We start from the raw sequence: 278061 nt of genomic DNA on the forward strand, positions 1-278061 counted from the left end.
TAATATTATTTAAAAAAAATCCCATCAAAGATATGGATGTATCAACCGTATTATTAATAATACTAATGATAGGCCATTCAACTACAGCTCTACATTTCCTAGAACTTTCCCCCCAAATTCCAGAAAAGTAGGTTAGAATGAAGTTGTGGGCTCACGACCTAGATATACAGTCAAGGTGAGACTATAAAATGAATGTAGATCATCAACGTTGGATCGGTCCTTCGACTCTAGTCTAAATCATAAAAAAAGGTTCAAGTGGGTCGTGGAGGAAAAAGTCCTGCCTACATTTTCAAATGTATGAAAAAAAAAGTGGTTAGTGGCTGGTCGAGCGAACGACTCCCACAATGCACTCCCAGATCAGCGGGAAACCAAAATGGCGAATGTATTAGGGGAAAATGACCCGTTTGTTATTTTCTAAAAATCATTGGTAGTGTGTCATATTAAGAGAGGTGCATTTCAAAGAGATTTAACGCTACTCGGACACGAGGCCAAGCACCGATTACGACCGAGTATTTCAATATATGTGGCATTTTGACCCTCCGAACTGACCGAATGAGGTACCTTATCAACATTACGATGTTTTTATATTGGGGGTGTGGGTGCGCTCCAGAATCATTCCGTCTGTGATAACTCGAGAACTGTCTGTCACTTGTTTTTAGCCTAGACAACCGCTAAGACTAATTGCATGCATGCTGCATCGAACTTACTCGTTGAACTGAGAACGTATGTGCAGGTAAATGTATCCATTCATTAATTCATCCTGGATGCAATGTCCTGACAGCCCACGAACAAAAGGAAACGGTGACGGTGCACAGTGGGATAGGGTTCGAATCGAACACCCCCATTTTAAAACCAATTAATGCTTTTTATTGAAGGACATCATGCACCAAGACTCGGTAAAATTTTCTCACAACTTGTTAGTCTGATTAATCAGGCTGTTATAAACAAGTAATTGGTATATACAGCCTGAAACTAATACCTGCAAAATCGTGTCAATGTTCTTTACAAGCCAGAATATTGAATACAAAATCAAAACTTAAAAAATATATTTTAAATGTAAATCTTGTCATGCTTGGGTCAATATCTAAGTGACGAAAGAACCGAATATCCAGTATAAAACGAGTTTTACCTCGGGGTGCCAAACTGAACCACATACTACCGACTGGCTGGCTAAAAACTAGGGCGTACAATACTTTCCAGTGGATATTTGTCTCAAATTTAGAGCAGCTGAAGGACAAACTGCACAGACAACCGGTAGAGTAAGTTTAAAGGTGCCATATGCAGGAATCGCTTTGCCATTTCCTGGTCGCAAAAATTCTAATAGTTCGCCTAATTTCAGTATATGACACACAAAAAAAGCAATGTATAGAAAACCATTGTACCATCTAAACCCCTGTGCGAAAAAATATATATTTTCAATACACAAAAAATATAGTGTATTTTCAGCTTGTTTGAAGTTGATGTACACGAACTAAAGTAAAAGACTAAAAATAAACGTAAGAAGGAAATGCATAGCAGTAGAACTTATTACAAAGACCCTGGGTTTATTAGCGCGGATATCGACTCTGCCGCATGAGCATGCTTTTGCGGCACAGTCGATAGCGCGCTGGACTTGGGCTAGAAGGTCGAGATTTCGATACCTGCTCCCTGCCTGTTTCATTACAATATCAACCGCTTCCTAGACAATATCAACCGCTTCCTAAAAGTTACATACTGCAGCTTTTAAATGTAATTTATTCAACCATCTAGCCTGTAAGGAACATTCATGATTTTGCAGGTATTAGTTTCAGGCTGTAAATAGCGATCAATTGTGTATTACAGCCTTGTTAATTGGAACTAACAGTTCGTATGATGAGTTACTTGGCAGCTGAGTTGACAGCCTGTCAAATTCTATGCAACTATTCTAATCTGCAACAGTTTCTCAAAAATATGTGATTTAGGCTTTCCAGTGTTTCTGTTGAAATAATCCTCCTTTATTCTGTGTCTCCCTTGAATATTTTGGCAATGTCAGAGATGCTCTCATGGTGAGACTCCACTCGCCTGTAGCTTTAATACAATGACAATGCTTGACAGTGACACCTATTGTTTTTGGGGGGTACAATGTAGGAATTAGGCTAATTCACCTCTCTCTTCCAATATGACAGAGACTCAACAGAATTAGAGCATTTGCCGGTCCACCAGCGGAAAGCAAATTCCCATCGGCAGCACAAGACGCCAGTGTCCCTGACCAGCGTCGAACCTGCCGAGGATGGACATGGAGGGAACATGGACACCAACCTCAGCGACAAGTTTAAAGAGGGGCAAGAGGTCCTAGCCCGATGGTCGGATGGCCTGTTTTATTTGGGGATTATCACTAAAGTAAGCAGCTGTTGCTAATAGGTGGAAAGTTTCCATTTGATGTTATTGTTCACATGTTCTATAAAATGCCATTTCAGCCGTATCTTATGTCATTTTGCAGAAAAGGATCATGTACTAAAAAATGATCCCTCCCTCAGATAAATAAGGGGAAGCAGCGCTGTTTTGTTGTTTTTGAAGATCGTTCGAAGTCCTGGGTCCTGTGGAAGGACATTCAGACAGGCAAGTAGTTCTCCTGCCCAAGACACGGTGCCATGTCAAGTTCTAGCCATTTTCTTTCGATAGTCAACGGGATGAACAGTTTTACGCTTGCTTGATATGTTGACCGTGCAACTTGTTGCATATTTGCCATCTGTGTAATATGCTTGTATTACACTCTAAATAATCATTTAAAAAAGCCATCTGCTAAGAAAAATACATTCCTTTCTATTTTCTCCACAGATATTACCAATACACGATGGGCAGAATCCTTTGAATTTTGCCTTTAGAACGTGTAATTATTCTCCGGGCTGTACAGTTTTCAGTTAAACATGTGTTCATTAATGCCGTTTGGCTTGCCCTCATTCATTCTATCTCCGGTTGGGTTGATATCCTTGGTTGAGTTTTCTTCTATCTCCTCCGTTCAGGCCGGGTTTATCTTTTGTAATCTTGTCCCTGACAGTCAACTGACCACAAAGATTCTGGGCTCATGCCAAACGTTAAGTTCCCCACGGAGCCGCGAGACAAGCATAGGGATGGTACTCCTCAGCTTGTATTACTACTGTGTTCATTGTTCAGTTCACATGCTAATTGGTTACACTTCAGGGAGGGGCCTAGACATTAGATGGGCATGCCTATTTCAGTTAGATGACTAATGTTTGACATACTGGAATTGGGCAATCTTTTTTTTGGTCTAAGTGGCAGGAAATGGGATCTCGTGACTGTGTTATGTTGAACCTCAAATGGCACCCCCAGTGGTATTTGAGTATGAATTCTTATGATGGTAGGCCCCTCAACTGAAGTCCCTCTAAGTAGTAAAGGTTAGGGCCCTATAGAATCCAGACATTAAAACGGAATTCAATTATATTCAAAAAATGTAGGGAATCAACCAAATGTATTGATTTGCCCAAGTGTATCATAAGACATGAACAGAATGCATCCGTGATTCATATATCTTGCAAATGTCTGTAGAGGCAACGAGAATTCCCTGTCTTTGTATGGCGCACGCTTCTACTGCTTTGTGTGTAGCCATATGCGATGATGCTAATGAAAAGTCTTCTGGTAGATGGAAAGGCTTTCCCAAAAACCTTCTAAATTAAATGTTGATAACAAAAAATAAAAATGAGTTTATAGGGCCCTAGAAAGTTATTTTCACTGGTGTTTATCTTGTCATTTTACTCTGCAAGGTTGCAGTTGTTGCCCCCAAAAAAATGCCCCTTCTCTGTTTGGGCTGGATATGAATGACATATTTTAATTGATCAACTTTGGGTGAAAGCGACAGCTTATTAGATTTACGTTGGATTGGAAGCAAATGGGGATGTGTTTGTGGAGATATGACCCCATATATCCTGTGTGCACATCACATTAGTAAAATGGGGATTTCCCACCTCGGTCTCTCACACTTTTTTTTTTGTCAGTTACAAAGCACAAGTGTGAACTGTTCTGTGTTATTGAGCTCTCGTTATCGTTCGTTCTATCTCTTCAATCTCCTCCCTGAAGCTCTCTCTTTCTTGAAATGTTCTCTCTTTTCTTTGCTGTGTGATGCTGGTTGCCCGGCTGTTCCCTTTTATGAATTAAAGGGCGGTGTGCGGTTATCTAGAGGAGTGACCCGTCCTGTCTGTTTTCAGGGGACGAGGGAGGGGAGGACATGGTCTGCACAATATGCCAGGACGAGTGCTCCGAGGAGCCAAACGAGATTGTCATCTGCGACAAGTGTGGACAAGGTTAGGGCACAATCACCATCCTGAAAGGAGTCCTTGTTTATCTGGTCATTAGAGGTCCCACCTCTGGAAACACATCATTACAATAGTAATTCTCTCTTAACTGTGATCCAATCTTTCCCTTTTCAGGATATCACCAGCTCTGCCACTCCCCCGTCATCGACTCCAGTCTGATCGACACCGACGAGAAGTGGCTCTGTGGGGAGTGTGTGTTGGCCACAACAGTAAATGTACGATAACTATACAATAACTTATATTTCCATGGAAATTAATTTTGTGAGTTCAGCATGCAAGGTACACAAACCAACACACTATAATACAATACAACATAATGCAATATGACAACACCGGAAAGTGAGCACACGCGTTCACATGTCTTGACCTTACAGACTCAGAACCGCTGTGTGAAAAGGTCGGAATAAATGTTAAAGGGGGGACACTCCAACCAATTGAGCTCACAGTCGGGGGTGTGTGTGTGTGTGTGTGTGTGTGTGTTCTCTGACAGAAGGGCGCGCTGAAGGGTCCCAGAGCCCAGCAGGAGATGAACCACTCTTTGCCTTATGCCCTGGAGTACCTGGTGTGGGACCAGGGCCACAAAACCAACAGCCAGCAATGCTACTGCTACTGTGGAGGACCTGGAGAGTGAGTCTCACTCTCTCTCACTCACACACACACACACACACACACATCCTCTGTTTTAACCCTTCTCCCCTCTCTCGCTTTAGCTGGTACCTGAAGATGCTGCAGTGCAACAGGTGTAAGCAGTGGTTCCACGAGGCATGTATCCAGTGTTTTAAGACGCCCATGCTCTATGGAGACAGGTACGAAACAGCCCACCCCCCTTTTTAAAGCCTCACGATACGTAATCTTTCAGGAAGCATGTGCTGGCTACCAATGCGGTGCCAGAAAATAAACACGCGCTTGTGCTTCTTTCTCACCAGGTTCTATCTATTTATTTGTTCAGTTTGCAATAGTGGACCCGAGTACCTCAAACGACTGCCTCTTAGATGGTGAGTGGAACTCGTGTAGAAGAGATTTGTGTACGCAATGGATTGATGTTCTTCAATTGATCTATTATTTCCTGTATTGGAACAAGCAAGATCAGTGTATGGATTGTTTGATGAAACAGAAGTTCCCTCTAGGAAAAATTGAGCAATTCAATTCTATTACACACGAATCGTTTAAAAAATCATGTTGAATTTTGACCGTTTTGAGCTTCCATCTTTGTTTCTCTCCAACAGGGTGGACGTTGCACACCTGAGCCTCTACAATCTGAGTGTGATTCACAAGAAGAAGTACTTTGATTCCGAGCTGGAGCTGATGACTTACATCAACGACAACTGGGATCAACTACAGCTCCGGGAGGTAGCACAAACCTTGACGTAGTTGGAGAAACATTCATTTATAGAAGTTCTCAAATATCGTAAAAAAATAAATAAATCTACACTGAACAAAAATATAAACGCAACATGTAAAGTGCTGGTCCCATGTTTCATGAGCTGAAATAAAAGATCACAGAAATGTTCCATATGCACAAAAGCTTATTTCTCTTTTAATTGAGGAGTATTTCTGTCTGTAATAAAGCCTTTTTGTGTGGGAAAATCTCATTCTGATTGGCTGGGCTTTGTCTGGGCCTTGCTATGCCTATGCCCACCCATGGCTGCGCCCCTGTAAAGTAATGTGAAATCCATAGATTAGGGCCTAATGAATTTTTCAATTGACTTGATTTCTTTATATGAACTGTAACTCAGTAAAATCTTTGAAATTGTTGCGTGTTGCGTTTATATTTTTGTTCAGTATATTTTATTTGACACAGCAATATATGAAATTCCATCCTCTCGAATGAATCTTACTATTGCCTTTTTCCAGCTTTCAGCTACTCCTCAGTCGGACCGATATGAAAGTATTCTGGAAGCACTGAATAGCAACCACAGCATGTGAGTTACACATTCTCCCTATGATTTCATGATTGTTCCAATCATGTCAGCATAACTATTCTCATGTACAGTCCATCCCCTCTCCCTTTCTCTCTCATTCATGTCCTCCACTTCTCCATCCTGCTCTCTCTCTCCCAGGTTCATGTCGGGGAAGGAGATTAAGAAGAAGAAGCACCTCTTTGGGCTGAGGATCCGTTTTCCTCCGGGTCCCCAGAGCTCTGAGGTGCTGGCCGACAGAGGGGAGCCAGAGAGGGCCTCCAATGAGATCAAAATCAAAGGCAGGAAGGCTATCCAACCGCTGACCAACACCAGGTGAGACCCAACTTTCTATGAGAAACTCATTAGAAAAATTGACACTTTTGCCTGCTATATACCCTGGTAAGGCCTTTTTTTTTGTTTTAGTTTTTGTTTGGGTGGCCACAGGTTTTAAAGTAGCAGAAGGGAAACTGATGACAATTTTAAAATCTAGTTCCAGTGAATTAACCAATGGCGTGGTGAAGAAAGCCAAGAAGAGGAAGAAGCAGGGAGGTCACTCGCTGGAGACTCTGGCCAAGTTAAGGCGCTCCAGTGAACTTTTGGCGCAGGTAACACCTTTACCCAAACTTAAAACATTTGAGGCATGTTGTTTATAAATTGAGATGTCATTGTCTTTTTATTCCCCCTGAAGGATGTGACGCCACCACAATTGCTTGATTCCCACTCGTTGGATCTCTTAGCCTCTAGGTCAGTTATTCCCCCCCCCCCCCCCCCCCAATTAATTTGTGAGAACAGTTGCTCAATTTGTGAAAACTGTTGAATGGTGTTGTTAACAGTGTCCCCTTTACTCCCAGCAGCAGGACCGACAGATCTCTGCCATCCTCCAGTACCTCGGACGTGGACTCCGTCGGTGCCGTCAGCACCACTGAAACTACCTCAACTAACCTCTCCAGGCAGTCCAGGTACATTCTACATGATCAGATTCACACTCAGGCTCTCACAAATTCACATGGAAAGTCATTGTACCGTTGGTTTGTAGTCATTGTATGGTAGGTAATTGGGAGTCCCTCCTAAGTGTTTTTCTAATCTCTCTCCCCTGTTTCTCCCTCCCCTATTCCACCCCAGCCTGTGCATCTCCAGTAAGACGCGCACGGGCCGCCACTGGCCCATTGCCAAGCCCCCCCTGAAAAGAAGACGGGGCCGGCCACGACGGGTCCCCCTGCAGCCCCCCAACCATGCGATTCCCCCTCAATACCCAGGCCCCCATGCCCCAGAGCCCCAAAACACCTTGCCGGGGCTCCACTCCACGGATATAGTGCACGGCCTGGGCCCAGGCGGCCAGTTGTCCCACCTCAAGAGCTCAATCAGCAGCTACTTTGGGGCGGCAGGCCGCCTGGAGTGCGGGGAGAAGTACCGCGTCCTGGCCCGCCGGGTCACCCTGGATGGCAAGGTCCAGTACCTGGTAGAATGGGAGGGCGTCACTGCCTCCTGAACGTCTCGCAGCGCTTACGTAGTTTATTACGTGTTTACACAGCGCTTATAAAGCATTATACAACGAGCGGGTCTAATCCTGAATGTTGATTGTTTAAAACCGCATTCCTGCCAGTGTCTATTCCGCAAGTTACCACCGGCTAAATCTACGACATTAAAATGCCTATTTACTCAGTTCCATCTGACTGCGCAATCCACTGTCTCTTCAGCCCAGCCAAGCGATTTATAAACAAGGTCTTCACTATAAAAAGCATCTAGATATTATCTAACTTTTCTTTTAGACTAACGTTTAGTTTTCAACAGTGGAGATTTGTATTAACCTTGCTGTCTGTCTCCGACATTTGCAACATTGTTTCAATATTCAAATTCGATCACCAGCTGTCGCATAGTAATGAACGTGTCAAGAATCAGGATGAGACCGGCAGGCAGCTTTTCTCAGTCGGTCGAAATCATGAATCCGCATCATTTTTATCGATATATACAAAGAGATATCAATAGAAAACAGGTCAAATGAAACTAGGTGCAGCTAGTTTGCAGTCAGTTTGAAGTTATTGTGTTCGCTGTGTTGTTGGCTAGCTCCTCTGAACAACAGTGTCCTGACAAGAGAGCACATTTTCAACGCCAGGGGAAATCGCACATCCTTAGCTGATTGTTATGGATGTATCCAAATAAATGTCACTAGAAAGCTGCTTAAACAAATGCCAATGCAGCTACTTTGTTATTCTGGCTGCACTGTTTGGCGTGACTGTAAGTTAGCCATAGATGGCTAGCAATCAAGCAAGGGATAAGAATGTTACCAGCCAGTCTGGTAATAAAACATTTAGAACGAACGACTCGGTCGTGTCCATAGATTCAGAACAAAATGTAATGACTGCCAACCAAACCGATAGAACGGATGACCAGCCGGCTTGAGTAGCAACCCTAGATTTGTGTCGGGACTATATCTTGTGGAGGGATGAAATGGTATGAATAAATTCATAAAAGTAACGTTAATGAAAATATGTAAATCATCATTTTTAATATGTTAACCCGTTGTATAAAAGTGATAATGCCCTCGAAGCCAGAGTTAGGAGGATGTATTGGCACCGTTTGCCAGCCCTTGACTTTGTCTCGGGCCTAACACTCGTGCCAATATATCCTCCAAAAAAACTGGCTTCACGGCCATTATCACTTTTAACCCTCGCCTTCTGAGAACGGGCCTCCGTGTTGCCCGGTCAGGGAGGGAGCTTGAGTTTCCCTATTTTAGTTTTTCCTTTTCGTCCAGTGATATGCTCTTTTCTGTGACTCGTTGACTTCAGTGTTTCAGATCTGTTTAGATTTTGTGAACTGAAGGGGGTGAGAGACCAGTTTAGGCAGAATGTAAAAGGGTTAGATAGGGGGGGGGGGGTTTGAATGGTGTTTGGGTGCCTTGGCGCCTGACCTGGTGTGTCGAAAGTGTGCCTGTTTGCAAGTAGTTGATGTTCGAGAGGGACTCAACGACAGAGATTTGTGCTGCTGCAAACCAGTTTTATTATGTCTTATTTACTTTTCTACTTGTATTTACTCATGTCAGTGTCCAGTGAGGCGCAGTACATTTCTTTTTTTCCCTTTATTTTTAAACAATTTGGATTTGATTGCACATGAAGTTCATCCTGTTGTACCGTACAACCATTCTCCTAAACACGTGATAGTCGAGCTTATTAATCCACAGAGGCGGAGATGCGCGTTGTCTCCTTTCCCCTCTCTCAGCTGAAAGCGTGTAACCTCTAGCTCGAACCTCTGCAAATCATCTCACTATGAACAGTGTTATTTTCACTGTGTTATAGTTCAAGTGTCCAGATTTACTTACAGGGGTCAAATGCTTTTTTTTCTTCTAACACACGATTCATGATTAAAACGAGGTGAATTTGCTTTGAGGGCTGAGCTTGTGAGAAGGAATGTTAAGAGTGAGTTCAAGTGTAAAGCGGTAACTTAGTTGGACTTAAGGTCTTCGTGTTATTACATTTGAAAGGTTGTGTAATGTACCTACATGTGTTCTATATGTTCGGAAGATCTAAATCGTTGCTGTATTTTGCATACGCAATCTACATTTTTAGAAACGCCTCAACTAGGACTTTGTTCCTTCATTTCTGTCGGGCTGCTGTTGTATTTTATGACATTGATAAGTTCGTTAGAACACTGACTACAAAAAGCTCTTGGACCTTGTACTTTTTAAAACTGAATTCAGTTCTCATAGCCGCCTATGCAACTCGACCCTAAAAAATGGTTGCTTTTGTATTTCAATCACTTAACGGCAACAACAATATTTTTTTTGCTTAAGTCAGGCTTTGATTTTATTTCAGGTGCTATTTATTTCACTTTCTCCTCAACTGTGCACTTAGACTTCTGCTGGTACAGCCAAGCTCACCTAGAACCCACTCAGGACATGCGCAGTAACTTTACTGTATGTACAACGTGCTCATAGAACTCCAGCAAAGATGTGGAATGTAAAATTGAGGTATTAATGGGATGGAACATTTTGTGGTGTAAGTATTTCATTGATATGTTCATAAAAAAAAAAATTGTAGCATTAATTTAGACATTCCTATGTGACTGGTTGTTTTGAAAAATACTGAAATTCAGTCCATTATGCTACAGGGTCAAAAATGATTTGTTTATCCAATAACATTTCTTCCACTTATCTCTGGAAAATAAAGTTTCTTCTGAGTTCCTTGTTTCATTTTAAGAGTTCAAGCAGTTAATGCCTCTTGGTGTTGGATGTGCTACGTTATTCTCAGAAAAAGCCATTTTCCCCTTCATGCAGTGGGAGTTGGATCTTGATGTTCTTTTGAAAAAATAAAATTTAAAAAATGAGTTTTTATTTGAAGCTTTTCTCCTGTATGTCATTGTGCCAGTGTTAGACCTTATATCTTTTTTTCTACTGGCTTTGAGCAGGCTTCTTCAGCCACATAATAAATATTTAAAAGCCCTAGTTCTGAATTCATTGTTTATTTTTTCAGAAAGACTTGCAGTCTGTTAAATTGGCAATTTTGGTAGAAATAACATGGTTTCCACTGCATGTTTATGCCAGTTAGATGTATTATTTTATGAATCAGTAGGTCATCTTGACAGAAAGAAATGAATGGCATGTAACATTTACTTGAAGACGATGTAGATTAGTCATTCCGGTGATGCTTTATTACCAGCTAGCTCATTAACATTACACCAGAAATACATTCTTAAAGGTCCAGTGCATTCAAACATGATTTTCAATTTCCACACAGGTTGGAATTTAGTATAAGAGCTGTTTGAAAACACCACCTGAAATTTCAGCCTGTTTTTGGTTGGATGGAGTTTTGGCCTCCCTGGTGACATCACCAGGCAGTTAATTAGGTAATAGTCCAATAGGAAAGAGTTCCAAACCCCTCTGCCAATAACAGCTTGTTTTCATTTCTCAACACCGAACACTCACAGACAGTGCTGATAAATTGCTCTTTCGTAGAAGCTGATTCTTTTTGCCGATTAAAAACAACAACAAAAAATTACAGTAAAGTACTTACAGTGCATTCAGCAAGTGTTCAGACCCCTTCACTTTTTCAAATCAAACATTGTCATATGCGCCGAATACAAGTGTAGAGCTTTTTGTTACGTTACACCCTTATTCTAAAATGGATAAAAGTACCCCCCCTCCCATCAATATACACAATGTCCCATAATGACAAAGTGAAAACAGGCTTAGAAAATGTTGCTAATTTATATTTAAAAATGTTTTTTACTTACATAAGAATTCAGACCCTTTGCTATGAGACTTGAAATTGAGCTCAGGTGCATCCTGTTTCCATTGATCATCCTTGACATGTTTCTGCAACTTGATTGGACAGGATTTGGAAAGGCACACACCTGTCTATATAAGGTCTCACAGTTGACAGTGTATGTCAGACTACCTTTATAAAGCAAGGACTTCCCTACAGGATGCTAGGCTGAGGTATTGAACAGGAATATGTGGTTAGAGGAGGGGAGATAGTGGTATTGAACTACAATAATCTGTGTCAGATATTGGACTTGAAGTACTGGAGAGGGTGGAGGGCCATGATAAAATGCCCCCAACACGCTCTGGGGGGGAAACGGATGGATGGAAATGCCATGTCATGGAAAATCTAATAGAAATAAACAAATCTGGTGTGCCTGAATGATGGCTGAGGGACCAGGATTGATGTAACCACAGGGAAAGAGTGCCTTGGACCTCACTGGTATCTAGTGCAATGGCAGGAATCTGTGAGTGGGAAAAATGGGAGGAGTCGACAGTAGGGAGTGATCATTACCTCATAGTATGCACAGTAGGCCGGAAGGAGGAGGAAGTGTCAGTGGATGGAGTAGGCAGGTGGGTGTTTGGAAGGGCAAAGTGGGATCAGTTTCAGGAGCTGAGTGAGCAGGTGATGGCTCGGGTGGATATGAGGGGGGGATGTGGATAGTATGAATAGCTGGGTGGGGGCAGCTACTGAGGCTATACTTTAGAGTTCAGGGAGGAGGATGAAAGCAGTCCCAAGTTGGACGGAGGAGTTTGGGGAAATGGTGAGGTGTAGGAACAGGGCATTTAGTATACTGAAAAGGATGCATAACTTCCAACATCAGATTCAGTATAAGCAGGCCCTGGTGAAGAGAACTATTAGTCAGGCAAAGAGGTCATGTTGGCGTCGGTTCTGTGACACCATTGGAAGGGTGACACCAGTGGGGGATGATTAAGAGGATGAGTGGGGTCAGAAGGGAGTGGGATTATCCAGTGTTGACTAGTGGGAAGGATGTGGCAGTAACCGATGAGAAGGAAGAGATGATGGCCAAAGCGTTTGTCGAAGTGCATAGCTCTGCCAATTTGTCAGAGTAGGGGCAGAGTGGGAGAGAGATAATGAGAGAGGAGCATCCTGAAGTGCTGGGTTGGAGGGAGGATGTAAATGATGCATTGAATGCACTATTTACCATGGCAGAGGTAAAAGGGGCAATAGGTAAGGCTGGGTTAATTTCACCTGGGAAAGAGGAGGTGGGCTATGTTATGTTGTCCCATCTTAGTGATGAGGCACTGGATAAGGTTTTGGTGTTGCACAACACAGTGTGGGAGGAGGGGAAACTACCAGGCAGTTGGAAGGAGGCAGTAGTGGTACCAATCCGGAAGCCAGGGAAGGAACCAACGAGGCCAACAAGGTATTGGCCAATAGCTTTAACATCACATGTATGTAAGATTATGAAACGTATGATTACAGAGAGGCTAACTTACTTCCTGGAGAGCAGGGGGCTAGTATCGCTACATCAGAGTGGGTTCAGGAAGGGAAGGGGAACTTTGGACCCAGTGTTCTGCTTAGAAGCAGAGGTCAGGAAGGCTCAGGTGAACAAGGAGACTGTTGTAGCTGTCTTTTTTGATGTGGAGAAGGAGGGATTGTTATTCAAGCTTGATATTATGGGGGTAGGAGGAAGAAGGTACAACTAGATAAAGGATTTCATGTTTGGAAGGTCGATCCAGGTGAGGCTGGGAAAGTCGCTATCCGGCAACTACCTGTGGATAACGGTACACCACAGGGGAGTGTGATTAGTCCTCTGCTGTTCTCAATCATGATCAATGGCGTTTGCTCTCAGGTACAGCGGGATATTCGGAGGTCGTTATTTGCAGATGATGGGGCCTTATGGAAGAGGGAAAGAAATGTGCCATACATAGTCAGGAAGGTACAGGACGCAATTGATGTGGTAGAGCGGCGGGCATTAATGTGGGGATTCAGGTTCTATGTAGAGAAAACACAACTCTTTACCAGGAGGAAGGTGGGAGATGAGGTATGCTTGAGGTTATTTGGGAGAAACTTGGAGAGGGTTGGGGCCTTCAGGTTTCTTGGTGTATACTTTGACACTAGACTGACCTGGGCAGAACACATTGAGAGAGTGGTGGGAAAGTGTAAGAAGGTGCTAAATGTGATGGCCTGTCTGATGTGGAAGGAGTGGGGGGGCTGGGCGTTCCTCATTAAGGACCATGTATGTTGCATTGATCCGATCTGTAATCGACTATGGCAGTATAGCGTATGGTTCGGCAGCCCGGACATCCTTGGAAAGGCTAGATGTCACACAGGGGCAAGGACTCGGAATATGTAGTGGGGTGTTTCGTACGTCCCCAGTGGCTGCACTACAGGTGGAGATGGGGGATATGCCATTGCAGATTAGGAGACAGCAGCTGGCAATTAATTATTGGGTCAATCTACAGGGACATGGGTGTCTCATTCTGCAAAAGGGATTTTACAGGCATGCTGGGGACATGAGCGAAGACAGAACACAAGCTTTTGGTGGGTGGGTGATACCCAGGGGAAGAAGATGGAACTGTATGGAAGGGAGTTTTGCCCAACTGTAGCTATTCCTGTTAATCCACCATGGCTCCTCCCACCTCCAGTAGTTGATCTAGAAGCGTTGGAGAGACTACAGAAAGATAGGGAGGGGGTTGATCCATCTGATTTGTTTAAGAGACATCTGGATTCTGTGTATCAGGATTTTGTGGCCATTTACACAGATGGTTCAAAAGATCCAAGGACAGGATGTACTGGGTCAGCATTTGTGGTGCAGGAATATGGGGTGGAAGTCAGGAAACGTATTACAGATCATCTGGCTGTATATATGGTGGAGCTGATGGCCATACTGTTGGCCTTGCAGTGGGTGGAGGAAGTCAAGACAGACAGAGTAGTTATTTGCTCTAATTCATGTGCAGTGTTAATGAGTCTCCAGTCCTTTAGGTCACGTAGCAGACGACCTGCTTTATGAGGTGCTACAAACCCATGGTAGGATTAGGCAGATGGGTATACAGATAAGATTTACTTGGGTCCCAGCCCATGTGGGGGTGAAGGGGAACGAGGCAGTTGACGTACTGGCTAAACAAGCACTTAGAAGTGGGAATGTTGATGTCATAGTTTCAATGAGCAAGGCAGAGGGAAAAGCCTGATATGGACAGTGACGGTGCAGAGATGGCAGGAGCAGTGGAATAGAGATACTCAGAGCAGGCATTTATTTCAAGTACAGAGGAAGGTCAGGGAGGGGAGGATGGCAGGAAGGGACAGAAGAGAGGAGGCTATTTTACAAGACTAAGGGTGCGACACAGCCGGTTGAATACGACGTTAAATGTGATAGGAAAGCATCCAACGGGAAAGTGTGATTATTTCCAGGAAACCGAGACCGTGGAGCATGTATTGATACAGTGTGGACAGTATCAGAGGGAAAGAGAGAGGCTGAGATCTAGTATGAGGGAGAAGGGAATACGGTAAATTAGTTTAAATAGTATATTGAGTAGAACGTCATTAGATAGAGTCTCAAATATGTTATCTTTTTTTAAGAGCAACGGGGCTGGCAGGTAGGATTTAGTTTCTCCCTGTCTCTGGCTCACACTCCAGTAGGTGGCGGTAATGCACCATAATGTTGGATGCCAACCGCCGATAAACCCCACCGAAGAAGAAGTGCATGTCAGAGCAAAAACAAAGCCATGAGGTCGAAGGAATCGTCTGCAGAGCGCCGAGACAGGATTGTTTTGAGGCACAGATCTGGGCAAGGGTACCAACATATTTCTGCAGCATTGAAGGTCCCCAAGAACACAGTAGCCTCCACCATTCTTTAATGGAAGAAGTTTGGAACCACCAAGACTCTTCCTAGAGTTGGCCTCACTACCAAACTGAGCAATCGGTAGAGAAGTGCCTTGGTCAGGGAGGTGACAAAGAACCCAATGGTCAATCTGACAGCGCTTCAAAGTTCTTCTGTGGAGATGGGAGAACCTTCCAGAAGGACAACCATCTCTGAAGCACTCCACCAATCAGGCCTTTATGGTAGAGTGGCCAGACGGAAGCCACTCCTCAGTAAAAGGCACATGACAGCCCGCTTGGAGTTTGCCAAAAGGCACCTAAAGGACGCAAACCATGAGAAACAAAATTATCTGGTCTGATGAAACCAAGATTGAACTATTTTGCCTGAATGCGAAGCGTCACGTCTGGAGGAAACCTGCACCATCTCTACGGTTAAGCATGGTGGTGGCAGCATCATGCTGTGGGGATGTTTTTCAGGGGCAGGGACTGGGAGACTAGTCAGGACTGAACATCTCTGGAGAGACCTGAAAATAACTGTTCAGCGATACTCCCCATCCAACTGGACAAGGCTTGAGGATCTGCTGAGAGGAATGGGAGAAACTCCCCAAATACAGGTGTGCCAAGCTTGTAGCGTCATACCTAAGGCTGTAGTCGCTGCCAAAGGTGCTTCAACAAAGTACTGAGTAAAGGGTCTGAATAGTTGAGAGTAGTCTGCATAGCAATGACAGGAGCGACCATGTGAGGATAGGACTGAGCCGAGTGACTTGGTGTATAGAGAAAAGAGGAGAGTCTTGGGGGACCTCAATAGTGAGAGCATGTGGTGCAGACAGATTCTCTCCACATCACCTGGTAGGAGCGACCTGCCAGGTAGAATGCAATCCAGGAGTGTGCAGAGCCTGACACGCCAGGTCTTGAGAGGGTGGAGAGGAGGATCTGATGGTTCACGGTGTCGAGGCAGTGGATAGATCTAGGAGGATGAGAACAGAGAGAGAGAATCAGCTTTGGCAGAGCGGAGAACCTCTGTCACAAAGCAGAGCTGTCTCAGTTGAGTGAGCCATCTTGAAGCCTGACTGGTTAGAGTCAAGAAGATCAATTCTGAGCAAGATAACAACAGTTTATTATAGACAGTTCCCTCAAGTGTTTTGGGAAGCAGGGACACTAATCTGTTTTTCAATATTTTTTGCAGTGTTTCTTTAGTGCCTTGCCGCAAACAGGATGCATGTTTTGGAATATTTGTATTCTGTACAGGCTTGCTTCTTTTCACTCTGTCAAGTAGGTTAGTATTGTAGAGAAACTAGAATGTTGTTGAGCCATCCTCAGTTCTCTTATCACAGACATTAAACTCTGTAACTGTTTTAAAGTCACCATTGTCCTCATGGTGAAATCCCTGAGCAGTTTCCTTCCTCTCCGGCAACTGAGTTAGGAAGGACGCCTATCTTTGTAGTGACTGGGTGTATTGATTCAATACAATTACAGATAATTGTATGCATGGTGTACAGAGATGAGGTAATCATAAAAAAAATCATGTTAAACATTATTACTGCACACAGAGTGAGCCTATGCAACTTATTATGTGACTTGTTAAGCACACTTTCACTACTGAATGTAGGCTTGCCATAACAAAGAAGTTGAATACTTATTGACTCAAGACATTTCAGCTTTTAATTTTTAATTAATTTGTATAAATATCGAAAAACATAATTCCACTTTGATATTATGGGATATTTTGTATAGGCTAGTAACAAACTCAATATAATCCATTTAAATTCAGGTTGTAACACCACAAAATGTGGAAAAGGTCAAGGTATATAAATACTTTCTGAAGGTACTGTAGGTGGTCGATTCCTGGAATCAAGCTGTATATTGCATGTCTAACAAATGAAGCCACACGTGATAGAAACATATGTATGTGAAATGGCACTCATACATACATCGTGGCATATTGGCGCATTCAATTGAATATTGTATTAAACTGTATATATGGCGTTTCTTTCCTTCCTCTTAAATTATTTTCAAAGTAAATGCAATTTTTATGATTGGGCTATCAATGATGACTTGTGTCAAAAGGTTCCTGTGAGAAACGTTTTCTCTATTTATTAAGATGTCTGAGGGTCAGTCTCACATTTTGAAGGGAATTTATTCAGCTATGACTCATGATATGATATGTTGTTGTCAACTACATGAATCAAAAGTAAACATATCTATGCATAATTTTTTTCTTTCTTATTATCCACTATATTTCGTCATTCTGCATATTTCTGCTCCACAAATTGAGATGAATAAGAATTTGCCAGGTGTAACAGAAACCAACACAGACAGAAAGGAAAATTCTAGGAGGCCGGGATGCATATGCTTTTGAATTGGTCAGCCAAAACGCGCCACCATTCGCGGCCTTTGCAGTTCACGACCTCTTCGTGAAACCAATCACTTTTCACACAGTTCCCTCTCGTCCAATCGAATGACGCGATGCTGAGCGATGTTTACATTTTTGGCAGTGAGCGATTGAACTGCCAAGCAGTAAACGATGTTTAAACTTTATGAACCTTTTCAAAGATTACCGCGTATGTTCCTATTCCACTAGCGAAGTAACTTTATCCAGAGTACAACAGCACATAGATGCTATACATCTTCAGTTAGCTAACTAGCTAGCTAACAAATAACCCTGGCAACCTGTTGATTGATAAACTGGCTACGCGAGTTGTTGATGTTAGCTAGCTAGCTAACGTTAGCGTGTGCAAATGACAGCCACCAATGTTTAACAACAACGACGAGGATCTTGTCGAAGATGTGGCCAGTTTAAGGAATCAATTGCGATTGACGGAGATTAGTTTGCAAAGTTTGGGAGAACAATTAAGGTAAGCGACGCTAACTTGCTGCTAGGTGTCAATATAACGTTACATGGCTAACTTGATTTCCCCAATTTAGTCACAGGTAGGTGCAAGTCAATCCAACTTCCTCACGCACATAGCCCAATTGACTAACAGACTGTTAGGTCCTCTGAAAGTCCAACAGGTGTAACACTTACTTTGACATGCCTTTTTGCCATCCTCCAAGTCACTCAGGACATGAGAGTCACAGTGAGCGGTCTGAGAGGAGTTTAGTACATGGGTTGCCAGGTCTTCTGTCCCTAGAGGACCTACAGCGGCCTGATGTCCCACATCCTCCACCTGACAACCCAAGTCTTGAGAGACCCCTCCACAGAAGTAGGACAGCTGAGAGACAGGCCTGTGAAAGCCTACCCAGTACTGACTCTAGGGTGAGAGAGAGAGACAGCCACTTTATTTACAGATGGACTGGTCTATGTTACTGTATGTGTGTGGTCATTTGTACACTAACTCTGTAGCTATAATGTCACAGACTTTGTCTGTTTGCTTGACAATCTGAGTTGAGTGTGTTTCTTGTCTTTGATGTTTGTGTGTGTGTTGGGTTTGTGGTTCATGTCTTAACCTGTCTATACCTCTGTATCCATCAGTGCTCCTCGTCTAGGGCAGTGGAGATGGAGGTTGCCCCCCTCAGGAAGAAGCTAGGCTGCCTGCGTCAGGAGAACGCCTCCCTGGCTCTGGAGAACAGACAGCTCATCAGTGACCTGGAGGCGACCCAGATTGAACTGGCCAGCTCTAAAACCAAGGTACTAAGTGAGAACAACCATGCATGTAAAGATCATTGACATTCACTAGGAGAGATGCTAAATGGTCGGTGTATCTGCTCTTTCTTCAGGCCCGTCTCCTGGGCTCCACAGTAGGGGCTAAGACCTCCAGTGTGACCGTCATGAGGGAGCAGATCCTGGGCTTGGAGGCTGAGGTGGAGGCCCAGGCCAAAGAACTCCGGTCAGTAGGCATATTTTTTTATTGCTGTGTCTTTAAATGTAAGATTGTGATTAAGTCTCACAGAATTTGTATTTTCCAATATCTTTTTCAGAATGAAAATAGAACTGAATTGTATGTTGTTGACTTGTTGTTGATTTAGGACTGCAGAGTTGAAGGCAGAGCAGAGCCAGCAGGCAGCAACTCAAAGTGACAGACAGGTAGCCGAACTCAGAGACGAACTGAGCATGCTCAGAACAGAGCTTACCGACACAACCAGACAAGGAAAACGGTAACACATGGCACTTGTTTCCCCTTGCATTAATTTGTTTTAGCTTTGATTCTCCCCATCTAAAATAATTTGTCCCCTATTGTTCTCAATTGATTTTGTTGCTGGCATCCTAGGATGTTCCTTCAGGTCCTTTGTGCCCGGACATAGGCAACAATCCAACTAAGGAAAACACTGACACTTGTTGCTCATTCACAGGCATAACAATGTCTTTTAGTGTGAAATAACGACAATGTACTGAGCTGTCTCGTTTCTTACAGAGCGGAGCAACAAAGGAACCAAGCCCTTCGCAATGCCGAGAAACTCACAGACGCTTTCAAAGACTACAAGACAAATATTTCCATTAAGCTGAAAAAGGTAACTCATTGAACCCTTACTTAGTTCAGCCTAGGAAATAGTGAGTAGTGACCGACCCTTTGACCTTATGGCTCGACTGTGTTTCCAAGGTCATGGAGAGCGAGAGCAAACTGAAGGAGAGTCTCATCGTGTGTGACCGAGAGAGAGAGGAGCTGGAGAGCAAGTGCACCGTGTTGGAGAGAGCGCGAGAGGATCAGGGCCAAACCATCAGGTGGGTGTGGGCATTATCATCAACAGGGCCTAAAATTACCACCTGCCAAATGCGGGTAGAGTTGGACATTGGTGGGTAATATGTCTACTTCACCAGCCACGTTGGTGGGTGGCCAGGGCTCCACAGTGCACACAGTTCACTCGCATTTGTGAATAAAAATAATTACGTATGATCGTATTTAGAGCAAAATAAATACTGCAGTAGCTGTTTTCAAAGTATTTCTGCCTTTTTGTTTCAATTTACCACTACTTACTAGTTATACATTAGTTTTAGAAACATTACAAAGCATGCGCATCTGTTTTGTTGGTGTAATTAAACCGAACAAAAATCTTTTGATTGGTAAAAAAATCTGAGTGGGTGATAGATGTTAGTATCTACCTGACGTAAGTGGCTGGTGAACACAAGTTAATTTAAAGCCCTGATCATCACGGAGTTGAGTAGCTAGCGATATGGTTCGTGGTGTTAAATTGAGATTTTGGCCTACACACAATACCCCTTTATGCTTTCAGATATTTTTTTTTTACCAATTAATTAAAAATGAAAAGCTGAAATGTCTTGAGTCAATGAGTATTCAACTTCTTTGTTATGGCAAGCCTAAGTAAGTTTAGTAGTAAAAATGTGCGTAACAAGACCCATAATAAGTTGCATACACTCACTCTGTGTGCAGTAATAGTGTTTAACATGATTTTTGAATGACTACCTCATCTCTGTACCCCACACATACAATTATCTGTAAGATCCCTCAGTCAAGCAGTCAATTCCAAACACAGATTCAACCACAAAGACCAGGGAGGTTTTCCAATGCATCACAAAGAAGGGCACCTATTGGTAGATGGGTAAAAAAATAAAAAAATGACAATGAATATCCCTTTGAGCATGGTGAAGTTATTAATTACGCTTTGGATGGTGTATCAATATACCCAGTCCAGGATTTCCATTAGCCAACCTTTGTCCAATATTGTTTTTTGGAAAACCCCATAAATAATAATAATACCCCCCAAAAAATCCTATTTCCCTAAATAATGCTTTTTAGCCTATTCATTGGTGGAAATACCAGTCGATGGAAATATTTTTGTTTTTTGAATGGGCATGCTTATCAGTCTTTAAGGGAATTTCAATACGTTTTGTGGAATTAAATTAGGTTGTGTGTACGGTATTCGTTATGCATCTTGTTTATCACACGCGTACAGCATCTTGTTGTTCTTCCAAGACAACTGGGAACTCTGAAATATACAAATTCCGATTTGGATGACCGTTCAAATCAAATCTTATTTGTCACATACACATGGTTATCAGATGTTAATGCGAGTGTAGCAAAATGCTTGTGCTTCTAGTTCCGACAACGCAGTAATAACCAACGAGTAATCTAACTTAACAATTTTTCACAACAGCTACCTTATACACACAAGTGTAAAGGGATGAAGAATATGTACATAAAGATATATGAATGGGTGATGGTACAGAACGGCATGGGCAAGATGCAGTAGATGGTATCGAGTACAGTATATACATATGAGATGAGTAATGTAGGGTATGTAAACATATAAAAGTGGCATTGTTTAAAGTAGCTAGTGATACATATATTACATAAAGATGGCAAGATGCAGTAGGTGGTATAGAGTACAGTATATACATATGAGATGAGTAATGTAGGGTATGTAAACATTATATGAAGTGGCATTGTTTAAAGTGGCTAGTGATATACATTTTTTACATTATTAAAGTGGCTAGAGTCGAGTCAGTATGTTGGCAGCAGCCACTCAATGTTAGTGGTGGCTGTCTAACAGTCTGATTGCCTTGAGATTGAAAAACAGCTTCTGTCTCTCAGTCCCTGCTTTGATGCACCTGCACTGACCTCGCTTTCTGGATGATAGCGGGGTGAACAGGCAGTGGCTCGTGACATCGGGTGGTGTAGGTGTCCTGGAGAGCAGGTAGTTTGCTCCCGGTGGTGCGTTGTGTAGACCTCACTACCCTCTGGAGAGCCTTACGGATGTGGGTGGAGCAGTTGCCGTACCAGGCGGTGATACAGCCCGACAGGATACTCTCGATTGTGCATCTGTAAACGTTTGTGAGTGCTTTTGGTGACAAACCAAATTTCTTCAGCCTCCTGAGGTTGAAGAGGTGCTGCTGCGCCTTCTTCACCACACTGTCTGTGTGGGTGGACCAATTGTTTGTCCGTGATGTGTACGCCGAGGAACTTAAAACTTTCTACCCTCTCCACTACTGTTCCGTCAATGTGGATAGGGGGGTGCTCCCTCTGCTGTTTCCTTAAGTCCATGATCATCTCCTTTGTTTTGTTGACGTTGAGCGTGAGGTTATTTTCTTGACACCACACTCCGAGAGCCCTCACCTCCTCCCTGTAGGCCATCTCGTCGTTGTTGGTAATCAAGCCTACAACTGTAGTGTCATCTGCAAACTTGATGATTGAGTTGGAGGTGTGCATGGTCAAGCAGTTGTGGGTGAACAGGGAGTACAGGCGAGGGCTCAGAACGCACCCTTGTGGGGCCCCAGTGTTGAGGATCAGTGGGGTGGAGATGTTGTTACCTACCCTTACCTACCCTCACCACCTGGGGGCGGCCCGTCAGGAAGTCCAGTACCCAGTTGCACAGAGCGGGGTCAAGACCCAGGGTCTCGAGCTTGATGACGAGTTTGGAGGGTACTATGGTGTTAAATGCTGAGCTGTAGTCGATGAACAGCATTCTCACATAGGTATTCCTCTTGTCCAGATCGATTAGGGCAGTGTGCAGTGTGGTTGAGATTGCGTCGTCTGGGGACCTATTGGGACGGTAAGCAAATTGGAGTGGGTCTAGGGTGTCAGGTAGGGTGGAGGTGATATGTCCTTGACTAGTCTCTCAAAGCACTTCATGATGACGGAAGTGAGTGCTACGGGGTGGTAGTCGTTTAGCTCAGTTACCTTAGCTTTCTTGGGAACAGGAACAATGGTGGCCCTCTTGAAGCATGTGGGGACAGCAGACTGGAATAAGGATTGATTATGTCCGTAAACACACCAGCCAGCTGGTCTGCGCATGCTCTGAGGACTCGGCTGGGGATGCCGTCTGGGCCTGCAGCCTTGCGAGCGAGGGTTAACACGTTTAAATGTTTTACTCACGTCGGAAGGAGAGCCCGCAGGTTTTGGTAACAGACCGTGTCAGTGGCACTGTATTGTCATCAAAGCGAGCAAAGAAGTTGTTTAGTCTGTCTGGGAGCAAGACATCGTAGTCCGCGACAGGGCTGGTTTTCATTTTGTAATCCGTGATTGACTGTAGACCCTGCCACATACCTCTTGTGTGAGCCATTGAATTGCGACTCTACTTTGTCTCTATACTGACGCTTAGCTTGTTTGATTGCATTGCGGAGGGAATAGCTTCACTGTTTTTATTCGGTCATATTTCCGGTCACCTTGCCCTGGTTAAAAGCAGTGGTTTGCGCTTTCAGTTTTGCGATAATGCTGCCATCGATCCACGGTTTCTGGTTTGGGAATGTTTTAATAGTTGCTGTGGGTACGACGTCGCCTATGCACTTGCTAATGAACTCGCTCACCGAATCAGCGTATTCGTCAATGTTGTTGTGGGTACGACATCGCCTATGCACTTGCTAATGAACTCGCTCACCGAATCAGCGTATTCGTCAATGCTGTTGTTTGACGCAATGCGGAACATATCCCAATCCACGTGATTGAAGCAATCTTGACACGTGGAATCAGATTGGTTGGACTAGCGTTGTTGAGACCTGAGCGCGGGAGCTTCTTGTTTTAGTTTCTGTCTGTAGGCTGGAAGCAACAAAATGGAGTCGTGGTCAGCTTTTCCGAAAGGAGAGCGGGGGAGGGCCTTATATGTGTCGCAGAAGTTAGAATAACAATGATCCAGGGTTTTACCAGCCCTGGTAGCACAATCGATGTGCTGATAGAATTTAGGGAGTCTTGTTTTCAGATTAGCCTTGTTAAAATCACCAGCTACAATGAATGCAGCCTCAGGATATGTGGTTTCCAGTTTACATAGAGTCAAATAAAGTTTGTTCAGGGCCATCGATGTGTCTGCTTGGGGGTTGGATATATGCGGCTGTGATTATAATCGAAGAGAATTCTCTTGGTAGATAATGCGGTCGACATTTGATTGTGAGGAGTTCTAAGTCAGGTGAACAGAAGGACTTGAGTTCCTGTATGTTGTTATCATCACACCACGTCTCGTTAATCATAAGGCATACCCCCCCACCCCTCTTCTTACCAGAAAGATGTTTGTTTCTGTTGGTGCGATGCGTGAAGAAACCAACTGGCTGTACCGACTCCGATAGCGTGTCTCGAGTGAGCCATGTTTCCGTGAAGCAAAGAATGTTACAGTCTCTGATGTCTCTCTGGAATGCTACTCTTGCTCGGATTTCATCAATCTTGTTGTCAAGAGACTGGACATTGGCGAGTAGTATGCTTGGGAGCGGTGCGCGATATGCCCATCTCCGGAGCCCGACCAGAAGACCGCTTCGTCTGCCCCTTTTACGGGGTCGTTGTTTTGGTTCTCCGGCTGCGATCTGATCCATTGTCCCGGGTGGTGGGCAAAACACAGGACCCGCTTCGGGGAAAGTCGTATTCCTGGTCGTAATGATGGTGAGTTGACGTTGCTCTTATATCCAGTAGTTCCTCCCGACTGTATGTAATAAAACCTAAGATTACCTTGGGTACCACCTTGGATACCACATTTATTTATGTAATAAATAACACGTAAAAAAAAACAAAATACTGCATAGTTTCCTAGGAACGCGAAGCGAGGCGTCCAATATTTTCCCAATCAGAGCACGTCCCCCCCAGTTCCCAGTTGCCTTGAACGCACTGAAGTCGGAAGTCTGAGAATTCCGAGTTCCCAGTTGTTTTGAACGCACCATTGAACGGCTGCGTTAAGGCAGGCTGTCACACACCACTGCAATGAGCTGGAGGCAGTATGCATTTTGAAAACATACACCTAATTTGGGTCCCGAGTGGCACAGTGGTCTAAGGCATTGCATCTCAGTGCTAGAAGCTTCACTACAGACCCTGGTTTGATTCCAGGCTGTATCACAACCGGGTTGTGATTGGGAGTCCCATAGGGCAGCTCACAATTGGCCCAGCATCGTCCAGGTTAGGGTTTGACCGGGTTAGGCCGTCATTGTAAATAAGAATTTGCCTAGTTAAATAAAGGTTAAAGAAATATTAAAAAAATGGTTTGAAACCTGAACGTTTTAATGCATGTTATGAGGCATTTTTTGCCTCGCTTCAAAGTAGCCTATTAGATATCCTCTCTTTCTAAATTTCATCTCTTGTCACATGAAACCGCTCGCGTGCAATGCCCTTTTGACAACTGTGTTCCCTCTAAATCATTATGGAACGAAGATTTGTGTGTATTCTACTGCCTTGTGAGCTTTGCTGCGCATACAATGTGAAGAAATAATAGTTTCTCAACATTTTAAGCTAAACTTTCTGATCTGTTGGATCAGACTCATTGCTTTTTTTCATTGTATTTTTTCAAAATGTAGCCTTGGTTGTTTGAATTTGGGATCTATCGTCCCACGACTGTCCCAGAGTCTATTTAGAATAGACTATTTCTTTCTTGACAAGCTGACCAATATAATAGGTAGCCTAAACTTTTCTACTAAAGTAGATTGACATAGGTGAGTGATTTTGCTGTTTGTTACTCGTCTTGTTGGCTCAGAATTTCGGTAAGAAAGCCTGCATATCGTTGTATCCTCGATTTACATGTTCTGTTAAAACCTCTAAAGGAACTTCCCCTTTTTTCAGTTTTCGCCTAAAATGACATACCCAAATCTAACTGCCGGTAGCTCAGGACCTGAAGCAAGGATATGCATATTCTTGATATCATTTGAAAGGAAACATTTTGATGTTTGTGGAAATGTTAAATTAATGTTGGAGAATATAACACATTATATATGTTAAAAGATAATACAAAGAAAAAAAACGAAAGGCCATAATGACTTATGCCAGCAATTTAGATTTTGGCCACTAGATGGCAGCAGTGTACACTACCATTCAAAAGTTTGGGCCACTTAGAAATGTCCTTGTTTTCCATGAAAACAGACATGAAATGAGTTGCAACATGAATAGGAAATATTGTCAAGATGTTGACAAGGTTATAAATAATGATTTTTACTTGAAATAATAATTGTGTCCTTCAAATTTTGCTTTTGCTGCAAATTGAGGATTCTTTGACAATTACAGATGGGGACTTCTTACATACCATACGGTCAAGCTGTTCCCACAACAGATCAATAGGGTTGCGATCCAGTGACTGTGCTGGCCACTCAATTATAGATAGAATACCAGCTGACTGCTTCTTCCCTAAATAGTTATTGCATGGTTTGGAGCTGTGCTTTGGGTCATTGTCCTGTTGTTGGAGGAAATTGGCTCCAATTAAGCGCCGTCCACAGGGTATGGCATGGTGTTGCAAAATGGAGTGATAGCCTTCCTACTTCCAAGATCCCTTTTACCCTGTACAAATCTCCCACTTTACCTCCACCAAAGCATCCCCAGACCATCACATTGCCTCCACCATGCTTGACAGATGGCATCAAGCAGTCCTCTAGCATCTTTTCATTTTTTCTGCATCTCACGAATGTTCTTCTTTGAGATCCGAACATCACAAACTTAGATTAATCTGTCCATAACACTTTTTTCCAATCTTCCAGTGTCTGTTCTTTTCCCATCTTAATCTTTTTGTCTTATTGGCCAGTATGAGATATGGCTTTTTCTTTGCAACTCTGCCTAGAAGGCCAGCATCCCGGAGTCGCCTCTTCACTGTTGACGTTGAGACGGGTGTTCTGCGGGTACTATTTAATGAAGATGCCAGTTGAGGACTTGTGAGGCGTCTATTTCTCAAACTAGACACTCTAATGTACTTATCCTCTTGCTCAGTTGTGCACCGAGGCCTCCCACTCTTTCTATTCTGGTTAGGGCCAGTTTGCGCTGTTCTGTGATAAATGTGGCTAATTGGTTTATTAATTCATTTTCAAGTTCATAACTGTGCACTCTCAAACAATAGCATGGTATTCTTTCACTGTAATAGTGACTGTTATTTGGGCAGTGCAGTTAGATTAACAAGAATGTCAGCTTTCTGTCAATATCAGATATGTCTATGTCCTGGGAGATGTAAGTAACAAGAACATCTTCAGGCTAATGTGATATGTTAGCTCAACCGTCCCGCAGGGGACCCACCGATCCTGTAGAGGTTTTAATTAATATGAATTACCATATTCTAAGCGTCATTTCTGTCATTCTGAGCAATGTAGGTGGATGCCCTAATCAGGTTACGAACCCAATGCATTTGGGTCTGCTACATTTCTCAAATGTCAGGCATATTTAAAATGTCAAGCGCCACATTTTCCTAACGGAAACCCTGCCCCAGTCAGTACAAAGATACAGGCGTCCTTCCTAACTCTGTTGCTGGAGAGGAAGGAAACTGCTCAGGGATTTCACCATGAGGACCATTGTGACTTTAAAATGTTCATGTCTGTGAGAGGAGAACTGAGGATGGATCAACAACGTTGTAATTACACCACAATACTAACCTATTTGACAGCGTGAAAAGAAGGAAGCCTGTACAGAAAACAAATATTACAAAACATGAAATCTGTTTGCAACGGGGCACTAATGTAATACTGCAAAAAATGTGGCAAAGCAATTCACTTTTTGTCCTGTATACAAAGTGTTGTGTTTGGGGCAAATCCAATACAACACATTACTGAGTACCATAGTCCATATTGTCATGCGTAGTGGCGGCTGCATCATGTTATGGGTATGCTTGTAATCATTAAGGACTGGGGAGTTTTTCAGGATAAAAAAGAAATGGAATGAATCTATGCACAGGTAAAATCCTGGAGGAAAACTTGGTTCAGTTTGCTTTCCACCAGACACTAGGAGATTAATTCACCTTTCAGCAGGACAAAAACATGAAACCAAAGTTGCTTACCAAGATGTTTCTGAGTGGCCGATTTACAGTTTTGACTTAAATTTACTTGAAAGTCTATGGCAAGACCTAAAAATATTTGTCTAGCCAATCAACAACCAATTTGACAGAGCTTGAATCATTTTTTAAAGAATAATGGGAAAATATCTAGGAAGATGGCGCCGGAGGGGATGGCTGCCGTTTTATTGGCTCTTAACCAACCGTGCTATTTTGTTTGTTTTTTCGCGTTGTTAAAAGTATTTTGTTCATAATGTTGCTGCTACTGTCTCTTATGACCGAAAAGAGCTTCTGGACATCACAACAGCGATTATTCGCCTCGAATTGGACGAAGAATCTTTCTTTAATTAGACTGGCGGGAAGGATATACTCCAAACACCTGAACAGGCCCTCATCCCCATCATTTGCAGGAGAAAGAAACAGAGATTTCACGGAAAGAGATCGGGGTACCTTTTGAGGATCAGGCGACAAGTGGCTAATCTGCCGCTGCCATCTGTACTGTTAGCTAACGTTCATTTGGTGGAAAATAATTGGGACAAAATTTCCTACCAATGGGACAGTAATAACTGTAGTATCTTATGTTTCACCAAGTCGTGACTGAACGACGACATTAATAACATACAGCTGGCGGGTTATACACACTATCGTCTGGATAGAACAGCAGCCTCTGGTAAGACACGGGGCATATGCATATTTGTAAACAACAGCTGGTGCACGATATCTAAAGAAGTCTCAGCTGTTGCTCGCCTGAGGTAGAGCATCTCATGATAAGCTGTAGATCACACTATCTGCCTAGAGAGTTTTCAGTGTATTTTTCATAGCTGCCAACATTCCACCACAGACTGATGCTGGCACTAAAACCGCACTCAATGAGCTGTATACCGCCATAAGCAAACAAGAAAACGCTCATCCAGAGGCGGTGCTACTAGTGGCTTTAATGCAGGGAACTTTAATGCAGGGAAATTTAAATCAGTTTTACCTAATTTCTATCAGCATGTTAAATGTGCAACCAGAGGGGAAATAAACTCTTGACCACCTTTACGCCACACACAGAGACGCGTTCAAAGCACAGCTGAGAGCTGCCCAGTGACACGAGCCTATCAGACGAGCTAAATGACTTCTATCCTCGCTTCGAGGCAAATAACACAAACATGCATGAGAGCGTCAGCTGTTCCGGACGACTGTGTGATCACGCTCTCCTCAGCCGATGTGAGTAAGACCTTTGAACAGGTCAATATTCACAAGGCCGCAGGGACAGACGGATTACCAGGATGTGTACTCTGAGCATGCGCTGACCAACTGGCAAGTGTCTTCACTGACATTTTCAACTTCTCCCTGTCCGAGTCTGTAATACCAACATGTTTCAAGCAGACCACCATAGTCCCTGTGCCCAAGAACACTAAGGTAACATGCCTAAATGACTACCAACCTGTAGCACTTGCGTCTGTAGCCATGAAGTGCTTTGAAAGGCTGGTCATGGCTCACAACACCATTATCCCAGAACCCTAGACCCACTCCAATTTGCATACCGCCCCAACAGATCCACAGATGATGCAATCTCTATTGCACTCCACACTGCCCTTTCACACCTGGACAAAAGGAACACCTATGTGAGAATTTTATTCATTGACTACAGCTCAGCGTTCAACACCATAGTGCCCTTATTTTTATTTATTTTTAATTTTACCTTTATTTTACTAGGCAAGTCAGTTAAGAACAAATTCTTATTTTCAATGACGGCCTAGGAACAGTGGGTTAACTGCCTGTTCAAGGCCAGAACGACAGATTTTGTACCTTGTCAGCTCGGGGATTTCGGTTACTAGTCCAATGCTCTAACCACTAGGCTACCCTGCCGCCCTTAAAGCTCATTACTAAGCTAAGGACCCTGGGACTAAACACCTCCCTCTGCAACTAGATCCTGTTTTTGCTGATGGGCCGCCCCCAGGTGGTAAGGATAGGTAACAACACATCCGCCACGCTGATCCTCAATATGGGGGCCCCACAGGGGTGCGTGCTCAGCCCCCTCCGGTACTCCCTGTTCACTCATGACTGCACGGCCAGGCACGACTCCAACACCATCATTAAGTTTTCCAATTACACAACAGCCTGATCACCGACAACGATGAGACAGCCTATAGGGAAGAGGTCAGAGACCTGACTGTGTGGTGCAAGGACAACAACCTCTCCCTCAACGTGACAAAGGAGATGATTGTGGACTACAGAAAAAGGAGGACCGTGCATGCCCCCATTCTCACCGACTGGGCTGTAGTGGAGCAGGTGGAGAGCTTCAAGCTCCTTGACGTCCACATCACCAACAAACTAACATGGTCCAAGCACACCAAGACAGTCGTCAAGAGGGCACGACAAAGCCTATTCCCCCCTTAGGAGACTGAAAGGATTTGGCATGGGTTCTCAGATCCTCAAAAGTTTTTACAGCTGCACCATCGAGAGCATCCTGACTGTTTGCATCACTGCCTGGTATGGCAACTGCTCGGCCTCCACTGCAAGGCACTACTGAGGGTAGTGCATATGGCCCAGTCCATCACCGGGGCCAAGCTTCCTGCCATCCAGGACTTCAAAACCAGGCGGTGTTAGAGGAAGGCCCTAAAAATTGTCAGACTCCAGCCACCCTAGGCTCCAGCCACCCTACCTCATGGCAAGGCATATCGGAGCACCAAGTCCCCTCTTCTACGCTGCTGCTACTCTGTTATTGTCTGTGCATAGTCACTTTAATAACTTTGCCTACATGTACATATTACCTCGACACTGGTGCCCCCTCACACTGACTCTGTACCGGTACCCCCTGTATATAGCCTTGCGGTTGTTATTTACTGCTGCTCTTTAATTATTTGTTATTCTTATGTCTTACTTTTTGGGGAGTATTTTCTTTAAAACTGCATTGTTGGTTAAGGGCTTGTATGTAAGCATTTCACTGTTGTATTCGGCCATGTGACAAATACATTTTTTTTGATATTGGCAAATGTTGCACAATCCAGGTGTGGAAAGCTCTTAGAGACTTACCCTGAAAGACTCAGTTGTAAATCTCTGCCAAAGCTGATTCTACAAAGTATTGAGTCTGGTGTGAATACTTAAGTAAATTAGTTATTGCTGTATTTAATTTTCAATATATTTGCAAACATGCTTTTTCTTTGTAATTATGTGGTGGTGTTTTACACACTATCTATTGAATCCATTTTGATTTCAGGCTTTAACACAACAACATGTGGAATAAGTCAAGGGGTATGAATACTTTCTGAATGCACTGTATGTCATTGAAACCATCTCTTTAGTGAGCTGAAGGAGGAGGTCACCCAGGCGCGCACACTCAACACCAAAACCTCTGAGCTTCAGGGACGTCTGGAGGAGGCTGCCCAGCGGGCCTCGCGGCTGGAGATGGAGCTGGGGGAGCGGGCCTTGGCGACCAGGGAGCTGACCTCTCTCCACAGGGAGACGGAGGACCTCCGGGCCCTTACCCAGTGCCAGGAACACAGGCTGGTCCAATGCCAGAGAGAGGCCCAGCAGAGCCTGGCTGAATTAGCTAGTCTGGAGAGTATATTGGCTTTGCTACACCTCCGAGAGGTATGGAGGATTGGGGACATGCGCACATACACGCACGTACGTTGACACACGTACAGTCACTCACATTCAGACATATATTTATATGCACAAAAACAGACAGTCAACTTGGGGTGATAGGGAGATACTTATTTAGCCACTTGATGGGGTTGTGTTGTTACAGGGTGATGAGGGACCTCTCTGTGTGAAGCCCTGTATGCTGCTCCCAGTGGATTACACAGGAACGACAGACCCACTCAGACCCAAGCCAGGTGTGTGTGCAGTACAACCGAATTACAGGTGGCTGGTGGCACATTCATTGGGGAGGAAAGGAATTGATGTAATGGTATCACAAGTTTGATACCATCCCATTCTCACCATTATTATGAGCCGTCCTCCCTTCACCAGCCTCCTGTGAACCAGATGTGTGTCTTTTTACTGAGTTGATGTATTTATTTGGTAGCCTATGGTTGTTGGGCTGTGTGATAAATAAAAAATTCTCGTTCTCTTCTACCTACCCCCTTTTCCAATCTATCCACCCCCCCCCCCCCCCCCCTCACTCCTCCAGGTGAGCGATACCAGCAGCTGTTCCCAGTGCTTCAGGCGGTGGAGGCGGAGCGGGGCAGGCAGAGCTCCCTGGCCTCCAGGCTCCAGGAGAGGCTGTCTAAAGCCCAGGAGGAGGTCTCCTCCCTGCACAGCTCCATGGCGCAGAGGGCCTCCCACTACCAGCAGGTCCACAGCGAGCTGCTCCAGAGGGCCAGCCTGGCTACCGATGCCGAGAAGGAGGTGAGGAGAGTGAGTGAGGAAGGGGAGAGGTGTGCCGAGTACCAAAAACCCCAAGCCACTAGCTTCTTCCCTTATCCCCTTCTGGGTTTGCAGATGTGTAGTGAAGGGATAAGGGTAATAGGGATGGCTTCATCTGCCCTTCCAGTGGACATAGAGCTTCTTTCAGATCTGCCAACACAGATGGACTAGAGCTTGTTTGTTGTCGTGTGTGCGTGTGCGTGCATGCGCATGTTAGGCTTCATGTATCTGATGTGTGAGTCATATTTGTTGAATTCTGACCGTCACCCCACGGTGGTCTTGCTGTCCTGCTACAGTTGAAGAAGAAGAGTGCTCGTGTGGCGGCTCTGGAGAAACAGCTGCAGGAGAAGAGCTCTGCCTACTCACTGGCCGCTCTGAAGAACACTCAGCTGGAGCAGGAGCTGCTGGTACGCAGACACACACACACACACGTCACATTAAGTGACTCATAAAGCATGCTCATTGTTATGAGGTACTCTCTTTCTCTACTTCTCTTTCTCTCTCCCTTTTTTTTTCTCTCTCTCTCTCTCTCTCTCTCATCCCAGGAGAAGGCCAGTGCTATCCAGCACTACCAGTCTGTGATGACCAAGAAGCAGAGGGACTTCCAACAGGCTCTGGACAAAAGTAAAAAGGCCCGTGCTGACCAGTGCAAGGAACTGCAGGACAGAGTGGAACTGGTGAGTCTCGTGTTTGTGTGTGGATTTCTTCCTCATTCTTATGTACAGTTCCTGATTCATCGTCAACTTCCTGTGCCGCTTTATCGTTGACTTTTTTTGGGGCCAGACAGTCTCCCTCTTCCTTCTCTCATTTCCTCTATTTTCCAGGAACTGTACAAATAATGGAATCAAGCAAAAGTAAAAAATGAAAATAAAAACATGTCGTTGTGGGCTCTCTCGGTAGTAGTGGCTTTCTCCCTTTTTATCTCTTTGCCTCTGTCCCTCTCTCCCTCTCTTGCTCCTTCCCTGTCTCCAGCTGCAGTTGTCTCTGGACCAGACCCGGGCCCAGGTCTCAGAGCTGGAGCAGGCTGTGTGTTGTGCCCAGAGGGAGAGACACGAGGCCCAGAGCACAGCCCACCTATTGCAGGTCTCCCTGGACCAGCTCACACAGGTCAGAACCACCGCAGCTATACAGTTTAATCCTACACATCCTCTCAGGAACCACTACTATGTAACTGGGATGCATGGCACGGCAGCCATTTTGTGCCAGAACACTCATTAAATAACATTTCATGACCGTACGTGAAGCCATAGCGTTAATGGAATGAATGGCTTGCTTGTGTGCTGTGCACCTTGTCATGAGATCTCAATCTACTTATCACCAGGAGAGAGAGACCAAAGTGAGACATGGCGAGGAGGCTCTACGGAGTGTCAGAGAGCAGGCCACCGAGTCTTCCACCAGGGTAACAATAAATGGAAGACACTGTATTGAATGCTATACCCAGGTTTTTCTAGCACAGTTTAAATGCATATCAACTGTACCGTACTGTGCTCTGCAAAGACGTCGGACTGAACAGTTAACTACAGTTACCAGTCTTGTGCTTGGTGACGACATATCAATATCAAATCGAGTGTCTTACCGCCATCTTACCGTAGATCGTTGACAAGGGCGTGTACGAGCTTCGCAAGGGATGTATGGCAAAGGAAAGAGGACAGGAACATGTGTGGCTTGACACGGACCGTATTTATGTTCTGTGTTTATGTCGTGTGTCTGCGTGTCAGGTGAGGCAGCTGGAGACAGCCCTGTCGTCCTGTCGGGATGAGCTGAGCTCCCGCCTACTGCAGACGGAGGACGCTAAGCAGCACTATCAGAGACAGCTGGACGTCAAGGGCAAAGAGGTGTGCGTCTATGTTCCGTGTTGCTACCGCCCTGTTGCTTATACTCCATTGTGACTGTCTGACACGCTCCGTTACCGTGCTTGTGTGTGTGTCTCACCTTGTCGTCTGTGTGTACGTGTGTGTACGTGTGTGTGTGTGTGTGTATAAACCCCTGTCTCTCTCTCGCTCTACTCTACAGCTGTTGTCTCTGCAGGAGGAGTTGCGTAGCAGCGCTCTGGTGTGTGGCCGCTCCAGTGAGCGCTGTGTCCAGCTTCAGTACTCCCTGCAGCGGCAGCAGAGCATGCTACAGGAGAGCAGCACCCGCGTGGCCGAACTGGAGGAAAGCCAGAGCCAGCTACAGGGACAGGTACGGATACTTGCTTGGAGAGACTGACGGATGCTCTACCTAGACGCCAGGTAGGAACATGTGTCTTGTAGACAGGGCGACCGCTGACATCGCAGTGACGGCGAAGGTAAAAACACACATTTGTCATGGAGCTCCCTACCGGGACATGGGGACTTGACCCAGGTTGTATCTCAATGGTCAAGTAGTCTTCATGCAGCTGAATAAGCAGGACACAGCCTATTATATTGACCTCTGTGTTAAAGTGCAAACCACTTCCAGAAAGACTCCCTGAAAAGCAAATGCGTATATTCTATTAATTCACTTCAACTCATTTTAGTATTTGACTTGCCACACTGTTAATTTTTTTTCTTTTTCTCAAAACTCCCCTCACAAAAAGAACATAGTACAATGACTCCATTAACCAAAGCCAGTATAAATCTATTCACTTGCGGGCAGGACTTTTCTGTCAACAAAGCGTGGCTTGACAGGGAACATGAGAGCTGAATTTCCCACAGGCAACATGCTTTCTGTGTAAACCTTTTGTCAACTAGGTTATCGTCAAGTCTTCCATTTGTTTTAAGGTGAATAATTTAAGTGGGTATTTTACCGTATGAAAAACCATTATACACAGAAATGCAACTTAAAGTAAAACCAGTTGTATTACAGTATTTGGTATTACTAATTGAATATGGGATATATATACACACACACACTACCGGTCAAAAGTTTTAGAACACCTACTCATTCAAGGGTTTTTCTACTTCTACATTGTAGAGTATTTGTTAAGGCATCAAAACTATGAAATAACACACATGGAATCATGTAGTAAACAAAAAAGTGTTAAACAAATCAAAATACAGTATATTTGAGATTCTTCAAAGTATGCACCCTGTCGTTCTTCCTCATTCTCATGGACAGTTCCTGAAATATCATCAACTTCCTGTATGTCACTTTTATCTTTGACTATTTTTTGCCAGACAGTCTCACTCTCCCTTCTCTCATTTATTCTCTCTTTCTAGGAAAGAGAACGACAGGTCAAATAATGTAATCAAGGAAAAGTAAAAAAATAAATATATAAAGAAAGCCTCCTTGCCCGTCCAATGTTTCCTCGTCTCCTACAAAATGTCTCCCTGCAGGCGGTCACGGAGTCCGAGGTGCCAAAGGAGCTCCCTTTCTTCTTTAGGGTTGATGCCCCTATCATCTCCAAGCCTATCGCTGACCTTTTTAACCTGTCTCTCATCTCTGGGGAGGTTCCCATTGCTTGGAAGGCAGCCACGGTGCATCTTTTATTTAAAGAGGAGAACAAGCTGATCCTAACTAGGCCAATTTCTATTTTGCCCTGTTTATCAATAGGGTTGGAAAAACTTGTCAATAATCAACTGACTGGCTTTCTTGACGTCTATAGTATTCTCTCGGGTACGCAATCTGGTTTTCGCTCAGGTTATGGGTGTGTCACTGGAACCTTAAAGGTTCGAAATGATGTCACTGTTGCCCTTGATTTTAAGCAATGTTGTGATGCTATTTTTATTAACTTGGTCAAAGCTTTTGATATGGTAGACCATTCCATTATTGTGGGCCGGCTAAGGAAAGGGAAGATTTTTACCGTGTCAGCCTTTCGGTTACTGGCCCAACGCTCTAAAGCCAGCTGACGCCCCTCAGGTATATTGGTGTCTCAGAGGGGTCTTTGGCCTGGTTTGCTAACTACCTCTCTCAAAGAGTGCAGTGTATAAAGTCAGAACATCTGCTGTCTCAGCCGCTGCCTGTCACCAAGGCTTGATCCTAGGCCCCACGCTCTTCTCAATTTACATCAACAACATAGCTCAGGCAGTAGGAAGCTCTCTCATCCATTTATATGCAGATGATACACACTTATACTCAGCTGGCCCGTCCCTGGGTTTTGTGTAAAATGCTTTACAACAAAGCTTTCTTGGTGTCCAAAAAGCTTTCTCTGCCCTTAACCTTGTTCTGAACACCTCCAAACTAAGGTCATGTTGTTTGTTAAGAAGAATGCCCCTCTCCCCACCAGTGTGACTACTTCATCTGAGGATTTAGAGCTTGAGGTAGTCACCTCCTATAAGTACTTGGGAGTATGGCTCGATGGTACACTGTCCTTCTCTCAGCACATATCAAAGCTGCAGGCTAAGGTTAAATCTAGACTTGGTTTTCTCTATCGTAATCGCTCCTCTTTCACCCCAGCTGCCAAATTAACCCTGATTCAGATGACCATCCTACTCATGCTAAGACTAATTCATAGATCGGCAGGTAAGGGTGCTCTCGAGCGACTCGATGTCCTTTACCATTCGGCCATCAGATTTGCCACCAATGCGCCTTATAGGACACATCACTGCTCTCTATAATCCTCAAGTAACCTGGTCAACTCTGTATACCCGTCGCAAGACCCACTGGTTGATTCATATTTACAAAACCTTCTTAGGCCTCACTCCCCCCCCTATCTGAGATATCTACTGCAGCCCTCACCCTCCACATACAACACCCGTTCTGCCAGTCACATTCTGTTAAAGGCCCCCAAAGCGCATACATCCCTGGGTCGCTCCTCTTTTAGGTTCACTGCAGTTAGCGACTGGAACGAGCTGCAACAAACACCCAAACTGGACCGTTTTATCTCCATCTCTTCATTCAGACTCAATCATGGACACACTTACTGACAGTTGTGGCTGCCTTGTTTGATGTATTGTTGTCTTTACCTTCTTGCCCTTTGTGCTGTTGTCTGAGGCTATATACAGTAGCGAGGCTATATACGGTAGCGAGGCTATAAAAGTAGCGAGGCTACATACAGACACAGGTTAGTCGGGCTGATTGAGGTAGTATGTACATGAATGTATAGTTAAAGTGACTATTCATATATGATAAACAGAGTAGCAGCAGTGTAAAAGAGGGGTGGGGGGCACACAATGCAAATAGTCCAGGTAGCCATTTGATTACCTGTTCAGGAGTCTTATGGCTTGGGGGTAAAAACTGTTGAGAAGCCTTTCTGTCCTAGACTTGGCACTCTGGAACCGCTTGCCATGCGGTAGTAGAGAGAACAGTTTATGACGGGTGGCTGGGGTCTTTGACAATTTTTAGGGCCTTCCTCTGACACCGCCTGGTATAGAGGTCCTGGATGTCAGGCAGCTTAGCCCCAGTGATGTACTGGGCCGTACGCACTACCATCTGTAGTGCCTTGCGGTCGGAGGCTGAGCAATTGCCGTACCAGGCAGTTGTGCCTTGTTAATTTGTGAAATGTCTTTCCTTAATGCGTTTGTAGGAGTGGTATACAGAAGATAGCCCTATTTGGTAAAAGACCAAGTCCATATTATGGCAAGAACAGCTCAAGTAAGCAAAGAGAAACGACAGTCCATCATTACTTTTACAGTCAATCCGGAACAGTCGCACAAAACATCAAGCGCTATGATGAAACTGGCTCTCATGAGGACCACCACAGGAAAGGAAGACCCAACTCTGCTGCAGAGGATAAATTCATTAGAGTTAACTGCACCTCAGATTGCAGCCCAAATAAATGCTTCACAGAGTTCAAGCAACAGACACATTTCAACATCAACTGTTCAGAGGAGAATCAGGCCTTCGTGGTCGAATTTCTGCAAAGAAACCACTACTAAAGGACACCAGTAAGAAGGTCAAGAAACACGAGCCATGGACATTAGACCGGTGGAAATCTGTCCTTTTGGTCTGGAGTCCAAATTTGAGATTTTTTTTCTCCAACTGCCGTGTCTTTGTGGTTCCCACCTTCAAGCATGGAGGAGGAGGTGTGATGGTTTGGGGGTGCTTTGCTGGTGACACTGTCTGTGATTTATTTAGAATTCAAGGCACTCTTAACCAGCTTGGCTACCACAGCATTCTGCAGCGATACGCCATCCCATCTGGTTTGGGCTGTCATTTGTTTTTCAACAGGACAATGACCCAAAACACACTTCCAGGCTGTGTAAGAGCTATTTGATCAATAAGAAGAGTGATGGAGTGCTGTATCAGATGACCTGGCCTCCACAATCAACCGACCTCAACCCAATTGAGATGGTTTGGGATGAGTCAGACTGCAGAGTGAAGGAAAAGCAGTCAAAAAGAAGTGCTCAGCATTTGTGGGAACTCCTTCAAGACTGTTGGAAAAGCATTCCAGGTGAAGCTGGTTGAATTTGTATTTTTATTTTATTTCACCTTTTATTTTACCTGGTAGGCCAGTTGAGAACAAGTTCTCATTTACAACTGCGACCTGGCCAGGATAAAGCAAAGCAGTGTGACAAAAACAACACAGAGTTCACATGGGATAAACAAACGTACAGTCAATAACACAATAGAAACATCTGTATACAGTGTGTGCAAATGAAGTAAGGAGGTAAGGCAATAAATAGGTTAATAGTGGCGAAGTAATTGCAATTTAGCAATTTACACTGGAGTGATATGTGCAGATGAGGTTGTGCAAGTAGAAATACTGGTGTGCAAAAGAGCAGGAAAACAAATATGGGGATGGGGTATGTAGTTGGTTGGATGGGCTATTTACAGATGGGCTATGTACAGCTGCAGTGATCGGTAAGCTGCTCTGACAGCTGACGCTTAAAGTTAGTGAGGGTGATGCAGTTGAAGTCGGAAGTTTACATACACTTAGGTTGGAGTCATTAAAACTTATTTTTCAACCACTCCACAAATGTCTTGTTAACAAACTATAGTTTTGGCAAGTTAGTTAGGACATCTACTCTGTGCATGACAAAAATAATTTCTCCAACAATTGTTTAAAGACAGATTATTTAACTTATAATTCACTGTATCACAATTCCAGTGGGTCAGAAGTTTACATACACTAAGTTGACTGTGCCTTTAAACAGCTTGGCAAATTCCAGAAAATTATGTCATGGCTTTAGAAGCTTCTGATTTGGCTAATTGACATAATTTGAGTCAATTTGAAGTGTACCTGTAGATGTATTTCAAAGCCTACCTTCAAACTCAGTGCCTCTTTGCTTGACATCATGGGAAAATCAAGATAAATCAGCCAAGACCTCACAAATTGTTTTTGTAGACCTCCACATGTCTGGTTCATCCTTGGGAGCAATTTCCAAACGCCTGGAGGTACCAGTATCACAAACAATAGTACGCAAGTATAAACACCATGGGACCACGCAGCCGTCATACCGCTCAGGAAGGAGACGCATTCTGTCTCCTAGAGATGAACGTACTTTGGTGCGAAAAGTGCAACTCAATCCCAGAACAACAGCAAAGGACCTTGTGAAGATGCTGGAGGAAACAGGTACAAAAGTATCTATATCCACAGTAAAACGAGTCCTATATCGACAACCTGAAACTCAGCAAGGAAGAAGCCACTGCTCCAAAACCGCCAGACTACGGTTTGCAACTGCACATGGGGACAAAAATCGTACTTTTTGGAGAAATGTTCCCTGGTCTGATGAAACAAAAATGGAACTGTTTGGCCATAATGACCATCGTTATGTTTGGAGGACAAAAGGGGGAGGCTTGCAAGTGGAAGAACACCATCCCAACTGTGAAGCATGGGGGTGGCAGTATCATGTTGTGGGGGTACTTTGCTGCAGGAGGGACTGGTGCACTTCACAAAATAGATGCCATCTTGAGGGTGGAAAATTGTGGATATATTGAAGTAACATCTCAAGACATCAGTCAGGAAATTCAAGCTTGATTCCTAATGGGTCTTCCAAATGGACAATGACCCCAAGCATTCTTCCAAAGTTGTGGCAAAATGGCTTAAGGACAACAAAGTCTAGGTGTTGGAGTGGCCATCTCAAAGCCCTGACCTCAATCCCATAGGAAATGTGTGGGCAGAACTGAAAAAGCGTGTTTGAGCAAGGAGGCCGACAAACCTGACTCAGTTACACCATTTCTGTCAAGAGGAATGTGCCAAAATTCACCCAACTTATTGTGGGAAGCCTGTGAAAGGCTATCCAAAACGTTTGACCCAAGTTAAGCAATTGAAAGACAATGCTACCAAATACTAATTGAGTGTATGTAATCTTCTGACCTTCTGGGGATGTGATGAAAGAAATAAAAGCTGAAAGAAATAATTCTGTCTGCTATTATTCTGACGTTTCACATTCTTAAAATTAAGTGGTGCTCCTAACTGACCAAAGACAGGGAATTTTTACTAGGATTAAATGTCAGGAATTGTGAAACTGAGTTTAAATGTATTTGGCTAAGGTGTATGTAAACTTCTGACATCAACTGTATAAGTCTCCAACTTTAGTGATTTAGAATGCCAAGAGTGTGCAAAAGCTGTCATCCATGCAAAGAGTGGCTACTTTGAAGATCTTTAACACTTTTTTGTTTTTTGGTTACTACTTATTCCATATGTGTTATTTCATAGTTGTGATGTCTCCACTATTATTCTACAATCTAGAAAATGGTAAAAAGATAGGAAAACCCTTGAATGAGTGTAGGTGTGTCCGAACTTTTGACTGCTACTGTATAATATGAATGATATTTGTTGCCAGGTGTCTGCGTTGGAGCAGGAGGTGGAGCGGGCTCGCTTGTCTCTGGAGGAGGAGCTGAGGAGGAGAGAGGAGGTGGTGCAGGAGGCTGACAAGGAGGTGCAGGAGAAGAGGCGACAGGCTGCACAGCTCTCTGGCTCTGTCACGTAAGACACGACAGAAGATTTTGTATTCATTCCAATTAAGCATTTGTCATTGCTTAGTTCGATATAGAACGCTTCAGTCACACAATTCACTAAATGTGATTGAATTCAGACATTGCACTAACGTCTGATTCGTTAATGAAGCCATTCAAATACGCTTATTTGTTTTGCTTACCCCCCAAAACAAACACATTTTTATGATATCTGAGCCGTGAAAGATAGTGTAAAATAATTTTCAAGCTTTTGCGCCACATTGATGCATATCATACTAACTTTGTATGACCTTAAGATAAGACCTCACAAAATCCTCTCTGTGTGTATATTGCAACTGTTCTCTGTTGGTCAGTGGGAGTGGTTGGAGTTCAGGCCAGACCGAGCAGCTCCTGCCCTGTAGCAGAAAGAGAGCGAGGAGGAGAGAAATGTTCCCATCGGCATAGTGCTGACAGAATAAGACAGTCCCATGACTCTAGTGCCTCAACAACCAGGGGGTTTATTGTGTGTGTCTCATCTCCACCCACCCCCCACACCACACGCTCCTCCCTTTGTCAGGGGGTATATATTGGGGGTATATATACACCGCTCCACTCTGAAGCGTTCTCCTAAGAGCGAGAGCTTATTTTAGGGTGGAGTTTAACACTTAATGAGGGAGCGTAGCGAAGCATAGAGGAGCACTTTGACTCGGAAAGCACATTGCTTTGTCTATTAAGTCACTACTTAGGGAGGATCGATACAGAGATCGTACTCAGAGTTCTAACTCTGGTTATTCAGTTAGCACTCTAGTTCAGGTTACTCAGTACTCTAGTTATAGTTACGCAGTTAGTATTCTAGTTCAGGTTACTCAGTTAGTACTGTAGTTCAGGTTACTTAATTAGTATGGTAGTTGTTACTCTAGTACTCTAGTTCAGGTTACTCAGTTAGTACTCTAGTTCAGGTTACTCAGTTAGTACTCTAGTTCAGGTTACTCAGTTAGTACTCTAGTTCAGGTTACTCAGTTAGTACTCTAGTTCAGGTTACTCAGTTAGTAATGTAGTTCAGGTTACTCAGTACTGTTCAGGTTAATCAGTTAGTACTCTAGTTATTGTTACTCAGTTAGTACTCTAGTTCAGGTTAATCAGTTAGTACTCTAGTTATTGTTACTCAGTTAGTACTCTAGTTCAGGTTACTCTGTTAGTACTCTAGTTCAGGTTAGTACTCTAGTTCAGGTTATTCGGTTAGTACTCTAGTTCAGGTTACTCGGTTAGTACTCTAGTTCAGGTTATTCGGTTAGTACTCTAGTTCAGGTTACTCGGTTAGTACTCTAGTTCTGTCCAAGTCATATAGAACCTGAGTTGGCTCCATTTTTTTTGTTTTGCGGGTAGTGCAGTGGTCTAGGTTGCTGAGAGGATTCCTAATGCGGGCACATTTGTGCACAGTTCGGTAGGCGCCAGATGGAGGGTGTCTAGGATGTGTGTGAGTGCAGGGTGTGAATCTCTGCATGTCATATGTACGTGTATCTTGTCCGTGTTAGGATACTTGTATGCCAACTGTGTGCGCGTGTGTATTCCAGTCAGCTGTCGTCTGAGATGAATCGGTGTCGTGGGGAGCTGTCATCCATGGAGCAGGAGCTGCAAAGACTGCGGAAGGACGCCAGCATGAAGTCCTCCCAGCTCAGCTGCATGGAGGAGACCCTGCAGCAGACCCAGGGCCTACTGGAGAAGAAGAATGACGCGGGTAAAACACACTAGGGGGGGTTGGAGATTATTTTAGTTTCTGTTCTTTCTTCAATTCTTCATTCATTCAATCAAAGTTGGGGCCAATTTTATTTGTATTTTTCGTGATTACTGTATATATCCGCCACGGTCTGCATTCCACTGACCTCTCTACCACATCTATAGTCATCGTGGAAGCCCTTTCTCCCCTCCTCCCCCCTGCAGTTGTGGACTTGGAGGAGAAGCTCCACCGCTGCGAGGAGGACAGGCGGAACTCTGTGCAGCGGGCGGAGACTCTGGAGGGGCAGCTACAGGGGGTGCGCGGTGAGATGCACGACACCCTAGAGAACCTACAGGAGCTGAGAGAGCTGTTACAGCGCACGCAGGTCAGCGCAGACGAACGACAGACATCACTGGAGAAATTGTCGGCCGAGCTCAGGTGAGCCCTCTCTCTGCCAACCTCCCGACGGGGGGAGGGGCCTTGACCGGGGTTGTCCATTTGTTGCTCTGCTGTCTCACACGTCTCCCCTCAAATCTTTAGGAAATGCTTCCTAAACAAAATAAACAAAGAACACATAAATAAAAATCCAAGTAAATTTTTTTATGGAAAATGCAGAGCAGTTTTGAAGGTAAAGATATTCATATCATTGAAGAAGCCCTGCCCACACACCGGAAGTCACAAACGCTTTCAATGGACCGTGTAACCATGGCAACCACTGACCGGTCGAGGTCTGTGGATTTGTGTCTGAGACCTCGTTGACGGGCGATTTGGGAAGACTGAAATCAAAAGTCATATGTTTAGACGTTCTTTGGTCAGGTTTAAGAATAATTGATTTTGGGTGACCTTTTTCGTCTTTAACTGTCACTTTTTATTATATAATTAGTAAATATAATCTATTATGTAATATGTCTATAAATATTTAAGTAAATATGATGTACTGTGCACATTTGTGTTTGTTGAGCATTAGTTGCAATGTTAAATAATGTAACTTTTCTTTGCACTAAAACCTGATGTGAGCTCATCATCGAGGGAACGCCTCTGTTTCAAGAGAATAGGCTAGCTATGTGTAGTTAGCCCCTGGCTGACCTAGCCTCTGGCTGAGCTAGCCTCTGGCTGAGCTAGCCCCTGGCTGACCTAGCCTCTGGCTATCATGCTCTATTATTTTGTTGAAATGTATTATTTTCATAATAAATTGTGTATTGTTTTGAGGTTTTGTTGCAGTCAGTGAACAAACAGCAGTTTACTTTGGTGGCACACACACACGGCCCACACGGATACCAAGCACCCACGGGACTCATAAAACGAGTCGTAAATCATTTTATACACATGATCTCTTTGTGTAAATAGGAACACAGAACAGGAGTTATAATATGACTCGTATCTGTCTGCTATGGATTCAAACCCTCCATCTGATACCAACCAGTTCATTTCTGGTGAACATCTTTGTTAAATACACAATTGTCCCCCACCCAACGTGCCACCAGCCAATATGACGGTGTCACAAACTGTCTAAGGGCATGTTCTAATTAGGTGAATGTCATGGCTAGGTATTATTGTGAAGCTTTGACAGTTTTACAAGTGGATTATCTCTCACTGTCATTCAAACATATAACAGGAACAGTAACACCTGATCTGTAAACCCTATTGAGCAGCTACATTGCAGAACCTCAACCACTGATGCAATATAATTCAAGAAATGTATGTAAAAGTAAAGGCCTAAAAAAAAAGTATGTTTGGGGGGGGGGGGGGGTCAGTTTGAGCAAGGCACGGCGCAGAATCACCGGTCTTGCCCACACAATGAGTAGTTATTTGGGATGCAAGGGGATTTTCACATCAACTACATTGAAGTCTAAACCACTGATCTCAAACACGCACAATATCGCTGCGTTAGTCTCAAGTAGTTTTCCTTTGAGTCCCGTGTGTGTGTGTGTGTGTGTGTGTGTGTGTGTGAGAAACAAAATGCCTGCTACACAGCTGCGATCAGCTGTTGAGATCTTCTGTGTGAAATAGGACATGCCCCTGGTGTACAATGATTTCACTGTGTGTGTGTGTGTGTGTGTGTGTGTGTGCGTGTGCACTGCAGGGAAAGCCAGAGGGAGTTGGAGGAGAGGAACCACGAGGTGTTGGACATGGACACAGCATTGAAGGAGAGACAGGGGGAGCTCCAGCAGAGAGCACAGCTGGTACACACACACACACACACACACTAAACCGAGGCAACATTTCATGGCGTGCCATATGAAGTTTATTCCACTTGAATATGGTCATAGTCTTTAATGGGTGGAATGCGAAGAAATCCAGAGCTTCTCTCCATATGCGTGTCTCCCTCTTCCTCAGCTGGGCCAGTTGGACGTGGCCATCAGAGACCATAAGGTGGAGATGGACAAGAAGGTTCAGGCCCTACAGCAGACTCTGGACCAGAGAGAGGGAGAGGTCAAAGACCGAGACAAACGGGTAAAAGGCCCCATTACACACACACCTCTATTCTTCCATCTGTGTAATTCAGGGGTCATTTGTTGCCCCTGGAAAAGCATATCCCCGTTACAAGTACTCTCCGTTCTGTTATAGCTGAAGTAGTGTAGTTGACTATCGCCTCATGTTTTGCCTCCCCAGGTGGCGTTTTTGAGTGAGAGGTTAGACCTGCTAAAGGCACAACTACAAGGGAAGGAGGATTCCGAGAAGGTATGGTGGGATGAGGCGATGAATGGATCTGTTGATAGATGGAGGCTTAAGTTGATGTACGGAAAGATGGGTAATACTTAAGGTATCATTATTCTCATGGAGGGACAGATAGATGGTTGAACAGAGAAGTTAAATAAATACCACCGACAGCATTCAACTTAGAAGCTATAGCAATTGGCAAGATGTTTCTGGATCGATAACCTCATAATGGACTATCATGCATTGTTCAGTATTCCCTTTCCGGGAACCTTTTTGAATGAACCACAGAATGAACCCTGGACAATCTTAATGTCTACTTGGAGTAATCCATAAAGTAAATGCTCAAAAAAAATCTATGGACTGACCGTCTAGGCTCCGTCTGATTTAACCTTTGACCTTTTGCTCCAGGACTCTCTGGGGCAGGGCCAGAACCTGCGTGTGTGTCGGGAGGAGCTGCAGAGAACAACGCAAGAGCTGCGGGACACACAGACTCGCTGTGAGAGCCTGACCGAAGAGCTGGACAGCATCACTCAACATGCCAGGGAAAAGGTGAAACCTTCATTTGGTTGTCTGTAAATGCCCAATAAATCCATGTATTCTTGCTGTTTATCCATAATAACAAATTGTGGTATTTCTGTTCATTCTTCTATGGCCAGATGATGACCTTAACTGTGTTGTTGGGTCTCATATAGGAGGCGCAGGTGAGGAGTCTAGAGGAGAAGCTGTCTGCCAGGGAGGGCCGCTGGGTCCAGGGGGAAGCCAGACTGCAAGTCACCATCTCCTCCCTACAGCAGGAGCTGGAGCAGGAGAGGGAACACCACAGCAAGGAGGTACAACGGGGCCCCAGGAACTGTGGATGTCTATGCAGCCTCTGTCCATCTCTGTCTGTTCATTTGGCTGTCTCTTTCTCTCTCACACGCACACTCCCATCTTCCTCTTTCTCCACTGTTCTTCCGTTTCTGTCGTCCTCTACTGCAGGGTTATTCTACGAGGTCCGAAGCCTGCTGTTTTTCTGTTCCCACCTGATAATTAGTATCACCCACCTGGTGTCTCATGTGAACAATGGGGGGGAGAGACGCAGTGGAACTGGCTTCGAGGTCCAGAGTTGAGTTTTTGAGGGCACTACTGTATATATCACCTCATCAATCTCTTCCCCAGTCCCTCTTTCACTTCTTTGTTTCTCGTAATTTCCCTAATCACCAGTCCTTTTACACATGCAATAACTGCTGAAGTTCCTACAGTACGCGCTTGTAACTTCGCTCTCCTCCTTCTGCCTTTCTCTGTTGCCCCTCCCCCAGCTCTACTCCCTGCAGCAGACGCGGGGCCAGCTCCTGAAGGTGTCGGAGCAGATGAGCTGCAGCCTGCGGAGCTCCCAGGAGCACCTGGCCTCCAGACTGCAGCAGAGCCAGCTGCAGCTAGAGCAGACCAGGGCCCAGGCGGCCCACCTGCAGGCCCAGCTCCACGCCACCCAGACCAGCCTGCAGAGCGCCCACGAGGCCCTGCTCATCAAGGTAGAGTACCGTAGGCCTGGGACTGGGCTAGTGAAAGTGCCCCCCCCCCCCCCCTCCCCTTACTGGGCATGAACATATACTCCAGCTTCATTGTGCTGTCTTCCTCCAAGATGGAGGATATTTTTAGAGAGGAAAAAATTGCCTCATTCTATAAGGTATTAAGAAATGGTGAAGGAGTCAGGGCAGCTTCTATTCAAATGTGATTAGGGTCCCCTGGGAAACACTGACCAACACTTTCGTTCCTAGATTTAAAAATTAAATTATTCTGGTGCGCCTTTATTTAATTTGATGTTATTAACTATTGGCCTAGCTGAAAGTTTTACTTCATTGTCAGTAACCAGGTTTCTATCCAACCATTTCATGCGGATGAATTACCTGACGTAGGCCATTTATAATCAAATCAAATCCAATTTTATTTGTCACATACACATGGTTAGCAGATGTTAATGCGAGAGTAGCGAAATGCTTGTGCTTCTAGTTCCGACAATGCAGTAATAACCAACGAGTAATCTAGCTAACAATTCCAAAACTACTACCTTATACACATAAGTGTAAAGGGATAAAGAATATGTACATAAAGATATATGAATGAGTGATGGTACAGAGCGGCATAGGCAAGATGCAGTAGATGGTATCGAGTACAGTAAATACATATGAGATGAGTATGTAAACAAAGTGGCATAGTTTAAAGTGGCTAGTGATACATGTATTACATAAAGATGCAGTAGATGATATAGAGTACAGTATATACGTATGCATATGAGATAAATAATGTAGGGTATGTAAACATTATATTAAGTAGCATTGTTTAAAGTGGCTAGTGATATATTTTACATCAATTCCCATTATTAAAGTGGCTGGAGTTGAGTCAGTGTATTGGCAGCAGCCACTCAATGTTAGTGGTGGCTGTTTAACAGTCTGATGGCCTTGAGATAGAAGCTGTTTTTCAGTCTCTCAGTCCCAGCTTTGATGCACCTGTACTGACCTCGCCTTCTGGACGATAGCGGAGTGAACAGGCAGTGGCTCGGGTGGTTGTTGTCCTTGATGATCTTTATGGCCTTCCTGTGACATCGGGTGGTGTAGGTGTCCTGGAGGGCAGGTAGTTTGCCCCCGGTGATGCGTTGTGCAGACCTCACTACCCTCTGGAGAGCCTTACGGTTGTGGGCGGAGCAGTTGCCGTACCAGGCGGTGATACAGCCCGACAGGATGCTACCGATTGTGCATCTGTAGAAGTTTGTGAGTGCTTTTGGTGACAAGCCAAATTTCTTCAGCCTCCTGAGGTTGAAGAGGCGCTGCTGCGCCTTCTTCACGATGCTGTCTGTGTGAGTGGACAAATTCAGTTTGTCTGTGATGTGTACGCCGAGGAACTTAAAACTTACTACCCTCTCCACTACTGTTCCATCGATGTGGATAGGGGGGTGTTCCCTCTGCTGTTTCCTGAAGTCCACAATCATCTCCTTAGTTTTGTTGACGTTGACCGTGAGGTTATTTTCCTGACACCACACTCCGAGGGCCCTCACCTCCTCCCTGTAGGCCGTCTCGTCGTTGTTGGTAATCAAGCCTACCACTGTTGTGTCGTCCGCAAACTTGATGATTGAGTTGGAGGCGTGCGTGGCCACGCAGTCGTGGTTGAACAGGGAGTACAGGAGAGGGCTCAGAACGCACCATTGTGGGGCCCCAGTGTTGAGGATCAGTGGGGTGGAGATGTTGTTACCTACCCTCACCACCTGGGGGTGACCCGTCAGGAAGTCCAGTACCCAGTTGCACAGGGCGGGGTCGAGACCCAGGGTCTCAAGCTTGATGACGAGTTTGGAGGGTACTATGGTGTTAAATGCTGAGCTGTAGTCGATGAACAGCATTCTCACATAGGTATTCCTCTTGTCCAGATGGGTTAGGGCAGTGTGGTTGAGATTGCATCGTCTGTGGACCTATTTGGGCGGTAAGCAAATTGGAGTGGGTCTAGGGTGTCAGGTAGGGTGGAGGTGATATGGTCCTTGACTAGTCTCTCAAATGACTTCATGATGACGGAAGTAAGTGCTACGGGGCGGTAGTCGTTTAGCTCTGTTACCTTAGCTTTCTTGGGAACAGGAACAATGGTGGCCCTCTTGAAGCATGTGGGAACAGCAGACTGGGATAGGGATTGATTGAATATGTCCGTAAACACACCAGCCAGCTGGTCTGTGCATGCTCTGAGGGCGCGGCTGGGGATGCCGTCTGGGTTAACAAGTTTAAATGTTTTACTCACCTCGGCTGCAGTGAAGGAGAGTCCGCAGGTTTTGGTTGCGGGCCGTGTCAATGGCACTGTATTGTCCTCAAAGCGGGCAAAAAAGTTATTTAGTCTTCCTGGGAGCAGGGATCCTGGTCCGTGACTGGGCTGGTTTTCTTTTTGTAATCCGTGATTGACTGTAGACCCTGCCAAATACCCCTTGTGTCTGAGCCGTTGAATTGAGATTCTACTTTGTCTCTATACTGACGCTTAGCTTGTTTGATTGCCTTGCGGAGGGAATAGCTACACTGTTTGTATTCGGTCATGTTTCCTGTCACCTTGCCCTGATTAAAAGCAGTGGCTCGCGCTTTCAGTTTCACGCGAATGCTGCCATCAATCCACGGTTTCTGATTTGGGAATGTTTTAATCGTTGCTATGGGAACGACATCTTCAACGCACGTTCTAATGAACTCGCTCACCGAATCAGCGTATTCATCAATGTTGTTGTTTGACGCAATACGAAACATATCCCAGTCCACGTGATGGAAGCAGTCTTGGAGCGTGGAATCAGATTGGTCGGACCAGCGTTGAACAGACCTCAGCGTGGGAGCTTCTTGTTTTAGCTTTTGTCTGTAGGCAGGGAGCAACAAAATGGAGTCGTGGTCAGCTTTTCCGAAAGCAGGGCGGGGCAGGGCCTTATATGCATCGCGGAAGTTAGAATAGCAATGATCCAAGGTTTTACCAGCCCTGGTTGCGCAATCAATATGCTGATACAATTTAGGGAGTCTTGTTTTCAGATTAGCCTTGTTAAAATCCCCAGCTACAATGAATGCAGCCTCCGGATATATGGATTCCAGTTTGCAAAGAGTCAAATAAAGTTTGTTCAGAGCCATCGATGTGTCTGCTTGGGGGGGAATATATACGGCTGTGATTATAATCGAAGAGAATTCCCTTGGTAGATAATGCGGTCGACATTTGATTGTGAGGAATTCTAAATCAGGTGAACAGAAGGACTTGAGTAATGAAAATGTCCTAATGTTGACAGAATAAAATCCGCTGGACAAGGGTGGAGAATTTGGATTTGGAAATGGATTATGCGACAATTTGCGGTGGAAACACATTTATACACAAATATTCATATGATAACCATCATATCGATGTAAACTTGGAGTCACGCAATGATATGTTACGTTGTAGGCCTACCACCATGAGGTGAAAAAGCATTCAACGTTAATAGGCAGGTTAAAGAAAGAATCCTAGTAACTGAATGACTGACTCTTCTCATCCCTTCAGGAGTCCGAAGTCACCCGCCTACAGGCCAGAATTTCCAGTCTGGAGAGAGCTACAGAGCTCCACCACGCCACATTCCACCTTCACCCAGAGATCACCCTGCCCTCATCCCCTCCGCCCCCTCACACACACCACCATTCTCCCCCACACACTCACTCATGCACCCACTCTCCTCATAAACACACCTGCTCCTCCCCACCCACTCACACCCACTCCCCTCACAAACTCTCCCACCCTTCTCCACCACCCACTCACTCTCACACCCGTTCCCCTTCACCCCCCCACGTACAACACCACTCCCCTCCTCGCCCACCCCAAACCCACACTCCAGACTGGCCCGTGGAGGGCAGCAGTGTGGACTCCTCCCTTGATCTCCCTCAGAACCTGAAGGCCACGTTACGGGAAGCCCTGGGTCAACACCTCCCGTGGGACAACTCCTTCATGTCCCCCACCCCGTACCAGCCTGACCACAGCTGGCAGGGCCTCAGCCGACTGGAGGCCGCCTCTGCCTCAGACCTCTCCTTCAACCCCCTCACCTACATGGTGGACAAAATGTCGGAGGAGAGGGAGGAGAGAGAGTCCCCCCTCAGGCAGGAGACCCAGGAGGAGATGGACATGAGCTCCCTGACGGGCATGCTGAGGTTTGTCAACCAGACGCTGGCCCTGCAGGAGGACCCGTCCCTCTGTGGCTCCGCGGGCCTCTGAGAGGCTGAGCACACCCTCACACTGCAGGTTAGCATGAGCAACTCTCTCTGGGGTACGAAGGATGAAACGAGGTGGTACACGTAGCTGTAGTTTTAGCATTGGCAATGTGTAATTGTGGTGATTTGATGAAATGGTTGGTGCTTGTTTAATGGCTTTTGTATAGGTAGTTGAGAGCCGGCTGCCTCTCTTAACAAAAAAACGTTGTAAACAGACCGAAAACTGTGACTCACCTTATACTACCCTTTCACACACACACAAGGATCTCTCAAATAATGACACACCTGCTGTTAAAAGCGGTTCCTTTTAATAATTGGGTCAGAGGCCTGTATTCAAACATACACTTAATTAACTAACCAAACAGGATACAGAACCAATTAGGGAAGAGGTGCAATTGACGGAGTATCAAGTTATTCGGAACCCACGTGGTTCTCAGGGGCAGGCCTGGCGGTTTTCACTAACAGAAGTGACTTTTCGTAGCAGGTTAGGAGAATTAACGTGGCAGGTTCGGCAAATTGGTTAAGGTTAGAGAAAGGGTTAGCTAAAATGCAAAAATTGTCCTCGACGCGACTTGAACATATCTAGCTCCATCCAGACCAGCACCGAGAACACCCTACGTGGCGACAGGGGTCCAGGTGAGTCGCGGGACGACATTGATATTTAAAATACATTTTTAAATACATTTTTGGGATAGGAGAACATTTTCAGTGTGAACTTAAAACGACTAAAACTATGTAGCAAAGACAATGGACCTATACATTTTTCAATAATGGCCTACAATCTTTGAGAATTTACAATCTGCAAAATAAAAGCTAGACAATTTAGCCCCCATTTCATGTTATAATGTTTTGAGCGTGAGAACGCCAGCCATGTCAAAATGCATAGCAATTTCCAAACCAATTTCCTACAATTCTTATCTTTTTTTCTTATTCTTTGATCTGTGTCTAAAAAACAAAAAAATTACCTCTCAACCCTTATGGTGGGTCGCGACTCACGACACCTCAATTGGTGGGTCACAAAGCAAAAATGTTTGGGAACCCCTGCCCTACTTTTCCAACAATGCAATTCTGTGCAATTGACATTGTAGCTATAGTATTAATTGCATGGAATGATGAATGGTTCAAATGAAAGGGATTCTGCATACAACTTGGTTTATCCAATAAATAAGCAATAAATACATTAACTTAACAATGTCCTTGTAGTGAAGAGCTCACCCCTTCACAATAGTATAGTAATGCTGTTTTACGTTTAGGCTCTAATCAACAGAATTATTTTCTCCCACAACACAATGGACACCTCTGTTATTTCACTAATCCATATCGGTCTTTCATTTTCAGGGGGACCTTTAAAGATGGTGGATGCTGATCTACGGGGGAATGTATAATTTATTTGTTTGTTTGTTTGTGTGTTGGTGAATGAAGCGTCAGGCCACACTACTGTCTGGTAGGAATTGGTTTCATTACATTTCCCTCCAGCTCAGGCTTGCCCTGTATATGGCTGCCAAGGTTCATGCTCTTTTACCTCGACACACGTTATGTTTTTACAGTGAGCTCCAAAAGTATTGGGATAGTGATACATTTGTTGTTGTTTTGGCTCTGTACTCCAGCACTTTGGATTTAGAAACGATACAATGACTGTGAAGTTAGTGCAGACTGTCAGCTTTAATTTGAGGCTATTTTCATCCATATCGGGGGAACCGTTGAAAAATTTACAGCACTTTTGGATGTAGTCTCACCATTTTTGGGGTCCAAATGTATTGGGACAAATTCACTTATGTGTATTGAAGTAGTCAAAAGTTTAGTATTTGGTCCCATATTCCTAGCACGCAATGATTACATCTACTATGATTACGGATAGTCCTGAATGATTCGTGAATAATGATGAGTGAGAGACAGATGCACAAATATCATACCCCGAAGACATGCTAAGCTCTCACCATTACAATAACGGGAGGTTAGTAGTTTTTTGGGGCAGGGGGAGGTATGATATTTGTGCGTCTAACTTTCTCACTCGTCATTATTTACAATTCATTCAGGAATATCCGTCATCATGGTAGCATCCACATTAATGTACAAGTGTTTAGAAACATTTGATTTCTATTTACAATAAAAGTGACTCCAAAATGACAATACATTATTTACCATTAACTTCTATTGGGCACAAAATAATCTGAAACAAATCTGAAACCAACAGCAAATGCACTCAACAAGCTTGATGTAGTCAGTGCATGCAAGGAATATGGGACCAAATACTAAATGTTTAACTACTTTAATACACATAAGTGAATTTGTCCCTATACTTTTGGTCCCCTAACACGGGGGGGACTATGTACAAAACGTGCTCTAATTTCTAAACGGTTCACCCGATATGGGTGAAAATACCCTCATATTAAAGCTGACAGTCTGCCCTTTAACGTCATAGTCATTCTATAATTTCCAATCCAAAGTGCTGGAATACAGAGCCAAAACAACAACAAAAAAATGTCACACTCCAAATACTTTTAGAGCTAACTGTATATCTTTTAAGTATAAATGTGTATGTTATCTATTTTCAATCTGAATTCAATTAAATCATTTTTAGTAGAATACATTTTTGATATTTAAATATTACTTCTTGTGTGAAATGGGGCTCCTCGTTTTATTTTAGCAAAAGAAAATGCACTTAAAAAAAAAAAACCTGAACTTCACTTTGATGCTTTTGGAACTTGCAAGGCCCAACGAAGAATTTGTGGTCTAGACGGTGGTCATGTTGGAACAAAATGACAGCCCGACTTGCTGCATTTGATTGGGCGCCCAGAGGGGATTTAAATAACAAGAATAAAAGTTGTGTAGAATTAGTATTTTTAGCATCCCAAACTCTTGTGGATAAGCCAATTGTCAAATGTTCAATACTCAAGTTAGAGTTGATGGAAAGTTCAAACTAGAGAAAAATCATATTTTCGCTAACAAGATTGTAAGCTACGTTATTGTGATTTTTCAGTGCTCAACACATGCCCACCAATTGAATACATATGATACTCCTAGTTATTTCTTTACAAAGAGGGGAAAAAAGGGGATTTTACTGAATTAAAATTCCACTGATGATCGGGGACCTATGAAATGTATAATTGACATTTACAAGCCTAATGAATTGCAGCAGAGTAACATCAATGTCATGACAAGCCAAAAGGAAACACAACCGATTCCGCTACACGAAACACAATGCTTGGTGTACAAATGTGGGTTTGCTATTTGGACAGTCTGCCTTTGTGTCTGTGTGTTTGTCTGCCTGTATGTGTTTGAACAGACTCCCCGCCCTTTCGGCCTGTGCCATTTGTTTCTGAAGGTTACTGGAAAAATGCCTCTTTTTTTTTTCTGTGGGTGGGGGTGTAATGTTTGTTGACACTTCAGACAAAGACGGAACATGGACATCACCGTTAGCAACCAGCCTGCATGACTTTCTCTGTGGGATAACAAAAACCTCTTCTCCAAAAGCAGCAGCGCTGGCCCTTTTTTTCCCTACAATGTTAGTACTGTGACGCGTTTTAATTGGTGCTCTTGATCAGTGAATCTTTTGTACTGAACAGTTTTTGGGTGTGGATCTGTTTCTTCCAGCCACCACTAACAAGCTGTTTTAGTACTTGATTGTAGTGTAGATATGTGTGTCTCTCTCTCTCTCTGTCTCTCTTTTCCTCCTCTCTTCCGTTCTCACTGTCGTGGATTCCTAAGGTGGAGGATCTGAGTGTGCAGCTCTCAGTAAAGAAAGATGTGGTCACATTTTGAAAATGTCTTGTGGTGCAGAAGCAACCTAATACGTCTTTTTTTTACTATTCAAATTCCTAATTGTATACATAAACCCATGTCTTCCGCTTCTAACTTCCCACTGTTGTCATTCTTTGTGTGTGTGTGTGTGTGTGTGTGTGTGTGTGTGTGGTAACGTTTTAAATTTGAGACATTTTGTAAGATGCTGACATTAGCTTATGTAGCAATACATGTCGGTGAAAAAGGACCCTCTTGCATTGAGCTCATAGATGGTAGAAAATGCTTGTGTACAGTGGTTCGTGCAAGCCGGGGATGATTTGAGGTAGATGTGAAAGAGAGAAGTGTGGGTGGTTCCTGTGCCACACGCTCACTCACCACATCTGGTACCGGTTGTCCCGGTTACGACAGTGAAACTACAGCTCTACAAAAGAACATCTTCCGTTGTTGGCACCATTGTTTTATATGTGGCAAGGGTTTTGTGGCCTACTTAAAATGGAGGTATTCTAATGAGGAAAAAGAAACAAAATCGTACTGAACCGTTCAGTGATGAGCACTCTGAACTCTGTAATGTTGACTATTTAAGGTACCGTATGGTTTTGACAGGGTGCCATTTGATCAAGCAGAACTCGGCAGATTTTGTTTTGACAATGACAAATTCTACACTGAAGAAGTTGGCGCCATCCCAAATTCAAACAGCTATCTATTTGGAACTTGGCAACAGCCAAATTATTACATGCTACTTAACCAGGCCGTGCCCCTTGGCTTTAAGCACAATGCTCAGCCACAGGAGGTGGGATAGTAAAGTCTATTCCAATAGAAAACCCTGCCTCGTTTTGAATGTCTTTTTATTTTATTTTTAAAGAGCGACTGCCCCTAGAAAGCAACTTTTCATTTTGAAAATGGCCTGTGGCATCTATGAGTCAGACATTTATTCTGGTGTCAACACTGACTACAAAGTGTCAATAGGATCATTTTGGTCATAAAGTAAAATAAAAAAAATGTTATGTCATGGAATGAAGGGTAGCGTAACAGTTTCCATGGGTTGGGTTTGCCCACAGTTGGCAGCACTCAAGTAATTATCAATAGGATCATAATGCCCATATGTTGTCATAGAGATAGAGGACTGTCATGGATATTTAATCAATAAGGCCCGAGGAGCTGTGGTATATGGCCAATATACTACGTCTAAGGGCTGTTCTTAGGCAGGATGCAATTTGACATGAGAATGTGCTCGCCTCCCTGTAAAATTTAGACCGTGCATATACACATCTGCTGGTGGTGTTGTAGGCTACTGCAAGCTGGCAAGTAAGTATTTTGTGCAAATGGGGGATATGATGAAAAGCTGATAAATAACAAATAAAAGTCAAAACAGGACAACCATATAAACAAGTATGCAACCATTAGTGAGAGGAGCGAAAATCTCTTCTCTTTTTAGATTCTAAAATAATTTAGACACAGGAAACTTTTTCCAGGTGGAGTTGTAATGCTCGTTCAGCGCGTGCACCGTTTTATGGCCGGTCTGAGTTATAACGAGGAACGTGGTATGACGTGCCTTTTATACATCTCAATATTCTTGTATTGTGCGCGGACTTTTTAGAAATGGCGCATGCAGAAATGTTGTACGCAATGGCGGTTCTAGTTTGTATGGCTCCCTGGGCGCCCCCCCCCCCCCCCCCCCAAAAAAAGCACCATTCTGCACGAACTGTAATTTTTATTCAGACATTTGGAACAACACAAATAAATAATCATGTCATTTAAAACTATATCAATATAAAAATATATACAAAAATAAGACTCGTAAATATAAATAAATAAGTACCAAAGACAAATAGAAACAAATTTGATTTGGTGCTAGAGCATCAATACATTACCCATCCCCCAACAATGTCAACCAAGAGGCAAGACCAAACCCAATTCACTTTGGTGGTGTGCAGACTAGTTTTATATTATTCTTAACAATTTTACACAAACCAGAAAAAAAATGCAACAATATGTCTGAAACTATATATTCACAGTATTATGAATGAATAATATAAAACCAGTCAGTTGACTTCCCAGCTAGCACATAATGTTGGATAAGGTGGGAATTTCAGTGCTTCAGCATAACGTTTCCTCATGGTTCTATATAAAGTAATGTTGTCAAATTGTTCAGAGAATATTAGGAACAACGTTCTTCTGTGGGAATTTCCGTACTTTAGCATAAAGTTTCTACAGGTTTCCTAATGGTTCTATTTAAAGTAATGTTCTCAGAACATTAAGATAATTTTTCATAAAAACCACAAGAAAACATTAGTAACATTCAAAGAACGTTTTAAGAATGTTAATTAAACATACATTCCATTCTCAGCCTCAACAAAACTCTCCCTATCCTTTATCTTGTTAAGTGTGTTCAGGTGGGTTGGCCATGCTTACTAATTGGCCACACCTGATCTTATTAAGTGCCTGTTTCCTTTGAAATGGGATCTTTTTGAATAGACTAAAATGAACAGCTTTGTATGAGTTTAAAAAAACAAACATGGCATGCTATGTTTTCCATTCTCGGAACGTTAATAAAACCTCCCAGAAAAAACTTGAATGGAACTATAGTAAAAACGTTCTTAGAACCTCCCAACAACCTAAAAATGTATGTTCCAAGAACAAGCAACGTTTTCACTTCCGTTCTCAGAACATTTGAAAACATTCTGTTTTACTGCTCAGGAAACGTATGGCTTCAATCCCAGAACCAATGGGGAAACTAAAAACGTACGTTCCCACAAATTCCAAGGAACCAAATGTGCTACCTGGGTTGGGCTTATCTGACAATAGGGCCCTTCTCTTGACTGTCTCCATCCCAATACCAGCACTGTTTAAAAAGAGACAGATTTCAGATTCCGGGAGGATATCAGTCACTCCCACTCATTTGCAGAAGCATTACCTGATGTGCAATTACTTTCCTCACCCTCACTTGAAATGGCAGTGATATCACTGCCACATTAAAAACTCTGGAGATATCTACATTCTGCTGCTGAGTGTAAACTGCAAAAAAATATGGAGGAAAACAAACCGAACTGCATGCCATATCATTGGACTGCATACAAAGAGGCACATAAGTTATACTATACCAATCTCATTTCAAATGGTGAGGGGAACCCCAGAATGCTATTTTCTGTTGGAAAGAAATGTTAAACCCCCAGATAACTCTTCCATTGAGCAATCCAAGAATTTTCTTGACACGTTCCAATCCAAAAACAAGGACATGTACTGTACAAATGACCCCTTGCTTGGGACCTGCCCCTCTGCTTCATACTGAGCCTCCCAGCTGCAGTTTCAACAAATTCTCATTGACACCTCCAACATCTGTATCCGAAATTGTAAAAAATATGAAGTCAAATATCTGCCCCTTGAACCCTATTCCCACAGCGCTCATAAAAACCAGACTCACTCTTCTCAGTTCAACTATAACTAAAATCATACACTACTGGTCCAAAGGTTTAGAACACCTACTCATTCAAGGATTTTTCTTTATTTTTACTATTTTCTACATTGTAGGATAATAGTGAAGACAAACTATTAAATAACACATGGAATCATGTAGCAACCAAAAGAAGTGTTGACCAAATCCAAATATATTTGAGATTTGAGATTCTTCAAATAGTCAACCTTTGCCTTGATGACAGCTTTGCACACTCTTGGCATTCTCTCAACCAGCTTCATAAGGTAGTCATCTGGAATGCATTTCAATGAACAAGTGCAGTCGCAAAAACCTTCAAGCGCTATGATGAAACTGGCTTTCATGAGGACCGCCACAGGCATGGAAGACCCAGAGTTACCTCTGCTGCAGAGGATAAGTTCATTAGTTACCAGCCTCAGAAATTGCAGCCCAAATAAATGCTTCAGAGTTCAAGTAACAGACACACCTCAACATCAACTGTTCAGAGGAGACTGTGTAAATCAGGCCGTTGTGGTCGAATTGCTGCAAAGAAACCACTACTAAAGGACACCAATAATAAGAAGAGACTTGCTTGGGCCAAGAAACATGAGCCATGGACATTAGACCGGTGGAAATCTGACCTTTGGTCTGGAGTCCAAATTGGAGATATTTGGTTCCCATCTTTGTGAGACGCTTTGTGGGTGAACGGATGATCTCCGCATGTGTAATTCCCAACATAAGCATGGAGGGGGAGGTGATATGGTGTGGGTGTGCTTTGCTGGTATCACTGTGATTTATTTTGAATTCAAGGCACACTTAACCAGCATGGCTACCACAGCATTCTGCAGCGATACGCCATCCCATCTGGTTTTGGCTTAGTGGGACTATCATTTGTTTTTCAACAGAACAATGACCCAACACACCTCCAGACTGTGTAAGGGCTATTTGACCAAGAAGGAGTGTGATGGAGTACTACATCAGATGACCTGGCCTCCACAATCACCCGACCTCAACCCAATTGAGATGGTTTGGGATGAGTTGGACGGCAGAGTGAAGGAAAAGCAGCCAAAAAGTGCTCCGCATATGTGGGAACTCCTTCAAGACTGTTGGAAAAGCATTCCAAGTGTAGCTGGTTGAGAGATTGCCAAGAGTGCGCAACGCTGTTATCAAGGGAAAGGGTGGCTACTTTAAAAAATATATTTTAATTTGTTTAACATCTTTTGGTTACTATATGATTCCATATATTTTATTTCAGAGTTTTGATGTCTTCACTATTGTTCTACAAAATAAAGAAAAACCCTTGAATGAGTAGGTGTTCTAAAACTTTTGACCGGTAGTGTATATCACTTTCTTAATTCAGGCACTGTGCCTAATTCCCTGAAAACTGCCTCCATTATACCAACCTTGAAAAGACCTGGACTGGACACCCGAAGCAATTACATATTCATTTCCACCTGCCCTGTCCATCAAAGGTCCTTGAAAGTGTGGTCTCAATACAGCTACATAACTACTGTAACTTTCTACCAACAACCTGCATGAACCCTTCTAGTTCAGCTTCCATGCATGGCACAGTACAGAGACAGCCCTAAAAAGAGAGTTGTGTCAAGTTGAATGGTTTCGAGACCTTGTCGAGTCCATGCCCGATGAATTGAGGTTATTCTGAGGGCAAAGGGGAGTACAACTCAATATTAGGATGATGTTCCTAATGTTTTGTACAGTCAGTGTACATGAGGACAAAAGTGGACACTGAGAGCGTAACAACCAAACTGACAAACTTTCTAGATGCAATTAAGAGATGGATGCAGTTGAACTTCCTAAAAAATTGATTGCACTAAAACAGAGCTTGTGCTTATTGGCTCCAAGAGTGCATGGAGTAAGATGAGCACATTCTTTCTTTCTCTAGCTGATGACACCATCAAAGCTTCCCCCACTGCAGAAGCCTTGGTGTTTTAGACTCTAGCCTCATTTGAAGCAGACATCTGCAACATTATGAGTGTTGTTTTCCCACCTGCGCAACATCAACTTGAATCGGGTCCTTCTTGTCCGTTGCGGCTGCTGAGAAGCTTGTGCATGCCCTGGTAACATCTCAGCTTGACTGCTGTAATGCACTGCTGACTGGCATCCCAGTAAGATGCGTCTCAACTCCAGAGGATCCAGAATGCAGCTGACAGGATGCTCACGAACCACACAAAAAAACTCACATCGTCCCTGTTTTATTCAACCTCCATTGGCTTTCTGTTCAATACAGGACCAAAAGTAAGATTCTGCTGCTCACCTTTAACCAATGGTGTAAAGTAATTAGTTACTTTACACCATTATAAGGTGAGCAGCAGAAATGTTTTTTTTTTAAATACTTTGACGTACCACTTAAGTTTTTTTTTTTAGGGGGATCTGTAATTTACTTTTACTTTTACTCCACTACATTCTTAAGGAAAATACGTACTTTTTACTCCCATACATTTTCCCTGAAACCCAAAACTACTCGTTAGATTTTGAATACCCAGGCAGGCCAGCAATATGGTCTAATTCCATACCTATCAATTTGATGTATTATCTTCCCAGTTCTGTAAAGTACTTTAGTAAAAATACTTTAAAGTACTACTTAAGTAGTTTTTTGGGGTATCTGTACTTTATATTTTTGAGTACTTTTACTTCACTACATTCCTAAAGAAAATGATGTATTTTTTACTCCATACATTTTCCCTGACACCCAAAATAATTAGTTACATTTTGAATGCTTGATAGGAATGATAGCATGATAGGAAAATATTCAAATTCACACACTTATCAAGAGAACATCTCTGGTCATCCCTACTGCCTCTCATCTGGAAGATTCACAAAACACAGTGTTGGAGTGTGCCCCTGGCTATCTGTAAATACTTTTTTTTTTACTAGAAAATGTGGCCGTATGCTTTGCTTAATATAAGGAATTTGAAATTACTTTTACTTTTGATACTTAAGTATATTTAAAACTAAATCATTTTAGACTTTTACTCAAGTTGTATTTCACTGGGTGACTTTTACTTGAGTCATTTTCTATTAAGGTATCTTTACTTTTATTCAACTATGACAATTGGGTACTTTTTCCACCACTATGTCTTCCCTTCTGCCTCTGATCTGGCGGACTCACAAAACACAAACAATGCATTTGTAAATAATGTCTGAGTATTGGCGTGTGTCCTGGCCGTAAAGTAAAAATTGTGGCGTCTGGTTTGCTTAATATAAGGGATTTGATGTATAGCATTTAGTTTTACTTGTTACTTTTACTCAAGTACGACAATTGAGCACTTTTTCCAGCCCTGCCTTTAAGGCCCTCAAGGGTGATCCACCTAAATACACATGCCAACTTCTGAAGATACACTGATCATCAGACTCAAACAACGTGGAAACACCAGCCACAAACCTTTTGCAGCATGGGTGACGGGCCTTCTCACGTGGCCCCTCCGCTCCGGAATGCTCTACCTACAAGTCAAGGAGGCAGCTTCAATTTCCTTGTTTTATACACAACGAAATACCTATTCAAGCTACAGGTAACAGCCAAAATAATGGAAACACTTGAGTAAATGAGGGATACAGAGTATTTTGACAGCAGGTGCTTCTATAAGAGTGTTGTTCCTGAGTTAATTAAGAAATGAACGTCCCATAATACTTAGGGTCATGTATAAAAATGCTGGGCAGACCATTATTTTGGCTACCTGGCTATGCCCTGGGAAAACAGAAAGGAAAATGCCGCACACTGCTGCTCATGCTCCTCAGGTGATATTTATTTATAACAACGTTTTGACCCTTAGGTCCTCATCAGGCATCCATATCCCAGGTGGGGGTGGAAGGTCCTATATATAGGGGCAGTACTCGCTGACATCACTTCCTGAAACTGCAGGTAAAAAAAATTATAACATTTTCACAATATAAACATTAAATGTTTCAAAATGTTTGATCATACACAAGGAATGTGATCAATATAAGTAACATGCATACAATTATTCATTTAGGATTTTTTTTAAAGCACAATTTGGTCATTTTAAAACTATAAAAACGGTTTTAAGTCAAACTCCTCGTTAAGGCCAAGAGAAAGCAGGTCCGTTTCTGAGAAGCATCGGAGCTGCATATTCTTCTGATGCGGACTGAATTTACTTTTATTAAGTAGACGAAAGCTGTCACCTCTAAGGAGTGTATTATTCTCCGTAGGTTTCCTATAGAAATCTATAGAGGGAGGTTTTGTCCCTAATATTCATCACATCAAGAAAAGTGAAATGTGATGGGTCATAGTTAATGGTGAAATGAAGGGGTTCATTCATAGAGTTTAGAGAACTCTGCCTGAGAATGTATTATTGGCAGACTTTCAGTAGAAGTAGAAGCTAGTTGAGGATACATTGGCTATCTGTTTGCTTGCTGGAGGATCAAACTGAAGTGTGTGTGTGTGTGTGTGTGCGTGCGTGCGTGCGTGTGCTCGCGTGCGCGAATGCGCCTGCTCTGTGTTCCTTTAGTATTGTCGTTGACCCTCTATCTAAAAAATCCTTATCATGGTCGTTTTGGACACTTCCACGGCGTGGTCTTTGGTTGAGGGGGATACTTATCCGGTTGTGCTTGTGGTGAAGCCACATTGCTGTCTGAGCAGTCAAGGCCTGAAGAGAATGCAGAATATTCATTACTGTGTCATTTTACTAACCATGGTTCCAAGGCTTAAACCTCAGACAAATCAGCATTTTTACGCCTGGTTTTCAAGTTCATTTGGGTTCGTTGGACTCGTCATAAGTCCAACGTTCATTTTGAGTCTAAATCAATTTCAGGAGGCGTCAGCTACTTAACCAGCGCTACAAACAAGCACATGCTTCAGTACTTGTTTGTGAAGTGATGTGTAGTAACATGTTTATTAAGTGTGAGCGTATTTCGATCGGACCATATTATGGCAGACAGGGGGCGGCTTAGCGAGGCAAATCCCTAAAGCCAGGGTGGTGAGGTGGTTGCATTGTCCCTCAGGGTCTGTAATACTCTGTATCAACTCCCTGTCCGGGTCCCTTATTTTGACCAGAGTCCTATGGGCACTATGTAGGGACTCGGGTGCCTTTTGGGAACGGAAATCCTATCAATGTGTGGCACACTACATTCCGGTCAGCCAGGCGACTGCCACTCAGTCCTGCAGTGACATCACTTTCCGCTCGTGCTTCAAAGACCATGAGCTTTCTCTGTGACAGCTCCACAGCCATCACTGTCATAGTGAGGCTATCGTGAGAGACAAAAGTACTTCCTCTTGTAATCGGATATCAAACACAAAGACAGTAGCACAGATGTTTCCCCTATTGCTGGTTGCTGTGTAGATACGTGTTTTGGGTTGTTTTGGGACATTCGCTTTCTGTGGTTTCACTGAAACGGGTCGAATTTGCATATGTACCCATTATCAGTCTATCAAACCTCTGTACAGCATATCTCTTATCACCAGCATGTGGGTTATGTTGAATTGGACACAGACTTTCTGAATAGGAATGCAATTCACTGGTCCTGAAATGACCATGGTAAAAGCTGATGCAGACTATTTTGCGGAATGTTCCAGTCATTATTAAATCAACTGGTCCAATTAAAAATTAAAATAAATTAACTTCAGAGGGAGTTTCTACCAGACAGACTGCAATCACTGCAGATCATGAGGGAGTCTTTAAAAACAGCCAGTTCTCAGAAAGTTAAATTGAATTTGGAGCTAAGTTTGGTGAGTCATCCTTTCACTGCGAAGCCTTCAGCTCTTTGAGTTTTTGGTATCTTCAGAGGCCATTCTGAGAGGATTGTCTTTTGGTTGAGCCAGGGAACTGAGAATCTCTTACTGGCATTGACCAGCTACTTTCTCATAGCATCTGTTTTAGTTTACCATTCCTTTGTGTGGGTTTGCTCCTCCTGTGGGTTGTATACCCTCATTCACAGGAACACATGCTATATAGCACCTCCCAACCAGTGCAAGGCACATATCTCTCCTATTACTCACTTCTAGTGTGAACGTTGGGAATCTTAGTGTGTAAACATCTCTTTACACACACACAAAAAAAGGAGCTATCTAGAACCTTTAAGGGTTCTTCGGCTGTCCCCAATAGAACCCTTTGAATAACCCTTTTTGGTTCCAGGCAGAATCCTTTTGGGTTCCACGTATAGCCCTTTATACAGAGGGAGAGAGAGAGAGAGGGGTCAGTGGGGGGGGCGTTGGATTATAGGTAGTGGGTTATAGGCTACCCAAAGTCATAATCTGTATGCTACCTCTAGTGGGAAGGGAAGTCCCTCAAACACAGCCTAAATATTACCCCGGTCCAGGAAGCAGCTCATGATGTCAATTTCCTTTATCTCAAAATAAGATTTAGTTTGTCTGTACTGTTTCAGTTGGCTCTGACCAAAGAGCTGCAAGTCAATCAAGTCGAAAGGTTACAGAAGGAGAATTACATGCTTGTTTCTGACCTTGACCATTTACTGGCTGCATAGCCTCCTTCCTTCCTTGTGTGCGTGTGTGTGTGTGTGTGCGTGCGTGTCTGTGTGTGTGTGGGGGGCGGGGGTCAGTAGAGTGCTCCCATAAACGGCTAAACCCTCCCACAAGCAATTAACAAGGCTCTTTGCCTCTGGAAGAGAAGTCGCATACGCGTCCACATCTGCTCGCTCAACACACATTCTCGTACCTTCCGTTATACATCTGTCAAGCGGTGAGTTACTTTTTATATTAATTAATGCATTTTTAATTGTCATTTGGTTTACTTTTATTCGTTGTTGCGTGACCTCTTGTTTGAACCTGCAAAGGTCCATATGGAAACGGTATAACGCATAGATTTATATCGAGTTTTGTCAAAATTGTCGTGCGCAATATATGTTGTAGGCCTGTTGAAGTTTGGCCTTCATTCTTCAACAGTTTTGCGCAAAGTTTCACATGAATTCATATGTGAGACTGATCGTGCATTCGCTCTATTCCTCTCTTGTAGCCTAAATTTGAACCGAAATCGACTGAAACATGATCTCTTCAACTGCTTATTGCTTTTTGTAGTTGTCTAAAAGCCAAACGAATGCCTTTATTTTACCAGTTGTGTAAATAGGTCAGTCATAGTGAAAGAGAGTCGTGCACGGACAACTTGTTACTAGGCTTGATATAATTTCCAGGCATAGGCTGCGTCAGTTATACAACACATTCCTTGGAAGAGAAAAGTGTCATCGTTGAGTTGTGTGTGTGTGTGTGCGTGCGTGTGTCTCAGATTCTCGGTCTGTGTCTGTGTGAGAGAGACATTTATTTTAATATTTGGTCATGCACAGTGACAACCAAATTTATGTTCAGTAGATAGTTATCATATCTCACCTAACACATTTGCATTATCCCAAGGTGTTGTTGATTTGAGTGCAAATATAGTTTCTCGTCTATCTCGTCCGAGCAGAACCAGACAGCCAGTTCATTCATACACAGGCAAGCACAAATAGCTGAGGTTACTGGTAGAGGAGCGCACTATTTCTACAGTGTCACATGTTTCATGGTTTTACATGTTTATAACCTAAATCTCAGTCTTTAAAACGGAAACAATGCGTATTAATATTTGCCAATACGTGTTCTCATCTTAAACACAGGTGTTGAGAATGCAAGATTAAACATGATAGGCAGATTTTTCGAGTCAGTTTCCAACCAGGAGAACATATATATCTCCTAAGCGATCTTTCACGTTCACTAGAAAGGCATGCTGGGAAATATGCAAATATACAGGGGTTTTACATCATACAGTGTTCAAACAACACCCCCAGTGTTTAGTGTTTAAAATCCTAATGCCTTGTACTGTGTTCATGTGTTTAAAAAGTCATACAGCAAATAAATATTTTCTGGTGTTTACAATCCAGGTTTTCATTTAAATTCGCAATACCTTCACAGTGTTACAGAAAAGTGTTTAATTATGTGTTTAGATCCTAAACACTTGGTTTTACAGTGTAATGATGTGTAATGATTGGTTTTACAGTTATCATACAATAACATCGCTGATGTGAAATGCATCAGTAGAAGTAGTGGTTTCATAATTATCTTTGCTTCTATTTTCAGTTTAATCTGAGCCATTTTTTTATGTTCGTATTCTTATATTGTATTAATTCTTATTGTCGTTGCATTGTCGAGAAGGAACCTGTAAGTAAGCATTTTGTTGGACAGTGAATACCGTGTATCCCGTAGCATACATAAGACAAATAAAAACATGTAATTTTAAACTTAAATTAGACTCCCTCCTCGTCCTTGTGTCATTTAAATGTAAAGAAAGCATACTGAAGCCAGCTTTATGTCACCATAATCTTGTCCTGTGCGCCTGTGATACCAATCTAATTTCTTTGTAGTAGGCCACCACTACTTTCAGAGGAAGTAGCACATTTTCACATATAGAGTTGTGTTAATGCTTTCGGTATCTAGGGCTTCAAATATAATCGCTTCTCAAAAAAGGATCAACTAGGTGGTCAAGATAACATGGGTATTTATAACCTCAGTAATGACCGTTGTTAGTTGACTACTACAACCCTAGACTAACAAACCCTACCTGAGGTCCTGTTGAGATAGGCGATAGCTTTGGTTCCCCAAACAACATTTATGACAGGTCTGCCTCTCTCTCTCTCTCCTCTCTCTCTCTCTCTCTCTCTCTCTCTCTCTCTCTCTCTCTCTCTCTCTCTCTCGCTCTCTCTTTTTCTCTCATTCTCTGTCCATTTCTCTTTAAAAGCCTGTCTTTTTTAATTTAGAAGATGGCATATGCAGTCAAATTACAACAGACAATGCAATGATGAAAACAGTGACGGTAAAGGTTAGAAATGAGAAACTGTCACCATTTTTGAGGAACATTGAGATACGATCATGTTCTCTCTTCCTCTCAGAGCCATCATGGTGTCCCACAAGGAATTTGTGGCTGCTGGGAAGGAGACAGGGCTGCAGGTGTGGCGTATTGAGAACATGGACCTGAGGCCAGTCCCCAAGGCCCTACACGGCAACTTTTTCACAGGAGACGCGTACATCCTCCTCTACACCACTGCAGCCCCCTCCCACTACATACACATGTGGATGGGTAAGACACACACACACACACACACACACACACACACACACACACACACACACACACACACACACACACACACACACACACACACACACACACACACACACACACACACTACACCTACTAGGCTCTTAACAGCCATTTCTTTAGATGTTGAAGAAATGTCACTGACCCCCCCAGCTCACATGCTTTGATAATACTCACATTCCTCAAAGTAACTACTGATCAGAGATGGACTGGACTTGAGAAAGCTATGTAGTGGAGGCTATGTAGTAGTGAAAGCTATGTAGTGGAGGACTTGCTTTCGTCCAGTCGATCTGGGTCACCGGCAGACATGACACAGACAGACTAGTATGGACATATGGATGGGTTATAGATATTCCCACAGATAAATACACCAGAGGTGGCAGGTGGGGGGAGCTATAGGAGGACGGACTCATTGGAATGGTTGGAATGGAATCGATGGAACCGAGTCAAGCACGTTGTTTCCATGCGCTAGATGTGTTTGGGACCATTTCATTGATTCCATTCCAGACATTACAGTGAGCCCGTCCTCCTATAGCTCCTCCTACCAGCCTCCTCTGAAGTACACCCGTATGAATTTCAATAAGAGCGGAAGTCGTGTTCTTTCCCAATCATGAGTTACACTCATAGAAAACGTGACTTTTTCAGAATGTGTATGTGTGTAAACGGTAACACCCTTTAGCTGTGGTCAATTTACATGTAGACACTTTGGTAAATCTATATATAGCAGGTATTGCTTGCGCAGAAAAGGTTCCGTTTTCTCACACTTGGTTTGAAGTGAGGTGACCACATGAGAAAGCATTCCCAGCAACACACATCACTATGATGCTTTGGCAATGTTGTGTTGCGATAACAGTGATGTTGAAACTCTCCTTCCTTGTACTCACACTCATGTGTGAAATGTATTTGTGTAAATCTATTTGCCCTCTTGCTTTCCTGTCTTGTCTATTAGCTTAATTCAATTGGCTAAAGATCTTTCGGGGCATGGTAGGCTACATACAAGTACACTTATCTTCAAAGAAAGCCCACATCAAATTAGAAAACTCTCTCTCCTCTCATTTCCTTGCTTCTCTCTCTCTGTCTGTCTCTTTCTCTCTTGCTGTCTTTCCATCCCTCCATCTCTCCTCTGCTATAAACTTCTAGTTTGTCAGTTTGACTTCACAACAAGACAAACCAGAGTGAACCCAGTGTGCGTGCCGAGCCGTGATCGCGCACATGGCATACCAGTTCCGGGTAGTCATTACCCACCCACAATAGACAGACGGGTCTGGACGTGTTTATGTGGTACCTTGCTAACAAGGCTTCATTTCTTTACTGTGGTGCTGGCATTACAGATCTGACATTCTCTATCCCCCCGTTCGAGATCTGAGAGGGGTCAATGCAAAATGGCGAACAACTCCACCCACCACGGTTTAACCCCATGTTGGAGCCCTAGGGCCCAACCACAGCAACGTTTACCCGTAATAAAGGATAGACTGGACCTTGGTGGATCTGATCAAACCAGTTCTACTATAGGCATTTTCTTGTACTCATTATTTGTATGTAAACTTTGGCATGAAGTCTCATTCCGTTAGCTTGGAGCAATCTCTAAGGAATTGTCCAGAACCAAAACAGGCCGTCACCAGACTATACTCCGCGGTTTAAATGAGAACACTTTGAATAAATGCTTGGAAGCAAGTCTTTGGTCTGTGCATGATTTTAGCAATTTCTCTTGTCAATGATGTCTCACTTTCTCCCCTCTTCTCTTTCTTTTCTCCAGGTGACGAGTGTTCTCAGGATGAGAGCGGAGCGGCGGCCATCTTTGCCACGCAGCTGGATGACTTCCTGGGTGGAGGGCCGGTCCAGTTCAGAGAGGTCCAGAACAATGAGTCCATCACCTTCATGGGCTACTTCAAGTCTGGCATCAAGTACAAGGTCAGTCGCTTTCAACTAACAATCAGACAGATATGAGTTGAGAGAGCAACTATTTTCCAATGTATGGTCCACTAATGACATTTTGAATGATATCAGTCATTTGAATGAGAGCAGTCATTTGAATGAGAGCAGTCATTTGAATGAGAGCAGACATTTGAATGATATTAGTCATTTTGAATGAGAGCAGTCATTTTGAATGAGAGCAGTCATTTTGAATGAGAGCAGTCATTTGAATGAGAGCAGTCATTTTGAATGAGAGCAGTCATTTTGAATGAGAGCAGTCACTTTGAATGAGAGCAGACATTTTGAATGAGAGCAGACATTTTGAATGAGAGCAGTCAGTTGATGATAAGGAAGTGGTTTTAGAAAGGTAAGGGTTAGGGCAAGAGGGGTTGGTCGTAGTGGCCTGTAATACAGTAACATCTCTGTTATAATACTACAACCATGGGGTTTGAGAGTTTTGCCCCTTGTTGTTCCTCTCACCATCTGTTTTATGTTTCCACAAAAGCCACAGTAAAGATCACAGTAATTGAACCATTTCTGTTTACCATTGGAAACTGGAAACTTCCTTCTATTTTAGAGTTGCACACTGTGTCCTTGAGGGAGAGAGAGAGAGATAGAGAGAGAGAGCATAAGAGAGAGAGAGCATAAGAGAGAGAGAGAGCATAAGAGAGAGAGAGAGAAGCTAGGGCTGAATATCTGAGGCCTTTGTTACCCTGCAGTCATAAAACATTCCTTCCTGCTGCATCTATGCCATGGAAAGTTCTCTGTTTTTCTCAGGAGAACCTCTCTTCCTCAGACTGGATCTGTTTCTCATTTTGGGAATTTAATTAATAGCCACATGACAACAAGCTTTGAATTCCCTTAAGAGGAAAATAAAAACCAAGAATTATCAATGGTGGAAACCTAAAATTATTTGAGTTAAATTGTAGTTTGGACAGTGATATCTATGATTTGCAAACGGAAATCTGTTTTTATATTCATATCTGGCAAAGTCTGTGTCTAAAAACGACAAATGACTGCTCTTGAAAGTGCATTGCAGCCTGAGGGGAGGAACCTTCACTCCTCTCTCCCAATGTGCTTTGAGAGGTAGGTGAGGAATGGGGGAAACCAGGGAAGGACCTCTGACCTTTGCATCCAATGGGTTTTGAGAAGGAGTGCGGATGCGACTAATCAAGAAAATGCTATTGAGATTCAACTATTAAAGCCCCCATGCAATCTTTTTTTATCATCGCTGTATGTCAAATAAATCACTGTGTGTGTTTATTTAATGAAAATAACTTTCCCTGAGCGGATAAGAGGCAATCTGTCATTTTGATATCGACATTAATGAGCGAACTAGGACGGACGCTAGTCAATATAACTATTTGTTCAGCACTTTTGAAATGTACAGCGATAGAATTCAGAACATGGGCCGTTCTTACAGTGTTCTCCCTGTACACCAAGTCCGAGTCATAGGATAAATAAAGGGGGCATATAAGCAAACAATGAAAGCTCTTACAATATTCTATGATTACATTTCTCAAAAACATGTGCACCACCAAGTCAGAACAGTAGGCAAAATTAAGAGGGGAAAATAGACCAAATTATTAGGGTGAGGCAAATGGGCTACTAACAGCTTACTACACAACATACACTTAGTATTACTTTCTTAGCTACAGTATACATATCTCCCTGGCATATTACATCATTCATGCAACATACATACATTTTTGGACTCACCTTGTTGTGCTGTGTTCACAGGAAGATAGCGGTTGAACAGGAAGGTAGTGCGGCAGTGTTTCGTGGGCAAATTTCGTCATCAAACTTTGTCATCAAAGTCTGTCATTCTCTGGATTTATGGTGCTTTCAAGACAACTGGGACCTCTGGAAAAAATGTCAAATCATGATGACGTCAGTGATCTTCAGATCATAGCTCTAGAAAGAGGCCTGAGTTCCTCATTTACAATTCCCGAATTGGATTAAAGTTCAAAACTTATTTTCCCCCTTAGTACAGTGCCTTGCGAAAGTATTCGGCCCCCTTGAACTTTGCGACCTTTTACCACATTTCAGGCTTCAAACATAAAGATATAAAACTGTATTTTTTTTGTGAAGAATCAACAACAAGTGGGACACAATCATGAAGTGGAACGACATTTATTGGATATTTCAAACTTTTTTAACAAATCAAAAACTGAAAAATTGGGCGTGCTAAATTATTCAGCCCCTTTACTTTCAGTGCAGCAAACTCTCTCCAGAAGTTCAGTGAGGATCTCTGAATGATCCAATGTTGACCTAAATGACTAATGATGATAAATACAATCCACCTGTGTGTAATCAAGTCTCCGTATAAATGCACCTGCACTGTGATAGTGTCAGAGGTCCGTTAAAAGCGCAGAGAGCATCATGAAGAACAAGGAACACACCAGGCAGGTCCGAGATACTGTTGTGAAGAAGTTTAAAGCCGGATTTGGATACAAAAAGATTTCCCAAGCTTTAAACATCCCAAGGAGCACTGTGCAAGCGATAATATTGAAATGGAAGGAGTATCAGACCACTGCAAATCTACCAAGACCTGGCCGTCCCTCTAAACTTTCAGCTCATACAAGGAGAAGACTGATCAGAGATGCAGCCAAGAGGCCCATGATCACTCTGGATGAACTGCAGAGATCTACAGCTGAGGTGGGAGACTCTGTCCATAGGACAACAATCAGTCGTATATTGCACAAATCTGGCCTTTATGGAAGAGTGGCAAGAAGAATGCCATTTCTTAAAGATATCCATAAAAAGTGTTGTTTAAAGTTTGCCACAAGCCACCTGGGAGACACACCAAACATGTGGAAGAAGGTGCTCTGGTCAGATGAAACCAAAATTGAACTTTTTGGCAACAATGCAAAACGTTATGTTTGGCGTAAAAGCAACACAGCTCATCACCCTGAAACACACCATCCCCACTGTCAAACATGGTGGTGGCAGCATCATGGTTTGGGCCTGCTTTTCTTCAGCAGGGACAGGGAAGATGGTTCAAATTTATGGGAAGATGGATGGAGCCAAATACAGGACCATTCTGGAAGAAAACCTGATGGTGTCTGTAAAAGACCTGAGACTGGGACGGAGATTTGTCTTCCAACAAGACAATGATCCAAAACATAAAGCAAAATCTACAATGGAATGGTTCAAAAATAAACATATCCAGGTGTTAGAATGGCCAAGTCAAAGTCCAGACCTGAATCCAATCGAGAATCTGTGGAAAGAACTGAAAACTGCTGTTCACAAATGCTCTCCATCCAACCTCACTGAGCTCGAGCTGTTTTGCAAGGAGGAATGGGAAAAAAATTAGGTCTCTTGATGTGCAAAACTGATAGAGACATACCCCAAGCGACTTACAGCTGTAATCGCAGCAAAAGGTGGCGCTACAAAGTATTAACTTAAGGGGGCTGAATAATTTTGCACGCCCAATTTTTCAGTTTTTGATTTGTTAAAAAAGTTTGAAATATCCAATAAATGTCGTTCCACTTCATGATTGTGTCCCACTTGTTGATTCTTCACAAAAAAATACAGTTTTATATCTTTATGTTTGAAGCCTGAAATGTGGCAAAAGGTCGCAAAGTTCAAGGGGGCCGAATACTTTCGCAAGGCACTGTACCTTGTTTTCCCGAGTTCCCAGTTGTCTTGAACTCACAGATTCCTTCCAAACCACTCATTGTTGAATTTGCGATTTCCAACTTGTTGTGTAATGTTTATGTCCAATGGCCGATGAGCACCGATACGTTTTATCTATAATATCTCGTCATTATTTCTCTTCATATGACAAGGATTAAAAAGGATTTGCCAGTAGATTGTCAACTTGATTCGTGATGATAATGATGACTGCTAGCTAAGATTTGGAAAGTATGATGTTGACAGTCCAATCAAAGCTACTGTAGATATAACGCGATTTGACGTCATTTTATCTGTGGCCAATGACCTTGAGCCTTCTTGGATGGGCGCTTCTAATGTAACTCTATGGCATCACCCAAGGGGCTAGAATTTTCTAAGTCCACCCTTAGACTTGGAGGTGACATAGTGTCCACATGAATGAGGGTTTTCTAATGATCAATTAGCCTTTTAAAATGATTGACTTGGATTAGCTAACACAACGTGCCATTTGAACACAGGAGTGATGGTTGCTGATAATGGGCCTCTGTACACCTACGTAGATATTCCATAAAAAAATCAGCCGATTCCAGCTACAATAGTCATTTACAACATTAACAATGTCTACGCTCTATTTCAGATTTTTTTTTTTACATTGTTTGCAAACTGATATGTTACATGTATTAATGCCAAAATAAGATGCAAAACAGGCAAGACCAATAAAAAACGTGTGGCTCAAAACAGGCTCTGCTCCACCTGCCCTGAATGACTGGTCTCCACTGACACCAGCTGTATATCACTTGATTCTCATTCAGAAAATCCTTTCCTGAATCGGCTGATGTTGCACGGTAATTTCCCCACATAACTAAAGAGCTAGACATCAAATGCGCATCAAACAACTGTTATGCGTAACAATTAAAGAACCCCTTTAATGACAGGATTGATTTTTGTTTGATTCATCTGGTTAAAGTTACAATATTCTTTCTGTTAGAGGCATTTGATTTTGCAATCCATACATTGTTTGGGATATGTGTGCCCATGAAAACTGTTTTCACACAGTGCACTTCCGAGATCGCCATACAAGGAGTCCAACAGCAGTATCATGGATTTTATCATTCAATCTGTAATTCAATTGTTAAATGCTTAGTATATGATATAATGACAAACAGCAGTATGATAAATGTAAGGAAAGAAAGGTAGTTTAAACATTCATGAGTTTTGATTCAATTCATGAATTATATTGAATGTATCTATGTCACCTCTTTATATCTTAATGTATCACATGAGAAAAAAAGGCAAATGATTACTAATGACTTTGTAACAGCTCCAAACAGTTGTCCACTACAAGAAACACTCACTGGTACCCTAGTTTATCGAGAGACCCACCAGGAAAAAAAGACTCTGATCTCCTCTTCACACTTTCACCTAATTTGACCCCTCCCATCACAGCAAGGGGGTGTGGCCTCAGGCTTCCAACACGTCGTGACCAATGACATGAGTGTGAAGCGCCTGTTGCACATCAAGGGGAGGCGGGCCATCCGAGCCACAGAGGTGGCCCTGTCCTGGGCTAGCTTCAACCAGGGAGACTGCTTTATCGTGGACCTGGGAAAGGTAACTCTCGTCTACGCAGTACAGCCTTGGTGAAATGTAGACCTGTGTATATACACTACCGATCAAAAGTTTTAGAACGCCTACTCATTAAAAAGTTTTTTCTTTATATTTACTATTTTCTACATTGTAGAATAATAGCAAAGACATCAAAACTATGAAATTACACATATGGAATCATTTAGTACCAAAAAAGTGTTAAACAAATCAAAATATATTTTATATTTGAGATTCTTTAAATAGCCAACCTTTGCCTTGATGTCAGCTTTGCACACTCTTGGCATTCTCTCAACCAGCTTCATGAGGTAGTCACCTGGAATGTATTTCAATTAACAGGTGTGCCTTCTTAAAAGTTAATTTGTGGAATTTCTTTCCTTCTTAATGCGTTTGAACAGTCAGTTGTGTTGTGACAAGGAAGGGGGTATAGAGAAGATAACCCTATTTGGTAAAAGACCAAGTCCATATTATGTCAAGAACAGCTCAAATAAGCAAAGAGAAACGACAGTCCATCATCTCTTTAAGACATGAAGGTCAGTCAATACAGAAAATGTTAAGAACTTTCAAAGTTTCTTCAAGTGCAGTTGCAAAAATCATCAAGCGCAATGATGAAACTGGCTCTCATGAGGACCACCACAGGAATGGAAGACCCAGAGTTACCTCTGCTGCAGAGGATAAGTTCACTATAGTTACCAGCCTCAGAAATTGCATCCCAAATAAATGCTTCACAGAGTTCAAGTAACAGACACATCTCAACATCAACTCTTCAGAGGAGACTGTGAGAATCAGGCCTTCATGGTCGAATTGCTGCAAAGAAATCACTACTAAAGGACACCAATAAGAAGAAGAGACTTGCTTGGGCCAAGAAACACAATTATTGGACATTAAGCCGGTGGAAATCTGTCCTTTGGTCTGGAGTCCAAATTGGAGATTTCTGGTTCCAACCGCTGTGTCTTTGTGAGACGCGGTGTGGGTGAACTGATGATCTCTGCATGTGTATTTCCCACCATAAAGCATGGAGGAGGAGGTGTTAGAATTCAAGGCACACTTAACCAGCATGGCTACCACAGCATTCTGCAGCAATATGCCATCCCATCTGGTTTGGGCTTAGTGGGACTATCATTTGTTATTCATCAGGACAATGACCCAACACACCTCCAGGCTGTGTAAGGGATATTTTACCAAGAAGGAGAGTGATAGAGTGCTTTATCAGATGACATGGCCTCCTCAATCCCCCGACCTCAACCAAATTGAGATAGTTTGGAATGAGTTGGACCGCAGAGTAAAGGAAAAGCAGCCAACAGTGCTCAGCATATTTGGGAACTCCTTCAAGACTGCTGGAAAAGCATTCCAGATGAAGCTAGTTGAGAGAATGCCAAGAGTGTGCAAAGGGGTGGCTATTTTAAGAATTTTAAATATAAAATATACTTTGATTTGTTTAACCCTTTTTTTTTGGTTACTACATGATTCCATATGTGTTATTTCATAGTTTTGATGTCTTCACTATTATTATAGAATGTAGAAAATAGTACAAATTAAGAAACCCTTGAATGAGTAGGTGTTCTAAAACCTTTGAATGATGATGTAGGTGTTGGTATTTGAAAGCTAGAGTCAGAGCTTTTAGCTAAGTTATATGATGAGCAAAATGATGTGGCTACACCATTGAAGGGACTCTGTTGTCAGTAGAATTGGTGAAATGATCACCATTAACCTGAACACATATTTACAGCACCTCACATCTCTGTGTAAATCATGCATTGACGTCAATGATTATTTGCATAACATTTCAAGTTAGGCATCTCAGAATAGGAGTTCAAGCCTGAAGGGCTATAGCTAAGTAACATGAGAAGCAAAAATGATGTACACCAGAAATCACATAGCTGAATTTCAATACACGTATAGATCCCTTAGGCATCGAAAAGACATGTAACTAGGTGACACTGGAAAGGTAGCTAAACCTTTTAGTTCCTCATCTTCTCCACTCTACCTCTTCCTCAGGATATCTACCAGTGGTGTGGCAGTGAGTGTAACCGTTTTGAGCGTCTGAAGGCCTCCCAGGTGGCCATTGACATCAGGGACAACGAGAGGAACGGCAGGGCCAAACTCCACATGGTGGAGGATGGGGCTGAGCCACAGGCACTTACTGAGGTGAAGGATAGGGACACACACACACACACACGCATGCATGTACCAACACACACACACAAGAAAATCAATCATACTTATACACGTACAGTATCCAAGTAACATTCAAACAACATTCAAATATTCATCATTGGACGTGGTAACTGTATAACATATCATAAAATGGCGCTATACATTTTTTAGGCATTTCCTGGTTATTGAAATCGCTCGCCTCCACCGTGGGAATGCAGATGGGTACAAATGCCTTTTTTTGTACCCTGTGCCACTTCTATGCCATAGCCTTTTGCTAAACTGCCCCCCCCCCCCCCCCCCCCCAAACAAGTATATGGCAATTGTCTCTAAGACTAATGAGAGAGAAAAGGATAAATAAAAAGGGGGAGAGAGAGATAGAGAACGTGAATAAGAGAGAGAAAAGAGAGACTGGCCATGCATGTGTATGGGGCCAGGAACAAGGATTCTCTGTGTTTCTGTATGAAGCTAATCTTCCATGTTGGATCCTCATAGGCTCTGGGGCCCAAACCCAGTATCCCCCCTGGCACACCCGATGATGAGAAGGTGGACACCTCCAACAGGAAGAAGGGTGCCCTCTACATGGTAACTGATGTTACTGCACTTTGCTGTTTAGCATCAGCATCATGATTTGTCATTGTTCTTATCTCATTGTTCTCTTCTCATGATTATGGTGTTATCCATTTCAGTTCTCACGTATTGTTGATCTCTCAAGCTTATTGACGTACATTGTAGATCTCTGATGTTGTATCTATTTGTTGATTCCATATCGATCCCTTATTTATACATGGGAATCCGTAGAGAAGAACACATTGCTTTTCAAGGGAGTACTGTCAACATATGTACAGGATGAGTATGTGTCTGTTGATATCTAATCCCTGTGTTTTGTAGATCTCCGATGCCTCTGGCTCTATGAAGTCGTCGTCGGTGGCCTCCTCCAGCCCCTTCAAACAGGCCATGCTGACCGCTGAGGAGTGCTACATCCTGGACAACGGAGTGGACAAGAACGTCTTCGTATGGAAAGGTAGGCTACTCTTCTCCTCTCCACTCTGCTTTTGAAACATTTGCCAGGATATTGATCATTATGTGACGCACTTCGACGAGGCAAGTCGATTATCGGAAAATATGTAACTTCTGGGGAAACGGCTCTGTCTGGTCAAAAATAGTTTCGGGGCATAAATGGCTACCTCAACGTGTAATGTTTTACAGCATTCTTTTCAGAGTTCTCTCTTTATGTATTTGTTTTCGCGATCGTCTGTTATTTTTTTAGAGTCTTGTTGAGTTGGGTTGATAATTCAGCATCCCTATCTGTTTCCCCATCACAGGACCCAAGGCCAACACATCGGAACGTAAAGCAGCCATGTCAGCAGCCCAGAAGTTCATCAAAGAGAAGGGCTACTCCGATAAGACACAGGTACACTGATGGAATAACGGGAAGTTTAATTTTGAAAAAACATTTTGACCATTCCTAGGTCTTGGTCAGGCACTACTAGGAAGGAAATGGTCCAAATGTTGTTGGCCATGTCCACTTTCAACAAACAAAAAAGTGACTTAAACTTTTGAACGATAATGAATATAAAGAAAGATTGATAGTTTCACATAACCATATTTCCAAGTCACATTTATCACTCAGCTATTGGAACGAACGTGAGATGAATTTGTGGTTTATGGCAAACAAAAAAAATTGCGTTTCTTCTTCGGCCCTGCAGATCCAGGTACTTCCAGCAGGAGGCGAGACCACTCTTTTCAAGCAGTTCTTCAGTGACTGGAAGGACAAGGACCAGACCACAGGTCCCAGTAAGGCCTACAGCATCGGCCGCATTGCCAAGGTGGAGCAAGTGCCCTTCGACGCCTCCACCCTCCACTCCAACAAAAACATGGCTGCCCAGCATGGCATGGTGGATGATGGTAAAGGCAAAGTCCAGGTAAAACACATAATACTGGACTACAATGGAAATAACTAAGTCAAGGGTCTCAAACTAATTTTTTCCCAGGGTCTGTCTGTTTATATTTACATAGACAACCACGGGCCGTATTATATCGGCTTGTGGGCCGGATCTGGCCCACCACCCGAACGTTTCAGACCCCTGAACTAAGTCTTTGGACTTTACTGTGTTTCTATCTTAAATTTAGGAAAGTCCAGGCAAATACAAGGTTTTGAAGCAGCAGTCAGGGTGCTGGGCACTTTCAGAACAAATCAGGGCAGCAACATAAACGTTGAAAATGATATTGTGATTGAGCACCCCTAACTATTGCTTTGGTTTCAGATCTGGCGTGTTGAGGATGGTGATAAAGTGGCTGTGGATCCCTCCTCCTATGGCCAGTTCTATGGAGGAGACTGTTACCTCATCCTCTACAGCTACAGACTGGGAGGCAGGGAGCAGCACATCATCTACACCTGGTCAGTACATATGACATCATCCACAACTATGCTGTAAACATGACATCATTTATTTACACCTAGTGAGTGCAAATGACTAATCATCTACTGTGCACCTGAACAGTGCAAATGACATCGACGCCAGGTTTGTGTACAACAAATCAATTACACAAAGGGGGCATTTTACCTAACCCGAACCTGTTCTTGAATATTCTGAAACACTTCCACGTGTCCTGTATCTGAAATGTATCTGAAATGAGCATGGCAAACTGACTCAATACTTTTATCCCATATTTGATACGGTGTGGTTAACATTTTATTTATTTAATTTATTTTACCTTTATTTAACCAGGTAGGCAAGTTGAGAACAAGTTCTCATTTACAATTGCGACCTGGCCAAGATAAAGCAAAGCAGTTCGACAGATACAACGACACAGAGTTACACATGGAGTAAAACAAACATACAGTCAATAATACAGTATAAACAAGTCTATATACAATGTGAGCAAATGAGGTGAGAAGGGAGGTAAAGGCAAAAAAGGCCATGGTGGCAAAGTAAATAAAATATAGCAAGTAAAACACTGGAATGGTAGTTTTGCAATGGAAGAATGTGCAAAGTAGAAATAAAAATAATGGGGTGCAAAGGAGCAAAATAAATAAATAAATAAAAATTAAATACAGTTGGGAAAGAGGTAGTTGTTTGGGATAAATTATAGGTGGGCTATGTACAGGTGCAGTAATCTGTGAGCTGCTCTGACAGTTGGTGCTTAAAGCTAGTGAGGGAGATAAGTGTTTCCAGTTTCAGAGATTTTTGTAGTTCGTTCCAGTCATTGGCAGCAGAGAACTGGAAGGAGAGGCGGCCAAAGAAAGAATTGGTTTTGGGGGTGAGTAGAGAGATATACCTGCGGGAGCGTGTGCTACAGGTGGGAGATGCTATGGTGACCAGCGAGCTGAGATAAGGGGGGACTTTACCTAGCAGGGTCTTGTAGATGACATGGAGCCAGTGGGTTTGGCGACGAGTATGAAGCGAGGGCCAGCCAACGAGAGCTTCCAGGTCGCAATGGTGGGTAGTATATGGGGCTTTGGTGATAAAACGGATTGCACTGTGATAGACTGCATCCAATTTGTTGAGTAGGGTATTGGAGGCTATTTTGTAAATGACATCGCCAAAGTCGAGGATTGGTAGGATGGTCAGTTTTACAAGGGTATGTTTGGCAGCATGAGTGAAGGATGCTTTGTTGCGAAATAGGAAGCCAATTCTAGATTTAACTTTGGATTGGAGATGTTTGATATGGGTCTGGAAGGAGAGTTTACAGTCTAACCAGACACCTAAGTATTTGTAGTTGTCCACGTATTCTAAGTCAGAGCCGTCCAGAGTAGTGATGTTGGACAGGCGGGTAGGTGCAGGTAGCGATCGGTTGAAGAGCATGCATTTAGTTTTACTTGTATTTAAGAGCAATTGGAGGCCACGGAAGGAGAGTTGTATGGCATTGAAGCTTGCCTGGAGGGTTGTTAACACAGTGTCCAAAGAAGGGCCGGAAGTATACAGAATGGTGTCGTCTGCGTAGAGGTGGATCAGGGACTCACCAGCAGCAAGAGCGACCTCATTGATGTATACAGAGAAGAGAGTCGGTCCAAGAATTGAACCCTGTGGCACCCCCATAGAGACTGCCAGAGGTCCGGACAGCAGACCCTCCGATTTGACACACTGAACTCTATCAGAGAAGTAGTTGGTGAACCAGGCGAGGCAATCATTTGAGAAACCAAGGCTGTCGAGTCTGCCGATGAGGATGTGGTGATTGACAGAGTCGAAAGCCTTGGCCAGATCAATGAATACGGCTGCACAGTAATGTTTCTTATCGATGGCGGTTAAGATATCGTTTAGGACCTTGAGCGTGGCTGAGGTGCACCCATGACCAGCTCTGAAACCAGATTGCATAGCAGAGAAGGTATGGTGAGATTCGAAATGGTCGGTAATCTGTTTGTTGACTTGGCTTTCGAAGACCTTAGAAAGGCACAGTAGGATAGATATAGGTCTGTAGCAGTTTGGGTCAAGAGTGTCCCCCCCTTTGAAGAGGGGGATGACCGCAGCTGCTTTCCAATCTTTGGGAATCTCAGACGACACAAAAGAGAGGTTGAACAGGCTAGTAATAGGGGTGGCAACAATTTTGGCAGATAATTTTAGAAAGAAAGGGTCCAGATTGTCTAGCCCGGCTGATTTGTAGGGGTCCAGATTTTGCAGCTCTTTCAGAACATCAGCTGAATGGATTTGGGAGAAGGAGAAATGGGGAAGGCTTGGGCGAGTTGCTGTTGGGGGTGCAGTGCTGTTGTCCGGGGTAGGAGTAGCCAGGTGGAAAGCATGGCCAGCCGTAGAAAAATGCTTATTGAAATTCTCAATTATGGTGGATTTATCAGTGGTGACAGTGTTTCCTATCTTCAGTGCAGTGGGCAGCTGGGAGGAGGTGTTCTTATACTCCATGGACTTTACAGTGTCCCAGAACTTTTTTGAGTTAGTGTTGCAGGAAGCAAATTTCTGCTTGAAAAAGCTAGCCTTGGCTTTTCTAACAGCCTGTGTATAATGGTTTCTAGCTTCCCTGAACAGCTTCCCTGAACAGCTGCATATCACGGGGGCTGTTTGATGCTAATGCAGAACGCCATAGGATGTTTTTGTGTTGGTTAAGGGCAGTCAGGTCTGGGGAGAACCAAGGGCTATTCCTGGTTCTAAATTTCTTGAATGGAGCATGTTTATTTAAGATGGTTAGGAAGGCATTTAAAAAAAATATCCAGGCATCCTCTACTGATGGGATGAGATCAATATCCTTCCAGGATACCCCGGCCAGGTCGATTAGAAAGGCCTGCTCGCAGAAGTGTTTCAGGGAGCGTTTTACAGTGATGAGTGGAGGTCGTTTGACCGCTGACCCATTACGGATGCAGGCAATGAGGCAGTGATCGCTGAGATCTTGGTTGAAGACAGCAGATGTGTATTTAGAGGGGAAGTTGGTTAGGATGATATCTATGAGGGTGCCCGTGTTTAAGGCTTTGGGGAGGTACCTGGTAGGTTCATTGATAATTTGTGTGAGATTGAGGGCATCAAGTTTAGATTGTAGGATGGCTGGGGTGTTAAGCATGTTCCAGTTTAGGTCGCCTAGCAGCACGAACTCTGAAGATAGATGGGGGGCAATCAGTTCACATATGGTGTCCAGAGCACAGCTGGGGGCAGAGGGTGGTCTATAGCAGGCGGCAACGGTGAGAGACTTGTTTTTAGAGAGGTGGATTTTTAAAAGTAGAAGTTCAAATTGTTTGGGTACAGACCTGGATAGTAGGACAGAACTCTGCAGGCTATCTTTGCAGTAGATTGCAACACCGCCCCCTTTGGCAGTTCTATCTTGTCTGAAAATGTTGTAGTTTGGAATTAAAATTTCTGAATTTTTGGTGGTCTTCCTAAGCCAGGATTCAGACACAGCTAGAACATCCGGGTTGGCAGAGTGTGCTAAAGCAGTGAATAGAACAAACTTAGGGAGGAGGCTTCTAATGTTAACATGCATGAAACCAAGGCTATTACGGTTACAGAAGTCGTCAAAAGAGAGCGCCTGGGGAATAGGAGTGGAGCTAGGCACTGCAGGGCCTGGATTCACCTCTACATCGCCAGAGGAACATAGGAGGAGTAGAATAAGGGTACGGCTAAAAGCTATGAGAATTGGTCGTCTAGAACGTCTGGAACATAGAGTAAAAGGAGGTTTCTGGGGGCGATAAAATAGCATCAAGGTATAATGTACAGACAAATGTATGGTAGGATGTGAATACAGTGGAGGTAAACCTAGGTATTGAGTGATGAAGAGAGAGATATTGTCTCTAGAAACATCATTGAAACCAGGAGATGTCATTGCATGTGTAGATGGTGGAACTAATAGGTTGGATAAGGTATAGTGAGCAGGACTAGAGGCTCTACAGTGAAATAAGCCAATAAACACTAACCAGAACAGCAATGGACAAGACATATTGACATTAAGGAGAGGCATGCTTAGTCGAGTGATCAAAAGGGTCCAGTGAGTGGAGAGGTTGGTTGGTGATTTAGACAGCTAGCCAGGCCATCGGTAGCAAGCTAGCATAGGATGGAGGTCTGTTGTTAGCCACCTCTTGCGTTCCGTCAGTAGATTAGTGGGGTTCCGTGTGGTAGAGGGGATTAATCCAAATCACACAACAACAACAGAAATAAAAACAATAGATATAGTTATAGAGGCCCAAGAAGAAAACATAATAATAATAAAAATAAATAAATAGTCCGATTGTCTATTCAGATAGCAGCCGGTAAGACAGCTAATGGTTAGCAGGCCGCAGATGGGCGTTCAGGTAACGTCGCGACGGAGGAGCCAGCCGGATCTCCTTCGGGTAGATAACGTCGGCAGTCCAGTTGTGAAGGCCCGGTGGGGCTCCGCGTAGGCAGTAAAACGGGTCCGGATAGGTGACTGCAGCCCAGGAGTGATTGATGGAACTCAGGAGTGATTGACGGAGCTGGCTAGCTCCGGAATAATTGATGTTTGCTCCGGAATCGACGAAGGCCGATAGTCACACGGATAGCAGCTAGCTAGCTGTGAGATCCGGGTATGAATGTCCAGAGAGCAGTCGAAATCCAGGGACATGGAGAGAAAAATTGGTCCGGTATGTTCCGTTCCGAGCCGCGCTGCGCCATACAGAACTGGCGATAGATTTTCGAGCTAAAGGATAGCTGATGACCACAAACCGTGGTTAGCTGAATACTAACGATTTGCCAGTAAAGGAGCTAACTAGCTTCTGAACTAGCTTCTGGATTAGCTTCTGGCTAGCTTCTGGCTAGCTTCTGGCTAGTTTCAGGCTAGCTTCTTGGAGTTTCTGGCTAGCTTCTTGGAGGATTACAGATTTGAGGTAAATAATACTTTTTTATAAATATAAATTGGTGAGGCGGGTTGCAGGAGAGTGTTTTGAAAGATGAGTTGATGGAAAATAAAAATAAAATGTATGTGAAAAAAGTTGTAAATATATATATATACAGGACACGACAAGACGAGGACAAAAGACGTCTGAACTGCTATGCCACCTTGGAGAGAAAAAAATAAAAATAAAATGTTTGTTGGTTTGTGTGTGTGTGTGTGTGTGTATCAGGCAGGGGCTGAAGTGCACCCAGGATGAGCTGGCTGCCTCTGCCTTCATGACAGTGAAGCTGGATGACTCTATGGGAGGAGCCCCTGTTCAGGTGGGTCTCTTTACTCTCCAGCTCATCTTCCTGTCCCCAACGCAATCCGTGTCAATAGCACAGCACAGTCAATAGCTATGACGGTGTGGTATTTTTATTCGTAAGGACACTGGCCAAAGCACTTTCAGTCAATAGTTCAAAGGTTGTCAAGCCGTTGCATTTATTGTGGTTCATAACGCCGATAAAATAAAAATGATAAAAAATGATTAACCAGGTAGGCCAGTTGAGAACAAGTTCTCATTTATAACTGCGACCTGGCCAAGATAAAGCAAAACAGTGTGACAAAAAACAACACCGAGTTACACATGGGATAACAAAAGTACAGTCAATAACAATTGAAAAATCTATATACAGTGTGTGCAAATGGAGTAAGGAGGTAAGGCAATAAATAGGCCATAGTAGCGAAGTAATTACAATTGAGGAAATTATCACTGGAGTGATAGATGTGCAGGTGATGATGTGGAAGTAGAAATACTGGTGTGCAAAAGTGCAAAAAAAGTAAATAAAAACAATATGGGGATGAGGTAGGTAGTTGGATGGGCCATTTACAGATGGGCTGTGTACAGCTGCAGCGATCGGTGAGCTGCTCAGATAGCTGATGCTTAAAGTTAGTGAGGGAGATATAAGTCTCCAGCTTCAGCGATTTTTGCAATTCGTTCCAGTCATTGACAGCAGAGAACTGGAAGGAAAGGTGGCCAAAGGAGGTGTTGTCTTTGGGGATGAACAGTGAGATATACCTGCTGGAGTGCGTGCTACGGGTGGGTGTTGTTATGGTGACCAGTAAGCTGAGATAAGGCGGAGCTTTACCTAGCAAAGACTTATAGATGGCCTGGAGCCAGTGGATCTGGCATCGAATATTTAATTTTAATTTTATTTTACCAGGCAAGTCAGTTAAGAACAAATTCTTATTTTCAATGACGGCCTAGGAACAGTGGGTTAACTGCCTGTTCAGGGGCAGAACGACAGATTTGTACCTTGTCAGCTTGGGGGTTTGAACTCGCAACCTTCCGGTTACTAGTCCGACGCTCTAACCACTAGGCTACCCTGCCGCCCCGTAGCGAGGGTCAGCTGACGAGAGCATACAGGTCGCAGTGGTGGATGGTATATGGGGCTTTGGTTACAAAACGGATGGCACTGTGATAGACTGTATCCAGTTTGCCTGTGCATGTATGATCTTTTGCCAAAGGCAGCTGCTGCGTTGGTATCCAGTCTCTAGCAAACAAGGTCATATTATTGAGTCTCTTATGCACTTTGTCCTGTCTTTATAGACGGAATAATTGTGTGGAAAGGTTTTGATACTGACCAGCAGAGGGTAATCACTCTTGGTTTTGCTTCCAGTTGGGTGTTTCAAGCAGTTTTGTGTTTAACATTTTAATGGGTACCACCATATTGGCACATAATGTTACATCGTGACAGTTCGGTATATTAAGGAAAGCAACCTTTGCCTCAATTTTCATTTAATCAACAGAATGACCCATCACTTTAGAATGTTTTCTTAATCTACATCATTATGTGTCCATGTTTGTCTATTTCCCCCTACAGGTGCGTGTGACCCAGGGCCAGGAACCCCCCCACCTGATGAGCCTGTTCCAGGGCAAGCCCATGATGGTCCACATTGGAGGAACGTCCCGTAAAGGAGGACAGACGGGCACTGGCAGCACACGACTCTTCCACATTCGGCAGTCCTCCACCCGCGCTACACGAGCTGTAGAGGTGAGTTCTCAGTGTGTCTATGTGTGAGGGAGAGGAACAGATAAATCCGGTCGGGTTCAACAGGGGTATATTATTTACGGGTACAAGAAAATATATGTGAAAATATGAAATGCAAATATGATAACTGAATATATGAATATATCTGAATTAATATGACTTTGAATGTTATACCTGTACCCGTAACTAGGGCTGTTGGGTTAATCATTTTACCGCCACACTGGCAGTCATGTGTCACGACCGCAGTAAAATTCCACGGGACCGCTGAGTAACGGTAATCTCCTTTTATGCACTCTGGACATGCTTGGTAGTACCCATCTCGCTAATGACCATCAGGTCGCGAATAGTCTGGTACTTGGGGCTCTATTGTCCCTCCATCAGGTCCTAATGGCCTGGTACTCAGGGCTCTATTGTCCCTCCATCAGGTCCTAATGGCCTGGTACTCAGGGCTCTGTTGTTCCTCCATCAGGTCCCAATGGTCTGGTACTCAGGGCTCTATTGTCTCTCCATCAGGTCCTAATGGCATGGTACTCGGGGCTCTATTGTTCCTCCATCAGGTCCTAATGGCCTGGTACTCAGGGCTCTATTGTTCCTCCATCAGGTCTTAATGGTCTGGTACTCAGGGCTCTATTGTCTCTCCATCAGATCCTAATGGCCCGGTACTCAGGGCTCTATTGTTCCTCCATCAGGTCCTAATGGCCTGGTACTCAGGGCTCTGTTGTCTATCCATCAGATCCTAATGGCCTGGTACTCAGGGCTCTATTGTTCTTCTAACCACTCTGACATCAATGCAAATGCATTTGAAAATCACATCAAACACTTATCAACGCAGTATCATTCTTTTAAAACTCACTTCACTGTGATGATCAATTTGAAGAAAGAAACAGAAAGAAAACATGGTCATTGTGGATGTTGTTTTAAATCCTCACACAACCAAATGGACAAATGGCTTCTTAAGGTGATGACTCATTCAAAACATCCAAACGCATATTAGAGCTTATGCATATGCATATGCCTATGTATATATGAGCCCATGCCCAAAATAATACAGAAATTAAAATATTGATTGTGCCATTACACAATACATAGCCTATCACATGTTGCGCATGTCAGAAAAACATATAAAAAACAGAATTAAGATGTCCTACGTACATAATTGATCTAGAATATACTTCAAAATCAAACTAATTCTAGTAATCGCCTTTGATTGTGGACTGTATTGTTATGCATATTGGATGGACTGGTTACCTTATTCTACGCTCCAAACTGGGAGAGAACGTACTGAATAGGCCTAGGCGATGCTGTTGGATCATTGATTGTGCAGGGCGGCTTATAGAGTTAGCCTACAAGTATAGTGAATTTGTATTTGATTTGGAATAGCCTAGTAATAGGGATTTAAAAAATATATTTTAAATTAATTAATAGGCTGTCACATTACCTTTAGCTACAGAATATCTCATCATCATGCGCTTCCATCTCATGCCCTCTCTCCTTCATTCCATTCTCGAGTGCGCAGAGAGAGGGGCTGGCAACAGTTTAAAGAAATATATTTAGTTGCTTTTGATGTTTCAGAACAGATTTCACTTGGTTTCCCAAATTAAGCACTGGGTACCTGCAGGAACAGGGTTGGAAAGATAACCTGTAGCCCAGCGTGGTTGATGCGTGAGGTGAAATAACCGGAGTAGCCTACCTGGCATGATTGAAAAACGAACAGGCGGGAAAGTGGCCTCCATTCGCTATTCGAGTGCATATGGATGACGTCGTTTTCCCCCTGTTCCTGCCCATTTGATAATGGTCCATTCTGAAACTAAACTAATTTGACATATTATTAAAGACAAGATTACATTGAGAATAGTCTGATGGGTGAAAATATGATCACTTGATGAGAGAACAACATGTGCAGCCTGAGGCAAGGAGCAGAGCGCATGCTTTTTTTGCGACTTTCTCAAATCATCAGTAACCTATAGTCGCATCATGCAGCCCATATATGTTTTGAGGTTTGTATCATTCACAACTAAAGATGCCAAATAACTCAAAATCTAGCTTATAGGACCTGTTTCAAATTAGCACTTTTACGCTCAATTTAGCCACTTCATCTGCACACTCGTTCTGGAATGGGAAAAATATCCTCTCGATTTTATTCAGCTAAGTTCAATTATATTCTTCTTACTATCAAATCATATAATATAAAATAATGACATGGGACTTATAAGCGTAACTTATCTGCTAAATAAACAAGCCTACAGCCTATGGCATGGCGTATAGCCAGACAAAGAGGAGACCAAGTCATATTCTGTTCTTCGGAAATACATTTTCTTCATATCATAATGTTTCTTTAGACCTGCCTAAAATAAAGAATGGATTTATTGTTATGGCATATATTAAATTGCGTTATTAGACTTTTTTCAATGTAGATGTTCCAAAGGCTCGCATCAGTGGTTTGTATGCGTGGAGGCCTGGTGATACTGAATGTGTTTATATGAATTAACGGTCAATTACCGTGAGAACTATAACCGTCTGATGAAATTGTATGACCGCCACAGCACTATGATATAACCCCCTTCTGAATAAATTACAAACAAAATAAAAATTTGAGATAATGACCATCGGTGTGGGTGGAGAATTGACAGGCCCTTAGAAGAACATCTAAGACTATAATATAGTAGAGGTATAGAAACAGTGTAGGATAAGAAGTAGGATTCTAATTTTACCAGACCACTTCTGAACACCTCTTGTCTTTTTCTCCCTGTCAGGTAGAGCCTTCCGCTTCCTTCCTGAATGCCAATGACGTGTTTGTGCTCAAATCTCCCGATGCCATGTTTGTGTGGAGGGGGGTGGGCGCCAGCGAGGAGGAAATGGCCGCCGCCAAGCATGTGGTGGGCGTCCTGGGTGGCAGTGCCAGTGATGTGTCTGAGGGCAAGGAGCCAGGTAAGGATTCCATGTAGTTTTCCATCTTTATTGTATTAGTGGGGTGCATCTCGATAGTCCAACGTGTCTTCCTCTTCTTGTCTTATCTCCTTCATCTACACTAGGCTGAAATCACAGGATAGGTAAAGGCTATTTGGTGGTGGCTTCCTCTCATGTATTTGCTTGACTATCTAACTTTTTTCAGATCAGTGTTGATGAAGGAAAGGTTACAAGGAGAGGAAACAACTTTAGACAATTGAAATGTGCCCCTAAAACAACACAGGAAAGAGATAACATCACACATGCTAATATCACAACAAAACATGATAGTTCCGAAGAACCAATGAAATGAATCTATGCTGGTCTTACCTGTCCTAGCTGGGTTCTGGTCTGCCCTTGGAGGAAAGAAGGAGTACCAGACCTCCAAGGGTCTGCAGAACATGGTCAAACCTCCACGCCTGTTTGGCTGCTCCAACAAGACCGGATGCCTCAGTGTAAGTGATGGGAGTGTTGTTGAGTGTGTCTATCGTAGTGTCTCGCTTGGATAGATAGATGACTACTCAATTCAACCCCCAATGAGAAATTCAGTGTCACTCAGAAGGAGAGAACATTGCATAGGTAACACAATGTGGAATACTACAATGCAAAAGTCCAATGTGCCCATGTTTCACAGTGCTGTATTTTAATCCACCAATCACCAGGTGGAAGAGGTTCCTGGAGACTTCCAACAGTCTGACCTGGCCACTGATGATGTCATGTTGCTGGACACCTGGGACCAGGTGAGTGAAGCTCCCCCATCATAATCATAATTCACAAGCTTGTTCATCTTCTGCTCTAAAAAAAACAATGCAGAGTGAATCTGAAAGTCTACAAGCTAACAGCATGTGTGGCCTCCCAACAGATCTTCCTCTGGATCGGTAACGATGCGAATGCGGAAGAGAGGTCTGGAGCACCCAAAATAGGTACGAGAACACGCAGAGAAACAAACTTTTACAGTGGCCCCTACTTAGGATCCAGATGGGGGTCACAACTGATTAAGAAGAACATGAGTTCTTACCTTATGATGCTCATTATATCTAGCCTAGTGGTTAGAGCATTGGACTAGTAACCGAAAGGTTGCAAGTTCAAATCCCCGAGCTGACAAGGTACAAAATCTGTCGTTCTGCCCCTGAACAGGCAGTTAACCCACTGTTCCTAGGCCCTCATTGAAAATAAGAATTTGTTCTTAACTGACTTGCCTAGTAAAATAAAGGTAAAAAAAAAAATAGGTACGGTATATATAGGTATATATATTTGCAAAAGGTTGTTTTCTCCCTCCGACGCTCACCATTGCATACAGTTGAACTTGAAATTGGTTTCAGCCTATGGTTAAAGCTTCACTTTCTGTGGCCTTCATAAAAATATTTTCTGGATCAAAGTATATGAGTTCCTTTTGTGACATAACATAACAGTACTGTATTTCTGGTTTCTCTCTTTAACTAGAGACTTGGACTGTCAATATACAGGAATAATGTTTATGCTCCCTCGCTCCCTCCCTCCCTCCCTCTCCCCCTCCCTCTCCCTCTCCCCCTCCCTCCCTCTCTATCCCCCTCTCCCTCTCCACTCCCTCTCTCCCCCCCAACCCCCCTCCTCTCCCCCCTCTCCTCTCTCCCCCTCCCTCTCTCCCCATCTCTCTCTCTCCCATCCCTCTCTCTCTCTCCCCATCCCTCTCTCTATCTCCCTCTCTAGCTAAGGACTATGTGGACTCAGACCCCTCTGGACGCAGAGGGCTGCCCATCTCCACCATCAAACAGGGGGCAGAACCCCCAACCTTCACTGGCTGGTTCCAGGCTTGGGACCCCAAAATGTGGGAAACAGACCCTCTGGAGAAAATCCGTGCAGCGTTCTAAATGCATAACTCCACCCACCCCCTTACCTATCTGCCACTTTCCCATACCCATTCCCTTGCCACTCCCATGCACTGCTGTTTGGGAGTTTCTGCCTCTATTCTGTACCAGTGCATTGCACCGCTCTGTTACTCTAGCTTGAAAAAAATGACATAATGTTGTCGTTTTTAAAGATGTATTAAATGTCTGCCTAGCATGTTTTAAAATTTCCTGTTAGAGCATATATTTGGGAGCCTTCTCACTCCAGTAGGCCTAGTGTTTTGAATCCAAAAGTTATTTTTTGCACTTTGTCTTGATATGTGATGCATGCTGCATTTTAACAAGATAAACTACATGGCCAAAAGTATGTGGACCTGCTCATCGAACATCTCATTCCAAAATCATGGACATTAATATGGAGTTGGTCCATGTTTGTCTATGGAGATTGTGTGCTCGTTTTGATACATCCGTTTTGATACATCCAATTTGATACATCCGTCAGCAATAGGTGTGGCTGAAATCCACTCATTTGAACGGTGTCCACATACTTTTGTATATGTAGTGTATCTAACTGAAGAAATACATGATATCTTTTTTACATTATTTTTTGATTATTCTGAAATGCTATTACAGATGGCTTTTAAATAAATTCCTAGTATTTTAAAGGATTGTCTTCTGTGGACTGTGGTATAAATAAGAACATGTTGGTAGCCTACATTTTCTATGTTGACAGGAGGCCACACGGACAGGAATGACAGCAGACCAGTTTCACACTTTTAATATCAGTACAACCTCTTTCTTCCATGTAACATTTCACTGTCTGTTCTGAAGTTGGTCAAATGGTGGGGGAAAAAACGTATCTAACTTATGAGAACAGACAACCATAGTAGCCGTCTAGGATACTTTAAAAAAGGAAGACGCCAAGAAAATGTTACCCTTTTACGCTTCATTTGGCTAAGGAGAATTGCCTGAATTCCTTCTTCCCGTTTGTAGAGCTACAGTGGCAGAGCGCTTGGCATGATTGACAGGGTGACCTTGATCGAACTGCTCATCAGCCAGTCTCGTGGGAGCCTGGGCGGACAGCTCTTTCCCGCCACTCTTCGGGAAAGTGAAAATGGTTTGCTGCTTGCCATGGCTCGAAGAAATGACATGAAAGCTTCTTATACATTCGCTTTCACAGCGGTACAGGCCTACGGGGACTTCATGAGAAACTGAGAAAGGTTCATAGAGAAACAAAGAGCTGAAAGCTTTCTGTTTTTCTGTAAGAGAGGAATAAGCCTATAGGGTAGGCCTATATATATATATATATATATATATATGAGTGAGTGACCCACATGGCAGGCCTGTGTAGGTAAGGCATTCTGGTCAAATAAATACGCTGAGTGCCTTTTAATAGGTTGAAAGCTTTTGGTAAGGCCTCATCTAATTATTTGATATTGTAGCTAGGCTTTTAATCTTCAGTAGGATACATCAAGTTCATTAATTGGGACTACATCTCAATGCAAGAGGTGTCGCTACATACCCCGGTTCGATCCTGGGCTGTATCACTATTGGCCCAGCATCGTCCGGGTTAGGGGAGGGTTTGGCCGGGGTAGGCTATCATTGTAAAATCAGAATTGGTTGGCTTGCCTAGTTAAATAAAAATACTGTCTCCTACCACAGGTGTAGGCTTCTGTAGCTAGGCCTTGGACTCCTTATTAAAGTTTAGACCTCCCAAAATCCACATGCTAAAGTGAGATGGGAAAAGCATAGATTATCCTTGCACCCATGTCACTGTGAACATGGCGGTCACTATATATAATAATGTTTCTTAGACTAGGCTTCCTTCTCTTGTCACCAAGTAAAGTGACATTTGTCCTGTAACCGCTTGCGCGCGTGACAAATACGCCCACTCCTTGCAGCTCGCCTCCCTCCAACACTATCTAAAAAAAAAAAAAGAGAAGTGGCTTATAGGTGGTTTTAGCCTCTCAGTAATAGGCTATCTTGGGCACCGAAGACAGATGTGATCACACAAAAAAACAGTAAGCTAAAGTGTGCATAAGCTTTAATATTTGCATAAGGAGTTCATAACTTTCCATTCAATAATTTGCATGAAATCTTCACACATTAATTTCTCTAAATAAAGAAACGTGATATGATACTTTTTTTGTATAGGCTGATCCATAAATATCACACACATTCAGACTTAGGACATTTATGGACTGATAAGAGTTTTTAACATTGGCAATGAGGGGAAAATCACGTCAAGATCAAAACACATCAAGCTTCACTGAAAACGTTCCTTTGCATAGCCCTTGGCTGGCATAATAGAGGCTGTTATTATTCGGACAAAAGCAACCTGGCATTACAAACCACTATTGCTACGCTGCTGCGCTCCACAGATATTCCTGCAGTGTAGTGTTCGAGAAGGGATAGGCAGGCGTGCTATTCCGTCATGTGATTCTCCTTTTTTCTTCCTACAGTCCTCCTTCGAAGTTGATTTTCAAGCGAGGCAGTGCTGGTGCCTCCTCAATCTCGGCATCTGGAGTGCTAACTAGATGCGGTGACTTTCGTCCCGACTCACCTTATTTTTCCACACCCGGCGTAGTTTTCAACAACTTTTTAAGATGGCCGGGGCAATTATTGAAAACATGAGCACCAAAAAGTTGGTGATCGTGGGAGTGATTCTGCTTTTGTTCCAAGCGTTTTCTTTTATGGTCGGTGGCTTGATTGGTAAGCATGGTTTTCCCAATTGTGTTCTCTTCTGTTGCAACCTTTGGCTTTGTTATTCGACATCGGCGGTTGAATATCCACTATTTGTCGAGTACATTGAATATTCTATGTAGGCCTATCAAATAATGAAAACAATTTAATTATTTAGTCTACCACTGTTGTGATTTGTGATTTGTCATGTGAAAGTGTTGTCTATGTAACTATTAACAATGTAGCCTTTAACGAAGTTACATTGTATCAAACGTATCAACTTTTGATAAGTTGCAAGAAAAATAACTTACTGGTGGTATTCGTCTGCCTCCAACTCAATATTTCCCTCTGTATTTGCATTTACTAATACAAAGCACCTTTCCTATATTTAATAATACCCTTATTGTAAAGTATTGAGTGAATTCACTTTTAATTTGCATGGTTTTGTTTTCTCTTGAAGAATGACATTTTACTGTAAAACACCATAGGAATTGGTGTGAATAACTTCACTCCGATCCAGCACAGAACGTTGTCTGCCCCACTTCTCTCCACCTTCCTCTCATTATGTATGTCTGCTCTGTAGCCCCAGGCAGGCACCATCTCTTTATTTCCCCCTTGCATCTCCCTCTCTCCCTAAATCACAAACCCCTCTCAGCATTGCATATTTTTACTTCTGCTGGTGCCATTTGCATGACTCTGCTCCCCACTGACACACACACACACTCATACAAACTGCCACAAACTCAATGCCTCAGTTGTTGAGTCCTATGAGGCCTGTTGTTACAGATCCCAATCTCTGGTTAGTTTTGGCAAAACACTCCAGTCAGTCAGTCTGTCTCCTCTCCTCCCCAGAGCTGGGTGGCTGCTGATAAATGAGCTTGTTTGGGCTACTCCTGCCCAAGATAGTTTTAATGAAGCCGGATGCCTTTTGTATTTGCCCGGTGGCCGGGGCCAGCCAGGGTAATTGAGTAGAAAGGCGTTCGTCTCCCTCTGTTATTGGACAACTCCAACACAGCGTGAGGTCACTGGGCCGAGAGGCGGCCATTATTGCGGACACACTGGGGTGGAGACTGGAGGAGCTGCGTGCTCCCAGATTCTCAGGGTGCCAGGATAATTGAACTCTGAGGGGTTCCGTGGAGCTGGTTTAATTCAATTTGGCATGTCTGTGCTTGTTCCCGAGTAGGCCCAAGTCCATTGTGAGGCGACATTGGCGCACCTAGCTAAGAAGACACACTCGCAGAGAGAGAGATAGTTGATACTCTTCTCAAGATGGCCTTGGATTACTTCTGGGGGGGTTATTTTATGCTGTGTTATGTTTTTGTCTGTTCCCCTATTGAGAGTAAATGGGCTCAACGTCGGCTAGTAATCGAGACCGGTCACACTTGATTTGGATAGTCCATCTGTAGATGCTCTACATGGGCAAACTATCTGTTGATAAGCACAGTTGGCTGCTCAGGTTACGCTTAGGGTTAGCATTACGTTTAGAATAAGGGTAAGTTGAAATGTCACTCAGTCTGTAGAGCAACTAAAAACGGACTATCCAAAGTGTTAAGTAGGGGCGATCAGCACAGACCATGGCATCGTAATCAGACGCGTTTCCTTGTTTTAGCAGGATAAGTTATCAAGAGTGTATGATATTTTAGAACTGAAGTAACTCCTGGCAGGCGGTGCATTGCAGGTGTCTCATATTCCTTCACTTTGAGCAGGTTTTAAAGTGAATTATAGTGGCACTGATGTATACATAGTAGAGTTTAGAAGTTATTTTGTTCATGGCTGATGTCTGTATCTGGCCCTGAGGGCATGGTCTGGCTCTTGTTGATACCTATTATCAATACACTCTGGTCCTTTTTATGGACCTACGGTCCCCTTAGTCACCAAGAGGGTCTTAACCATTGCTTAATCACATAACCCCTCCGAAAATCTTTTCTTACCCTGTCGATACCCTTTTCTAGTCCTCAAACCTATTCAGTCTTTCATCCCTCAAGCCTCCTTGCTCTATCTGCACGGCACCATATCCTCAGCTTTCTAATGCTAATGTTTAGTACCTTTCCCAACGACTAGTGAAATCCTATGAGAGAGTGGCCAACCTCATCTGGCTCATGAATCTCTATACTGATACAGTATTATGACTTGAGTGCTGGGGGCTTTCCCGGGAGCCACCTTTTTTTTAAAGGGATTGGGTCTTTACTACAGGGTGTTCTGTCAACATTTTATTTTTATTTTTTTTATTTTACCTTTATTTAACCAGGTAGGCAAGTTGAGAACAAGTTCTCATTTACAATTGCGACCTGGCCAAGATAAAGCAAAGCAGTTCGACAGATAAAACGACACAGAGTTACACATGGAGTAAAAACAAACATACAGTCAATAATGCAGTATAAACAAGTCTATATACAATGTGAGCAAATGAGGTGAGAAGGGAGGTAAAGGCAAAAAAAGGCCATGATGGCAAAGTAAATACAATATAGCAAGTAAAATACTGGAATGGTAGTTTTGCAATGGAAGAATGTGCAAAGTAGAAATAAAAAATAATGGGTTAGAACATGGTTAGAATGAATTGTCACTTTGTTTAACCAGGATTTGGCTCGGTTTGATCTTAAACTCAACTTCTTAGCGTGTGCATACTTTGTTGAGCTTGGTAGCCGTCTGACACAAGTTAAACTCCGGAACAACGCTTTGATTATGAGTTTGTAAATGTATTAATGTTTAAAACCTCACCATTAGCCTAACTGTGAATGAATTATTTGTAGTGCATTCTGTAATTGAAGAATATAATAGGCTTTAACATTTTTTTTCCCCCCGATGATTGCACACGGGCTTTATATTTCAGCACAATAATAAAAAGTTACACAATACACATACAGCATATATATATTTTTTAAACCTTTATTTAACTAGGCAAGTCAGTTAAGAACAAATTCATATTTACAATGACGGCCATACCCGCTGGGCCAATTGTGCGCTCCCCTATGGGACTTCCAATCACGGCCGGTTGTGATACAGCCTGGAATTGAACCAGGGTCTGTAGTGACGCCTCTAGCACTGAGATGCAGTGCCTTAGACTGCTGCGCCACTCAGGAGCCAAGCATTGAAATAAGAACCTCAACAAAATTGCCAGTGTGGTCCGCAAAGAAAGAAAAATTCCCCCAAAACGCTTATTCCGTTATTCTATAGCTTATACCATCAAACATAGTATTAGATGAGAATTACCATTTTTATTTCTCCACAAAAAGTCTCATGCTCAGGACAGATGACTAGGACATCTTATGGATCTAGGTCAACTACCATAGTGATCGGGCAGTAACTTAGCAACTCCCCTCTCCCTGTAGCTCCCAGCCCCACCACGGCAGTCCACTACCTGGCTACCAAATGTGTGGACGCGGTCAAAGGTCACCAGAGTGGCAGGTGGTTCATGCCCTGGGGCCCTAACCAGTGCGACAAGATCCAGGACTTTGATGAGGCTATGTCCAAGAAGATCGAGGCCAACGACATCGTGTTTGCCGTCCACATCCCCCTGCCCAACAAGGAGATGAGCCCCTGGTTCCAGTTCATGCTGGTCATCTTGCAGTTTGACATCGCCTTCAAAATGTACAACCAGATAGGTAAGGGGAAACTGCAGACTCAATGTGATTGGTGTTGATTTTCATATTTTTTTTTGACAGTGTGTTATTTTATTGTCAAGACATTCTTATCTTTGATCGTTGTCTCTTTTTGTGTTATGTTGTGTCTGGGGGGGGGGGGGCAATATGTTGTGTCTGTGTGTTTCTGTCAATTGTGTTTTTTTTTTAGGATGTTAATTGACTCTCTCTGTCTGGTATGTCTTTGTTGTGTCAGTGATTCATGACGATTCACGCGTACAAGCATCTGTATTACCGCTAAAATATTTGGGTGCTTTGCCCTTACGCTCCTTGTGGATCCAATTTATAAAGTATTCAGATGTGTGTGTGTGTGTGTGTGTGTGTGTTTGTAGATGGTGTTAATATTAGTGTCCCTCTGTCACCTCAGGGCATTGCCTGCTTTTGTCCTGTTTATTGTGGCGAATGCATGAGCACCCAGAGGAATGTGCCTTTTCTCTCCTCTCAGTAGATTGGATTTCTCTCGCACTGAGAGAAAGGCCTAACAATGATGGATATGCTGCTGGTTCTCCACAGTGATACAAGCCTCAGGGCTCCATGTCAGTGGCTTATAGTCTCTATAGAACAGGTAGCTGGGGGCTGCTCGAACTGTGGTGGGCTGTCTCAAATTGGACACTGATAGCTTTGCAATTTCCTAATATGGAGTGGAATAACACTTTGCTGGGCACATTTTTCACCCCTTCTCTTTGCTTATCCCTACGATGAATTGTAACATGGTATATGGTACATCACTTGGAGTGTTGGGGAGGAGTTTCTCACTTTCCATTGCAGGGTAGTGTATCCTTGAGGTCAGTGTAAAATGAGAAAATAAAAGCCCTTGAAATATTGAGTCATTTTCGGCAGCCAACGTTTGCTCAATTAACCGTCACCTGATCTGATAAAAGCTACAACCCCCCCCCTGTATCTCTTAACATTCCTTTATGTTCAGACCAGGAAGGGTTTGCCATGGTCCTTATCTGAACATGGTACCCTTCAGATCTGTGCCCAATTTCAATCTGAACCCAATGTACTTCCTGTACACCCATTACAATATGGCAATAGACATAGGAAAATGTCACCATCTTTCTTACACCAATTCCAGTCCTTTTCTCCCAGAAGAGCTCAGGTGTAGGGATGAGGGTTTGTTTTGGAAGTGTGCACAGTTATTACATTCAGACATGGCAACCGTCTTCTGATCTGGCATTAAGGGTAATATGGAAGCTTGAGCTTGCTTCTCCCTTCCTTGACTTCCTTGACGGCAAGTGGAATATCTCTGTGTGCGTGGTTGTTAAGGAGAGGCCACTGACAGGGCGGGATCGGAGCTGCGCCAAGTCTGGGGCTGTGAAAGAAGGGATTAGAGGGATAACGGAGGACTAACGAAGGGGGATTGGCGTGCCGGCCTGGGAAAGTGACGGGGGCAGAGATGGGGACCAACTTCTTCTGTTGTTACAGATGTCTTGCTAACCTAGCGCAGGGTGCACGGCATGTACAGTAGGGCATGAGGCACTCTGTAACATCCTCCTCTCACCGAAGATACGTTGCAAAGTATAGTTTAGAGCAGTGATGCACTGCATTTTTACCACAATAGAAAAGCTAAAAGTAAAATTTTATCTTGTTTGACTCTAGGTTAATCTGTATACTCCAATTTGAACTATAGCTGTGTTTCAGTGTGTAACGTTACTCCTCAAGATGTCGAGTCATTAAAAACAAAAAAAACTCCAGTCCCAAGCAGGACGTGGGCTTGTTTACAGCATGTGCTGCCAGACTAGTCATCGATTCACTACCCCGTCCAAGAATTCCACCCACCCAGATATGGGACGGTTGTCCACCCCACTCTAATCCGCCGGGGCCAGGCAGACTGCCTCTGATCACCTGCCAGAGGTTTTACTGTGTGGGGCCCTGAGGATCACCCTGATGTCAACAGCTGTCTATGACGGAGCCACAGAGGAGAAATGGACAGATTGCCTGTGCTTTAAAAAACGACGTATTCAGCTTCAGTGCTGAAACGTGTAGCTGTAATGTAACCGATCGCAAATCAACTCCAGGTTGTCCTTGCCACTCAAGACCACATTAGCTTGCTGAGCTCTTAGGTCTCATTTTGGTCTCAACAGAGGTCAGATGGTCTCAGGCAGGAATTTTCTTCATTTGTGGCTCGCTCTGCAAACTACCTCTGTAACATTAACAAGGAGCGGAGTTGCAGTTTGTTCAAAGAAGAGAAGTTCCAGCAAGCTATTGACATTGAGCTCTTCGTGATTTACTTTCTCACGGCATCCAAATCTCTCTGTCTGAGAGGTAAGCAAATGAAAACCAGAACCCTCCGTGTGACAAAATGGCGTCGGCCTGTCTATAACTCAACCAGAACCACTTTCTTTAGACATTTACCATGCCGAAGGTTGGTCCCTGAGATGAATTGTCCCCTTTTCTTTCTCCCCCACCCCACTCCACCCAGGCAACAGCCACGCCTGGCAGGGGTCCAGCAATAACACAGCTGTTGAGAAGGCTTAGTGGCGATGGGCACTGCACTGGGGTGGAATGTTTGTCTGCGGTAAGCTGACATTCAGGATATTTGGCAATGTTCACTTGAGAGGGGTGGGAAAGAGGGATATATAGAGACAGTAGAGGAGAGAGGACTGCCAATAACTCCCCCTCCTTTTCCTCTCTTCCCCCTCTCCCGGTCAGGGCACCGGGTTTCTTTCAGGGCTCTCCAACTTGTTTCATAACCACATGAGTCTCTTTGGACTGTGTTGGCATTCTGATGGCCATTTTTTTTTCTATAGGCACTTAAAACCAGGTTCAGCTCAACGTTTTGCACCTTCAAGTCAGTAATATTGTATCATTACCAACTGTATAGGAGATGGAATTGAAGGCCTTATGTACATGTACGTAAACTATCTTTAAGCCCTTCAACAGGGAAATGTTTCGGATCATTAATCATCCTTGGACTATTTTGGGATCAACATGGCACGCCGATGTGAGATTTTGGTGCATCTGTTCTAGAGGTTGACCGATTTATGATTTTTCAACGCCGATACTGATTATTGGAGGACCAAAAAAAGCTGGTACCGATTAATGAGGCCGATATTTATTTATTTATTTATTTATTAATTAATTAATTAATTTATTTGTAATAATGACAATTACAACAATACTGAACAAACACTTATTTGAACTTAATATAATACCTTAATAAAATCTATTTAATCTCAAATAAATAATGAAACGTGTTCAATTTGGTTTAAATAATGCAAAACAAAGTGTTGGAGAAGACTGTAAAAGTGCATTATGTGCCATGTAAGAAAGCTAACGTTTAAGTTCCTTGCTCAGAACACGAGAACATATGAAAGTTGGTGGTTCTTTATAACATGAGTCTTCAATATTCCCAGGTAAGAGGTTTTAGGTTTATAGGACTATTTCTCTCTATACCATTTGTATTTCATATACTTTTGACTATTGGATGTTCTTATAGGCACTTTAGTATTGCCAGTGTAACAGTATAGCTTCCGTCCCTCTCCTCGCTCGAACCAGGAACACATTGCCAACAGCCACCATCGAAGCAGCGTTACCCATGCAGAGCAAGGGGGACAACTACTCCAAGTCTGAGGGAGTGAGGTTTGAAACACTATTAGTGCTCACCCCGCTAACTAGCTAGCCATTTTACATTGGTTACACCAGCCTAATATCTGGAGTTGATAGGCTTGAAGTCAACTTCTCTCTTTCTTTCTCTCTCTCGGAGGACCTGAGCCCTAGGACCATGCCCCAGGACTACCTGACATGATGACTCCTTGCTGTCCCCAGTCCACCTGGCCATGCTGCTGTTCCAGTTTCAACTGACCTGAGCCCTAGGACCATGCCCCAGGACTACCTGACATGATGACTCCTTGCTGTCCCCAGTCTACCTGGCCATGCTGCTGCTCCAGTTTCAACTTCCACCTGACTGTGCTGCTGCTCTAGTTTCAACTGTTCTGCCTTATTATTATTCGACCATGCTGGTCATTTATGAACATTGAACATCTTGACCATGTTCTGTTATAATCTCCACCCGGCACAGCCAGAAGAGGACTGGCCACCCCACATAGCCTGGTTCCTCTCTAGGTTTCTTCCTAGGTATTGGCCTTTCTAGGGAGTTTTTCCTAGCCACCGTGCTTCTCCACCTGCATTGCTTGCTGTTTGGGGTTTTAGGCTGGGTTTCTGTACAGCACTTTGAGATATCAGCTGATGTACGAAGGGCTATATAAATAAATTTGATTTGATAAACGCACAAACCGCACAATAGTGCTGTTTGAAATGAATGCTTAAGAGGCTGCTGGTGCCTACCATCGCTCAGTCAGACTGCTCTATCAAATAATAGACTTAATTATAACATAATAACACACAAATACAAGCCTTTGGTCATTAAAATGGTAAAATCCGGAAACTATAATTTCTAAATCAAAACGTTTATTCTTTCAGTGAAATACGGAACCGTTCTGTATTTTATCTAATGGATGGCATCCATAATTCTTAATATTCCTGTTACATTGCACAAACTTCAATGTTATGTCATAATTATGTACATTTCTGTCAAATTAATTACGGCCTTTGTTAGGAATAAATGGACTTTACACAGTTCGCAATGAGCCAGGCGGCCCAAACTGCTGCATATACCCTGACTGCTTGCACGGAACGCAAGAGAAGTGACAATTTCCCTACTTGTATGAAATTCATGTTAGCAGGCAATATTAACTAAATATTCAGATTTAAAAATACACTTCTGCATTGATTTTAAAGATAGGCGTTGATGTTTATGGTTAGGTACATTGGTGCAATGACAGTGCTTTTTTTGCAAATGTGCTTGTTAAATCATCACCCGTTTGTTGAAGTAGGCTGTGATTCAATGAGAAATGAACAGGCACCGCATCGATTATATGCAACGCAGGACATGCTAGATAAACTAGTAATATCATCAACCATGTGTAGTTAACTAGTGATTTATGTTAAGACGCATTTGTTTTTTATAAGATAAGTTTAATGCTAGCTAGCAACTTAACTTGGCTCATTGCTGCCCTCGCGTAACAGGTAGTCACATTGCACTCTGCGTGGCAGGCTAAGGCAGGTGATTAGAGCGTTGGACTAGTAACTGAAATGTTGCAAAAACTAATCCCTGAGCTGACAAGGTAAAAATCTGTCGTTCTGCCCCTGAACAAGGCAGTTAACCCACCGTTCCAAGGCCTTCATTGAAAATAAGTATGTGTTCTTAACTGACTTGCCTAGTTAAATAAAGGTGTTAAAAAATATATATATATTTTTTTAAATCAGCAAATCGTTGTCCAAAAATACAGATGATCGATTGTTATGAAAACTTGAAATCAGCCCTAATTAATCGGCCATTACGATTAATCGGTCGACCTCTAATCTGTTCTGTCTTGATAGTATTTTTCATGACATGCATTCTTTCCTGCATACTTTGAAAGTTAAAGGGATAGATCACCCCTTGACAGTTTCTCCAACGTTTTCATATCTCAAACAGTCTCAAACTCCAGATGAGCCACCTTTTTAGGACACATTTTCAAGATATTAACTGAAATCTAACTGACAAACTTTTTGTGGGCTGAACTATCCCTTTTAATAAGTCCAGTACCACATTTTGTAGCCTTTGGAATAGTTTAAAGTTGCACTCGTCGTCTATAGTGGATGCATTGTCTAGGAAATGAATAGCATTTCATGCTAAGTGAAAGCAAATGAAGTTTCTGCTAATTTGAGGGCATGAAAATGACCCAGTGTTGCTCTTAGCACAGATCGTATGTGTAGCAGTCCAGATTGTGGATTTACAGCGTTGAATGCATTATTTTCATAGCTCTAGACGTTGCTTCCTCTGTTCTTTTCCCGAAAGGCCGTGACTGTCTGTCTTATTTCACCCCAGTCACCGCTGGTTTACACCAAAGTATTGTTGTCATAGCTATAAATTGAGTTACGCAATAGGGAATTGCAAATCCACACTTCAATGCTGACCTGCTTGTTAAGACACACGTAGAGCAAAAACAGGATATATATGCCATTATAATGAAGTCTCCCAAACTGTTATTTGGCATCTATATAAAATTTGGTAGTCGGTAAACCTTTAAAAAAAACGAGAAAAAAAAACTTTTTAGGATCTCCCTAAAGTGTGATGTATTGACATCTTCCTCCTACAGAGGATGGAGCAGTGGCCACCATTGATGTAGGTGTGGCCTACAGGGATGACATGCTCGGTGAATGGACAGAGATGGCCCACTCCATAGAGCGAAGGAAGCTTAGCTGTAACTTCACCACCACTAAGGTAAACACAGGACACTGGAGTGTTCCAACCGTTCCCTTCCCTCTGGGGTTAAACACTTCCAGTCCTAAAGTTTTTTTTTTGTGCTACTGGTTTTAATCACTTGATTGCTCTGTTTTTTATTATAGTATTGGTTGGTTAGTCCACACGTGATCATTCAGGTTTTAAATCAGTCTCCCAAAGTTCTGCTGATTTAAATTGAATTTTGTGTTTTAAAGAAATTCCTAATAGTTGGTGTCCCGTCAGACGTGTCTAAGTCATCTCTCGCTGTGCCCTGTAGACGTATGAGAACGAGGGTCGCTACTACGAGTGTGACCTGCTGCCCTTCATGGAACTGGGCAATGTGGCCCACAAGTACTACCTGCTCAACATCCGCCTGCCCGTCAGCGAACGCAATAAGATCAACGTGGGCATTGGGGAGATCAAGGACATCCGTCTGGTGGTTAGTAGTGTGTGTGTGTGGGTGCTGGAAGAGCGACTCAATGAAGTCAAATCTATTCATAAAATATCTGCGATCATTGAATATCCTTTACTTTTGTCTTGGAAACGTGTGGAGATACTTAAACGTTTTTCACATCCAAAATGGCCAAACGAGATGTTGAGGTGAACTGAACTGTGTGAAAGACTGGCTGACGTTTTTCATTTCCTATCCTATCAGGGTATCCATCAGAACGGCGGTTTCACCAAGGTGTGGTTTGCCATGAAGACCTTCCTCACGCCCAGCATCCTCATCATCTTGGTGTGGTACTGGAGACGCATCACCCTCATGACACGACCTCCTGTGCTGTTGGAAAAGTAAAAGGCCGCCATATTGTTTATTGGACTGTGAACGGGATGGTTCTTTGTTGTGTATTACGGCATTCAGTCATCCATTGGCGTTGGTTGCTTCGTGAGCTGGTGCACCGTGTAGGTGTGCATTGAGAATTGATCTCTAATCCAAAATGCATGGATATCCTTGTCCTAGCTTCATACACACGAGTAAGACCTTCAGCCAGGGTAAAACTCAGTAACCCCCAGTGGATACCAGTTAAGCCTTGGGCTAATGGCAACGTTAGTAAGTACAGGAGGAGACCTGCCGTTCGATTAACTATGGATGGATTGTGCATCTAGGTCAGATGTTCTCAGTGCACTGTCCTGGGCCCCGTATTCATAAAGTGTCTCAGGGAAGGAGTGCTGATCTAGGATCAGGTCCCACTTGTTTGTCATGTAATCTTATTCATAATGATCTAAAAAAGACAACTGATCCTAGAGCAGCAGTTGGGCAGCTACACTGTTAAATAAAAATGAGAACCAGGTGTATCTTTTTCAAGACCTGTAGTGGTGACAACTTTATTCCAAACGATAACTAACGCCAGATTGAAATGATGTACCAATGTAATGTAGACTGATACCCTGTGCCGAGAGCTATGTGTTCAGTTTGGTTTGTCCCCTGCGGCGCTGAGAGGGTATATCAGTATGTCGGAACGTTCGTCCAAGTGCGACATGCGCTCCACAATCTTCTAGCACTCCGCTAACACTTCTACCCCCAACCTCTCCTCCCGCTCTCCGTCTTCCCCGTCGTCTCTACGGCTCAGAGCCCTCGTTCCCAAGTGACCGCGCAGCTCTCAGGAAATGGCACTCGAACTCTGTTTGTGGAAAGTACATGAAGGTCATTTATCAGTAATTGGCCTTGTTAAAGCACTGGAAGAAATGGCAGTAGTCCACACTGAAATAATAAACGAGTCTACACAGAGTACAAAACATTAGGAACACCTTCCTAATATTGAGTAGCACCCCATTTTGGGCGGCGGACCATTCTTGACACACGCACAGGAAACTGTTGAGCATGAAAAACCCAGCAGCGTTGCGCTTCGTGACCGGCAAACCGGTGCGCCTGGCACACACCACCATACCCCGTTCAAAGGCACTTAAATCTTTTGGCTTGCCCATTCACCTTCTGAATGGCACACATGTACAGTCCTTGTATAGCTTTCACCTGGTCAGTCTGTCGTGGAAAGAGCAGGCGTTCCTAATGTTTTGTACGCAGTGTATGTCAAGTCTGTTTCCACCAAAGCTATTCCTTTATATACAGTAGTTAGTGCTCTTATTTCCCCAGGTTGTAGGTTGAGTCCTCTTGCTGCTTATGTCTCTCTTACAAGTTATGGAGCTAGCTCTGCAGCTTGTTTAGTTTAAGTGCTCTTTATACAAACACACACCTCTATCTCTCCCATCTGTATATTCGCAGAGCGCAGGACATTCCATTCATACTAGCCCAATGGAACGTATCTCGCTGCCGGCTCTTCTGGAATGTGATTAATGTTTTTAGAGTCAATTGCCCCCCCCCCCCCCAATCCCCTCCCCCATCCACACACCACCATTTCCCCCACCCACAGCCCGTGTTCCACCCCTCCCTCCTTTTCTCCCCTCTATGCGATTATCCTTTCATCTCGTCCCGGCATGCGGGGACTTGCAGCGGTTGAACAGAGAAGCCTTGTTCTGTGTCTGTAATAGGTTGGTTTGATTTATTTATTTTAGCCAGTGTGATTTATCATAGCAGCGTGGTCCAGTGATTGGAGAGATGGAGTATGGAGTCTCCCGGAGGTCCTACCCCACGGCTCCCTGAGGGGTCTACGGAGAAACGTCCAGGTATAAGTTCTCCTGCTACACACTGGGGTTCTGTGTCCCAAGTATTTCTGATGGCGCCAATGCCTTCTCAGCGGAAGTCGTCTATTACCGAATGAATGGCCGCGCACAACTCCCAATACCATTATTCAGTTAGCTGACGACGGCATGGTGGTAGGCCTGATCACGGACGACGATGAGACCCCGCCTATAGGGAGGAGGTGAGAGAACTGGTAATGTGGTACCAGGACGGCAGCCTCTCCCTCCCAACATCAGCAAAACAAACGAGCTGATCGTGGACTACAGGAAATGGAGGGCCAGGCCAACTTCCATTCACATCGACGGGGCTGTGGTGGAGATTTGGCATGGGCCCTCAGATCCTCAAAAAGTTCTACAGCTGCACCATTGAGAGCATCTTGACTTGCTGCATCACCACTTGGTATGGAAACTGTCCGACCGCAAAGCGCTACACAGAGGGTAGTGTGTACGGCCCAGTACATCACCGGGTTCGAGCTCCCTGCCATCCAGGATCTCTATACCAGGCGGTGTAAGAGGAAGGCCCCAAAAATGTTCAGACTCCAGCCATACGTCATAGACTGTTCTCTCTGCTACCACACGGCAAGCGGTACCGATGCTCCAAGTCTAGAACTAACAGGTCCCTGAAAAGCTTCTACCCCCAAGCCATAAGACAGATAAATAGTTAATCCGGGTAGCTATTTGGTTAACAATTTAACTATCTGCATTGATCCTTTTTGCACAAACCTTTTTCACTCATCACATACGCTGCTGGTAATATTTCTCTATCCTGTTGCCTAGTCACTTTATTCCTAGTTATGTACAGATCTACTTCCATTACCTGGACTCGGTTCTGCTACCCCGTGTATACAGCCAAGTTATCGTTACTCATTGTGTATTTATTATTATTATTATTATTATATACTTTTCTATCGTCTCTTTTCTTTCTCTGCGTTGTTGGGAAGGGCCTGTAAGTAGGCATTTCACTGTAAGCATGTGACAAATAGCATTTTGATTTGAATGACAAAGGAGATTGTTCACTTTAAAAACATTTTATTTTTTTTACAATTCTGACCATTATATAAAACTAACGGACATAATAATGATGATATTGATTATGATCATTTATGTTAATATAGTACGTTATGGTGATGACTGGTATTTTAATTTAACCTGTTAATTTCGGTGTTACCGCTGCTGCTGATGATGCTGCTGTGTCCTCCAGGGTGATCTTTGCCCTGGGCTTGTGCATGACGTTCATCAACATCCCGGTGGAGTGGTTCTCTGTGGGGTTCAACTGGACCTGGATGCTGCTGTTCGGGGATATCCGGCAGGGCATCTTCTACGCCATGCTGCTCTCCTTCTGGATCATCTTCTGTGGAGAGCACCTCATGGTTTGTCGCCGTTTTTTTCACCTCTCCTAAGTATTCTTCTGATGTCTTAGTATCTATCCATTTGAGTTAATATGGCTGAGTGTGACTTAAGGAGAATATAGATTTAGCCAACTCGGAAGAGCTGAGTACTGTGAATACACATTTGGAGCATGACGGGAGTGTGTTGGAGGGCGTTGGCTGACATTCTCCCGGAAAATCTGATGGGGTCGTCAGTTTGACACTAGCAAATCAGGAGCCAATCACTACAGAACAGGGGGTGTTCCCAAAGCATGTCATTGGTCCCACGTGGGGGAACACGGTGCATCTTGATATGGAGCGCAGTTCACAATGGATGTATCTCACCAGTTGGTAACTTTTTTGTTGTTGTTGTATTGTCTTGTGACAGGTAAATTTGCTGCAGCATAGCCTATAGTAATATCATTGCTTTAAATCATTCCATTCAAATTGCATTTCTGTACCTTGTAAACTGTCAAGAGTAGACTTCTCCAAGTGGTTGCCTAACTTGGCCTAGGCTAGATGCAGTTAATTCGGAATGAAACGTGTACTCAAAACGTAGAGCTTTTGAGCGTTTTTATTTATAATACATATTCGCTGCAGTTTACAGCTGAGACTAGAGTTTTGTACTCCCTTTCAAACAATAATACAATTCTTCTTTGTTTTTGGAACCTAAGTAGGATCATTTTATTCGAAGAGAGATGCAAGCTTGACGACATACTGTATTAGGTTCTCAGTCAACTTACCTTGTAAAATAAAAATAAATAAGCTTGCTCTTGTTTGCTGAATGTAAAAGACAGCTGCCAAAATAACTGTTGAAAGGAGAGAATGTGTGATGGTCTGAATGGATATAGCAGTTATTTATTTAGACTGTAACTATTCAATCTTTGTGAAGACACAAAAGCCGCTGGATCCTATTCTAGTCCTATATTATTCAAGCATGTCGCTACAATAATAAAGAGAAGGAGTACCCGCAACATTCTGAAAGGTACAGTGCATTCGGAAAGTATTCAGACCGCTGGACATTTTCCACATTTTGTGATGTTACAGCCTTATTCTAAAATTGATTAAATTGTTTTTTCCCGCTCAATCTATACACAATGCCCCATAATGGCAATGAAAACAGATTTTTTAGAAATCTTTGCAAATGTATTAAAAATAGAAGTCGGAAGTTTACATACACCTTAGCCAAATATATTTAAACTCTGTTTTTCACAATTCCTGACATTTAATTTAGTAAAAAATCACTGTATTAGGTCAGTTAGGATCACCACTTTATTTTAAGAATATGAAATGTCAGAATAATAGTAGAGTGATTTATTTCAGCTTTTATTTCTTTCATCACATTCCCAGTGGGTCAGAAGTTTACATACACTCAATTAGTATTTGATAGCATTGCCTTTAAATTGTTTAACTTAGGTCAAATGTTTCGGGTAGCCTTCTACAAGCTTCCCACAATAAGTTGGGTGAATTTTGGCCCATTCCTCCTGACAGAGCTGATGTAAACTGAGTCAGGTTTGTAGGCCTCCTTGCTCGAACATGCTTTTTCAGTTCTCCCCACACATTTTCTATAGGATTAAGGTCAGGGCTTTGTGATGGCCACTCCAATACCTTGACTTTGTTGTCCTTAAGCCATTTTGACACAAGTTTGGAAGAATGCTTGGGGTCATTGTCCATTTGGAAGACCGATTTGCTACCAAGCTTTAACTTCCTGACTGATGTCTTGAGATGTTGCTTCAATATATCCACATATCCACACATTAGTCCCTCCAGCAGCAAAGCACCCCCACAACATGATGCTGCCACCACCGTGCTTCACGGTTGGGATGGTGTTCTTCGGCTTGCAAGACTCTCCCTTTTTCCTCCAAACATAACGATGGTCATTATGGCCAAACAGTTCTATGTTTTTTCCATCAGACCAGAGGACATTTCTCCAAAAAGTACAATCTTTGTCCCCATGTGCAGTTGCAAACCGTAGTCTGGCTTTTTTATGGTGGGTTTGCACTTTTCGCACCAAAGTACGTTCATCTCTAGGAGACAGAACGCGTCTCCTTCCTGAGCGGTATGACAACTGGTGTTTATACTTGCGTAACATTGTTTGTACAGACGAACGTGGTACCTTCAGGCGTTTTGGAAATTGCTCCCAAGGATGAACGACTTGTGGAGGTCTACAATTTTTTTCTGAGGCCTTGGCTGATTTCTTTTGATTTTCCCATGATGTCAAGCAAAGAGGTACTGAGTTTGAAGGTAGGCCTTGAAATATATCCACAGGTACACCTCCAATTGATTCAAATTATGTCAATTAGCCTATCAGAAGCTTCTAAAGCCATGACATTTTCTGGAATTTTCCAAGCTAATCTGTCTTATCAATTGTTAGAAAAATTACTTGTCATGCACAAAGTAGATGTCCTAACCGACTTGCCATAACTGTAGTTTGTTAACAAAAAATTTGTGGAGTGGTTGAAAAACAAGTTTTAATGACTCCAACCTAAGTGTATGTAAACTTCCGACTTCAACTGTAAGTATTCAGACCCTTTACTCAGTACTTGTTAAAGCACCATTGGCAGTGAATACAGCCTTGAGTCTTCTTTGGTATGCCACTATGAGCTTGGTACACCTATATTTGGGGAGTTTCTCCCATTCTTCTCTGAAGATCCTCTCAAGCTCTGTCAGGTTGGATGGGGAGCGTTGCTGCACAGCTATTTTCAGGTCTCTCCAGAGATGTTCGAATGGGTTCAAGTCTGGGCTCTGGCTGGGCCACTCAAGGACATTCAGAGACTTGTCCCGAAGCCACTCCTGTGTTTTCTTGGCTGTGTGCTTAGGGTGGTTGTCCTGTTGGAAGGTGAACCTACGCCACAGTCTGAGGTACTGAGCACTCTGGAGCAGGTTTTCGTCAAGGATCTTTCTGTACTTTGCGCCGTTCATCTTGCCCTTGATCCTGACTAGTTTCCAAGTCTCTGCCGCTAAAAGACATCCCCACAGCATGATGCTGCCATGCTTTACTGTAGGGATGGTGCCAGGTTTCCTCCAGACGTTACGCTTGGTATTCAGACCAAAGAGTTCAATCTGGTTTCATCAGACCAGAGAATCTTGTTTCTCAGGGTCTGGGAGTCTTATGTGCCTTTTGGCAAACTCCAAGCGGCTGTCATGTGCCTTTTTCTGACGAGTGGCTTCCGTCTCGCCACTCTACCATAAAGGCCTGATTTGGTGGAGTGCTCCAAAGATGCTTGGTCGTCCTTCTGGAAGGTTCTCCCATCTCCATGAAGGAACTCTGGAGCTCTGTCAGTGACCATCGGGTTCTTGGTCACCCCCCCCCTCTGTGGACAATTCCTTCGACCTCATGGCTTGTTTTTGCTCTGGCATGCACTGTCAATTGTGGGACCTTGTATAGACAGGTGTGTGTGCCTTTCCAAATCATGTCCAATCAATTGCATTTACTACAGGTGGACGCCAAGTTGTAGAAAAATCTCAAGGATGATCCATGGAAACAACAGGATGTACCTGAGCTCCATTTCGACTCTCATTGCAAAGGGTCTGAATAATTAAGGTGTTTCTGTTTTTTATTTTGAATAAATGTGCTAACATACCCATAATGAAGTAGGGAAAATATGTTATTATGTGTAGATGGACTTAAAAAATATATATTTTATCCATTTTAGAATAAGGCTGTAACGTAACAATCTGGACAAACTGAAGGGGTCTTAATGCTTTCCTACTGCACTGTACGTGTTAAATAGGCCCTGTGATTATAAACAAATTTACTTACCTATTATTTTAACTTTGTAGGCTGCATGTCCTGCACAAATCAATGAACCATCAGCATTGCATGCTTTATCCCAGCTTCATTATTTGAAAGAGGTGTGTAATTCCAGTACATATAATGCAGTCCACATGCAATGAATAAGATGACTAGATGTTCCCAAGACAGCATACATCTATGGGGTTTTAAGATTTGATGTCTTGTGTAATGTAGCCTATCATACACTATATATACAAAAGTATGTGGCAACCCCTTCAAATTAGTGGATTCGGCGATTTCAAACTCACCCGTTGCTGACAGGTGTATAACATCGAGCACACAGCCATGCAATCTCCACAGACCAACATGAGCAGTAGAATGGCCTTACTGAAGAGCTGTGACTTTCAACGTGGCACCATCATAGGATGCCACCTTTCCAAAAAGTCAATTTGTAAAATTTCTGCCCTGCTAGAGCTGCCCTGGACAACTAAGTGCTGTTATTGTGAAGTGGAAATGTCGAGGAGCAACAGTGGCTCAGCTGCGAAATGGTAGGCCCCACAAGCTCACAGATTGGCACCGCCGAGTGCTGAAGTGGGTAGCGTGTAAGAATTGTCTGTCCTCTGTTGCAACACTCACTACCGAGTTCCAAACTGCCTGTGGAAACAACGTCAACACAACTGTTCCTTGGCCGAGCAGCCGCACAAAAGCTTAAGATCACAATGCCATGTGTTGACTGGAGTGGTGTAAAGCTTGCCACCATTGGACTCTGGAGCAATGGAAAGGCGTTTTCTATAGTGCTGAATCACACTTCACCATCTGGCAGTCCGACAGATGAATCTGGGTTTGGTGGATGCCAGGAGAACTCTATCTGTAGTGTTTGGGGGAGGAATACATTTCTGGGGCTGTTTTTCATAGTTCAGGCCCCTTAGTTCCAGTGAATGGAAATCTTAACACTACAGTATACAATTGACATTCTAGACGATTCTGTGCTTCCAACCTTTTGGCAATAGTTTGGATAAGGCCCTTTCCTGTTTCAGCATGACAATGCCCTCGTGCACAAAAAGTGGTCCATAAAGAACTGGTTTGTCGAGATCGGTGTGGAAGAACTTGGCTGGCCTGCACAGAGCCTGTAGGGGGTGGGTCCCAAAGACCCTCCCCATTATTGATTATGAGGAGCTTAAGATACCTATGTTTTTCTGCAGGCCTTATAATAAGATACTGTTGCTATGTGTCTAAAAACTCTGCCACTATACGTTGCACAAGCCCTCTATATTAGTCTTTGTGGTTAAGCCATGGCTGTTTTGCGAGAGTGTGCTTGCAGGCTGGGTGTGAGTCAGACTGAAATTAGATAAAGAGAATTAACCACGGTCAGGTTTTGATATTTTGATCTTGTGAAAGAGTGGTCAAGTCTGATAAATTCAGAGAAGCTACTGGAATAGGTTGCCTAATAAGGTAACCTCAGCTTATTGATACACACATACATTGACGTAGCTGATCATACCACTAGGGAGTGATCACAAAATGAGCTGTGCCCTTAGGTGGGGTGCAGAACTTACTCTGAAACATGTGCGCTATGTTCCTGTTGTCAACTTCTGTCTGCAATTGCATTAATTAAAGATATTGTCTGAATGCTGATTTCACCAATGAGCCAATAATTGACAAGGAACGAACCCCAACAAGCCCTGACCTCAACCCCATCGAATACCTTTGGGATGAATTGGAATGCCGACTGCGAGCCAGGCCTAATCGCTCAACATCAATGCTCGACCTCACTAATGCTCTTGTGGCTGAATGGAAGCAAGTTCTCACATCTAGTGGAAAGCCTTCCCAGAAGAGTGGAGGCTGCAAAGAGGGGACCAACTCCATATTAATGCCCATGATTTTGGAATGAGATGTTTGACAAGCACGCGTCCACATACTTTTGGCCATGTAGTGTATGTATTGGTTAACGGCACAATAATTAAGGCTTTTTCTGGCTTGGACTCAACATGTATTTTTGTAGGGCTCGTTGGGTTCAGGTAATATTATGTTTGACGTTTCAGGCCGATCAAGGCTCATATACATATTGTACAGGACTGTCCCCTATACCTTGCTCCTTTTTTGCATGACATCAGGACCACATCAGACTGATCCAGTTCGGTCATTGAGTGGGGCATTCTGATGAGTTGGGTTTGGGGGAGTCTGGACCGAATTTGAATGATTTTAAAACTACCTTGAGTATCCATTGACTTGGTATGACTTTTAGTATCCATCGACTTGGTATGACTATTAGTATCCATTTAATTTGGGCAGCAGGTACCCTAGCGGATAAGCACGTTGGACAGGTAACCAAAAGGTCGCTGAACCCAGGTGAAAAGTCTGTGCCTTTTGAGCAAGGCACTTAACCCTAATTGCTCTTGTAAGATAATAACGTTGACTAAAATGTAAATGTATCCATGGTAGGTGGATACATTTTAATTTTTAACTGCATTTTATTATTTTATCCCCCTGTCTTACTGTTCTGTCTCACTTTTTAAAATAATTTCCCCTCCCCCCCAGGACCAGATGGAGAGGAACCGTTTCTCAATCTACTGGAAGCAGGTGGGACCCATTGTCTTCGGCTCCTTCTGCCTCTTCATCTTCGACATGTGTGAGAGGTGAGGCTGAACCGCGCACACACACACTTCACCACACTGTCAAAACAAAGCCCCGGCATATTTAAAGGTTATCCCCACAGATTTTCAGCGACCATTTCTGACGTATTTGTTTTCCCCACCAGGGGAGTCCAGTTGAAGAACCCTTTCTACAGTATTTGGGCTTCCGACGTGGGGACTGAGTTGGCTGTATCCTTTGATTACGTTGATGACTTCGTGCCTTAAAAGTTGATGGCCCAAAAGAGACTAAATTAGGGATGAATTATCTCTTGTCTGAAAAAGAATGTGTCCATGCAATTGTACTGTATATCCCCATACAAGTTTCAAGTGTATCCTGGAATTATTTATATTATCCAATTTAGGGCCAGATTGTGTATCAGTATTTGACATCAACATACTAACATTAATCAGAGCACGTCTCCTCTGTTAGTTTCACAGTCACAGGTCCCTCTCATCACTGTGTTCTGTCCTGAAGTTAGCAATAATTCAGTGGTGCTGGAAGTGCCTACTCCTGCCTTGGGCCATCTCTCCTCCTTATTTACCCTCTCCCAGCCTCCTCACTCTCTGTGTGTGTATTTTATTTAACACTTTAGGGGTAACCCACAGGCCTAGGTGATGCAAGATTCACCAGAACAACCCCCATCAGAAACTAGTAGCAGCAAGAAGCTTTTGCTAAATCACTGGTTCACCTCTCTCCTTCTCCCTCACTCTCCAGTCCAGTGCGAGAAAAAAATCCCTTTAAGAAGTTGGTCGTGACAGGGAGACCCATGAGGCGATGCCCAGCGTTGTCCGGGTTACGGGAGGGTTTGGCCAGCCGGGGGTTTCCTTGTCCCCGGCTGGCTTCCTGGTTTGTGCGGCTGGCTTCCTGGTTAAGCGAGCAGTGTGTCAAGAAGCAGTGCGGCTTGGCGGGGTCGTGTTTCGGAGGACACATTGGCTCTCGACCTTCGCCTCTCACGAGTCCATCGGGGAGTTGCAGCGATGGGACAAGACTAACTACCAATTAGGGAGAAAAAGGGGTAAAAGTACGAACTAAAATAAAAACGATGGCCATCTCTATCAAGCATGGTGGTTTCTATTTAGTGTTCCTAGAATTAAGCGGAATGTCTGAAAAATGTACTGCTACTGTGCATTAAGATGCGTCAGGCTAGAGCTGGGGGTCTATATATGGGGCTTCAGGTATGGTCAGTCCTGTCTAATCTTTCAATTAGCTTAATAAATCGTTCGATTACGCAATGTTGTATTAGCTTCACCATGCACGTTAGCTCCTTGACTGAGGTTGATTTACAGATGGCGTTCATCATCGTGGCGGGGATCTGTGCCTGTCTCTACTTCCTCTTCCTGTGCTTCATGGTATTCCAAGTGTTCCGCAACATCAGTGGGAAGAGGTCCTCCCTGCCCGCCATGTCCAAGGCCAGACGCCTGCACTATGAGGTTTGTGTGTACATAAATGTGTGTGTAAACAGTACATACAGTGCCTTCAGAAGTTATTCATACCCATTGACTTATTTCACATTTTTGTTGTTGCAGCCTGAATTCAGTATGTGAAAATGTGTTTTTAGATTTTTTTTGAAAATAATTAACATAAGTATTCACACCTCTTTGCTATGACACTCCAAATTGAGCTACGGCACATCCAATTTCCTTTGATCATCCCCTACAACTTGAATGCGAAGAGTGTGCAAAGCCTTGATATTTGAAGAATCTCAAAAACAAATCAAATTTTTTTATATAACACTTTTTTGCTTACTACATGATTCCATATGTGTTATTTCATAGTTTTGATGTCTTCACTATTATTCTACAATGTAAAAAATAAAGAAAAACCCTTGAATGAGTAGGTGTTCTAAAACTTTTGACCGGTAGTGTATATCTGGAGAAAGGTAGGAAACAATTTCTATAGTGTTGAACTTTTCCAAGAGCACAGTGGTCTCCGTCATTGGGAAACATAAAACATATGGAACTACCCAGACTTTGCCTAGAGCTGGCCGTCCGACCAAACTGGGCAAGAAGGGCCTTGGTCAAGGAAGTGAACGAGAACCCAATGACCAATCTGACAGAACAACAGAGTTCCTTGGCTGAGATGGGAGAACCTGCCAGAAGGACAAGTCTCTACAGCACTACACCACTCTGGGCGTTATGGGAGAGTGGCCAGACGGAAGCCATTCCTGAGAAAAAGGCACATGACCGCACACCTGGAGTTGGCAAAAAGGCACGTGAAAGACTAAGGTAAAAAATAATATAAGGCAAAAGATTTGGTGGTCTGATTTGACAAAAATGTGACACTTTGGCCTGAATGCAAAGCAGGCACAGCTCATCACCCATCTAACACCATGCCTACCGTGAAGCATGGTGGAGGCAGCATCATGCTATGGGTATGCTTTTCAAAGGGCAGGGACTAGGAGACTGGTAAGGATAGATACAATACAGGTTAATCCTTGATGAGAAACTGCTTCAGAGTACAAACGTCCTTATACTGGGGCGAAGATTTACGATCCAACAAGACAATGACCCCTAGCGTACAGCCAAAGCAACACTGCAATGGCTTCAGAACAAGAATGTCCTTGAAGTGCAGCCAGACCTGAATCCCAACTGAAAATCTGGGGAAAGACAATTACTTGAAGATTGCTGTTCGCCGCCGCTCCCCATCTAATCTCCCCATTTTTTTTTTTTTTTTACCCCCTTTTTTCTCCCCAATTTCGTGGTATCCAATTGTTAGTTACTGTCTTGTCTCATTGCTGCAACTCCCGTACAGACTCGGGAGAGGTGAAGGTCGAGAGCACGCATCCCCCGAAACACAACCCAACCAAGCCGCACTGCTTCTTAATACAGCGCGCATCCAACCTGGATCGCCAATGTGTCGGAGGAAATACCGTACACCTAGCGACCTGGTCAGCGTGCACTGCGCCCGGCCCGCCACAGGAGTCGCTAGTGTGCCATGAGACAAGCCCGGCCAAGCCCTCCCTAACCTGGATGACGCTATGCCAATTGTGGGCCTCCCAAATTCAAGCCTGGGCTCGAACCCAGTCTCTTGTGGCACAGCTAGCACTGCGATGCAGTGCCTTAGACCACTGCGCCACTCGGGAGGCCGTGCTCCTCATCTAAGTTAACAGAGCTCGAGAAAATCTCCAAGGAAGAATGGCAGAAAATGTGCTAAGCTGATATAGACATACCCAAGGCGACTCAAAGCTGTAATCGCCGCAAAAGGTGCTTCTACAAAGTATTGACTTAGGGGTGTGATTGCTTATGTAAATGAGATGTATATATCTCCTTTTCAATACATTTCTAAAAACATGTTTTCACTGGCATTATGGGGTATTGTGTGTAGATGGGTGAGAGAAACAATTTTAATCCATTTTGAATTCAGACTGTAACAAGATGTGGAATAAGTCAAGGGGTATGAATACTTCCCGAAGGCACTTTAAGTCCCTGTCTAAATGTGTGTACCCTATGTACCTAAATCACAGGAGTATGGTGACTGCTTAATTGGGAAGGACGGGCATGTGGTAATGGCTGGAGTGGAATAAGTGGAATGGTTTCGGACACATGGTTTCCATGCGTTTGATGCTATTTAATTTGCTCCATTACAGCAATTATGAGCCGTCTTCCCTTCAGCAGCCTCCACAGACTTAAACATTTGTATCTTCAATGAATTTGGTGTGTCTGTGTTTTATTTTTTTCATGGACAGTAGTATTAACTCTCATCTTCCTCTCGAAGGGGCTCATCTTCCGGTTCAAGTTTCTCATGTTGGTCACTCTGACCTGCGCTGCCATGACTGTCATCTTCTTCATCATCAGTCAGGTGAGTTCTGCCTGTGTGCCTCCAGGGGTATCCCAGAATCATCTGGAGAGGGTTAGGTTTTGAAGCAGGGTCATGCTAATTAGGGAACTCCATTACAAAATGTTTTGTATCGGAAAACGAAAACAACTGTTATTGGACAAGTTCAGATAGTTTCGTGGTGTTTTCTTAAATGTTGTACCTACTGAACACAACCCATATTGTGTGTGTGTCTAGGTGAACGAGGGCCACTGGCACTGGGGAGACTACACGGTGCAGGTGAACAGTGCCTTCTTTACAGGGATCTACGGAATGTGGAACCTCTACGTGTTTGCCATCATGTTCCTGTATGCTCCCTCACACAAACGCTACGGAGACGAGCAGTCCAGGGGTGAGTCCAGCTAACACCCGCCTCTAAAGGTCAATAGGTCAAAAGTGATGTCAAATGTTATTTAAAGGGCATCATAAGAGTTCCAATACACTTCACTGTGGTGAGCAAATATTGACTCCTTTTTGAGGTAGTAACATTACTTTCAGATGTATGTTTCTTGTGGACATTTCAGTCTGAGGTTAAGGGAATCTGGTGTGTCTGATGGACAAAGAATCTCAGAGAAGATCCTGGGAATCCTGTTAAAACCTGTTTCAAGACTAAAGAAACTCTCAGCTCAGAGTAGCTTATAGGACAGGAGTAGGTAACCCTGGTCCTGGAGTGCAACAGGCACTAAATATTTTTGGATTCAACCAATCTGGTAGACCAGGTGTGTTGAATTTAGGCCTGAACTAATCAATTACCTCAATTGGTCAGGTGTGGTGCCTAGTTGGAACAAAATCCTGCGGCACTCCAGGAACAGAGTTGCCACCCTTGTTATAGGAGGACGTTAAGACACTGCCCAGGCAAACTCTGAGCCAGGAGTAAAATCAACTCAACAAACTCTGCCGGTAATCACGACAGTGCGGTACTGCAACATTGACATGGTTATTCCCCATCATTTGCAACAATCTCTACGAGGCATCGCCAGCTGTGGAATCTAGCGCGCTTCAGACAACCACTGTGAATGTGTCTACATCAAATGTTGCAATGGCAAAATGTTGAACTTTCCTCTGACACCATCACTTTGCCTACTCTTAGTTATTGCCTAATATGTTGACATGCACAACCTTCTTTTTTTTTTAACCAATTCTCATGGTTGTTGAAAGCGGACATTGGACAATACTACCGTAATAGCAACACACCCGTCACTCCTGTTTTAACAACTCTAAATCACTTTGGCACAGTAGGCATAAGAGAATATCTGTTGGAGTTCAGGAAACGGTTCCCTGAAATGCGTTAGCCTGGAGTGGTATCTCGCCTTCGCTTTCTCCCTCTCTGTCCATTTAATCAGGTCACTGTTTCAAAAGACAAAGTAATAAATGACGTCTGCCATGAACCAAAGGGCCTGACATAAAGAGCAAATTGACGAGGAAAAGGTTTTAACAAAAGCTGTCTTTAAAAAAAACAACAATGCATTGCGGCGTTAAAGCCTGCATCGGGGGACAATAATTCCAGTTTTATACATGGTGACTGAAATGGGAAGCACAACAGCACAAGGTTTGTTCAGAACCATTAGGGCTCTCGGGATAGAGATCTTTTCTTAACACTTTTCAACTGAAGATGACAAGCTTTTCTTGTATCGCTCCGTTTTCTACCGTTTGGTGCCTAACGAGCCCGACGCAGATGTACTGTGTACTGATTTGTCTATTGGTCACTGTGCTCTGTTCAGGAGCCAGTGGGGAGGACATCCAGCTGACCACCACCATCACCCACGTGGACGGGCCCACCGAGATCTACAAGATGACGGGCAAAGCGGCCCAAGAGTAGCCCCCCCACCTTCTAATACCTACCCTACAAAAGTCCCTCCCTCGAACCCTGACTGTGCTTTCTTTAACCAAATCCCAATGTCCCCCTTCCAGTCACTGTCCCAAAAGTTCAAAAGCAACTTTTCTGTAGGCCTACGGTCCATTCATTTCATTGCAGGGGCTGGATTGTATTTCCATCTTTGACATTTGACACCGTCTGTTAACTATCAGTGTTTGTAATGTTGTTGCACAACTGTACTCTTTCTTATGAAGTCCAGATTGTGGACTAGCTGCTTTGAAATGGAAACGGAGTAGAAGGACACCGTCTGGTGGTCATAAGAGGGAGTTGTGGAGGAAATCGTGATCCAGGTAATGTTGCCTTCAGGCACAGTTCTAGGATCAGTTTACCCTCCCCAAATCATAAATGTATCCATTAGGGGGAGGGAGTACAAATCTGACCTTAAATCAGTGTCCAGCAGTAACTGCATTCAACCCCAGGGCATTCTGAGGCGTAACTGGTTGCCTCACTGAAGACATTAATTTGTTATTTAGAGGGAACAAATGTTCATATGTATGCTGTTTTTGACTGTTCACCTCAGCAGTTTTACATTAAAATAATCAGTAGGATATACAAGAGTGTATATGCCTCATCGTACAACGTCCAACATGGCCACTTTCGGAAGATCTGTCAAAAGAAAGCACATCTCCGCAAGTTGTCAGTAATATCAGTAATAATGGCAAGCTTTATTGTCACTTCTGTCTGCACTCACTCTCACCTGTACACTTCCTTGGAAAGTTCTAGACTACTGGATTCACTTGTCTATCACTTACAAGTGGGGGGGGGGGGGCACCTTTTTGGATTGTGGGGAAAATGTACAAACCACAAGGTCTTTTTTGTGAAACACCAAGTTCGTTGTTACCATCTAGATATATATTTTTTATAAAGTGCTTATTCTCAAATGTATGGAATATTGACATGCTGTATAACTTACTGTCTGTTGGCAAAAGATAAAGTTTTGAAATTTGAAGATTGTATTACACGTGGGAGTGTAGTTTTGTGCTTTTTATGCTAATTTAACTAACTTTATGCCATGTCTTTTAATATTTGCTAAGTAAAGTATATTCACTCACGTTTTTGTATTGCATTTTCTTTGTCGGTTTTTTAAATATATTTTTGATAATGTTCTTAATGTTATCAGACAGTACTTATAATTTTAATTGGGAAAAACAAACAGTTTTGCAAAAAAATTACAAAAGTTTACTGAACATGGGAATTATTCCTCTTGTGCTTGCAGTAGTTTATCCTCTACCTTAGCAACTCAATGAGCCTGGAGGGAAAAAAGAAAACCGTTATTCACAAATTTGTCATTTCAATATTCTGTATTGACAGGAAGTGTTCCTACAGTATTAGAGAAATGAAATATGGAGTAAAAGTACAACAGAGCGATATGTCATGCTTACAGGCTTCTTCTTTCCTCTGTCTCCAGTCAGTGCTCTCCATAGTCCCTGGAAGCAGCCAGTTCCTCCAGTATTTTTCCTCTCACCTGTAGCAGTGGAGAGGCTGGTGGAGGACAGTTCTTTCTCTGCTGCTTTGGTCTCCCCTACTACATGGCTGCTTTGAAGGAGTGTATGTTCCCACCAGTGGTCAGCACCTCATCACTGTAGGCTGCTGCAGTGAGGCCTCAGCCAGAAGCATGCCAGCCTGAGGGGCCACAGAGCTCACTGGCAGCTCTCTGGTTGAAAGGGGGAACCCCAGATGTTTTCTCTGTGTTGGACATGCTTAGTTCCCCTAGAGTACTTTAAATAGCTGCCTTATCAAGGACCTGGCCAAAGATCTGGTCTGCCAGACAGGAGACATGTGGCTTCCTAGATGCTGCAGTGTCTATGCTGCTTATGGAAGTAAAGCTTCCATTAAGTGATAAGAACAGGGAGCTTTCAAAGGCAGTGTAAGCATACTCATGGATTCCCACTTATCAAGATCAAGTTAATAACCTCAGGTGAAATCTGGTCTGAAAGAAACCATGGCAACACAAACAAAAAGTTGGATAAGAGAAGTTATATTCTCATCCATTACTTTTTCCTTTCAGATATCATCAATGAAAAGTATTGATTCATGAGATAACAAATCTATAGTATAATTGCTTGGTGTACAACAAGCACAGCCAACATACCTGGATGAAATATATTTTTGTTATCCCATTTCTACTCAAATGTTCTATAAATTTGGGCTTTTTAAATGAGATCAAATGAAAATATCTCACCTGACATGAAATTGAGGTTCATATTTGAAAGCTAACTAATCTTTGGCAAACAATTGTCTTTCTAAAAGAAGTTGCTGTTTCTTCATTGTGATTGTAGAAGGAACTGAGAGTTTGAGAAAGAACTTCCCCATTGGGCACACTGCTTGAATCAACGTTTCAACAACTTGTGAATACATTGACTTAACCGGACTAACAGGTTGTTACAACAATGTAATTTCAACCAAATCATAAGAACTATGTATGTGTTGAAATTGCATAAACATGTAGAAACAAATATTTTTTGATCCTCGATCCAATATAAAAATACACCCGTTTTATTAGGTACACCACCCCGTTCATGAAAATAGATTGCTCCTACAGACGGAGTCACGTGGCCATGGCTTGCAATATAAAGCTGGCATCTAGGCATTCAGTTACTGTTTGTTTTAACATTACAATGGGCAAAACAAGTGACCTAAGCGACTATGAGCTTGGTATGATTGTCGGTGCCAGACACCCAGGATTCAGTATCTCAGAAACGCCCACCCTCCTGGGCTTTTCACGCACGACAGTGTCTAGGGTTTTACCAAAAATGTATCCGACAAAGCAAAAACATCCAGTCAGCGACAGTCCTGTGGGCGAAAACAGCTCATTGATGAGAATGGCAAGAATTTTGCAAGTTATTAACAGGTGGGACAAAAACAGACAAATAATGGTGCAGTCAATAGTGGTGTGCAGAACGGCATCTCGGAACACACCACTCTTCAGGCTTGTCACGGATGGGCTATTTCAGCAGAAGACCACACCGGGTTCCACTCCTATCAGCTAAAAACAAGTATTTTACTGGGTGACTTTTACTTGATATATTTTCTTTTAAGGTATATTTACTTTTACTCAAGTAGCTGTATCCATGTGGAATAGAGTCGTTGGCACTAAAGGGCAGCAAAGCATTTCATTTATGGATGTTTGTGTCTATCAGAATAAAAGATCAACACCAACCCTGATCCTTTGGTCATATGTACGCCGATCAAAACACAACACAATCTACACCGGTCACAGTTGTTGCCGTTTCCTTTCAGATCTACAAGATCACTGCTCGCATGATCGCCGGATTGCTCCATCGCCACTGGACCCCCTTCCTCTCTCCGCTACTGGACTGTCTGCATTCCTCTGTGTGTGCAAGTCTACGCACCAGTTAACCCACTGTTCCTTGGCCGTCATTGAAAATAAGAATTTGTTCTTAACTGACTTGCCTAGTTAAATTAAGGGTCAATTAAAAATATATATGTAAATAGCTGTAGGCTGCTGTCAGACGACCAGAAAGCCATTTTTTTCGGACCATGGAGACTAGAAGGGCATAGTGAGCGTTTTTATGTCCCAGTACTAGTTAGTGGCCAGTTAACATTGAATGGAATGTTGGACTCAGTCTCTATGTCATGCACAATCAGTGAAGAGGTAATGTCGAGACTGAAAGCTGCTGATGTTCTTCCCTGTTCTCAGCTAGCCCCCAGCAATGTGTTTTTTGTCGGTTGTGGTGGTCTGACTACGAAGCCCAAATGTAAATACTGTATGACCTGGAAATAAAAGTTTACTAATCAAAGTTCACTGTGCCCTCTCTGGCCAACTAGAGTTTATCTTCGGGAAAAATCGTGATCAAGTCTGTCCTTCAGAAGATGAAGTCTAATAAGAAGTACTGGGAAGGCATCTCCTCCCCGAGTGTGAGCAGTTCCTCAGGCAGGGCAGGCCCCGAGTCGACAAGCAAGATTGGTACGGTAAGGCAAGCTCTAGTCTTCTTGGGTATGAGGCTACAAGCTTGGCACACCTGTATTTGGGGATTTTCTCCCATTCTTCTCTGCAGATCCTCTCAAGCTCTGTCAGGTTGGATGGGGAGTGTTGCTGCAGAGCTATTTTCATGTCTTTCCATAGATGTTTGATCGGGTTCAAGTCCGGGCTCTCGCTGGGCCACTCAGGGACATTCTGAGACTTGTCCCGAAGCCACTCCTGCATTGTCTTGGATGTGTGCTTAGGGTCGTTGTCCTGTTGGAAGGTGAACCTTCACCCTAGTCTGAGGTCTGGTGAGCTCTGGAACAGGTTTTCATCAAGTATCTCCCTGGACTTTGCTCCGTTCATCTTGCCCTCGATCTTGACTAGTTTCCCAGTCCCTGCCGCTGAAAAACATCCCCACAACATGATGCTGCCAAACCATGCTTCACCGTAGGGATGATGTTCTTGATCACCTCCCTGACCAAGGCTTATCTCCCGGGCAGACAGCTCTAGGAAGATTCTTGGTGTTTCCAAACTTCTTCCATATAAGAATGATGGAAGCCACTGTGTTCTTGGGGACCTTCAAGGCTGCAGATATTTTTTGGTACGCTTCCCCAGATCTGTGCCTCAACACAATCCTGTCTTGGATTTCTACAGACAATTCCTCATGGCTTGGTTTTTGCTCTGATATTCACTGTCATCTGTGGCACCTTTTATAGACAGGTGTGTGCCTTTCCAAATCATGTCCAATCCATTGAATTTACCACAGGTGGACTCCAATTAAGTTGAACAAACCTCTTAAGGATGATCAATGAAAGCAGCATGCACCTGACCTCAATTTCGAGTCTCATAGCAAAGGGTCTGAATACTTATGTAAATAAGGTATTTCTGTTTTCTATTTGTAATAAATTTGCAAAGATTTTGAAAAACCTGTTTTCACTTTGTTATTACGGGGTATTGTGTGTAAATTGATGAGGAAAAACATTTATTTAATCAATTTTAGAATTGTTATGTGACTTTTTCCACAAAACAAAATGTGGAAAAAGTCAAGGGGTCTGAATACGTTCGCAGAGGGAACCTACACCGGTCAAACCAACATCACAGCGGAAAGTTTCCAACACCTTGTAGAATGCCCCGAATAATCCAGGTTGTTCTGGAGGCAAAGGCGGTTCCGACCTGATTCTAAATGGGTGTACCTAATAAACTGTCCGTTGAGTTGTGTGGTTTATTTATTTATTTATTTATTTGTTATTTCACCTTCATTTAACCAGGTAGGCTAGTTGAGAACAAGTTCTCATTTACAACTGCGACCTGACCAAGATAAAGCAAAGCGGTGTGAGAGACAACAACAGAGTTACACAGAGTAAACAATAAACAAGCCAATAACACAATAAACAAGTCAATGATACAGTAGAAAAAAAGAAAGTGTATATACAGTGTGTGCAAAAGGCATGAGGTTGGCAATAAATAGGCCATAGGAGCGAATAATTACAATTTAGCAGATTAGCACTGGAGTGATAAATGAGCAGATGATGATGTGCAAGTAGAGATACTGGTGTGCAAAAGAGCAGAAAAGTAAATAAAATAAAAACAGTATGGGGATGAGGTAGGTAGATTGGGTGGGCTATTTACAGATGGACTATGTACAGCTGCAGCGATCGGTTAGCTGCTCAAATAGCTGATGTTTAAAGTTGGTGAGGGAAATAAAAGTCTCCAAATTCAGCAATTTTGCAATTCGTTGAAATGTAGGTATGTTGAATTTCATATTTGATTAGACATTATTTGACCTTGTTTTAATGTTGATAGTAAAATGGTGTTTGAATAAACGTCATTGTTTCAACGTCATGCTGTCAACCTAAATAGAGGTATATTGAAATCAAATGTAAAGCCACAGTCCAATGATTCCTGCCTGAACAGTGACTCCTGGTACACGACTTGAGAACAAGTTGACCATCCAGAAGCCTAACTCTTTGTTCAGCTGAGCTATCATGTCAACACATTTAGACATTGATCAGCTTCCATACTCACTTTTTTACACACCTAAATAGCAGTTAATATTTAAAATGAACTCCTATAACTTTTCTTACACAAGCTGTGTGTGAAAGTTAATTCGCCAGGAGTAAGGTTGGGTTTATGTAGGCTACATTGACATCTGATTTGCCCAAAGGACATCATTTTAACGTGAAGCTAGGTATACTATCCTTTGTCTATGGTTGATTGGCTCTTTGGAAGTTTAGAAGTAGTTGCCATTAGCTTTATAAATAAGATTCCAACCAGCCATTAGTGCTTAAAAAAGACGCTATTGCTCTCTAAATCCTTAGTAAACACTGTCTGTGTAAGAAACGCTATTGGACAGACAGAGGGCGCCTAGGAGGCGGCAATAAATAAAGGAGCAGAGGACCGCAAAACATAACATTCTCAAACATCCGCTATGTTCCTTCCCACTATTCTGTGAATCTCCATTTCTCCACCCGTCTCGGTTCGTTTGTTTTCCTCGCGACGCGGAGGAGAGCGTATTCATACGCGCAAGTAGGTGGAGAAAATAAAAAGTGAACGATATTGACTATAAGCGACAGCCAACACAGTGTGAAAGTGGCACCAGTTGGCATTCCCAAAGACCGTCGTTTGATCTGCTTTTCATAGCTGTCCCCATAGAGGGCTGTTACTGAGGGAGGTGTCCTCCTAGTTGGTGACGGTTACAGTAGGCGACACGGAGCCTGTACGTTGTCCTGGCCAGGTAAGTGTGTCGTGTCAGTCTACCTTGGAAGTCATAAGGGTTTATCAATAGGCCTATAACATTCACAGTTTTACGCGCTACAAAACGTTCAGAAAGATAACTGTTGCCATTCAAATGTTAGTCTTCATTTGTACTCCTGCGTCACCCATATTGACAACATAAAATATTGACATTGTTGCCAATTTATGCGTGCATTCAGACATATTGTGTCACATTTCTAGCGTGCGTAATATGCGCATAAGTTATTGCCGTGAGAATGGCATGCTATGATTTTGGGCGTCGACAGTAATCGCACTTCTGACCAAGAACGAGTTGCAATAGTCTAATTGTGTAATAGACACTGTACATTGTGCGGTTCATCTTTCCAATTCGTCTATCGACAGACCATGCGGGGCGACTTGTTAGCGAACCATTGTTAATCATATTCATACAGTAGATCATCAGATCTCTTGTGAAAAGGCAATACATAGCCTACTGTACTAAACCAGTTAGCCAAGCAACCATTACATGGCATTAGTCGACTAAATTCAACTCCAAGAGTTACGATGGAGTTGAGCAGCGGCTAGTCTGGGCGGACTGGAGCTCCGACATCACATACCATTTATTTTGATCGATTACTATGGATTTCAGCACCCAAAGAATAGCATGCAATATTGTCCAATTACAGTCCGCACACACTAGTTGCAGCTCAACAACATCATTAATCGTGGAGTTGAGGTTATTCGCTAACATGGCACATGACAGCTCTATGACGAATTCCACATTTTTAACCCATTAAAAAAAAGTGCACGATTGCATGCTCTTGGCTTCCTAAGGTAAGTTTGACAGACCTGTGAGTTCAGTTCTTTCCAAAATGTATCTTATCATCACAACAACAGCACTGACTTTGCAGCCTGGTCTCATAGACTAGGCGGAACATAGTAAAGGTAAATGCGTGCCTCTGAAATTAGTATGATATGTTACATTTGGTATGGTTACATAAGACAGATGATTATTTATGGCAAAAAGGAAATAGGAAGGCTGGTCGGGGTGGATGAGTGGGCGTATAACACAAACATGCAAGTTCAAATCTCATATGGACAACTTTAGCATTTTAGGCAATTAACAACCTTTCAGCTACTTTCTAATTTTTTGCTACTTTGCAACTACTTTCATTGTTAGCTAACCTTTCCCGGAACCCTTTTAGCTAACCCTAACCGGTTAACCTAACTCCTAAACTCAACCTTAAGCCTAAACCCTAGCCTAGCTAATGTTAGCCAGCTAGGCAACGTTAGCCACCTAGCTAGAATTCTTAACATATTGTATCATACGTTTTTCAAATTCATAAAATATTATACGTTTGCACATTCTGAACATATAATATGAATTGTAATTTGTAAGATATCATACGAAATGGGTGATAGACATCCACAAATTAATACATATCATATGAAACGTAGCATATCATACTAAATGGAGTGTCTCAGATTTACATAGAGAATAATACGAAATGCTCTGAGACCAGTTTGGACTAAGATGGATGATGCAGCTGAATTATGGCCAGCACTGGAGCTCTTCTGCCAAGACGTTTATACACAGACAATAACCCACTATGTGTTCTCTCGCCCATCAAAGAGTGAACACAGGCACGGCATTGATCAGTGTTTAAGTTGAGGATGTATAGGCCTACATTATATCCTCTCACTCTGTGCCAGAAGACCAATGAGACCAACACATCAGTGTCATCTGTAATCACGCCAGACAGATGATCTCTCTCAAGGACTACATGTGAAGAGTTTAATTCCAAAACGCTATTTATCAATTTTCAGAAATGTTAGTAAATTAGATTTTTTTCTTTCAAGAATTTATGAAAGGAACAGTTTATTCACAATTCTTGACATTTCATCTGAGTAAAAATTCCCTGTTTTACGTCATTTAGGATCACCATTTTATTTTAGGAATGTGAAATGTCAGAATAATAGTCGAGAAAATGATTTATTTCAGCTTTTATATCTTTCATCACATTCCCAGTGGGTCAGAAGTTTACATACACTCAATTAGGATTTGGTAGCATTGCCTTTCAATTGTTTAACTTGGGTCAAACGTTTCGGGTAGCATTCCACAAGCTTCCCACAATATGTTGGGTGAATTTTGGCCCATTCCTCCTGACAGAGCTGGTGTAACTGAGTCAGGTTTGTAGTTCTCCTTGCTCACAAATGCTTTTTCAGTTCTGCCCACAAATTTTCTATAGGATTGAGGTCAGGGCTCTGTGATGGCCACTCCAATACCTTGACTTTGTTGTCCTTAAGCCATTTTGCCACAACTTTGGAAGTATGCTTGGGGTCATTGTCCATTTGGAAGACCCATTTGTGACCAAGCTTTAACTTCCTGACTGATGTCACGAGATGTTGCTTCAATATATCCACATCATTTTAATTCCTCATGGTGCCATCTATTTTATGAATTGCACCAGTCTCTAATGCAGCAAAGCACCCCCACAACATGATGCTGCCACCCCCGTGCTTCACGGTTGGGATGGTGTTCTTCTGCTTGCAAGCCTCCCCCTTTTGTCCTCCAAACATAACAATGGTCATTATGGCCAAACAGTTCTATTTTTGTTTCATCAGACCAGAGGACATTTCTCCAAAAAGTACGATCTTTGTCCCCATGTGCAGTTGCAAACCGTAGTCTGGCTTTTTTTATGCCGGTTTTGGAGCAGTGGCTTCTTCCTTGCTGAGCGGCTTTTTAGGTTATGTCGATATAGGAGTCATTTTACTGTGAATATAGATACTTTTGTACCGGTTTCCTCCAGAATCTTCACACGGTCCTCTGCTGTTGTTCTGGGATTGATTTGCACTTTTCACACCAAAGTACGTTAATCTCTAGGAGACAGAACGCGTCTCCTTCCTGAGCGAGATGACGGCTGCGTGGTCCCATGGTGTTTATACTTGCGTACTATTGTTTGTACAGACGAATGTGGTACCTTCAGGCATTTGGAAATTGCTCCCAAGGATGAACCAGACTTGTGGAGGTCTACAATTGTTTTCTGAGGCCTTGGCTGATTTCTTTTGATTTTCCCATGATGTCAAGGAAAGAGGCACTGAGTTTCAAGGTAGGCCTTGAAATACATCCACAGGTACACCTCCAATTGACTCAAATTATGTCAATTAGCCTATCAGAAGCTTCTAAAGCCACGACATCATTTTCTGGAATTTTCCAAGCTGTTTAAAGGCACAGTCAACTTAGTGTATGTAAACTTCTGACCCACTAGAATTGTGATACAGTGAATTATAAGTGAAATAATCTATCTGTAAACAATTGTTGGAAAAATTACTTGTTTCATGCACAAAGTAGATGTCCTAACCGACTTGCCTAAACTATAGTTTGTTAACAAGACATTTGTGGAGTGGTTGAAAAATTTGTTTTAATGACTCCAACCTAAGTGTATGTAAACTTCCGACTTCAACTGTATATATTTTTTATTTAACCTTTTATTTAACTAGGCAAGTCAGTTAAGAACAAATTCTTATTTACAATGACAGCCTACACCGGCCAAACCCGGATGGCGGTTGGTCAATTGTGGGACTCCCAATCATAGCCAGTTGTGATACAGCCTGGATTCAAACCAGGGTGTCTGTAGTGACACTTCAAGCACTGAGATGCAGTGCCTTAGGCCGCTGCGTCACTCTGGAGCCTTGAGTAAGCCTTGAGGTGGTACCACCCAGCACATCTAGAAGGGAGTGTATTTCATACCGAACCCCACCCTTGAGATGACATAGAGGCACCTGATTTGAACCGCTTGGGGAAAATGGACAGATTTACTGAAAAATACCAAAATATATAACTATATAACTCTCAAAATGAAGACTAGAATTTCTGTTTCACTATAATATCTGGTTACCGATGAAAATCCTTATTTTTTTTTATATACAGGATAAGAACATTCCATTCCAGGTAAACAATGGATATATAGCATTTTGCATCAAAACACATTCATATTTTACACAGACATAAAGTAACCATAAATATTAATTTCTTAAATTGGTAGATATACTGTTTTTGAAATAAACTCTTCATGTGCTCATCTGTGGCCAGAAAAAGTCCCACAAGATAAGATAATTTTATCTTGACCCTCAATCGGGAACAGACAGGCTGTCACTGTTGGCACTGCCGCTGGCATAATTGTTTTTCTATGAATGAGGGCGCTCTTCAGGGAAGGCTGTCTAGTCAAACCATGGCTTGTCTGGTCATAAGGCTCCCCAGCCTGTTCTTGGAATATCGGTCCAGTTACTGATAACACAATTATTCTAAGAATGCTTCATTGTCATTCTAAGAATTTCCTGTAACTTCCAATTTGAGGTATTTATGACTACATACAGTGGGGAGAACACTGCCGATTTTGCAGGTTTTCCTACTTACAAAGCATGTAGAGGTCTGTAATTTTTATCATAGGTACACTTCAACTGTGAGACGGAATATAAAACAAAAATCCAGAAAATCACATTGTATGATTTTTAAGTAATACATTTGCATTTTATTGCATGACATAAGTATTTGATACATCAGAAAAGCAGAACTTAATATTTGGTACAGAAACATTTGTTTGCAATTACAGAGATCATACGTTTCCTGTAGTTCTTGACCAGGTTTGCACACACTGCAGCAGGGATTTTGGCCCACTCCTCCATACAGACCTTCTCCAGATCCTTCAGGTTTCGGGGCTGTCGCTGGGCAATACGGACTTTCAGCTCCCTCCAAAGATTTTCTATTGGGTTCAGGTCTGGAGACTGGCTAGGCCACTCCAGGAACTTGAGATGCTTCTTATGGAGCCACTCCTTAGTTGCCCTGGCTGTGTGTTTCGGGTCGTTGTCATGCTGGAAGACCCAGCCACGACCCATCTTCAATGCTCTTACGGAGGGAAGGAGGTTGTTGGCCAAGATCTCGCGATACATGGCCCCATCCATCCTCCCCTCAATACGGTGCAGTCGTCCTGTCCCCTTTGCAGAAAAGCATACCCAAAGAATGATGTTTCCATCTCCATGCTTCACGGTTGGGATGATGTTCTTGGGGTTGTACTCATCCGTCTTCTTCCTTCAAACACGGCGAGTGGAGTTTAGACCAAAACGCTCTATTTTTGTCTCATCAGACCACATGACCTTCTCCCATTCCTCCTCTGGATCATCCAGATGGTCATTGGCAAACTTCAGACGGGCCTGGGCATGTGCTGGCTTGAGCAGGGGGTCCTTGCGTGCGCTGCAGGATTTTAATCCATGACGGCGTAGTGTGTTACTAATGGTTTTCTTTGAGACTGTGGTCCCAGCTCTCTTCAGGTCATTGACCAGGTCCTGCCGTGTAGTTCTGGGCTGATCCCTCACCTTCCTAATGATCATTGATGCCCCACGAGGTGAGATCTTGCATGGAGCCCCAGACCAAGAGAGATTAACCGTCATCTTGAACTTCTTCCATTTTCTAAAAATTGCGCCAACAGTTGTTGCCTTCTCACCAAGCTGCTTGCCTATTGTCCTGTAGCCCATCCCAGTCTTGTGCAGGTCTACAATTCTTTTTATCACTGATGTCCTTACACAGCTATCTGGTCTTGGCCATTGTGGAGATGTTGGAGTCTGTTTGATTGAGTGTGTGGACAGGTGTCTTTTATACAGGTAACGAGTTCAAACAGGTGCAGTTAATACAGGTAATGAGTGGAGAACAGGGGGGCTTCTTAAAGAAAAACTAAGGTCTGTGAGAGCCGGAAGTCTTACTGGTCGGTAGGTGATCAAATACTTATGTCATGCAATAAAATGCAAATTAATTACTTAAAAATCATACAATGTCATTTTCTGGATTTTTGTTTTAGATTCCATCTCTCACAGTTGAAGTGTACCTATGATACAAATTACAGACCTCTACATGCTTTGTAAGTAGGAAAACCTGCAAAATCGGCAGTGTATCAAATACTTGTTCTCCCCACTGTACATAAGCTTTCATTGTAGCTTTAATTTTAAAACTTCTAGTAGTAATTACATTTTCTAAAACTATTATTAGTAGTTTTATTTTAAAAGTAGTAATTTCACTTTGAAACGAGTAGTAGTCATTTCACTTTGAAACTAGTAGTAGTCATTTCACTTTGAAACTAGTAGTAGTCATTTCACTTTGAAACTAGTAGTAGTCATTTCACTTTGAAACTAGTGGTAGTCATTTCACTTTGAAACTAGTGGGAGTCATTTCACTTTGAAACTAGTGGGAGTCATTTCACTTTGAAACTAGTGGGAGTCATTTCACTTTGAAACTAGTGGGAGTCATTTCACTTTGAAACTAGTAGTAGTAATTTCACTTTGAAACTAGTAGTAGTCATTTCACTTTGAAACTAGATGTAGTCATTTCATTTTGAAACTAGTGGGAGTCATTTCTTTGAAACTAGTGGGAGTCATTTCTTTGAAACTAGTGGGAGTCATTTCACTTTGAAACTAGTAGTAGTCATTTCACTTTGAAACTAGTAGTAGTCATTTCACTTTGAAACTAGTAGTAGTCATTTCACTTTGAAACTAGTAGTAGTCATTTCATTTTGAAACTATTCTGTCTTCCTTCCTGCCCGTTTTGGGCTGAAACTCTCAGATTTGTGTACGAGGAAGGCCGAGCTTAGAGAATTAAACATGGTTTAGGGTTAGGCTATGCTTCTTCATACTGCAATGGATGCCATGCCATATTTGCTCGGTTGTTTGTGTGTGTTCTGCTTGCGTGGCCTCAAGTTCTTGTTGATACAGTTTAATACTAACAGTCTTGCCAGTGATCCAAACGTGTGTGAACACACTCTCTCCAACTCACTTCCTCTCTTCCAGTCAGTCCACGTTTATGTGGGTGATTGATGAACCTTCTTTAGTATTTAAATCTCTCTACCACGTATCTAGTATTAGTCAGAGGATATGACTGCTCACTCCACAGCCTAATGCAATCCATCAACTGTTGTCCCCAAGACAATATCATAATGCTGTGAAACAGTGGAACATCAATAGCACCTTTTCAGTTGAGTTTCAAGTTTAAGTTGAAAAATTATAATTTCAATTCAATAAATCCGACAATAGATTATTCGCCTTTATTAGTGCTTGCAAATCCAGAGTCACATTTCGTCTCACCCAAAACGATAGATTTGCCTAAGGAAATCAGTCAATTCAAATGGGATACAGATATGCATCTGTCGGTCACAGATACAGTATCAATGCCTAAGGAATCAATGCACCAACAGGGTAATATTTTACAGACAAAATTGTGTTATAACAACCTTTGTGCCCTGAGAGTTGTTTCTTTTTAGCCCCCCCTCCCTCAATTTTATAAAGAACTACATATTACTTCACAGGAAATGACATATAATAGATAAACACATCTTCCTCTCTGCAGGATGCAGGAAGTGTGTCTGGACTGATATTTTAATCTGATTTGAATGAAGACCAAACGCGTGCTGCACTAACTGAGGGGTTGTCGTAGCAACTATCTGAGATGGGTAGAAGCCGACTTCATTTCTCCTCCTAATTTGTGTAGTCATCATCTCCGGCGTTTTGTAACATGTTGTGTTTCGTCCTTATAACCCCTGTGTGACACTGTCTAGTCTAATGTATTCTTCTTCCCTTCCTTTCTAACAATTTCTTTCGCTATTTCCATCAGCTACATGGGTAATACTCAGTTTTGGTCATGTATTATACACTGAACAAAAATATAAAAGCAACATGTAAATTGTTGGTCCCATGTTTCATAAAAATATAAAAGCAACATGTAAATTGTTGGTTCCATGTTTCATGAGCTGAAATAAAATGTCCCAGAAATGTTCCATATGCGCAAAAAGCTTATTTTACTCAATTTTACTCTGTACATCCCTGTTAGTGAGTATTACTAATTTTGCCAAGATAATTCACCCACCTGACAGGTGTGGCTTATCAAGCAGCTGATGAAACTGCATGATCATTACACAGGTGCACCTTGTACTGGAGACAAAAAAAGGCCACTCAAAAATGTGCAGTTGTGTCACACAACGCAGTCTTGATGAAGCGTCCACTAGAGCTGTTGCCAGATAATTTAATGTCTCTACCTTAAGCCGCCCAATGTCATTTTAGAGAGTTTGGCAGTATGTCCAACCGGCCTCACAATCGCAGACCACATGTAACCACCAGCCCAGGAACTCCACATCAGTCTGAGGGAGTGCTGAGGAGTATTTTTGTCTGTAATAAAGCCATTTTGTGGGGGAAAAACAAATTCTGATTGGCTGGTTCAGATTCTGGCTGAGTTACAGTTCATATAAGAAAATCAGTTAAGCTTTTTGTGCGTATGTAAAATTCTGTCATCTTTTATTTCAGCTCATGAAACATGGGACCAACACTTCACATGTTGCGTTTCTATTTTTGTTCAGTGTAAAATACCCTTCAAAAGTAATTCTAAGATGTCCGTTAGAAGGGGGATGAGAGGAATGATGAGAAGACAACAAAGAACAGCGGGATATGAAAAGGGGTTATTTTTGGATGCATGCAGCATTGTGCCACGTGCCGTCGCCGTGACCACGTGAGTGGTTGCCATGTAGGAGCTGTCCCATGCAGAGACCTTTTCAGTGGACGAGCTTTGTCTTCCACCTGGTGCTCTCTCTCCCCCTCTCTTTCACGTACTGTACTTATGGTGACGGAATGGTTCTCAATGAATTTACACATGCACTGATGACACACACACACACACACACACACACACACACACACACACACACACACACACACACACACACACACACACACAGCTGTTATGAAACAATGGTATTTTCATTTAATTTAAGGCAGTCTATGGGAAGCTCAGATCAATCTCTGGGCACTCATAGCCTGGCCTTTTGAATGCATCCGAGTGAGGTGAGCAGCTGTGGATACTGAGGGTAACGCCAATGATAACTGATTGCTTGTCCAAACCCAGGGAGGATGTCTTATTAATCATTATTAACTGGGTGGTTTGAGCCATGAATGCTTATTGGCTGAAAGCCGTGGTATATGGTCTGATATACCACGGCTTTCAGCCATTCAGCATTCAGGGTATGACAAAACATTGATTTATTTTAAATAAAAAATATATACAGTTGAAGTCGGAAGTTTACGTACACTTATGTTGGAGTCATTAAAACTTGTTTTTCAACCACTCCACAAATGTCTTGTTAACAAACTATAGTTTTGACAAGTCGGTTAGGAAATCTACTTTGTGCATGACAAGTAATTTTTCCAACAGTTGTTTACAGACAGATTATTTCACTTATAATTCACTGAATCACAATCCCAGTGGGTCAGAAGTTTACATACACTAAGTTGACTGTGCCTTTAAACAGCTTGGAAAATTCCAGAAAATGATGTCATGGCTAAAGAAGCCTCATAATTTGAGCCGATTGGAGGTGTACCTGTGGATGTATTTCAAGGTCTACCTTCAAACTCAGTTCCTCTTTGCGTGACATCATGGGAAAATCAAAAGAAATCAGCCAAGACCTCAGAAAAATAATTGTAGAATTGTAGTCTGGTTCATCCTTGGGAGCACTTTCCAAATGCCTGAATGTACCGCGTTCGTCTGTACAAACAATGGTACACAAGTATAAACACCATGGGACCACGCAGCCATCATACCACGCAGGAAGGAGACTCATTCTGTCTCCTAGAGATGAATGTACTTTGGTGTGAAAAGTGCAAATCAATCCCAGAACAACAGCAGAGGACCCTGTGAAGATGCTGGAGGAAACAAGTACAAAAGTTTCTATATCCACAGTAAAACGAGTCCTATATTGACATAACCTGAATGACCGCTCAGCAAGGAAAAAGCCACTGCTCCAAAACCGCAAAAAAAAGCTGCACATGGGGACAAAGATCTTACTTTTTGGAGAAATGTCTTCTGGTCTGATGAAACAAAAATAGAACTGTTTGGCCATAATTACCATTGTTATATTTGGAGGAAAAGGGGGGAGGCTTACAAGCCGAAGAACACCATCCCAACCGTGAAGCACGGGGGTGTCAGCATCATGTTGTGGGGACGTTTTGCTGCAGGAGGGACTGGTGCAATTCACAAAATAGATGGCATCATGAGAAGGATATATTGAAGTAACGTCTCAAGACATCAGTCAGGAAGTTAAAGCTTGGTCACAAATGGATCTTCCAAATGGACAATGACCCCAAGCATACTTCCAAAGTTGTGGCAAAATGACTTAAGGACAACAAAGTCAAGGTATTGGAGTGGCCATCACAGAGCCCTGACCTCAATCCTATAGAAAATGTGTGGGCAGAACTGAAAAAGCATTTGCGAGCAAGGAGGCCTACAAACCTGACTCAGTTACACCAGCTCTGTCAGGAGGAATGGGCCAAAATGCACCCAACTTATTGTGGGAAGCTTGTGGAAGGCTACCCGAAACGTTTGACCCAAGTTAAACAATTGAAAGGCAATGCTACCAAATACTAATTGAGTGTATGTAAACTTCTGACCCACTGGGAATGTGATGAAAGAAATAAAAGCTGAAATAAATAATTCTCTCTACTATTATTCTGACATGTCATACTCTTAAAATAAAGTGGTGATCCTAACTGACCTAATACAGGGAATTTGTACTAAATTAAATGACAGGAATTGTGAAAAACTGAGTTTAAATGTACTTGGCTAAGGTGTATGTAATCTTCCGACTTCAACTGTACGTTGGTAACCAACTTAAATTAACAATAAGGCACCTCTGGGGTTTGTGGTATATTGAAATATATATATATATACCATATGTTGCTTCGTGCTGAAGAACAGCCCTTAGTCATGGTATATTGGCCATATACCATACCCCCTCGGGCCTTATTGCTTAAATATAATACTATACTATTGATCACATAGTTAGCCCATAGGTTGCTGTTATTCAATTCAAAGACACAGGTACAGTAAGCAGTAAAAACTCAGCCAAGATGCTCTATCCACTTAGACAATATGGTTTATAAGGACTTATAAACTGGGTGGTTTGAGCCCTAGCTATTTTAGTGGATGTTGCACACATTTCTACCAGCAAATGTGTTCAATTATATCCATGGAATGAAAGGGATAATTAACAAGGGGCTATGCATTCTATGCAAAATTTTCCATAGGATGCATAGCCCCTCCTTGATTATCCCTTCTCTGACACCATTTTGTGGGATTGTGAGGAGACTAGTACTGGCTAAGAGAGTGAAGGGTGGCTGTTTGACATAGCCTGCAGTCCATTTCCTTATTGTGCTATCTGGCAGTGTTTGTATAGTGATTTATAACCACTGAGGTTGATACAGTGGATCCAATCCAAACCAAGGATCTCAGGAAGTGTGATATTCATTCCCTAAAAGCAGATATGTTAAACCAGTCTGAGGGGGATACAATATTGCTTCTTAATTTGTGGCTCCTGTCATAACAGTTGAGTCTCTCGTCCGGTGAGCAGCTCAGGCTAATGTCAAGCTAACGTCAACATCCTTCTGTGGTTGATATGGAGCTCTGGGCTCAGACCACGACAAGTATCCTCGTCACTGTTCTAATGTTTCTTCTTCATCATGTTGGAAGAGTAGGGCCAGGATTCACTATAAGGCGCGTTATATATAGAGCAACGCATTGCTCTCGACTTTGAAAGGTAATTTACGCTTGAGCTGAAATAAATGCGCAGCGTTTACCATGAATGCGATTTCGGAACCTCCTTGCTGTTCCGGCCTAGAAGTAGTGTTACGCCACAAGTTGCCAGGATAGGGCAGAGCCAATGTAGACTTGAACTGGGTACAAAGATAAATAAGAATAGCACAGCACATGGTAGATTTCTAGTGAATACACAGCATTCCGGTTAGGTTCAGTGGATACGCAGCAAACTAGCACAGCAAGCGTGAGGATGCCACACAAGTTCAAGTTAATCGCAATTTATTTAAAGAAATGTATATCTAACTAGGCAAGTCAGTTAAGAATAAATTCTTACTTCCAATGATGGCCTACACCGGTCAAACCCGGACGACGCTGGGCTAATTGTGCACCGCCTTATGGGTCTCACAATCACGGCCAGTTGGGATACAGACTGGATTCAAACCAGGTTGTCTGTAGTGTCGCCTCGAGCACTGAGATGCAGTGCCTTAAACTGCTTGTACCACTCAGGAGCAATAAGTACAACTACAGTCGTGACCAAATGTTTTGAGAATGACGCAAATATACATTTTCACAAAGTCTGCTGCCTCAGTGTCTAGATATTTTTGTCAGATGTTACTATGGAATACTGAATTCCAAGCATTTCATAAGTGTCAAAGGCTTTTATTGACAATTACATGAAGTTGATGCAAAGAGTCCATATTGCAGTGTTGACCCTTCTTTTTCAAGACCTCTGCAATCTGCCCTGGCATGCTGTCAATTAACTCTGGGCCACATCCTGACTGATGGCAGCCCATTTTTGCATAATCAATGCTTGGAGTTAGTCTGAATTTGTAGGTTTTTGTTGGTCCACCCGCCTCTTGAGGATTGACCACAAGTTCTCAATGGGATTAAGGTCTGGGGAGTTTCCTGGCCATGGACCCAAAATATAGATGTTTTGTTTCCCGAGCTACTTAGTTATCACTTTTGCCTTATGGCAAGGTGCTCCATCATGCTGGAAAAGACATTTTTCATCATCAAACAGTTCCTGGATGGTTGGGAGAAGTTGCTCTCGGAGGATGTGTTGGTACCATTCTTTATTCATGGCTGTGTTCTTAGGCAACATTTTTGAGTGAGCCCACTTCCTTGGCTGAGAAGCAACCCCACACATGAATGGTATCAGGATGCTTTACTGTTGGCATGACACAGGACTGATGGTAGCGCTCACCTTGTCTTCTCCGGACAAGCTTTTTTCCGGATGCCCCGAACAATCAGAAAGGGGATTCATCAGAGAAAATGACTTCACCCCAGTCCTCAGCAGTCCAATCCTTGTACCTTTTGCAGAATATTAGTCTGTCCCTAATGTTTTTCCTGGAGAGAAGTGGCTTCTTTGCTGCCCTTCTTGACACCAAGCCATCCTTCAAAATTTTTCGCCTCACTGTGCATGCAGATGCACTCACACCTGCCTGCTGCCATTCCTAAGCAAGCTCTGTACTGGTGGTGCCCCGATCCCGCAGCTGAATCAACTTTAGGAGACGATCCTGGCACTTGCTGGACTTTTTTGGGTGCCCTGAAGCCTTCTTCACAGCAATTGAACTGCTCTCCTTGAAGTTCTTGATGATCCAATAAATGGTTGATTTAGGTGCATTATTACTGGCTGCAATATCCTTGCCTGTGAAGCCCTTTTTGTGCAAAGCAATGATAACAGCACCTGTTTACTTGCAGGTAACCATGGATGACAGAGGAAGAACAATGATTCCAAGCACCACCCTCCTTTTGAAGCTTCCAAGCTACTCAGCATGACAGAGTGATCTCCAGCCTTGTCCTCGTCAACACTCACACCATTCATCTTATCACTCTTCATAACATTCTGGAGTATATGCAAATTCCCATCATACAAACTGAGGCAGCAGACTTTGTGAAAATTAATATTTGTGTCATTCTCAACTTTTGGCCTTGACTGTACTAAATATTATGGCTCTAGGCAAATGTAGAATGTCCACAGCATGAAATGCAATAAAAACTCTGCGCTTTACCTGGTTGTTCTCCAAGTTGCCAAGCAACAGCCAATATTCTTTACCTTAATTTCACTTTAACAATGAAGCTCAATAAGAACACTAAAAATCGCCCTTGCGGGAGAGTGGCATGGCAGCTTGGATCCCGACCACTGGCTTCATCTCCCTATCTACCTATCAGCCCCCGGAGCACACCATGTGTTCCTCTTTTAAAGGGAGCTCAATTACGGTGCATTCGTAAAGTATTCAGACCCCTTGACTTTTTCCAGATTTTGTTATTTTATAACCTTGTTCTAAAATTGATTAAATAATACATTTCCCTCATAAATCTACACACAAACTCCACAATGACAAAGCGAAAACAGGTATTTAGAAATGTTTGCAAATGTATTACTAATAAAAAACAGAAATACCTTATTTACATAAGTAAAAAAAAATGTATTTCACCTTTATTTAACCAGGTAGGCTAGTTGAGAACAAGTTCTCATTTACAACTGCGACCTGGCCAAGATAAAGCAAAGCAGTGCGACACAAACAACAACACAGATTTACACATGGAATAAACAAATGTACAGTCAATAACACAATAGAAAAAAGTCTATATACAGTGTGTGCAAATGAGGTAAGATTAGGGAGGTAAGGCAATAAATAGGCCGTAGTGGCGAAGTAATTACAATTTAGCAATACACACTGGGGTGATAGTTGTGCAGAAGATGAATGTGCAAGGAGAGATACTGGGGTGCAAAGGACCAAAAATGAATAAATAACAATATGGGGATGAGGTAGTTGGATTGGCTATTTACAGATGGGCTATGTACAGGTGCATTGATCTTTAAGCTGCTCTGACAGCTGATGCTTAAAGTTAGTGAGGGAGGTATGAGTCTCCAGCTTCAGTGATTTTTGCAATTCATTCCAGTCATTGTCAGCAGAGAACTGGAAGGAAAGGGGGCTCAAAGGAGATATTGGCTTTGGGGGTGACCAGTGAAATATACCTGCTGGAGCGCGTGCTACGGGTGGGTGCTGCTATGTTGACCAGTGATGGTGGTGACAGTGTTTCCTAGCCTCAGTGCAAGAGGCAGCTGGGAGGAGATGCTCTTTTTCTCCATGGACTTAAGTGTCCCAGAACCTTTTGGAGTTTGTGCTACAGGATGCAAATTTCTGTTTGCTTTCCTAACTGCCTGAGCATATTGTTTCCTAACTTCCCTGAAAAGTTGCATATCACGGGGGCTATCCGATGCTAATGCAGTACGCCACAGGATGTTTTTGTGCTGGTCAAGGGCAGTCAGGTCTGGAGTGAACCAAGGGCTATATTTGTTCCTGGTTCTACATTGTTTGAATGGAGTATGCTTATTTAAGATGGTTAGAAATAAAGAATAACCAGGCATCCTCTACTGACATAATGAGGTCAATATCCTTCCAGGATACCCGGGCCAGGTCAATTAGAAAGGACTGCTCGCTGAAGTGATTTAGGGAGTGTTTGACAGTGATGAGGGGTGTTCATTTGACCGCAGACCCATTACGGACGCAGGCAATGAGGCAGTGATCGCTGACATCCTGGTTGAAGACAGCATAGGTGTATTTAGAGGGCAGGTTAGTCAGGATGATATCTAGGAATGTGCCCGTGTTTACAGATTTGGTGTTGTACCTGGTAGGTTCATTGATAATTTGTGTGAGATTGAGGGCATCTATCTTAGATTGTAGGATGGCAAGGGTTTTAAGCATGTCCCAGTTTAGGTCACCAAACTGTACGAGCTCTGAAAATAGATGGGGGGAAATCAATTCACATATGGTGTCCAGGGCACAGCTGGGGGCAACGGTGATAGACTTGTTTCTGGAAAGTTGAATTTTTTAAAGTAGAAACTTGAATTATTTGGGCACAGACCTGGATGGTATGACAGAACTCTGCAGGCTATCTCTGCAGTAGATTGCAACTCCACCTCCTTTGGCAGTTATATCTTGTCGGAAAATGTTATAGTTAGGGATGGAAATTTCAGGATTTTTGGTAGCCTTAATAAGCCAGAATTCAGACATGGCTAGGACATCCGGGTTGGCACAGTGTGCTAAAGCAGTGAATAAAGCAAACTTAGGAAGGAGGCTTCTCATGTTAACATGCATGAAACCAAGGCTTTTACGGCTACAGAAGTCAACAAATGAGATCGCCTGGGGAATGGGAGTAGAGCTAGACTCTGCGGGGCCTGGATTGACCTCTACAGGGTAATGCTAAAGGCTATAAGAACTGGTCGTCTGGTGCATTCGAAACCGAGAGTAAAATGAGCAGGTTTCTGGGCGCGGAAGAATAGATTCAAGGCATAATGTACAAACAAGGGTATGGTAACATGTGAATAGGGTGGAGGTAAACCTAGGCATTGAATGACAATGAGAGAGGTTTTGTCTCTAGAGACACCATTTAAACCAGGTGAGGTCACCACGTGTGGGAGGTGGAACAAAAGGGCTAGCTAAGTCATATTAAGCAGGGCTGGAGGCTCTGCAGTGAAATAAGACAATAATCACTGACCAAAACAGCCATGGACAAGGCATATTGACATTAGGGAGAGGCATGCGTAGCCGAGTGATCATAGGGTCCAGAGTGTAGCTAGGTGAGCCGGAGACACGGCGATTCAGACCGCTAGCAGACCGGGGATAGTATTCAGACCTTTTGCTATGAGACTCCAAATTTAGCTCAGGTGCATCCAGTCTCCATTGACCATCATTGAGGTGTTTCTACAACTTGGAGTCCACCTGTGGTAAATTCAATTGATTGGACATGATTTGGAAAGGGCAACTGTCTATATAAGGTCCCACATTTGAAAGTGCATGTCAGAGGAAAAACCAAGCCATGAGGTTGAAGGAATTCCAAGACAGGATTGTGTCGAGGCAAAGATCTGTGGAAGGGTACCAAAATATTTGTCTGCAGCATTGAAGGTCCCCAAGAACACAGGGGCCTCCATCATTCTTAACTGGAAGAAGTTTTGAAACCACCAATACTCTTCCTAGAGCTTGCCGCCCGGCTAAACTGAGCAATCGGGGCAGCAGGGCCTTGGTCAGGGAGGTGAACAAGAACTCGATGGTCACTCTGACAGAGCTATAGAGTTTCTATGTGGAGATGGGAGAACCTTAAGGAAGGACAACCATCACCACAGCATTCTACCAATCAGGACTTTATGGTAGAATGGCCAGACAGGAGCCACTCCTGAGTAAAAGGCACTCAGGACGATGATGGCCCCTGACAGAGGGCTGCCTTGCTTCTAGTCCTTAGGAAATTTTGCAGTATTTCGTTTTTTTATTGTATTATTTCTTACATTGTTAGCCCAGAAAATCTTGTGTTATTACATACAGCCGGGAAGAACTATTGGATATCAGAGCGACATCAGCTTATCAGCACTACGACCAGGAATACGACTTTCCTGAAGCGGATCCTTTGTCCGCAGCACCCAGGCCGACCCAAAACTACGCTGCCGGAGAAGAGGAAGACATATTATCTCCCAAGAGGATTATCTTCTGTTATTGTCACATCCGTGTATATCCCCCCTCAAGCTGATACCACGATGGCCCTCAAGGAACTTCACTGGACTTTATGCAAACTGGAAACCATATATCCTGAGGCTGCATTTATTGTAGCTGGGGACTTTAACAAAGCTAATTTGAGAACAAGGCAACCTAAATTCTATCAGCATATTGATTGTAGCACTCGTGAAGGCATTACACTGGATCACTGCTACTCTAACTTTCGCGATGCATACAAGGCCCTCCCCCGCCCTCCTTTCTGCAAATCTGACCATGACTCCATTTTGCTCCTCCTTTCCTATAGGCAGAAACTCAAACAGGAAGTACCTGTGCTAAGGACTATTCAACGCTGGTCTGACTAATTGGAATCCACGCTTCAAGATTGTTTTGATCACGTGGACTGAGATATGTTCCGGGTAGACTCAGAGAATAATGTAGACGTATATGCTGATTCGGTGAGTGAGTTTATAAGGAAGTGTATAGGAAATGTTTTACCCACTGTGACTATTAAAACCTACCCTAACCAGACACCATGGATAGATGGCGGCATTCGTGCGAAAACTAAAAGCGTGACCCACCACATTTAACCATGGAAAGGCGACTGGGAATATGGCCAAATACAAACAGTGTAGTTATTCCCTCCGCAAGGCAATCAAACAAGCAAAATGTGAGAATAGAGAGACAAAGTGGAGTCGCAATTCAATGGCTCAGACACGAGACATATGTGGCAGGGTCTACAGATTCTCACGGACTACAAAAGGAAAACCAGCCATGCCATGGACACCGGTGTCTTTCTTCCAGACAAATTAAACACCTTCTTTGCCCGCTTTGAGGATAATACAGCGCCACCGTCGCGGCCCGCTACCAAGGACTGTGGGCTCTCCTTCTCTGTGGCTGACGTGACTAAGACATTTTAAACGTGTTAACCCTCGCAAGGCTGCTGGCCCAGATGGCATCCCTATCCGTGTCCTCAGAGCATGCGCAGGCCAGCTGGCTGGTGTGTTTACGGACATATTCAACTCTCACTATCCCAGTCTGTTGTCCCCACATGCTTCAAGATGGTCACCATTGTTCCTGTACCCAATAATGCAAAGGTAACTGAACTAAATGACTATCGCCCCATAGCGCTCACTTCTGTCATCATGAAGTGCTTTGAGAGGCTAGTTAAGGATCATATCACCTCCACCTTACCTGTCACCTTAGACCCACTTCAATTTGCTTACTGCCCCAATAGGTCCATAGACGATGCAGTCACCATCACACTCCACACTGCCCTATCCCATCTGGACAAGAGGAATACCTATGTAAGAATGCTGTTCATTGACTACAGCTCAGCATTCAACAACATTGTACCCTCCAAGCTCATCATTAAGCTTGAGGCTCTGGGTCTCAACCCCGCCCTGTGCAATTGGGTCCTGAACTTCCTGATGGGCCGCCCCCCAGGTCGTGAAGGTAGGAAACAACATCTCAACTTCGCTGATCCTCAACACTGGGGTGCATGCTCAGCCCCCTCCTGTACTTCCTGTTCACCCATGACTGCGTGGCCCTGCCGCCTCCAACTCAATCATCAAGTTTGCAGACGACACAACAGTAGTAAGCTTGATTACCAACAACGACTAGACAGCCTACAGGGAGGAGGTGAGGGCTTTCGAAGTGCGGTGTCAGGAAAACAACCTCTCACTCAACGCCAACAAAACAAAGGAGATGATCGTGGACTTCAGGAAACAGCAGAGCGAACACCCCCCCTATCCACATCAACGGGACAGCAGTGGAGGTGGAAAGTTTTAAGTTCCCTGGCGTACGCATCACGGACAAACTGAAATGGTCCACCCACATAGACAGTGTGGTGAAGAAGGCCGGTGAGAAGGTTCACCTTCCAACAGGACACCCACTCTAAGCACACAGCCAGACAACTCAGGAGTTGCTTCGGGAGAAGTCTCTGAGTGTCCTTGAGTGGCCCAGTCACAGCCCAGACCTGAACCCGATTGAACATCTCTAGAGAGACCTGACGGAGCTTGAGAGGATCTGCAGAGAAGAATAGGAGAAACTCCCCAAATACAGGTGTGCCAAGAAGACTTGAGGTTGTAATCGCTGCCAAAGGTGCTTCAACAAAGTACTGAGTAAAGGGTCTGAAATACTTATGTAAACATAATATTTCCCCACATAAAAACAAAACAGTTTTTTGCTGCGTCATTATGGAGTATTTTGTTTAGATTGATGAGGGAGAAAAACATTTTAATACATTTCAGAATAAGGCTGTAACATAACAAAATGTGGAAAAAAATCAAGGGGTCTGAATACTTTCTGAATGCACTGTACCTATAAAACCTGTAAGCAGGAAGACCAACATAGTCAATCACAGAGCACATTCAAAACAAATGCTAAAATGTATGTGTATTTAGCTAAGTATGCAAAATATGTGTGCAATACAATGTGTTAGTCATTGTATTAAATAATGTAATTAATATGTTGGTGGTGCTGTCTAGAAATAATTCCTTTCCCTGGTCAAAGGCACTTGTGTAGATCTGAAAAGATAGGATAGGTATAATTAATATGGCAGAAGTTCCACTTGGTCTATCAGAGGGAGAAATGTAGCTTTTACCGTTATTGCTTCAAAGCCATCAACACGATTGTCGGGGCTAGCTAGGGGTTGTTTCTGTCTCTGTGCTCCTGGGAAAAAAGTGATCATTTTACTGTGGAACTTTGTTGCTGAAACTTGTTTTATGTTATAGCGTCTCAGATTATGAAAGGATGTTTGGTTGCCATTGTTTTTGTCAGTGACATTTCATCCCTGTATTACAGCCCTCGAAAGGGCCACATTCTCAAAGGTATGACTTCTTTAAAACATTGTCCTAACATTACATTTACTTGAGAGAAACATAGGTAATAATGATATTAAGACATTATTTTCTTGAAGGTCCATTGCAGCCATTTATATCTCGATATCAAATAATTTCTGGGTAAAAATTACTTAAGTACTTTACTGTGATTTGATTTAAATTAAAATGGTTAAAAAAAGACACAGAAATAGCTTCTTAACAAAGAGCAATTCTCAAGCAAGAATTTAGCTTCGGCTGTCTGGGAGTGTTGAGGGGATGTGTGACGTCACCTGGCAGGCCAAAACGCCATCCCACCAAAACAGGCAGAGATTTCAGACGGTGTTTTCAAACAGCTTACACTAAAATGGCATTATCATAAATTTCACAATTCCACTATATTATTCAAACCTCAGTGTGGAAATATATATAAAACATACAAATATCATGTTTTTGACTGCATTGGGCCTTTACAATCAGCCGGAATTAGCATGTTTTAGGTTAGGGTTGGCATGGCTCATATGTGGCAATTCCTCTTTATGGCCACTTAATGGCGCAGTAGACCACATTCCCACCCGTCTCACATTATCTGTGCAATCAGGCAGTATAAAACTTTCCTGCTGCAGTGCATTGTACCTTGGTTATAATGAGATATAATATTTGGATAATACATACATCACTCTGATGTTGTGCTTATGTGAGGATTTGCTGCCTTGCAAGATAAGTGTCTCGTGTGTGTAAATGTGGATTAAAGAATGTAAATACACTAAAGTCACAACCTTAGACTAAATAAATACCGGAGGTAGGACCAGGTCCCTATTATTCGACTCACAAGCAAGTCACAAGATCCGACTATCAATTCGAGTCCCAACTAGAATGGGGTCGACTCTCAAGTCAAGGCCAAGTCGAACTCGCCCTAAACAATGGAATTGCCATGGAAATGCAAGGAGGAAAGGGCTGTCCAAAGTCTCCTCATTGCCCTTAGCAAAATTAGCCTACATTTAGGCTATTGTTTATATGTGAATTTCACACTGATGTTGAGGTAAAAATTGGAGTATAACACTTGTATCGATGTCGACCCCGATACATGTTCAAGTCATCATCACCAATCAACTGCATTACAGTTAAAAACAACTTTGACTTCCACCACTGATTTATGTATGCTAGCTATGCTAACCAGTTTATATGAACATGAGTTAGCATTTAGCAGTCACTTCTAGACCTGAAAAGGGACAACTTCTTCATGTTATGCAGCGAAAACAGCCAAATAAACTTCAGCAAAAAAGATCATTCGTAAAAGTCTAAATAACCTCACAGATCTTCATTGTAAAGGGTTCAAACACTGTGTCCCATGCTTGTTCAATGTACCATAAACAATTAATGAACATGCACCTGTGGAACGGTCGTTAAGACACTAACAACTTACAGACGGTAGGCAATTAAGGTCACAGTTATGAAAACTTAAAACACCAAAAGAAAGATGCCCAGGGTCCCTGCTCATCTGTGTGAACGTGCCTTAGGTATGCTGCAAGGAGGCATGAGATTTGCAGATTTTTTGCGAGGGCAATAAATTGCAATGTCTGTACTGAGACGCCTAAGACAGCTCTACAAGGAGACAGGACGGACAGCAGATCGTCTTCCACGTGTAACAACACCTGCACAGGATCGGTACATCCAAACATCACACCTGCGGGACAGGTACAGGATGGCAACAACAACAGCCCGAGTTACACCAGAAACGCACAATCCCTGCATCAGTGCTCAGACTGTCCGCAATAGGCTGAGAGAGGCTGGACTGAGGGATTGTAGGCCTGTTGTAAGGCAGGTCCTTACCAGACATCACCGGCAACATCACCTATGGGCACAAACCCACTGTCGCTGGACCAGACAGGAATGGCAAAAAGTGCTCTTCACTAACGAGTTGCAGTTTTGTCTCACCAGGGGTTATGGTCGATTTTCGCATTTATCGTCGAAGGAATGAGCATTACACAGAGGCCTGTACTCTGGAGTGGGATCGATTTGGAGGTGGAGGGTCCGTCATGGTCTGGCGCGGTGTGTCACAGCATCATCGTACTGAGCGTGTTGTCATTGCAGGCAATCTCAACGCTGTGTGTTACAGGGAAGACATCCTCCTCCCTCATGTGGTACCCTTCCTGCAGGATTATCCTGACATGACCCTCCAGCATGACAATGCCACCAGCCATACTGCTCGTTCTGTACGTGATTAGCTGCAAGACAGAAATGTCAGTGTTGTGGCATGGCCAGCGAAGAGCCTGGATCTCAATCCCATAGAGCACGTCTGGGACCTGTTGGATCGGAGGGTGAGGGCTAGGGCCATTCCCCACAGAAATGTCAGGGAACTTGTAGGTGCCTTGGTGGAAGAGTGGGGTAACATCTCACAGCAAGAACTGGCAAATCAGGTGCAGTCCATGAGGAGGAGATGCACTGCAGTACTTAATGCAGCTGGTGACCTCACCAGATACTGACTGTTACTTTTGATTTTGACCCCCCCCCCCCCCCCCCCCCCCCTTTGTTCAGGGACACATTATTCCATTTCTGTTAGTCACATGTCTGTGGAACTTGTTCAGTTTATGTCTTAGTAGTTGAATCTTGTGTTCATACGTATATTTACACATGTTTAGTTAATGAACTCAGTTGACAGTGGGAGGACGTTTCTTAATTTAGCTGAATTTATATCCAAATCGGACTTAGTAACCACATTCATGACGGATTTGACAAATATTCACTTTGCTACATCAGATTTGTTGAAAGTGAGCCAATATGGTCAATGGAATGCCTGCTTTCCATTGACTCCTTTACCACATCTATAGGACACATGCCGCTTTCAAAACTCGAATCTCCGATTAAGTGCATTCAAAAGAACTGGGAACACGTGACAACATGAGCTTTGACTGAGAATTTTTTTTTGAACAGTCATCCAATGTGGAATTCCAAGTCAGAAACTTGGGCATCTTCCAAAACTAGAGCTTCTACTTTCCGACCTGAAGATCACTGATGTCATCATTTGACCTTGTTTTTCCCCTGAGTTCCCAGTTGTCTTGAAAGCGCTAAAATACACAAACCAGGATTATTCTCCTTCTTAATTTAACTAGGCAAGTCAGTTAAGAACAAATCCTTATTTACAATGACAGCCAAACCCAGACAAACACAATTGCGCACCACCCTATGGGACTCCCAAACACAGTCAGATGTGATACAGCCTGGATTTGAACCACGGATGCTTCTTGCACTGAGATGCAGTGCCTTAGACCACTGCACCAATCTGGAGCAATATGGAGAAAAATTATACCTCGAGTCTTGAGAATATTTATGTGAACAATAAACATCACGCCCACTGAGGGTAAGAAATGGTCAATTAAATTGTATCACATCAAACATGAAACAGAAATGTCTAAGTGTTGCGGTAAATGGTACGGGAATGATGAAACACTAGCAATTATTGTAGGATTAGATGGAATATAGATTTCTCACATATGTATTTAAACGTGTGAATGCAACAGCAAGCGTTTCAACAAGAGAACAACGGGGTCTCCACAGGGGAGAGTTTCGAGAGCATAAGTGGAGACACGTTTACGGCAAGCTTCATAAGTAAATGATCAATTGCAAGCAATTTTGACATACCAAAAGACCAGTAGGCCAAAGGTAGTAATTATTGGTTACCCTATGCTGGTGAGTTTGCAAAGTAAACAGTTAATATTCTGGATCACCAACATTTTTTGGAGCTGCATATTTATTTATGGCAATCCTCTCTCCCTACAATTTGACATTTGCGCTGCACCCAATCAGTTAGCTGTACAGCAAATCAGTAATCCGTTTGCTAACTCACCCGACCTGTGTGGATTGACTGGTCCAATCAGATGGCCGAGTGTGCTTTTCACTAGCCAATCTGTTGCACGTTTTTTTTGTTGCAAAGGCGCTGCTGCAGCTACTGTCGCTGGCTGCGTGAAGAGTAATCCAGAGAGAATCTGTGCCACAAAATGAGTAACAAAACCTCGCCAGATAATTTTAAATCGTCAAATACGAGTCTTGAAGCTCCATGTCAAGTCTCTCAAGTTATTTTATTTTCTGTCAAGTCAAATTTGTGACTCAAATCCATGTCATTGTAATTCGAGTCCACAACTCTGCTAAATGTCCTATTCTTGAAACTAGGTTGCTTTTTTTGGTAGAGGACAACGTTATGTTAATGTGCGTTAAGTTCAATGCACTTAGTCAGTAGGGTAATAGGGTCCTCATTTGCAGGTGCATAGTTCCCTGTTAGTTAATGATGCAGCCAGGATGGGAAGTTATGCATTGTGGATTTCGTTAACCCCACGTCACGTGTTACTATGGAAACAGGGACGAGGGGCTTTACTACATGGTCCAGGTGTCCTGACAATCCTTCTCTCCCCCCCTCCTCCTTCTGCCAACTTGGCATTGCCAGGTGGGCTAACTTCAACCTTTACTGAGTATACTCATCCACTGCCCTTTCATACTGTTTTCTCTCCTATCCTCTCTCAAACACACACACGATAGAGTAGTGTGTGTCTGTGTGTTATACAAACGACAGTTGGGTCACTGAAGTAAAGTTTACGCTGTCTGGATATCCGGGCAGCCTGGCGCCATTGAAGTAGCCTCTAGCAGCCCTGTGGAGTGTGTATGTGTCTCTCGTTTATTGATCCCTATGCTGACTATGCTGTCATCAGCTCTGATAACACTGTGGGTTGCTGGTGGATCAAACAGTGTTTCGTTTACTCTAAGAAAACATGTGTACACTGTATAGCAAGCCTATTGCTTCGTGGTTTGCTTGATAAAACACTGGCAGGTGTTATTTTCTATTCTAGAACTCAGACTGCCAATGATAACTTTCTCATGAAATGTGTTAGGCTACTGTCATTTTCCATTTTCTCTTGGTGATTTTAGATGTTTTGCGAGTGTTACATTTAGCAGACCCAATTGCATTTACCTGCGATTACCACTAGCACATTTCCTGTCAGTTTGCAATTTGCCCTTTTTTGGATCCATATATTTTGATGGTTTATAGGTCTCCTTTGTGTAGGCTGTGTCAGAGTTGCATAAAAGGCTTCCTGTGAGTGTATCTTTGGGCCAAGACTTATGTAGACTCCTGTCAGGGCGACACAGGAAGACACACCTTTCATAAAGACATCAACTCTCTCTAACATGCACAACTATTAGTATTGACACTGGCCTGTACACTACAGTATTTCTTAACCCGGTTTTCCTTATATGGGCATTTCCCCTAAGGGGGGGAGCCTTTAGTGGGCCACATCAACTTCCTGCCAGAAAGGTAAATGTCATAGAGTAGATATGTCTTCATCTGGGATGGGCCGATAAGGAGGAAGTGGTATAAATAATGCATTTTTATTGATGACATTCAAATACAGGAAGTTCAAGAGTACATAGGGTGGCAGGTAGCCTAGTAGTTAAGAGTGTTTGGCCAGTAACCAAAAGGTTGCTGGTTTGAATCCCTGATACCACTAGGTGAAAAATCTGTTTTTGTGCCCTTGAGATAGGCATTTAACCCTACTTGCTCTGGATAAGGGGGTCGACTGAAGTGACTCAAATGCACATGACAGGCAGTCAAGTTGATAAAACATGGGCAATGAAAGTGATACAATAATGTGCTGAAATTGAAGTGTTTCTTGTGTTGCCAATCTGCAGCGGCATCTTCTGTAAACTATTCTCTTTGTGGAGCTCAGGCTTCAGAATGCTCAGAATTGATATCAGTTTGATGAATTATTTAATTTCTTCAGCGTCATTAAGGAAGTTGACTGGCAACCCAAACACATGGAACATTTGTGGGTCCTTGTTCAGGCCTGCCAACTCAGTGGCCTTGTGGTTATGGGACCTCCCGGCTGCGACAGAGCAGCCGGCTGCGACAGAGCCTGGGCACGAACCCAGAGTCTCTGGTGGCACAGCCAGTGTCCTAGACCACTGCGCCACCTGGGAGCATGTCTCAAGCTTTGAGGGAGTGTACAGTTGGTATGCTGACAGTTGGTATGCTGACTCCTAGACCTTGTCTCATCGCGCACCAGCGACTCCTGTGGAGGGTTGGGCACAGTGCACGCTAACCAGGTTGCCAGGTGCACAGTGTTTCCTTTGCTGTGTTAAGAAGCAGTGCGGCTTGGTTAGGTTGTGTTTGGGGGGAAGCATGGCTTTCGTCTCTCCCGAGCCCATACGGGAGTTGTAGCCATGAGACAAGATACCAATTTCATTGGATACCATGAAATTGGGGAGAAAAGGGGGTAAAAAAAACATGAAACATTGTGTTGCATGACAAAACTGCAGTGGCCTGTCAGTGGCCCCTTTCTCTTTCTTTCCCCCTCGTTCATGTCTGAAAAGCAAATCCAAAAGCCTTCATCTTCCTTCCTCTGCGTCTCTTCCTCCATCTCAATGTCTGAAAAGCAAAATCTAAAGCTTGTTTTCTATAATTTTGTATAAATCTGTGTGATTTTGAGCAGGTGATGATACATTGTTGGAAACTTCATGTGAAATCCACTTGAAAATGTCTTGAAGTCTTGACACATTGGTTGGCATTCCTAGGCCTACATTCTTGTTCTGTTACATTCTTCTCCTTTCACTCTCTGTTTTCCCTTAGTCAGATGTTACTGGGTTGAACTCTCATGACCTGGCCCTGCCCATTCCCGCTCTTAGATTCAAACAGTCCCTGACCTTTCCTTGAACCTGTCATAAAATCATAAAATCAGAAACATGCCTTTAGCGTAGCAGCTGTGTAGTATCATATGAATACAAATGCAATGACGACATGATATTGCAGCAAATGCAATAGGGCTGCTCTTATATTACATTTCTACCTTTTCTTCATTGTGTTGACTTTGTCAGTGTTTCGCCTAGACGTTTGCATAGAGGCAAAGGCCCCTGGAGGCCCCTGAAGCAACTTTCATGGATGCTATGCCAATAACCCAATTGTATTTTTTTAATAGGTGGGGAAAACTGTAACGGTAGGGGAAACACTTCTCGGAGTGACACTGTTTTCATGTTACACTACTAACTGGGGATTTACATTGATTAGGTCACAGTACACGCATGTCCTACAGTAACTCTTGAGTTATGACTGACTCTTTCCTTTCATGGGATCCTCCTTGAACAATCCCTTTGCCAGTTAGAGCATGGCGCTACAATATATATTGTTACGGGCTCCTGACCTATTTTTATTTTTTTTGCGCTGCTCTTCATGATACACTATGCAGAAATCGCGCCGCCATTTCTTGGCTGCTACAATTCTAATGATTTACCTCATTTCAGTTTGTGTGACAACTAGCAAGTATAGTGTAGAGAATCATTGTACCATTTTACACCGTTGTGAAATATCTTTTCCATAACCAAAAATATTGTATTTTCAACTGTTTGAAGCTGGTGTACAAAACCGAATGTAAAAGAAAATAAAACTTAAGAACGGGAAGCATAGAAATAGAGCACATAGAACAGATCTACCGCTTCTTAGACTTAAGTCACATTTCTATGTGAATTTGGTTGGGTTTTGCCCAATAAGTTACATATTGCAGCTTAAACTTTTTTTGTACGTAATGTTTCCGCCATTGTTTCCTGTGACTAAAAAAACAGCTTACCTTGATTTGGATAAAGATTTCTACTTCATTGAGTCGGAGGCTCAGGACATACTGCTCAACCTGGGTAAGGCCCTAATCCCGAGACTCGAAAAAGAAAAAGGCGGCGTAATAGAGGCCGACGTGCGGGCACCCTGACGAAACTACATCTGGGATAACATAAGCCGCCTCTACCCTCCGTTCTATTGGCAAAAGTACAATCACTGAAGAACATACTGGACGAGCTCCGTTCGAGACTATCCTATCGACGGGAACCGAAGAAGTGTAATATCCTATGTTTCTCGGAGTCATCGCTGAAGGACATGGATAATAATAATACAGTACATCTAGCTGGTTTTTCTATGCACCAGCAGGACAGTATGGCAGTTTCGGGTAAGCTCAAAGGAGGAGGTGTGTCTCTTTGTTAACAGCTGCTGCATGATCTTTAATATTAAGGAAAGCTCGAGGTCCTGCTAACTTGAGTTAGAATACCTCATTATAAACTGAAGACCATACTATTTACCAAGAGAGTTTATCTATATTTTTCGTAGCTGTCTATTTACCACCACAAACCGACGCTGGCACTAAGACCACACACAACGAGCTGTATAGACAAACAAACAAGAAAAATATCCAGAAGTGGCATTCCTAGTGGCCGGTGATTTTAATACAGGAAAAACAAAATTCATTTTACCTAATTTCTACCAGCATGTCACCTGTGCAACTAGAGGCAAAATAAACTCTAGATCACCTTTACTCCACACACAGAAATGCATACAAAACTCTCCCTTGCCCTCTATTTGGGAAATCTGACCATAACTCTATCCTACTGATTCTCGCTTACAAGCAAAAACTCAAACAGGAAGTACCAGTGACGTGCTCAATATGGAAGTGGTCCAATGAAGTGGATGCTAAGCTACAGGACTGTTTCGCTAGAACAGATTGGAATATGTTCCGGGATTCATCCGATTAATCCGCATTAATGAGTTTAATCAGTCACCTGCTTCATTAATAAGTGCATTGACGACGATGTCCCCACAGTGATTGCATGTACATATCCCAACCAGAAGCCATGGATTACAGGTAACATCCGCACTGAGCTAAAGGCAAGAGCTGCCACTTTCAAAGAGCGGGACACTAATCCGGATGCTAATCCGGATTCCGCCACGCTTTTCGACGAGCCATCAAACAAACAAAGGGTCAATACAGGACTAAGATCGAATCCTACTGCACCGGCTCTGACGCTCGTCAGGTGTGGTAGAGCCTGCAAACTTTCACAGATTACAAAGGGAAACCCAGCCACGAGCAGCCCAGTGATTGGAATTTACAAGACGAGCTAAATGCCTTCTATGCTCATTTTCTGGAAGACTGTGTGATCACTCTCTCCGTAGCCAATGTGAGTGAGACCTTTAAACAGGTTAGCATTCACAAGGCCTCAGGGCCAGACGTATTACCAGGGCGCATACTCAGAGCATGCGCTGACCAGCTGGCAAGCTTCTTCACTGATATTTTCAACCTCTCCCTGACCCAGTCTGTAATACATATGTTTCAAGTAGACCACCATAGTATCTGTGCCCAAGAACGCAAAGGTAACCTGTCTAAATGATGATCACCCGGGAGCACTCACATTTGTAGCCATGAAATGCTTTAAAAGGCTGGTTTTGGCTCACATCAACACCATCCTCCTAGACACCTTGAACCCACTCCAATTCGCTTACAGATCCACAGAGGACGCAATCTCTATTGCACAAGAGGAACACCTATGTGAGAATGCTGTTCATTGACTCCAACTCAGCGTTTAACACGATAGTGCCCTCCAAGCTCCTTACTAAACTATGGACCCTGGGACTGAACACCTTCTGCAACTGGATCCTGGACTTCCTGATGGGCCGCCCCCCAGTTGATGAGGGTAGGCAATAACACATCTTCCACGCTGACCCTCAACACCGGGGCCCCTCAGGGGTGCGTGCTTCATTCCCTCCTGTACTCCCTGCTCCCCCATGACTGCGTGGCTGACAAGATTTGGCAAGGGCCCTCAGATTCTCAGAAGGTTATACATCTGCACCGTTGAGAGCATCTTGACTGACTGCATTCCGCATTCTGGTATGGCAAATGCTTGGCATCCTACCACAATGCACTACGGAGGGTAATGCGTACGGCCCAGTACATCACTGGGGCCGAGCTCCCTGACATCCTGGATCTGACACCAGGTGGTGTCAGAGGAAGGCCCTAAAAATTGTCAAAGACTCCTGTCACCAAAGTCAAAGACTGTTCTCTCTGCTACCGCATGGCAAGCGGTACCGATACACGAAGTCTGGAATCAACCGTACCCTGAAAAGCTTCTGCCCCCAAGCCATAAGACTAGTAAATAATTAAATAGCTACCCAGACTGTCTGCATTGAACCTTTTTGCACCAACGTTTTGGACACATTACAAACACTGTTACTACTTTTGATTATTTGTCACTTTATTCCTAGTTATATGTAAACTGAACAAAAAATATAAACGCAACATGTAAAGTGTTGGCCCCATATTTCATGAGCTGAAATAAAAGGTCCCCAAAAATGTTCCATATGCACAAAAATCTTATTTCTCTGAAATATTTTGCACAAATGTGTTTACATCCCTGTTTAGTGAGCATTTCTCCTTTGCCAAGATAATCCATCCACCGAAGAGGTATGGCATATCATGAAGCTTATTGAACAGCATGATTATTACACAGGTGCACCATGTACTGGGGACAATGAAAGGCCAAATTAAAATACCAAAATAAAAATTCTATAAAATAAAAGGCCAAAATAAAAATTCTATAAAGTAAAAGGCCAAAATAAAAAATCTATAAAACAAAAGGCCAAATTAAAAATTCTATAAAATAAAAGGCCAAAATAAAAATTCTATAAAATTAAAGACCAAAATAAAAATTCTATAAAATAAAAGGCCAAAATAAAAATTCTCGAAAATTTGCAATTTTGTCACAACATAATACCACAGATGTCTCAAGTTTTGAGGGAGCATGAAATTAGCACGCTAACTGCAGGAATGTCCACTGGAGCTGTTGCTAGAGAATTGAATGTTAGTTTCTCAACCATAAGCTGCCTCCAACGTAATTTCAGAATTTGGCAGTACATCCAACCTGCCTCACAACTGCAGACCACTTGTAATCACGCCAGCCCAAGACCTCCTCATCTGGCTTCTTTACCAACGGAATCGTCTGAGACTAGCCCCCTGGACAGCTGCACAACCCAATAATTTCTGCACAAACTGTCAGAAACCATCTCAGGGATGCTCATCCACGTGCTCGTCGCCCTCATCAGGCTCTTGACCTGACTCCAGTTCGGTGTCGTAACCGACTTCAGTAGGCAAATGCTAACCTTTGATGGCCACTGGTACGCTGGAGAGGTGTGGTCTTTACGGGTGAATCCCAGTTTCAACTATACCGAGCAGATGGCAGACAGTGTGTATTGCGTCGTGTTGGCGAGCGGTTTGCTGTGACCAAAGTATTCCCAGTCATGTGAAATCCATAGATTAGGGCCTAATACATTTATTTGAATTGACTGATTTCCTTATATGAACTGTAACTCAATAAAATCTTTAAAGTTGTTGCAAGTTCTGTTTATATTTTTAGATACAAAAGTATCTGGACACCCCTTCGAATTTGTGGAGGTGTATAAAATTGAGCACACAGGCATGCAATCTCCATAGACAAACATTGGCAGTAGAATGGCCTTACTGAAGAGCCCATAACTTTCAACATGGCACTGTCATAGGATTTCCAACAAGTCAGTTCGTCGAATTTCTGCCCTTCTAGAGCTGCCCCGGTCAACTGTTTGTGCTGTTATTGTGAAGTGAAAACATCTAGGAGCAACAATGTCCCAGCCACAAAGTGGTGGGCCACACAATCTCACAGATCGGGACTGCCGAGTGCTGGAGCACGTAGCGCATAAATATCGTCTGTCCTCAGTTGCAACACTCACCACCGAGTTCCAAACTGCTTCTGGAAGCCACGTCAGCACAATAACTGTTCGTCGGGAGCTTCATGAAATGGATTTCCATGGCAGAGCAGCCGCACACAAACCTAAGTTCACCATGCGCAATGTCAAGCGTCGGCTGGAGTGGTGTAAATCTTGCCGACATTGGGCTCTGGAGCAATGAAAACGCGTTCTCTGGTGTGATGAATCACGTGTCACCATCTGGCAATCCGACGGCCGAATCTGGGTATAGCAGATGTCATGAGAACGCTACCTGTCCGAATGCATAGTGCTAACTGTAAAGTTTGGTGGAGGAATAATAATGGTACGGGATTGTTTTTTATGGTTCGTGCTAGGCCCCTTAGTTCCAGTGAAGGGAAATCTTAACGCTACAGCATACAATGACATTCTCGATGATTCTGCGCTTCCAACTTTGTGGCGCCAGAGGGCGGCAGAGACGGCCCTAGAGACTATTATTATACTCAGGTGTTTTCTATTTCCTTATTATGATTTCCCCCTTTAAAAGAGGTGTGTTTTCTGTTCTTTCTGCAAAAACTTGATTTCAGTCGCCCTGTGTGGTAGTCCCCTGAGTGAGTTTCTAGTTCTGGTGTTTGTTGTTTGTTGTGTTCTCCTGTGATCCTTATGTTATCTTTTCTCAGTAAAGTATTACATTTATCCTTAATCATTGATTCCTTGTCTGGTCCATTCTCTGTACCTGGGTTCAACTTCACCACGTCAAGGTTCATACAGAAGTGGTTTGTTGAGATTGTGTGGGTGAACTTAACTTCAAATCCATCGAAACACCTTTGGAATGAATTGGTACGCCGACTGCGAGCCAGGCCTAATCGCCAGGCCTAATCGCCCAACATCAGTGCACGAGCCAGTCCCCACAGCAATGTTCCAACATCCAGTAGAAAGCCTTCACAGAAGAGTAAAAGCTGTTATAGCAGCAAAGGGGGGACCAACTCCATATTAATGCCCATGATTTTGGAACGAGATGTTTGACTTGCAGGTGTCCACATACTTTTAGTCATGTAGTGCAACTGTCTCAATTACCTTGTTCCCCTGCGCATCGACTCGGTACTGGTACCCTGTGCATAGTCAAGTCAAGTTATCATTACTCATTGTGTATTTAATATGACTTTTATTACGTGTTTTACTTTTCTCTTTCTGTTTTCTTTCTCTCTGCATTGTTGAGAAGGGCCTGTAAGTAATCATTTCACTGTTAGTCTAAACCTGTTTATAAAGCATGTGATGAATCACATTTGATGTAGAAGATTTGATGTGTGGAGGAAGGCTACCTGACTCATTCATAAAACTCCTCGCCTCTCATCACTTGTAACTCTTTCCAGCGTCTGCATGGCAGTTTTCTTAGTTCAGGCCCGCTTGGATATGTCGGCGCTGACAGATAACGGTGGGTGATTCAGTCCTTTTCGATCTTCAGTACTTGAGTACGCACAGAGAGCCGAACCCTGTCTCGCTATTGTCAACACACTTATTGTAATTGTTGCCTTTCTTCCTGCCTTTTTTTGTTGTTGTCATTCCTTGAGTTTGTTGTAAAGTGTATGAGATACTTTCCTTGTTTTAAAAAGTGTTGAAAGCAGCATCCCATTTACTCCACACCTTTTAAAGCTAGGACTAGGAGGAAGTTTTACATACAGAACCTCACAGTCTAACGTTCTATTAGTGCCAGTTCGTTGAGTGTGTCTTCTCCTTTGATCCTTGCCACTTCCAGTGGTTTCAGAACATGACAGGTGGCAGAAAACGGATATCTAGTAAGCCTAAAGAGTTGAACTCTGAGCTGCAGGGGAAAAGGTCAACACACTATTGACACAGTTGATACAGATGTAGCATGTGCATGTTCTCAAACGTTCCTTGATTTAACGATGCCATTAACTCGTGGTGGCAGTGCTGTAGTTTGAGGCATGACACATGTGCACTCTCTCACACATGCATACTGCTCACGTGCACACACACGTTACTCGTATGAACATGCTCATATGCACACACACATACTTACACAGCACACACGCATTCTGCAAATTTGTAAATAGGTAAATTCATTTGCTTCTTGCAGAGGAAATGGTGCCAACATGGAAATGTGTGCTTTTTGTTTTTGACCACCATTTGCCCTTTCATAGAGTGCTGTTTTTTTACTTTATCACTTTTCATTGTGAGTTTAGTGGCCCAGTGGTGTGCTTAGTGCATGTCTATTGATCTTATGATTGTTCTTGGCAGAGGCTGCAGCTGATGTTGTCTCATAAAAGGTGATGTGGACAGGCTACACTCTCTCTCTTTCGTTTCCATCTGTAGTGAATGGTTTAATGGTTCCTTTGTAAACATGTGCTAAAATGATAATGCACAAGAGGCTGTGGCATATCATGAATTTGGCAGGGGTTATGTTGTCACTAATTGAATGTTCCTGCTTGCTGATTGGCCAGGAGCGAAATATCAAAGACCCATATGGTGTGCTGATGTGCACTGAAGTCCTTTGTTGGCTAGCTCCTACTGTATTCCTGTCTGTCTTCTCCTCCCCTCTCAAACCTGTTCCAACTTTCTACTAAGCCAACTTCCTCTCAACATGGAAAATAAACCCGATTTTTATGACGCTCCCTTTGTTGTCCTCTGCTTGGTATGACGTGCGTATGCCATTATTCCTGTCCCTGCTCCCTCGCTCTCTCACCCCTAAACCTGCCCCGGATGGAGGGAGGAGGAGGGAGAGGGCGGAATGCAGGGTGCACCGTGGACCTTTAGCCTTGTAAATGCCACCTACTCTCTTTGGAAACAGTAATGTACATGAAGCTGGACTAGCTCTGGGAGTGGACAGAAAGAATACTTTGTTTATTGTTCCATACAGTCAGGGCTCTCTTGGGGCGAGAGATGGAGATTGGTGTTGATTTGTGAAGTATCACTCCGCCTGCATCATGAATAGCAGTATTCAGTAGAGGAGAGGCGAGAGCAAGAGGACACAATAGCTTTAAGTTTTATGGTGCTACTGTTGCTGGAGCAGATTTTGGCACGGAGCCTATGGCATCACACATACAGCTGCAGTGCTTGCTTTCCCCATCTGAACTCTATCTCTCTCTCTGCTCACTCTGTTTCAAACTCTCCCTCGCTCTTTCTCTGCTTCTCTCTTTCTGTCTTCACACTTATTCTATTTTTCACAGTCTCTACTTTGTTCTCTCCCACCTCCACCTCACACTTTCCTTTCCCTCCCCTCTTTCTATCACTTCATCTCCTCTTCTCTCAAATTCCTCAGGTGTTATTTCTCCAGTCCTCACAACTTTCCCTGTTTTCACAAAGAAATATATATATATATATATTATGATCATCTCAACTATTTGCTCTGTGGCCATGGTTTATAGGCCTAGTTCTGTATATGCCTAGTTTTCAAAACAATGCCATTTGTTTTCCGAAGGGCTGTTAGGCATTGCCTTTGCCACTTGGCCACCGTGGCTCCTGCATGTCACCCTCTTGCGTCTGTGGTGACGTCTTAGGGACATTATCTCCCATAAAGCCTCTGTTTGTTTTGGCTGCCTGGGACCTGATAATGGCCCCATTACTGGAGAATTAGGGCCCCTGTGCACTTTGCTGGAAGACCCACTGTCTGGAATCTGGATCCTACCCAGCTGGCAACTCCTCCTGTTCCCTGCTTACTCCACGGTCGCTAGCCAGTGTTCCACTGGCCAGGCTATTTTTAGGACTGCTGCATGAGGGCTATTGGTGCTTATGTTGTCATCGCATTGGCTGGGTTCCCTTTCAGTCAGTCAACTTCGGTACAACATACTGTGGGGAGTCACACTGTCATGACTTCGGTTGAAGGATCTACAATCGCGCTTGACAAGACCAATGAAAACTACGCCTCGTTGGTAGCCCCGCCTTTCACAGGTGATAAGCGTGAGGCTCGGATTCATTCGTACAGTTATTCCGCTCTTCACCTCAGTGTGAACAGGAATGATTCACGCTAACTAAAACAAACAATTGGAAAACTAGATGGTCTTATATTGCGCCAATTAAACTATCCCATAGGGGTAGAGCGTGCTCACTCCCTGGATGTTGTGTGTTGACGTTTGTATTTGCTTCCTTATCAAGAACAATTAGTTATTCTTCAATTTGCTGGAGGAATGAGTAAGCTGGCTAAGAAAACAACCGAGATGACGATGGCTAAGCCGGGTTCGATGTCGAGAACATGCCCCCAGTTATGCTGTTATACTAGTTCTCTGAAAGATATTCATGATTCGTGTATAGTTTCTCTTACCTTGGAACACGCTTAGGCGGCCCTCACTCGAACCAGTCCGTGGACGCTTTGCCATGTACTGCGTGCAAACTCCCTGAAAAGACTAGCATTGTTGACGAAGCTTGGAGTTACCAATAGTGACTTTCCTTTTTCCGGATGTCTGTGCCTTGGCTGGGACTGAGGTGCAGGAAGCGGCGAGGGACTTGGGGCAATGTTCAGAACAGGTGGAACTAGCATCCCAGCAGGGAGATAGTGACCCGGCTAGTTAAATACAGGGCCCAGGTTCGGAAGACGACTTGGTGTCTCTGGACAGCTCCGGGGGTTTCTCGGGTGATGAAGAGCTTAGTTCCGGGGCAGCCTCATCTTCACGATACAGGATATGGAGGGGGCAGGGCTGGTGCACATGCCTCCGGTGTATGGCAAGCTATCTGGTTACCTAGCCCTGTACCTAGCCCATGGCAATGCATATTCTATGCTCCCTAACAAGCACTGTCACTTTTCGGCTGCTCAGCTGGATAAGGTGTATCGTGCAGAGGGGGTGGCTGCCCGATCACTGTCATCTGTCACTGTGCTGCAGGTTTACCAGACAGAATTGCTGGAGGAGCTGGGCACGGCTTTGGCCACAGGTAAGCCCCACACAGAGCTCTTGGATGAGATCCATTCTGCGCATGTCCTAGTGCACCGCTCGGGAAGAGCATGGGCGCTACTGTGGTGGCACAGCATCATCATTGGCTGACACTTTCGGAGGTGCCATAGAGGGACAGACAGATGTATCCCGATTAGCCGATTAGCTCCCATTGGGTTGTTCGGCCCTGGAGGCTATGCAAGTCAAAAATAAGCAGTTAGAGGCGTTGCCCGCTTTTCTCCCTCGGTGGTCCTTTGGATGCCGGGGAGGGGCACCTTCCAGAAGGCCGACAGGCAGAGCTCCGCCGGCCAATCGGGATACGTCACTGATGGTCGAAGCCCCTGAATCCAGAGTGGATGAGGCTTCAGGCAAACGTTTGCATCTAAATACATTGTTTCAACCCAATTGTTTTCGAGTTCAACATGTGAGTTCAATAAAACATTTCCCCAGACACAAGGTTATAGAGAATGGTGCCGATTTTAAATAAAAATACATTTAAATGATTTCTCACAGTCCACGAGTGGGCATCATGCCCCCTCAGATGTCACTTTATGGGAGACTCACTGCCTGCTCCGACCAATGGCGCGCATGTGTAGTGTCGCCCTGGGTAATGCAAACAATGATGTTGGGTTGGAGGCTACAATTCAGGATGGCTGGTACAGTCTGTATTTCCTGGTTCCCAAAAGGGACGGGGTTTTGCGCCCCATTCTAGATATGCATGCCCTGAACGAGCATCTCAGAGTTTGTAAGTTTAAAATGCACACAAACCGGCGGCTGTTACGGTCCATGTGTCCCGGTGATTCGTTCACCACCTTCGACCTAAAGGATGCGTACATTCCTTGGCACACCTGTATTTGTGGAGTTTATCTCATTGTTCTCTGCAGATTCTCTCAAGCTCTGTCATTTTGGATGGGGAGCGTCGCTGCACAGCTATTTTCAGGTCTCTCCAGAGATGTTCGATCAGGTTCATGTCCGGGTTCTGCCTGGGCCACTCGAGGACATTCAGAGACTTGTCCCAAAGCTACTCCTGCGTTGTCTTGGCTGTGGGCTTAGGGTCATTGTCCTATTGGAAGGTGAACCTTCGCCCCAGTCTGAGGTCCTGATCACTCTGGAGCAGATTTCATCAAGGATCTCTCTGTACTTTGCGACGTTCATCTTATCGATCCTGACTAGTCTGCCAGTGCCTGCAGCTGAAAAATCACCACAGCATGATGCTACCATCACCATGCTTCACCGTAGGGATAGTATTGGCCAGGTGATGAGTGGTGTCAGGTTTCCTCTAGATGTGACGTTTTGCATTCAGGCCAGTTCAATCTTGGTTTCATTAGACCAGATAATCTTGTTTCTCATAGTCTGAGAGTCCTTTAGGTGCCATTTGGCAAATTCCAAGCGGGCTGTCGTGCCTTTTACCAAGGAGTGGCTTCCATCTGGCCACTCTACCATAAAGGCCTTATTGGTGTATTGCTACAGAGATAGATGGCTGTCCTTCTGGAAGGTTTTCCCATCTCAACAGAGGAATGCTGAAGCTCTGTCAGAGTGACCATCGGGTTCTATGTCACCTCCCTGACCAAGGCCCTTCTCCCCTGATTGCTCAGTTTGGTCTGGTGGCCACTTCTAGGAAGAGTCTTGGTGGTTCCAAACTTCCATTTAAGAATGATGGCAGCCGTTGTGTTCTTGGGGACCTTCAATGCTGCAGAAATGTTTTGGTACCCTTCCCCAGATCTGTGCCTCAACACAATCCTGTCCAGGAGCTCTATGGACAATTCATTCGACCTCATGACATGGCTTTTGGTTTTTGCTCTGACATGCACTGTCAACTATGGGGCCTTATATAGACATGTGCCTTTTATATAGGTATGTGCCTTTTCAAATAATTTCTAACCAATTGAATTTACCACAGGTGGACTTTATTTTTTAAAACAATTTGAGAATAAGGCTGTAATATAACAAAATGTGGGAAAGGTGAAGGGGTCTGAATACTTTCCGAATGCAGGGTCAGTCAGTTCCAATACCATATTTACAATGTGCAGGGATACTGGAGTAATTGAGGTATAGGGGTAAGGTGAATAGGCATCAGGATATATAATAAACATTCTGTCCTTTCCTCCTTGTGATTATGGTCTTGTGATGTGGGGCAGGTGCCTGCATTCCCCTTCACTGAGGTCATGGAGAAGAAACTGTCAGTTGACACAAGCTATTTATAACTCAATTCCGTGCATGGTTCAATGGGGAAATTCCATTAGGTTTACCCCCAACACTGAAGCAGAATTCTAGTGCAATGATTCAATGGCCTTAATAAAGTCCCCTTCTCCACACTCAGGGGAAAATGATTCTGCACGTAAATGTAGTTCTTGTGGAACACCATGACAACAGTGTGTGTATGGTCTCTAGTGCCCTGTTAAAATATTAAACAATGCACTTCCTTTCTTGAAGAAATCACTGGCTGGAATGGTGAAAGGTCAGAACTGTTTGCATTTATAAGATGCTTAGGCCTACATCAAGTAAAGGGTGAACAAGGATACATTTTTTATAAGTGGGTAGTGCTGAGCAATTCACCATGTATGTCAGTTATTTTTTGTTTTTTAACAACTAATTGAATTCCATTTCGTTACGTTTTCTTCTGTGAGCTCAATGCGCACATGCGCTGCAGTTTATCCTGAGATAAATCAGATCATGCCAGTACTGTGCGATGTAGTAGGGAGATGTAGTTTCCAACAGGCCAATGTAAGAGACAGAAGATTGCTTGATCAAGATGGGATACATCGAGAGCAGTTGTTTCGCGATGTATTGGTATTCACAACAGCCATAAAAGTACATTATAAGTTGGCGATTCCACAATTCCAATATTTTTGGTATCTCAGATTGTTCTGGCAATTCTAACATAGGAACTTCATTGGGTGGAAGGACATTTAAAATGCTGAAATTGGAAAATGTAGCCCCCTTGTAGAACTACAGTTGAAGTCGGAAGTTTACATATACCTTAGCCAAATACATTTAAACTCAGTTTTTCACAATTCCTGACATTTAATCCTAGTAACAATTCTTATGTCAGTTAGGATCACCACTTTATTTTAAGAATGTGAAACGTCAGAATAATAGTAGAGTGATTTATTCAGCTTTTATTTATTTCATCACATTCCCAGTGGGTGAGAAGTTTACATACACTCAATTAGTATTTGGTAGCATTGCCTTTAAATTGTTGAACTTGGGTCAAACGTTTCGGGTAGCCTTCCACAAGCTTCCCACAATAAGTTGGGTGAATTTTGGCCCATTCCTCCTGACAGAGCTGGTGTAACTGAGTCAGGTTTGTAGTTCTCCTTGCTCGCACACGCTTTTTCAGTTCTGCCCACAAATCTTCTATACGATTGAGGTTAGGAATTTGTGATGGCCACTCCAATACCTTGACTTTGTTGTCCTTACGCCAAGTATGCTTGGGGTCATTGTCCATTTGGAAGACCCATTTGCGACAAAGCTTTAACTTCCTGACTGATGTCTTGAGATGTTGCTACAATATATCCACATAATTTTCCATCCTCTTGATGCCATCTATTTTGTGAAGTGCACCAGTCCCTCCTGCAGCAAAGCACCCCCACAACATGATGCTGCCACCCCTGTGCTTGACGGTTGGGAGGGTGTTCTTCTGCTTGCAAGCCTCCCCCTTTTTCCTCATCATAACGATGGTCATTATGGCCAAACAGTTCTATTTTTGTTTCATCTGACCAGAGGACATTTCTCCAAAAAGTACGATATTTGTCCCCATGTGCAGTTGCAAACCGTAGTCTGGCTTTTTTTGGCGGTTTTGGAGCAGTGGCTTCCTTGCTGAGCGGCTTTTCAGGTTATGTTGATATAGGACTCGTTTTACTGTGGATATAGATACTTTTGTACCTGTTTCCTCCAGCATCTTCACAAGGTCCTTTGCTGTTGTTCTGGGATTGATTTGCACTTTTCGCACCAAAGTACGTTCATCTCTAGGAGGCAGAACGTGTCTCCTTCCTGAGCGGTATGACGGCTGCGTGGTCCCATGGTGTTCATGTTTGCATACGATTGTTCGTACAGATGAACGTGCTACCGTCAGGCGTTTGGAAATTGCACCCAAGGATGAACCAGACTTGTGGAGGTCTACAATTATAATTTTTTTTGGAGATCTTGGCTGATTTCTTTAGATTTTCCCATGATGTCAAGCAAAGGTAGGCCTTGAAATACATCCACAGGTACACCTCCAATTCACTCAAATGCTGTCAATTAGCCTATCAGAGGCTTCTAAAACCATGACATTTCCTGAAATTTTCCAAGCAGTTTAAAGGCACAGTATGTAAACTTCTGACCCACTGGAATTGTGATACATTGAATTATAAGTGAAAGATTCTGTCTGTTAACAATTGTTGGAAAAATTGCTTATGTCATGCACAACGTAGATGCCCTAAAAGACTTGCTAAAACTATAGTTTGTTAACAAGACATTTGTGGAGTTGTTGAAAAACGGGTTTAAATTACTCCAACCTAAGTGTATGTAAACTTCTGACTTCAACAGTATAATGTACATGTCTCCTGTAAGACCATGTGATCTGTGAACCATACATGATGCAGATAACATCTTGGTGTCATTATACTCGTTATAGTTTTCTCTCAATTATGAAGTATGATTCTAGATTCTGAAATAAAAAAACATGTTCATTTATTCAACATGCAAAAGATAAATATCTCAAAAGTACTCTTTTTGATTATGCTCATTTTAGACATTTTATTTGTAGAATATACTCTTCAAACACCGCAAATGTCCAGAGTGGGCTCTCAATCATGGGTTGTAGGTGTCATTGCATACGAGAACATTATATTTTCTCAAATGCGTATATTTTTTGGGATCATAGTTGTAGATTTTATAAACAGAGTTCACAAGGATCAGAGCTCTGTGGCCGTTTGCAAACAGTACATGTGTTTTTTAAATGTAGTTGCCTTCCTAAAACATAAATACATTCATCATAATTATGTTTTACAGTCAAAATTGCAAATAGATTTGTCAAAAGAACACGACTGCCTGCCAAAAGATTAATGCAACCCTACTTTTCTCTTGAGTCCAAGCAGACAAAACAAAAGTTAAGTCTGGCTTTTAATAATCCCAGTCGATGATACATTTTCTTTGCAGTCAGTAGATCATGCTGATCAAACTTGGAATTACAAACAATTTCATACACATCAAATGAAATATATATTTTTAAAGCACATTGTGTGCAGGATTATTTCCTCAGTATCATAACAATCCAATGACATGTATTCAATACAAAGGCTGGTTTGCTCATTGTTTTGAAGACTTTCCAATGGTGCACAGAAACACAATCCACAATAGAAATAAGGGAAGGTGAATACAATGGAGAAAAACAACTGATATGAATGTATAGGCTTCAATCTACACCAAAACAAAGCTCTATAAAGGCTAGGTTTCCATCCAATTGGTGACATATTTCTGTGCAAATATTCTTAAATACGCGTAAAGAAAATAAATGATGCACATTTTCTCACCAGTGGTGTGTTTCCACCAAACTGTAGGCTAGTCTTCATAATGAGATTATTATGGATAATATGTTTATTTGTCAAATGACAGTCAAGCATCGATCATTATGTCACCAGAATCAGACTCTCAATATTTATTGGAAAGGAGCATCGAGATCAACGTTCACTTTCACCACCCTGAGAAGTTCATCGTCAGTTATTTAATTATAGCCTAATAAACTGCATGATTTCCTGAGTCGTAGTGGAAGGACCACACACCATATCATCGCGTGACATATCAATTTTTGCGCTGCTTCTTAACACACTGCTCGCTTAACCTGAAAGCCAGCCTGCACCAATGTGTCAGAGGAAACAAAGTTCGACTAACGACCGAAGTCAGCTTGCAGGCGCCCGGCCCGCCACAAGGAGACGCTAGAGCTCCCAGAGCCCCCCCGGCCAAACCCGAACAGGGCCCTATGGGTCTCCCAGGCACAGCCTGCTGAGATCGAACCCCAGGCTGTAGTGGCACCTCAGCGCTGCGATGCAGTGCCTTCGACCACTGCACCAGTGGGAGGTCACATTATACATTTTACCGACATAAAAAGATCCCACCATGTCGAACAAACAAATTATCTGTCGGCATTTGTACAATTATACAGAAGCTTCCTGTTTCCGTCATAGCTGTCCTGATAAAAAAAAAATGTCAGTATGACTGAACTGGCATAAAACTGTGGATGAAAACATGGTTAGTATCGAGGATGGTGTCTTATGAGTTACCTAAAGTTACTTAAAAGTACTGATTGCCGGAAACAGGGAACACAATTGCACACATTTCTCTTCTGAGGGAAACAACGTATTCAATTCAAAACACTTAACAGTGAATTTTGTATTCACTGATGACATTTGTATTTAAAGTTTTGCAAAAGTTGTTGTAAGATATGCAAGTCAGGTAATTAGGCAAGAAAATCATCAGAAGTTCTGTAAATGTATTTAAGCATTTGATCATCGCTGTTCTGCTATAGACACGTTTCCACACAGATCGAAAAATTGCTTGTACGCGACTGAGAAACTGTGTTCAGCACGTGAAAAAAGAACATTTGATTTGATTTATTCGCCTACGAGACATTTCCATGCCAAACATTCTACGACCGCGATGTTGAATGCAGAAATAGTCCAGCTAACCGGATAACATTTCTTCCCAGAGGCGGGCATTCTATCTCTAGAGGACACTTTTATGGCTACTCTGTCAGTAAAGACTCAACATGGGTTGAAGAGTGCATGGGGCAGAAATGAGCCTAAAGCAATTACATGGGAATTTGGGATTTGTCGACTCTTCTGAAATGAGTTCAGTCTAGAGGCAGCTGTCTAGACAGAGCTGTGTTGTGCTGTTGGACCAGAGCTTGCTGAGCATTGGGTGAAACCTCTAAAAGCAACAGGACCGTTTTTTAATAAAGAGCGCCTGTGTGCATGTATGTCTGGAGGTATGTGTGGACAAGGGAATGACTATATGAGTACAGTACTGGACAAGTGTCTTTTGTGTGTGTGTGTGTGTGTGTGTGTGTGTGAAACAGAAATATATCAAGTAATCTTCCGTAGTCGGTGGAGGTAGTTCACTGGCATAGCTTTGCATGACGAGCCACCTGGTCTGAGACCTGAATACTTGTGGTGTGTTATGGTGGCTTCCAGAGATAATATCAGGACTTAAGGTCAGCAGGCTAACACGGTCTTGGGGGTGGCTGTACCAAGAACACAGGCCCTTTACTTAATGATTACTTTTGACTCTCATTTGCCACCAATGCTAATACCAGACTGGGTGGGGTCACCCAAGCTAAGTTATCTCTGGAACCATGCCCTCTTCTTTGGGGTGGTGCACTTTTTCCTCATCTTTTACCCCAGAACGGACGTCACCAATGTCTCACCCCTGCAGCTTTTTCTCTGTGAACCTACTTATGTACTAATGGTGCAGCTCAAATAACCACTAGGTTTATGAAGTTACTGAACTCTCACTGCACTACATTCTTCCAAACACTGGAACCTTGTGAGTTGTCTGCATGATCTAATCTTTCTCTTTTTAACATCCACCGACTACTGTTCGAGTTGTCCGAGCTATTCGATTGGCCTAGGTGACAAAAGGTATCCAACAGAAAGACTGGACCAGTTGCAGTCCCAACCAGTGTGCATGACAACAGTTGCTTGGCAAGCTAAAGGCTGAACAACTCTGAGCAGTTTTTCTGGTGGGAATGGAATGATGTCATCCTCTCTAGCTCCTCAGTGCCTCGATGTTTCTCACACTTCAACAAACACAAGCTCCTACCATCAGCAGCTTTTCTGTTTCTCTCTCTCATCGACTCGTAAAACGATCCTACTTTACTCAGCAAAACCAATGGTCTTCTATGGTGTTCGGTAAACTGGGTAACGAAGTGAACACAACGAAGTGTTTACTGTAAACAAGTGATTGCCAGCGGGGCTGCTCTTCTATGAACCACAATGATGGTGTTGTAGGAGAAAACTATTTTATTTTATTCACAGACTCAGCTGGAAAATGCTCATACTGGCAAAAGAGCACGGCTCGACTGGTGTGAACAGCTACTTTGAGCTTTTCCCCTGCAGACAAGGGAACTCCTGCAACAAATCTTAATTTGATCTTAATTTGAGACAAACTTGCTACAGCAGGAAAACAACACTGCAGCAACAGAAAATGTGAATTATTATGTGGATTAGCATTAATTAACCATTTTTTTGTAGGGGTTGATACATTTTTAGTAAGGGAAAATCAAGTTTGAAATTTCAAATAGGAAAGGCAGAGGCACTTTTAAACCTCAAGTACAGTACCTGTTTTAAATGTCCTGCATTGCAGGAAAGTTCTCCTGCAACAGGGGGGTCAAATTCAGATCTTACATCTGTGGAGTGAAACTGAAGGTGTTTCTCACCCTTTGCCTTGATGACAGCTTTGCACACTCTTGGCATTCTCTTAAGTGTGCCTTGTTAAAAGTGAATTTGTGGAATTTCTTACCTCAATGTGTTTGAGCCAATCAGTTGTGTTGTGACAAGGTAGGGGTGGTATACAGAAGATAGCCCTATTTGGTAAAAGACCAAGTCCATACTATGGCAAGAACAGCTCAAATAAGCAAAGAGAAATGACAGTCCATCATTACTTTAAGACATGAAGGTCAGTCAATCTGTAAAATTGTGCAGTCAATCTGTAAAAAGTGCAGTTGGACTTTCAAATGCAGTCGCAAAAACCATCAAGAGCTATGATGACACTGGCTCTCATGAGGACCGCCACAGGAAAGGAAGACCCAGAGTTACCTCTGCTGCAGAGCATAAGTTCATTAGAGTTACCAGCCTCAGAAATCAGTAATTAACTGCACCTCAGATTGCACCTCGCAGAGTTCAAGTAACAGACATCTCAACATCAACTGTTCAGAGGAGACTTTGTGAATCAGGCCTTCCATGGTTGAATTGCTGGAAAGAAACCACTACTAAAGGACACCAATAAGAAGAGGAAACTTGCTTGGGCCAAGAAACACGGGCAATGGACATTCGACTGGTGGCAATTTGTCCTTAGGTCTGATGAGTCCAAATTTGCGATTTTTGGTTCCAACTGCCGTGTCTTTGTGAGACGCAGAGTAGGTGAATAGCTGATCTCCGCATGTATGGTTCCCACCATGAAGCTTGGGGGAGGTGGTGTGATGTGTGGGGGTTCTTTGCTGGTGACACTGTCTGTGATTTATTTAGAATTCAAGGCACACTTAACCAGCATGGCTACCACAGCATTCTGCAGCGATAAGCCATCCCATCTGGTTTACGCTTAGTGGGTCTATCGTTTGTTTTTCAACAGGACAATGACCCAAAACACACCTCCAGGCTGTGTAAGGGCTATTTGACCAAGAACGAGAGTGATGGAGTGCTGCATCATATGACCTGGCCTCCACAATCACCTGACCTCAACCAATTGACATGGTTTGGGATGGGTTCAACCGCGGAGTGAAGGAAAAGCAGCCAACAATTGCTCAGCATATGTGGGAACTCTTTCAAGACAGCATTCCTCATGAAGCTGGTTGAGAGAATACCAAGAGTGTGCAAAGCTGTCATCAAGGCAAATGGTTGCTACTTTGAAGAATCTAAAAACACTTTTTTGGTTACTACATGACTCAATATGTGTTATTTCATAGTTTTGATGTCTTCGCTATTATTCTACAGTGTAGGAAATAGTAAAAATAAAGAAAAACCCTTGATTTTATGTGTCTAAACTTTTGACTGGTACTGTATATAATTTTTTATATGCCAAGACGATTAAATCAAAAAAAAAAAAATCATAGTCGCACAACTCATGTAGCCTAGCCCATAGGCCTATTTGTATTTGATAAGGTTTGTATCACAACTAAAGTGGCCAAATAACTTCGCAAAATGAAGCACATTAATCCGCACCGAGTGAGTTCCAAGTTTGGGGAAGATAATTTTCACCATATAAATGCACCTTTTATAATAAAAGCATTACATGCATAATCACATTTGCGGTCACTTTTGAGAAGGGTGTTGTCCTGCTAATGGAACATTCGCGGTTATACCCACAACTGTCCCAGACTATGCTTGGAATATTTTTTTGTTGTTGCACAGAATAGAATAGGTCAACCTTTGTATTATGGGGGATAGTAGGTGGACATAGGCTAGTGTTTTTGCTGTTTGTTAGGCCTACTCATCTTGTTGGTTGACGAAAAGTGAATGCGGACTGTTCTTCCAATAGCTTCATGCGCCTTGGAATAGGATAAGGAAGCTTGCAGTTGCATCCCTGATGTGTCTGTCTTCACTTGCAGCCTGTGAGAAAGACCCGATCACATGATGGATAGTCATGTGAGTGAGAGGGGCTTCGTAGCACGCAGCCGGAGAAGGGAATTCTAATTATATTCAGGCCAAGGGCACAACGGCCGCTGGCCGCAAAAGGCATGTATTTATTTAGGGGGCGTTACGGCCACACAAAGGGGATGCTGCTGGGAAATGCGATGCATTATCAAGTGCTTGTCAAATTGTGAATGAGATACTGATGAATCGTGTACAGCCTGTGCAAAATAACAAAGCAGAGATCACGCCGTTCATGCAACTTTTTCAAATCATCATTATAGTCCCATCATGCAGCCTTACAATATATTATTAATTTAAACATATAGCCCAATGTTTGTATCACAACTAAAGTTACATAAATAACTAAATCAATTCAGCATATAGGAGTACCTGTTTCTTTGTTAAACACTCAACACGGAATAGCCACATGTGCACACTCACTCAAATAATTTGGAGGAAATATAATTTGTATTTTACTCAGCTATGTTCATTTTACTCAGGTACGTTCAATTGTATTCTTCATACTATAAAATAATATGAAATAATGCCAAATCTTGTCTGCTAAATGAACTAGTGTAGCCCATAGCCATATGGTATAGCCAGATCAGGGCCTAACATAAGGACAACTCAGAGTATGCTATTCTGTTCTTCTGAAATAGACCACATTTTACTGTCAATTAACAGTTATTTGCTTGACAATCACAGGCTGACAACATTTCATGACCGCCACAGCCCTATCTACTGCCAATGTTTGTCTGTCGATTGCATGACTGTGTGCTCGACGTTATACACCTGTCAGCAACGGGTGTGGCTGAAATAGCCAAATCCACTCATTTGAAGGGGTGTCCACATACGTTTGCCATGTGTAGATAATCCTCTAAGAAAATGAACCTCATGTCTCTATCATAATCTGTTCAAAAGTTATTGGAGTTTTACCCTTGTATGATGGCCAAAATTTGTGTGACTAAATCAATGGAGGCCAGAGAAAAAAAGTGGTAAAAAAATAAGGAAAATTGCACAGCATCGCATCAGCTAGGCTGGATGCTGTGCGAGAATGAACTACCTAACAGGCTCGTATTCCCGTTCAACTCGTCATCCTTCTTCTCAAAGACTTCTAACAAAAACAAGTGTGTCTCTGTGAAATGTCAACGGAGCATTGAGCGTACCGCAAGCTTTTTATCTTCAAAGCTTTTTAGATTGAATTCAGCTCGTCATGCAAATGTTGCTTTTTGCGACCTGCAGGAATAACTTTGAAGACTCCCCTTACTTGCTCTGACTTTGCTGATATCTACTTTATTGAGAAAATGTGTACTTACTATGACTGTGGTATGTGGTTGTCCCACTTAGCTATCTTCAGATGAATGCACTAGGTCGCTCTGGATAAGAGCGTCGGCTAAATTACAAAAATGTAATGTAAAAAAAAAAGTGTTTTATAATGTAAGGAAGTGATATTTCATCACCAACGACAACCTAATATATGTGAATCGTAATAATCTAGCTAGCCAGCTAGTTTAACAGCAAAAAAATCACCTAAAACTAATGTTATCAAGCTAGGTGACTAACTGTCAATTCTTCATGGCTATAGTTAGCCCTACTGACTTGATCTATGCACAAGCCCATAGTAAGAGAATTGTAGGCAGGTAAACATGCCAAAATTAACACAGTATATATTTATTAACGTATCAAATATTGTAGTAAGGCAACATATGAGCTGTGAGAGTTTATTTTATTTAGCTTAAGCAAAAACAATGGGTTTTGACTAGATGGGATACAGCTTTTGTCAGATTTGACTTTTTGTAGCAGTTTAGGAGAATTTACACAGCAGGATAGGTGCTCCGTTTCGGATAGTTTGATTTGGACTCATACTCCGACCCTCCTGTGCTCCAATGTGCGTGTTCGGAGCACGGTAATATGCATATTGAAAAACACCCTGTGTGTGTGAGGGAGAGACTGATTTTGGCTCGCAGCCCAGGGCTTTGAACTAAAAAAAAAAGTTCAAAGAGACAGACTTCTGTCTAGACTCCAAATATCGCGCCATTACACTGTTTCCATGCAAAAGAGGAAACTTTGGCGTCACCACTTGTTTGGCAGACGCCCATAGCCTCACACGATGTCTATAGACAACTTAAATGAATACATTTCAATAAGCCATAGCCTTCTATAGATATAATCATGATGACGTTAAATGATTTTTAAAAAACTCCTGCAAAAATGTTTGTTTATAAGTGCTGGCGTCAGGCAAAGCTGTACACATATTGTCATATTTAGCAGATGCTTTTATCCAAAGGGACTTACAGTCATGCATGCATTTTACATATGGGTGTTCCCGGGAATCAAACCCACTATTGTGGCGTTGCAAGTGACATGCTCTATCAACTGAGCTACAGAGCCTATTCAGAGCAAACTCTATTCTTTCTAGTGACTCACAAGGACTCCCAAGCATTGTGCTTGGAATGTATGTTAATTAATAGTGTGTGTGTGTGTGTGTGGGTGAGTGTGTGTGTGTGTGTGTGTGTGTGTGTGTGTAAGGTACAGTAGAATAGTGGGCCTGCTCTATTCCGTGCTGTTGGTGGTCCTGTTGAGGTTTACATATGAGGGCTGGAGGGTGGTGTTGGGGGGACGATGGGGTGGGCTATGTTATGGGGTGGTCCTCTCTCTGATCCTAGGCGGTAGAACTACTGTATGATGAAGCCTGTGTGGCCCCATGCCTTGGAGTTACTGCAGGGGGATGGGGGTGCCCTCCCAAAGTCAATTAGGATGGTGGTGGTGTTGGTTGGCGTCAGATTAGAGGCTTGCCAACCTGACTCACTTGGGCAGGTCTGAAAACTCCCTTTCACTACAGGCTGGTTGAACTGGTCTTTCGAAGCCACAGAAGAGTTTCTATGGTTCGGGGGCGACAGTTAATTCAGGTACCATCGCTGTACGAGGCTTCAGTATCCAAGACCAGCTTACCTCTGCTACACAGTCATTTGGTAAGCTGGTCCTGTATACCATATTCTGTTCTTTGTAAGCATGCACTGTGAACTTCTACGAATTTCAGGTTGAATTTAAATATTGCCAAGTGACAGCCAACATCAACTGACTGCAGCTCTATCAGAATCAGCAGAACCCTGTTCGACCTAGGTAATGCAAGCACTGTCTTCCTTTAGGGACAACAGAACACAATTAGCTAAACTGCTCTGGCCTACATTTCCTTCTTTCCAAGAACAGGAAATAAATATCTGGTCGCTGTTTACTGCTTCCAGGAGGGGTCTTTACTTTCGCCAGTGATACCCTAACGGTGTTCTTTAACTTGTTGACTGTGAACAGGTTGCTCTTTTCATTGTGGCAGTATTTGCCCTGCTCTGAATATTACACAATGAGTCTCTCATCGTGGTTTCTAAGGAGACCAAGGATGCTGGAGTAATTGATTTTTACAAGGAATAGCTAGTAATTTATTACCAGAATATGTCAAAAAATATGGTATCACGCTTTTGTCCGAGGAGGATACAACATACTTTTCTCCTCTGGTCATTGACTGTTCAACTCTGTTAGCTTGGGTCATTATGTCAGTTAAACGCCAGGAAATGACCCAGCAAAAAACATTAGGTGGGAAAAGGGAGTTTTTACCCCTCAGAACTCTCGGCCAAAAGAGTCTCCGGAAGAGTTAATAAGAAACAAAACTGCATAGTTTTTTTTGTTGGTTTCAGATTGATTTATCTTCACTGGCATGCGGGGTTGGCAGAGATTGAACTTGTGGCACTGACTTTTTTTTTTTACATTGGTTGTATTGTACACGGAAAGCTACACCAAGAAAGTCATTGAAAGTATCTGACATATTTATTGCAGCAACAAAGCTTTGAAGTTCTATCCTTATTGTCTCCCGCTTTTTCCAATGAGCTTTTTTTGCTCCGGAGCGTCATGCTTTAATCAGTCAGGCCAGGAAACAAGAGTCCTCCCTCCTTCCTGGACACTAAGAGAGATACAGTGGACTCCTGTTGTAGCATCAAAGCCCTCAGAAGGGACCACATCCTGTTGGGCACAGGGGTCAAACAAAACAACCCAATCACTCTAACCAATGGAGGAACAGGAGAGCTTGACTCCCAGCTCTGGCCCTGTGCACACTTTTGTATTTTGATTGTTACGTTGTGTGTACTTGCATTCAAATCCTTTACTTATTCTATGCATTTCTTTACAAACTCTCCTATGACATTCTGAAGACTGCACTGATTGCAGACGTTTAGTTCTTACATTTCAGTCTGCGGTAATTCCTCAACAGTGTGTTTGGAATAGGAACACACTATAGGACTGTTAACGTTGGATGCTGATTGGCTTAGTTGAGGATTTGAGTAACACCAACGGTCTCAACTTATAGAGCACTTGGAATGAGGCAGACCTTTTTTCAATGGAGGTAGTGCTCCATTTATGTGGGCCTCTTTATTGCACATGTGATGTTTCTGTTTATTACACAATATATTCTGCCGAAAGGTTTCCTGTCTCTGGCAGTAAAAGATAAAGTGTGTGTGTGTGGGAGGGAGGGAGGGAGGGAGGGAGGGGAGGGAAAAAGACACCGAAACCAGAGATCCCAGGAAGCCGAGTAGAGGATGTGTCCAGGCATGTTCCCATCGTCCCTGTAAATGATTATCTGGAAGTGGAATTATAGCTCAGAGAGAATGTCTCCTCCAAACCAACTGTGAACTTCACCCCACTGTTCATGACCACTCAGGACTATACTCTCTACTTTAGATCCGCTGCTCTACTTTGGTGCACTTAAACTACCTTCTCTTATGTAAAGGGTGCCAAACTGAGCAAAAATATATTTTGCTCAGTTTGGCAGTTTCCACCACCTTACTTTGGGGCAGCTGCTCTCGGCTTTGTGTGTGTGTGTGTGTACTACCGACTCTGGCGTCGTGTGTCTCTGTGCACAATGAGGAAGCCCTTGTGATGTTATTTATGGGAAAAGCCTAAGAAGAGAAAGTGTGTGAGCAGAAGCCGTTAACCCTCATGTTTAGCCTTGTTGCAATCAGCTGCAGTGCCTCGTTAATGTCTCTCCTACCACTCAAACATGGTTATATCATGCAAAGACATAATGGAGAACTGATTGACATCACGCTTTGTTGACACAACAGTAACCCTCCTCCACAAAAGCCACCATCTCACTGTGCTCTTTCGTTCTATTATTTGTTTACTGTTATGGTCCCTTTGCCGACATATGATTGCTTTGTTATGACGTGCTCTACCGTACCGTACGGTGATTTTTCAAGTGGCTGGCAAAGTGTCATAATTGCTTCTCGTGTGTCAAAGATGTGCTGGTCTTTACCGTCCGATTTGTAGGATGTATGTCTGGGGCAAGATGGAGAGGGGAAATGTTTTGTCCCAATGCTTGCTTTAAAGAGAGTGGTCATGCTTTTAATGAAATGATTGCAGGTTGATTTAGGGCCCTATTCAGTCCATATAGCAGAAGTCCAGCACTAAAGCCCAATTGAAATTTAAAGGCCACGTTCCAGCGTTCAGGGTAAATGCTGCATACGTTGGTTCAATTGGAAAATTACCTTTACATTCCTATCGCGCAATCTGTTATGTTTCAGCCATACAGATTGAAAAGAGCCCTTAATCCATTTTTCTTTTCTTTTTGCAGATTTTTTTCCCAAGACTCAATAAGGTTGGATTTCAAGTCTTTGACTAGGTAAGTGTTGTCCAATTTGTCTATATATTTGCTGTACTTATATTTGTGTTTTTTCATTATACGTTCTATTCTATGAGGCACTTTTGTTATACTTAATGCATATAGTGGAGTGGAGGCCAAGATGTCATCGAAGATGCCAAGCTCTAACAACATAGCCCAAGCCAGGAGGACAGTACAACAGCTGAGGATAGAGGCCAGTATTGAGAGGATAAAGGTATGGTATGCTGAAAGTTAGACTGAGTAGCAGTGTTGAGTAACAACAAAGTACATTTTCTGGTCCTTACCTAAATGTCTCCCTAAATGGACACCAACTTGCAGCTAAGGATGATCTGTTGTCAGTGAGTGTCTGTCTACGCGTGCTTGTGGGATGGGTGTGTATGTGTGAGACTCCTGTGTCGGCAGAAACCCACACATTCACACTCTCATGTCTCTCTGTCCTGTAGGTATCCAAAGCCTCTGCGGACCTCATGCACTACTGTGGCGAACACGCCAAGTACGACCCTCTGCTCATGGGCATACCTGCCTCAGAGAACCCCTTCAAGGACAAAAAGCCCTGCACTATATTGTAGTGAAGCCTTTTTATTTATCTGTTTGCTTCTTAATGTTGCCTGTATTTTATTTTTCGGGGAGAATTGGGATCTAAAACCACTACTCATCCATCAATCTTGCCTTAAAGCCTGTAACATTACCCTTTAATGAAAATGCTGTATTTTATCACTCAATTTGAACTTGCCATAGTTACATACATAACATACAGTAAACAGTTAGAATATACATTACCATTCAAAAGTTTGGGGTCACTTAGAAATGGTCCATTAAAATAACATCAAATTGATCTGAAATACAGTGGAGACATTGTTAATCTTGTAAATGACCATTGTAACTGGAAATGGCAGATTTTTTATGGAATATCTACATTAGCGTACAGAGGCCCACTATCAGCAACCATCAGTCCTGTGTTGCAATGGCACGTTGTGTTAGTTAATCCAAGTTGATCATTTTAAAATGCTAATTGATCATTAGAAAACCCTTTTGCAATTAGGTTAGCACAGCTAAAAACTGTTGTTTTGATTAAAGAAGCAAATAAACTGGCATTCTTTAGACTAGTTCAGTATCTGGAGCATCAGCATTTGTGGGTTCGATTCCAGGCTCAAAATGGCCAGAAACAAAGAACTTTCTTCTGAAACTCGTCAGTCTATTCTTGTTCTGATAAATTAAGGCTATTCCATACGAGAAATTGCCAGGAAACTGAAGATCTCGAACAACGCTGTGTACTACTCCCTTCACAGAACAGAACAAACTAGCTCTAGAAAGAGGAGTGGGAGGCCCCGGTGCACAACATGGTGTTTATACTTGCTTACTATTGTTTGTACAGATGAACGTGGTACCTTCAGGCGATTTGGAAATTGCTCCCAAGAATGAACCAGACTTGTGGAGGTCTACAAATTTTTTTCTGAGGTTTTGGCTGATTTCTTTAGATTTTCCCATGATGTCAAGCAAAGAGGCACTGGGTTTGAAGGTAGTCCTTGAAATACATCCACAGGTACATCTCCAATTGACTCATATTTTGTCAATTAGCCTATCAGAAGCTTCTAAAGCCATGACATAATTTTCTGGAATTTTCCAAGCTGTTTAAAGGCACAGTCAACTTAGTGTATGTAAACTTCTGACCCACTGGAATTGTGATACAGTGAATTATAAGTGAAATAATCTGTCTGTAAACAATTGTTGGAAAAACGACTTGTGTCGTGCACAAAGTAGATGTCCTAACCGACTTGCCAAACTATAGTTTGTTAACAAGAAATTTGTGGAGTGGTTGAAAAACGAGTTGTAACGACTCCAACCTAAGTGTATGTAAACTTCCAACTTCAACTGTAGATATTCCTTTAAAAATCAGCCGTTTCCAGCCACAATAGTAATTTACAACATTAACAATGTCAACACTGTATTTCTGATCAATTTGATGTTATTGTAATGGACAGAAAAATGCCTTTTCTTTCAAAAACAAGGCTATTTCTAAGTGACCCCAAACTTTTGAACGGCAGTGTACATTGGGACATTGACTGTTAGTGTCTGTCTGATTTAGCTCAGTGGATTTAGCCATGGTATCCATCCATCACTTTAACAAGTCTGTTATTTGTCTTCAATCGTATCTGCTGTCATGTGTGTTACAATGACCGTATATAATGTATTTTAGGCTTTGGAGTCAGGGTTGGGACATTTGACTGTATTATCTTCTCCCCATTGACTCATGCTGTTTATTAATAACTTCCTGGTTTAGCAGGGAGTCACCTGGGTTGTCAGTGACCAATGGAGGAAGTAGACCTCATCAGAGCCTTCTATTAATGTAAAGAGCAGAAGTGTTTGGTTAGTGCAGAGCATATGTCAACTCAATGCCAATTGTCGGATAGGAAACTGCAATGTGTTGCTGAGGCAGGTCATTCACCTAGACAACCTTAGTATACAGCACTCCTCCCAGCCATTTAAACCAGGTGTTACATAACCTAACACTGTGAGCCAAGTCGCCTTACGTATTATTTATGATAGAGATCATATAATTAATGTCTAGTTTGGTATTTTGAAGAGGTACAAGTATTCCGTTGGGAGAGACCATAGAAGATGCATCAGCTGGGCGTGTGGGTTGTAATTAACAACCATGTGCACTATATCATGTATTCAAGGCTGACCCCAAAGTCCAGAGATAAGTGTCCTGTTGAACAGTAAAGAATAGAATGTGCTGTATGCCCTGTCTTTCAGCTGTTGGGAACATGTCCCCCCTGTGACAAATCTAGATGAAACGAACCAGCTGTATCTGTGTGGTTAGCCCCTACGGGCTGGAAAGTACAATTATCTTTTGGGAACAATTAATCTTTCTGTGCTGGATTGCAGTGATTTCTAACTGAATCGTGCCATCGTTATGTCTTACGCCTTGTCACTAGTAAAAGAGAAACAAAAACATGTCTGATTGTACTTACCTGGTGCTACTGTTTGTATTGTTGGTGTTAGCCTCCCTCCTCTAAAAGGTACTTCATTAGTCATAAAGGTCTTGAAATCAGAGACAAGGAAACCCAGTAATCCATTCCGAATTCTTCAGCTATGACAATTGTATCTCGACTATGTTTCTCTCTAACAATGGGTTTTATTGCCACAAACTTAGTACGCTAAATCAGGCTACCGTTAATTTGTGTGCCATCACCAGATAATTCTGATTCAACCAGCATACCAGAAATGGCCTTAATGTACCTTTTGGGAGACTCTTACGTGACCCTTGTGAATCTGGTGGATTAAAGACATCTGTGTGTGGCTTTGTTCTCTCTCTGCCGTAGTACAGTCGCTCCTACTGTTATTAAACATGGTTTTATCATTGCACCTAGTTTTGTCTGCCTCTTTGTTGCTTTCTCGCATAACATGCTAGCTTCCCTCAGGGAAGTATTTTTTCATTATGAGTCTGACGATTTGTACCACCTCATGTGCAAGAGTACATTGTGCCCATTACGCTAAGATAATCTAACAATGAATCTCAGAAAGCGTAATATTTAAATGTAGCATCCAATGTCACTCAGATCAGAAGGGAATAACTTTCAAATTAAAAGGGGATGAAGACCAAGCTCATCCATAGGACTCCCACCCACTCAGCAGTTTGGCTCAGCTCCAGTCATGTGGCCTAAAGAGAGCTACTGCAAGTTATCTATGGCCTAGCCTTGCTTCCTCCCATTACGTGGGTTCTAGCGGACATGTATTTATACCTTACCATGAAGAGAATAGAATAGGCCTTGGCCCATGGCCATCTGGGCCCAGTGAACAGGAGAGAGCTAAACATAGAATGTAACGAAACCCTTGTTTCCGCTCTCCGAGAGAGGAGGAGCTATTTTGGGGATTTGTCAGCATAGCCTGAAGCTTGTTGCCCTTGATTTTCTGTCCTTATCTTTGGGCAGCTGGTGGGTAAACATGTATTTTTCCACTATGAGGAAAATGGTGGATCGTAACCAAAAGAGACATCTTAGCTATGGTTCCCTCTTGAAGCTGGGAAAGCTAGGCACAGTTTTACCACCTCACAGTGGAAGCCTTATGGCACAGTGTCGTGCACAAGCCTGGCTGCACAGTAGCAGTGTATTGATATCAGCTCTAAAGTAGACATATCAGCCATAAAGCACACAGTGTAATCCTGGTGAGCACAATATCATTGTGTTCCAGGGCGACCCTGGTGTGCACATTGCTTAGGCCTGGCAGGCCGACTGACCGCGGGCCTCCCTCTGTGAAAGCTTGGCAGTTACAGTGTCAGTGTGTTGGAATGTGCTGATGTGGGGGATGCGGGGAGGGGTGGGGCAGTGTCGATCCAATCTCTGCACTGTTGGCAGTCCCCCCCCCCCCCCCCCCCCCGCACAGCCACCTCGGTTAGACCGAGCCACTCACTCACCTATTCAGCAGTGCAGTGGACCGTGCCAACCATGGCATCTAATCTACTGGCTACTACCAACCAGTGCACCCTCATGGTATTATAACACTGTTGTTACACAAGTTATTCAACTTTTGTGTTTGGTTTGTTATTTTCCTATAGAGATCTACACTGTTATTATTGTATTAGTAGTGTTCTCTGTTGAGTAAGTGTAACACGTTGAGTGTCCTGTAGATGTAAAACATTGTCTCAAGACCTCCCCCCCAGATACTTTGAGTGGAAAATATGAGTCTGATTAATATGAAATCTGTCATCACCTGAGTCTTTATTGCCTTATACAACCTTCTAAAATGTGTGTTGATTGTGATAACCTGAATGCACAGGGGTACCCAAGGAGCAGGTTGGGTAGATACTAAAGCCTGGGGATTGTCAAATCCCTTGCTTGAACTCCTCCAGTACCAACATAACACTTACATCAACCCTACCCTAATTATCTATAATAAAAAAATAACCTTTCCCCTACACCAACACAATACCACATGACATCAGTGTTAGAATTCTCCACCGGTCCCCACCGGTCGGTCACAAACCTAAGTTACATCATGGTAACCTTCAACACAGTGCGGTCGGGAAGGTCTACCCAATCCGGTGTTATTACTATATAATATACAATATTATTAATAAAAATATAATAGAATCCATTTAAAACAACGTCTTTTTAGTTTGTGCTACAAAAATAAAACGATATAAAAAATATTAAAAAATCATTGAGCTATGGAAATATCTTGAGTTTTTAAAATATTTTTTAACAGTATTCCAAAAGGTTCTTAAAGCCAATTACAATGAACACACAACAGCAAATTATCCTTCTCATGTGGAAAGAAACTGGGTTTTGTTCTGCAAAGGTGACAAGCTCTTCTCGTGATCATAATGAAACGGGGGTAAGCCTGCCTTACATGAGCTCTGACATCATCCACACTCGACGCCAGCGTCACATGTGAGCATGTCACTCAATAGCAAGTGGAGGAAGGAGTGGGTGGTTTACACAATCTGCACCCACTGCATTCTCCCTTACAAAGCTTTACAAAGACTTCCAGTCATGTGTCCTCTAACACACCTTCCCTGTGAAAGACGAACCGGCTCAAAAAGCCTTGCTTTTGCATGAGTTTACACTACTACCTACCCCAGCAGAGGTTTTGTAATATGTTGCATTGTATGTAATATGTCCCCACTGGCCATACACTATTAGTTGAAGCCGTGAACTTTGTTCCTTTTTCCATTCTACCTTTATTCACCTGAGCACTCACTATTGTCTAATTCAATAGCTAGTTTTGCATGCAAGTGAAAAATCAAAGCATTTGTACCGAGCAGAAACCCGGATTGTCAAATGTGCTGCAAATGTGCGTGCAGTACTTTTCCTAGTGAGGCGGCAGGCAGACGTAATGCATTCAAAGAGGTATGCAGAAAGGGCACTCAGCTCAATCATGGGCTGAACTCAGGACGGGTGAAAACCGTTCGGATGAATGAGCTCGGCCTTGCTGACCCAAGCAGAACAAAGCGTGGAGTGGAGGGGGGCTATTGTCACCCAGGGATGAGGATGTCACAGAGTCCATAGAGGCCAGTGTGACCTCCATGATCCACACGTGATTCCCTATACAACTGTCAGAGGGGTCAAAGCTCAACTAGCTTGGTTACATTTCCAGAAATGAAGAAAAAAAATGAGGACCATCAAGTTCTGGCTCCAAAAATACTTTTTATTGACAACAATAATATACCTGTGTCTTTACAGACAATTGCAGAGAGATAATGGTATAAAAATTGTAAACATAAATACATTTAAATATCATAAGAAATAACTTAACTGTAAAAAAAGAACTATTCACTTGTGTAAAAAACTGTTGGCAATGGAAACACTGACTGAATGCATAGTATCTTCACAGTTCATTGGATATTTAGCCCTTCCCTTTTTAAATAATTATATAACAATAGTAAAGACAACATCAACATTGTGAATACAAAAATACAACAAGTCCAGTGTTTCTACAAGTGCTCTGTTTCGGCAAAAAGAGAGGCCTTGGTTGTCTTAACAACAGTGGCTACAAAAGAGCTCATCTTTTAGTTTCTCTCAATCTTTTAAGTCCCCACAAGGTGAAGTGCTCTGCCATACATGATTTTATCTTTCTGTACAGTGTGTCCATCTTCCGTTAAAAAGCACAGACGTCGGTTTCGGTCTTGTGACTGAACATAAAAAGTGCCTCGTCATCTCGCCCTGACTGCCATAGCTGATAGTTCAACTCCACCAGACCCAGTGGAAATCCACCCCCTTTTGTATCCCATCTAGATGGCTGGATCTGATCTTCTTTTTTTCTTCTCAAAATGCTTTATTTTGTGGTTGTTTGTCTTCTTTTTCCTCCACCAGGAATTTTCCCAGGGTAGTGTGTCCATCAGGGATCACTCTACTCCCGTACAGAGAGAGTCCTTCACAGGTCTTGCTGTTGGTGGGACCCTTCATCGCTCAGGGAGGTTAATGATGGGTACCCACTGGTCCATGCACCGGCTCTCCCTGCAGAAGCGGTTCACTTTGCTCAGGGCTGGGTCTTTCCAGGAGGAGGAGTGTGGGCTCTGCAAATACAAGAGAAAAAGAGAGAGAGTCAATAGTTGCAAAAGCATCCTAATGCCTGATTTTATGGCCTGCAATAAAATAGATAAACACCTGGGAGTTTCAAGACGATGAGCAATTCAAGCTATTTCCCTCAATGAAAATTCCACAGAAGTCATTAGTAGCAAGACTGAGTTGTTCGGTTACAGGACACAAGGAGTGAGTAATTAGTGGGTGTGGGAATGTTCTGGCATGTCCAGAGAGAGTGTCTCATGTGCCCCAGTAAAATAAAATAACTTTTGAACAATTTTTAGCACCTGTTTGTGTTTGAAAGTTATGATTTTTGAGTGAATATAAGGTGACTAAAATGGAAATAGATACTTACAGTGACCAGGACACAGTGCAGATCCATGGGCTCTCCCCCCTGTGTCCCTCCGCCGAGGATCTCTGCCAGACGCCTGGTGTTGTTAACTCGCAGGATGCTGATGTCATTCTCACAGCAGAATGCCTGGATCAGGGTGAAGTGGATCTGAAGGGCCACGTCCTTTACATCCTCGTCATCTGTTGCCAGGATGCACAGAACCACATTATCTGGATCTCTAATGATGAAAGTAACAGATATGTGGTTAGTAACACAGTAACAGAACATGAAATGCATTCTAAACAAGCATGCATAGACAAAAACTACATCATTGGAACTTTGAACTCTCATTGGTTTTAAAGTGTAGCCTACTTACACATTCAATGATTTTGCTGCTTCATAGACCCCTACTGTAATGCATCCTTGGGGTAATGCCAATGAGAGAACCTCTTCCAATGCTTTTGCCACTGTATCCATCCTAAAACAGAGAAAATAGTGTATTATTAAAACGAACATCAAACTCACATCAACTTTCACATATGCATGGGCAAAGCTCAACTTATTGAAAAGGAGGGTATGCCAGGGCTCGTCTATCTGACCTGGCAGACGAACGTTACTGCCAAGCGCAGGAGCTGGCTATCGTGTACTTACTAGGATTAACGTTAGCTAGCTAGCTAGCGTAGGTAGTTATGTACCTTGACCTAGCTGCGAGGCCAACTGACTGATTTGCAAGTTCAAACTCTGACACCGCGTTTGTTTTTCGGTGCATGTCACTCCATAATTGACAAAACTCCTAATTGTATGATGAGTACAAATATAGTCAATTACACTGAAGTTTTAAGTTCAGGTCAAAAGTGTTTCCCTAAAATTACCTGACACCGGCGTTACAGTGTTAGGCTAACTGCAGATTGGCTGGCCGGAACGCGTCTCGTGAGCTCAACAGAAAAGCTGGCGTTACATATTCGAATACTGCAAATACTTCAACAAAGCCAACTAACCAAGTCATAGCAACGTTGTCAAATGACTTAGACAACATTACAGAAGTTAAATATCTGAATAACAATACACTGAAGTTTTCAGCATTATTTTTGAAATGTTAATGCATTGCATTGCTTGCCAAGTTCAAGTGAAAAGAGAGCCATTTGGAAGTTGCACTGGCATTGACGAAAGCGCTTTAAAGTAGTTTACCTTTCTGCAGAATAATCCCCACTTAGTTCCTCAAATGTCATTTTGCCCATGAAATCAAAATCGAGACAATAATATTGCTTGCTGATATGTCACTGTTAGTGCTAGTGAAGTTGTGACACAGTAGCTACTCTGTTTATCGCTGTTGGAAATGAGACAACAACCGGTGTCCACAGATAATATCCCAAGAACAATGCAAGTGCATAGGAAAATGTCAAATATTTGCATACTTAACATCATTGGCCACATGCTAATTTACCAAGATCCTTTCTGGGTGGGGAATGGCTGTAAATTGAGTGGCAACAGTAAATGAGATAATCTGATTGGAAGACGATTTTAGAGAGGCGTGGTTTCTCTCCAGCTGTTGCAGCTACAATATGTGAGGTGCTGTGCCTCGTTAGGAAACAGGTCAAAATGTGTTATTCAAGGTCAATTTAGTTATTCAATATAAAACATATATATTTCGAAATGCTTGACTGTATTGCTATCTGTCAGTGCATTTGTGCATTTTGTAACAAGCACACAACACACGCATACACAAACGTATCCAAAGGGTCTAAAGAACGATGGCAAGTAAAGAGAGCGGTATCAAAGTGGCAAGTGCTCCAAAGTTGCCCTGAACTACTAGGCTACTCTGTATGCTAAACCATCATAGAATGAGATACCATGTCTGTCAAGAAGTCAACTTCATAAACCAGAAAAAAAATACGTTTATCAATTGTATTATCGAAAATGGAAATGGTCTACATATGATGACCTGATCACCTGTATTTTGAAAGGGAAATTATGCAACCTCACCTGTTATGAGAAAGAGCCGGGTATGGAGACAGAGCAACGAGACTTTACCAGTTTCTGATTGGACAGTCGGCAGAGCGTGCAAAACTGCTGCTCCTGGAGGGGAAAGTACAAACGCATGGCGCGAGAATGGTGACAAAGACTTTGCGAGGTAAGTAGGTGGCCTATGCATGCACGAAGAAAAATATGAGTCAAGGAATATGAGGCCTACATTTCAGAGGCCCATCTTCAAATAGGAAAGGTGAAAAAAGTATATTATTAGGCCTATTTTATCTTTAACTAAGATGAGCTGGGAATTATGGTTGTCAATATTAATATATCGGTAATCTTTGGTATGATGACAATATAAATACAATTTACCTATAAGGATCAAATGCAGTGCTTCTTCTCATTGACTACTGTCTCCCTATGGGAGTGTTGGCTTACGGCCTCTGACAAGAGATGTTATGGCCTCTGACAAGAGGTCGGGCCTTATGGCAGAGGTGACAGTGCACACGTTCCATTACTACATAGTTGCTGGTTCCCTCCTCAATCACTATATAGGTGGCAACAGTGGGATAATGGCCAGTTCTCTCTCAGGCTTTTGTTTCTCAAGACACAGTGGAATAGTATTTCTTCTATGTATGTGGGTGTCCAGTCTAGACATCTGCTTGTAGGTCTGGACTGTTATGTCACAGGTAGTAGAATCCTGCTCTTTTCCTCTTCACAGCATCTTTACACATTTGTATCTACATTTGGCATAACCAGCTTATTTTTATGCTTTTAAGACAAATGCATGCCTGGAAAAATTAGTTCCAGTGGTACCGAATGTAATTTCATTGCCCTCTGCTGAGTTTTCAGGGGTATTTCTCTCCTCCAAACTCGGTTCCTCTACCGAGCTGACAAGGTAAAAAAAATGTGTCGTTCTGACCCTGAACAAGGCCCACTGTTCCAAGGCCGTCATTGAAAATAAGAATTTGTTCTTAATTAACTGACTTGCCTCGTTAAATAAAGATCAAATAAAATAAACATGGCGCCAAAGAAGCTCAGAGGGCTGAACAAAACTTGAAGGTGAGTTAAAACGCGATCTTAAAGGGGCAATCTGCAGTTGCTATATACAGCAAATTTGATTTATACATTAATTATATGTACCCGTTGATTCAATCTGTATCGTTGAATTTACAGATTGTGCGATAGAAATGTAAAGGTAATTCAACGGTTACCGTGAATACAGTCTCCACTAACGTGGGAACGTTGCCTCTACATTTCAATCACGCTAGAACGCTGTATTTCTGCAATATGCATTGAATAGAGTCCTTGCAGAATATAACTTAGAAATGTCTCATGAATTTAGTTCAACTGCCGACTCGTACCGCATCAGAACCCAAAATATAAGCTTGTTTGTAAACAAAATAAATGTAAACTATTATAGCTTCAAAATATGGTTAAAAATTCAATTTTGATATCACGGATTGATGGTCAGTTTCTCCATCCATCGCTGTCTATGAATCTGAGAGTGGTTACATTTATAGCCCCATCCCTCAGGTTCTTACCGAAACATGGCAGGGATTACGCTGTGTTCTTTTTTAAACTGCTTTCATGGTTTTCTGTTGGACTTTAGTATCTTGGTCACTTGGTGTACAAAGCAATATGATGACAGTTTAGATTTTTTGTTTTAGAATTAAATGTATTTTCTTCTAGATCGACAAATGTATAGTCCTTGAAAGTTGGATCCTTTCATGTAATGTCCCTTTTTATACTCCAGGGGGAGATAGAGCTTCATTGATCATAGAGCAGCATGGAGCTCAGTTCTAGAAAACAACTTTGATTTTGGCCTTTTGATGCCATCAGTTTGTCTCAGAGAATATTCAGCACTACTGCTTCAAGCCTATCTATACTTTAATATCAGGTTGCATTTGGTTACACATTTACACATTACTGTTTTATCTACTATATCAAGAAAGAAAAAAACAATTTTTAAAAGTATTTTACCAAGTCATGTTACCAGTAGACTGTGTAGGTTAATAATATTATACCTATAATAGTATTTTTAATAAATATGAATTATTATCCTTTTTTTCTAATGCCGTCCCACTAGAAATGGTAAAACATTTGATATTTTCCCAAAATGAATACCCTAGAGTCATGTATACAGTCAGTGTTTATTTTGTGACTGCCATTGTGGGATATTGAGCTGCCCTTATTACATGTGAAATGCATACAATCAAAATATGACAGTACATCATATTAATGTAATTACTGAAGGGAGCCCATGCAAGTTATATCAAACTTAAAGCTTTTATGAGTCTAATGAAAAAAATAACCCCAGGGAGTGTTTTGTAATGGGCAAAAGCTCAAAGCTCCTCTCTCTAAGCAGGGAGCAGTAGTAGCTACAGTACCCTTGAGGAGCCAGCGGCCCCATTCTTACTTTATTCTCTCCTCCAGCCCGCAGCCTGGAACAAGGGCAAGGTTAACACTGTGGCCTGGAGCCTACACCAGTCTACACCGGAGAGAGGGAGCCTAATGTACTTCCATACAGGACCATCAGATGATAAATCACTATTGTACAGCACAACCGCTTCCGCCTCAACTTGTGTTATGTTAGTGGTCGGCTTAGACTACTCCTGAAATGGTGTTTTAAGGGCTTCATAAAATTAGAGACAATCATTTAACGAAATCAAGTTAGGGAAACTTTAAAAACGATTAAATCAACTAATTCAGCCGAGAGAAAAAAATAATATTTTTTATTTTTTTAACTATAAACAAAACACAAAAAACTATTTCTCCAATTAGAGCTGCTTGTACAAAACAAATGAAAGGTGACATGCTCAAGTGATACTGTATAAGCACATTATTAAATATACATACATCAAGAGAAACAAATAAAGATGGGTTTAGGCCTCAATCAAGAAAAATATAAGAAGAAACATTTATCTGTGAATTATGTGTCTAAAAATGACCTCAACATAATTTGATCAACTATGGCTTTAATACAAATCGAATTCAAACGTTATAACTCCATTCAGCAGTAATAAACGTCCTTTTTGTTGCATTAGTAAGATGGTGCCACACAGAGGAAAATGGAGCGTGGCGTGGAAGTTGTAGGGGATAGGTCTGGGTGACACCCATGATAAATGCATCAGGTGCTGACACCACTATCGAAAAGAAAAAAATATACCTTTGTCTTGTCACAATAATCCTAATCTGTTTGGTGATAGGGGTACATTAAAACGATAAGCGAGAGGAGGGGGGAAAACACATAAAAGAATGGGACCGCCAGTCGAGGATGATAAATGTGGACTCGGCGATAGAGAATCCGTGTACGACATTTCCTTCTAATGGCCTGATTGCTCAATTAATTCCATAGCTGGTTCTTTTGCAGCCCTCTTTAATGTGGAAACAGTCATATTTCCTCCCAGATTAGTATAGATACAGGCTGACAGTCTGCACTGCTCAAGGTATTTGGGAGGCATAATTCATTCATAATGCCACAATACGCCCCATCTATCATCTCAGGTTTTTCCTCCGCCACCTCGCTCCCTCTTCTCATTCCCAGCTCCTGGCTCTTTGGTAAGGAGGGGCCCGGCCTGGGCCCCGTGTGTGTGTGTGTGAGGTTGGAAAGTGGGGTGTGTGAAGTTGGAGTATGTGTGTGTGTGTGTGTGTGTGTGTGAGGTGGTGTGTGTGAGGTAAGAGTGTGTGGGCGGTGGTGCGTGTGCGTTTTGTAGGGGGGGGGGAGGTGTAGAGAAGGTTGGGAGGTCGGCAGCTTCTCTCCCACTGATGTATTAGCTGGCATATGCAAGCGATGAATTACCAGGCGAAGGGAGTCAATTATCCACTGTAAAAGAACTAGTGACTGGTCGCCCCGGTGGCCCCAGGGCCCCTTTTCCAATTCAAGGAATGATTTCCCAAAGAGTGGGAGAGGAGAGGAAGGAGCATGTGAGGGGGAGGAAGAGGAGGAAGAAGGAGGGAAAAGAAACGACCCGCGTCCCCTACTCCACTTTCTTCACCCTTCGTTCTCTCCACTCAAATCCAGAACACGGGAAGCTGTGTGAAAAAGCTATATGCTATTATCACCCCTTCGGAGTACATAAACCCTCACTTATGATGGATGTGTATGGGATTTGGAATGGATTTAGTCAAACAGCAGCCATTAACCCCTCTTACCTATTTCTCTCGTCTTCGTTGTATTGAAATTGGGCCCCTAGTTGATCTGGCCTAGCTATTAAAGTAGAATATTTGAGTAGTCACACACACACACTGTCCCTCGTCACCTTGCCATGTAATTTTTGGTTGGCCACTGATTTCTCTAACCTCTTTTTAGAGGCGAGAGGAATGGAGGGTAGGGAGCGTTATGGGGTACTCCATCCGGACCCTTTTTGGATGTACGCCAATGCAAGCGTCCCTGCCGCTGACTGACACAGGTGACACTTAGGGAAATGAGGTCATTAGCTGGATTTACAGGGGGTTTTGATAGCTGGGTAATGGGTTTTAATGATAGAATTGAACATACAGAGCCACCTGGGACAGACAGCGTGTACAGGCAGACAGGTCGTTTAATAAAGTGAGAGAGGAACCGAGTGTGGAGGAGAGAGAGGGGAGAGAGATCAGGATGGAGAGAAGAGAAAAGGAGAGAGAGAAACAGAAACTGTTTGAGAGAGTATGCATAAGGAATGTGGAACAATCGTCAGCACTGAGCTCTGTATCAGAAGAAGAGGAATTGTGATCGACTTTCCAAGTCAGATAACCGCCTTCATTTTCAGATCCCCCCCATCTGTAAAATAAATTGACTTTGTACAGTATGTGTAATGGTCAAATGTGCACACCATCGGCAGTAGGCATATTCAAACACACAACAAACTGTGTGAAGTTTTATAAGTGGCATGAGTGTCTAAATTACAGTACAGAATATGCATTACTTTACCATACCGTTGAGGTACTCTTCACCAAAAGTAAACCACTTGTTGATAAGGATGGGTATGACTTCCTTTATCAATTGTATTATGAACGGTAAGGCATTCAAAGAACACAAGCCCAGAGTCTGCAAACGCAGCCAAGTCCTAGAGTTTTAAGTCTTAAAGTTAAAACATTTCAAATGGAAACAGATAATAACAAAAGATTCTTAAGTTATAAGAGAGGATGCAGCCATAAGCCTGACCAGAATTGCAAATGAGTTAAACAAACAAGTGACAGATATAATACTAAAACAAAGGAGACTGGTATCCAGTATTTAAGCTGCATAAAAGCTGCCAGTTGGGGTGGGTATTAGTGCTGTAACACTTTATTTGAACTACATTATGCGTACAAAAGACAGCAGAGTTATATAATACACAACCGTGTAACTATCCATGAAAGTTAAAAACATTTACTTTCAATGCCATGAAGTATGTTTACTATCAAACAGAAAACTTGGGCACAAAGTTGTCCAACATACATTTGCATTAGATTTGGAAAAGAGGTCATGTCATTTTCATTTACATTAGCGTATAAAAGAGACTATTTTATACAGACCGCCGTTGGGATAAAAACAGTAGTGGAAGTGGAGGATCTACGTATACAACCTCTGACCTCTATCCCCTACAGAGGAGAGCCTTCTGATTGGCCAGACTGCCTCTCTCCTCAAAACCCCAGGATTCAAATCAGGGCCGAACAATCCAAATCCCGTCTTGGAGACCGAGAGCCACATTCATGCAGCCCACCGACTGTCGAGCGCCCGCTCTCTCGCCACGAGGCGAGAAGAGAAGGACCCGAGAGGATAGGTGGAGAGAGATGAAGCCAGTTTGCCCTGGGCTGGGCTGCTACCAAAAGAGGTTTTCTTTGTAAGAGAGAGAACAAGGACTGACCCTAGTCCACAGTGGATCTTTTCCTAAATTGTATCATACGTATGTGTATCAGCCGTACCACTAATCGCGAGGAAGTAGTCAAAGGTTTTTGCAAGTGTTATCTGTTACAAGTCCAATTTAAGCGCTAAGATTCTGTGACAGAATGCTTGTATACCACCTGCTGAATACAATAGGCTATTACCTGGCTTCCCCCTAACTACCGCACCTGTGATATTTCTGTAAAGTAAATACCTGAGCATTACAGATCTGAGCAATCCAGCAACAACAGAAGCCATGCTGGTGGATTATCATATCCCTCTGTGCTCAGGTAGTAGGAGGTGCATTGACAATGGGAGTTATGATTATTACTGAGGCTGTGGGAAATAGCTCTGCTACTAAAAGAATTATGTTTATCAACATGTGTTCACTATTCACTCAGGGCCACATGGTAAGATGCCCTCTCACAATGGATTTACAGTATGTGTTTTTAAATGGAGCAATTTAGTAACACTTTATGTTGGGTTGATAAAGCAATGTGTTTTTCCCGCCTCTATCTGTACAAGCTTCTATTGGTATGCCGTTGGACTAGCATGCACACACACGCACACACACACACACACACACACACACACACACACACACACACACACACACACACACACACACACACACACACACACACACACACACACACACACACACACACACACACACACACACACACACACACACACACACAGTGTTTTCCTACCAGACCAGCGGAGGCAGTAATGGCTTGTTGAGCCGCTATTAGGTCAGGCCCGGGGGCCAACAGGAGCCATATCTCAGAGAGTATTGACCAGCTCGGTGGCCCCTCCCCAGCCTTTCCTCTCCCTGTCCCTGATCCTGTAAAGTAATACTCGTGTCAGGGAGGTAATTATCATTGATCTGCAGCAAAAGGTGACACATTTCACTGTTGCTCCGCTCAGTGATTCATCCTCTGTTGTGGTTCGCTGCCCTGTTGTTACAGTGGATCTAGGGTCTGGGTCTTCTTACTAGTGATTTGTTCAGTCAAAAGAACAAATGTTTCGACTCATTTATTTCATTTGATTCAGTAATGCCCAGAGCATGCAGACGCAGGACCTCCCTACTTATACTTCAGCGTCCCCCTACCGGCAAACAATGAACTGAAAACTTGAAAGAGTCATGATTCTACGAGCCTCTCGTTCACAGGTTGTTCACCATAGGGGGCTTATTGGAGCTGTAATTTGTGACTAAGACTTGTAAACGTGTGCTTTAAACAATGTACATTTGTTGATTGCTAGGCAAACAAATGCGATTATTTCTTAGTACATTTGAAACGAGGCCTAGGTGTGGCCACGGAAGGGACTAGATTGTGAACGACTCTTGGCAGAATGCTTTGCTTGACTGCCGTGAAGGTGATAGGTCCAGTCGTTCCCGAACTGCAGCCCCCCCAAACGATTTGTTCTCGAGTTTGAGTTTGCTGAGCAGAGGCTGTGTCCCTCATAACATTCAATTATTAATTAATTGCGGTCATTCTTGCACCATGCGATCAATTATCAGTTCTAACCATGTATTTTTCTTCTCTATGCTCATGTTGTATTTTCCTGCGGCCAGCAGTAGCAGGGCAAATGAACGCGAGTCACTCAGAAAAACGAATCATGACTCTCGAGTTGGTAAAAAGAGTTGTTCAAAAAGAACGAATCGTTCGCGAACTGCACATCACTACTTCTCACTTCCTGCCCAGCTTTAACTTGACCTTTAACCCACGGGAGGAGAGGGAGGATTCTGATGGGCTTTTGGACTAGTTAGTCTACTCATATTAGATGAGTTGGTTGTTTAGCAACAAAACAGACGCGTTGCGCACGCGGGCAAAACAGGGGCAAAACAGACCGGGTTGGCTGAGATTGTTGACTACGTGGGAGCTATATTTTGTCTCCAATGTTTACTGAAAACATAAATACTTTTGCACATTGAGCACTTGTTGTCTTTCAAATACATTGTTACAGTTGTTGGTTAGCTAGCTAACAAATTTTTGCCATTTTAGCATATACTTGACATCAGTCAAAACACCTCAAAACAAGACATGGTATCAATAACAATATACTACGAGCTGAAAAGAGCCACCTACGATTCCCCACATGGTAGCTTCTTGTCATTGTTGCTAGCTATCTGCCCATCCAGAATCACAACAACACAGACTTCTGCCCCACTGAAGTGCGTGCATTGTTTTTCTGAAGTTGTCAGCTATGCTGTCAATACAGTACCTTCAGAAAATATTCACACCCCTGGATTTATTCTGCTTTTTGTTTTGTCAACAGCCTGAATTTTAAATGAATTAAATTGAGATTTTGTGTCACTGGCCAACACACACGAATTGTGTTTTTACACATGTTTACAAATTAATAAAAATGAAAAGCTGAAATGTCTTGAGTCAATAAGTATTCCACCCCTTTGTTATGGCAAGCATAATTAAGTTCAGGGGTAAAAAAATTGCTTAACAAGTCAAAATAAAAAGTTGCATGGACTCACTCTGTGTGCAATAATAGTATGCAACATGATTTTTGAATGACTACCTCATCTCTGCACCCCGCACATACAATGATCTGTGACGTCCCACAGTCGAGCAATGAATTTCAAACACAGATTCAACCAGGGAGGTTTTCCAATGCCTCGCAGAGAATTGGTAGATGGGTAAAAATATCACTTTGAGCATGGCGGAGCTTTTCATTACAATTTTGGATGGTGTATTAATACATACACCCAGTCACTACAAAGATACAGGCGTCCTTCCTAAATCAGTTGCCAGAGAGGAAGGAAACCGCTTAGGGATTTCATCATGAGGCCAATGGTGACTTAAAAACAGTTACAGAGTTTAAACAACCCTGGGCCAATTCGGCTCCCGAGTAGCGTAGCAGTCTGAGGCACTGCATCTCAGTGCTTGAGGCATCACTACAGACACCCTGGTTCAATTCCAGGCTGTATCACAACTGGCTGTGATTAATGGCTGTGATAGGAGTAAACTGAGGATGGATCAACAACATTGTAGTTACTCCACAATACTAACCTAAATGACAGAGTGAAAAGACAGAAGCATGGACAGAAAAAAATATTCCAAAACCTGCATCCTATTTGCAATAAGGCACTAAATAAAACTGCAAAAATTGTGGCAAATAAATGTAATTATTGTCCTGAATACAAATGTTTGGGGCAAATCCAATACATCATTGAGTACGTCTTCATATTTTCGAGCATGGTGGTGGCTGCATCATGTTATGGGTATGCTTGTAATCGGCAAGGACTAGCGTCTTTATTTAGGATAAAAATAAATGGAATAGAGCTAAACATAGGCAAAATCCTAGAGGAAAACCTAGTTCAGTCTGCTTTCCAACCAACACTGGGAGACAAATTCACCTTTCAGCAGGACAATAACCTAAAACACAATGCCAAATATATACTGGACATTGAATGTTCCTGAGTGGCCTAGTTACAGTTTTGACATAAACCGGCTTAAAACTATGGCAAGACTTGAAAATGGCAGTCTAGCAATGATCAACAACCAACTTGACAGAGCTTGAAGAATTTCTTAAAGAATAATATGCAAATATTGTACAATCCAGGTGTGCAAAGCTCTTAGAGACTTACCCAGAAAGACTCACAGCTGTAATCGCTGCCAAAAAGTGATTCTAACATTTACTGACTCAGGGGTGTGAGTACTTATGTAAATGAGATATTTCTGTATTTCATTTTCAATACATTTGCAAAACTTTCTAAAAACATGTTTTCAATTTGTCATTATGGGGTATTGTGTGTAGATGGGCGACAGAAAACAATCAATGCAATCCATTTTGAATTCAGGCTGTAACACAACAAAATATGGAATAAGTCAAGGGGTATGAATACTTTCTGAATGCATTATATGTCCCTTGGACAAAGGTCTTGGGTTTGCGGTCATGATTATGGCCATATTCAAAGGACAAATGACAGAATATTCCCAGTATGTTCCCAATTCACGGTTTGTAATTTACATTTAAACCCAAAACTATTGTGGATTTAAAACTGCAATTAAATCCCGTTGAGTATGACGCCTACTAGCCTACTGAAAACCATAAATTGGACACCAGAACTAAACAAATCTAAGCAAGGAAACATTTTGTCAGTCTCTTGGTCTTTTTGAAGTTCTCATCCCACTCAGCTGCTGGACCCTACTGGCAACAAGTCGACCAAGCCTCCACTGTGTCACATCATAACAAATTAGGCCGACAGTGCAACAGGGTGGGAGATTGCTACATTCATCATGGGAGAAATGGATCATGTCATCAACGTTGTGGAGCCCTCTCTGCTCCTGTGGGTCTATGGATGGAGCAGCTATATGGTAGCAAATCGAATACAGCTACAGGAAACTGCAGCAAGGTAAATTGTGTAACAATATAGGAAACTAGAGAAAGCTGTTTGGCAAGGGAAATTTTGTTGGGTTGTAAAAAAAAGACTTCGGAAAGTATTCATAACCCCTTGACTTTTTCCACATTTTTCTACGTTTCAGCCTTATTCTAAAATTGATTAAATAAATCAAACATGTATCAATCTACATACAATACCCCATAATGACAAAGCGAAAATAGGTTTTTAGAAATGTTTGCAAATGTATTAGAAAGAAAAAAACAGATATTTACATAAGTATTCAGACCCTTTGCTATGAGACTCAAAATTGAGCTCAGTTGCATTCTGTTTCCATTGATCATCCTTGAGATGTTTCTACAACTTGATTGAAGTCCACCTGTGGTAAATTCAATTGTTTGGACAAGATTTGGAAAGGCACACACCTGTCTATATAAGATCCCAAAGTTTACAGTGCATGTCAGAGCAAAAACCAGGCCATGAGGTCGAAGGAATTGTCCGTAGAGCTCCGAGACAGGATTGTGGCGAGGCACAGATCTGGGGAAGGATACCAAAAAAATGTCTGCAGCATTGAAGGTCCCCAAGAACACAGGGGCCTCCATCATTCTTAAATGGAAGAAGTTTGGAACCACCAAGACCCTTCCTAGAACTGGCCTGCCTGGCAAAATTGAGCAATCGGGGGAGAAGGGCCTTGGTTAGGGAGGTCACCAATAACCTAAATGGTCACTCTGACAGAGGGAAAGATGAATGGAGCAAATTACAGATAGATCTTTGATGAAAACCTGCTCAAGAGCGCTCAGGACCTGTCACCCAAGCCTCACTTCAATTTGCTTACCGCCCCAATAGGTGCCAGACGATGCAATCGCCATCACACTACACACTGCCCTATCCCATCTGGACAAGAGGAATACCTATGTAAGAATGCTGTTCATTGACTATAGCTCAACATTCAACACCGTAGTACCCTCCAAGCTCATCATTAAGCTTAAAGCCCTGGGTCTCAATCGTGCCCTGAGCAACTGGGTCCTGGACTTCCTGACGGGCCGCCCCTAGGTGGTGAAGGTAGGAAACAACATCTCCACTTCGCTGATCCTCAACACTGGGGCCCCACAAGGGTGCGTGCTCAGCCCCATCCTGTACTCCCTTTTCACACATAACTTCGTGGCCATGCATGCCTCCAACTCAATCACCAAGTTTTCAGACGACACAACAGTAGTTGGCTTGATTACCAACAACGACGAGACAGCCTACAGGGAGGAGGTGAGCTCTAGGAGTGTGGTGTCAGGAAAATAACCTTTCACTCAACGTCAACAATACAAGGGAGATGATTGTGGACTTCAGGAAACAGCAGAGGAAGCACCCCCCTATCCACATCAACAGGACAGCAGTGCAGAAAGTGGAAAGGTTTAAGTTCCTCGACGTACATACAGTGGGGCAAAAAAGTATTTAGTTATCCACCAATTGTGCAAGTTCTCCCACTTAAAAAGATGAGAGAGGCCTGTAATTTTCATCATAGGTACACTTGAACTATGACAGACAAAATGAGAAAAAAAATCCAGAAAATCACATTGTAGGAGTTTTTATGAATTTATTTGCAAATTATGGTGGAAAATAAGTATTTGGTCACCTACAAACAAGCAAGATTTCTGGCTCTCACAGACCTGTAACTTCTTCTTTAAGAGGCTCCTCTGTCCTCCACTTGTTACCTGTATTAATGGCACCTGTTTGAACTTGTTATCAGTTTAAAAGACACCTGTCCACAACCTCAAACAGTCACACGCCAAACTCCACTATGGCCTAGACCAAAGAGCTGTCAAAGGACACCAGAAACAAAATTGTAGACCTGCACCAGGCTGGGAAGACGTTTGAATAAATAAACTGTGGGAGCAATTATTAGGAAATGGAAGACATACAAGACCACTGATAATCTCCCTCGATCTGGGGCTCCACGCAAGATCTCACCCCGTGGGGTCAAAATTATCACAAGATCGGTGAGCAAAAATCCCAGTACCACACGGGGGGACCTAGTGAATGACCTGCAGAGAGCTGGGACCAAAGTAACAAAGCCTACCATCAGTAACACACTACGCCGCCAGGGACTCAAATCCTGCAGTGCCAGACGTGTCCCCCTGCTTAAGCCAGTATATGTCCAGGCCCGTCTGAAGTTTGCTAGAGAGCATTTGGATGATCCAGAAGAAGATTGGGAGAATGTCATATGGTCAGATGAAACCTAAAATATAACTTTTTGGTAAAAACTCAACTCGTTGTGTTTGGAGGACAAAGAATGCTGAGTTGCATCCAGAATGAATGGGGCCATGTATCGTGAGATTTTGAGTGAAAACCTCCTTCCATCAGCAAGGGCATTGAAGATGAAACATGGCTGGGTCTTTCAGCATGACAATGATCCCAAACACATCGCCCGGGCAACGAAGGAGTGGCTTCGTAAGAAGCATTTCAAGGTTCTGGAGTGGCCTAGCCAGTCTCCAGATCTCAACCCCATAGAAAATCTTTGGAGGGAGTTGAAAGTCTGTGTTGCCCAGCAACAGCCCCAAAACATCACTGCTCTAGAGGAGATCTGCATGGAAGAATGGGCCAAAATACCAGCAACAGTGTGTGAAAACCTTGTGAAGACTTACAGAAAACGTTTGACCTCTGTCATTGCCAACAAAGGGTATATAACAAAGTATTGAGATAAAGTTTTGTTATTGACCAAATACTTATTTTCCACCATCATTTGCAAATAAATTCATTAAAAATCCTACAATGTGATTTTCTGGATTTTTTTTCTCATTTTGTCTGTCATAGTTGAAGTGTACCTATGATGAAAATTACAGGCCTCTCTCATCTTTTTAAGTGGGAGAACTTGCACAATTGGTGGCTGACTAAATACGTTTTTGCCCCACTGTATCACTGACAAACTGAAATGGTCAAACCACAAAGACAGTGTGGTGAAGAAGACACAACAGCGCCTCTTCAACCTCAGGAGGCTGAAGAAATTTGGCTTGTCACCTAAACCCCTCACAAACTTTTACAGATGCACAATTGAGAGCATCCTGGCGAGTTGTATCACCACCTGGTATGGCAACTGCACCGCCCACAACCGCAGGGCTCTCCAGAGGGTGGTGCGGTCTGCACAACGCATCACTTGGGAGCAAACTACCTGCCCTCCAGGACACCTACAGCACCCGATGTCACAGGAAGGCCCAAAAATATCATCAAGGACAACAACCACCCGAGCCACTGCCTGTTCACCACATTACCATCCAGAAGGCGAGGTCAGTACAGGTGCATCAAAGCTGGAACCGATAGATGGAAAAACAGCTTCTATCTCAAGGCCATCAGACTGTTAAACAGCCGTCCTTAGCAAAGAGAGGCTGCTGCCTACATACAGACTTGAAATCATTGGCCACTTTAATGAATGGAACACTAGTCACTTTAATGATGCCACTTTAATAATGTTTTTATATCTTGCATTACTCATCTCATATGTATGTACTGTATTCTATACTAGCTATTGCACCGTAGCCTATGCCGCTCTAACATTGCTCATCCATATATTTATATTTATATATTCCTATTCCATTCCTTTACTTACATTTGTGTGTATTAGGTATTTGTTCTGGAATTGTTAGATATTACTTGTTAGATATTTCTTCACTGTCGAAACTAGAATCACAAGCATTTCGCTACACTCGCAATAACTAAAATAGCTGTGCAGCAACGCTCCCCATCCAACCTGACAGAGCTTGAGAGGATCTACAGAGAAGAATGGGAGAAACTCAACAAATACAGATGTGCCAAGCTTGTAGCGTCATACCCAAGAAGACTCGAGGCTGTAATAGCTTCCAAAGGTGCTGAGTACTCAGTAAAGGGTCTGAATACTTATGTAAATGTGATATTCCAGTTTTTTATATATCTTTGCAAAAAAATCTAAAAAACAGTTTTTGCTTTGTCATTATGGGGTATTGTGTGTAGATTGATGAGGGATAAAACAATTGAATTAATAATAGAATAAGGCTGTAAGGTAACAAAATGTGGAAAAAGTCAAGGGGTCTGAATACTACTCCGATTGCACTGACTAGTCTCCCAGTCCCTGCCGCTGAAAAACATACCCACAGCATGACGCTGCCACTACCATGCTTCACCGTAGGGATGGTATTGGCCAGGTGATGAGCGGTGCCTGGTTTCCTCCAGACGCGTTTTTTGCTCTGACTTGCACTGTCAACTGTGGGACCTTATATAGACAGGCGTGTGCCTTTCCAAATCATGACCAATCAGGTGGACTCCAATCAAGTCGTAGAAACATCTCAAAGATGATCAATGGAAACAGGATGCACCTGAGATCATTTGCGAGTCTCATAGCAAAGGGTCTGAATACTTATGTAAATCAGGTATTTCTGTTGCTTAACTTTAATATATTTGCAAATATTTCGAAAACAATAAAATGCAGATTAATTTTCTTAAAAATCATACAATGTGATTTTCTGGATTTTTGTTTTAGATTCCGTCTCTCACAGTTGAAGTGTACCTATGATAAAAATTATAGACCTCTACATGCTTTGTAAGTAGGAAAACCTGCAAAATCGTCAGTGTATCAAATACTTGTTCTCCCCACTGTATATGAGTAAATCTGTTCACTTTACCAGTAGTATGTAAACATTTGGTGGCAGAGAAAGAAAGGAACATGTTGTGAGTCTGGTAAAAATAATCTGCCGTATTGTGATTATTAGGCTATAGCAGTGTTTTATTAGTTAGCAAGGGTTTGAAGTAGGTGTATCTAGCTGTCTTATTTGTATTTGTTCATTGCCTACATTTATTTCATAAACTATATTGGATACATGCTGTAGGTTCGAATCAACCCAAGATGATGAACCCTGAAGATGGGACAAAGGTGGCCTTGGGGAAGCCAGGTATTTTCAACACATACATTGCCCCATTCTTCCAAGAGCTGACTGAGTTTGAATGAAGACCTCTAGTGAGGTAAGTACACACACATCTCGGTCTCTTAGTCTATTCTTGATTTTTCTATGCTTCTCCTATTTAAGGGTGAGAAGAGCTAGCAAATCAGAACTGAGAAGGAATGTTACGGAGACCCATGAGGAACACCTACAGTAATGCTGCGCTGAGTTCTATCCCCTGCCAACCCGGCCCCGTTGTGTTTTTCCCCCTTACCCCGAATAGAGTTGCCCCTGATCATAGATCTAGGATTGTACACAATTTTACCTCCATCTCCCTCTCTCCCTTTGCCTCTGCCCCCCCCCCATACGCACAATAACGTTAGATTAGTGTTGTAATGAGGCTCTTATTTGGTTACATGTGTGTTAACTGTTGCTACTTCTATTGTCAATGACGTTGTTCATTTGTTGTTAACGTTGCTACCAATTTCAATAACTGTATTTTACATACAGATACATTGTTTTTCTTTTATTTAGATTTCAGGGACAAGGCAAACCCTGCCGCCCCGGGGCGGCAGGGTAGCCTAGTGGTTAGAGCGTTGGACTAGTAACCGGAAGGTTGCAAGTTCAAATACCCGAGCTGACAAGGTACAAATCTGTCGTTCTGCCCCTGAACAGGCAGTTAACCCACTGTTCCTAGGCTGTCATTGAAAATAAGAATGTGTTCTTAACTGACTTGCCTGGTTAAATAAAGGTAAAAAAAAAAAAAAAAAAAAAAAAATTGACTGTAAATGTACAGCATTATCCTGGCACCAGAGTTGCCAGTTTAATACTGTAATTTTGCTTTACATCAGAGATGCTGTGATATATTCAATATATTTTCTCTATTGTAAAACATTACAGCATCCCTGTACATTTACAGCAGGGATGCTGTAATATTATTTTTTTTACAGTAAGGAAAATATTACTGTGAAATATATGACAACTTTTAACAGGGGAAAGTTTTACAGTGTATAGCTCTACTCAGTAAGAGAGAGAGGGAGAAAGAAAGAAAGAAAGAAAGAAAGAAAGAAAGAAAGAAAGAAAGAAAAAGAAAGAAAGAATGAAAGAGAGAGGGAAGGGATGGTGAAAACGAGAGGGAGAGGGACAGGCAATCATTTCTCTCTTTGCGGGCGGCAGAGCGGGGAGGCGTGCAGATGAAACCCCATTTTCCTCTGATTAAGTCCTCCGAAAATATTCCATTTGTCAGTGCCATCGTCGTGGCGACAGGCCCGGCCCGCGCAGCCAGCCGACTGTGTCTGTTGACTATGTAGCGCCGCGATTTACATCGGTCACTGACAACATCATCTCTCCCGCTAATGTCCTCCTTCACTCCTGTCTGCTAGGCTACCCCCCTCACCTCCCCACCTACTCAAACCTCCGCGCACCCGCCCCACCCCCCACTCCCCCCATTTCATCCCGTCCGTGGCGCTCAGTACCCCCCAACAGCCTATTTTTGTGTGATCTGCCCTCATTGCAAGGTTGACTGCTACCAAAGAGAGGAGCGTAAAGGGACCTGTCTCCGTCATAGTCATTTTCAATGTCATAAATTTCAATTTCCAATCTCTCTCCTTTTTCTCTCTCTCCCCCTCTCCAACCTTAGCCACTCTCCCCTGCTCTCTCCCCCTACCCCATCAGGGAATTTGTCGTTTCTCCCTCTCTCTCTCTCTGTATCTCTCTCTCACTCCCTCTACTTCTAGGCTACACACCTATTGCCCATTATCCAGTCTCGCTTTCCAAGGCTTTCGCCAAATAGAATGCAATTTCCCCCGGCCGCCTTTCTGATGATACCCAAATGAAATATCATTAATATTTTGTTTAAAAAAATTGAATTGCATCCCCTGATTTTTTAATATTGTTTTTTTCTCCTTTCCTTGCTCGTCGCGAGGTGAAGTGTTCTATCACACCTTCGTGGCGTGCGGCGGTCGCATATATGAGGTCCTTCAATAATGACAAGACCTGCCACCCCGCCCGCACCCCCCTAAACAACCAGATTGTAATACAAACAGGTAACTCTCTCTCCCCATTCAGTCCTTTTAAAAGGTCTTTAAAGTCGAAATGGAGACAGTGGTTGAATGCGTCTCGCTCAATCTGTCTGACTGAAGAAGAGATCATACGTCCCAACTCCCATAGACACTGTCTCTCATGGCAAACACTCTACTCTGGTTTAGGTAGGCCAAGACCACAGATAGGTAGATAGAATGGCTGAGATTCCAACACTTGGTAGCAAAGACTTGTTTTTTGTTACTAGCCCCTTATCATCAAATGAGAGCCTTTGCTCTTATTGGATTAAATACACAATTTCATTATGCGTGAGGATGTCAGGTGTGCAGACTGTCCATAAGTTCCCATAATGGGATGATTGGAGGAAAAAAAGAACACTTCAAAACTCCAAATCTCAAACTTGAATCTAAAACAGACTGTTTCAAAAATGCTTGCTATTTTGTTATAGAGGATGATTTCCTCCTGCTGAGGAGGATGAGCTGGCCAATCAGCGGTCTACTCACATGAATATTTTTAATGACCGGTATACACCCACACGATTCTGTTGTTGGGGTACGTACACACCCTTACAACACAGAAATGCTGCTTTTAAAAATACTTTGTTACCATTTTCTGGATGGAAAACTATTTCACTCACATTGCAATTAATTATAGGTCATATTTCAAAGAAACCTGAAAACACTGGACAGGTACTTTAAACCTGTTTTCTAGTCTGAGCCAAAGTAAGAGTTAGTTAGTCAGTTCCTCTTATTTCTACTCTGCTCATTAATCCTGTGTCTACAGGAGTCATAAAGACAATAAAGTGCAAGTTAACGAGACACAATAAAACAAAAACAAAGGATGGAAAAGAGAGCGAGAGGACGCGTGTGGAACGGTGAGAAAAGAACAGGAGCGAAGTTGTGAAATGTAATTTGGGAATGAATCAGCATCCATTAGGCTGCGGGGCCTTGTCTCGTCTGTTTCTTTCTCTTTCTCTCTCCATCTTTCTCTTTCTTTCTCTCTGTTGCTAAATGTTCCTTCTCTTAGCATGGCCGCGTGGGTACTCATTGCTCACCCAAGCAGCGCCCGTTCGCCCGCTGTCTCGCCAGCCCGCTCCCTAACCAAACTTTACCCCCTGCCTGCCCCCCTCCCTCCCTCACCCTGCTCATTAGCATTCTATTAGCATGTAATTTGCATGCCTTCAATCTCTGCTCTGATTCTCACATCCTTTTCTGTTCTTTTTCTTAGGAGAACTTCCCTCGTCTGCTTAAATTATGCCCTGGCACTTGAAGGAAAGGAGGGAAGATGTGCTACAGTCCATATGCGTATGAGTGTGTGTGTGTGTTTGTGTTAGATATAACATGGGTGTCACCATTTTTGGGGTGGTCATTTCCTCCTCGTTATAGTACAGACACTAAAAAAAAAAAAACAAGAGCAAAGTACAGTAATCTAATCTATAGGATTCTAGACCTCGACAACTAAATTCACAGCAAACCGATTGCCAGTCCTCTACCATAATTCAAAATACTGAAGGAAAACTCCTGTACAAAGAGAGAATCATCATTTTCTTTTTGGCAGTGTCTGTCCACTCACTATTCATGCCAATAAAGCTCCTGGAATTTGAATGGAAGTGAATTGCGAGCCCTAAAGACAGACTAATTAGCCAGGTGAATGGAGGGGGCGGGGTCACAGCCAGGCAATTAGAACAGTGACAGCCCATCCAGCACAGTGACAGCTAGGCCTGGGAGGCGAGAGAGGAGCAGTCACACTATCGGCTGGGTGACCAACCTCTGGCTGCACAGCATGGGGGAGATACCTAACTGCCCGGTTAATGCAAGTACAACTGGAACATACAGTATCTCTCTTTCTCTTCACCCATTTCGTCATTCTCACTTTCCCTGTCTTTTTCTGTGTGTCCTTGCTCTGACATTAGATTTCAAAAGCATCATTTAATGCTTAGCTTGAGTAAAACAATGGCAAATTACAGTGGTGTAAAGTACTTAAGTGAAAATACTTTGAAGTACTACTTAAGTTGTTTTTGGGAGTATCTGTACTTTACTTTGCTATTTATATTTTTGACAACTTTTACTTCACTACATTCCTAAAGAAAATAATTTACTCTTTACTCCATACATTCTCCCTGACACCCAAAAGTTACATTTTGAATGCTTAGCAGGACAAGAAAATTGTCCAATTCACACACTTATCAAGAGAACATCCCTGGTCATCCCCACTGCCTCTGATCTGGCTGACTCACTAAACACGAATGCTTTGTATGTAAATTATATCTGCCATCTGTAAATTTAACAAACAAGAAAAGATTGTGCCGTCTGGTTTGCTTAATAAAATACATTATCAATGATTTATACTTTTACTTATGATACTTAAGTATATTTTATCAATTACATTTACATTTGAAACTAAAATATATTTAAAACCAAATACTTTTAGACTTTTACTCAAGTTGTATTTTACTAGGTGAATTTCACTTTTACCTGAGTCATTTTCTATTAAGGTATCTTTACTTTTACTCAAGTGTGACGATTGGGTACTTTTTCCACCACTGGCAAATTGAACAGAGAGCATGATAGCAAATTGGAATAGTTCCTACTTTTTCCTACTCTACAAATATCGAATTATTTTAAGTTTAGAAAAAACAGCAATTAAAAAGGTAATTGCTAAACAATGTATGTTTAGTGGTACGGTAAATATGGTTGACTTCTTTCAGTTCAAATCAAATTCTATTTGACACATGCAGCAAATTAAACTGGTGTAGATTTTACTGTGAAATTCTTGCCTGCGAGCCCTTCCAAACAATGCAGTTTAAAGATTACAAATATAATAGTAACACAAGATACACAACAATGGAGCTATATACAGGGAGTACCAGTACCAGATCAATGTGCAGAGGTACGGTGTATCTGAGGTAGATATGTACAAGAATGCAGGACAAAAGTTTCTAGAATATCATTAGTCAAAATCACAACATGTTTCATGCTTGCATGCCAAATCCCTTGTGTGTAAGAGAGAGAAAGAGGGAAGGTGAGAAAAGAGGTGAGTGAGAGAGGGAGCAAGACAGAGAGGCTTCAGAAGAGGGGAAGCATTCCATCTCCCTCTGACTGAAGGCTGAGCACCATGAGTGATGACATCGCTGTGTTGATATGATATTTGTGTTCTTTTATCAATTCAAATCACCCCCTCATTCCACATACACACACACACACACACACACACATCTTCAGCCTCCACACATACACACGCACCCCATAGAGTCATCTGTGTGACAGACAGACGAGCAGGCACGGGTGGGCCCACTCGATGGCTCGCCTCGATCACCTGTGACAGTTTTGATTTGATGTCACTCCTTGGGCGCCTTTGTGCGGCACCTGTCTGAGCGGTTAAGAGGTAATTGTATGACATTAGGAGAGGGGCGCTCTCGCTTTGCCTCGCCGCCACCACCAATGCGCCAAACTGGGTGTGGGGGGGGGGGGGGGGGGGGGGGCAGGACGCAAGCGCCAGGCAGTTATAAATGGCCCCCATTTCCCCAACCTCTCCCTTCCCCATCGTGAAGCGTGTGTCGCCCTAGGGGGGGAGGGTGGGGGGGGGGGGGGGGGGGTGACATGGAGTGAAGACAAGGAGATGCACCTATAGATAGTCTGGTTATCCGTCCTACTCACCGTCAGGGAACCCTGTCCTCGCCCATGTAATACTGTATGTGGGGGGGGGGGGTTGTCTACGCCGTTAGCGAGTGGTCGTACGACGTCGTTTCCTATGAGTGTGTCACTGTGCTTGTGGAGAACACGGTAGCGTTTATCTTGTACTGAAGTTGACACTTTTTAGTCGAAGAAGTTCAGCGGGCACTTCACAAGTCAGTTTGTGTTTCTGTTCATATACCTCGAAATGTGGGGTTGGAACCCACCATTACCTTTCTTCACCACTTATACACACCAACTCCTCCTCTTCATGTTGTGGCCCCTCCATTAGTGTGCATAGCATATCTACATCTCGTCTCCCCACCACCATAGACCCTTATTCTAAATATTGATGACTGTCAATAGGCTGATGTCTCCTCTCCCCTGAGGGCAGACTGGCTGGTGATCTAGGCCAGTCATTAAGCAAAACACGGCGTGTGAACAAACATCTCTAATCACAGCCTCTTAAAGACTCCTAATGAGTCTGAGCTAATTAGCCTGCCCAGAGTCAATCTTTTCTCTCCCCAATCTGTTTGCCTGCCTAATTTGGCTGGTATAGATTAGTGGATGAAGGGGGAAGCATGGCAGGAGGTGTTTGTGTGTGTGTGTGTCACTGGTCATTTGTCTGTCATTGATCCGAAGGGAAAACAAACAGCGCTTTCCTTATGCCACATGCCTTTAAACCTGTGGTCTCTCTTTTTCGAACACATTCCAAAATCCTCACCCACCATCTACTGTATTATCGCTCCAACTTTCTCTGGATAATGTTCAGTGCAAAGCTATGTATGTATCTATCCGCTGCCTCTGTTATCGATAAACGGCATTCCGAGCCACGACGCAACGTGACGAAATATCCCTCTTTCGACCTGTCTAGTTGATTACAGGCCCTACTCAGCCTCTCCTAGCAACCGGCTAAAACCCATTTCAATAATCACTGAATTCCCCCACCGTCTCAAAGTTTACCACTGAGAGAGCTCAGGCTCGGGCTGTAATCCCCAAATCTGTGACTTAAATCTGCTAAGAGTCCCGGCGCTATTGTGAGGAGATTTTCCCCTCGGAAGTCCAGCTATGATCCCACATTTTCCTGAGTCCTTCCACTATATTTCCCGACCGGTGTGGATTGTTGCAATAAAATCCAATCCTCCGTTGTTTTAAAAATTAATTTCAGCCTGCACTTCCTCCCCTGGCTAGCTGGTAGTGCTGCAGCAGTGCGGTGCTGAGGTACTTAGAGGCCAGCAATGAATGCTGCATGAAAGACGAGTTGATCCATTTGTTTGTTATCTCAATCCGGGATTTGGAGAGATACAAAGCTGATTAGGCAACAAAAGCATATGGGGAAGAGAAAGAACACTTAGGTAATGGGTTTTGACAACCTATTTTGCATGGCAGAAAACGTATCCTCTTTCTCTCCTTTCTCTTCTCCCTGCTCTAAATATGTGTGTTATTCTTTTTCCTCCACCAGACACTTTTTAAGAAGGGAGGGAAGGAAGGGTTAGGACCAGGAGGATGGAAGCATCTTTAGGGAGCGCTGTTCAGAAGTCTATAAAACAACTGTAATAAAAAGTGCCACATCTCTGCTTGACGAATGCGTGGTGGTTTTGTGCCTTCATTCAAACTTATGCATTCCAGGGTGTGGGTATACTGCAGGCAAACAGATTTGTTTTTTTTGTCTTTGTTTTTTAACCTGTATACAATTAATGTATACTAGCAGGTAGCCTATTTGTAATTAATGTAATGACAATGCAATTGTCACGTCTTACCCAGGGGGCGTAGTAGTCAGGCGGTTGTGCATCAGCAGTTTCTATCTTGTTATGTCAGTCACTGACAGTCACTCACTCAATTAACCATGTCAGCTAACATTTTTTAGATTGGTAAATTAGTCTAGCCAGCTATCTGAACTTGTTGTAATCATGGTCGAATTACCGACCGGGGGCCACCATTTATTATGTTAGTCACTATCAGATATCATATTAAAAACTGCAAATTTTCCCCTCTGACCAATGGCAAAATCTGTACAATTGCATGAAATTAGTGATTCAATTTCTAAATCTTCTCTCAGCCCAAGGCAAAATATGTAGAATTGCAGCAAACTTGATATAAAACTGCAATATTTTCTCTCCGCACCATGGCAAAATGTGTAGAATTGCAGGAAATAAGCTGTAAAACTGCTCACTTTTCTCTCCGCCCCATTGTAAAATGAATAGAATTGCATGAAATGAGTTATAAAATTGCTCAATCTTCCCCGGCCCCCATGGCAAAATGTATAGAATTGCAACAAACTTTATTTAAAACTAGGGGCCTCCCGGGTGGCACAGTGGTCTAAGGCTGTGCCACCAGAGACCCTGGGTTCGAGCCCAGGCTCTGTCGCGGCCGGCCGCAACCGGGAGGTCCATGGGGCGATGCACAATTGGCCTAGCGGGTTAGGGAGGGCTTGGCCAGTAGGGATATCCTTGTCTCATCGTGCAGTAGCAACTCCTGTGGCGGGCCGGGCGCAGTGCGTGCTGACCAGGTCGCTAGGTGTACAGTGTTTCCTCCAACAGATTGGTGCAGCTGGCTTCCGGGTTGGATGTGCGCTGTGTTAAGAAGCAGTGCGACTTGGTTGGATTGTGTTTCGGAGGACGCATGGCTCTCGACCTTCGTCTCTCGGGAGTTGTAGCGATGAGACAAGACAGTAAATACTAACAATTGGATATGACAAAAAGGGGGGTAAAAAACAAAAAACAAACTTGATTTTAAACAGCAAAATGTGTAGAGTATACACCCCCAGGAATATATATATATATTTTTTACATTTCCTGACAAGCAAGCACTTTAGATATGGTAATGTTCTTGTTTTCTTACTGTACTGTGAACGGCGTAGACTGGAAACGACGTAGAGTAAGGCATTTCTGAAAATTCTATTGCAATATCACTGCAGTAAATAAACCCTAATAAAAACATCTGTCTTTTACAGGACACAATTCTACATGGTATAGCCAATCAGAGCCTCTCAGCTTGTAGTTGGCCGTCACTGATAAACGATGGGGAATAGCAGACTGTTGGCCCTTCTGCAGGCTGCCTGCCAATGCATGCTTGTTGCAACCCGTGTTTTGACAACTCAATGGGAACTTGCCTGCCTGCCCGCCAATCTGAATGATGCCAAATACATTTGATGGACAACTAAGAAATATGCTAACTGTGGATAACAGTCATTCAAGTTCAGAATAGCTACCTAGCAAAGTGATTCACATTTCTTGTTAGGTAACCAAATGACACCTGCATCTCCAGCAGTAGAACCGAAAAAAGATATGGAGGTGAAAAGTAATCCTCTCACCCACTTGTACAATGACTGGACGTCCTCCCAGCAGCTAGCTAACATTAGGTGCCGTGTTTTAGCTTGCTAAATAAACAACTACATAAATAGATAAGCTAGCCTATTAGCCCCGTTTTGACTGACTTGCGATCATTGCCCTTGCTAGTTTGATTGTATTGATATTCCCAGCCTTCAGTAACATTTGTCAGTTTTTGTCCACAATATTGATTAATTGAAACTGAAACTGCATCCTGAATGGCTGGAGGCAGCAATGTACCAGACCAGCTGTGCTTTACAACCTTATAGCAATATTTGTTAGACTACTAAGAAATGTATTGGTGAATTGTATTAAACTGCATATCCATCTATTCTGCCAACAATGCCTTACTCTAAGTCATGGAATTTTGAATCAAATATAACCTATTTTTAAAACCCTGTAAAAAGTTAGTTTTGTAGCATAATTACTGCACTTGGCCAAATCAGGGTCACACAGAGTGATTCTTGGTAGTCATCAACAAATCTACTTAGAAACATAAGTATTGACCTCATACATAGTAATGGGCTTAAAAAAAGAAGACACCTGTAGATGAAATGTTGAAATCTATTAAACAACACTTTATATACATCACAGAAGACTGAAAAATATTTTTCAAAAATTTGATTAAAAAATAATCATAATGCTTATTCATTATTAAATTATGAAAAATATTAATAACATTCCACCCATGAGGCCACGGGGGATTTCAGATTTTTCTATTAAGATTGTCTGTTTGTTTTATATCTGCAAAGTAGTCAGTTCTACAGGGTATATTGCATGTGTTAATTTCATGCAGGAGAGAGGCAGCCATGATGATATATATTTTTCATAATTTTGTAGAGTGGAGATTGATTGATTTCAGTTTGGCCAAAAACATTTCATTGACATCTAAGAGATATGAAAAAAAAATATATATATATCTAAGAGATATGCTAACTGGATGACAATCGTTCAGCATAGCTACCTTAAACAGTTTTTAACTGTTTACGTTGGTGATTATTATTACAGTACAATAACTGTATTATAAGTTGTAAATATTACATTAAGTTTCAAACCATACAGTATCTAGAGCAGCGGTAGTAATAATCAGACATAGGGGAAGTGAGAAAAATACTAGGAAATTAATCATTCAGTATATATTGTAATGTTTACACATTCGAAAGTCTCTCAGCCTATCACACAATGTTATGCAAATTAGTTGCTGTATGTGAGGATACGGGAGGCATGCTGAGAGAGAGTTTTTGGGAAGGCATTTTGTGGGGCGGGTCAGTGCTGGCGTGCACTGTCTGTTCATCCAAATAAAATACAACTTGATTGTTTCATGGGAAATCAGTGTCCTAGACTGTTTACGCTAGTCAACAAACAAAATTGGTGACAGCGGTGGGATCAGCTCATCAACTAGCTAACAGCAACTTGTGAGCTTGGCTAACTTTAGCTGGTTAGCTGCGTGGGGAAAATGGAGAGAGATGTCGAACGACCCGGGAACAGCAATCAAAAACCACCAACCGACCGACAGCCAGGTGGTGGATCAGCCGGATGCCATGGACAGGCGGATTGACCGGCCGGTGTTCATGCCAGAATCTTTCGAAGGGAAAGAAGGTGAATGGACTGTTTGGATTGAACAATTTTAGTTAGCAGCGCAAGTGAATGGAAGGCGTGAGGCAGATCGTTTGAACTTTCTCATGCTGTTGTTGAGTGGAAATGTGCTGAGATTTTGGAGTACTTTACCTCAGGATACCAAGAGCGATTACAACAGTGAAAGTTGTTTTGTAGAGGCCTTCTGAGCCAGTGGAATCGTGCATTTTTTCAGGAAAGAAAACGTAAAGTGGGTGAGTACATTTGTCACTCCGGGCATGATTTAAACAGGCTAGCTTCCAAGGGTTATCCAGATTATAGTGCGAGCACACGTGATTTGCTGGCACGAGACCATTTTAATACACACACGCAAGGTAGGACCAAAAAAGCTGGAAGAGGCAATTAGCATTGCTACAGAGCTTGATCAGCTAGATTTGCTGGAAAGCAAAGACACTGCACAATACAAAGTGCACGTGTGGGACAGGCGAGGTTACTCTGCCTCCAGTTGGAGACAATGTCAGAGTTCCAAAAGAGATGTTCGAGTCATTGTGTGAGAGCGTTGCGTAGTTGCGGACTGAGGTGCAGTATCTGGCATCAAGGTGGCCACATCGGAGGAAGACATACCAAAGCAGCAGAGCATTTCCAGGGTATTTTACAGTAGCAACAGCGGACGCTGCGGAAGGATACAGAAAGGACCAGGGGAGAGGGAGATCTAGGTTCCCCAGAAGCGACAGAGGACAACCTACGTCGACCAATAGCAGGGCCTGCTGGCACTGTGGTTGCACATTGCACATGAAAAGAAACTGTCCTTACATGCAAAATGACAGTGCAGCGTGGGCTTCAACTACATGCACAGCTGACCAGTCCACAGCGAGGATTACTTCAAGTGTTGTGGGGAGTGGGGTTTACATGGAGTGCAAATTGTCTGACTACGAGTGTGAGGTCATGGTGGACTCGGGGGCCCAGGTTTCAATGGTACACAAACAGGTATGGCGAAATGCTACTGGAGGTAAGAGTGGTACACTGCAACCATACCACAGTACAATTAAAGTAGCAAAAGGACCGTTTCTCTCAGTCCTGGGGAGCTGATCCACAGTCATGAACATTGACGGTTTGAATCTGACTTGCGATTTTGTAGTTGCTAGCGGTGCAAACCAGTGTGCACTGATAGGGACAGACTTCCTTGTAAAATACGAGGCTGTACTTGATTTGAGAAAGAAAACATGTTGTGTTTTGGTGAAGCAGATTTAGTTGATTTTCAGGGGAGGAGTGAAATGTTAATAATTGGTCAAATTGAGGGTATAGTAAACAATAACAAAACTGAGGGTCTTCTTGAGCCCTATGTTAAAATCACTGATACAAGTAACCTGTTGGCAGCATTTAGTGTGAAGGGGAAACTGCCAGTGTATTGAAGACACCTTCGTTGTGTCACACCCTGATCTGTTTCACCTGTCTTTGTGCTTGTCGCCACCTCCCTCCAGGTGTCGCCCATCTTCCTCATTATCCCCAGTGTATTTATACCTGTGTTCTCTGTTTTTCTGTTGCCAGTTCATTTTGTTTCGAGAAACCTACCAGCGTTTGTCCCCTTGCTCTTGTCTGTTCTTGTTCCTGTTTTCTAGTTTTCCCAGTTTTGACCTTTCTGCCTGCCCTGACCCTGAGCATGCCTGCCATTCTATACCTTGCCACACCTCTCTGGATTATGGACCCCTGCCTGCCCTGACCCTGAGGAAGGAGAGGAGATTCGATTTCACTCGCCCGTCCAAGTATTCCACCTCTCCTCCGAGGCATTCCGGAAGTCCCCGACCGCTCCGTTGCCAAGAGAACCAGAGACTACCCGAGTTCCCCCGAAAGTCTCAGAGGAGTGCCGATTCACTTCTTCCCAAGCCTATACAACTAGGCAGAGCTAGGCTGTCTCCAGCTGAACGGTTATACAGGCTTCACACTAGGAGTTGCCTGTATTTTGGGACGATGGGTAATTTTGTCTCCACCTGTCCACTAAAAGACCAGGCTCACTGGTTGGAGCGAGTACTGTGGTGGGCCATATGGATACATTTTCCTCTCCCCTTACTTGCACTCCTTTTCATGCCATGTTGCTGTGGGGGACCTGTCAAAATCTCTCCGGGTATTCATCAACTCTGGGGCTGGTAAGAGCTTTATGGATGCTACCCTGGATTCCGAGCTGGATATCCCCACTCAGCCCCTCTCCATTCCCATGGACGTTAGAGCACTGGAGGGGTGCTCTATAGGCCGGGTCACCCACAATACCACCCCCATCAACCTACGTGTGTCAGAGAACCACAGGGAGACGATCCAGTTCCTGCTCATTAAGTCTCCTCAGAAGTCTCCTCAGGTTCTCCTTGGCATTCCCCTGGCTCCAGCGACACAATAACCTCATTAACTGGTCTGCTGGTGCCATCATAGGCTGGAGCCCCTTTTGCCATGCCCATTGCCTGAAGTCAGTGCAGCTTTCCCCGTGACATCTTCCTGGAGGCTCGGAAGTTGGCCCGGACCTATCTGCCATTCTCGCCGAGTACCAGGACCTCCGGGAGGTGTTCAGTAAGGCCCGGGCCACTTCGCCGCTGCTGCACCAACGATATGAATGTGGGATTGACCTTCTCCCAGGAACCACTTCTCCCAGGGTCTCAACAACATCACGGTAAAGAACCGCTACCCGCTACCTCTCATCTCCCTGGCCTTCGAGCCGCTCCAAGCTGGACCTATGGAATGCCTACCACCTGATGTGGATACAGGAAGGGGACGAGTGGAAGACTGCCTTCATCACGGCCAGCGGTCACTACAAGTATCTGGTCATGCCATTTGGCCTTACCAAGGCCCCTGCTGATGTTCTCCACGACATGTTGAACCGAATCATCTTCCTCTACCTCGATGATATCCTCATCTTCTCCCGCTCCAACCAAGAGCACGTGCTCCACATCCAACAGGTTCTACACCACTTCCTGGAGAATCAGCTTTTTGTAAAAGCAGAGAAGCGTGAATTCCATCGCTCCACCATCCCCTTTCTGGGTTACATCATCGCTGCAGGGAGTGTACAGATGGATCCCAGGAAGGTGAGAGCAGTGGTGGATTGGCTGCAGCCTGCGTCCAGAGTACAGCTGCAACATTTCCTGGGATTCTCCCACTTTTATCGTCACCTTATCAGGTTGCTGGATCGAATCCCAGAGCTGACAAGGTAGAAATGTGTTGTTCTGCCCCCGAACATGGCAGTTAACTCACTGTTCACTGACTTGCCTAGTTAAATAAAGGTTACATCACTGTGCCTTCTTCTCCTACCGCCTCAACGCCATGGAGAGGAACTACGATGTGGGAAATCATGAGCTTCTTGTGGAGGCACTGGCTGGAGGGGGCAGATCAGCCGTTCATTGTGTGGACTGACCACAAGGACCTGGAATATCTCCGCACCGCCAAGTGCCTCAATTCCAGGCAAGCTAGGTGGGCCCTACTGTTCAACCGGTTCAACTTCTCCCTCTCGTACCGGCCGGCATTCAAGAATGCCAAGCCGGATGTGCTGTCATGCCGCTATAGCCCCACGGCTACTACCCTGGAACCTGAGACCATCCTTCCCATCTCGTACCTGGCGACAGCACTCAGCTGGGAAACAGGTTCGTGAGGCGCAGCATTCCCAGCCAAACCTCGGGGGGGGGGTTTGTTCCTGATGCGGTCTGCTTCTCGGTCCTGGAATAGGCCCCTCCTCCAGGCTTGCCTGCCACCCGGGCTCCCATTCGGACCCTGGCCTTTGTTCAACAATGCTTTTGGAGGCCTACCATGGTTCCTGACGTCTCCACATTCATCACCACTTGAATGGTCTGTGCACAGAACAAGACCAGGTATCGACTTTTGTTACTTCGACACTGTCTACATCTGGGTCATACCTGAAACCTGATACGTTGCTAGCCTACAGGATTCTAACCAGCCGCCATACTCTCCCACCACAGCAAAGTGGGACATAGAACAGTTAATGCAAGAGCTGGGCATAGATTGTAGCCAGCTAACTGAGGTACAGCTGAGAGCTGTGAAGGAAATGGTGGGAATGTATGTGGGAGTGTTTAGCACGGGTGATTTTGACTTGGGCTGCACAAAACTAGTCCAGCATATGATTGACATAGGGGACATCAGGCCTATCAAACAAGCATTGAGGTGGGTGCCTGTTCATCTGCAAGCAGAGTTTGACAAGCATTTGCGGGACATGTTAGAAAGGGGAATAGTTAACCCATCCAGCAGTCCATGCGCAGCACCAGTGGTGTTAGTAAGAAAGAAGGGCTGCTCAATCCGGTTCTGTGTAAATTACAGAAAGTTAAATGAGAACACTGTTAAAGATGCATATCCACTTCATAGGATCGACGAGACCTTGGAGTCGCTTGCCGGTGCTCAGTGGTTTCCCACTTTAGACTTAGCCAGTGGGAACTGGCAAGTCGAGATGCACACCGAGGATCGTTGCAAAACTGCTTTTGTGACAAAGAGAGGGCTTTTCCAGGTCATGGGGTTTGGGTTGACAAAAGCAGCTTCCAGCATCACATGGACCTGGTTTGATTTACAGTGAACAACATGTTTGGTGTACTTTGACGACGTCATAGTGGTTGGTCTTACATTCCAAGAGCATGTGAAGTGTTTAGACAAGGTTTTCAGCAGATTGGAGAAGACTATCTAAGTGCCATTTGTTCAGGTCGCAGGTGAGCTACCTGGGACACATCATCTCGGGCTGAGGGAGTGTCCACTGACCCCATGAAAACAGAGGCAGTCAGGTCATGGCCTAGCCCCAAATCACTGACAGATGCAAGAAGCATTTTAGGCCTGGCGTCATACTACAGGAGGTTCGTACCAGATTTTGCAGCTACGGCGGAGCCATTGTACAGATTGACAGATAATGGGACGTAACGTGTGAAGTGGCCTTTCATGAATTAAAGTCCAAGCTTACGACATCCCCCATACTTGCTTTCCCAGACCCAAATCTAGATTTCATAATGGATACTGACGCATGTGACACAGGCATAGGGGCAGTTCTCTCCTAGAAACACCAGGGTAGAGAGAGAGTAATAGCATATGCCAGTCGGGCACTGTGAAAACAGCAGAGGAAGTATTCAACTACCAAGAAGGAGCTTCTTGCTGTGGTAGTGTTTCTTAAAAAACCTCAGACACTTTTTTGCTGGGGAGGACATTTCTACTGAGAACTGATCACAGCTTACTGAGGTGGCTGAGTAACTTCAAACAACCTGAGGGACAGGTGGATCAGTTTGACTATGATATTGTCCACAGGCCAGGGAGACTGCACAGTAATGCAGATGGTGTGTCACGTCGACACACACAGACAGAGAGTGTAGACACAGCCGTCTCACAGGAGGCCACTCAATCTGAGAGCCATCGTAAACAAGCCTCAGGATGTCACTACTGAGTCTGTAGTTAGAGCTCAAACAAGCCAGGCAGTACCCAAAAATGCAGCTTTCCTTTTGGAAGCACAGGATAGAGACCCACTGGACTCCCAGTTAAATAAATTGAAAAAAGAGGGTAGAGCAGATCCCTGTGGAGTTGCAATTGTCAAAGTGAAAGCCAAAGTGTATGCCTTTCAAACAAGTGTGGGGGGCATTACATGTGAAGAATGAGGTGTTATGCCTTGAGAGTCAAAACTATGAGACAGATGACACCATCTGCAGAGGGGTTGTACCAGATGAGCTCATACATGAGATACTCACCTTTATCCACAATGGCAGAACAGGAGGCCCTGTTCACCAGTAAAATCAGAGCAAGATTTTATTGGCCAGGCTGGCAGAGAGCCATTAAGCAGTGGTGTAACGGCTGTGTGCGTTGCATACAAGTTACAGGGTCCAGCCCCCAGAGCACCCATATCCATAGCGACCAGGGGCAAAATTTTGAAACTACCCTTTTTAGAGAGATCTAAAAAAGGGTATGGGCGCTCTTTTACAAGTGAACAAAACACAAACCACTCCGTGCGACCCACAATCAAATGGTGTAGTGGAAAGAATAAACAAAACTCTGATCAATATGCTGTCACTTTTTGTTGATGACAATCAAGGAAATTGGGATGAGATACTCCCATATGTGATGATGGCATGCATACAGGAGTAGTGTTCAATCTTCCACGGGGTTCGATACTGAAATGACTTTACTGGTTGATCTGGTTATGGGAACACAACAAAATGAAAGGAAACAGTATGTCTCTCAGTATGTACAAAAGTTGCAAGGGTATTTAAGCACTGTAAGAGAAGCTGTAAAGAGAAATCACCTAATAGCCACAGGTTAACAAAAGCAATATTATAATCTAAAGGTGACACTCCAGAGGTATGAGGAAAATGAATATATGTGGCTTAGAGACTACCAGAGGAAAAAAGGGTTGTCACGCAAACTGAGAAAGAAATTCAAAGGTCCTTTCAAAATTGCAAAGAAACTGTCAGAGGTGCTGTATGAAGTACTACAGTGTAATGGACTGTATCATGCTTTGGTACACTAAAACCAGCTCAAATCTTACTTTGGGGTTGTCTCAGAGCATGAGGTCACTGGCACGGGACAAGAGACTGAGTTGAGCCCTGACTCATTTGTGCCTAGTCAGACCTACTACCCCTCAAGGAAACAGGGTGCTCTGGGGAAAAAGCAATCAATGTGTTCAGTTTAAGAAGTGGGTAATGTAACGTTCACACATTCAAAAGTCTCTCAGCCTATCACACAATGTTATGCAAATTAGTTGCTGTACGTGAGGATGCGGGAGGCATGCTGAGAGAGTGTTTTTGGGAAGGTGTTTTATGCTGTGGGTCAGTGCTGGGGTGCACTGTCTGTTCATCCAAATAAAATACAACTTGATTATTTCATGGGATATCAGTGTCCTAGACTGTTTACGCTAGTCAACAAATAAATGTGCGACTTTCGGTGGCCTTTCCACATTATCATTCACAGTGGTATTCAGTACAGTAGGAATGGCCATGGCCCTAACACAGATTGGACTGTACCTATGGAACGCTGTTTGGGTCTTAGTGTGTTGAAAAAGATACACGTGAAATAACACTATTTGACAGGTCAAATAAGCTTGTTGACCAATTAGGACCTGAATATTACTGCACATCACATAATAATTTAACACCTTCATACATTTTTTACGTAGTTATTACACATTGATAACACTATGACTTGTAATTCATATATCTCAGCGATTCACCGATACGTATGCTAGCTATGATGCTGGTAATGTTTTGTCATGAGCAGTTGCCGCTGTCGCACAACATAGACACACACACACTTCCCAAATCTCTGGCACAGTGCTGGTCAGAAAAAAGCTAGCTAGCTGTTGAATGCAAACAATCTTCTCCCCCAAAAACAGCACATTGACATCATCTGTTTCAGCAGCTATAGTTAACTAGCTAACTATCTAGCTAGGCGTCATCATCTAAAATGTCCGGTCAAGCCACACTGGCCATGCTTATAAGGTTAGCTTGGGTAAACTAGGTAGCTGGTTAGCTTGTTTAGTTCATTATTTAGCTAGTTATTTTCATGAACTGAAAGGGAAAGGGGGATACCTAGTCAGTTATACAACTGAATGCCTTCAACTGAAATGTGTCTTCCGCATTTAACAAACTTAGTCACATGGATTCCTAAATCATTGCTAAGAATATTGAAAATGATTTCTGTTTCTGGTCATTGCTTTCAGGCTGGTTGCATTGGTGCAAGTTAGGTACCAAGCTACTCCAGAAGTTGCTTAACACATCTATAATCAAATATATTTGTGACTTTTTCATACAAAAAAATGAAGTCTAAGGAGACAGCCTAGCTCCAGTTTCCAAACTGTCATCAATGCTGACAAAATACTTGATTATTAGTCTGTATTCTGACTTGCTAGGATGAATCAGGTGCAACTGCTTGGGATATGGCTAATGCTAGCTGGCTGACCATGCTTTCTCCGTGGGGTCTAGTCTGGTTTCATTCTATAATCTAATTTTGTAATATGTTCGGTCAAATTAAAATGTTACATGCAAAGACCCAAACGGCGTTCCATATATACCAGCCGCCCTTAGCCTTAGCCTTGTAAATGTGCTCATTAGTAAGTTAATATTCGTCTGTATCCTTTTCTCAAACAGAATTAGCATTTAAAACCAGTTTTTCAACAAAAGAAATCTCCAGAACACTGTAGCAAAATGTGTCTCCTACAATGTCAGCTTCACTCCTATGCCCCTGCTCTTACCTCTCCCAAGAAACCATTCAAGTGAAAACAATATTCAACTCCATCCTTGTTCTATGTTCTAAATTCCAAACAAAGAGCAGTAGACACTTCTTGGGTGGCACGTGTCTAAATGAAGAGCTTAGCGGTGACTCCTGCAATAATAAAGATTGATGCACTGTGGCTTGGGATGAGGGCAAAGTGCAGAAAAACATACTTATTTGTCTTCTTATAGCTTTGGCATATCCTCCCCCATCCATCAGATATAACACTTGAGGTGCTTAGGCTACTTAAGCTGTAGAGAAATCTGAACTGACATGGATTATAGAGGGGCAAGGGTGATTAGGACTGCAGCGGGTGTGTGCATGTTTGTTTGAGCGTATGCATATTTTTGTGTGAGAATGTGTATGTACGCTGATATGAGTGTGTGTGTAGACATGAACAATCCTAGGTGAGGTGGATGGTTGGATGCATGGAGGGATGGATGAATAGATGGATGTGGAGAAAGAGAGAGAGAGTATCATTAATCCAGGCTTAGTGTGAGGAGGGAGGCCTTGGCCAGACGGCTCTACCGGGCTAGAGCTTAGGCAAGGCTGGGCCTCAGAGAAAGGCCTAAATGTTCACTTTAGCTCCCCGTCTTACTTCTTTCTCGTAAGCTCTTTTTCTAAAGGATCGCGCAAACAAACGAAGCCCCCCCCCCCCCCTGTCAACAACACATACACAAACTCTGCACATGCAAAAACACTAGCCCTTGTTAGCCTTGCACCCCTCTTTCTCATTCTCTCAATTTATGTCACTTTCTTTCTCTCGCTCTCTCTCTCTCCCTCTGTCTCTCACAAAAACATATATACCTACACGCATACATATACTCACACCTCAGAAGGGATTTGGAGTTAGAAATTGTATGTTATGATTTAACCATAGAAACAAGAGCAGAGTTTAGAGAGACATTAGTTTAGAGAATACAGACTTCTATTCCATGCTACTGTTGAAGAAACAGCTCAACTAAATTACATTTCATTAATGGTAACATCAACTCAAGTATTTGTTTACTTTTAGTATGATTGAGTTTAGATCTGAGTTTAAATAATGCTTGGGAAATGATCACAATTAATAGATTTTAGACAGAAGACATTATTTCATCAGGCTGTGGCACACATTTAGGCCTCGTAAATAACAAGTGAAATTACGACACAGCTTCAATAACCCACCTACTCAGAATGATCGCCCCATGCTAGTGGCTGTTTATGAATACAAATTGAATTTCCAAGGCGGCCTTGTAGCAGTCATGGCTCATTTCATTTATTCCTTAATGAATATTTCCCCTTTCAACTCCGAAGATGGAAAAACATTTCCCCACTAAATGAGACCCAGCTTTACAGCCAAATAGTTTTGTCCCAATGTTTGGCACAACAGCATTCTTACGGACGTGATATTGCATTGTTGTTTCGGATTCAACATAGCTTTCCACTGTTGCAAGTGATTGAAGACAACTTTGCAATCTAAAAAGCAGTGTAGAACAAACTGTTCTGTCTCTGTCTTAATACTTCGTTAGACTGACCAAATTAAATCCTAAATGAATCAAATAAGACTCAAGACCACATGACTGCATGAATGTTCACTTTACAGCATGGCACACACTGCCTCTTTTCCGTAGTCCCACTGCAGTAACTTGACAAGGAATGCCGACACGCAATTCATGTATTACTTTCCTTTACTTTCAACCTAATAAATAAAAGGTGTACAGCCATGTACAAACGTTACAAAACGCTACTGCAAAGTGATACAGCCCACTCAACTTGTGGTTCAGTCGCATTGAGCAGGTATAACTATGGGTGATGACATCTTCAAAGGGGAAAGGTCTTGTTAATCTTATGTTATCTTCTCACAGGGGGGATTGACACTATATAAATAATTACGTTGAATATGTTAATGTACTTACCTGCAGTACAGTATGATTACTATTCATGTGTTCATGGTTATTATTGGCATTGGCCAATAATTGCATTTGGCGAAAGGCTTGGCACACGCATACTCTGGCTCTCGTTCAGACAAATGAGAAATAAGTGCACTCAGGCTATCCGGACAGTCAACGTTAGTTACTTTAAGGAGCAGTTCTCTCTCTGTGGGTCTAACCCCAAGAAGTTCTAGAACACGTTTAAAGACCTGGAGAATAAACCCTCCTCCTCACAGCTGCCCATGTCCCTTGAAGTTAATGATGTGGTTGTTACTGACAAGAAGCACATGCTCAGCTCACCACTTCATTAAGTCAGGATTCCTATTTGACTCAGCCATGCCTCCCTGCCTGTCCAACATTTCCTCATCTCCCACCCCTTCTAATGTGACTATCCCCGATGGTTCTCCCTCTTTTTCCCCTGCCCCGCTACAAAGTATCTCCTTGCAGGCAGTCACTGAGTCAGAGGTGCTAAAGGAGCTCCTGAAACTCGACCCCCAAAAACCATCTGGGTCAGATGGTTTAGACCCTTTCTTCTTTAAGGTTGCTGCCCCTATCATCGCCAAGCCTATCTCCAACCTTTTTAACCTGTCTCTCCTTTCTAGGGAGGTTCCCATTGCTTGGAAGGCAGCCACGGTTCGTCCATTATTTAAAGGGGGAGATCAAGCTGATCCTAACTATTAAAGGCCTACTTCTATTTTGCCCTGTTTATCAAAAGTGTTGGAAAAACTTGTCAATAATCAACTGACTGGCTTTCTTGAAGTCTATATAGTATTCTCTCTGGTATGCAATCTGGTTTCCGCTGACCAGGTTAAGGATGTGTCACAACCTTAAAGGTCCTCAATGATGTCACCATTGCCCTTGATTCTAAGCAGTGTTGTGCTGCTATTTTTATTGACTTAGCCAAAGCTTTTGATATGATAGACCATTCCATTCTTGTGGGCCGGCTAATGAGTATTGGTGTCTCTCTAAGGGGTCTTTGGCCTGGTTTGCTAACTATCTCTCTCAAAGAGTGTCCAAAAAGAGAGTGTCCAAAAAGCTTTCTCTGCCCTTAACCTTGTTCTGAACACCTCCAAAACAAAGGTCATGTGGTTTGTTGAGAATGCCTCTCTCCCCACAGGTGTGATTACTACCTCTGAGGGTTAAGAGCTTGAGCTAGTCACCTCATACAATTACTTAGGAGTATGGCTAGACAGTACACTGTCCTTCTCTCAGCACATATCAAAGCTGCAGGCTAAAGTTAAATCTAGACTTGGTTTCCTCTATCGTAATCGCTCCTCTTTCACCCCAGCTGCCAAACTAACCCTGATTCAGATGACCATTCTAGCCATGCTAGATTACTAAGACTTAATTTATAGATCGGTAGGTAAGGGTGCTCTCGAGCATCTAGATGTTCTTTACCATTCGGCCATCAGATTTGCCACCAATACTCCTTATAGGACACATCACTTCACTCTATACTCCTCTGTAAACTGGTCATCTCTGTATACCTGTTGCAAGACCCATTGGTTGACGCTTATTTATAAACCCCTCTTTGGCCTCAGTCCCCCCTATCTGAGACATCTACTGCAGCCCTCATCCTCCACATACAACACCCATTCTGCTCTTCGCATTCTGTTAAAGGTCTCCAAAGCGCACACATCCTTGGGTCTTTTCAGTTAGCTGCAGCTAGCGACTGGAACAAGCTGCAACAAACATTCAAACTCTGCAGTTTTATCTCAATCTCTTCATTCAAAGACTCAATCTTGGACACTCTTAATTGACAGTTTGCGTGATGTATTGTTGTCTCTACCTTCTTGCCCTTTGTGCTGTTGTCTGTGCCCAATAATGTTTGTACCATGTTTTGTGCTGCTACCATGTTGTGTTGCTACCATGCTGTGTTGTTATGTGTTGCTGCCTTGCTATGTTGTTGTCTCAGTTCTCTGTTTATGTAGTGTTGTGTTGTCTCTCTTGTCGTCATGTGTGTTTTGTCCTATATTTATATATTTTAATTTGTTTTATTTTTAATCCCAGCCCCCGTCCCCGCAGGAGGCCTTTTTCCTTTTGGTCATTGTAAATAAGAATTTGTTCTTAACTGACTTGCCTAGTTAATTAAAGGTTAAATATAAATAATAAATATAAATAAATAAATATTTAAACAAATATTAAAAAAAAAAAAAACTTCTGCTAGTGTTACTGTAAATGTAAACAATCAAAAAATGACAGTCCTTATTTCAGATGGTGGAGGTGCTCCTCCTCCGTCTCCCCTGTAACCAGGATGTTGTCCAGGGACACTGCTACATAAGGGATCCCCTGCAGCAGATTGTCCATTGTCCTCTGGAAAATGGCTGGACTGGACGCCACTCCGAAAACCAAGCGGTTGTACCTGAACAAGCCTTTGTGCGTGTTGACTGTGACACACTCTTTTGAGTCCTCGTCCAGGAGGAGCTGTTGGTAGGCGTGACTCATGTCAAGCTTTGAGAATGTCTTGCCTCCAGCAAGCATCGCAAACAGGTCCTCCACCCGCGGCAGCGAGGAAATCCAGCTTAGAGGCCCTGTTGATGGTGAGCTTTTAGTCCCCACATATAAGCACCGTGCCATCACTTTTCAGAACGGGAACGATTGGAGCTGCCCAGCGGAAGAACTGAATGGGAGTAATAATGTTTGTTTCCTGCAGCCGCTCCAACTCATCCTCAACTTTCTTTTTCATGGCGTATGGCACTGTTCTGGGCTTGAAAAAGCGAGGCTCTGTCTGAGGATCCACAAACAGCGTAACTGCAGTGTGCCCGATTCATCTTTTAAAATCTCAGGGTACTTTTGAATGACATCCTCAGACACTCGTGTGTGTTCTATCTCAACACAGTTCAGTTGTATTTTGTTGAGCCAGTCACGCCCTAGTAGACTAGGCCCATTACCGTTTACTACCAGGAGTCGTGCTCTCGCTTAATGGCTGTTGTATGCAATGTCCACCTCCAGAGCTCCAGGCAATGGCATGGTCTCTCCGGTGTACGTCCGCAGTCTGATTTTTACATTACTAACGGCCATCTCCATCCCTTGAGATAGTTTTCAATGCTCTCTTGAAAGTCAGTGTGGCTTCCCCCAGCAAACGGCGCTGTATGCTGTCCTCATTAATGCCACAGACTAATCTGTCACAGAGCATGTCCTCTAACATAGCCCCAAACTCACAATGTTCAGAAAGCTCAGGTAATTCAGCAACAAAGTTAGCAACAGACTGACCTGTTTTCCGAAAATGGCAGTTCAATTTGAACCTCTGGACAATCACTGAAGGCTTTGGATTGTGGTGAGTCTGAAGGAGAGCAACTAGATCCACAAAAGGAATTTCTCCCGATCTCCGTGATGTAGCCAAATTCCTCATTAGCTTGTAGGTTTTAGCCCCACACACACTCAAGAGAATAGAGCGCTGTTTAGCCTCATCTGGTCATTCCATTTGCCAAGAAAAAGTGTCCCAACCTTTCCACATATTCCGTCCAGTCCTCGTTGTCTTCCACAAACTTAATGATAGTCCCAAACATTGCCATTCTAACGCCAACTTGTCCTTGATCCTTGTTAGCGATTTCCACGTTCTGCTGGTTGTCACCGTCGGTGTTGCCCTCCAGCGGCGGGTGCTCTCCGTCGCTCATTAAGCTAGCTAGCTAACTGACTACATCCACTGTTTCTTAGCTAGCTAGCACATTGCCCTGTACATGCTGATCCATTTTTATCCTTGTCGCCAAAAAGATGTAGTAACTTGACAAGGAATGCCGACATGCAATTCAATATTACTTTCCTTTACTTTCAACCTAATAAATAAAAGGTGTACAGCCATGTACAAATGGTACAAACACAGGTTTAACTCTGGGTGATGACATCATCAAAGGGGAAAGGTCACGGTCAAGGCCAATGCCAATAATAACCATGAACACATGAATAGTAATCATACTATACTGCAGGTAAGTACAATACCATATTCAATGTAAATTTTTATATAGTGTCCACACAACAATACCCACAATACAATACATACAGTAGTGATGTCATACATTAAGGATGCCCACAGGTGTCAAACCCAAACCCAGTACATGACAGCCCCCCCCTTTTCTGCTAAATACATTTCCAGTTTACAAACATATATATATTTTTGAGACCAAATGTTTATTTTTTGTAATTTTTTTGTTCGGGGGTTACAGGTACATTATCCATTTCAAATTATACATGTATAAAATCTGTACCAATAGGCTGCCTTTCAGAAGTAAACAAAACAGTAAGAAATACATTCTGAGTTAATAATAAATAATACATTCAGTATAAACATGAAGAAAAAAAAACAGCCAACATGTCTCAATGTTTTTTTTACTCACATCTGTCTCCCTGTGTTTCTGACAAAGTCGGAAAGTTAATGAAACAATAGCGAATGTTTTTTACTTTTGGGTGTCAGGGAAAATGTATGGAGTAAAAAGTACATCATTTTCTTTAGGAATGTAGTGTAGTAAAAGTAAAAGTTGTTGTCACGTTCTGACCTTAGTTCCTTTGTTTCAGTCTTTGTGTGTCTGCACCAGACAGAACTGTTTCAGTTGTTTCTTTGTTGTTTTGTTATTCAGTGTTCAGTTTGGATTATTATAAAAAATCATGAACACTTACCACGCTGCACCTTGGTCCTCACCTTCTCCTTCATACGACGACCGTTACAGAAACACCCACCACAACCGGACCAAGCAGCGTGGTACCCAGGAGCAGCGGGTTCAAGACTCCTGGACTTGGGAGGAGATCTTGGATGGCAAGGTACCCTGGGTACAGCCTGGAGAATATCGCCAACCCAAGGCAGAGCTGGAGGCAGCGAAAGCCGAGAGGTGGCGTTATGAGTAGGCAGCGCGGCTGGAAGCCCGAGAGGCAGCCCCAAAAATGTGTTGGGCGGGGGCACACGGGGAGTGTGGCGAAGTCATGTAGGAGACCTGAGCTAACTCCCCGTGCTTACTGTGGAGAGAGAGGGACCGGGCAGGCACCGTGTTATGCCGTGAGGCGCACGGTGTCCCCGGTGTGCAGGCATAGCCCGGTGCGTTACAGCGCAGCGCCTCGTATCGGCCGGGTTAGGTTGGGCATCGAGCCAGGTGCCATGAAGCCGGCTCAGCGCATCTGGTCTCCAGTGCGTCTCCTCGGGCCGGGGTACATGGCACCAGCCTTACTCATGGTGTCCCCGGTTCGCCAGCACAGCCCAGTGCGGGCTATTCCACCTCGCCGCACTGGCCTATCTACAGGGAGCATTCAACCAGGTAAGGTTGGGCAGGCTCGGTGCTCGAGACCTCCAGTGCGCCTTCACGGTCCGGTCTATCTGGTGCCACCTCCACGCACCAGCCCTCCGGTGGCAGCCCCCCGCACCAGGCTGTCTCTCCGTCTCCTCCCTACAGGTGCTTCCGCCTGTCCAGCGCTGCCAGAGCCTTCCTCCTGCCCAGCGCTGCCAGAGTCTCCAGTCTGTCCTGAGCTGCCAGAGTCTCCCGTCTGTCCTGAGCTGCCAGAGTCTCCCGTCTGTCCTGAGCTGCCAGAGCCGCCAGGAGCTGCCAGAGCCGCCAGTCAGCCAGGAGCTGCCACAGCCGCCAGTCAGCCAGGAGCTGACATTTTCAGTGGTGCTCTTTTAACCCTGTGAGGTCTGGATGTCTATTGAATGTCTGGTGGCACGGTGATGCCCTGGTCAGGAGCCTGAGTAACAGTGGGTTGTGTTTCAAAGCCTGTACTGTTCTCAGCCCCCAGTGTTCCATCCTGCTCAGTGAGTGTTTCACTTGTGTCACTGATTCTGTACCTTTTCACGCATGTCATGTTCCTTATGTAGCATGCTCCCATTAGAGACTCCGCGCTCAACCTGTTTCCAGTTTTGCTTACAACTTTGTGGGGTGTAGCTTTGAATGGCAATGTGAACTTATTGACCTTTTCTTGTTGTACGAGTACTGTGTCTGTCACAGCCACTTTGGAGTAGAATGCTCGCCGGCGTTCGTCTGCACACAGCATTGACTTTGTTTTTCTGCTTCGCATCTCAATCACTCAACCTCCAGCTCTGTTTGTGACTCTCGGATGTTTAGCAGTTTCCCCCTCCTCTTTCGATTGAAGAGTAGCTCGGCGGGACTCTTTCCTGTGACGGCATGGTCTATGCTTCTGTGCACAGTCACATACTTAGTTAGTGATTCCATTGCTTTCGCAATATTTTTTTCCTTTCAGTAGATTTGAGTTACGAGCCTCGGTCAGATTTACAGGTCACAGGGAGTCCATGTCTCCTGAATATTGCTTCACAGCTGTCCATCACCTTGTCTGTCGTTGGCGATTTCAGAATGTCATAGTAGCGACTAGAGTCTAGAGGGCCCTGTAAACAGGGGCCCTATTAAGTCCATGAAAACGTCCTGCCAGGGACCATCAGGTAATGGTGCAGTTCTCAGGGGTTCTGGTGCATCAGGTCTGGTTACTGTCTGACAACCGTGGCAGGATTTGCAATGTCTCACGGCTGCCCTTTCCATGCCAGGCCACCAAACCTTGGTTCTGAGATGCTTCTTTGTGCCCACTATGAAGTGTCCTTCATGAGCTAGTGTAAATGCTTGTGCATCTCGCAGCGTGTTCCGCGGAGAACTAGGTATAGAACTACACATAATACACACATTCATTCACTTGGGCCATAAGCTTTACAGTTCTCAAAATGTCCACTCGCAATCGCGTTTATGTACCTCTCTCAGCTCTGTGCCTTTGGCTGAGGCTTCCATTACCTCTCTGGTAGTCAGTGCCTTTGGGTGTAGCGTTCACTTCTACAAACCTCACACACTCACCTGATACGTGTGAGTGTTTTCCCAGCTGTGCTGTCGCTCCCAGCAGGCATCTTCTCACCTCTGAGGCGTTCTCTGGCTCCCTGGCCTCCGTCACAGCTCTCACTCTCTCTGCAGTCGGTCCGATAGCTTTGGACTCATCTACTGTTGGGATAGGATAGTGTTCCAATAGCCTGTCCCAAGTCTAAGCACGTTCTTATCTCATCCTTTGTATTTGGTACAATAATGACCGATGTCTCTTTGCCAAGGAATCAGTTCCCTTGATTACAATGAACTCTGCTTGCTCAGTTCTACTGCTGATTGTGATTTAACATTTAAATGCCCCCTTGACTGATAATTGTTAACTAGAACAATAAGAACAATAAGAGTTTTCAGTTTCAGTTTTCTCTCTGTTTAAGGGACAACAGTTATTTTTAACAGTCTTTCCTATGTAATTCTCATCTATCACATTGTTAGTTGCACCAGAGTCAATCAACATTCAACTCCCCCTAGACAAAAGGTAAGTCTATCTGACACGTCATTCTCATTAACAACAACTGCAAAGTCATATTGTTCCTCAATATTATTCACTATCTGTCTCTTGGACCCCTTTGTGCGACACGCCTTTGACAAATGCTCCTTCCCATTGCGCTTGTGACACGTCTGCCCCGGTGCGGGACACTTTGGGTCTCGCCCAATGTGATCTGTGTGACCACATCTAAAACACTGTCTTTCGTTATTTCCCTCCTCCTTCCACTTTGAAGTTTGCACGTTTCCCTCCTTTTTGTGCAAACACGATTTACCGTCTCTGTCTCCGCCTTAACTGTCATTGACATGGCTAACATCTTCTCCTCGATTCTCTCACACTGAAAGGCTAGTTCCAATGTGCGGGTAGCGTTAGCCTAGCACCTTCCTCTAGTAACTTTCTGCGAACATGATGTACATTTGCTAGGAATAGCATCCCTGATCTGATTCTCAGTGTCACCAGCAAAATCACAGTCTCTTGCAGCCTGCCTAAAGTGAATGTTAAGTTGTTGTACAGTCTCACCTTCCTTTTGTGCAATTCTCTGAAACGTTTTGCGGGCAAATGCTGCATTGACTTGTGGAACGAAGTAGAGATTCAATGCTCTGATCTCGGCGCCATAATGTGTAGCCATCCCGGTCTCTGGTAGCGTTAAAAAATATCCTGAACATGGTCCAGTGAGAAATAAAAGTAGAGATCTCTTCCTTTGATGAGTTGCATCCGTTGCTTCTTCGTCGAAAATGTGTCCTTTGCCATCGGTTTTGTATCCAGCTTTTCTCCATACTAACTAAACACACGTAAATGTGTCAATCCTTGCAGTCATTGTTCTGTTTCCGTGTTAATACTTAATTAGACTGGCTGAATTAAATCCTAAATGAATCAAATAAGACTCATACCACATGACTGCATGAATGTCCACTTCACCGCATGGCACACACTTCCTCTTTTCCGTAATCTCCCAATACAATACATCCAGCAGTGATGTCATACCTTAACGATGCTCACAGGTGTCAGACCCAAACCCAGCACAAGACATAAACTACTTTCTTTATTTGATTTCTTTCACCTTCATTTAACTAGGCAAGTCAGTTAAGAACAAATTCTTATTTACAAACCCGGACTATGCTGGGCCAATTGTGCGCCGCCCTATGGGACTCCCAATAGCTGGTTGTGATACAGCCTGCAATCGAACCAGGGTCTGTAGTGACACCCCTAGCACTGAGATGCAGTGCCTTAGACCCGCTGCGCCACTTGAGAGCCCCCCCCAAAACTGCATGCCAACATGGGTTTCCAAACATAGGCTTTAGTCAAAGGTTACCTTTTGCTATCTAAACAACCGACTGTAGGGGCAACCCACATGATCTAACTTGTTTATAATAACACAACTTTTAGTAAGACACTTTTTCACTGTAATTCTCAAATACCCAGCTGCACTGTACATCAGCAGAGTTGGGAAGAGAGACAGGAGGAGAGATAGGGTTGATAGAGAGCTGAAGAGGTCTCATGCAACTAAAGCTACATCACTAACTGGCTAATAGAGACGCTAAGGCTACATCATTTACCAGCTCATTTTATACAGATAATGTGCAATTGACCAGAGGCCTTGTAAATAATGCAGACCCGGACTTGGGCCATGAAGAGTATTTAATAGTATTGATAGACTAATCTGCCAAGGTGTATAATGTATTCAGTCACAAAACCCTCTGCCGCTATTGATCAAAGAGTGGGCTTAAACTGGAGTAGCTCAGAGTTTGGAAAATAATAAAATACACAATGAGACAGAAGAATGGTAGGATGAGAGGGGAAGAGGGTGTGACTGGCGAAGGGGGTAGAGAGAAAGAGAGAAGAGAGCGTGAGATGAAGGGATGTGCTGTCCATCCATCCCCGGCTCCCCGTATCGCCAGGGACCACCGGAGGAGTAAAGATGTTAACGAGCTCATCGACAGCGCTGTCATACAGAGGAGAGGTCCATCAGGGGAATGAGACGCGGGCTTCTCTATGTCCTGAGGTGCATTGTGGGAGGACACAGAAACTTTGGGGAGACAGATTATGCACCAAACACATCCATATCCACTCACAGGTGCCTGTGAAATGGAGAGGCATAGTTAAGAAGAAGAAAAGGTGTCTGCACACTATCACTCCTCAAAAAGAAAAGAGTTATAGCGCAATCAAAAAGACTATTAGCTCAATACGATTTCCTGTGTGTACCATTTGGTCTGCAATTCTCCAGTTTGTGTGCGTTTTGTGTATAATGACTACTTTTCTTCAGTGTAATAATTGGAAAAGGCTATTTTCATATAAATTCCATAGGAATGCCATTACAATCGAATCTCTAAGCGAGACGTTCATAACACATGAGGCTGATGTGATTTACATGCACTTTATACTTCTCTTCTGTGGACATGAATTGTGATAAGGATTGGCCGGTGGATTGGTGTCAGAGCGTCTACTGGCAATTGACCTCAACATGATGAGATGAAACATATTTATTTCAAAGTCAACATTAGAAAAAGAGCAATGAAATAACAGGTCACGTCAATACATTTTTCATGTCCACATCTTATCAAATAACGAAAATCGATGTTGTTGAAGACATAATCCGGAATTATCAGGACTGAATGTCCACCAAAACAACTGACAAGATACCCATCTTACTTATTAAGGAGAGACTATACGAGTAAATCTGTTATGATCATGATGAGGATCAGTGTTAATGAGGAAGAAAAACATGTTTCTCTCAACAGTAGTATGTATGTAGCCAGTCCAAGGCCTCAGATGTTTAGTCTGGATTGTAGAGGGATTTTTTGTTGTTGTCTGGATTTAGAGGGATTTTAAGGCGGCATGAGAAAACCACTGTTACCAGTCTAATGCTGACACAGAAGCCTCAGCATACGCACAACAACTTTCGAATAATTCCGTAATGTGTCCAACTTGAATAACAGAATGATGCCAGAATCATATGTGACGAGACAATCAATGTGTTTGTCGCTCCAAAACGCTTCCATTGTGTTTGTACAATAAGGTGCCTAAACTCAACAAAACAATATACTTGAACAAAGATGTTTTATACCATTAGTAATTACCCAAATGATTTGGATACATTTCAAATGTAATGAGTTTCCTCTACCTTTCATCTCAGAATATACCGATGGATAATCGGTTTATATTTCATTTCCAATATTCTCATATCCATTTGAGCCCTCCCCTCTTAGCCTGTGATGTTCCCTTTTTGCATGAGAAAGGGCTTTCCAGCGCAAATATCAGCCTTAAGAATATTTATGTGGACCATATTTATTCATATGTGCAATATGTGAGAGCAGAAAATTTTAAGGTGGAAAAAATAAATTATTAAACTAAACAGTGAAAAATAAATAGCTACAGTAATAAGGTTAACTATTTTGGCTTTTGATATTGATGTTTGCGGGAGGGCTGGCATGGCCCCAAATTAATAACAGTAGACCTAATGCCATTTGGGTACTTGGGAGTGTGTCCAATACTTTAAGTAATAGCATTAATGGCGAATTTGAAGGAGATTGATTTGAACATCAAACAGGACCTTAAAGGGAGCACTTCCTTCATGGCCGTGGGTTTTAGAAGTTCTGAAGTAACTTCCTCTCTGAAGGAAGGAAATCATCTTTGGCCAGCTCGGCTCAGCTCCAACCAGAACAGCCTATGCTGGGACTGGGGGAGTGACGCTTGTTAGGGAAAGGCCCAGAAGAGAGAGAGCGCCCAGTAAGTAAGGTTATTGGAAAATAATTAGCCTAGCCCTGGAATCAGCAGGGATATTAAGCCCACTGGGTCCAAATGTTGGCCCCTGGCCTCCTTTCTACAGCTAATTAAGTCTGAGAAGGACCCATTAATAAGGTTTCTTCATATAGTGACTAGTGCAAATGCAAGGGACACCTTTTATTGAATTGCAGAAACTAAATATTCTTTGAGTGTACACGGTAAAAATGGAGCTAATGTAATAACGAGAAGGTCGCTACACTTTGTTTAAATGCTCTGGTCTTTTGCATAGTGAAATAATATGGGACAAGATACAGATCTAAACAGTTGGAGATGTTTCCTGATTATTTTGTAGGTGCGTATGGAGCACATGGGGATGTGTGAAACTTACTCCTTAGTCTGAAGTGTCCCGACTTGCGCCAAAAATTAGCCAGTGTTTTGCGTGCTGCCGACTGGTAAGACACTTCAGGAAGGAGGTCACCTGTGCTATCAAGGCAGAGGTCCAGAGTTCGTGCCATATATGGGACAAATTGGGAGGAAGTGGCACTCACAAAGCAAGCAGCTTGACGTCCTTTACACGTACATTGTTGGGAAAAGTAGGACTCTTTGTTGTGGTGTGACTGTTGGGTTTTCTCATTTAGGCATAAGTCCATCCTCCGTCCTCTCTCCCCTGTGACCAGGAAACTGAGGAGTGTGTCAATTAGTTAATAGGCAAAAGGAAGACAGTCCTCGATAGCCTCCTTTTGTCAAGGAAGCACAAGTACATCCTACCTGAGTCCTTTGCAGAAGTGTTTTGAAATATGGCACCCCCCTTTGAATCACCTATTGTTCTCTTGAAGGAGAAAAGCATGCAAACATTTAGAAACGATATGCTACTTAACTTATCCTTTTATAAAATGTCTTGCAAAAATGTGTTTTTTTCACTTTATACATTGATTTTGGAATTAAATGTAATTTGCCTGATGATGCGCGATTGGAGAAAGAGAGTCTAATTTCATAAAAGTGCATTTTCGTCCACTTTCCCTCTCCTCGTTGCCTCTCTTCGATTACCTTTGACCTTTGTCAAAAGGAGGCCAGAGAGGACAGAGGAGAGAGGACACAGGAGGTGAGCAAATCTAATTGATAAATGGCCTGTGAGACTTTTAGGGCTCGATTCAATCAGATCCGCTTTAGCCGACATCTGCATGACAGTTGTATTTCCGGTGTCAGGGGTGGAACTACGTTAGAGCTGTCTATTCCACATGTGGCTCACAGCATTATACCTTAAGCATTGGCTTCACGGAGTTGCATTAAGAGAAATCCCATGCAACCTTGTTTACAAATTCAAATACTGGAATGTGAGATTTAATATATATCTTAATTAGGCTGATAGAAATCCTAATAATTTCAGTTTAATGATTTTAGATGGGTGTGACTCCGTGACAATGATCACAAGAGCAGCTGACTTGACAGCTCCAATGCAGTTCCACCTCCGACACTGCAAAAACATCAGCTAAGCGGGTGATACTTAAGTTACTCACAACTGCAAACTCTGGAGAACTGAAAATGTCCCTTATATCGGCTACTATGGCAACTGTCCCTTAATCAAAAGCAGCTTGTGTTGAGCCTACTTTCAATGGCGCAGAAAGGGGGGTGGGGAGGGACTTATCTCTATGGATATTGGATACTCAGTTTCCTGTCATCCCTCTCCTCCCCTCCCTCCATCTTTCTCCTTCTCCAGAACTCTGTACTGTTCAAATCCCCCCCAAAACCTTTTAGTTGTTCACAAACCCATAGAGATGAATATGTAACCTGGTCCCCACTCTCCCACTCAGTGAACGCCATCCCCAAGTGAAAAAACAACCCCTCACTTGTCAGCCCGGCAGCAGCTGCTACCTATACCCAGGTCTGGGGCTGCTCACGAAATCTAGCCCCAGGCTGTGAGGGAGCTGTGCAGGCCTCAGCGCCTAATCACCCCCTCCCAAGACAGCACTCATCAAGAGAGCAGCTCCAACAAATCAATCTTCCTCTGACAGTTCATTTAGACTGAATTAATTTGGAATTAGAGGCCATTACGGCAATTGGCAGGCGTGGATATTCCCCCAACGAGGGCTGTTATCCCTTCTTCTCGGAAAAGGAGAGAGAGAAGCCTTTTTTTTCAGATCGACTGGATAAGGTGTTTTCCAGCTCTGCTCAGGGGCGCTGTGGGACAGATTGGATTTTCAGTTTAACAAAGTCATCACTGCTCTCAATCAACAGAGAAATATATATATTTTTTCTGTCTTCTAAATGTGTGTTTAATTAGGGTCATTGGTCTATTGACTATCAAGAGCCAATGTTTGAGTTTTTCCACTCAAAATGTTTGTATGAGTTTAATGAGAGATAAAGTCTGGACTTGAGGTGTGCAGAAATCAATAAGGCTCAATGAGGAAGTACGAAGTTCACAGGCTCAAAATGTGTATAATTTAAGGATCAATTCCATCTCTTATGACCGAAAATAACTTCTGGACATCAGGACTTCGATTACTCACCACGGACTGGCAGAATCCTTTTTTTCCTTTAACGAGTCTGACGAAGCCGATGCAAACGATGTTACTGCTTTCTCGGGATCAGGCCCAGATCCATGTGATTTGCGTGAAGAAGAGAAGGAGAAAAAGGGTCCGGAGTGCGGGCTGCCTTCTGTGAATTCGTAGGCGATCATATAAACCCCCGCTTCCTTCCATTCTGCTAGCAAATGGGTAATCTTTGGACAATAAAATAGATGACCTATGCGGAGGATTAAACTACCAACGGGACATTCAAAACTGTAATATCTTATGCTTCACTGAGTCGTGGCTGAACAAGGACACTATCAACATACAGCTGGCTGGTTATACGCTGCACCGGCAGGATAGAACAGCGGCGTCTGGTAAGACAAGGGGCGGTGGACTATGTATTTTTGTAATTAACAGCTGGTGCACGATATCTAAGGAAGTCTCGAGCTATTGCTCGCCTGAGGTAGAGTCTCTCATGATAAACTGTAGACCATACTACCAACCTAGAGAGTCACCCAGAGGCGGCGCTCCTAGTAGCCGGGGACATTAATGCAGGGAAACTTAAAATTGTTTCGTTTTTACCAAATTTCTATCAGCATGTTAAATGTGAAACCAGAGGGGAAAAAACTCTGGACCATCTTTACACCACAGACAGAGACGCATACAAACCTCTCCAGCGCCCTCTTTCTGGGTAAGTCTCTAAGAGCTGTCCACACCTGGATTGTGCAACAATTAGCCCATTATTATATTTTTAATTCTTCAAGCGCTTTTAAATTGTTAAAATTGTCTAGCAATGATCAACAACCAATTTAACAGCGCTTTAACAGAATTAAAAATATAATAATGGGCAAATTATTGCACAATCCAGGTGTGGAAAGCTCTTAGAGACTTACCCAGAAATACTCACAGCTGTAATCATTGCCAAAGGTGTCTCTACAAAGTGTTGGCTCAGGGGTGTGAATACTTACGTAAATTCTATTTTATTTTCAATACAGTTACCAACATTTCTAAAAAGATTGTTTTCACTTTGCCATTATGGGTTATTGTGTGAAGATGGGTGGGGGGAAAAAAACAATTTAATCCATTTTGAATTCAGGCTGTGGAATAAGTCAAAGGGTATGAATGCTTTCTGAAGACTCTGTACATACACATGCATACACAGACGCACGCACACACACACACACCCGGTTACACACAAGCACACGCACACACAGCGTAATCTTTCAGCCAGGCCGGTCCAGGGATTCCCCCATGCCTGTGAATGGAATGGGGTGGGGTTTGTCTGAATATCTCCTCTGCCATATTTCAGTCTGTGCCAAAAAGAAAAACCCTTGGATATCTGAGCAGTTAGGCCACTGTGGCTATTAGGGATCTGGCTAGCTGTTCCTAATCCATGCAACCCCTCCTCTTCTCACACCGTATAGTCTGCTGCTACCTCCCCTTTCTCAGGTGAGCAATCTAGGGAAAGGGAACAGGACCATACTTAAACTCGTTCTAAATATAAAATATTTAAAAAATAATGTAAAGGATTAGAATATATATTTGAAAGAAAACTGTATTTATAGTGAATTTTGTCCACATTCTTTTCAGAAAAAAGTAAAATTACAAATGTTGAATATTTTCTCTGAATCAGGAACATAACACACTGCTTCCAGTGACTGGCAAGATGGCCGAGAAGGTGAGGGAGAGTGTGAGAGCCCTTCTCCTGTTGAGCTGTGAGAGCAGGGTCAATATTAACACTGACACACTCCTGTAGAAATACCTCACAGACTTACAGGGGCAAGAGGAGGAGGAGGGAAGGGAGGAGGAGTGGACACAGACAGTTTCATAAGGCAAGAGGTAAACGCTAGGCTACTCTCCCTACACACACCCATGGGCCCACTCCCACCCCCCATACACACTTGGATCCCAAAACACTTCCAACCCTTTGATGACATGCTCCATCAACACCTACCCAATATTCCTACAGACTAATACAGCCAGCACTTCAGCTGACAGCTTGACCTTTGTCCCCCCCCCCCCCTAAACCTACGAACACATGCATACACTCACACAAGCACACACACACTGCATAAATGAGGTATGATGGTTAGGATTGGAACTCAAGTGATGATATCCAACATGGACGTTCTCGCCTCTGTTACACACACCATTCCGTCATTATACCACGAAAATAACAACGGTCACATTATTACGTCAACCACATCAAAAAATGCTCTGTATTTTCAATGTTGACTTGTTCTTATTCCTACTGCCATCTCTTACGCATAAGGTTCACTCTGCCAAACTATATCCCAGGGGGAAAAGACGTGAACATGTGAGTAGCTGATCAAAGCACTGCTTATCGGTTGAGAATTATCATATTACAAATGACTGTTGAAGTTCAGAGTAGACAGAGCACGTCTCTATTTATTATGCTTCCAGGCCTAGGCAGAATGTTCCATCGACGTGAGAAATATGACAGGGATTTCACCAACACACTCTCGGGTTTCAGTGCAGGTCGGTAGGGGTGAGTGTGTCTGTGTGCACTAATGTGTGTCTTTGTGAACGTTAGAGGGCAAGAGGGCAAAAAGAGAGAGAGAGCCGGGGCTAAAGGAAGTTCATTCCACGTATTTGTAGTCGGAGTGCAACATTTAAACACAGGCCTGATAATAGAGTACACTACACAGGTTTCGGGTTTGACTGATGTATACGAGGCATGTAGAATAGTGTCAAATAAAAACCACAAACTGCACTTTACAATATTCATTCACCTTAATGTTTTTTTAAAGCAGTACACAATCCTGTACTATGCAAGAAACAAAAGATATTGCACATAGATATATAATTTGGCCTTCGGTGCCCCCTCAAAAATATGTTGGTGCGTGAGGGCAATAGTAACAGGACTTACAATGTTACCTGATCTAACAAACTATGTAATAATGTTTATTAGCAGTCTATAAGCCCTTCAAGTAAGGTGTAACCCACAACCCTCTAAGCCCCTCTCTCTCTCTCTCTCTCTCTCTCTCTCTCTCTCTCTCTCTCGGTTGCCCTGTTGACTTTGACAGTGTGCTGAATGCAGTGATGTTTTTCCTCCACGGAGCCTCTTAAAGGGGTCCCCTGCTGCCTGAACACTGCAGCAAGCAAACGCACACAGTGACGACCACACAGCCCGTAGGGCCTGAGAGTGGGTGTGGTCGAGAGCACTGGAGGGTCTTCGTGGATGAGAACAAAGCAAAGCGCAGACAAGCTCAACCAGCCATGACCAGATCACCAGATAGAGATAGATCAATGCTCCCGCACAGCAAGTGGTACCGGAGCGCCTAGTCTGGGACCAAAAGGATCCTAAACAGCTTCCTCCACCCCAAGCCATAACACTGCTGAACAGTTAATCAAATGGCTACCCTGGCTATTTTAATTTACCCCCTTCAGACCAATGCTCCCATTCCACACGTCAATGCAGGGTGTCCAAATAACCATGAAGGCTGTGAGCTAGAGCCCTGAGTGGTTTTTATTTTTAATAAAAGGATGATACTGCCAGTGTCAGTGAGGGCATGCATGGCCAGTGTGGCTCCCACACAGGATTTGAGACTAAATCGTGGCTAAATTCCCAGCATTTCCCATGACAAATCCAACGATTAGCCGGTAAACACCAACTCTATCGCTCTTAATCTTCAAAGTCTTGTTTGTCAAGAGAGGGTGACATCATGATGCCACTGGAAAGCCAGAGAGGCAATACTCTCCATCGGTTTATATCCAAGGGGGGTTCTATATTATAGTTTTTGATGGGTTTCTCAGTATATACACTCCTCTTCCGCCAATATTTCTTTTTGCTGCCACACACACCCTTTACAAGCAAAGCAATGACGATACTTGGCTTGTTACACACAGGAAGGATGTTGGCTGAGTCACAACTTTTTCTGGCAAATAGAAATCGTATTCTAGTGCAGGTGTTAAGGATTTTGTAGGTGGTAGAACTACCCCGAAACGGGTTTCCTTTCCATAACCACTACTCATAGAAACCACACTGTTTTCACCCATTCTAAGGTAGTGGAATTCCTGTCCAATTGAACCCTTGCTCACATGGCCTAGTCAAACTCCCAGGGTGACGCCTGTTGACTGCCGACTCTAGGGAAAGGTGGCAGGGGAAAAGGGGGAGGAGGTGAGGGAGGGATGGATGGAGGCGTTCTCCATTGAGAGAACAAAACATAAGAGTTAAACTCTCTGTGGGAACAGTGTGGAACCCAGTGGCCTCCAAACCGTTGAATAATATCAATTAACAAGGAACTGGGGGATTGGGGGTTAATCTGTCCCCAGAGAGAAAGAGAGAGAGAGTGAATCAGATAAAAAAAGAACGGGGGAGAGGGAAACTGGGGATTGGAGGGGTGGGGATGGTTGGATGGAGAGGATGTTAGGTGAAAAACATCACGTTATCATGTGCAGATCATTTCAGTTGACTTTTTCCACTTTGATGCCAGTTTGTTGGACAGACAGACCTGATTTAATTTAACAAATTACATGAATCTGGAACTGACGCACAGTGTAATACTTAAAGTGGAACCGACAGTGTTTTAACTACTTTGCAGATATGAAACAAACAGACAATCATAATATCAGTCAAAATGATCAAATTCCCAGTTTATGCTTCAAAACCAACTTTATAAGAGGTTTTAAAAACAGGTTCTATTTGACTCAAACTTCCATGACGTACAGTAAGGCATTGTTGGCAGAATTGATGTAGTTCAGTGCATGATTCATATATTTCACCAATACATTAATTGGTAGTACAAAAAATATTGCTATCAGGTTGTAAATCACAGCTGGCATAGTACATTGTTCGCTGCCTCCACCCATTCGGGATGCACTGTTTCAGTTTAAATTACTCAATAGTTTGAACAACAAAAAAAAACGAATGACTGTAACTAATCAAATTAGCAAGGGAAAAGATCACAAGTCAGTCATAACATGGCTTATAGGCTGAGTGCACATGTGTCAAACACAAGGCCCGCGGGCCAAATAAGACACACATTAAATCACATCACATTTTGTTGTTCACATTTTATTGGTCACATACACGTGTTTAGCAGATGTTATGGCGGGTGTAGCAAAACGCTTGTGTTTCTAGCTCTGACAGTGAAGCAATATCTAACAAGTAATATCTAACAATTTCACAACATATACCCAATACACACAAATCTAAGTAAAGGAATGGAATTAGGAATATATAAATATATGGACAAGCAATGTCAGAGCGACATAGGCTAAGATACAGTAGAATAGTATTGAACACAGTATATATCTAGCTCTGACATCTATATATATATATATATATATATATATATATATGAGATGAGTAATGCAAGATATGTAAACATTATTAAAGTGACATTATTAAAGTGACTTGTGTTCCATTTATTTAAGTGGCCAGTGATTTCAAGTCTGTATATATAGGCAGTAGCCGCTCTGTGCTAGTGATGTCTCTTTAAGAGTCTGATGGCCTTGCGATAGAAGCTGTTTTTCAGTCTCTCGGCCCCAGCTGTGATTCACCTGTACTAACCTCGCCTTCTAGATGGTAGCAGGGTGAACAGGCAGTGGCTCGGGTGGTTGTTGTTCTTGATTATCTTTTTGGCCTTCCTGTGACATCGGGTGCTGTAGGTGTTCTGGAGAGCAGGTAGTTTGCCCCTGGTGATGCATTGTGCAGACCTCACCACCCTATGGAGTGCCCTGCATTTGTGGGTGGTGCAGTTGCCGTACCAGGCGGTGACACAGCCCGACAGGATGCTCTCAATTGTGTATCTTTAAAAGTTTGTGAGGGTTTTAGGTAACACGCCAACTTTCTTCAGCCTCCTGAGGTTTAAGTGGCGCTGTTGCTCCTTCTTCACCACACTATCTGTGTGGGTGGACCATTTCAGTTTGTCAGTGATGTGTACGCTGAGGAACTTGAAGCTTTCCACCTTCTCCGCTGTGGTACCATCGATGTGGATAGGGATGCTCCCTCTGCTGTTTCCTGAAGTCCATGATCGTTTCCTTTGTTATGTTAATGTTGAGTGAGAGGTTATTTTCCTGGCACTACACTCCCAGAGCCCTCACCTCCTCCCTGTCTCTTGTAGTTGTTGGTAATCAAGCCTACTATTGTTGTGTCGTCTGCAAACTTGATGATTGCGTTGGAGGCGTGCTTGGCCACGCAGTCATGAGTGAACAAGGAGTACAGGAGGGGGCTGAGCATGCACCTTTGTGGGGCCCCTGTGTTGAGGATCAGTGAAGTGGAGGTGTTGTTTCTTACCTTCACCACCTGTGGGGCGGCCCAACAGGAAGTCCAGGACCCAATTGCACAGGGCAGGGTTCAGACCCAGTGCCTCAAACTTAATAATGAGCTTGGAGGGTGCTATGCTGAGCTATAGTCATTGAACAGCATTCTTGCAAATGTATTCCTCTTGTCCAGATAGGATAGGGCAGTGTGATGGCGATTGCATCGTCTGTGGAACTATTGGGCCGGTAAGTAAATTTAAGTGGGTCTAGGGCGACAGGTACGTAGAGGTGATGTGATCCTTGACTAGTCTCTCAAAGCACTTAATGATGACAGAAGTGAGTGCTATGTGGCGACAGTCATTTAGTTCAGTTACCTTTGCATTCTTGGGTACAGGAACAATGATGGCAATCTTGAAGCATATGGGGACAGCAGACTGGGATAGGGAGAGTTTGAATATGTCCATAAACACACTAGCCAGCTGGTCTGCACATGCTCTGAGGACGCGGCTTGGGTTAACACTTAAATGCCTTACTCACGTCAGCCAAGGAGAAGGAGTGCTCACAGTCCTTGGTAGCGGGCTGCGTTGGTGCCAATGTGTTATCCTCAAAGCGGGCAAAGAAGGTGTTTAGCTGGTCTGGAAGCAGAACGTCGGTGTCCACGATGTGGCGGGTTTTCCTTTTGTAGTCCGCGATGGTCTGTAGACCCTGCCAAATACATCTTGTGTCTGAGACGTTAAATTGCAACTCCACTTTGTCTCTATACTGACGTTCTGCCTTGACAGATTGCCTTGCGGAGGGAATGACTACTCTGTTTGTAGTCGACCATATTCCCAGTCACCTTGCCATGGTTAAATGGGGTGGTTCGCGCTTTCAGTTTTGCGCGAATGTGGCCATCTATCCACGGTTTCTGGTTAGGGTAGGTTTGAATAGTCACAGTGGGTACAACATCTCCTATACACTTCCTAATGAACTCAGTCACCATCTCAGTATATTCGTCAATCTTATTCTCGGAAGCTACCCGGGACATGCGAGTATAAATGAGTCACCAGTTGAGCCATGTAGTAATTACAGCCTGATACACTCACACCGGTGATTTCAACTTCAATTGCGCTGCTTTCGTGCGCAACGTTTACATCGCGTAGTGGAGGGAGCCATAGTCCTAGCTAGGCTACTAAAATGTTGTGGTCTGGCTTCGGTTTTTAAAGCTTAACAATGAATAACCAAAAAACTAAACCTGCAGCAAAACACCATGTAAAGGAGAAACATGTAAGCAACAGCTACAGCAACATTTGAGCAGTAGCCTATGCTCAACTACAATACGTTTTGAATGCACCATGCAACAATGCTGCATTCAGCTGCACCGATGATCCATGAAGTCCAAATAAAATGACAAACATGTTGCGCGTTTAAATGTTACACCACCTATAGCTATGTTATTAAACTATTTTTGATTAGTCGCAGTGTAACCGGTGTGAAATGGCTAGCTAGTTAGCGGGGTGAGCGCTAATAGTGTTTCAATCAGTGACATCACTCGCTCTGAGACCTTGAGGTAGTTGTTCCCCCCCTGCAAGGGCCGCAGCTTTTGTGGAGCGATGGGTAACGGTGCTTCGAGGGGGGCTGTTGTCGATGTGTGCAGAGGGTCCCTGGTTCGAGCCCAGGTAGGGGCGAGGAGAGGGACGGAACCTAAACTGTTACAGCAGAATGTTATGCACATCTGCAAGCATCAAAGGCTGGACAAATATTATGTATCTCTTTTGTTTTAATGTGTTAAAAGGCTATATACAGCATCCTACGTACAGTGCATTCGGAAAGTATTCAGACCCCTTGACTTTTTCCACATTTTGTTATGTTCCAGTCTTATTCTAAAATGTATTAAATTAACATTTTCCCCATCAATCTCTGCAGATCCTCTCAAGCTCTGTCAGGTTGCCTGGGGAGCATCGCTACACAGCTATAGTAAGGTCTCTCTACTCTCTAGAGATGTTTGACTGGGTTAAAGTCCAGGCTCTGACTGGGCCACTCAAAGACATTCAGAGACTCCTGCGTTGTCTTGGCTGTGTGCTTAGGGTCGTTGTCCTGTTGGAAGGTGAACCTTCGCCCCAGCAGGTTCATCAATGATCTCTCTGTACTCTGCTCTGTTAATTTTTGACTAGCCTCCCAGTCCCTGCCACTGAAAAACATCCCCACAGCATGATGCTGCCACCCCCATGCTTCACCGTAGGGATGGTGCCAGGTTTCCTCCAGAGGTCATGCTTGGCATTCGGGCCAAAGTGTTCAGTCTTGGTTCCATCAGACTAGAGAATCTTGTTTCTCATGGTCTGAAAGTCCTTTAGGTGCCTTTTGGCAAACTCCAAGCAGGCTGTCATGTGCCTTTTACTGAGGAGTGGCTCCTGTCTGGCTCCACTCTGCCATAAAGGCCTAATTGGTGGAAGTCCTGCAGATATGGTTGTCCTTCTGGAAGGTTCTCCCATCTCCACAGAGGATCTCTGGAGCTCTGTCAGAGTGACCATCGGGTTCTTAGTCACCTCCCTGACCAAGGATGTGCAAAGCTGTCATCAAGGCAAAGGGTGGCTACTTTGAAGAATCTAAATTATAAAATATATTTTGATTTGTTTAACACTTTCTTGGTTACTACATTATTCCATATGTGTTATTTCTTTTTTTCTTCACCCCCTTTTCTCCCCAATTTCGTGGTATCCAATTATTTTAGTAGCTACTATCTTGTCTCATCGCTACAACTCCTGTACGGGCTCGGGAGAGACGAAGGTTGAAAGTCATGCGTCCTCCGATACACAACCCAACCAAGCCGCACTGCTTCTTAACACAGCACGTATCCAACCCGGAAGCCAGCCACACCAATGTGTCGGAGGAAACACTGTGCACCTGGCAACCTTGGTTAGCGCGCACTGCGCCCGGCCCGCCACAGGAGTCGCTGGTGCGCGATGAGACAAGGATATCCTACCGGCCAAGCCCTCCCTAACCCGGACGATGCTAGGCCAATTGTGCATCGTCCCACGGACCTCCCGGTCGCGGCCAGTTGCGACGGGGCCTGGGCGCAAAACCAGGGTCTCTGCTGGCACAGCTGGCACTGCAGTACAGCGCCCTTAACCACTGCGCCACCCGGGAGGCCCCCATATGTGTTATTTCATAGTGTTGATGTCTTCACTATAATTCTACTACGTAGAAAAAAAAGAAAAATCCTTGAATGAGTAGGTGTGTCCAAAATGTTATTTTCAGTATACAAGCATTTGCCAGTGGCATAACCAAAAGGAACATCAAAGTACAACATGATATGATAAGATACAGATTCCCCTCCAGCAATAATGTCAATGAGGAGGCAGGGATTAGAACAACACAAAATGGGAGATAATCCAACAATTTAGCCCTGCCTGGGGGGGGTTTGATTGAAATGGAATACACATATCACCCCAAAAAAAGGGAATATTCCTGACATTCTGGGGGTCCCCCCCCCCCCCCCCTATTTAAAGTCTATGGAGACTGCTGGGGAATAGGAGCAGAGAGGTAAGAGGATTGTGATCAGTATTGGGCTGGGGCTGATAGCGGCTAAAGGAAGAAGAGAGAGAGGGAGGGAGAGTATCCCTTCCTCCTTTCTCATCCCTCCTTCTCACTAGCAGGGCCCGTGGACTCAGGAGAGATCATTGGGATAGGCTAATCAGGGTTTGGGGGCTATCCCCTCTCACTCTTGCCCAGAGCCCTCGGCTCTGGATCACCCTAATAGGGAGCAGAGGGATGAGGGCCAGGCTGATACAGGGATAGGGCTGCCATGGGGAGCCAGCTGGGGCTCACTGACTCCATCTCCATCCCCCAGTGATGTGTTAGGTGGGGGATTGGGTGGGTAGTGGAGGGGGTCAAATCCTCAGCTCTGGGAGGGGAAAATTGGGGAATCCAAAGGTGATGGAGAGGGATTGAGAGAGGAGGGGTGGAGGTGGTGATAGAGTGGTTTATGGGACAGAAGGCCTCTTCAGTATGGTGAATGATTGAGAAGGCTAGGGTGGAGATCCATAGACATCCATAGACATTCAAGCATCTTGGTTTGGGTTTGGAGACCTTTAAACTCAGCTAGCAGTCTAGAGGAGCAGGTTAACTGGAGACTCAGGCCCAAACTTGAACCAATAATCTTTACTGAACCTCCTCCTCCAATAAACAGCCACCTTCAGGAACCAACCCCACCATGTCGTTGGCTCACAGAAATCCTTCTCTTACCAAGGCACATTCCGTGAGCCAATTAACTGCTATCTCGGAATCAGGCTTGATTCTTATTCGTCAGCCAAAGGAGGCTCAACTTCTCGACCCCGGCGTCTTGAACCCACTCCCCTCGTCGCCCCATTTACCCAAGCCAACCAAATTCAAAGTCTTTTCACCCCCCTTTAATTGAGTCGCTTTGAAGTACCCATGGCTGTGGCAAGGAAGGCACATAATCAATTACAAATAAAATAATCTCTTTATGATATTCCAAGGTTTTCTTTAAGTGGAGGCAAAATGCGGGGTGAGATTACTGAGCCCAAATCAGTTTTTAGCCACATCTAAAGTGACAGGAGGAGAATTAGTGGAGGCGATGCTGGGAAATTAAAATAAAATAAAAAAGATTATGCCTAACTGTGTCACCGCAAAACCCCTAACCTGATCCGAGGCAAGAGAGGTGAAAATGGATTATTCCAAGCCCCATTGAAAAGGACCCAGGGTTATTTAAAGGCGTTAGCCTGCCAGAGGAGAAAACACACACACATAGAAAAACATCTGTTTAACCTATCTATGTGTGACATATCTATGGAAATACACAGGGCAAAAACAAAAGGGGGCATCTTGTTATGGCTTTGAACCCAATGTTACTCAATGCACACACATGTCCTCTGTATCGCTCTTTCTCTCACTGTCACGCATACAGTACACTTACACACTCTATATCTCACACAGGCATAAACCCTCTCCAAACGTACTCAATCACACTCCTGTTATATGTGTCTCGCACGGACGCGCACACACACACACACACACACACACAAACACACGCACACCTATTCCTACACACAAGCCAAAACTGAAGGCGGCAGGCCGTGCCCTCTGGAGCAGCGGGGTGTCTGTGGGCTCTAGAGAGGCAGTAAATAGGAGCTCAGGAAGAGCAGTATGACACTAATAAGCCTCCGTGCTGCATTTCCCACATTTCCCACCGAACCGCTCCGACTCAGATTCGGCTGCCTCGCCTCTCACTGAGAAGGGGAACGAGGAAGGGAGTGGAGAGGAGGGGCATGACCAACAACCGACGGATCGCACGACCAACCCATGCCATGTGACCGCGACGAGGAGCTGGCATTGCTGGAATTCAACAGGTGTGACAATACCGAAAGAGGCTACAGTGAAGTAGAGGTAGAGAGAGAGGTTGATACGAAGAGTGTTAGAGAGAAAGAGAGAAAAAGAGTAAAAGAGAGGTAGACATAAAGAGAGAAAGAAGTGGTAGGCTAACTCAGTCTCGAGTGTGTGATCTCGGTCTTGAGACAACATAAATGCAATCTGGGTCTGGCCCTTGGATTTTGGCATCAAATATCTTGGTCTGGGTCTTGTTTTCCAATAATACACAGTTTCTTGGTAGGTCTGGGTCTTGAGGGCTCCGGTCTTTCCTTCATCTCCTTCATGGCGTAGAGTGATCAGTGAGATCATTAGTGACCTATCCAGTAAACCCAGCGCTGTCGGGCAGCCCTCATCACAAAACAAGCTATGGCCTCATCGGCATTGAGTCTCTCTGGTCTCTGGCCTCTCTAGCTTCCACTCAGGCACTATTAGTGTTCACCTCTCTGGCCTGAAGCCCTTATTTCCTCGTGACGGTTGTTTCTGCTGCTGCAAGCTCAACCATCACTCCACATTGATCGGCCCTTCATCCCCAAAGTCCCTTCTGTATACCTGGCTAATGCTGCCTCGCACCCTCTTCATCCAGATTGAGAGGGGCGAAGGGAGAAATCAATAATGGGGCCAAGTGGGTGGGGTCAGGGGTCGACGAGGTCCTTGACAAGTGTGTCGGGGGAGGGAGGTGTGTGTGTGTGTGTGAGAGGGAAAGGGATTGACCAAGGCTCTTGGGCAAGCGACAGTCTTGTCAAGGAAAACCCGCTATGACCATTGATCGGGCTAAGGATGTGTGGGTGTGTATGTTGTAGGGGCTATCTGGTGAGGAATGAGTACATGTTAGCATTTGAGCTAACACTTTACTTGGATAGTCCGTCCGTTGACTTTTTGTGTGACTGTCCTTGTCTGTCAGCGTACCAGTGTTTTGTAACTTGTTATGTTTTGTGTGTTTTTTTGTGGAGCCCTCTGCAAAAGCTAATGGGGATCCAGATAAGCAAATAAAAACAAAGACAAACAAACATCTGTAGATGCTCTACAGGCTATCTAACTGACAGCGTTTTAACTATTTGACAGGTATGAAACAAACAGGCAATCCTAATATCCGTTTTAAAAAATGATCAAATTCCCAGTTTATGCTACGAAACCAAGATCATAAGAGGTTTTAAAAATAGGTTCTATTTGACTCAACGTTCAGTGACGTACACTAAGGCATTGTTGGCAGAGTAGATGGATGCAGTTCAATGCATGATTCATATAATTCACCAATACCTATCTTGGTAGTCCCAAAAACATCCCTATCAGGTTGTAAATCACAATTTGGGACACACTGTTTCAGTTTCCAAGACTCAATATTTTGGACAAAAACATGAGGAATGTAACTAAGGCTGGGAATGTCCATACAATCAAACTAGCATGGGCAACGATAATAAGTCATAACGTGGCTAATAGGGTAGCGTATCTATATGTAGCAAGCTAAAAACACAGACCCTAACGTTAGCTAGCTGCTAGGAGGATGTCATGTCATGTCATCATTGGAGGAGTGGTGAGTGACTTACTTTGTCACCTCTCTAGGCTATACACAGCCAGAGATGCAGGTATCATTTGGTTAGCTAGCAAGAACATGAACGACTGTTATCGACTTAGCATGTCCCCGTGCAGAATAACTGATGAACTTAAAAACATGCAACACCGGCTGAATATGACCGGTGTCAGTAAACTTTTTTTTTTATATAGTTAGTCACAAACGCTCTAGATAACATGTAAACAGCCTAGTTAATCAGCTCTGCTTAGAGGGAGTAAAATGGTCAGAGTGAGGTGTTCTTTCATTTATGTCTGGAAGTAGCTAGCAAGCGAGCTAGCCAACTTTAGCCAGTTAGCTTGTGTTCTTGTTTGCAGGCAAGCTGCAGAAGGACGAGTAGGCTACAATTCCCCGTCGTTTATCAGTGCAATTTTGACGGCCAACTAGCTTAAACAGTTTGAGAGGGTTTATCTAATGTTCCTTCGTTAGCTCATCTGGCTCTGGCTAGCATTAGTTGTTGATCTGGCTGTTGTTGATGTGCATAACTGAGGGAGAGAGAGCCTACCTTTTCATGGTTGTTTGATCAATAGGAATGAAAAGTTCCCAAATGTAAGAGGACTCCTGTGGTATTGACATAATTGAAGAAATCAATTCAGGTGTATTTTGTGGCTTTGGCAAATGTGTTCTAATGATCTAAAGTTGTGCTGTTGCTACTGCCTGTAAACACACAGTCCAGTTCAAAGTGAATGACAGCAGGCCTGTGTGGCAAATGGCTTGTTTGCGTAAAGGACTACTGTAGATCTGATTGGCTATTGTGCACCGGTCTGCGTAGACTCCGGTCCTGGAGGAGACAGATGTTTTTATTAGGTTTTATTTACCATTAATTGTCCAAATGCACGGCCGCTTTCCCACTCCATATTACTATATCATTTTCACAAATGCCTTAGTATACGTAATTCCAAAACATTCGAAGAATTTATGAAAACGTGAAAATTACCATATCTAAGTGCTCGCTTGTCAGATTTTTTTTTTCAAAGTGTCATATTCTTCCCAGGGTGGAAATGAACAGATTTTAAAATGATTTCATGTTGCTAAAATGCTGTCAATTCCACTATAACCATTATCCTAACCCAAAACTTAACCCTTATCCTCACCTTAATTAACTTAACCTTTATTCTAAATCTAACCCTAACCGTAACCTTAGCAACCAGTTGCTTATCAACTGATAGTTTGATGATAATATGACCATCTGTAGAGCAGCCAAATAAAGTGTGACCGTATGTGATTAAGTGATTAATAAAGGAATACCGGGTAGAAATTGAGCAGTCATACAATTCTCTGAACATTTCACTCCATTCATCGTGCCCTTGATTTCCACTCCATTCATCGTGCCCTTGATTTCCACTATATTCGTCATGCCCTTGATTTCCACTCTATTCATCATGCCCTTGATTTCCACTCTATTCATCATGCCCTTGATTTCCACTATATTCATCATGCCCTTGATTTCCACTATATTCATCATGCCCTTGATTTCCACTATATTCGTCATGCCCTTGATTTCCACTATATTCGTCATGCCCTTGATTCCCACTATATTCGTCATGCCCTTGATTCCCACTATATTCATCATGCCCTTCTTTTCCACTACAAAATTAGGAAATCAGGAAGATATAAATGGTAGTATACCATCAAAAAGCAATGCAAGTAGTTAATCTGTCCAGCCATGCAACCATCCAGTTCTCTCTGTAGTGGTGTGAATATGCTCTCTGCGATAGCTCGTCTGAGATTGCGTCAATTAGTGCTTAGCTTAGTGATCTCCCGTTGCTGCCCAATTTGGCCGCTCTTTTCCGACTGTTTAACTCCAAATCAGTAATCGTTCTCTGTAATATCCCCAGTCTCGCTTAATCACCATGCTTTTCTATCCAGGAATCAGCTTGTTTTCCTCTCGGAGGACTGTTATGCTGTGTGTGTGTGTGTGTGTGTGTGTGTGTGTGTGTGTGTGTGTGTGTGTGTGTGTGTGTGTGTGTGTGTGTGTGTGTGTGTGTGTGTGTGTGTGTGTGTGTGTGTGTGTGTGTGTGTGTGTGTGTGTGTGTGTGTGTAAGGGGGAGTTTTAATGGCCACAGCTAAATGACTGACATCTTCATGATGCGGGTAATTATCACTGATGTACTCCCAGAGAGAGAGAGAGAGAGAGAGAGAGAGAGAGAGAGGACGGAAGGTGAGGTGAGGTGAGGGGAGGGGAGGGGTTTTCCCCTCTTCCTAAGATAATGGACGGGGGAAGCCTCCCCTATTCTGCCCTACACGTGTATCTCACTCATGAATGAACACGCAGACACAGGAGAGTGAAATTGAGAGAGAATTCCACCATCTAGGAATATGAATGTGGGAGACAAAAACATATTTACAAACAGTGGCTTCATGATAGTAAATAAATCATTCCATAATTCTTCATCATTAGGCTAAATAAAATGGTCTTGCCAAAAGAAGCCAATATTTTATTTTCATGTTTATTTAAATGTTTAAAGCAGGTGTGTGCATGTGTGTACGTGTGCACTGCATAGGTGGTGCATGCACTACGGTAACGACGGAAGGGAGTGATGCTGGGGAGAAATCCATTTGCAATTTAAATGGAAATGTAATGACCCCATGGAGGCAGTGAATAAGCCTGGTAATCAATTGATCATGTCAAGGACAAATAGGTAAACAAACATGCCCATTAGCTCTGCACCTCCTCCTCCTTCCCCGATCTCTGGCGCTGGAGGATCACAAACAAGGGGGGTAATTGTAACAAGGCCCTGCCTCACTTCTAGTGGCTGAAAAAACACACACACACAGTCTCTCCCCACTCCCCACTGAGACGGACCTGCCCACCTCTTTATGCAGGCAGTTGGGCCCAGCAAGACTCCTTTGAGAGGCGGTGGAGAGGGATGGCAGAGGAGGGAGTGAGGGGGCTTCAGAGACACTAGAGAACAAGTGAGGAAGGTCCCAGAGCACAGCCGAGTGGAACCAGACCTGCTGCCTGGCCTCACCCAATCTGCCCCCCGAAACAGAGGCATCTGGGAGAGAATGAGGTGTGTGTGTGTGTGTGTGTGTGTGTGTGTGTGTGTGTGTGTGTGTGTGTGTGTGTGTGTGTGTGTGTGTGTGTGTGTGTGTGTGTGTGTGTGTGTGTGTGTGTCTTGGAGTGCCAGGGAACCCATGGGTATTGTTAACTGGTATAGAGGATGAGGTTGGTGCTCAGTAATTGTGGGCAACTGCCATGACGACATATGTCTTTCGGTTTGTTAAGAAGATGGACTCTGGGATTTATTGTGACAATTAATTATTGGACTAAATGTAAAAGTTACGCCCAATTCACATGTTTCACGGTTTTAAAAGGACAAGACAGCACTTGGATTTATTTAAATATTTCCTTAGCACTCCAGAACAAACTTCACTCCAGTCCTCCTCACCTGTCTTAAACAATGATGCCCAGATTTAGCGCAAATCAAAATATCAAATTTAACACCATTCAAATACACAATTAACTATGAAATGAGTAGTTTAATACACATATTGTCTCCTATTAGTCACAGTTCCTAAGTTCTATTGTCCTCTATATTTCCAGGTTCAGTAAAAACTCTTGGGCCGCTCAATATCTTAACATAATTTCCCCTAATTGGGAAACAGATGAAGACTTTCTCTGACTTGATAGGGTTTTTAATTCATTTTGATTACCACAAAATGGCCAAAGTCTGCATCTAGGACATTCTCTAGGACAGGGATGTGCAACTTTAAATCAGGGTCGGGGCCACAAAAAAATCTGAACTCACCATGAGGGGCCGCAGATTTAGAGTACATTTTTGTGCAATTCTACACATTTTACAATGGGGTGCAGAGACAATGTTGCAGTTTTAAAGCAAGTTTGCTGCAACGCTACACATTTTACCAAGGGGTAGAGAGAACGAATTGTATATTAAATGTCATGCAAATTCCATGCAATTCATGCACTACTACTAAATAAACAATCAATGGGATGCAATTGGACTCAACAGATAAGTTAAGGTTCTGAGGAACTTTCAACCTGTAGCTTTGAGAGTCGGCCCACCGAGTTCCTTATTTTGGGTTCTTGTGCTAAATCTCACTACCTCCAGGTAGCCTTTTTTCAGGTACCTGCTCAGCGAATAATGTACTGCATAATGTAATTTTACAAAGAGCCCACTTCTGAATAGTACCTCAGCCTTTGAGGGCAAGGACATATGGAACAGCATTTGAGAATTATAATAACTTGGATATTGACCTATTTTGGTTGCATTGCCAAGTTCTAAAGGCTAACTATTCTGCTACCACTACACAAGTTCCTTTGGAATGGTGCTAAAACCTTGCAAAACTACAGAGCTAGTCTCTGAAGCTCACCTTCACAGTATCTAACCTGACCACTGTCATAACACACCTGTAACACTGCTACGACACCCTATGACATGGCGGCATATGGCGCAGCTACAACGTCTCTAAACCACAGTGAATGAAACAAGTAACAAAAGCTAAACTCCAGAAAATTACGAGACAGTAGGTTAATACAGGATGAGATTCTTTTCACCCGATACAAAGCAAAAAAAGCTTTTTAAAAGGGCCATTTGTAAAACAAGGAGTTTAAACCCAGATTATAGACCCACAATAACACAATCCCTTATGTTCAGTCCCGTAATACGCTGTGAAGAAGCAGATTTATACTTATTACGGCAATGCAGACCATCAGGCAGCCTCACTGGGAAGCATTTGCTCCCAAAATAGGTATAATCCCTATGTGGGAAGACGTTGTACCTTGATGATCCAAAATGTCTGAAGCACTTACCACCAAGGGGGAAAAGTTGTTAAATCCACCAGTCTATCTGTGTTTGGGTGGTTCATGATGCTATTTTGACACTCCTCAACATCCCCCTAAACATTGGATTGCATTGGATTGGCTTAATTGACTCTAATGGATAAATCGTCCTCGCTACTCACTTCATTAGCTTAGCATAAGCTCTGTTAAAGTGGGAAGAACGCCAAAAGAAGATGGTAATTGTCTGAGTGTTAATGACCGCATCACACAAAGCAGCCGTCCAAATGTAACTCTTCTATGAGCGGACGATGCTGCTAAGGACGGCGGCAAATCTCCCAGAGTCAAGTGTATTTTTACTTGGAAGCTCTCCTTAGATGTATTCCTCAAGATCCTTTCAAACCTGACCGTTCGGCCAAATCAACTGCATGTGAGGTTATAACCAAATGGAGGCACCATGACTACCGGTATTTAGCTCATAACCAGTGATTAGTAGTGTGAACAACAGGTTCGGCTGAACAGTTTGAGCACAGGAGACCCAGACAAAACACCTAAGTGGATGTTTTGTCTGTGTGAGAAACGAGTCAAAATAATACCCACATCGCTACATACAAAAGTTTAATCAAGTACATACAATACACAGCAAAGGTCAATTCAGCACAACTACTAGTAATTGTATATTTTCCATCTGACTTCTTGCTAGATTTCCTTTGCTAAATAGTGTTTTTTAACCTCAAGGGATCTAACTTCCCTGGCTAAATAAAGGTTTAAAAACATAGCCTAAATTCTCAGAGCATAATTATCAGTCCCTTACCTAAATTGCCTCACTATCTAGTGCAGCAGGTAATACCAACTAGGCTACACCCTATCCTCAACAGCCCTCACTAAACCCCTCACCACATGAGTTTCCATTCTCTAACCCAGATTATGGGTTGATATTCCAAAGAGGAGCAGATACAAAGGGATTTGGGAAAGTAAAGACAGATGTTTTAGGCGATCGACAGGGAGGGATTTTACATCAGGGGAGCAGAGGGCTTTGCTGGGAATTGTCATCGCCAGGCAGATTGGCCCCTACCGAACCCATCCCGTTAATTGGGGGAGGAATTTGGGCAAATTAAGGGCACAGCCCTATCTGGCTACCCATATTAGCAGAGTGGGGAAGAGGGCAGACCTAGCATTAATTCCATATATAGGGTGGATATATGGTAGATCAGGGAGCTCATGAGGTAAATTCCTCCACTGTCTGTTATTGGGCTAAAGGTATGTAATAGGACGTGGTCTAATTAGGCCGCCATATGGATACTTAAACCTCTTGCCTAATATCTACTGAGATGTAATAATCGGCTTAAAATCTCTGCACTGGTCAGATCACACAGTTTCGATAAAAATCCAATAACATAAACCCTCAGTTTATGGGTGCTCAAAATGGCTACATTTCACTGCATTGAATGCCACAAATCAATAGGTCATCTCTCTGGGGATGCTGGTGTCCCCACCCTGTGGCCCACCACCACAACTTCTCCTCCCTGCTGGCCTTTCCATCATAAGCTGCTGATTCAGTACTAATCACCCAGTCAGTAATGAGGTTGAGCCCTGAGCTCTCCAATCATTCCCCGTAATGAGCCCTCTCATCCTACAGGACTAACTGGGAGTATAAAGGCTACAGCCGCTGAAAGGACCCGAACGAACAAGCCATTGTTATACATTGACTGGATATGCTGACATTTCCAACACTTTTGGTGACGCTGAAGTGAATAGTTCTAATACTTGTAGGCATGCCATTTTTGCTATGACAGTGCACGGGAACCCATTTAATTCAAACTCATAACACCTCACACACTTTGTATCAGAAATAATGTTGACTCAAAATGACATACCCAGGCTGTGAGTACATACTGGACACATCTTTCTTAACCCTATAGGAGCACTCGGTTGAAGCGTGTAGATACGAACAGCAATATAAAACTGCCCCCCCTGAATGACTGTAAGTGAAGTTGATCATTTTCGAGCAGATTCTCATCTCACTGCCTCTAAAAACTGATTCAGCAACATGCAACCATCTCTCAAGAGAAATGCAAACTGTAAACTACAGAAAGCATGCAAGCTCAATGCTTTTTTGTGGTTACCAGGGGCAATCTTATAACTGATGACAAAAGCTTGTCAGTAATGGTTAGTTTCTCCAGGAAATTCACTCCTTTGGGTCTGAGCTCCCAGTTCAACCCAAGAGTTGTGTGAGATTTTTTTTATACCCCTCTCAGTTTTTTTCCCCCCTTTCTTTTTTATTTTTTGAAGCGAAGGTGGATTAAGGCAGAGGGGCCTTTGTTTAGATAAAGCGAGGGATTAGGGAGAGATTTGCCCCCATAAAGTTGTGGGCTTGATGGGCCTTTTATCCCTCCATGTCGCTAAAGCTGTGTTGCCTCTGGATTAGGACTATACAATGGGGCCCCTTGTGCTGAGGGATCCGGGCCAGAGAGAGAGTGAGGGCGAGAATGGAGAAAGAGAAAAAAGAGAGGATGAGGGAAATAGAAGAGAGAGAGATAGAAAGAGAGAGAGGAGGAGAAGGGAACGAAAGAGAAAAGGGGGTGAGAGAGAGGGAGAGGAAGAAGTAGAGAAGGGAGATGGAAAGAGAAAGAGGGTTAGAGAAAAAAGATGAGAGTGCAAAACAAAATGAAAAAAAGAATGGGGTAAAAGGTACAAATTGAAAGAACAGAAAGGGTAGCAAAAGAGGTGAGAAGGATAGAGAGACAAGGGAGAAAAGTGGGGAGGGTGAGGAGAGAGAAGGGGATTGAGTGGAGAGAGAAAGAGGGGGAATTATACAGCTTTTAGAGAGAACTGACAGGTTGAAAACTTTTAGAGGGGGGATTTGTTGAGGAGATCCTGAGATCTTGTCACGAATAAAAGGATTTCAGGAGGATTCGGAGGCGTGGCGTTGACAATAAACCAAAAAGTGTCACTGTCCCTTTAACGCAGGTATCTAATTTGGAAAATACGGGAGTAAAAAACGGGTTTAAGCTAATAACGTGTCTAAGAGATGGCTCCTGGCAAATTGCTTTGTTATTCTTGTCAAAAAAAAGGTCTCCTGAAAGAAGTCGATTTTAAACTACACATCAAAATGATTAATTGCCCTGGGATGAACAGATGCTGAAATACCCTTGAATGGAGCTGCGGAGGCTAAAGCTGGCTGGATTGCAGACCTAATGTATTCATGAAGTTGCAGAAACATCATTAGGACTATTAATTAGCTATTAGCGAACAGTATTCACTGGAAGTGAGACATGTTTCCCTCTTCTGTTTTTCTCCCAAATCTAAAAAGTAGTCTATTTTCATTTTTATGTAAATAAAATTGAGGTCAGTCATCAAATAGACGAATTAAGTTCCCACGCGCCATTATCAATGTTTTTTTATAGGCTGCCATCCTAACCTAGGTTATTTCAAAATGAACTTCTATATGCGTTCAATTGTCAAAACACATAATATAGAGATCAATGAATAGGCCATAGGGAATTATTAATAGACGAATAGGCCTAAAGGCAAATCACATCAAAATGAGAGCTAAAATAACGCGTGACATGCCACCAAAAACCCAGGATAAACCTTGGAGTAGCTCCAGTCCCAGGACCGTGGGGTTATACATCGGAAAGGTGAGGACACTTGGCAGGGCTCGAGAGGTATTCTTAATGGGAAGCTCTTGTGACACTCGGGCCTTTAAACCTTTCAGATCCGCTGGACAGTAGTCGCGCTAAGCCCAGCGCAAAGCAGCTTTGGAGAAGAGGCGCTGAGAAGAACTCTTTCTCGCTTTAATTGCTTTAGAAACGGTTCTCACAAAGAGACATTGCCTAGATTTACCTCCCGTTTAAGTTCTTATTTCCATTGGTTCACAAGTTAATCCTCTTTCTTTCTCAGACCTCAAGAAGAAACCGAGTGATAGACGAAGGCGATGGAAACCGGAGAGGGACACGAGTTTGGTTGCGGGGCAGAGAAACAGTATAGCAAAACGTTTACTGTTGAAATTACTATAGTCTACCATAAACGGAATAGTCTATGCATGGACGGTATAATATCTGCAAATGCAAACACGTTTGATAAAATAAAATATAATTACATAATCATAATCATAATAATCATAACATTACTATTGTGGTGGTTATTATTAGGCACATAATATTAATGTTATTATAACGTTGAAATGACATTCATTGAAATGACATTCATTTCAATCACGCTCATTTAACCAAGTATAGGCTACATCATTTTGTTAACGAAGTGAATAGTTCTGAAGAGAACGAAGTATACAGTCAAAATCTTGTCATAATTCAACCCAAAACATAGCCTAATTTAAATCAAAGATTAGGACCAACTTCTAAGCGTGCAAATTGTGCATATGGACCATAAGGAGAAAAATGATACGTATACCACCAAATTGAAATCTAGACAATATGTAGCACTATATTATCTAGTGTCTAAAGATAATGTGTAAAAACTTAAAACTACCTTAACCCTATTTTGTTGGAAAATCGTAATCCTGTTTACTGCACAACAGTGCACCATAATGGTTCCAGTTTCTCCAATTTTTGTATACAAAAAAAACGAAGGATTAGGATTCATCCCATGCAAAATCATATTTCTTGTGGTTTAGCTTCAGACTGCAGATATTGACAGCAGTAGGCCCGCTTTCGAATAGAATTGGAATTAACTTTATAACATTATTTAAAGTGAAATCTGTGCGTAATACGTGCGTAATTTCTACACATCTTTGGGTATCTGTAAAACACCAACTCTCTCTCTCTCTTTCACACACACACGCACACGCACACACACACACACACGCACAAACACACACACAAACACACACACACACACTTGGACATAAGTGTACGTTTCCCAAAGAAAGTTTCTCCTTCAAAATGTAACAACTTGAATTTCAGAACAGTCTACACATTCAAAGTGCAAACATATTCATGTGCATACATATTTAAAAGGGGGAATTTGTGATATAGGGGGTGAAAATGCAATATTCTTCATTCCATAGGATCTTTTGTTTGCAATTCAAATATCTGTGGACGAGAAACATGGCCTGGGATAAAACTCCGGTTAGGGAGTTTCACGCTGCCCTCTTTCCCCAATAATCTTTTACAAAATATGCAAGCTTTACATTAAAAGGCTACTTTTCTCTGCCCTTAATTCCCACCTAAACGGTTTTGCTCTGCGAGAAGAAATCTTCTCTAAAAACCTTTCAAGAAGAGAAGGGCATTATTGTTTTAATCCTCTTACCCGCAGTCATTTTAAGACAGGGGTTTTTGGAGGCTGGAATGGCGTCTTGTCTTCCCTATCCTAGCCCAAATCCTTCAAGGCCGGGAGAGATTGTAAAGGCACTAGCCTGGCATCTATTAGCGATCTCTCTAAAGTCTTTCCACCACGCTCTCTACTCCAATTGCATGAGGAAAGCCGAAAAGCAAATAAAAACCCACCTATAAGGTATTCGGTTCGCCAAAACGCAAAGACTTGCATCCATGCACATCACTAATGTCAAAGTATTCTGAGAAGTAAACATTTAATTGCAAAAAAATAACTCATTCTGAAATGTCTTAAGAAAAATAAAATGTAAATATGGACTTTTAAGAATGTATTAAACTTCAACAAGAATGTCTGTCACTGGTCATTGGGAGAAAGAAAACTTTGTTGGCATCCACATTGAAATTAAAAAAATTCAACATTTTCCATTTATAAATCAATACCATTCATGTTTAGACAAGTGTTTAAAATATTAGAAAATAATTATTCAATCTTATTTTATTTAAGTTTAAATATAGTTTAACCGCGTTTTAATTCTGGATATGTCATCCATCTCCCAATTAAGGGCTACACAATATGAAAACAATTTATGTATTCACTGATATCAAAACTCCCTCAAAGGCAAGAAAAACATGAAATAGAATATTCATCATCTATTACAAACATCTTATAAAGGCCTACTTATTTTGTACACTTGTTTTCCAGAATTAAAAGGAGTTGGTATTCTTCTTAGTCCATACATTTACTGAATGTTTATCAATTCAAACACAAATGCAAAAAAAAACACAAGTAGACTGACATATGGGAATCTGCAAACATTATATTCTAAAGTTTATGATTTCGAATAGTATAGGGTCATTGGCCAAGCGCCTGCTACTAGTGGGGGAGAAATCGTCTCTTTCTTTGATTGACAGCTTCAAGGACCACTAGAAAGCTTACATGACCTCACAGAGCACGCTTTAAAATCCCTCTTCAGCTCGTGGCCTGGTAGATGGCAGCTTCCTATGTTGAGCGCGAGACGCAGAGGATTCAGTCACGCGGAAAGTAGCAGAGTGCGCGTTTCACATAAGACAGAACTGTGGACTTGCAATCGTTCCTCCCAAATCGCATGAACAGCACGAGAAAGGTGGACATTATAAACAAGGAGACATTGCTATAATAAGAATCCTAAGAAATCACTTTAGAACCGGGATACACTTCAGCATCAGAACATCCAAAGACAACTCGGCTGTGTTGGCGAGAGGTAGGAACTTTGTGGACATCTCTAGGACTGGGTCAAACTTGTAACTTGTTCATACATTGCTGGAAACAACAGTGTTGATACAAATATGGTGACAAAAATAATATATTGGTGCACACTCTATGCATACAATATACCTTATCGTAATTGCACGATATTATGTTTTACAAGAAGTCGTCGTTGTGCTAATATCGAGCGAGCATTTACAGTTACAGTAATTATACTTTGGGTGCAGATCCGGCAAGACTCGAAGGAACAAAGTAGAACTGTATTGAATTCGTACAGATTCATGTACATTTTTGTTGAATTGAAATCTGATGCAGTAAAACTATCCAAGACATTACTAATTTACTTTAAAAAAAATGTTTTACTAGCAATTGGCTAGGCTATTTCATGGACTGTGAGGTCATGCAAAAATGAATGGGAGTACTTGCAATTTTTTTATCTTAAAAAACAAAACAAATGAATATGTAGATGTACATTGTTTTGTGGAAGCACTTCAGCGATTTCCAGTTAGGAATCAAATCATCCTTATATTGCTTTTTTTTATAGCCATAACAGCCACAATTTAGCATCATGTACACTTAGAAAAAAAAAGGTTCTGGTTAGAACCAAAATAGGTTATATTGCTTGCTTCATATATGGCACCCCTAAAGGTTCTGTATAGAACACTCTTGTAGGGTTCTTTGATCAGAACCCCAGGAGTTGTTCTTCACTGAACCAGCATTGGTTACATATAGGGTTCTATATATAACCTTAAGCGGTGCCATATATGAAGCAAGCAATATAACCCGTTCTGGTTCTAGGCAGAATATATTTTTTCTAAGACTGTAGGCCTCAATTATCTTTCATAATTCTTAACATTCAAACAAAGTTTATTTTCCACCCATCAGTTCAGATTGAATGAACCCATGCAATTGTGTCAATATGAAATTGCAATTAAATGCTGTTTTAATCGTAAATGAACGAATAATAGTTTGGTTTAGGCTGTTGTTAACCCGTGTCACCTCCTCCTCACGTGAAATTCACCAATCAAACACTTGTCTCGCGGCCTTTGACAGTCTGAAATACAAAATATGTCTTACCCCACGGGCAGATTGTCGCTTGCCATACACGAGTCGCCTAGGGCCCAAGGGTTTTAAGCATAAACATTTTCCTAATTTAGTCAGATCATAGAGTTGCACTGTACATGCCAATTTACATAATGCTGTTTTAATAATCGAAGCAATGAGCAGCGCTGCCTGTGGCACTCAAACATACAGCCCGGAGCAAGGATAGGCGTATGAATAGACAACAATGGCAGCTAGACAGAATAAGCAGGCTTGTGTGGTAAATATGGTAGGCCTATCATAAAAGCGTAATGCTAATTATCAATATCAAAAAGGAAACACATGAAAAGCGTGAATTTAAAAATGACAGTATAAGCCTATCCCTAGTTTCCCTCTCTCTCCACGCACGCACACCACGCGCGCACACACGCAAGCTGTTGAACCGCACTGTACGTCCGTCCGTGTCACTGTTGATGATGAATGGAGGGCCTCGCAGTCAAACCTATTTGCACTTCCATTAGACGGGGAGCCAAATGGGGATCAACATGCATATTTTACCCGCCGAGAAGCCATACATCTCAGCCAAAACGTTGCCCCGGGGCGATGGGATAAGAGGCCGCGAGAGAGGGGAAGGAGGAAAGCGGGCCCCATTCAACTCAAATACTTTGGGGAGCAAAGTAAATGTTTAGCGAAGCACCTTCTGTCCAGGCGAATTAAACTATTCCCTCTTGCCCTGTGATCACATTCATCAGGCACTGCAGTGACTTAATAGGTTGGGAATGGACACTGCGGGCATAATTTACACACCCACAGCTCCCATTTGCACACACAGACTGCTGCGAAATGGTTACCAGCTTCATGGTGCTATGTCTGATATTATTGCTCAAATGATTAGTTGTTGCAAAAACGTTTCAAAATGCAACGGGGAAAAGGCAAATTCGTATTTATTTGGATGGAGTCTTTGATTTCAATTATTTAATTAGTAAAACCATTTCCATAGCTCAATGGAGATCTATATTTGAACTCAATCAAATATTGAAATACATTTTGTAATAACACAATGATCAATATTATTCATACTATAATTAGGGTATAACATTATAAAGTAATAATATAAATATAATCATAACTAATAATAATAATAACAACAACAGCAACAAATAATAGTTTATTATCAGGCCTATTCAATGTTGCGCAGGTTACAACTATAGCCTATAATTTATGGTCTTACTTTATCATAAATTAACATGATCATCGGATTAACTAATATTGGATTAAGTATTGTGAAGTGAATTAACTTCAAATAAAGGCTTACTTGTGAAACATGTTAGCAATTATATTTCATATTCAATTAAATACATCAATTTGATCCTTATCACAGACTGCATAAAGTGCAGCATCACGGTTTTCAGCATTTAATTATGTGTGGATGAAATTAATTCATGACTTAATTTGAATTACAACAGCTTCTTTAGCTTTGGGGCGAGACTTGAGGCAGTTAATTATGTTGTATAATGTTCTTATGTCAAATGTCAGATTTTTAACATGGGAAATAGACATTTCGAAAACGACAACCTTTTTGAATGACTGGAATACCGAATTACGCATGGACTTATACATTTTTGGTTTATCTTCATCCAAAACATTCATATTAGAAACATTTTGTCCCCTGTAACCAATTGGTGAACTTTCTGTATCGCAGATGCTGAGTGGGCCAATGAACATAGGCCTAAAGGAGCACAGACACCGGTGAAGAACAAACTTTCTAGGCTACATCCCAGGCCTAGCATGTCAAAATGCTATAGTGAGGCAATTTAAGACTAGGAACTCTCTCTAGCTTCCAAGTCCCCAGATGCCTGCCATGCATAGGAATATTCATTTCTTGAACCTCTCTGTAATAGTCATCACTGCTCGAGCCTCCAAGATATCCCTTCTTGTCAACGATCTCGATACTAATACATATCTAATCGTGTCCTGAAGCGTTTCATTTAAAGCGGGGAAGGACCTAAAAAAAATGGAGGATGAGACAGTTGCCCTCGGAGACCTATATATAAGGCTTTGATTCCTTGTTGTTAAGTTATTCTGTCCAATAAACTCAAGGCTAGAATTTGGGTATTTTGATTAGGCTAATGGTAACTTAATAAAAACCAACTGTCCAACAAATGGTAGTTAAAATGGAATAGAGTGACTGCTAAAATTCATAGGCTAACCAAAGGACATAATTCTAAAGCAAATGTATTGACAGAAGGTATTTCAATAGCCTATCATAACCGTTCAATATAGTCCTCTGTGCTTTCAGGTTACCATCCTCGCCCGTAAAACAAATCGTTTTACAGATCCTGGATCTTAATTTGAGCCAGTTTGCTACAACAGGAAAATAATCCGGCATCAACAGGAAATGTGAATTATTATGTGATTATAATTCAGGGAATTTTTTTTAGGGATGGATACATTTTTCGTAAGGGAAAATCAAGTCTGAAATTTCAGAGTGGAAATTACAAACTTTAAAAGCCTTTTTAAACCTGAAATACACTACAAGTTTAAGAAAGTTATCTTGCAACAGGGTGATCAAATTAAGATCCTACATCTGTATTTCATTACGAAAGCATTTGATCAACGCAATGATCTCTCAAAGCATGCAGCGCTTTCAAATGGGATTTGCACTTTTGCTGGGATCACCGGGAAATGAAGTGATTTAATTAATTTATAAGGCATCCGTCACGCTCCATTAAGTGAACGAGTGATAATTACCCCAATTAAAATAATTTTGTATAATTAATGGCTTGAACCAAGCAATAATTGGATGTTAATGGATAACGTCCAGATATTAAAATCTGAGCCATGTCTAGCCATGTCTTCCGTGGCGAAAGGAAATGTTTGTGTATCGGATACAAATGACCACCAAGGAGATACACTTTCAAGGGACATACAAGATGATTGGGCCTAGTATATTACAAGCGCCAAACGACATTCACATTTTAACATGAACAAATTAAGCCATGGTTTATCAAGGATCAACCAACCAGATAACACGAAAGGTCTGCAACTTTTCACAAGGTGATCAAATTATGAAATACTGTATGCATAAATTGAACGTGCCCCACTGTCTACTCTAGGCCCTAACTACACACAGTATCGAAAATATCATAAAGAGTCAGATAATTTTAGCCAACAGTGCATTTAGACCGTTCATTACGCGCGTATCCAAAATGGGTAGGTTAACTCACACATAAAATAGCATACGAACAGCCCGGACATCAGTCATTAGAGATAAACAAATAAAAACATGCAAGCAAATATTAACATGATTTATGTGTGTGTGTTACCACAGGTAGTGGACATCATGCAGCACTATGGAGTGAACGGCTACTCTCTCCACGCGATGAACTCCCTGAGCGCCATGTACAACCTGCACCAGCAGGCCGCGCAACAGGCGCAGCACGCGCCAGACTACCGACCTTCAGTGCACGCGCTCACCCTAGCTGAGAGACTTGCTGGTAATTGAGTCCAACAAACATACTTTTACACACTTACACACACAAACACACACACACACACACACACACACACACACACACACACACACACACACACACACACACACACACACACACACACACACACACACACACACACACACACACCTTTCAATTCATTATAACTTTCTGACATATTTCGCACTGCCCATTCCCCTGTCCAATTAATTAAACTTGCCGTGTCTCTTCTCTTCCAACGGCTGCACATTTCAAGACATCATCCTCGAGGCTCGCTACGGGTCCCAGCATCGCAAACAGCGCCGAAGCCGCACCGCGTTCACCGCGCAGCAGCTTGAGGCCTTGGAGAAGACTTTCCAGAAGACCCACTACCCCGACGTGGTGATGCGCGAGCGCCTTGCCATGTGCACTAACCTCCCCGAGGCCCGCGTGCAGGTCAGTGGCGGTTCTAGATAATTTCAACTGGGGGGGCCAACCTGGGGCCAGTTGTACTGTTAGAGGGGCCAGATACATTAGACCTTATTGTTGTCATATCGTTTTCTTCACTGCACTGCAGGCATTAGCAAGCAAAAGACCATGTTCATAATCATTCAACAATTTATTAGCATTTTCTGTCTAATAACAGATGTAAAAAAAGAATGATAGCAAAAAGGGGGTCCAAATTTCAGAATACATAGTACCATAGTCTGAAATACACAATACTATTGGTATATATATATGAAATATTTATTAATTGTATCTGGTCAATCATAATTCCTGAAGCATCTTTAACATTGGGCAAAAAATGCCAGAAAGATTACTTAGGTCATTTAATTTATTTATATTTTTATACAAATTCTCAAAAGACAAATAGTAAAACACACACACAGAACACACCTTTCTCAAGCACCTTTTTATAATTACCAGGGAGCATGCTTCTAACCGTCTCCCAACCTGGCCCATTTTAAAAACAGGTGTGGTTCAAGAACCGCAGGGCCAAGTTCCGCAAGAAACAGCGCAGCCTGCAGAAGGAGCAGCTCCAGAAACAGAAGGAGGCCAACGGAGAGGGAGGTGACAAGGAGGATTCTCCCACCACCATCACTCCAGAGAACCATCTCCCCCCATCCTCCTCCTCTTCCTCCTTGGCGGTTGAGGGTCCGCCCTGTCCGTTGGTGTCAGAAATTAGCATGGAGTTAAATGTGACCTCGGCAGAACAGTCAGGCTGCGAGTCGGCCACTGAGGACAACGCCACGGATAAGGAGGAGGAGTCTAAGCCACAGAGGGAGGAGCTCAAGAGTGAGAGGGCGATGACGCCAGGCAATGTCTCTCCACCCTGCAAGCGGCTCAGTCCCAAACCTGGTAAGGACAAGGTCTTAAATTATGACTGGCACTTGTGCATCTCTAATATACATAGCTTCACTGGGGGGAGGCGTTAGAAAACAGACAAAGTAAATCAAATTTAGAGGCATCCTTCAGGATAGTCAATTAAGAGTAAACATATGAAATGCTGACATTGTCGTACAACTTCAGTTCATTTCAGTCATAGTGGAAAATTAAGAGGAGGCACGACAGCTTTGCTGGTTCTTAGTAAGTTATACATAGGTCTGCCTCCCTGCCTGCCAGAGAAACTTAGTTTAAAGTCCTACGCCAGTCTCCTTTTCACCCGACTTAACACCCGATTTACTTAACAAAAGGCATATCTCAATAAGTGGTCCAGGTAACCTCAAGAAATGGCACAAGTGGGGGGCCTTTCCTCTTTTGTTCGCTATTGCTTCTCAAGCAAGGGGGGAGGTCGATTACATTACAATGTCACCATCGGACCAACTCCTTGAATTCCCTGCTCCTTGAAGTTTGCAGTTGTGTCTAAAAAAACAACACTATTTTGCCCTTCTGTGTGTGTACTTTACAGCAGGGGTATTCAACGGGGGGGGGGGGGGGGGGGGGGACATATGTTTAACAAAGTGCCACTTACATTTTCATTTCAATGTTTTTATGATTATCGCTAGCAACAACAGACGAAACCAATTTTGAAATATACCTACAGTAGAAAAGAGAATCATCTTTCAAATGATGTCAACTTTGTTTCTCAAATATTGAGCAAATTACACTCATTGGAGCTAATTACACTCACTAGAGTATCTGACATAGGCTTTGAAAAAGCACCTGTGAGAACCAGTTGTGGCAAGTGACACTGGCTGCTGGAAAGATTTCCTGACTTGGACATACATTTTTGCCAACACATTGTGCTTGTTATGAAGTCTATTCACATGATTTTTTAGCTGTATTGTTTATATATTGTCATTTAAAATTTGTATGACTGTCCTGTATCAGTGTTGTGTTACTTGTCATGTTTGGTGTTTTTTTTGTGTACCCCAGGAAGAGTAGCTGCTGCTTCTGCAAAAGCTACTGGGGATCCACATAAACAAAAAAACAACGAATAAACCAGCAAAAAAAAAGAGCTGCTATTAGCGAACAAGTGTTTGGAGTTGGGCTAGCACAATTATCGTATAATAATCGTCATAATGCATACATTTTAGAAGGGGGGATTCAACTTCATATTCTATATATTCATTTTTTAAACAGGGGTGTCACCAAAGCTGTGTTGTATTCATTAGATATGTCTGTCAAAGATGCATTATAAAAAAATGACAATTATGTCAATAACTGTTACCATTTGCATATAAATTAATCATTAACCCAAATTCCATAATTGTCACAGCCATAGTTTGGAGTTACTACCAAATCTATTCATTTTAAAATGTTGAGTATTTGTCCTTTCCATTATCATTCACTGGATGATAAGACAAGATATGTGGGAAAAAAACATGTTTTCCTACATGATGGGGGTCTCTGGTTTGTCTGGTGGGGGTCTCTGGGAAAGAAAAGGTAGAAGACCCCTGCTTTACTGCATTTATAATTGCGTTATCACTTTTCAACTGGAAAAGTTAAATAAAAAATCCCTGGAGGACATCTTTAATGTTCTTGACTCTTATCCGTTTTCTCCTTTACTCAGAATCCCCCATGGTCTCTCCGTCTGTGACGCCCTCGTCCATTGGTGTCAGTGGTGGCATCTCCCAGAGCCACTCGTACTCCTCCTCCCCGCTCAGCCTCTTCCGCCTGCAGGAGCAGTTCCGCCAGCACATGGCTGCCACCAACAACATGGTGCACTACCCTTCCTTCGACATGGGTACCCCCTCCTCCCTGCCCTACCTGGGCATGAACGTCAACATGTCCTCGGCACCTCTGGGCTCCCTACCCTGCCAGTCATACTACCAGTCCCTGTCCCACCACGCGGCCCAGCAGGTGTGGAACAGTCCCCTGCTCCAGGCCTCTGGAGGCCTCCCCAGCCACAACAGCAAGACCACCAGCATCGAGAACCTCCGGATGCGAGCCAAGCAGCACGCAGCCTCCCTGGGACTGGACACGCTGCCTAACTGAGCCAGAGGATCTGAGTGCGGCCTAGCCGGGGCATCAAGACTACATCCCACCCATCCTATGTCTGTAACCTCCGTAGCCCTATAGGAACCATACCCAGAGGGTTTCGGGACATTGGTAGCCAGAGTTTAGAAAATCTAAATTACATTATCTCACCCTGGATCGAGTTCTCTCCTGCTTCTTGCTTTAACAGTTGCCTAATTTCTGGGCTCCCCACACAGCAGATTGAAACACAACAAAGCAACGTATACATTTTTTAAAAACGTATTTGACCAACAACACCTGATGAGTTTAGGTTGTCTTTACTCTTATGCTGCTTTTTGACTGTAACACCAGTGTTACACTAGTGTGTACACCCTTATGCTATAGTAGGGAAATTGTGTTTCCGTAGCTAGGGCTGACAGTGAGGACTTTTTAAGCGCAGAATCCACAACCTCTGCATAATCAAAACAGTGGTCCCAAGTGAGAGCAGGTCTGCCGGAGCCATGGCCCAGTGAGACACGGGTGCCGGTCCACGTAGATGGAAACAGGAAAGTCTGAGCCTTTTGGGTAAAACACTGAGGCAAATCCTGTATGGAAATACACCATTAAAAACGGGAAATGGACTCTAAACCTGACATTGTGAACGACCAGGCAATACATAGGGTCTCCACAGCTGAGCGAATACACTTCCTTTAGGACTATTTACCTGTCTAGTGTTGCACTTGGTGAAAAAAATACTTTGCTACGTAATGTTTACAGAATAGAGGCACTTTTAAGGGAATTTGAGTCTTCAAGGGGAAAAATAAATCTGTGCCGACGTTGGTGCCATTGAGAGACTACTTGTACCGTGGGACCATTAACAATTCAATTAGGCCTTGTATGTACATAGCACGTTCTAAAAAAGGCAAGCACATGCATAAATATAAACTCAAGCCATGTTCTCCTCAATTGCTTAATTAGAAGTGACTAATTTACCAGCTTAATGGCCAGTATTAAACTACTTTGTATGGAGACTGGCTTGGTAATGAGAAAATGATTTCAGTGACTAAATGTGCAACGCTTTTAATTACATTTTGCTCTGGGCAGAGGGGAGGGAAGCATATGCAATTAAACATGTATACCATTTATGAGTCCCTTATATCCAAAGCTCTGAACAAAAAAACGGCCACAAAGGTAAGCAAACAATGTGTCTCAACTCAGTGTGTCCTGCTGCACCCCCGAAAGAAGACGATACTACACAAGCAGATACACACCTGGAGAAATTAACCTGCATATTTCATGTTAACACCTATTTTCGCCATCTACCCCTTCTGTTGTAACTTGGTAACAACATCCCCACACAAACTGAATAGGGGGTCCTTCAGGGCTGGGGGAGTAGTATACAGAACTTCCTATTGTACCAGGAAGTTACTCTTTAAGCGCTTGGAGGAGTGGCCAGTCTTTCAATTCTTGTCAATTATGTGTCTGTGGTTCTCTCTGTGCTGAGATCCCATCAAGTCCATCCACTCTGACAATGTACATGATTTCAATATGTAAATTAAGAAGAAGTTTATCTATTAATGTTTACTAGTAAGGCAAATGTAAAAGGTTCTCATGTTGTAAATGTATCATAAACCGTCCCGAGTCGGGGATTCCTGTAGTTGTCAGTTGTAACATTGTAATCAATGGGCTCCCGCCATTTCCTTACCGTCTCTTCCCTGGACTACCAAAGGTATACCGCCTGGTCGTCTGTGTGTCTCCTCCAGTTGAGTTCCATTGTGGCTGTGATATTTAAAAGTTCTACTGTTTCTCTCCAGCTGTCTCTGTCATACTAATTGGTCCAGTGGTAGATTTAAAATGACGGAGAGAGTAATACATAGGCATTATTATTTTTTATCTTAACAATGTAGGTTCGAACAGTGATGTTGCAAAATAAACCCTAAAATAAAGCAATTCTTGGAGATCTTTATACACGAGGCTTCCTTCAACATGTTTTGGTTCGCCTATGACAAAGCTAGCCACAGCTAACGATTAGCAAACAGTCTTCTTATTCTACTTTTGATCATAAACGACATATAGTTGCCACTACAACATTGAGTTTGTAATACAGCAAGAATGTTACATGGGATTGAACAATAAAGTTCAGGGGGGCATAGAAACGGTCAAAGACCGGCTAATATTAATATTGCAATAGGGCAAGACAGAGTGCAGTGTGGAAGGGAAATAAACATTTAGAGGACGAGAGAGAATGTGGGAAACAAGGGTGACGGATAACAAGAGAAAAAGACAGAAAATATATATACACGGGAGAATGGCAAAATTACACACACAGAGAGAGAGAAGGTAATCTGGAAGAAATAAAAAGCACGTGGGGGCATAAGCCATCCCCGATGAATAAGCAGCCCATTATCCTGAAGAATGACGGCCCGGGGCGGTGATTATGCTGCTATTGTATCTTAAACAGCGTGGTTTGTCAAAATGCATAAGACACCCCCACCCCCACACACACACACACAAACAATACACGACACACACACAGTCTAGCCTCTGGTAGAGTTCTAGGTTAGGATCACTGCCATCCTCCCCACCACCACGTTCTCTGTTTTGCCTTGCTTTGCCTACTAAACTGTAATGCCGAGAGCCTGGGCTGTGACATTGTTCAACTGCTAATTGATTTGGCCTCGTTAGATAAATCCTCCCTCCCGGTGGAAATACAAAAAAAATAAAAATGTACACAGGAGGTATCACCTACTGTAACGGTGTATTTCTCTGTTGTTACAGACGAACACTACCTTTAAAAGGGGACACGTGGGACGACAACACAGATTAGCATTGCGAACGTGAACGTAACACCTAACCTCAACCTTGTTGTGTTTTATTACATCGTTTGTGCTCTATTCCAAGGGCATCCATGCTACAACACTGACATGGTTCTAGATACGTAAAGCCGAATGTCCTTGTTATTCGGGTTAGCAATTTCACCCCTGGGATTTTAAACCAGCAAACACTAGTAAGTGGTCTTTATCACAGCCCCAAACACAGAAATGCATGGACACACACATACACACACCGGTGCCTGAGGGCCCAACGGGGATTGATGTGGTGTAGATTGAAATGCCGTAGGGTCAAATGTTCAGCCCTTGATGCAGGATAAAGTGTTCTTCTCTATAACATCCAGAGGAAAGTCTGCACATTGCCCAAATAGCCTACCTCCCAATCCCAACAATATCCCTGGACATCAATCTAAAAATGTATCTAGGTGGAATAAACCTCTATAACATAGCACACTGGATCATTGAGTTGAGATCTCCTCTCATCATCAGTAACACAAACAGGACTCTTATCCAGTCAAAATGCTGTTCCGAGGTCTTTTTCATTTCGTATCTGTGGTCCTAAAGGAGGGTCAAATCACAAAACATAAAGTTGACCATCATGCAGAGCTGGTTCAAACAGGACAAGTGAGTACATACTACCTGTTTGGAGTGAGTATTTGGGTTCTGCTTTATTTTACAGTCCTGGTCCACATCACTAAGGATCTATCATGATCCATACACACCAACACAGTTGTGAAGAGGGCATGACAACGCCTCTTCCACCTCAGGAGGCTGAAAAGACTTGACATGGGCCTTCATATCCCCCCCACCCCTTTTTTTTGACAGCTGCACCAACGAGCGCATCTTGACTGGCTGCATCACCGCTTGGCATGGCAACTGCTTGGCATCCGACTGCAGGGCATTACAGTGGTTAGTGCTTAGGGCCAAGTACATCACTGAGGCCGAGCTCCCGGCCATCCAGGACCTCTAGACCAGGCGGTGTCAGAGGAAGGCCCGAATAATTGTCAAAAGACTCCAGCCACCCAAGACAAACTGTTCTCTCTGCTACCACACAGCAAGCGGTATCGATGCACCAAGTCTGGAACCAAGAGGACTCTGAACAGCTTCTACCCCCAAGCCATAAAACTGCAAAATAGTTAGTTAAATAGATACTGTAGCTTCACAGACTATCTGCATTGACCATTTTTGGACTCATCACACACGCTGCTGCTACTGTTTATCAACGGTCACTTCATTCCTAGTTATATGTACATGCACTTTACATGTTTGTGTGTGTGTGTGTATGTGGACACCCCTTCAAAATGAGTGGATTTGGCTATTTCAGTCACACCCGTTGCTGACAGGTCTCAAAATAAAATCGAGCACATAGCCATGCAATGTCCATAGGCAGACATTGGCAGTAGAATGGCCTTACTGAAGGTGACTTTCAACGTACCACCGTCATAGGATGCCACCTTTCCAACAAGTTAGTTCGTCAAATTTCAGCCCTTCTAGAGCTGACCCAGTCAACCGTAAGTGCTTTTATTGGGAAGTGGAAACATCTAGGAGCAACACCAGCTTATCCGCGAAGTGGTCGACCACACAAGCACATAAAAATCATCTGTCCTCAGTTGCAACACTCACTACCGAGTTCTAAACGGCCTCTGGAAGCAACGTCAGCACAATAAATGTTTGTCGGGAGCTTCATGAAATGGGTTTCCGTGGCCGAGCAGCCGCACACAAGCCTAAGATCACAATGCGCAATGCCAAGCGTCGCCATTGGACTCTGGAGTGGAAACGCATTCTCTGGAATGATGAATCACACTTCACCATCTGGCAGTCCGACGGACAAATCTGGGTTTGGCGGATGCCAGGAGAACACTACCTGTCCAAATGCATAGTGCCAACTGTAAAGTTTGGTGGATGAGGAATAATGGTCTGGGGCTGTTTTCCATGGGTCAGGCTAGTTTCCTTAGTTCCAGTGAAGGGAAATCTTAATGCTACAGCATATAATGACATTCTAGACAATTCTGTGCTTCCAACTTTATGGCAACAGTTTTGGGAAGGCCCTTTACAAAGCAAGGTCCATACACAAATGGTTTGTAGAGATCGGTGTGGAAGAACTTGACCGGCCTGCACAGAGCCCTGACCTCAACACCATCGAACATCTTTGGGACGCCAATTGCGAGCCAGGCCTAATCGCCCAACATAATGCTTGTGGCTGAATGGAAGAAAGTACTCACAGCAATGTTACAACATCTGGTGGAAAGCCTTCCCAGAAGACTGGAGGCTGTTATAGCAGCAAAGGGGGACCAACTCCATATCAACGCCCATGATTTTGGAATGAGATGTTCGATGAGCAGGTGTCCACATATACTTTTGGTCATGTAGTGTCTCTATCAATTACCTCGTACCTATGCACATCGACTTGGTAATGGGACCTCATGTGCAAGTTCTCGTTACTCATTGTGTATTTAATTTTACTTTTATTATTAAAAGGTTTTTACTTTTTAAATATTTCTCTATTTTCATTCTCTCTGCATTGTTGGTAAGGGCCCGTAAGTATGTCCACACCTGTTGTTTACAAAGCATGTGACAAATAACATTTGATTTGTATACTTACATATATACACCAAATAGCTACACATTGCTTTCTTTGCTACTGAAGGAAATAATTGAAGCTGTTGATATCAAAGCTGAAACATTTAAGGGCTGACAACGTCCAAGAATAATTTAACAAGTAACCGATAGTGGGAAGACTGTTGATGCAGCTGAACTTGCAGATTGCTGATTCCTTCAGAAAAAAAAGGATGTTTGCCAGAAACGTTATTTTCGAGAAGAAAAATGCACCCTGGCTCTTTAATTTTTCTGACACGGCCTCGGCAGCGAGCCCTCCTGCACAAAAATCCCAGTGTATTCAATCAGTGTTTTTTTCTCACCCGCCTCTGTTCTCTTAAAGGTTTTAACCACGCAGAGAATGAAAAGTGCGAACGTAAGAAACCCAGGCCCATTGAGGTGACAGGCTCTGCCAGAATATGATCCTAATCCTGTTTCCAGCATTCTTTTAGCCCGCTGGCATCGCAATTTAGCCACATATTCTCTGAGCTGTCAACCCAGGGAAATCCCTCTAATAGCGCATTGCCCAGATACACATCAAAGTGCTCCTGGAAACCACCAGGAGCTTAGTGACACACACACACACACACACACAACTCTGATGTTCAACAGGCTTTCAAACATTGAAGCATTAAAAGTTTGAAGACTTTCAAGCAAGACCGTGCTCAGAATAAATGCATCACCTTTCCACATGTTTGTTGAGGAGAAAGTTCCTGATAAAGAAAAGAGAGGGGGGGAAGAGACAAGATCTAGAAACAGAGGACAAAGAGAAAGAGTGATGGCCAGAAGAGGACAACAGGTGGTTGAACTCTGCAGCCCGGGACACGCTTCTTTAGTTCCACTTGATCTCCCTTTCTATTCTTGCCCCCTTTTAAAACTTTTTTTTTTAAACACTCTCCCTGCAATCTCGTCCCAGGCTAATCCTTTTAGAGAGAGGAAAAACCCCTATTTTCTAGTGGCCTGGCCAAGGCCAGTGGACGCAGTGCATCGCCTGTCCCTGAGATGCTATCAGGCAGGAACACTTGCACATCACATACTCCCAAAAGTATCACGCACTACACAATCATTTTGATATTGCTCTGATTTGACATCAAATCCTTGCGTAGCCTACCGTAGTGTACAAATTTGTATTGTCAGTTAATAATGTGACAGCTTTTTTCGACGACAACAAAAAGACAAGGTCGTGTTGGGAAGATGCCTTCTCTTGCCTCAAGAAGGTAAGTGTTGGGATAGTTTTGGCAATTCATCCAACATTTACCGTAGAGCCTGCGAGAGATCAGTTAAGTCAGTTGATACCTAATAAAGCTTTTTGAAAAAAGTGGAATGACAAAGTAGTGCGAAGGGGAGGCCATGAGTAGTGTTTGAGCGCTGTGACGTGTTGGTTTCCTGCTGGGCCCACTATCCACGGTGCATCTGGAACAAAGACTCTCACCCTCTGGTGAGATCCTCTCACTCACAGCGGACAGGGCCGGACGTCTGATCCTCGCCTGTGGGCCTAGACACCCAGCAGAAGCATCTACATGAACACATAGATATGTGATCCTGTGACCAAGGCCAATCACAACGTGTTATTTTTTTTGGGGGGGGGGGGTGCATTTGCCCTGACGTCCATTCTGAGGGTTATATAAACTACATAGCTGATTAACCAGGCCTATATCCCAAAGGTTTCTGCTCCACTCTAAACCGCAATCGTTCACCCCAAACTGTTATTACATTGTGTGCTGGTATCATACCACATCATATGCTGTCTTCTGTGGACACAAAACTCCCAACACTCATTCACTTATCTTGGTTTTACTCTAAATCTTCCCCTCGGTCTCTCTCACTCACTCCCCCACTCTCATAAACAGAAACACACACAGAGAAACCTCATGATATAGACCAGTGTTTCCCAACCCTGGTCCTCCAGTACCCCCTAACAGTACACATTTACATTGTAGCCCTGGCCAAACACACCTCATTCAACTCATTGAGGGCTTGATGATTAGTTGACAAGTTGAATGAATGTGTGCTTGTCCAGGGCTACGATAAAAATGTGATCTGTTAGGGGGTACTGGAGGACCAGCGTTGGGAACCACTGATGTAGTCTACCTCTCCCCGACACATAGGCCTACAGCAAAGGAACACCATTGGCTAATTCAATAATGAACGGCCCAGTAGAAAGAGAAGGGGGGAGAAGAGAGGAGTAAACTCATCCCTAATAGTCTTTCATCCCCTGAGTGTTAAAACATGTAAATTTATGTAAAAACCCAAAGGAAACACATATTTACAATACGTTTAGGTAATCACAAGATGCGGGAGCGGCGTCCTGGGCCGCCGACGGAAGCAGTCAATACAGAAATAGTTTTTATGTCTCATTAATTCCCTTTGCATTCGCCGATACATCCTCTGTTACCGCGGTAATACAGTAATCACTCACAATCGGCCAGTGAAATTATCTGCACTCATCTGTGGAATAAAAAGGCGAAGGGGAAAAGGAGGTGAGAGATCCCATTTTGGCATCGCTCTTGCGTCCTTAATGTTCATCTGGGAGCCGCCGAGCAAACAGCCTCTCCTCTCCCTCGGTGGCACCGCACGCGAGCCGCTTAATGGCAGCGGGAAGTCGATGACACTCGGCGGCGCTCGCTCGTTAGCCGTGCGCACACCTCGTTCATGCTACATTGCCCGGCCAATGCAACAACAGAGAAGGTCATCGGCGGTGTGATGTGAGGAGGTTACTATACCTTTGCATTCACGTTAGGTATAAGAAAGACATTGCAGGCTGCATTTAAGTGACATCAAATAGGAAATTGAGAGAATTCAACCGTTGTAACAGAGATTCTCAGAGCCAATGATTATTTGAGTGTTCATTATGAAAATGTTTAGAATCTGAATGAAAATGTCCATGATGGTATTAAATGTAAACAAAATAAAAAATAAAGTTTAAACGATATGATAAAATCGTAAAGGTCACTATGGGACCACATCGAACAGACTTGAATTGTTTTTTTGTTCTACCTCAGTGGCTGGGATTGGTTTATTTGTTCAACCTCAGTGATTGGGCATAATGACCTAGAACAGGGCTCTCCAACCCTGTTCCTGTAGAGATACCGTCCTTTAGGTGTTCGGTCAAACCCTTACCTAGCACACCTGATTGTAATAATCAGCTGGCTGATCAAATTAATCAGCTTAGTTAAAACTGGGGTTGGAGAGAAAACCTACAGGATGGTAGCTCTCTGGGAACAGGGTTCGGAGGCCTGTGCTTCCGCAACGGCATTGCTTTCTCTTTTAAGGTTTAAGGCTGGGTTTCTTGTATAGCACTTTGTGACAACTGCTGATGTAAAAAGGGCTTCATAAAATCTAATTGATTGCTCTAGAACCA

At 43.1% G+C, this 278061-nt stretch overlaps 7 protein-coding genes across 16 annotated transcripts; 6 read left to right on the plus strand and 1 right to left on the minus strand.

Annotated features, from left to right (window-relative positions):
* Nucleotides 1-337: 337 nt before the first annotated feature.
* mtf2 (metal response element binding transcription factor 2) lies at nucleotides 338-10628 on the plus strand. Of its 5 annotated transcripts, XM_031809711.1 has the most exons (16): nucleotides 346-557; nucleotides 2012-2024; nucleotides 2145-2358; nucleotides 2496-2577; nucleotides 4182-4277; nucleotides 4404-4504; nucleotides 4780-4916; nucleotides 5000-5095; nucleotides 5216-5284; nucleotides 5516-5639; nucleotides 6144-6211; nucleotides 6350-6523; nucleotides 6681-6795; nucleotides 6879-6934; nucleotides 7042-7149; nucleotides 7313-10628. In XM_031809711.1, exons 3-16 carry the CDS (start codon nucleotides 2266-2268, stop codon nucleotides 7677-7679), a joined length of 1686 nt encoding a protein of 561 aa, XP_031665571.1. In that variant the 5' UTR covers nucleotides 346-557; nucleotides 2012-2024; nucleotides 2145-2265; the 3' UTR covers nucleotides 7680-10628. The 5 variants fall into 5 exon arrangements, with proteins under 5 accessions (XP_031665567.1, XP_031665571.1, XP_031665568.1 ...); XM_031809707.1 differs by lacking the exon at nucleotides 2012-2024 and having other exon boundaries at nucleotides 338-557; XM_031809708.1 differs by lacking the exon at nucleotides 2012-2024 and having other exon boundaries at nucleotides 7045-7149.
* A 7013-nt stretch (nucleotides 10629-17641) lies between these two features.
* ccdc18 (coiled-coil domain containing 18) lies at nucleotides 17642-54871 on the plus strand. Of its 3 annotated transcripts, none has more exons than XM_020466930.2 (27): nucleotides 17642-18083; nucleotides 18283-18484; nucleotides 18701-18856; nucleotides 18946-19055; nucleotides 19195-19323; nucleotides 19581-19677; nucleotides 19767-19888; nucleotides 31119-31443; nucleotides 31568-31655; nucleotides 31952-32169; nucleotides 32484-32594; nucleotides 32733-32864; nucleotides 33160-33294; nucleotides 33509-33586; nucleotides 33906-34022; nucleotides 34201-34368; nucleotides 40815-40957; nucleotides 42501-42664; nucleotides 42868-43081; nucleotides 44727-44826; nucleotides 44981-45097; nucleotides 45257-45325; nucleotides 45713-45853; nucleotides 45997-46134; nucleotides 46603-46815; nucleotides 50315-51043; nucleotides 52351-54871. In XM_020466930.2, the coding sequence occupies exons 1-26, from the start codon at nucleotides 17980-17982 to the stop codon at nucleotides 51014-51016; spliced, it is 4293 nt and encodes a 1430-aa protein (XP_020322519.1). In that variant the 5' UTR covers nucleotides 17642-17979; the 3' UTR covers nucleotides 51017-51043; nucleotides 52351-54871. The 3 variants fall into 3 exon arrangements, with proteins under 3 accessions (XP_020322519.1, XP_020322520.1, XP_020322521.1); XM_020466931.2 differs by having other exon boundaries at nucleotides 17644-18083; nucleotides 31119-31407; XM_020466932.2 differs by lacking the exons at nucleotides 50315-51043; nucleotides 52351-54871 and having other exon boundaries at nucleotides 17644-18083; nucleotides 46283-46644.
* Nucleotides 54872-64703: 9832 nt separating this feature from the next.
* Nucleotides 64704-91261, plus strand: scinlb (scinderin like b). Its single transcript, XM_020466933.2, has 17 exons — nucleotides 64704-64836; nucleotides 67010-67197; nucleotides 68975-69129; nucleotides 74194-74355; nucleotides 76348-76497; nucleotides 76999-77088; nucleotides 77395-77527; nucleotides 77829-77917; nucleotides 78213-78428; nucleotides 78771-78904; nucleotides 84023-84113; nucleotides 85656-85826; nucleotides 88577-88751; nucleotides 89109-89224; nucleotides 89432-89509; nucleotides 89632-89692; nucleotides 90459-91261. The coding sequence occupies exons 2-17, from the start codon at nucleotides 67017-67019 to the stop codon at nucleotides 90617-90619; spliced, it is 2163 nt and encodes a 720-aa protein (XP_020322522.1). The 5' UTR covers nucleotides 64704-64836; nucleotides 67010-67016; the 3' UTR covers nucleotides 90620-91261.
* Nucleotides 91262-92972: 1711 nt separating this feature from the next.
* On the plus strand, nucleotides 92973-124103 carry wls (Wnt ligand secretion mediator). 2 transcript variants are annotated; one of them, XM_020467002.2, is made up of 12 exons: nucleotides 92973-93307; nucleotides 96607-96879; nucleotides 103062-103186; nucleotides 103464-103625; nucleotides 103842-103978; nucleotides 107025-107193; nucleotides 113465-113562; nucleotides 113685-113748; nucleotides 114847-114990; nucleotides 117275-117358; nucleotides 117572-117725; nucleotides 122490-124103. In XM_020467002.2, the coding sequence occupies exons 1-12, from the start codon at nucleotides 93202-93204 to the stop codon at nucleotides 122669-122671; spliced, it is 1698 nt and encodes a 565-aa protein (XP_020322591.1). In that variant the 5' UTR covers nucleotides 92973-93201; the 3' UTR covers nucleotides 122672-124103. The 2 variants fall into 2 exon arrangements, with proteins under 2 accessions (XP_020322591.1, XP_020322592.2); XM_020467003.2 differs by lacking the exon at nucleotides 122490-124103 and adding an exon at nucleotides 119095-120301 and having other exon boundaries at nucleotides 93202-93307.
* Nucleotides 124104-125584: 1481 nt separating this feature from the next.
* Nucleotides 125585-179317, plus strand: gng12a (guanine nucleotide binding protein (G protein), gamma 12a). Of its 2 annotated transcripts, none has more exons than XM_020467324.2 (4): nucleotides 125585-125911; nucleotides 178179-178226; nucleotides 178332-178440; nucleotides 178670-179317. In XM_020467324.2, exons 3-4 carry the CDS (start codon nucleotides 178348-178350, stop codon nucleotides 178793-178795), a joined length of 219 nt encoding a protein of 72 aa, XP_020322913.1. In that variant the 5' UTR covers nucleotides 125585-125911; nucleotides 178179-178226; nucleotides 178332-178347; the 3' UTR covers nucleotides 178796-179317. The 2 variants fall into 2 exon arrangements, with proteins under 2 accessions (XP_020322913.1, XP_031666521.1); XM_031810661.1 differs by lacking the exon at nucleotides 125585-125911 and adding an exon at nucleotides 175449-175533 and having other exon boundaries at nucleotides 178670-179090.
* Nucleotides 179318-184355: 5038 nt separating this feature from the next.
* On the minus strand, nucleotides 184356-186956 carry gadd45aa (growth arrest and DNA-damage-inducible, alpha, a). 2 transcript variants are annotated; one of them, XM_020467629.2, is made up of 4 exons: nucleotides 186771-186956; nucleotides 185959-186060; nucleotides 185607-185820; nucleotides 184356-185244 (listed from the first exon to the last, which is right to left on the minus strand). In XM_020467629.2, exons 1-4 carry the CDS (start codon nucleotides 186818-186820, stop codon nucleotides 185131-185133), a joined length of 480 nt encoding a protein of 159 aa, XP_020323218.1. In that variant the 5' UTR covers nucleotides 186821-186956; the 3' UTR covers nucleotides 184356-185130. The 2 variants fall into 2 exon arrangements, with proteins under 2 accessions (XP_020323218.1, XP_031666732.1); XM_031810872.1 differs by lacking the exon at nucleotides 186771-186956 and adding an exon at nucleotides 186455-186725.
* Nucleotides 186957-261098: 74142 nt separating this feature from the next.
* LOC109874513 (diencephalon/mesencephalon homeobox protein 1-A) lies at nucleotides 261099-271276 on the plus strand. The gene is made up of 5 exons (XM_020466440.2): nucleotides 261099-261356; nucleotides 265734-265899; nucleotides 266153-266331; nucleotides 266850-267234; nucleotides 268889-271276. Exons 2-5 carry the CDS (start codon nucleotides 265746-265748, stop codon nucleotides 269311-269313), a joined length of 1143 nt encoding a protein of 380 aa, XP_020322029.1. The 5' UTR covers nucleotides 261099-261356; nucleotides 265734-265745; the 3' UTR covers nucleotides 269314-271276.
* The last annotated feature ends 6785 nt before the right edge of the window (nucleotides 271277-278061 follow it).

This window comes from Oncorhynchus kisutch, linkage group LG30 (assembly GCF_002021735.2).
Source record: "Oncorhynchus kisutch isolate 150728-3 linkage group LG30, Okis_V2, whole genome shotgun sequence".
Lineage (NCBI taxonomy): Eukaryota > Metazoa > Chordata > Actinopteri > Salmoniformes > Salmonidae > Oncorhynchus > Oncorhynchus kisutch.

Coding starts and splice junctions, on each gene's coding strand:
- mtf2 (XM_031809707.1), top strand. Junction 6,212..6,349: donor CTGAATAGCAACCACAGCAT/GTGAGTTACACA, acceptor TCTCTCTCCCAG/GTTCATGTCGGGGAAGGAGA. Junction 6,796..6,878: donor CCAGTGAACTTTTGGCGCAG/GTAACACCTTTA, acceptor TTCCCCCTGAAG/GATGTGACGCCACCACAATT.
- ccdc18 (XM_020466930.2), top strand. CDS start 17,980: ATGTTTAACAACAACGACGAGGATCTTGTCGAAGATGTGGCCAGTTTA. Junction 18,084..18,282: donor AGTTTGGGAGAACAATTAAG/GTAAGCGACGCT, acceptor CCATCCTCCAAG/TCACTCAGGACATGAGAGTC. Junction 46,816..50,314: donor ACGAGGCCCTGCTCATCAAG/GTAGAGTACCGT, acceptor TCATCCCTTCAG/GAGTCCGAAGTCACCCGCCT.
- scinlb (XM_020466933.2), top strand. CDS start 67,017: ATGGTGTCCCACAAGGAATTTGTGGCTGCTGGGAAGGAGACAGGGCTG. Junction 78,429..78,770: donor ATGGTAAAGGCAAAGTCCAG/GTAAAACACATA, acceptor CTTTGGTTTCAG/ATCTGGCGTGTTGAGGATGG. Junction 84,114..85,655: donor TGGGAGGAGCCCCTGTTCAG/GTGGGTCTCTTT, acceptor TTCCCCCTACAG/GTGCGTGTGACCCAGGGCCA.
- wls (XM_020467002.2), top strand. CDS start 93,202: ATGGCCGGGGCAATTATTGAAAACATGAGCACCAAAAAGTTGGTGATC. Junction 96,880..103,061: donor CAAAATGTACAACCAGATAG/GTAAGGGGAAAC, acceptor TTCCTCCTACAG/AGGATGGAGCAGTGGCCACC. Junction 113,749..114,846: donor ACGTGGGGACTGAGTTGGCT/GTATCCTTTGAT, acceptor GTTGATTTACAG/ATGGCGTTCATCATCGTGGC.
- gng12a (XM_020467324.2), top strand. CDS start 178,348: ATGTCATCGAAGATGCCAAGCTCTAACAACATAGCCCAAGCCAGGAGG. Junction 178,441..178,669: donor CCAGTATTGAGAGGATAAAG/GTATGGTATGCT, acceptor TCTGTCCTGTAG/GTATCCAAAGCCTCTGCGGA.
- gadd45aa (XM_020467629.2), bottom strand. CDS start 186,820: ATGGGCAAAATGACATTTGAGGAACTAAGTGGGGATTATTCTGCAGAA. Junction 185,821..185,958: donor GCAGCAAAATCATTGAATGT/GTAAGTAGGCTA, acceptor TTTCATCATTAG/AGATCCAGATAATGTGGTTC. Junction 185,245..185,606: donor TGCACTGTGTCCTGGTCACT/GTAAGTATCTAT, acceptor TTGTATTTGCAG/AGCCCACACTCCTCCTCCTG.
- LOC109874513 (XM_020466440.2), top strand. CDS start 265,746: ATGCAGCACTATGGAGTGAACGGCTACTCTCTCCACGCGATGAACTCC. Junction 265,900..266,152: donor CCTAGCTGAGAGACTTGCTG/GTAATTGAGTCC, acceptor GCACATTTCAAG/ACATCATCCTCGAGGCTCGC. Junction 266,332..266,849: donor TCCCCGAGGCCCGCGTGCAG/GTCAGTGGCGGT, acceptor TTTTAAAAACAG/GTGTGGTTCAAGAACCGCAG.